The sequence below is a fragment of the Sceloporus occidentalis genome, unplaced genomic scaffold (genome assembly GCF_023333645.1).
Source record: "Sceloporus occidentalis isolate IW3139 unplaced genomic scaffold, rSceOcc1.0.p SCAF_57, whole genome shotgun sequence".
In the NCBI taxonomy this organism is placed as follows: Eukaryota; Metazoa; Chordata; class Lepidosauria; order Squamata; family Phrynosomatidae; genus Sceloporus; species Sceloporus occidentalis.
Window position 1 is genome coordinate 369,089 of NW_028317037.1, and position 246,033 is coordinate 615,121.

Below are 246,033 nucleotides of genomic sequence, written 5' to 3' on the forward strand. Positions count from 1 at the left end.
ACATTTCATCCCATCTTTCTCCCATGGGTGGGTCTCAAGGTGGCTTAGAATACAAAATGTAGAATGAACAAAAGCATCTTTGGGTCTCCATTAGTCCAAAATGACTTGGAGACACACCAGCACCACCAGCAGCAGCACCACAACAAGGCAATGTCACACCTTCTTCCCCTCCTTTCTTTCAATGGTCAGATCCCTGATTTTGTCACATCCCTAATTTTGCTTTAGGACTAATCTGCCCAATTTTCTTCTTTCACTGGCCAAAGACAGTGAGGCCAAAGTTGGAGATAAAGGGAACCCACCACAGGACCCTGTCTACGTTGCAGCTGGGAGTGAGCCCATAGCCATTGCGGAACAGGAGGAAGAAGAGGAGGAAGAGTATATAACCAGGAAACATTTGACATTGTACGTTTTCTGCCACTCTTATCATGCTGAAAACATGCAGAAAAGAGTATCTATTGAACTCTTCTCCTGCATCACATTTTAGATGAGCTGATTTTCCTCTTTACTTAGCTGTCCAAAGCAATAGGCAAGTTAAAAAAATTCCTCCCACCTTCCCTCCCACCCTTCACTTTCACATGGCTCCTCTCCATTTGCTCCCCTCTTCAGTGTGAAGAGAAGATGCAGCCAGTCAGGAAGGCCATACAAGATCTGGACAACCCAGGCAAGGGGCACTTGGTGGAAGAACTGGAGAATCTTATGCTCAGCTGTCTGTTGAGATAGGCAACCACATCGGCGAGTGCTTGAAAGCTTATTCCAACAAGCAGGAAACTATACTTTGGTGAAGGTAAGCCTCAGCTACTTTCCTGCCAGGCCTTTTACCATGGAATCCAATGACCCCGACGGAAAACCCAGGACAGGGCTATAGAAAGGGAGCTTGTTTGGCTCTCGGTGGCTCCCCTTGAGGTCTAATGGACACGGCAGATTGCAGTCTGGAACATAGTTGAATGCAGGAGCAATCATGGGTCTTGGCTTCCATGTTGACCTGTTCTCAGTTTTAATACCCTCTAAGATGCTGAGTTTGAGGGATATGGTTCAGCACTGTCAATAGAATCATAGAATCATAGAATCATAGAGTTGGAAGAGACCACTAGGGCCATCCAGTCCAACCCCCTGCCATGCAGGAAATCCAGATCAAAGCATCCCTGACAGATGGCCATCCAGCCTCTGTTTAAAGACCTCCAAGGAAGGAGACTCTAGCACCTTCCGAGGGAGTGCATTCCACTGCCGAACAGCCCTTACTGTCAGGAAGTTCCTCCTAATGTTCAGGTGGAATCTCTTTTCCTGTAGCTTGCATCCATTGCTCCGGGTCCTGTTCTCAGGAGCAGCAGAAAACAAGCTTGCTCCCTCCTCAATATGACATCCTTTCAAATATTTAAACAGGGCTATCATATCACCTCTTAACCTTCTTTTCTCCAGGCTAAACATCCCCAGCTCCCTAAGTCGTTCCTCATAGGGCATGGTCTCCAGACCCTTCACCATTTTTGTCGCCCTCCTTTGGACACGCTCCAGTTTCTCAATGTCCTTTTTGAATTGTGGCACCCAGAACTGGACACAATATTCTAGGTGGGGCCTGACCAAAGCAGAATACAGTGGCACTATTACTTCTCTTGATCTAGACACTATACTTCTATTGATGCAGCCTAAAATAGCATTGGCCTTTTTAGCTGCCGCATCACACTGTTCACTCATGTTCAACTTGTGGTCTACTTGGACTCCTAGATCCCTTTCACACGTAGTTTCATTCAGCCAGGTGTCACCCATCCTATATCTGTGCATTTTATTTTTCCGCCCTAAGTGCAATACCTTACATTTCTCTGTGTTGAATTTCATTTTGTTAGCTTTGGCCCAGCTTTCTAGTCTATTCAGGTCATTTTGAATCTTGATCCTGTCCTCTGGGGTATTAGCTATTCCCCCTAATTTGGTGTCATCTGCAAATTTGATAAGTATGCTCCCAATTCTGTCATCCAGGTCATTGATAAAGATGTTGAATAGCACTGGGCCCAGGACAGAGCCCTGTGGGACCCCACTGGTCACTTCTCTCCAGGATGAAAAGGAGCCATTGTTCAGCACCCTTTGGGTTCAGCCGGTCAACCAATTACAGATCCATTTAACAGTTCCTTTGTCTAGCCCACATTTTACAAGCTTGTTTGCAAGAATGTCATGGGAAACCTTGTCAAAGGCCTTACAGAAATCAAGATATACTATATCCACAGCATTCCCTTCATCTACCAAGCTGGTAATTTTATCAAAGAAAGAGATTAGATTTGTCTGGCATGACTTGTTTCTCTGAAACCCATGTTGACTTTTTGTGATTATGGCATTGCCTTCTAGATGTTCACAGACTCTCTGTTTAATGATCTGCTCCAGAATCTTTCCTAGAACTGATGTCAGACTAACTGGACGATAATTGTTGGGATCCTCTTTTTCCCCCTTTTTGAAGATGGGGACAACGTTTGCCCTTCGCCAGTCTGCTGGGATCTCTCCTGTTCTCCAGGAGTTTTCAAATATGATTGCCAATGGCTCCGATATTACTTTTGCCAGTTCTTTTACTTGTTCCCTTAAAATCTGAAACTGCGCATATGCATATACTTCCAAAAGCCCCTTCTGATCATGTGCAGGGATCACCAGGGCCTTACTGCTGCTGCTGTTTATTCCACTGGCGGCCTTTGAGGGAAGGGAAGGAGCGCGCCGGGGGTTCAGCAGCCTCCCCTTCCTTCCTTCCTTCCTTCCTTCCTTCCTTCCTTCCTTCCTTCCTTCTTTTGAGGAGATTTTGAAGAGGCCGCAATGGAGCCCAGGAAAGGCAGGAAAGGAAGACTCTGCTTTGGAAATAGCTTCTCTGTGTATACTGTATGTATATAGATATATAGATATATATATATAGATGTATGTGTGTTTGCCTCTGCTGTTCTTATGGCTGGGAATGTTGCTGAGGACTGAAGTGAGAAGAAAGGGTCAGTTTTGTGCAAATTCACAACTTCTGTGCATCAAAGAGTCCAATGTGTTGAAATAACAAAGACCTTTATTGAAAACACAGCCAGAAATTCAGTGTTTAAGCCAGAACTGCCCTCCCCAAGCCAAAGAATATACTGAAACTCCAAAACCTAAAACTCCACCTTCTACCAAACCTAGCCCCACCTACAATTCCCACCATCTATCTCCCACTATTAACCAGCCCCACTTTGCCATCCTTCTCACACGCACAATCTCTCCCCGCCCCAGACATTCGAAGAAGCTAGCTCCCTTTCTGTTACTACCGGTCCCCAACTTTCTTCAGCCAACATCCCACAAATTCTGAATGCTATCATTGCTATTCTAGCTAGCTGCAATAAATCCCAGCCCCCCGTCGAACTAACCTAAACCACGGCCCATAATCCCCAGCCAAATTTATAACCCAAAGTGATTATCTATACTAGTAGCAATGAAAACCTAAACTTAACAAAATATAACATAAACAGACATATGGACATAAAAACCGTACAAATAAAATCATGAGGGCCTTTTCTTAGCACTGCTGGATTGAAAAAAGATTTTTGTATTCCTTCTTTACAAAAATAAAGTTCGTTCACTGCTTGGATTTGTGTGGCTTCTCTCCTGTGTGGATTCTCTGGTGTGTCAGTAGGTGGGACTGCTGAGAAAAACAGTTCCCACAATGCTGGCATTTGTATGGCTTCTCTCCTGAGTGGATTCTCTGGTGTGTCAGTAGGTTTGACTGCTGAGAAAAACAGTTCCCACAATGCTGGCATTTGTAAGGCTTCTCTCCTGAGTGGATTCTCTGGTGTGTCAGTAGGGTTGACTGCCGAGAAAAACAGTTCCCACAATGCTGGCATTTCTAAGGCTTCTCTCCTGAGTGGATTCTCTGGTGTGTCAGTAGGTTTGACTGCTGAGAAAAACAGTTCCCACAATGCTGGCATTTGTAAGGCTTCTCTCCTGAGTGGATTCTCTGGTGTGTCAGTAGGTTTGACTGCTGAGAAAAACAGTTCCCACAATGCTGGCATTTGTAAGGCTTCTCTCCTGAGTGGATTCTCTGGTGTGTCAGTAGGTGGGACTGCCGAGAAAAACAGTTCCCACAATGCTGGCATTTCTAAGGCTTCTCGCCTGTGTGGATTCTCTGGTGTGTCAGTAGGTGAGACTGCTGAGAAAAACAATTCCCACAATGCTGGCATTTGTAAGGCTTCTCTCCTGTGTGGATTCTCTGGTGTGTCAGTAGGTGAGACTGCTGAGAAAAACAATTCCCACAATGCTGGCATTTGTAAGGCTTCTCTCCTGAGTGGATTCTCTGGTGTGTCAGTAGGGTTGACTGCTGAGAAAAACAGTTCCCACAATGCTGGCATTTGTATGGCTTCTCTCCTGAGTGGATTCTCTGGTGTGTCAGTAGGTTTGACTGCTGAGAAAAACAGTTCCCACAATGCTGGCATTTGTAAGGCTTCTCTCCTGAGTGGATTCTCTGGTGTGTCAGTAGGTGGGACTGCCGAGAAAAACAGTTCCCACAATGCTGGCATTTCTAAGGCTTCTCTCCTGAGTGGATTCTCTGGTGTGTCAGTAGGTTTGACTGCTGAGAAAAACAGTTCCCACAATGCTGGCATTTGTAAGGCTTCTCTCCTGAGTGGATTCTCTGGTGTGTCAGTAGGTTTGACTGCTGAGAAAAACAGTTCCCACAATGCTGGCATTTGTAAGGCTTCTCTCCTGAGTGGATTCTCTGGTGTGTCAGTAGGTGGGACTGCCGAGAAAAACAGTTCCCACAATGCTGGCATTTCTAAGGCTTCTCGCCTGTGTGGATTCTCTGGTGTGTCAGTAGGTGAGACTGCTGAGAAAAACAATTCCCACAATGCTGGCATTTGTAAGGCTTCTCTCCTGTGTGGATTCTCTGGTGTGTCAGTAGGTGAGACTGCTGAGAAAAACAATTCCCACAATGCTGGCATTTGTAAGGCTTCTCTCCTGAGTGGATTCTCTGGTGTGTCAGTAGGGTTGACTGCTGAGAAAAACAGTTCCCACAATGCTGGCATTTGTATGGCTTCTCTCCTGAGTGGATTCTCTGGTGTGTCAGTAGGGTTGACTGCTGAGGAAAACAGTTCCCACAATGCTGGCATTTGTAAGGCTTCTCTCCTGAGTGGATTCTCTGGTGTGTCAGTAGGTGAGACTGCCGAGAAAAACATTTCCCACAATGCTGGCATTTGTATGGCTTCTCTCCTGAGTGGATTCTCTGGTGTGTCAGTAGGTGGGACTGCTGAGAAAAACAGTTCCCACAATGCTGGCATTTGTAAGGCTTCTCTCCTGAGTGGATTCTCTGGTGTGTCAGTAGGGTTGACTGCTGAGAAAAACAGTTCCCACAATGCTGGCATTTGTAAGGCTTCTCTCCTGAGTGGATTCTCTGGTGTGTCAGTAGGTGAGACTGCTGAGAAAAACAGTTCCCACAATGCTGGCATTTGTATGGCTTCTCTCCAGTATGGACTCTTTGATGCATGACAAGGATAGACTTGTACGTAAAATGTTTCCCACAATTCTGGCAGTTGTATGGCTTCTCTGATGTGTGGACTCTCTCATGACTGACAAGTTCTTCTGTAAAGAAGAATAATGACAGATAATACTGAAATTCAGAGTTAAGAGAGGAAAGTGTTAGCCCAACATTTAGCCCTACGTTCACGCCTCCCTATTTGAGATTAAATTAATAGAGTTGGAGTGGGTGACCTGAGCATGATTCTGGTGCAGGTGCCCCAAATCCATGAAATGATTATATCCTTACTCAGAGGAGCTGGCAAAGAGGAGATTGTGGGGAACTACCTTGAGGTAATCAGTAGAAGCAGATAGTCATACAGACTGTTGAATAAATATTCATTTAAACATGTGTAAAAATATCTTAATTGAAAAGTGGCATCATATCCTGTGAGATGGCCAGAGAGTGCTGAGTCAGAGCACATGGCATGATGCAAGCTAACTGCAGAGGACGCTTCATAGTGTGGCATCAGGAAATGAATCACAACCAGTACAGCATACAGGTCACATGTGGATTGCTGTGGATAGGATTTAATTGTATTTGTTTATACAAGAGACAGTGAACATGATGGAAGTCAGAGAGGAGAGCTTGCAAATATTTTTTATTTTGCAACTCAAGATAAAAAACTTCCAAAGATTCAGATGAAATCAACTGTGTCTGTGACTTATTTTTAAGTGTGAAAAGTGGTCAGTGCATTACCAACATCTGTATCTGGAAATTTCTTTCCATATTCTGCTATGTTATTGATGAGCTGCATCTGGGAGCATCGTGCTCACATTGTGTTGTACATTAGCTTGTGAACGGGACTGGAATTCAGAGCCAAGAAGGACCTGAGAACCAGGGTGCTAATCCCTTATGTCTTAGGTATTTGTACCAAGCACCCATTTTATTCCATTTGATTTTGGACCATATTTTCCCCAACCAGGAAACTTTCTGAAACAATTTAATCCTTATAGAAACTCAAGTTCTGCCCACTAGCAACAATTTCAGTATAAATATACCAACTGGCTGTTCTTTAGCGTCAGTCCAGTTGCAGACAGACACTCTGTTGGTTTACATTGCTAAACACCTCAGTACACTTGCCAGCTACATTTGCCATGGGAGTTACTGATTTCTCTCACCATTCTGGACTGTCAGCACTTGGAATCAAGTTCTGTCTAGGTTATGTATTACCATTAGCAAAGCCTAACATCACCAGTCCCACCTTTGTTACCTAGTTCTTGTTTTTGTGCGTGAACACCTATATGTGTGTGCCTGAGTGTAGAGTGCACCTGCGTCATACGCGGGCATGCCTTACACGGATTTCAGCATACACTAAAAGTCACATTGGGAAAAGGGCCGGCATGCCTCATAAGGGTTAATGGCGCCTCATTCATTTAAATAGGGCTTGGGAATATACGGAATTCGTCTAATGCCGGGGGGGGGGGGGTGGGGTCCGGAACTACTGAGGTCCCTGTTGCCCCAATCTCTCCTTTGAACTAAGTATGAAATTCCCCTAAAAGCATAGCACTTGGGGGTGTCCTCCCCAGACTCCAGCAATCAGGTAATAAAGGTCCTCTGGAATCAACCATGGAACTAAGCAAGCTCAGATTGGAAAAGAAACATTAGAGAAAAAGGGATTTTTGTGTCGCCCTTCCATCTCTTCATGGGCCAATAGTGTGATGAGGCAGCTACAAAGGCCCATGTGATTCTAGGCTGCATCAATGCAAGAATAGTTTCTAGATCAAGGGAAGTAATAGTGCCACTCTATTCTGCTTTGGTCAGCCCTCACTTGGAATAATCCTGTGTCCAGTTCTGGGCCCCATAATTCAAAAAGGATGTTGACAAATTGGAGCATGCCCAAAGAAGAGCAACCAAAGTGGTGTAGAGTCTGGGAACTATCAAGTTCTGTGAGGAACACTTTTAAGAGCTGGTTATGTTTAGCCTGGAGAAAAGAAGATAAAGAGTGGATATTATATCCAAGTTTAAATATTTGAAAGGTTGTCATGTTGCGCAAGGAGCAAGCTTGCTTTTTGTTGCTACAGAGAAAAGGCGACACCACAATAGATGCAAGACACAGGGAAAGAGGTTCCACCTAAACATTAGGAGGAACTTTGTGACAGTAAGAGCTCTTTGACAGTAGAATATACTCCTTTAGAGTCTGGTGGAGTTCTCTCATTTGGAGGTCTTTAAAGAGAGGCTGGATGGCCATCTCTTGGGGGTGATTTGAATGTGTATTCCTGCATGGCAGAAGGGGGTTGAACTGGATGGCCCTTGTGGTCTATTCCAACTCTATGATTCTATTATTCTAGTGGAACCATAGAAACATAATAATATAGGATAAAAGGACCCTCAGTCTTTATAGAAAGAGCAATGGATTCAGGTTCCTTACCTACAGAAGCCACATTCTCATAATTGTCCATCATTACATAACTGTACAAATGTTTCTGTTTCTTCGTCAACAGATTCCATTCATCCTCTGAGAAATATACTGCCACATCTGCAAAGGTCACCTGAAATAGAAAATAGCCCTCATCCAGAGAGTGACTAAGCAAAAGGGGAGGAAAGCACATGGTGCATCCGAAATATTAGTATTTCATCACTTCAGAAATCAGTCCAGGAAATAAACTTTAAATTTTGGCTGGGATATTGAGGATGGATTAGGATACTCACTATCCCAGCACATATAGTACATTTAGCCACCAAAGAATTGTGGTGCATTTAGATATTTCTTGCCAAATTTCAGAGGCAAACGTCATTTTTAATAAGGGCCACTGGGCCCACCCCCAATTTAGATCCAGAGACATTCTCCCATATCTCCCAACATTTCGCAGATTGGAAAAGCAAGACATATATGGACAAGTAATCCAGAAGGGGATGAAGATGGCCAAAGTTGTTTATGAGGAAGATCACACAAGCTAGGAAGGGCACATCAGTTTGCTTTTGCTTCAGCCTCTTGGGAAGGGCATATCCTGCCTCCTTCTTTCCTCTCCTCTCCGCACTTTTGAGTTGATGGGCTGCAAACTGAATGGCACTCAGGAACTGAAGTGAGCTGAGAAGGGGGAAAGTGGGATGGGGTATTTTTAAAAGTCCCTGAAAAAGTGGGGTGAGAGAGGCTTAACCAGGACTGTCTCTGCTAAATTGGGAGAGTATGTTCTCCGCTTGCTTTCATGAACTGGCCCAGCAGTGACACAGATGAAACTAACAGTCAAGAACCTAGACTCACCAAAGAGTTCTTGTACCTCTGCATCCTCTTTCTCTTGGAGCCCAACTCCCTCCGCTTGGCCTCTGTGTTGGCCATCAGGTGGGCAGGGGTCCTGGTGGTCTTGCACTTGGGTCACTTCCAGAAAGAGAGGCCCAAAGCCGTGTACGAAGAGGCCGAGATGAAGTTCCTGACAAAAGGGACCAGGGTTAGGATAGGCTTGGTAAGAAACCCGGCAGTGCTCAAAGACACAGAGAACGGCATCCTGCTGATGACATACGCAGGTTATATATGCCTCCTTTGGGCCGATGCAGAGGTGGGTATCCCCTTCCTCCCTGTGCCCCAAACAAAGCCCCCTGGACCTAGCATAGATTCACTGCAGTTCCCCTACACAACAGCTATTCCATGCCTTGTAAGAGTGGTGGGGAATCAGGGGATGGGGAATTGGAAAGGGCCTTGTCTATATCCCTGTAGCTAGATGTGAAATGAGTGCACCATCTCCACAAGTACCCAGTGGTCCTCAGAGGAAGATGTCTTCATTTTGCTTCTGGCTACAGAAACACGGCTGGATGCTTCTCTAATACCTCGCACCCGACACTCTCAGCAGGCATGGAATGGCCATGCAGGATGGCATCCACAACTCTATGGTAGGACCTGGGTCAGTGAATGGCCAGTTTTAGCCTCATTCCACCCAGAACAACACTGGAGCGTGGAGGGTTTTGCTGAGTCAGGCTGTGTGGTCTAGTGGGCCCCTCATTCTCCCAAACCAGTTGCCCTCCATCCCCCAGGGAGGCCCCTGGTCAGGCAGGGCAGGAAAGGAGCTCTCTCTTCTCTTCTTGCTCCCCTTGCATTGTATCATGCCCTCCTCCAAGGGTTGGGGGGCATCAGAGGATTGAGCTGATGGGAAGAGAGCACCTGATTTACACATGCAGGACTAAATCCTAACCTGGAACCTATACTATGCTTTGTCCTGATCAGAGGAGAATCACTGAATCAGTTGGCATTACCTATAGTTTGACTCGCCAGTCACTTATGGATTCAGTGGGTCTAATCTCTAGGGTTAACCAACAGGATTCATGCCACCTCAGTTTTTTTAAATGAAGAAATGCTGTTTCAAAGTCACAGATGAGAATTAGACTACTCTTTCATGTAGAGGAGGAGGAGGAGGACCTGTTTTATGTCCCACGAAGAGAAGATCTAGCTCCTGGACTGGATAAGATATGCACTACTTTACGGATCTGATCCACAGCCTCCCCTCATCATGCCCCCATCCCCATTTCGACACTGGTGAAAATAATCATTTCATTATTACAAATGAGAGTGTTCATCTAAGTTTAACTGCTGTGTTTCTGTCTGTCAGTCATAGCTAGGGCATGAGGTGTGCAGCTCCTCTCTCTGCTTGCTGAGGCCATCCAGAAATCCTTATATGTATATTTGTGTGCAGTGTTTCTGAACAGACCCATTGTCAAAATCACATTCATTTTCACTTCTTTTAGTATATTTTTAAAAGGTATGCACACCACTTGATACAATAAAATTCTATAAATGTATAGGTTTAAGATTAAAGATTGCATCCTGGATTATGCTTATTTTTGGGAAGAGAGGACATATGTAAATTCATTTTATAAACCCAGTAAAACAAATACCTCACAAAGCTCTAGTAAACAACACATACACACATATTCCCCACACAAAGGACCATGTGTCTGGGATCTGGAAATCTCACTTCCACCTTCTGGGAAGACAATGCTGCCAGAAACTGAATTTGGGGCTTTATGCCTGCAAAGCATGGGCTCAGTCTCTCAGCTGCTGCCCTTCCACACAATCCTGGACTGAAAGATTTACACAAAAGTCCTCTTCCAGCTCCAGGAATAAAGCCCTACCTTCAGTACAAAGACCCTGATTCCTGCAGCCCCAGAAAGGCCTCTTCTGCAGCCCTTTATGGCCGGAGAATCCCTGGGTCAGAGGCCGTCTCCTCAGCCGTGCTCTGAGTGCGAAGGAGGAGGAGGTCCAAGGGCTGAGGGAGGGAAGGCAATGGGGAAAAGATCAGTGCCAATGGCCATGGAGGGCAGAAGGTGACAATCCTAGGAAACTCCTCTGAGTCCCAGCCATTCTAGGAATGAGTGGCAGGAGTGAGTCCAGGGGGCTGAGGGGGTCTCCTTTCCCAAAGGGGGAGGCAAGGACCAGTAGACCCTCCCCAGCTACGGCCCAAAGGGAAGGTCTCTCTCCCCATCTTTCTCTCCCAGACCCCAAAGCACAGCCTCCCCACTGGCCCTGAGTCCCTGCCTCCCCTTCCTCTGACCCCCACTGGCCCCTTCCTTCCTTCCTTCTCCCCAAAATGGAGGGCCAGAGGCACAAAGGGACACACTTCCTTCCTTTTGGCCCAAGGAGCCTGGCCTCCTTGACTCTGGAGCCTCAGGAGAGAAAGAGAGGCCTCTGTTCAACTGAGGCCTCAGAGAAAGTTCTGGAACAAGCAGCACAAAATGGTTGCCAGAATACAAAATGGCCAGGGATGGAGGGAGGGACTGGGATTCCAGCCAATCAGGGCCAGGGATGGTGGGAGGGACTGGGATTCCAGCCAATCAGGGCCAGGGATGGTGGGAGGGACTGGAATTGCAGCCAATCAGGGCCAGGGATGGTGGGTGGGACTGGGATTCCAGCCAATCAAGGCCAGGGATGGGGGGAGGGACTGTGATTCCAGCCAATCAGGGCCAGGGATGGTGGGAGGGAGGGGATTCCAGCCAATCAGGGCCAGGGATGGTGGGAGGGACTGGGATTCCAGCCAATGGCAGCCCTCAGAGTGTCCTCAGGAGGCAATCATGTGTAAAATACATATCATAAAAGCATCCCAAAGAGGGACGTAGCCAGGATTTTGGGAAGGGGGGGGTCCAGACTAAGTGCCACCATTTTGAGAGACACAGAAAGAGGGTCAGCGTTCACCTGAGGAAAGGGAAGGAGGGGAGGGGGCTCCATTGCAGCCCCATTGCCAAGGCCCCCAAGTTCATTCAGGGGAAGGAGAGGCAGGAGAGCTGTCTTTTGGGGGAATGGACATAAAGGAAGCTGGGGCTGCATGGAAGTCTTTGAGTCAGTGGAGAAGTTTGCCCTTGGAGTGAAGGGAAGGAGGACAAGAGAAAAGAGGGGGGAAATCCCATTTCAAACCGGATTCAGGGGGGGGGGGGGATACGGAGTGGAGACTGCCATGGTCGCCTTAGTCGATGATCTCTGTCTAGGCATCGACAGGGGAAGTGTGGCCCTGCTGGTGCTCTTGGACCTCTCAGCGGCCTTTGATACCATCGACCATGGTATCCTTCTGGAGCACCTGAGGGAGCTAGGAATCAGAGGCACTGTTCTACAGTGGTTCTGGTCCTACTTCTCAGGCAGAGTCCAGATGGTGGCTCTGGGAGACAGTTGCTCTTCTAAAAGAGAGGTAAAATTTGGTGTACCCCAGGGCGCAATATTGTCTCCTATGCTGTTTAACATTTACATGAAGCCGCTGGGAGAAATCATCCGGAGACACGGGGCAGGATGTTATCAGTACGCTGATGACACCCAAATATATTTCTCTATGTCTCAAACTGATGCAGTGTCTATGGATGGCATCTCTCCTCTGAATGGACTGGATGAGGGAAAACTGACTCAAGCTGAATCCAGGTAAGACGGAGGTACTTGTTATAGGAAACCCAAGCCCAGGTATGGAATTATGTCAGCCAGTTCTGGATGGGGTCACACTTCCCCTGAAAGACTCTGTCCGCAGCTTAGGGGTGCTCCTTGACTCGTCGCTTCACCTGACAGCTCAGGTAGATGCAACAGTCAGGAGCACTTGTTATCAGCTTCGGCTGATACGCCAGCTGCGCCCCTTCCTGGAGCAGGGAGACCTTGAAACAGTTGTACATGCGCTGGTCACCTCTCAATTGGACTTCTGTAATGCGCTCTACATGGGGCTACCCTTGTGCCAAGTTCAGGAACTTCAACTTGTACAAAATAGGGCAGCCAGGTTAATTACAGGTACTCGTCGTACCGATCACATAACACCGGTTTTGAAATCCCTTTACTAACTGCCAATTAGTTTCCGGGCAAGGTACAAGGTGTTGGTGTTTACCTTTAAATCCCTACATGGCTTGAGTCCAGAATACTTAAGGGAACGCCTTCTTCCATACTGTCCGTCCCGCACTCTAAGGTCCTCGGGGAAGAATCTACTTCAGCCAATAAAAGGCTAACTTCAGTCACCCAGAGGGCCTTTTCCATCGCAGCTCCAAAGCTACGGAATGACCTGCCGAAGGAGATCCATGACATTTCTACTCTTACAGCCTTTAAGAAGGCTCTTAAGACGCATCTCTTCAGGCAGGCCTTCCCTGCCTAGTTCCCTACCTAGTTCCTCTCCCCATTTATTGTGTCTTATGTCACTCTGTCCACCAATTCTTCTCTTATATTAATGAGAAGAATTAAATTAAAATTAATGAAATTATATTATTGCCTCAAGAAGAAGAGCCCTCCCTCCATTTCAAGTGTCATCATCAGACCTGGGAGGGAGTGAAAAAGACAGGCCCAATTTCCATCAGGCCTAACTGTGAATTACTGTAACTAACGTCGCTCTGTTTTATTTTATTGTATTGTATTTATTTTTTGTATTTTATTTTATTGTATTCTTTATATTTTTATTGTTGTAACCCACCCAGATTCCTTGTGATTGGGCGGGCTATAAATAATAATTATTATTATTATTATTATTATGTTGTTGTTGTTGTTGTTGTTGTTGTTGTTGTTTAGAAATGGAAGATGGGAGACCGGTCTGTAATTGTTCATGTCCTAGGGATCATAACACCATTTCTTTTAAGCAAGATGGAAGAGATGCATTTATGATACATCTCAGGTGAGTCCTAAGTGCATCTCCTCCTTGGATGACCAGACATGAAGGACACAGATCAAGAGGGCAAGTTGTCTTCTTCTCATTTCCCAGGAGCTTAACCACATCCTTAGTACTCACAGATTCAAATTGATCCAGTATGATCTCATTGACAGAGTCACTGGACACCTGACCTATGGCCTCTGCAATAATGCTGGCATCAAAGTCAGCTCTTATCATTTAAAGCAGGGGTCCTCAAACTCCGACCCTCCAGATGTTTTGGACTTCAGCTCCCAGAATCTCAGATCATTGGCCAAGCTGTCAGGGAGGGCATTATGAGGTAGGAAGCAAATTTGTGGATGGTGATTGGCTGAGGGCCAAAGAGGAAAGGGGAGCCTTTGTGGGGCTCTGGAAGTCTATTCAGATTGGCTGTAGAGTACTGAGGTAGGAAGGGAATTTGCATGTGGATGTTGATTGGCTGAGTCTTCTGGGAGATGAAGTCCAAAACACCTGGAGGGCTGGAGTTTGAGGACCCCTGATTTAAAGCATCACAGTGAGCTGTGATAGCTCTTACAATGGGTCCTGGGAGGTGAGTACATCAGTCTGGTCCATGATACCCCCACCTCGCTTCAATAGTCCCATAATAATAATAATAATAATAATAATAATAATAATAATAATAATATGTTTTATTTATAGACCGCTATTCCGCAATGATCATAGTGTACATTATGCTTTTCTTCCCTTGGCACCTACCTTCCTTCCTTCCTTCCTTCCTTCCTTCTCTTCCTTCCACCTCCAGCCAGGCAGAGAGTTGAGCCAAGCCAGAAGAAACCCTTTCTCTCCTCCAATTCTTCCAGGGGCCAAGGAAGGCAGCAGAGGCAAGGCAGCAGTGAGAGGGGCATGGCCAGGACTGTAGATCTTCCCCGAGGCCAGAGGATGCCAGCCAGGAGACAGCCTTCTCCCTTAACATCCCTGGCTCTCAGTGGCAGGGACGCAGTGGTGAATGGTGGGACAGATGATGCCAACTGGCTGGTACCTTTTTCCTTGTGTACTTTTATTTCATATGTTCTTAGACAGACACTTGGAGGGAGATGGGCATGGGCAAGGAGAATATCATTCAGATGACGAATTGGGGGGGGGGGAGATTGACTGTGGAGTGGCTATACAAGATGTGCATGGTGAGCTAACAGGGTGAAGAACAGGTTGCTCACCTGTAACTGTGTTTCTTCGAGTGGTCATCTGCGAATTCACACAAATGGGTTTATTCTGCGCCTGCGCAGCAATCCTCGGAAACTTCTAGAATCTCTAGGCAGAAAGCAATGTATCTTTCTGCAACTTTTTGGCGGTAGCTCCGCCCACCCATATATAAGGCCCCTGGTGGCCCGCTCCTCTTCAGTTCCGAATGAGCCGCTAATCAGCGCAGCAACAAGCGTTGTCAAATGAGCAGACACTGAGGGGATGGATGGGCGGGTTTGTGTGAATTCGCAGATGACCACTCGAAGAAACACAGTTACAGGTGAGCAACCTGTTCTTCTTCTTCGTGGTCTCTGCGAATCACACAAATGGGTGTAGACTAGCGAGCTGTAGTCTGTGGAGGAGGGAGTGTCAAGAACAACAGTCACATGACAATAAATATGCAAACTAATACCTGAGTGATTTATTTACAGTAGACAGGTTAGTGCATGGCAGACAGTAACACTGCCCTCCCAAAGGCTGCATCATGCCTGGCCCTTGCGTCCAGCCTATAATGTCTAATGAATGTCAATGGCTGGGACCAGACAGCTGCCTTACACACATCCTCAAGGGGGATCCTGGTCAAAAAAGCTGAGGATGCGGCTACCGCCCTAGTTGCATGGGCTCTAATCCGACCTGGTAGAGGCTTCCCTGCCAGTTCGTAGCAAAGGTGGATGGTGTTGGCCACCCACTTGGAGAACCTCTGCGGTGACACCGGCAGCCCCTTCTTAGCTTCAGAGTAACACACAAAAAGTCTCTCTGAACGCCTGGAAGCAGCAGTCCTGTTCAGATAAAACGCCAGCGCCCTGCGGACATCCAGGGCATGGAGTTGGCGCTCAGAGTCTGTGGTCGGATTGGGAGCCAGAGTCGGCAAAACAATGTCTTGGTTGATGTGAAAGGCAGACACCACCTTAGGCAAGAAAGTGATGTCTGTACGGAGCACCACCTTGTCCTTATGGAAACGAAGGAAGGGTTGGTCCATCCTCAGGGCACAAAGTTCACCAGCTCGGCGGGCTGACGTGATGGCTACCAGAAAGGCCGTCTTCCAAGTCAGGAGTCTCAGGTCCGTGGTAGCTAAGGGCTCAAAGGGCTTGGATACCAAATGTGCCAGGACGGTGTTTAGACACCACTGCGGTGTAGGGTCTAGAATCGGTGGATGCAAATTGTTGAATCCCTTAAGGAACCTCTTTATGAGAGGATCCCCAAACAGGGAAGGTTTGTCCTGAAATAGGTAGTAAGATGAAATGGCTGACAGGTAGCACTTGATAGAACTCAAGGAGAGACCTGCGCCTGTTAAAGTCATAAGGAATTCCAGGACTACCGGGATGGAGACACGGGATGGTGGAATGCCCTTTTCTTGTAGAAAGGTTAGGAACCTATCCCATTTGTAGGCATAGGACCTCTGTGTGGATGGTCTTTGTGCTGCCTTAATGATATCCTGTACACCGGATGGAAGTGTCCTCAGGATTGAATCCTCCATGCTACCAATGGGAGAGATTGCATCTCGGGATGGTGGACTTGTCCGTCGTGGAGAGATAGCAGGTCGGGCCGGTACTCCAAGCGGAGATGGTCCTGCGCTCGTTGTAGGAGCGGAGCAAACCAAGGCTGCCTGGGCCACCACGGGGTTATCAGGATTGCGTCCGCGTGGTCTGCCAACATCTTCGAGAGGACCCGTGTGATCAGAGGAAATGGAGGGAAGGCATACAGGAGGCCCTGAGTCCACTTGAGCTGGAAGGCGTCCCCTTCCGATCTTGGCTCTCTGTACCGTGAGCAAAACCTTGCCGTGTGGGCGTTCAGCCGGGAGGCAAACAGGTCAAGGAGGGGGGTTCCCCAGCGATTGAAGAGTCGGGACACCACCTCTGGATGCAGTCTCCACTCGTGGCAAGTGGAGGGTGACCTGCTGAGATGGTCTGCAAGGTCGTTTTGGTCGCCGGGGAGATGGATGCATTGCAGCCGAATCTTGTGTTCTATACACCATTCCCAAATGCGGATGGTGACCGACAGCAGAGTCCTCGACTTTGTACCGCCTTGTTTGTTGAGGTAGTACATGACGGTGGTGTTGTCGGTGAGAAGAAGTACCACCTTGCCCGCGAGGACCAACTGAAAGGCTCTGAGTGCTTTCTCCACGGCAAGCATTTCCAGGACGTTGATGTGGAGAGTAGCTTCCGCCGGTGACCATTTGTCCTTCATTGTAAGGTCTAGTGTGTGGGCGCCCCATCCTTGCAGGGAGGCGTCCGTAATCAGGGAGAGATCTGGCTGAGGGGGTAGAAATGGCATCCCCACACAGACGTTGTCGGATTGGAGCCACCATCATAGAGACCTCTGTACAGTCCTCGGGATGGTGAGCAACTTGGTAGCCGCGTCTCGGAGGGGGTCGAAGACGGAGAGAAACCAAGATTGAATGGGTCTGAGGCGCAGCCTGGCCCACGGTGTGATGAAAGTGGTAGAGGCTAGGTGTCCCATGGCGACTTGTAGGCACGGGCCTGAAGGCATCTTTGGCGGAGGCAAGGCTGCAGAGATGTACAGAGGGTTTGGAACCTTGTCTCTGGAAGGAATGCCCTCATCTGTACAGAGTCCAGTGTTGTTCCTATAAAGTCTATTCGATTGGAAGGAGTCAAGTTGGACTTGTCGAAATTGACCTGTAATCCCAGCGCTTGCAGCAGGGATAGGGTGAAGTCGAGTTGCCCGAGTAAGATGTCCTTGGAGGGCGCTGTGAAGAGCCAGTCGTCCAAGTATGGGAAGACTGTGATCCCCCTTTGACGCAGGTACGCCACCACGGGTGCCATGCACTTGGTGAAGACCCTGGGAGCTGTGGAAAGGCCGAAGGGAAGGACCCGGTACCGGTAGGCGTTCTGGCCGACGGCGAAGGCGAGGAACCTCCGGTGGTCCTCCAGGATCGCAATGTGGAAATAGGCGTCCCTCAAGTCCAAAGTCACGAACCAGTAGCCTTCCTGCAGGAGTGGTAAAATAGAAGCAAGGGTTACCATCCTGAACCTTTTGTAAATAATAAATTTGTTAAGGGCCCGTAGATCCATTATGGGTCTGAGGCCAGAGTCTCTCTTAGGTACGGTGAAGTATCTAGAGAAAAAACAGCGCTTGAAGTCAGAAGGGGAGACGGGTTCAATGGCGCCTTTGTCCAAAAGAATGCGCACTTCGTCAAGAAGGGTGTCCGAGGGGGCAGTGGAAACAAAAGCTCCAGTTGGTGGGAGCCGGGAAAACTCTAGGGCATAGCCCCTACGGACGATGCTAAGTGCCCAAGAGTCACTGGTAATGGCGGCCCAGGTGTCAAGAAAGGGGCTCAGCCTGTTGGAGATGACGAGGTGCGCCGGAACCCATCAGAATCTCTTCTTGCCCCTGCCGTCCTTCTTCCTATAGCCCTGTTGGTATCTGGGCTGGGAAGATGGGTGCCTGTCGGCTGGAGGAGCAGGTGACCGGGAGGATTGGCCTTGAGGCTGAGTGTCCTGATGGTACGGACGGTCCTGTGGTTGGAAGCGGTAGTGGCCGCCTGAATGCCAGGGACGCTGACTAGTGTACCTCTGTCGGGGGGACTTGGAAGCGGAGGATGACATACCGTGTTTTCTGGCGGCAGTCTTCATCCTATAACAGAAGCTGAGTTTCTCATCCGTGTCCCGGTGAAACAAGCCCGAGTTGTCAAAGGGCATGTCTTCTATGGCCGCCTTCGCTTGTGGAGTGAGGTCTGAAGACCGGAGCCACGCGTATCGCCTGAGGGCTATGGAGCCAGAGAGGACCTTTGATGCGCAGTCCGTCGAGTGCCTCGCGGAGATGATCTGCTGTCCGCCTATCAGGTGGATTTCATTCCTGAGTGCAGACATCATCCGCCTCCTGTCATCCGGCAGGTCAGCGATGGTGGGGTCCATCTTCTCTACGAGATACTGCACGTAGGCCCCCATGCAGGCCGCGTAGTTGGCCACCTTCAAATCCAGGGCCGCTGAAGCATAAAACTTCTTAGCTAGGCCATCCAGTTTCTTACTATCCTTGTCGACTGGAGAAGACGAGGACTTTGGGACGAAGGTGGACTGGGCTCCTTCCACGATAGCCGAATTAAGCTTAGGGTGGTTGGAGAGCCAAGAAGGTGCCGAAGGAGTGACCCGATAGAGGTTTTCAATCCTACGGGATGTCGACGGGATGGAGGCCGGTGCGTCCCAGGAGCGTTTGGCAATTTTCTCTAGCGACGGGAGATATGCCAAGGCTGGTGGAGCTGGGGCGGAACCGTGGATCCTTCTCTCCACCGGGTCGAGGGCATCGTCCTCGGGGTGGGCGACTTCTAATTTCAGGGCATCCGCCATCCGGATTACCCTGTCAGCAAAGGACCTGACGTCGTCTGTAGGGGACGGAACCGCAGGTCCCTCCGGGACGAATGGAGCCTCATCATCGTCGGAAGGTGACGCAGAGCGTGGGGATCTCGATCTGGATCTTGATGGAGATCCGCTACGCTTCCTGGGCGACAAGTCGGTGGTGGTCAAGTCATCCAGCCCGTGGGAGACATCAGTGTGGTGACGGTCCCGTGAGCAGTCCCGGATGTTGCGCCGTAGGCGGGACGGATCTACCGGGATAAGATACTGTCCGGTACGGTGATCGAAGACGAGATCTGGGAAGGCATCGAACAGGTCCTGGTCCCGTTCCATTGAGTCTGGACGGTCCGGATCTAAGGCGGCATCAGCCTCAGCCCCTAGTGTGGCCCGATCCTTCCTCGGGGGGGAGCGGGGGCGCTCTGTGTCCCGTCTGGCGGGACGTGAACTCACCACCGGAGAGGGAGAACGGGGTCTAGCCCTCTGTGGGGATAGGGGAGCATCGGAATCGTGGAGCTCCCCTTCAGACTCCGAACCCAAGTCCACGATCTGCAGGGCGTCCGCCGGTGCAGAGAGGTGGCTCGCAAGGAGGACCCTGGGTTCCAAGGGTATAATCCCACAATGCTGGCATTTGTATGGCTTCTCTTCTGTGTGGACTCTCTGATGTTTCACTAGGTGTGGCTGCCGAGAAAAACATTTCCCACAATGCTGGCATTTGTATGGCTTCTCTCCTGTGTGGACTCTCTGATGTATCACTAGGTGTGGCTGCCGAGAAAAACATTTCCCACAATGCTGGCATTTGTATGGCTTCTCTCCTGTGTGGACTCTCTGATGTCTCACTAAGTCTCCCTTCAAAGATAAACAGTTCCCACAATGCTGGCATTTGTATGGCTTCTCTCCTGTGTGGACTCTCTGATGTCTCACTAAGACTCCCTTCAAAGAGAAACAGTTCCCACAATGCTGGCATTTGTATGGCTTCTCTCCTGTGTGGATTCTCTGGTGTGTTAGTAGGTGGGACTTTTGAGAAAAACATTTCCCACAATGCTGGCATTTGCATGGCTTCTCTCCGGTGTGGACTCTCTGATGCATGACAAGGATCGACTTGTAAGCAAAATGTTTCCCACAATGCTGGCAGTTGTATGGCTTCTCTGATGTGTGGACTCTCTGGTGTGTCAGTAGGGCTGACAGCTGAGAAAAACAGTTCCCACAATGCTGGCATTTGTATGGCTTCTCTGATGTGTGGACTCTCTCATGACTGACAAGTTCTTCTGTAAAGAAGGATAATGACAGATAATACTGAATATCAGATTTAAGAGAGGAACGTTTTAGCCCAAGCCCACCTCTCTATGAGGTGAAGAAACCCAAATATCAGTGTTTGGTAATATGCAAGAATCAATGTATATATAGATGGAATAAAGTATGAGAGTAAACCAAAGTACACAGTTTAGAATAGAGGCCTCTGGGAGAGTGGAATGCAGAAGGGGGGCAGATGTGAAGTTGTTCAAGGTGAAGCATTTGTCCAAGCACTTAAAGGAAACAAAGAGCCTTAGGAAAAGACTGATATAGAATGTAATTTCACTGGCAGAAGTTCCTCTGAGTGCCACCATATCTGATAAGGAGCAATGGGGTGTAGCCAAAGGTATTTTAAAGTATATTTAAATGTATTCATGTATCTGAACTATGATTGTTGGAAATGTATATGTTTGGAGTGCGAAGTGCTCAATAAAGTGATGAAGATGAGTTTTCTTTGTTTGTTTTCCTATAAAGGTAGCCATTTTCTTTGGCTCTGGGCCTCAGTTTTGTTAGAATGGGAATTCTACTGAGGACAACTAGCTTTGAATAAATCTGAATTGTTAACAAAATCTGGCTCCTCTGCCTTACTCTATTCTGTCACAACCTTTTAAAGCCTATCATCCATAACACCTATTTGATATTAAATTAATAAAGTTGGAGTAGGTGACCTGAGCATGATCCTGCTGCTTATGCCCCTAAATACATGGAACGATTGTATCCTTACTCATATGAGCTAGCAAAGAAGAGACTGGATGGGGACTGCCTTGATGGAGTCAGTGGAAGCTGATAGTCAAAGGGCTGTTGAAAAAATATTCCATTAAACATGAGTAAAAATATTTTGATTGACAGGTGGCATCATTTCCAGTGAGACTGCCATAGATTCTTAAGTCAGAGCACATGGCATGATGCAAGCTAACTGCAGAGGATGCTTCATGCTGTGTGGCACCAGGAGATGAATCACAGCCAATACAGTATACTCCTCACATGTGAATTGCTGTGTATAGGATTGGATTGGAGTTGTATATACAAGAGATGGCGAGCATGATGGAAGTCAGAGAGGAGAGCTTGCAAATACTTTTATTATTTTGCAACTCAAGATAGAGAACTCCCAAAGATTTAGATGAAATCAACTGTGTCTGTGACTTATTTTTAAGTGTGAAAAGTGGTCAGTGCATTGCCAAAACCTGTACCTGGAATTTTTTTTCCATACTTTGCTAAGTTGAGCTGCATCTGGGAGCATCATTCTCACATTGCGCTGTACATTGGCTTTTGAACAGGACTGGAATTCAGAGCCAACAAGGACCTGAGGACTGGTGTGCTAATCCCTTATGTCTGAGGTATTTGCACCATGCACCTATTGCATTCAATTTGATTTTGGACTATATTTTCCCCACCCAGAAAACATTCTAAAGTGATTTAAACCTTATAGAAAACTCAGGTTCTGCCCACTAGCAACAATTTCAGTATAAATATTTCAGTCTTGTTGCAGACAGACTCTCTGTTGGTTTACATTGCTAAACATCTCATTACACTCACCAGCTCCACTTGCCTTGGGAGTTACTGACTTCTCTCCCCATTCTGGACCCTCAGCAATTGGAATCAAGTTCTGTCTAGGTTATGTATTACCATTAGCAAAGCCTAACATCTATTCACCACTCCTACCTTTCTTACCTAGTTCTTGTGTGTGCTTGTGAACACTTATATGTGTGTGCAAGCGTGTACAGTGCACCTATGTAACATGCGGGCAAGCCTTGGGCGGATTTCAGCATACACTAAAAGCCACACTAGGAAAAAGGGAGGTGTGCCCCATAAGGGTTAATGGCGCCTGTGACTGTGCCGGGCACGGACATTCCACTGCGCGGAGCACCATTCATGTAAATAGGGCTCGAGAATACACTGAGTTCCCCTAATGCCGGGGGGGGGGGGGAACGGGATGACTCCCGAGGCCACTGTTGCCCCAATCTCCCCTTTGAACGAAGTATGAAATTCCCCTAAAAGCATAGCACTTGGGAGTGTCCTCCCCAGACTCCAGCATTTCGGGTAACAAAGAGCCTCTGGAATCAACCATGGAGCTAAGCAAGCTCAGGATGGAAAAGAAACATTAGAGAAAAAGGATTTTTTCTGTCGCCTTTCCCTCTATTCATAGACATTGCTCATAATTTCTAAATGGAACCCCTTAATATGTTTGAAAACAAGGACTTGAGCCGGTTCTCACCAGTTCAGTTCTTAAAATCTGTCAGGTTGGTGGCTGCCTCCCAATCCCCAAGGTCCCTCTCCTGGCCCTTCCCAGAGGTCCCTTCCTCTCCGCACAGAGCTAGGCAATCCTGGCTTTGCTCCTGCCTTCCCCTCCTGGCTCCCATAGCCTGATCCCCTTCCCTTTCTCCCTCTGCTCCCCAACCTTCCCTCTTGCACATCTGCACCACTTCAGCATCTCATTTTCAGCATCTCTTCCCTGCTTTTCTATTTTTTTAACTTTCCCTCTGTCTCTCCATCACGGACACATACCCACAGAGTGTGATGCATAAAAGGGATACTTTGAGGCCCATTTGTCGAGAAAGGCAGGATAATCAATATACAAATAACTCATTGGCAAAGGCAGAGCAAGGGAGCTGGGACCTGGACTCCAATTTTGGTGAGCGTCAAGCACCAGGGAGCAGCCTTAAAACATTATGACAGGCATGGACTACTGATGGGGTTTGGAGGAGACCTCAGGGGCAACCCCACATGCCTGGGGGAGGTGAGTGAAATAATATTTTGCCCCTCAACATCCCACAGCATCCCTTTGGGGAAATGGAGGCCATTTTGCCATTGTTGGGCCCTCTCTGAGCCATTGCAGACCCAAGGGAGGTCTTTCCCCCAAGAAGATTCTCCAGAGCCTTTAAAGGATGGAAGAGGGGCCAAAAGAGGTAGGAAACTTGCCCAGGGATGTGCTGAATACCATTTGGGTGAGAAAAGCATTAATCTCTATGGCTTTTTCCCACAAAATCCTATAATAGGCAGTTTACGATGGAGTATTTAGAATCCTTAGAAACTGGAGAGCAATAGTGCCTCAGTGAACTACAGATTCAAATATTCTACAGGATGTTGCTATCACAATTAAACTAGGCTTGAAAGGGATCTAGGACTCGTAGTAGATCGCAAGTTGAACATGGGCCAACAGTGTGATGAGGCAGCTACAAAGGCCCATGTGATTCTAGGCTGCATCAATACAGGAATAGTTTCTAGATCAAGGGAAGTAATGGTGCCACTTTATTCTGCTTTGGTCAGTCCTCACTTGGAATAATCCTGTCTCCAGTTCTGGGCCCCACAATTCAAAAAGGATGTTGACAAATTGGAGCATGTCCAAAGGAGGCCAACCAAAGTGCTGAAGGGTATGAAAGCCATCAAGCTCTATGAGGAGCAGCTTAGAAAGCTGGTTATGTTTATCCTGGAGAAAAGAAAATAAAGAGTGGATATGATAGCCATGTTTAAATATTTGAAAGGGTGTCATGTTGGGCAAGCAGCAGGCTTGCTTTTTGCTGCTACAGTGAAAAGGAGACACTACAATGGATGCAAGACACAGGGAAAGAGGTTCCACCAAAATATTAGGAGGAACGTCATGACAGTAAGAGCTCTTTGACAGTGGAATATACTCCCTTAGAGTTTGATGGAGTCCTCTTCTTTGGAGGTCTTTAAAGAGAGGCTGGATGGCCATCTCTTGGGGGTGATTTGAATGTGTATTCCTGCAGGGCAGAAGGGGGTTGAACTGGATGGCCCTTGTGGTCTATTCCAACTCTATGGACCTGTACAGACAGGCCAAAATAAAGCTGCTTCGGGTCACTTTGGAGGTATACTGATTAAATGATGCATCCGTCCTAAAAGGCTAGAAGCTGTGCCAAAGCTGTGGTCCTGTCCTTAGGACTGGAGCATGGCTTTGGCGTGGCTTCTAGCCTCTTAAGACCCATGCATCATTTAAACAGCATACCTCCAAAGTGTCCCAAAGCAGCTTTATTTTGGCCTGTCTATACAGATCCAAAGATTCTATAATTCTAGTGCAACCATAGCGACATGATAATATAGTATGAAAGGGCCCTCAGTCTTTATAGAATGAGCAACGGATTCAGGTTCCTTACCTACAGAAACCACATTTTCATAATTGTCCATCATTACATAATTGTACATCAGTCTCTGTTTCTTGGTCAACAGTTTCCATTCATCCTCTGAGAAATATACTGCCACATCCGCAAAGGTCACCTGAAATAGAAAATAGTCCTCATCCAGAGAGTAACTAAACAAAAGGGGAGTAAAGCACATGATGCATCCCAAATATTATTTCATCACTTCAGAATTCAGTCCATGAAATAAAGTTTAAATTCTGTTAGCAAGCAAAAAGCTACTGCCTTTCCCCCCTTTTTTTATTGTGGTAATACACTTTTTTTTTTTTTAACAAAGCTTGCATGTTTACAACAAGATAAATAAAAACATATATCAACAAGCTATAAATCTGTTAGGCTTATTCCTGATAACTCTCCACAAGAAACTGTATAATTTTATCTTTTAATACAACATCTTATTCCCCTATCTCTAGGTATGAATAGAAAGGTTTTGTTTCTTGTACCTCTCCTTACTGAGCAGCCGCTAAATAAAGTCTTACAGCTTCCCAATCCTTTCCCCATTTAACCATATCCTTCTTGTTTATTAATGCTGTTAATCTGTCTAGATCTTTCAATTCCCGGATTTCGTTTTGCCAAGTCTCTATTTGTGGGATTATTATAGGTAATTTCCAGTTCTTTGCTATTATCCTTCTGGCAGCCGATATTAAGTATAATAATATTTCCCAATACTTCCTTTCTTCCTCTGGGTCTAGTAATGAAGTCTTGCTTAACAGATATATTTCTGGTCTGAACTCAAAATCATTTTTTAATATTAACTTTATTTCCAAATGAATCTTCACCCAAAATGACTTTATATATGTGCATTGCCACCACATATGCAAATATGTACCCATTTCTTTTTGGCATCTCCAACACCACTTATCCTTTAATTTATATTTTTTTCTACTGAGAATGGTGTTTGATACCATCTATTTACAACTTTCAAATAAATTTCTTTTATTTTTTGTGCTACAGTAATTTTTTTTGTTTTTAATCTAGCTTCTTCCCATTTTTCCAAGTCTAAATTGTATCCCAATTCTTGTGCCCATTTTGTCATAGAATCATTAATTTCCACTTCTTCAAGGGATCTTTTCAGTAAGATGTTATATATTTTACATAATATATTTTTTCATCTTCTTTCATTAATATTCATTATATTCTTTCTCAAAACCAAATAAACTCTTATCCTTTGTAAATCCGGCTTGGTAGACCTATTGTGACAAGGTCTATCATGCACATGATGAATTGGGCACAAGGCCATGAAGGTTCAGGTTGCGAATCTCTTCCTTTTAGTTGGTTTCAAGGTGCTACAAGATTCCTTTGCATAGTGTTGGGCATGCTTTGATTGTGAATTCCTGCATGGCAGGGGTTGGACTTGATGGCCTTTGTGGTCTCTTCCAACCCTACGATTCTATGAGTCCTTCTTTAAGTTGAATATAATTCAACCAATTCATATGGCCTATTTTAGTTATGATTTCTTCCTTTAACCTTAATATAACATTTCCTTTATTATCATGAGTAAATATGTCTCTGTACTTTATCCATTTCTGATCTTTTCCCCATTGGTCTAAAAAAGCCTCTTGTGTGGAAACCCAAAGTGGAAGTCCAACGTAAAACATTTTTTCACAGTTAGCCAGTTATTAATGAAAGGTTTCCTCAATAGATGTTCATTAAAGACTTTGTCCCATTGTGCAAATCATATGAGACGTATACAAAAAAGGTACTGCCTTTGAGATCCAGTTTGTCTCAGATATTTTCAACATAATATACAATATAATAAACAGTATAATTTAGGCCATGGCTGGGATATTGAGGATGGATGAGGAAGGATACTGACATTCCCAAAACATATAGTACATTTAGCTACAAAAGAATTATGGTGCATTTAGCCATTTCTTGCCAAATTTTGGAGGCAAATGTCATTTTAAAAACCAGTTCTGGGGACCACTCTGGACTTGAGGGCCACTGGGCCCATCCTCAGTTTAGATCCAGAGATGGTCTCCCATATCCCCAAAATTTCACAGACAGGAAAAGCAAGGCACATGTGGACAAGCAACACCAGAAGGTGGTGAGGATGGCCAAAGTTGTTTATGAGGAAGATCACACAACCTAGGAAGGGCACAGCAGTTTGCTTTTGCCTCAGCCTCCTGGCAAGGGAAGACCCTGGCAACCTATCTCCTCTCCTATCCCCCCTTTTGGGTTGATGGGTGCAAACTCCTTGGAAGTCATTTTTCAGCAACCCAAGAGAGCTGAAGAGAAGGGGGAAAGTGGGAGGAGGAGAGAGAAACCGGGACATTTTTGAAAGCCCCTGAAAAGGTGGGGTGGCAGAGGATTAACCAGGACTTTCTCTGCCGAACTGGGACAATATGTTCTCCACTTGCTTTCATGAGTTGGCCCAGCAGTGACACAAATGAAACTAATAGTCAGGATGGCAACTCACCAAAGAGTTCTTGTACTTTGCCAGCCTCTTTCTCTTGGAGCCCAACTCCCTCTGCTTGGCCTCTGTGTTGGCCATTAGGTGGGAAGGGGTCCTGGTGGCCCTGCACTTGGGTCTCTTCCAGCAAAATATGTCACAAAGCTGTGTACAAGGAGACCAAGATGAGGTTCCTGAGAAAAGAGACTAGGGTTAGGCTTGGTTTGTCAAGAAATCCTGCATCACTCAAAGACACAGAGAACAGCATGCTGCTAGTGAGATATGCAGGTGACATATGCCTCCTTTGAGGTAATGCAGAGATGGGTATCCCCTTCCTCTCTCTGCACCAAACAAAGCCCCCTGGACCTAGCTTAGATTCACTGCAGCTCCCCTACACAACAGATAGTCCATGTTAAAACGCTTTTGATGTTGCTATGTTGTGCAGCACGTGAGGCAACACGTTAACGTAACATATGGTGCCAGATACTCCACCTTGACTGTAGTCAGTAGCTGGTGAGCTGAAAAAACACCTGTCGCTTTCTCAGTAAGCAAAGAGACACTGTAATCTTCTCTCAGATGAGGCTTTTATTCCTATAAGAAGTTCCACTGTGTAAAACACTATATACATCGACACCCTCCACCATTCACACCAGTAACAACCCACTCTGAGGCACACACTGTCTGACTCTTCCTCAGTGACAGTTGAGAATGACAGTTGACAGTTGCATCAACATTCCAGTGATGCACTGTTTAAATGCTGACACAACTAACTGCCACTAGAGCTGTCAATGACTTCCACAACAGCTCCATCTAGTGGCCACATGCATGTCATTTCCTCAGACCTGTTCACCATGGTCCTGACACTCCATGCCTTGTGAGAGTGGAGGGGGGTCAGGGGATGGGGAATTGGAGAGGACCCTGGCTATGTCCCTGTAGCTAGATGTGAAATGAGTGCATCATCTGCTGAAACCTCCTGACCTGGCTCTTTGATCTTTATACATTGCCTTTATCCATCTTAAATAAGAAGCTCCTGTTTAGATTTTTTCAAGTCTTGCAAATGACATATCCCATCCTATGTTATCGAAGGCCTTTTCTAAATCGACAAAGATAAGTGCAAGTTATGTTTTATAAACCCAGTGAAACAAACACCTTACAAAGCTCTAGTAAACACCATGTACACACACAGTCCCCACACAAAGGAGTCACTGGCTCACTGTGTGTCTGGGTCTGGAAATCTCACTTCCATCTTCTGGGAAGACAATGCTGCCAGAGACTGAATTTGGGGCTTTATGCCTGCAAAGCATGGGCTCATACTCTCAGCTGCAACCCTTCCACACAATCCTGGACTGAAGCATTTAAACAAAGGTCCTCTTCCAGCTCCAGGAATAAAGGCCTACCTTGAGTACAAAGACCCTGATTCCTCAGCCCCAGAAAGGGCTCTCCTTCAGTCCTTTATGGCTGGAGCTTCCCTGGGTCAGAGGCCGTCTCCTCAGCCGTAGAGAAGGGTTGCTCTGAGTGCGAAGGAGGAGGAGGTCCAAGGGCTGAGGGAGGGAAGGCAATGGGGAAAGGTCAGTGCCAATGGCCATGGAGGGCAGAAGGTGACAATGCCTAGGAAACTCCTCTGAGTCTCAGCCATTCTAGGAATGAGTGGCAGGAGTGAGTCCAGGGGGCTGAGGGGGTCTCCTTTCCCAAAGGGGGAGGCAAGGACCGATGGACCCTCCCCAGCTAGGGCCCAAAGGGAGGGTCTCTTTCCCCACCTCTCTCTCCCAGCCCCGAAAGCCCAGCCCTGGGTCCTCTGCCTCCCCTTCCTCAGACCCCCACAGGCCCCTTCCTTCCTTCCTTCCTTCGCCTCAAAACGGAGGGTCAGAGGCACAAAGGGACACCCTTCCTTTTCGCCCAAGGAACCTGGCCTCCTCCTCACTCTGGAGCCTCAGGAGAGAAAGAGAAGCCTCTGTTCAAATGAGGCCTCAGAGAAGGTTCTGGAACATTATTTCCCACAGTCACAAGCAGCACAAAATGGCCACCAGAACACAAAATGGCCGCCTCTGCCTCAGCGCTTGGCAGTTTTCAGTTTGTGGCCTTCAGGGAAACCAAAATGGAGGATGAAAGGGCCCCAAAGTCGGAAGGGACCCAAACAGGACTTCTAAACCTTATCAAAACCTAAGCATTTTCCTGATGCTATTGAAAGGAGGAACCTGATTAATTACAATCAATAGTGAAAGATATCAATATTAATATTAAGAGTGTCCATCGTCCACAACCCAGCTCAGGTCTTGACCACTCAGGGAGGCCAGTCCAGCTGCAGGTGGCCCTCCGTCCGTCCGTCTGTCCTCCTTTCCTTCTGCATTCCTCCTCTTTTCCCCAGCATCAGCCCCTTTCCCAAGAAGGCACTTTGACACCGCTTTAACTGCTCAGTGCTGTGGAATCTAATCTAATGAGAGCGATTTTGTATCAAGTGTTTTACAATTTTAATGAGGACTGCAAGAGAAAACAAATTATTTGTAAGGATAAGTATAAGTAGAACAATATATATTTACTTTTTACTTATTAACAGATAATTAAAAATGAATGAGATAGAAATAAAAGTTTGTCTGGTAGTTTGGAAGCAGCGGATGGTAAATGCGAGTAATAGGTTTGTCTTTAATGCTCACTGCTATGGAATCCTGGGATTTTACCTTTGGACACTTAGCCTTCTCTGCCAGAGAGCTCTCATGCCACAAAAACTAGAAATCCCAGGATTCCATAGGATGGGACCAGGAGAGTTAAAGTGGTTTCAAACCGGATTATTTCTGTAGTGGAGATACAGCCAAAGTCGGTTGTAAAAAGATAGAAACACCCATGTCAAATTTTTATCCTGTTAAATATGGTTTTGCCTTTTTTGAAATATAAGCAGTTTGTTTTTCTGTTTTATCCTTATTCTTCTTATTTGTGTTTGTTTGTATGTTTGTGTGTATCATTCTTGGTAATATGAGATGGTCGGGTCTGCCTCTTTCCGTCTTCCCTGAAAATGTATTAATAAGAAAACTGGGGAGACTTTAAAAAATTCCAAAGGAGCTACATTTGGCTTTTTTGGGGGGACAAGCTTCCTCTTAGAAGCCAAATCCCAATGTTTGTGAAGAAGAAGAATAAGGCTTGTATTAAAACTATGCTCCCCATTTCTGATCCCTCTTAAAACCCATGTTCCCCAGAAGGAGCAGAGCTGTGTAATAAGAAAACCCTCTCAGAAAAGGGACACAAAAGACAGACAAAGAGACGCACTTCCTTCCTTTTGGCCCAAGGAGCCTGGCCTCCTTCTGACTCAGGAGCCTCAGGAGAGAAAGAGAAGCCTCTGTTCAACTGAGGCCTCAGAGAAGGTTCCGGAACATTGTTCCCCACAGTCACAAGCAGAACAAAATGGCCGCCAGAACACAAAATGGCCTCCGGAACACAAAATGGCTGGCTCTGCCTGAGTAGTACATACTCCAAGGAGATATTTACTATAAATAACAAAATATGACTGAAATATAAGTCCTACAAGATATTAAGAATCTTGCAGGTACAATATTTGTAAGGATATAATATTAAATTCATACAAGCTATTAAAATAATAAATGGACCTAAATGTCCAATTCTGAGACTAACTTCCAAGATCCACTCTTTAACTCTCTCTCTCGATCTCCAACCGACACAATTCCCCCAACTGTCTCTTGGTCTCTCAGGCCTTATATCTCCTTCTCACGGAAGCTTCCAGAAGAACCTTTATCTTGCTCTCTGATTGGTCAAGAGAGCCTTCCGTAGCAGTGATGTCATTCTGCATTTGCATAAACCTCCCTTTACTGCCTGAAGAAGACCTCCATTGACTGGAGTCCAGTCATTACACTTTCCCAAGGCAAGGCTTGCACCTATTTCTAATGTTGTTCTTGGGGTCTGCCTCCCAGTTGTTTCCAGGTCTTATGGTGACCTTATGGGAGTCTCTGAAGGGGTTTTCTTGGCAGGTCCTTTCAGAGTGGGTTTCCCATGGCCATCCTCTGAATTGGTTAAAATAAGCATCAACATCAACATGAGGGACGTTTTCGCCATGCTTCTGGGAAGCAAGCAGAGGACACCTCATCTTATGGTGTTATATTGACCCAGGGGTCCCACAAAACATGGCGGAAGTGCCCCTCACATCCGAAGATCATGAAAAGACCCCAGACATTTTTGACCGCTGTGGTTTACAGAGAAGTCCCTGATGCATGGAGCCGTGGGTCATGATTTGCCCACCACATTGTAACCTGAAAGGGAAGCCCAGGTGGGATGGGGAGAATCTTTTAAGGCATGTATTATTTAAACATGAGCTGCTTTGGATTCTTTCAAATGTGTATTTTTATTTCTTGCAACATAATAGGGCCCAGGGCAGTTCACCAATGCTCCCAGAAAGGGATTTCGGAGAGGACTACTTTGGGTTCTTGGTGGGAAGAAGCAGTTGTATTCAATGGGCACAAAAGGAAGGTCCCAGAAGGTCCAATGCTTCAGACAGCGACTCCTCCCCAACCGCAGAGGCCCTGCTCCTAGGTCTCTGGCCTCTCAGCCTGGAGAGACACAGCTTCTTTCCCAGGGAGCTCTCCATTCGGCCTCCCTCTCTCCTCTCCCAAAATGGAGGACAAAAGAAGGTTCTGGCTACTAGGGTTGTCATGACTCTCTTCTACAAACCTCCAGACGCAAGTCTACAAAAGCATATGCTACAACTTTTTTCACTCAGTTAGTCTCAAAGGTGCTACAAGATCCCTTAGGATACTGATATTCCTGAATAACATGGCTTATGGTTGAATCTGCACTGCAGAATTCATGCAGTTCAACATCGCTTTAACTGCCATTTCTCAGTGCTATGGGATTCTGGGATTTGTAGTCTGTTTTCACACCAGAGCTCACTGAGATTGGCTCACAAACGTACAGATCCCAGATTTCCATAGAATTGACCCATGGTAGTTAAAGCAGTGTTGAAGTGCACTATTTCTGTAATGCAAATTGAACCTATGTCTCTGAATCCTAGCCCCTTGGAAGAGACCTTCGCAAAGGTGAGTCGAGTCCCCCCTTGACTTTTATGGGGCAGAGAGGAGGGAGGGAGAAAAGCCCCAAACAGCCATGAGACGAAGAGGGATTCCTACTCTAGGGATCATATCCAGAGGTTGCCATGCTGGCTGGACCATACAGTAAACCACAATCACACCCACAATCCACAAAACAGGGATACCTTTAGTGGCCAACCAAAATGCACAAAATAGATAAAACAAGCTTTTGAAGCTCAACTGGGTTCTTCATTGGGAAAAAGTGTTAAACATCAAACAGGAGAAAGGTATCACTGTTTTGTGGATTTTGGAGGTTGTTGTTTGCAGTGTGGCCTAAACACCTTCTCCTGGATATGCTTTCTAGATTTCAGGATTCTGTACTTTTTAAAACTTTATTGGTAAAAGGGGGGGGGGGGGGGACATATAGGACCATCAACAATAACACAGATACAATTAAAAGACTTGACAAATACAAATATTCACAAGCGACAAAACTTGTAAAACATACTAAATTACATCCAAACTCACAATACATCCAACCTCAGATTCCACAACAAACAAACTAAAAGACTTCCAAAGTGTATGTTCTTTGCTGTGTCTTTGTTTTCTTTTTATCCGTTTTATGCCCTTCAGTCTTCTTTTCTTTTTTGATATAGTCCAGCACTTTATCCCAGTCTTCTATCAATCTATACATTTTAGTTTTGTTTCTGTAAGATCCTTGTGAGTTTATCTGCTTCCAATGCATCAAATAGTCCTAACAGCCTTCCTCTACTTCAAGAACTTTCCTTTGTCTCCATTCTTTTGCTAGGGTCATCCTTGCTGTTTTTGCTAGGGTCATCCTTGCTGTTGTGTCACACCTTCCCCCGTTAATCACTGGGCAGTGAATCCTATCTTTCCCATGGCTCCCCACATTTCTCCTAACCTGATCCCCATTCGGCCTCTCCCTGTCTCCCTGCTTCCCTTCCTCTGTTCCCTCTGGAACTGCCGCTCTGCTGCCCCTAAAGCAACAGCAATTCATGACCTTTTTCTCTCTAAATCCTTTAACCTCCTCGCTCTCACAGAAACCTGGCTCCCAGCCCATGATACTACAACCTCCGCTGCCCTTTCTTTTGGTGGTCTCTCCTTCACCCACTCCAGCCGCCCTGAGGGTCGAGGAGGAGGGGTTGGTATCTTGCTATCTAACTCCTGCCAGTTTCAAGTTCTGTCTTCCCCACCAGCTATCATTCCTCTTCTTTTGAGTTTCATCCTATTAGACTCTTTTCTCCTCTACAGCTCCGTGTTGCAGTTATCTATCGCCCTCCTGGTTCTGCCACCCAGTTCCTCTCAGACTTCAAATCATGGCTGACATTCTTTCTTTCAGATTCAGTCCCCACTTTGATCCTAGGTGACTTTAATATCCACGTTGATGATTCCAATAACCCGACAACATCTCGCTTTAACTCTCTCCTGGCTTCTTTTGGCCTCCAACCACACTCCAACTCTTCAACTCATTCTCTTGGTCACTGTCTTGACCTGGTTCTTGCTGCAAACTGCGCCATTTCTGACTACCTGGCACCTGACTTTCCACTTTCTGACCATCATTTAATCTCCTTTCCTCTAGATGGATTAGGGGGAAAAATAGACAACTTAGCTAAAGAGATATCAGGAGTGAAAGTGGAGGTGGAGGAAGTATTGGAAAGAACGGAAAGTCTGGAAAAAAACAGAAGAATTGGAAAAGGCTCAATTAAGGGAACAACAGAGTAATCTTCTGCAGCAGGTCAGATATAGGGAAAGGGCAATTAAAATTAGGGAAAGTAAAGAACAAGACAAACAAATATATGACAAAATTATACCTATGCTGGCAAAATATGTGGATATTGAGGAGGATTTGGTGGAGGAACAGATTGATAAGATGTTTAGACTTAGCTCAAAGATAGCAAAGGAAAGGAAATTGGACAGAGACATTACGGTATGTTTTACAAGCTCAAGGATGAGAGAGCAAATATTGTAAATATGAGAAAAATTGATTGTGGAAGATAGAATAGTGGAAATTTATAAGGATTTACCATTGCAAATAATTAGAAAGAGACAGGAATATAAATTCCTAACAATATTCTTTTGCAGTAAGAATGAGATACTGTACAGATGGGATAAGATAGAAGGAGTGATCTTTCATTACCATCAGAGGAGATATAGGATAAGTACAATAGAACAAGCAAAAGCCTTTTATGAGAGATTAAGCAGAGATAACAGAGAGCAAGAAGAAAGAAATAAAGAAAGGGATAAGAAGGAAGGAGAAAGTGTAAATAGACAAAGAGAAGAAAAGACCCAGAGAAAAGGGCAAGGAAGGAGAGATAATCTAGGGATTAAGGAGGTAAATACTGACAATTTGGGAAACAAAAGCTCAGAAAAGGGTTACTCAGGAGAGATAGGAAAGTCTACATAAAAGACATAAGAACCTCTCTAAAAGGAAAATGGGGCTTAAAATAGTTTCGTGGAATGTAAAAGGAATAAGCCAAGAGAGAAAGAGAAAGCATGTAACGCAGTATCTAGGGAAGAATAATTTTGATTTATTGTGTTTACAGGAAACAAAAATAAAAGGTGGAGATATAAAATATTTGAGAAATAGTAAATTGGGGACATTATTTTGTGCCACAGTAAATAAAAGGAAGAGGGGAGTTGCAATCTTTGTGAATAAAAGGTATGCAGCAAAGCTACTGAAGAAAGATAAAGACGGTAGATTCTTGTGTGTGGAGATTTTGATAGATAATGTTAAATATGTACTGATTAATGTTTATGGGCCATTAGAGAAGAAGGAAACCTTTTATAGAAATTTGGCAGAGGTTAAGAGAGAAGTTGATAATGACAAATTAATCTTGACAGGAGATTTCAATGGAGTTCTAAATCCAATTTGGGACAGGAAATCCCAGAAAAAAGTAATTAAGAAAACACAAGGAAAATTACCAAGAGGTTTTTTGTTTTAAAAGAGGAATTTAATTTGTTAGATGTTTGGTCACATTGTAATGGGAACAAAGGAGGGTATACCTTCTATTCAGATGCACATAAATCCTTCTCAAGGTTGGATATGTTTTTCGTGACGAAGCAACTGGTTACTAAAGAGAAAAAAATGGAAATTTGGCCAAGGACGATGTCGGATCATAATATGATAGAGCTGGAATTAAATATAAATTGGGACAAAAATATAGGATGGAGAATGAAAGAGGATATCCTAGATGACGAAGAATTTGTAAATAAGGTAAAGAGAGAGTTAAAGATGTTTTTTAAAGAAAACAGTGGAAAGGAGGTAAAAATGAAGGTTGTATGGGATACTAGTAAGGCATTTGTAAGAGGACTATTTATACAAAGAACAATGGAAATAAAAAAACGAGAAAAGCAGAAAGAGGAAAAAATTAGGAATGAATTTAAAATTAGAGAACAAAAACTACAACAAACAAAAGGGGATAAAAAATAATGAATGAAATAAAACTATTGAAAGAACAATTAGAGAAAAAAATGACAGAGGAAATAGCTATAAATTTAAGAAGATCAAAGCAAAATCAATTTGAGAATGCTAATAAAATAAGCCGACGGATGGCTAATAGATTAAAGAATGAGAGAGAAAAGAAAATGATAACTAAAATTAAACAAAATAACACAATCATAACGGAACAAGGGAAAATTAAAAATACTTTCATTACATATTTTGAAAAATTATTTGAGGAAAAAGGTGAGCAGATATATATTCAGACAATCAGTTAATAGAAATAATTGATAAATATAATTAATAAAATTAAGATCAGAACTATAGTTTTTAGGTCTTCAGCTTCCAGGACTGGGTGCAGTTAGCATATCAACTGAAGGAGATAATAGGCACTCCTCGCCGTCACATGTATCTGAGCTGACATCTGGAGTGATGGATCCAGGAGCATCCCCCAAACTACTAACATAGTCCTTTAGGGAAAGTGTGACCTCTTATACAGGTGGATCACACGTGTCAAACCTCCATACCTGGATTAGGATCTCCAGCATTACGCAGCTCTGTCTTATCTGGATTCAGCTTCCTTCTGTTTTTTTCTCACCCAGCCCATTAATTCTTCAAGACATTCATTCAGAGGGGAGATGCCTTTCGTAGTTGACGCTGAAATCCGGGACATGGAGAGATATATCTGGGATTCCTCAGCATACTGATAACACCCAATGCCATATCTCCAGATGATCTCTCCCAGCAGCTTCATGTTTATATTAAACAGCATTGGGGAGAGGATGGTGTCCTAAGGAACATCAGATTTAAGCTCCCTCTTAGCGGACCAACTATCCCCAAGATTCTCCATCTAGAATCTGCCCAAGAGATAGGACCAGAACCACTGCAATGCATTGCCTCCTCGTCCCCAATTCCTTCAGACGTTCAAGAAAGATGCCATGGTTGATGGTATCGAAGGACCCTGAGAGATCCAAAAGCAGCAGCAGGGTTGCACTTCCCCTGTCCATACTCAAGCGGAGATAATCTACTAAGGCGACCATAACAGTCTCGACTCCGTATCCCATCCTGAAGCCAATTTGAAATGGGTCTAGATAATCTGTTTCATCCAAGACCACGTGGAGTTGAAGAGCAACAGCTTTCTCAATCACCTTGTTTAGAAATGGAAGATGGGAGACCGGTCTGTATTTGTTCATGTCCAAGGGATTTAGGGAGGGCTTTTTCAGAAGCGGCTGTACCACCGCTTCATTTATGGAAGATGGAAAATAGCCCTCCCTCAGAGATGCATCTATGATATATCTCAGGTGAGTCCTAAGTGCATCTCCTCCTTGGATGACTAGCCATGAAGGGCAAGGGTTGAGAGGGCAAGTTGTCTTCTTCACACTTCCAAGGAGCTTGTCCATGTCTTCAGTACTCACAGATTTAAATTGATCCAGGATGATCCCATTCACAGAGTCACTGGACACCTCACCTATAGCATCAGCAATAATGTCAGCATCCAAGTTGGCTCTTATCTGAGAGATTTTATTTGCAAAATGGTCATTTAAAGCATCACAGTGAGCTGTGGAAGGCTCTAATAATGGGTTCTGGGGGGAAGTGCCTGAGTCAGGTCCCAGATTCCCCCCTCCTCCCCCCAAGACCCCAGAGAACCCCCCCCCCCAAATAATGTTGTTTCCAATGCTATTGAAGCCTATGCTGTGTGGTGCTCTTTATTTGGCACAAAAATCTTCTCCAAATGAGGCATCAGAAGGGAGGGACTCTCCTCTGCTCCACTTTCCAGGATGGAGGGGGCTCCTCAAAGCCCTTTTTATCTTTGGACCCCCCTCCATGGTCATGCCTGTCTCCAATGGTCCCCCTTCCCTCTCTTCCCATGATAACCCCCAAGTACCAGGGCCCCAAGGAATCCCCCGAGGAGGGGGCAGGGAAGGAAAGAGGGAGAGGAGACCTGGCAGGCCCCCTGCGTTTTGGTTGGGGGGAGAAGAGGGGATTCCTTCTTCTTATAATCCCCAAGCCCCCCCAGAAGACATTCCAGCCATTCCTCTGAACGAACAACGGTTTCCCCCCATTTCCATCCTTCCTTCCCTCAGAACAGAGTGTGAGGGCAGCAATGGATTTAGGGCTGAGACTGTGCATGCACACATACATCCAAAGACCCCTTCTGGTCATGCGCAGGGATCACCAGGGCTTTACTGCTCCTGCTGTTTACTCCACTGGCGGCCTTTGAGGGAAGGGAAGGAGTGTGCCGGGGGTTCAGCAACCTCCCCTTCCTTCCTTATTTTGAGGACACTTCGAAGAGGCCACAATGGAGCCCAGGAAAGGCAAGAAAGGAAGGCTCTGCATTGGAAATAAAGTCTATGTATACGGTATGTATGTAGATGTAATTCACACACACACACACACACACACATATATACATATATATATAAATGTATGTGTGTTTGCCTCTGCTGTTCTTATAGCTGGGAATGGAGATGATGGCTGAGGAGAGAAGAAAGGGTAAATTTTGGGCAAATGCAGAACTTCTGTACACCAATGAGTACAGTCTGTTGAAACAACAAAGAATTTTATTGAGAACACATAGTCAGAAATTCAGCGTTTACGTCAGAGCTGCCCACTCCAATCCAAACAATACATTAAAACCCCCAAACCTAAAACTCCACCCTCTTACAACCTAGCCCCCACCTTCAATTCCCACAGTCTATGCCCCACAGGTAACAAGTCCCCCTTTGCCATTCACAGAAACTAGCCACCTTCCTGTTAATATCAGCCTCCACTTTCTTCAGCCAACATCCCACAAATTCCAAACGCTATCGTTCCCAAAACTATTCTAACCAACTGCAACAAATCCCAGCCCCCATTTAGCTAACTTATACCACGAACCACAATCCCCAGCCAAAGTTACAACCCGAAACAATTATCTATCCTATTAGCAATTAAAACCTAAATCTAACAAAATACAATTTTAAAACATAAACAGACATATGGACAGAAAAACAAAATCACAAGGGCCTTTTCTTAGCACAGCAGGATTGCAAATATATTTTTTGTATTCCTTATTGACAAAAATAATGTTAGTTCACTGCTGGCATTTTTATGGCTTCTCTCCAGTGTGGACTCTTCGATGTGTCTCTAGGCTTGACTTGCGAGAAAAACATTTCTCACAATGCTGGCATTTGTATGGCTTCTCTCCTGTGTGGACTCTCTGATGTTTCACTAGGTCTGACTTCTGAGAAAAACCTTTCCCACAATGCTGGCATTTGTATGGCTTCTCTCCTGTGTGGACTCTTTGATGTATTACTAGGTGTGACTTCATAGAAAAACATTTCCCACAATGCTGGCATTTGTATGGCTTCTCTCCTGTGTGGACTCTATGATGTGTCACTAGGACTGACTTCATAGAAAAACATTTCCCACAATGCTGGCATTTGTATGGCTTCTCTCCTGTACGGACTCTCTGATGTGTCACTAGGTCTGACTTCTGAGAAAAACATTTCCCACAATGCTGGCATTTGTATGGCTTCTCTCCTGTATGGACCCTTCGATGCATGACAAGGATTGACTTGTAAGCAAAATGTCTCCCACAATGCTGGCATTTATGTGACTTCTTTCTTGTGTGGATTCTCTCATGACTCAAATATTTTTCTGTAAAGAAGCACAGTGACAGATAAGACTGAAAATCAATGTTAAGAGAGGAGGGTGTTACCCATGATTTAGCCCTCATTAACCCCTCCTTATTAGAGATTAAATTAAGAGAGTTTCTGTTAGTAACCCAAGGATGACCGTACTACTTATGCCCCTAAATCCATGGAACAATTGTATCCTTATTTATAGGAGTTAACAAAGAAGAGATTGGAGGGGGACTTAAGGGAATCACTGGAAGCAGATAGTCAGAAAAAGGAATGTTGCAAAAATATTCTATTAAACATGTGGAGAAATAGTTTGATTGGCAAGTGGCATCATATCCTGTGAGACTGCCATAAAGTCCTGAGTCAGAGACCAAGGCATGTTGGAAGCTAACTGCAGAGGATGCTTCATGCTGTGTGGCACCAGGAGATGACTCACAACCAATACAGTATACAGCTCACATGTGGATTGGTGTGGATTAGAGTTGTGTGTACAAGGGATGGTGAAGTTGATGGAAGTCGGAGAGGAGAGCTTGCAAATAATTGTATTATTAGGAGCAGGTAACTGTTAAAGTTGCCAGATATTGTGCATCTGCGATTATTTGTAGCAGATTTTTTTTGGAACAGATGTAGAAACACCCATGAAATATCTTGAAATAATTATGACCCAGAGTCAGACTATTACATTTTTATACAACTTCCATTTTGGAATTAATAGGACTGTATAAGGTGTTTTCTGCACTATATCCATTTGACTGTTCTGTTTTATATGAATCATTTTAGAAGTTTGAAGTTAATGAGTGGGTTGCCACTATAAACACTATAAACACGCCACGTGCAGCTTGTATTCTGCTTGAAATGTTATATACCTCAGCTTGGGAGATACTCGATTAGGATACAACTTTCTAAGCAACCGTGCCAAAGCTACTATTTTAAGTCTATATTTCTCAAAGTTATTTGGGACAATTTTTACCTGCCAGGCTTAGGATTTCATTTTATGGATTGATGTTTACCCTTATTGCTACAATACAAATTACTTCTTGTGATGCTTTGTGTGTTTTTCAAGCTAGGCGATCCTGGCTTTGCTCCTGCCTTCCCCTCCTGGATCCCAGAGGCCTGATCCCCTTCCTTTTCTCCCTCTGCTCTCCAACCCTGCCTCTTGCCCATCTGCACTGCTTTACCATTTGACCTTCAGCATCTCTTCCCTGCCTTTCTGTTTTTCACATTGCCTCCATCTCTCTATCATAGACACACACCCACTGAGTGTGATGCACAAAAGGGACACTTTGAGGCTCATTTCTTGAGAAAGTCAAGACAATCATTATACAACTAATGCATTAGGAAAGGCAGAAGAGAAGGTTAAGAGTGGATATGACAGCCCTGTTCAAGTATTTGAAGAGATACTGAGTATGGAGCAAGCTTGCTTTCTGCTGCTCTAGAACAAAGGACACAGAACAATGGACGCAAGTGTTAGGAAGGATCGAATCAGAGGAATTTAATTAGCTCAAATTTACAAGAGGCGTATCCTAACAACGCACGCAGCGGATTGGGTCCCTATGTGTATACCAGAGGTCATATAGTCCAACCCCAAGAAACAGAGACTGCAATGTCAATGAGTTGCAATTAAAATATAAACATTTATTAAAGCCACACAACCAAAAAGGGATCACACACGCACATGCACATTCAATGCTAAAGCAAGGGAGGGAAGAGTTGGGGGTAAAGGAGAAAGGATAGAGGCACAGTTGAAATATTTACCTTAGGAGTCTTCTCCAAGCGACAGATGTGAGGGATGTTGGTAAGTGAACACGGCAGCGGGGAACAGAAAGCAAGCGGCAACCGCGATGGCTAGGAGCTAAGTTCCAGCGGGCTAAGCTAACAAGAGGCCCGAAAGAGACAGTGGGCTTTGGCTTGCCCAAGTGATTTCAGCAGGGTGCAGTGCCCAAGAGAGCTCCGGAGCGATTGCTCGACAGAGTTGAGGTTTGGAACTGTAGCTCAGAAAGCCCAAAGGAGGGCTGGAAACTGGGTCTTATTTATACTGCGAAACGTATCCTCAGGCTATAGCTACCTGCGGAACAAAGGTCTTCATGGCTATCTATTGACTAAGACTAAAGTTAAACAATGGATACACAAAAGAGTCTGCCACTTCTTTGGGAGAAGACTACTATGTAGATGGCTGGGTACTTAATACCATCAATAGGTGAGGCAAACTTCCTTTGTCCTCATTCAGGTTGCCTGCGACAATGGCAACTCCCAGAACTGGTTTTAAAGGTTTAAATCTACCTTTCTGCTTTAGCCATGGCCTGCTAGGCTTGTCTGGCTACGTGGTCAGCTCGCTTTTGGGATAATGGCGGCTGTGATGGGGTCAGTCAGGGGTCATGATTTTTGATTGCTTGGTACCCAAAATTTATATAAATCCAAACTCGATTACACAAGCCACAGGAAAAAAGGTTCCACCAAAATATTAGGAGGAACTTCCTGACAATAAGAACTATATTCAACAGTGGAATATACTCCATCAGAGCATGGTGGCATCGCATTATGGTTATTATTATTATTATTATTATTATTATTAATTTCAAATTAATGGACATGGAACAATGGATGCAAGCCACAGGGACAAGAGATTCCACTTAAACCTTAGGAGGAACTTCCTGATAGTAAGAGCTCTTCAAAAGTGGAATATACTCCCTCAGAGTTTGGTGGAGTCTCTTTCTTTGGAGGTCTTTAAACAGAGGCTGGATGGCCATCTCTCGGGGGTGCTTTGAATGTCTATTCCTGCATGGCAGAAGATTGAACCGGATGGTCCTTGTGGTCTATTTCAACTCTTTGATTTTATAATTCTAAAGTGAATTATGAAAGGGCCCTCAGTCTTCAAAGGAAGTGAAATGGATTCAGGTTCCTTACCCACAGAGGCTACATTTCCGTAATTCTCCATCATCACATAACTGTACATCAGTCTCTGTTTCTTCGTTAACAGTTTCCATTCCTCCTCAGTGAAATATACAGCCACATCCGCAAAGGTCACCTGCAATAGAAAATAGCCCTGATCCAGAGAGTGACTAAACAAAAGGGGAGGAAAGCACATGGTGCATCGCAAATATTATTTCAACACTTCAGAATTCAGTCCAGGAAATAAACTTTAAATTCTGCAAGCAAGCAAAAAGCTACAGCCTTTGAGATCCAGTTTGTCTTGAATCCTTTCAGTATAATACACAATACAGTAAAGAATATAATTTAGGCCATGTCTGATATATTATTGATTGATTAGGACACTGACTCTCCCAACATGTATAGTACATTTAGTCACCAATGAATTATAGTACATTTAGCCATATCTCACCTAATTTCAGAGGCAAATTTCATTTTTAAAAAGATGTTCTGGGGAGTATTCTGGGCTTGAGGGCCACTGGGCCCACCCTCAGTTTGGTCCAGAGATATTCTTCAATATCCCCCAGCATTTCACAGATGGGGAAAGCAACACACATGTGGACAAGCAACACCAGAAGTGGGTCAAGATGGCCAAAGTTGTTAATGATAAAGATCACACAAGCGAGAAAGGGTACAGCATTTTGCTTTTGGCTCAGACTCCTGGCAAGGGCAAGACCCTGCCCCCTTCTCTTATCCCCTCTCCCCTCTTTTGCATTGATGGGCTGTAGACTCTTTTGAACCTGGAATGCACTTTGCAACAACTTAACTGACCTGAGGAGAAAGGAGGAAATGGGAGGAGGAGAGTGAAATAGGACATTTCCTAAGCCCCTGAAAAAATGAGGAGACCGAGGATTAACCAAGACTCTCTCTGCCAAACTGGGACAGTATCTTCTTCCCTTGCTTTCATGATCCAGCCCAGACACAGATGAAAATAACAGTCAGGATGGCAATTTACCAAAGAGCTGTTAACCCTCGGCAGCCTCTTTCTGTTGGAGCCCAGCTCTGTCTGCTTGGCCTTTGTGTTGGCCATCAGGTGGGCAGGGGGATCCTGGTGGCCCTGCACTTTGGTCACTTCCAGCAAACAATGTCCCAACGCTGTGTACAAGGGAATCGCGATGAAGTTCCTGAGAAAAAAGACCAGGGTAAGGCTTGGTTTAGCAAGAAACCCTGCAGCAGTCAAAGACACAGAGAAGAGCATCCTGCTGATGACATATGCAGGTAACATATGCCTCCTTTGGGCCAATGTAGAGGTGACCATCCCCTTCCTCCCTCTGCACCAAACAAAACCCCCTGGACCTAGCACAGACTCACTGCAGCTCCCCTACACAACAGTTACTCCATGCCTTGTGAGAGTAGCTGGGGATCAGGGGATGGGGAATTGGAAAGGGTCCTGACTATGTCCTCATAGCTGGATGTGAAATGAGTGCATTATCTGCTGAAACCTGCAGAGGTCCACAATGCCCTCAGAGGAAGATTTCTTCATTTTGCTTCTGACTACAGAAACACAGCTGGATGCTTCTCTAATACCTCACACCAACACTCTCACCAGGCATGGAATGGCCATGCGGGATGGCTTCCACAACTGTATGGTAGGACCTGGGTCACTGAATGGCCAGTTGTAGTCTGATTCCACTCGGAGCAACACTGGAGCATAGAGGGTTTTGCTGGGTCAGGCTGTCTGGCCTGGTGGTTCCTCATTCTCCCAGTGGCCAAACCAGCAGAACTCTCTATGCTCCAGTGTTGCTCTGGGTGGAATGGGTCTACAAATGGCCCTTCCCCAGGGAGGCCCCTCGTCAGGAAGGGCAGGAAAGGAGCTCTCTCTTCTCAGGTTATTCCCCTTCCATGGGATCCAGCCCTTCCATTGAGCTGATGGAAAGGGAGCACCCAATTCCCATGGCAGCCTTCTGCACGCAGAGAAGTCACAATTCTGATAGTGTCTTTGCCCATGTGGAGAGTGCCCATTTTCCACACTGTTGCCTGTCCATCTTGTCTTGGGAATATCCTGTTCCAGCCACATGCAGACCTAAATCCTAGCCTCTATCTTGTGCCTAGTCCTGATCAGAGTAGAATCACTGAATCATTTGGATTTATCTATATGTTAACTCACCAGTCACTTATGGTTTCAGTGGGTCTGCTCTCTAGGGTTAACCAACAGGATTCAGGACTCCTCAGATTTTTAAATGCAGGAATGCAAATTTTTCATGCTATGTCATCATGACTGATGAGAATTTGACTTCTCTTTCACACAGAGGAGGAGGGGAGGGCCTGCTTTATGTCCCAGGTGGAGAAGCTCTAGCTCTAGGGCTGGATGAGACATGAATTACTTTACAGATGTAATCCATGCCCTCCCATCATCATGGCCTCCTTCCCATTTAGACACTGGCGAAAATAATTATTTCATTTTTGCAGATGATACTATTTCTCTAAGCTTAACTGCTGTGTTTGTCTATGTCAGTCATAGCAGGAGCATGAGGTATCTACCTCCTCCCTCTTCTTGCTAAAGCCACATAGAAATTGAGGCATGTACATTTGTGTGCATTGTTTCTGAATGGATCTATTGTTAAAATCACAATTTCTTCATTTTTCCTTGAATATTTTTAAAAAAGATGCACACTGCTGAATATGTTGCACTTGATATAACAAATATATATAAATGTATAGCTTTATGACTTGAATATTGCACCCTGGATTATGCTCATTTGGGGTAAATGAAGACGTATATAAATTCATCTTATAAACCCAGTGAAACTAATATTTCACAAAGTTCTAGTAAACAAGACATACACACACAGTTCCCATAAAAAGGACTCACTTGCGCACTGTGTGTCTGAGGTCTGGAAATCTCCCTTCCACCTTCTGGGAAGACAATGCTGTTAGAGAGCGAATTTGGGGCTTTATGCCAGCAAAGCATGGGCTCACTCTCTCAGCTGCAACCCTTCCACACAATCCTTGACTGAAACATTTAAACAAAGGTCCTCTTTCAGCTCCAGGAATAAAGACCTACCTCCAATACAAGGACCCTGATTCCTGCAGCCCTAGAAAGGGCTCTTCTGCAGTCCTTTAAGGCCAAAGCTTCCCTGGGTCAGAGGCCGTCTCCTCAGTTGTAGGGAAGGGTTGCTCTGAGTGCGAAGGAGGAGGAGGTCCACAGGGCTGAGGGAGGGAAGGCAATGGGGAAAAGGTCAGTGCCAATGGCCATGGAGGGCAGAAGGTGACAATGCCTAGGAAACTCCTCTGAGTCCCAGCCCTAGGAATGAGTGTCAGGAGTTAGTCCAGGGGCTGAGGGGGTCTCCTTTCCCAAAGGGGGAGGCAAGGACCAGTGGACCCTCCCCAGCTAGGGCCCAAAGGGAGGGTCTCTTTCCCCACCTCTCTCTCTCTCATCCCCCAAAGCCCAGCCTCTCCACTGGTCCTGCCTCCCTTCCTCAGACCCCCACAGGCCCCTTCCTTCCTTCCTTCCTTCCTTCCTTCCTTCCTTCCTTCCTTCCTTCCTTCCCCCCAAAATGGAGGGTCAGAGGCACAAAGGGACACCCAGCCCTCTTTTTGGCCCAAGGAGCCTGGCCTCCTTCTCGCTCTGGAGCCTCAGAGAGAGAAAGAGGAACCTCTGTTCTGTTGGGGCGTGTGGAAAGACGCGCTGTGTCCACCACGACCACCTGCTGAGTTGAACCACATCGACAGGACGCCAGGGAGAAGGAATCTGTGGAGATGTCTGCAAAGGTATTCTGGTCAAGAAGGAAATATTCCTTCACCACTGCAAACGGACATGAGCTCCAGGCTTGAGAAATAACCACAGAATAAGCCTTCACTCTTCATGAGGACTTTAATCTTCGTTTGCAATATTTACAATATATATATATATATATATATATACACACACACACACAGTGTATTGGACAACCGTCTCTAATACACACTATTTACACCAACCAACAATAATAACACAACCTGTGACGCAGCCACAGTAACACCATCCACAGAGAGGCAGTTGCTCTCACACACCAACTGTCTCAGTCTGTCTCTCAGTGACAGTTAGGAAGGACAGTTGACAGTTGCATCATCATTCCGATGATGCACTGTTCGAATGCTGACACATATAACTGCCACTAGAGCTGTATATAACTTGCACAACAGCGCCACCTAGTGGCCACATCCATGTCATTTTCTGACATGTTCAACTGAGGCTTCAGTGAATGTTCCGGAACATTATTCCCCACATTCACAAGCAGCACAAAATGTCCACCAGAACACAAAATGGCTGACAGAAACGAAAAAGTTCACCAGGACACAAAATGGCCGCCAGGACACAAAATGGCTCCCTCTGCCTCAGTGCTTGGCAGTTGGCAGCCTTCAGGGAACCCAAAATGGAGGATGAAAGGGCCCTAAAGACGGAAGGGACCCCAAACAGGATTTGCAAACTTAACAACACCTAAACATTTTCCTGATGCTATTGAAAGGAGGAATCTGATCCCCTTCTTAATTACAATCAATAGTGAAAGATATTAATATTGATATTAAGAGTGCCCATTTTCCACAACCCAGCTCAGGTCTTGACCGCTCAGGGAGGCCAGTCCAGCTGCATGTGGCCCTCCGTCCGTCCTCCTTTCCTTCTGCATTCCTCCTCTTTTCCCCAGCATTTCCCAAGAAGGCTGCATCCGCACTTAGAAATAAGACACTTTGACACCGCTTTAACTGCTCAGTGCTATGGAATCTTGGAATTTTACCTTTGAACACTTTGCCTTCTCTGCCAGAGAGCTCTCATGCCACAACAAACTACAAATCCCAGGATTCCATAGGATGGAACCAGGAAAGTTAAAGCAGTTTCAAAACAGATTATTTCTGCAGTGCAGATACAGCCTAAGTTGGTTGTAAAAGAATAGAGGCACCCAAGTCAAATTTTTATCCTGTAAAAAATGGTTTTGCTTTTTTAAAATATAAGCAGTTTGTTTTTCTGTCTAATCCTTATTCTTCTTGTTGTTGTTTGTTTCTCTTTTTGTTTGTTTCATTCTTGGTAATATGAGTTATTCTGGTCTGTCTCCTTCCTTCTTGCCTCAAAATCTATTAATAAGGAAACTGGGGAGACTTTTAAAACTTCCCAAAGGAGCCACTTTTGGCCTTTTTTGGGGGACTAGCCTCCTCTTAGAAGCCAAAGCCCCATGTTTGTGAAGAATAATAATAACACTTATATTAAAAGTATCCTCCCCATTTCTGATCCCTTTTAAAACCCATGTTCTCCAGAAGGATCAGAGCTGTGTAATAAGAAAACCCTCTCAGAAATGAGACACAAAAGACACACAAAGAGACACACTTCCTTCCTTTTGGCCCATGGAGCCTGGCCTCCTTCTGACTCTGGAGCCTCAGGAGAGAAAGAGATGCCTCTGTTCAACTGAGGCTCAGAGAAGGTTCCGGAACATTATTCCCCACAGTCACAAGCAGCACAAAATGGCCGCCAGAACACAAAATGGATGCCTCTGGCTCAGCGCTTGGCAGTTGTCAGTTTGAGGCCTTCAGGGAAGCCATAATGGAGGAGGAAAGGGCCCCAAAGTCGGAAGGGTCCTCAAACAGTATTTCCAAACCTTAACAACACCTAAAATGCCAAACCAAAAGAACATTCCCAGAGTTCCATAGCACTGAGCCATGGCCATTACAGTGGTGCAAAGCAAGAATGCCCAGCAATGGTGGCATTAATGATGATTAAGGTCTGGCAGCAGCTCTATCCTCCCCCCTAGGCCTGATAAAATCATCATCCTCATCATCATCTTTGCTACAGCATGAGCGCCACCATTAAAAGCACTGGAATCCCCTTTGGGACTTCAGAGAGAGTGGGCCATGCCTAGAAGGACTGCTGGGCCTCCTTCCTCCCCTCCTTAATGGCAGTGGCCAAAGGAAAGCAGCAGCAGTAGACTCAAGCCAGGCCCAGACAGACCTCAGTGCATCAGTGAAGCCTAGTGGTTCCAGGCCCTGTCCCTCTGCTATCGCTTCACTCCCCTCACTCCTTCCTCCCTTCCTGTCTGTCTCTTTATCTCTCTTACACTCTACTCCTCTCTACTCCTTCCTTCCTGTCTCTCTATCTGTCTCTTTCTCCCTCTGACACTCTGCTCCTCTCTCCTTCCTTCCTTCCTTCCTTCCTCCCTCTCTGTCTGTCTCTTTCTCTCTCTTACACTCTGCTCCTCTCTCCTTCCTTCCTTCCTTCCTCCCTTCCTGTCTGTCTCTTTATCTCTCTTACACTCTACTCCTCTCTCCTCCTTCCTTCCTGTCTCTCTATCTGTCTCTTTCTCCCTCTGACACTCTGCTCCTCTCTCCTTCCTTCCTTCCTCCCTCCCTCTCTTTCTGTCTCTTTCTCTCTCTTACACTCTGCTCCTCTCTCCTTCCTTCCTTCCTTCCTTCCTTCCTTCCTCCCTTCCTGTCTGTCTCTTTATCTCTCTTACACTCTACTCCTCTCTCCTCCTTCCTTCCTGTCTCTCTATCTGTCTCTTTCTCCCTCTGACACTCTGCTTCTCTCCTCGGCCACTTTTCCGCACGCAGAGCTAAATAGAGAAGCAGAAGCTCCTCCTCTTCTTGAGGCTGGCCAATGGGGGCAGAGGACCTGGAAGACCCCACCCCCTGCCCCAGACTCACATTTTCTGTTCCGGAGGCCATTTTGTTTTCTGGCAGCCATTTTGTGTCCCTGGCCCTGATTGGCTGGAATCCCAGTCCCTGCCTCCTTGTGTTCTGGCGGCCATTTTGTGCTGCTTGTGACTGTGGTGAATAATGTTCCAGAACCTTCTCTGAGGCCTCAGTTGAACAGAGTTCTCTCTTTCTCTCCTGAGGCTTTAGAGAGATAAGGAAGCCAGGCTCCTTGGGCCAAAAGGAAGGAAGTGTGTTTATTTTTGTGTGTTTTGTGTGTCTTTTCAAATAGACACAGCTCTGCTCCTTCTGGGGAACATGGGTTTTAAAGGGGATCAGAAATGGAGAGGATAGTTTTAATACAAGCATTATTATTATTCTTCATAACATCAGGCTTTGGCTTCTAAGAGGAGCATTCCCCCCCCCCCCGCCAAAAGGCTAAAAGTAGCTCCTCTGGGAGGTTTTAAAAGTCTCTTCAGTTTTATTATTAAGAGATTTTAATGCATGAATGAAGTTGACAAACCAGACCATCTCATATTACCAAGAATGAAACAAACAAACAACAACAAAAATAACAAAACAAAGCGCTTAGTTTTTGAAAGTAAAAGCATTACTAAGAGAGGAAAAAAACCAGACTTGGGCGCTTCTACCCTTTTACAACCAGCTCAGGCTGTGTCTGCACTGCAGAAATATTTCAGTTCGAAACTGTGTTAACTCTCCTGGCTCCATCCTGAGGAATCCTGGGATTTGTAGTTTGTTAGGCACCAGAGATCCAGAGCCACCCCAAGGCAAGGCTCTCCAGGGCTCTCTTGGCCCTCCTTTGCTTGCAAATATAGTGGGGCCCTGGTATACGTGGGGGATCCGTTCCACCCCCCGGCGTATACCAAAATCCGCGTATGCTCAAATCCACACGTGCCAACATTGGGGACAAAAGTCCCTCTCCTCTCCTCCCCTCCCCAACTTTTTTCCTCCTCACCGCCACGGTCGGGGGAAAGGCCGCGTGGGGATGTTGGAGGCCAAGAGGGCTCCAGCCCACCATCCGGCCCTTCTGCGGAGGTGGCAGTGATTGCTGTGGTGGCAGCGAAGAGGAGGCAGAGGATCAGTGCCAGAGGCCTCCTCTCCACCTCGGCCTGCATGCCCCCACTGCTGCCACCGTGGAATGGCTGGGTGGTGACCCAGAGGCCTCTTGGCCTCCAATAGCCCCACACGGCCCTTGCGCCATGGCGGCAGTGGAGAGGGGGCCGAAGAGGCCTCTGGCAGTACTCCTCGGCCTTCGCTCCACTGCCAGCACACTTGGCCTCCAGGAGAAACACCTCGCCTTTCCCCTGGCCTTGGCAACGAGGAGCCCGAGGTGGCGGAGCAGCAACACCAGATGCCTCCTCAGCCTCCGCGCTGCCACCGCAAGCACAAAAGGGCCAGGTTTGGGTGTTGGAGGCCAAGAAGACTCCAGCCCAGCACCTGGCCCTCACGCGAAGGCGGCGGCGGAGAGGACGCCTCTGGCACTCTCCTTGGCCTCCTCTCCGCCGTCACCATCACCACCACAGGAGTTGCCGGCGGCGACGGCGGAGAGGTGTCTGAGACTTGGCCTCCTCACAGCCGCAGCTCCACTGCCGCCACCAATGCAAAAGAGCCAGGTGGAGCCTGGAGGCCTCTTGTCTAGCTTGTTCCATGTTTTTGTTTTATATACTGTTTAATTTGGTTAACTGCTATTAAGGGACATAGCTATGAGATTCTATGATATGGGGTGCACTATAAACCTTTTAATAAACGAATAGGGATTGCAATCCTATATATTCATATCATCAGACATAACTCCAGAGAATGTTAGCCTTTTGGATGCCACAAGGTTCCTCTCATTCTTCAGAGCAAGAAGCAACACCTCAGCTTCCTTCTAGAAGATAAAGCAAAAAGGCTTCAAAACCACTGAAGCCTTGGGCAAGTCACACTCTCTCAGCCTCAGAGGATGGCCATGGGAAACCCACCCTGAAGGAACCTGCCAAGAAAACCCCTTCAGAGACTCCCATAAAGTCACCATAAGACCTGGAAACAACTGGGAGGCAGACACCAAGAACAACATTGGAAAATAGGTGCAAGCCTTGCCTTGGGAAAGTGTAATGACTGGGCTCCATTCAACGGAGGTCTTCTTCAGGCAGAAAAGGGAGGTTTATGCAAATGCAGAGTGACATCACTGCTAAGGAAGGCTCTCTTGACCAATCAGAGAGCAAGATGAAGGTTCTTCTGGAAGCTTCCGTGAGAAGGAGATATAAGGCCTGAGAGACCAAGAGACAGTTGGGGGAATTGTGTCGGTTGGAGATCGAGAGAGAGAGTTAAAGAGCGGATCTTGGAAGTTAGTCTTAGAATTGGATGTTTAGGTCTATTTATTATTTTAATAGCTTGTGTGAATTGTATATTATATACTTACAAATATTGTAACCTGCAAGATTCTTAATGTCTTGTATGACTTACATTTTAGTTATATTTTGTTATTTATAGTAAATACCTCCTTGGAGTATCTACTACTCGACGCTCCTTTTACACATCTTTTGGCTCAGTTGATGCTTGGGAAGATCAGTAAAGAAGGAGAAATAAGGTTCCTTAACTGGTCCCAGTGTAGGTTAAGGGAAATCCTTTTATAATTCACTGGATGATGGCAGCCAGATATAAGGAATTCAAGGGTCTGCTGGGCTAAGAGCCATAATGTCTAAATGTCTAATTAACAATTTGTAAGCCACTCTGATAGCCTTTTGGCTGAATAGAAAGGTATAAAATTATTATTATTATTATTATTATTATTACTATTATTATTATAGGGCCGCAGTTTGGCTGCTTGGACCACCGGAGATCATCAAAGTGAGTCAGTTGGAGAAGCCCATCTCACTCCAGAAAATAAAGGTACTTGAGGAGTTTGCACTCTGCGTCTTTCTGTAGTAATAGCTACAAAACTGATAATAGCATTTGGGACATTTAGTCTTTTAAAAACAAATATGGCAGATTTAAATGCTGCTTTAAAACCTCTTTCCATCTGCCAGCTTTGTGCTGGTTTTGGGGGGAAATGAGAAAGTGTTGGGAGGGAGGGACTGCCAACAGAATTAGGAGATGCATTGCAGGATATGGACAGTTTGCAGCCAAGTAAGGTCCAAAACACACGGCAGCAATAGTCCAGTTTGAGAGCGCTTTAACTGTCCTGGCCCAGTGCTAGGGAATCCTGGGAACTGGAGTTTATTGTGGCACCAGAGGTCTCTGACAGAGAAAGCTCAATGTCTCACAAAACTACATCTCCCACAATACCCTAGCACTGAGCCAGGGCAGTTAAAGCAATCTCAGATTGGATTATTGCTGCAGTGTGTTTTGGACTTAGGTGACCCTTGGCAAGTCACACTCTGGAGATTATCGCACTGCGTTCTGAGACCGTTCCTATCATCACGTGATGAGAACGTTCCTGGAACAGATATTACTGCATTAGTAAACTAGAATGTGATCAAAACGTGATCAGAACTGCATTTTACCGCACAGCGATTCCTGAAACCGTTCCGAGAACATATTCCACCAAGGCCGCCTCCGTCTCCTGATTGGCTGAAAGAATGACAGGCAGGGAGGCATTGAAGCAGGCAGGCGAGCGACTGCAGTGAGGGAAGGGGTGTGTGTGAGAGAGAGAGGGGGAAAGGAGGAGGCAGGGAAGGGAGGGAAGAAGGAGGGATCGGGAGGAAGGCAGGGAGAAAGAGAAATGGGGATGCAAGTTACATCCCAAACCTCCTTTGCAAGGCTGGGAAGAAGGAGGAGCTCCATGCAGGTCTCTTCAAGCCGAAGAAAAGCAAGTTGCCAGGGAGGGGACTGGGCCAAGGGCAGAGCCCCGGCAGCCATAGCAGCTCTTTAAACCGGTTAGAAAAGAAGAGTCCTCTGCTGTCATCCCAATTCCCCATTTTGGCTGCTTGTCAGCCTTTTGCCTCCTGTGTGTGTGCGCATGTAATGTGTGCCTTCATAGAATCATAGAATCATAGAGTTGGAAGAGACCACAAGGGCCATCCAGTCCAAACCCATTCTGCCATGCAGGAAATCACAATCAAAGCATCCCCAACAGATGGCCATCCAGCCTCTGCTTAAAGACCTCCAAGGAAGGAGACTCCACTACACTCTAAGGAAAGAGTGTGTTCCACTGTCGAACAGCCCTTACTCTCAGGAAGTTCCTCCTAATATTGAAGTGGGATCTCTTTTCCTGGAGCTTGCATCCATTGCTCCGGGTCCTAGTCTCTGGAGCAGCAGAAAACAAGCTTGCTCCCTCATCAATATGACATCCCTTCAAATATTTAAACAGGGCTATCATATCACCTCTTAATCTTCTCTTCTCCAGGCTAAACATCCCCAGCTCCCTAAGTCGTTCCTTGTAGGGCATGGTTTCCAGACCTTTCACCATTTTAGTCGCCCTCCTTTGGACACGCTCCTTTTTGAATTGTGGTGCCCAGAACTGGACACAATATTCCAGGTGGGGCCTGTGAGCTTCCCTCCCCGCTTTAATTCTTGTCTGGCTCTTTGCTATGGAATTCTGGGAGTTGTTTGCTTGCTTTTGTGTGTTGCTCCAAACAGAGGAGCTTTTGTGGGTTCCTTCCTGGAGGGAAGGAGGAGAAGGTCCTGGGCATCCCTGCCATCCTTGCCTCCTGCAGGCTGCCAGCACAGGAGCCCCGCTGGACATGACACTAGAGGCCCCCGCAGAAGCAGCCAGACCCTCTCCCTCTTGCTCTCTGCTCTGGCCCCCCTGTTTCCCTCTCTCTTTCTCTCTCTTTCCCTTCTTTCCTCTTCTCTCACTTGTCCCAACTTTCCTCCCTTCCCTCCCTCCTTCTTTCCCCCCTCACACACACACCCCTTCCCTCACTGCAGTCGCTCGCCTGCCTGCCTCCCTCCCTGCCTGTCATTCTTTCAGCCAATCAGGAGACGGAGGAATGAGAGAACGGATTTGAGAACACATAAGAATATCGCACACACTTCTGTTGGAACGTTCTCATCCCGTTTCAGCTCTCTGGGAACACATTCATATCTGTACCCTCCTGGAACACATTTGGAACACATTTAAGCGTTCTGAGAACCCGATTGGAACACATACGTGCGGTATACTCAAATGCGTTCCGTTCTCATCACGTGATGAGAACGGTCTCAGAACGCAGTGCGATAATCTCCTCTATCAGCCTCAGAGGATGGCAATGGCATCCCCTCGCTGAATAAACCTGCCAAGGAAACCCCATGATAAGTTTGCCTTAGGGTTGCCATAAATTGGATTAGACTTGAAGACACACATGAAGAACAGAAAAAAGTCTGCTATTATTTCTCAGGTTGTACATGGGAACGGGGGGCAGTGTGGTGCAATGGTTTGAGTGTTGGGTTACAACTCTGGAGTCCAGGCTCCAGTGCTCCACTCCTCCATGAAACCAGCTGGGTCCCTTGGGCAAGAAGTCACACTCTCTCAGCCTCAGAGGAAGGCAATGGCAAACCTCCTCTGAACAACTCTTGCCAAGAAAACCCCAGGGAAGGCTCCCCAGAAGTCGGCAATGACTTAGAGCCACTCCACAAAAAACTACAAAGCCTCAAGAAAGAGCCAGCGGTGGTTTAGTGGCTGGAGCCTTGGACTATGACCCTGGAGCCCAGGGTCCGAATGCCCTCTTGGCCACAGAAATCCACTGAGTGACCTTAGGCAAGAAGTCACACTCTCTCAGCCTCAGAGGGAGGCACTTGCAAAACCACTTCTGGACAAATCTTGCCAAGAAAAGCCTTCAATGGACTTCCCTTAGGGTCACCATAAGTCAGAAACAACTTAGAAGCACACAACGACAATAAGAGCAGTAACAGCACTAACACAAGGCAGCTTGGAAGAAAAGAAGGAAGGAAGGAAGAAGGAAACTAACAAAGAAAGAAAGAAAGAAAGAAAGAAGACTTGGGAGTTGTAGTCCCCTGTTGAGAGGGATTGGAGGGGCTTTACTGCAGGGCAGGACCAGTGTTGGTAAGAAGCCTTGAACTTATTTCCCGGCATGTTTTACCAAAATCCATGGAATCCACCCCATATTACACGGAATATTCAGTCAAAATCCCTGAAAGTTCCCGTAATGTTAATAATAATAATAATAATAATAATAGGATTTATTTATATTTTTATTAATATGGTGGATCTTTAGTAAATAAATGTAAACCTAATTGAATAAAAATAATTGTAACTTATTTCAACTCTCAAAATTACCATTGGACCAAACAAAGAATCTTTCAGTCCTTCTAATACCTTTAAGATACTTATTTGGACATGAAGGGGGGCCAGGAAGATTTATGCAAAATAGAAACGTGTTCAGCTGCAACCGCACTGCAGAAATAATCCAGTTTGACACCCCTTTAATTGCCCAGGCTCGGTGCTATGGAATCCTGGGAATTCTAGTTCTGTGAGACATTGAACCTTCTCTCTCAGCAAACCCTGGTATGATAACAAACTACAATTACTGGGACTTCATAGCACTGGGCCATGGCAGTTAAAACGGTATGAAACTGGATTGTCTCTGGAGTGAAGATGCAGCCTGAGTTGGTTCCAAGACACACTGCAGAAATAATCCAGTTCAAGACCACTTTAGCTGCCGTGGCTCAGTGCTAGGGAACCCTGGGAATTGTAGTTTTGTGAGAAAGAGCTCTGGTGCCACAATAAACTACAATTCCCATACATCTGAGGAAGTACGCTTAAGTCTAGGAAAGCTCATGCTGCCAACTTTTCTTTTAGTGAGTCTCAAATGTGCTACACGATCTATCTATCTATCTATCTATCTATCTATCTATCTATCTATCTATCTATCTATCATAATCACCATTATTATTATCATTATTAAATTCAAATGCAGCTGAAAAAGTGGACTTAAATTGGCAATGCTGATATACTGTAGAGACTCTTTCTCTGGGGCTGTGATCTGGAAGCGTGGAGGCAATTCCCTTGTCAAATCAGGGAATCCTGGGAATTGTAGTTTGTTGTGACACGTATGTATATATACAGTATATGTATGTGTATATATGTCTGTGTGTGTGTGTGTGTATATATACATATATATATAATGTGTGTATATGTGTGTCTGTATGTCTCTCTCTTTGCGTGTGTATGTGTGTGTTTATGCATGTTCAACTGAGGACTCAGAGAAGGTTCTAAAACATACTCCATAGTCACAAACAGCACACAAAATGGCCGCCAGAACACAAAATGGCTGCCAGTGTGGCTGGGGCTCCAGGGTCCCTCAGTCCCTCCTGCCTTGTTCCATATTAACTGCAGGAGGAGCCTGTGAGGGTGGGGCAGGGGGCGGGGTCTTCCAGCTCCTCTGTCCCCATTGGCCAGACTGAAGAAGGGGAGGAGCTTCTGCCTCTCTATTTAGCTCTGCACCAGTGTTGCCAATCTGGTGACTTTCACACCAAAATGGGTACTTTTCAGAGCCTTTGGTGTGATTTTGGTGATTGGTTTTAATGGTAATTTTGAGAGTTGAAATAAGTATTTGGTGAGATATGGGAGGATTTGGTGAGTTTTGGCCAAACGTTTGGGGAATTTTCTTCGAGGCTTGTTGGCAACACTGCTCTGCACACGGAAGAGTGAGTGAGAAGGGGACAGAGAGAGGGAGGGAGGGAGGGAAGGAAGGAAGGAAGGAAGGAAAGAAAGAAAGAAAGAAAGAAAGAAAGAAAGAAGAGAGAGAGAGAGAGACAAGGAGGAAGGAAGGAGGCAGAGAGAGAGGGGAGAGGGAGCAGAGGGACAAGGCCTGGAAGTTGTAGGTTTCACTACTGCACTGAGGCCTCCAAGTGCTGAGCCAGAGGTGGCCATTTTGTGTTCTGGCAGCCATTTTGTGTTCTGGCAGCCATTTTGTCTTTCCAGCGGCCATTTTGTGCTGCTTGTGACTGTGGGGAATAATATTCTGGAACCTTCTCTGAGGCCTCAGTTGAACAGAGGCTTCTCTTTCTCTCCTGAGGCTCCAGAGTCAGAAGGAGGCCAGGTTCCTTGGGCCAAAAGGAAGGAAGTGTGTCTCTTCGTGTGTCTTTTCTGAGAGAGTTTTCTTATTACAAAGCTCTGCTCCTTCTGGGGAACATGGGTTTCAAAAGGGATCAGAAATGGGGAGGATAGATTTAATACAAGCCATATTTTTATTCTTCACAAACATTGGGCTTTGGCTTCTAAGAGGAGGCTAGTCCCCCAAACAAGGCCAGAAGTGGCTCCTTTGGGAGGTTTTAAAAGTCTCCCCAGTTTCCTTATTAATAGATTTTCAGGCAAGAAGGAAGGAGACAGACCAGAATAACTCATATTACCAAGAATGAAACTTAAAACAAACAACAAAAATAAGGATTATAGACTAAAACAAACTACTTAATTTTTTAAAGGAAAACCATTATTAGGAGGATAAAAACAAGACATGGGTGCTTCTATCCTTTTACAATCGACTCAGGATGTATCTGCACTGCAGAAATAATCCAGTTTGAAACTCCTGGCTCCGTTCTATAGAATCCTGGGATTTGTAGTTTGTTGTGGCATGAGAACTCTCTGGCAGAGAAGGCTAAGTGTCCTAAAGGTAAAATCCCAGGATTCCATAGCACTGAGCAGTTAAAGCGGTCTCAAAGTGCCTTATTTCTATAGTGTGCATGCAGCCTTCTTCTGAAAGGGGCTGATGTTGGGGAAAAGCAATGGGGACCTCTGCAGGTTTCAGCAGATGGTTTATTTATTTATGATGGACTGATTTCACATCTATCTATGGGGACATAACCAGGGGCCTCTCTAATTCCCCATCCCCTAATCCCCCCCCCCCAATCTAATAAGGCATGGAGTATCTGTTGAGTAGGGGAGCTGAAGTAAATCTATGCTAGGTCCAGGGAGCTGTCTTTGGTGGAGAGGGAGGAAGGGGATGCCCACCTCTGCATTGGGCCAAAGGAGGCATTTGTCACCTGCGTATGTCTCCAGCAGGATGCTGTTCTTTGTGTCTTTGAGTGCTGCAGGGTTTCTTGCCAAGTCAATCCTAATCCTGGTCCCTTTTCTCAGGACCTTCATCTCAGCCTCCTTGTACACGGCTTTGGGCCTCTCTTGCTGGGCGTGACCAAGTCCAGGACCACCAGGACCCCTGCCCACCTAATGGCCGAAACAGAGGCCAAGCGGAGGGAGTCGGGCTCCAACAGAAAGAGGCTCCTGAGGTACAACAGCTCTTTGGTAAGCTGCCATCCTTACTATTAGTTTCATCTATGTCTGGTCCGGCTCATGAAAGCAAGCGGAGAACATACTGTCCCAGTTTGGCAGAAAGAGTCCTGGGTAATCCTCTGTCACCTCATTTTTTCAGGGGCTTATAAAATGTCCTATTTCTCTCTCCTCCTCCCACTTTCCCCATTCTCCTCAGGTCAGTTCAGTTGCTGAAAAATTTGTTCCAAATTCAAAAGAGTGTTCATCCCTTCCACTCAAAAGAGGGGAGAAGGGAGGAGAGGAGGAAGCAGGGTCTTGCCCTTGCCAGGAGACGGAGGCAAAAGCAAACTGCGGTACCCTTCCTCGCTTGTGTGATCTTTATCATACAACTTTGGCCATCTTGACCACCTTCTGGTGTTGCTTAGCCACATGTGTCTTGCTTTCCTCATCTGTGAAATGCTGGGGGATATGGGAGAATATGTCTAGGCCTAAATTGAGGGTGGGCCCAGTGGCTCTCAGACCCAGAGCACTCCCCAGAACTGTTTTTAACAATGAAATATACCTCTCAAATTAGGTGACATATGGCTAAATGCACTATAATTCATTGGTGACTAAATGTATTATACATGTTGGGATACTCAGTATCCTAATCAATCAATAATATTCCAGAAATGGCCTAATTATATTCTTTATTATATTGTATATTATATTGATAGGATTCGAGACAAACTGGATCTCAAAGGCTGCAGCTTTTTTCTGGCTTGCAGAATTTAAAGTTTATTTCCTGGACTGAATTCTAAAGTGATCAAATAATATTTGCAATGCACCATGTGCTTTCCTCCCCTTTTGTTTAGTCACTCTCTGGGTGCGGGCTATTTTCTGTTGCAGGTGACCTTTGCGGATGTGGCGGTATATTTCACTGAAGAGGAATGGAAAATGTTGACGAAGAAGCAGAAACTTATGTACAGTAATGTGATGATGGAGAATTACGAGAATGTGGCCTCTGTGGGTAAGGAACCTGAATCCATTGCCCTTCCTGTTAAGACTGAGGGCCCTTTCATAATTCACTGTCAGAGCGCTATGATTCTGCTTTAGAATGATATAATCAAAGAGTTGAAACAGACCACAAGGACCATCCGTTTCAGTCTTCTGCCATGCAGGAATAGACATTCAAAGCACCCCCCCAAGAGATGGCCATCCAACTTCTGTTTAAAGACCTCCAAAGAAAGAGACTCCACCAAACTCTGAGGGAGTAAATTCCACTGTTGAAGAGCCCTTACTCTCAGGAAGTTCCTACTAAAGGTTAAGTGGAATCTCTTGTCCCTGTGGCTTGCATCCATTGTTCCATGTCCTTTTCTCTGGAGTAGCAGAAAGCAAGCCTGCTCCATCCTGAATATGACATCTCTTCAAATATTTGAACAGGGCTGTCATATCCACTCTTAACCTTCTCTTCTCCAAGCTAAACATGCCCAGCTCCCTAAGTCGTTCCTCAGAGAACATGGTTTCCAGACCATTCACCATTTTGGTTTCCCTCCTCTGGACATGCTCCAGCTTCTCAACATCTGTTTGAATTGTCGTCCCAGAACTGGACACAGGATTATTGCAAGTGAGCCTTGACCAAAACAGAATAGAGTGGCACAATTACTTCCCTTGATCTTGACACTATACTCCTATTGATATAGCCTAGGATCATATTGGCCTTTTTAGCTGCTGCATCACACTGTTGACAAATGTTCAACTTGTGGTCTACTACCATTCCTAGTTCCCTTTCACATGTAATTTAACTGTCATAACAACTTCCTGCAGAATCGTGAACTTTCTAGTTTTAGTGAGGCACTATTGTTCTCCACTTTGTAAGGTTTCTAAATATCCAATCCTAAACTGCCAATTCTGGAATGTTGTGGGACGCAAGCGCTATGCTTTTAGGGGAGTTTGGTACTTAGCTCAATAGAAAGAAATAGTTTTACTGGGGCAATAGTGACCTCTGGACTCAGCCAATCTATAGCAGTTCCTGAATCAAACAGATCTTCAGTGGGATTTGAAATAGGTTTTTGTGTTTTATTTAGGGGGAAAGCAAAACACAAAGACACATACATAGAAGTGTTCACGCACACACGCAAGAACTAGGTAACAAAGGTGGGTGTGGTGAATAGATGTAAGGCTTTGATAATGGTGATAACGTTATCTATCCAGATCTTTATTCCAACTGTTGAGGATTTGAAATAAGGAGAGATCAGTAGTTCCCATGACAATTGGGGTTTGTGAGTGCATTGAGGTGTTTAGCCATGAAAACAAACAGAGTGTCTATCTGTAACTGGAATGACACCGAAGAACAGCAAGTCGGGGCTGATATTTATACTGAAATTGGTTTCTGCTTGGGAGCAGAAACTGTGAGTTCAGAAAGGTTTATATCACTTTAGAATATTTCCTTTGTGGGGGAAGAATGGTGTGAAACGAATTGAATGCAAAGGGTGTTTGATGCAAATACATCAGACAAAAGGGATTAGCTCACTGCCTCTCAGATTCTTGTTGGCTCTGAATTTTGATCGCGTTCACAAGCCAATGTACGCTACAGTCTGAGGGTGATGCACCCAAATACAGCTCAAAAATATCATAGCAGAGTACGGACGCAAATATCCAGATATAGGCATTGGCAATGCACTGACCACTTTTCACACTTAAAAATAAGTCACAAACACAGTCGATTTCATCGAAATCCTTGGAGCTTCTCTATCTTGAGTTGCAAAATAATACAAATATTTGAAAGCTCTCCTCTCCGACTTCCATCAACTTCACCATCCCTTGTACACACAACTCTAATGCAATCCACACCAATCCGCATGTGAGCTGCATACTGTATTGGTTGTGAATCCTCTCCTGGTGCCAAACAGCATGAAGGGACCTCTGCAGTTAGCTTGCATCATGCCTTGGGCTCTGACTCAGCATTCAGTGGCCGTCTCACAGGATATGATGCCACCTGTCAATCAAAGTATTTTTGCACATGTTTAATTGAATTTTTTTTTCAACAGTCCTTTGACTATCTCCTTCCACTGATTCCCTCAAGGCAGTTCCCATATGGTCTCTTCTTTGCTAGCTCCTAGGAGTAAGAATGCAACTGTTCAATGGATTTAGGGGCATAAGCATCAGGGTCATGATTAGGTTACTCACAGCAACTTTATTAATTTAATCTCTAAGAAGGAGGGATTAATGAGGGCTAAATCATGCAGTAACACCCTCCTCTGTTAAGTCTGATTTTCAGTCTCATCTGTAATTGTCGTTCTTTACAGAAAAACATTTGAGTCATGAGAGAGCCCACACAGGAAAGAGGTCACATAAATGCCAGCATTGTGGGAAACATTTTGCTTACAAGTCAATCGTAGTCATGCATCAGAGACTCCACACAGGAGAGAAGCCATACAAATGCCAGCATTGTGGGAAAAGTTTCTCTCAGAAGTCAAGCCTAGTGACACATCAGAGAGTCCACACAGGGAAGAAGCCATACAAATGCCAGCATTGTGGAAAATGTTTTTCCTCGAAGTCGCACCTAGTGACACATCAGAGAGTCCACACAGGAGAGAAGCCATACAAATGCCAGCGTTGTGGGAAATGTTTTTCTCGGAAATCAATCCTAATGATACATCAGAGAGTCCACACAGGAGAGAAGCCATACAAATGCCAGTGTTGTGGGAAATGTTTTTCTCGGAAATCAATCCTAATGATACATCAGAGAGTCCACACAGGAGAGAAGCCATACAAATGCCAGCATTGTGGGAAATGTTTTTCTCGGAGGTCAAACCTACTGACACATCAGAGAGTCCACACAGGAGAGAAGCCATACAAATGCCACCATTGTGGGAAATGTTTTCCTCAGAAGTCACACCTAGTGGCACATCAGAGAGTCCACAGAGGAGAGAAGCCACACAAATCCTAACATTATATTTGTCAATAACGAATACAAAAAATATATTTTCAATCCAGCAGTGTAAAGAAAAGGCCCTTGTGATCTTATTTGTAAAATTTGTCTGTCAATATGTCTCTATGTTTTCAAGTTGGATTTTGTTACGTTTAGGTTTTAATTGCCAATAGTATAGATAATTGCTTTGGGTTGTCAATTTGGCTGGGGAATGTGGGTTGTGGTATAGGTTAGGTAGATGGGAGGTTGGGATTTGTTGCAGCTCGTTAGAATAGTTATGGGAAATATAGCTTTTGCAATGTGTGGGATTTTGGCTTAAGAAAGTTGGGGGCAAGTATTAACAGAAAGGGCTAGTTTCTGGGAATGGCAAAAGGGGGCTTGTTACCTGTGAGGCAGAGACTGTGGGAATTGGAGGTGGGGGCTATGTTCGGAAGAGGGTGATATTTTAGGTTTTAGGGGTTTTAATGTATTGTTTGGATTGGAGTGGTCAGTTCTGGCTTAAACACTGAATTTCTATGTGTTCTCAATAAAGTTCTTTACTGTTTCAACACACTGGACTCTTTGATGCACAGAATTTCTGAATTTGCCCAAAACTGACCCTTTCTTCTCTCCTCAGTTCTCATCTCCATTCCCAGCCATAAGAACAGCACAGACACACAGACACAAACATACAGGATACACAGAGAGAGCTATATTTCCAAAGCAGAGCCTTCCTTTCCTGCCTTTCCCTCCTGAGTCCAGCACTGCACCTTGGCCTCCATCGCGGTCTCCTCAAAGGAAGAAAGGAGGGATGGAAGGGGAGGCCACTGAACCCCGGCGCATACCTTCCTTTGCCACAAAGGCCGCCATCAGAATAAGCAGCAGCATCTAGGACCTGGCAATCCCTGCGCATGCTGAAGAGGGGCCTTGGGACTATATGCGCCTGCACAGTCTCAGCCCCAGAAGCCATTGCTGCCCTCACAGTCTGTTCTGAGGGAGGGAGGGAAGTGGGGAGAGCCCTTGTTCATTCAGAGGAATGGCTGAGGGGAGAAGCCCCTCTTCTCCCCCCAAAGAAAGGCAGGAGTCCTGCAAGGCCTCCTCTCCCTCTTTCCTTCCCTGCCCCCTCCTTGGGGGATTCCTTGGGTCCCGGGTACTTGGGGAGTTATTATGAGAAATGAAGGCCGGTGGGACCCTTGGAGAGAGGCATGGCCATGGAGAGGAGGGGGATCCAAAGGTAAAAAGGTCTTTGAGGAGCCCCCTCCCTCGTGGAAAGTGGGGCCGAGGAGAACCCCTCTCTTCTGATGCCTCATTTATGGAATAGTTTTGTGCCAAATAGAAAGCATCGCACAGGATAGGATTCAATGGCATTTTTCTTGGGGGGGGGAGTTTTCTCTGGAGTCCTGGGGGAGGAGGCTCTGCGGGGGGAGATAAGAACCAAAATCCTCTTGGCCAAAGCCAAAAGGAGGGAGACGGAGGGACCTCAAAACTCTGGCAATCCCCTGTCAACCTGGGAACTAGGCTTAGAGACCCACAGGATCTAGATTGGGCATCCTCCCTCACATACTTACCTTTTCCTTCACAACAACCCTGCAGAGGAGGACCAACAGAGAGACCCACAGCCCCAGAAACATCCCCCCCCCCAAGTTCTGGGAGCATACTGAAAGGGCTTTTGACCCCCTTGAAGAGAAGTTATTATTATTATTATTATTATTATTATACTTTTTCCTCAATGGAATCAAAGAGGATTACAGTAATAAAATAACATACAATTTAAGAAATACAATTAAAATTCCAAACCCCCAACCCTTCTCCCAATTATAAAAACATTAATCAACCTTTAAAAATCCTATTAAACAGCAAGAAAATTAAAAACTTTCATAACACAATACAGTAAAAAAAGCTTTTCGGGCAAGAAATGGGTCGTTTTCTGAAGGAGAGGTGGGAGGGCAGGAACGATATACATCAATAGCAATTTCCATCACACTAACGATGGCAAGGGTAAGGGTCAGGAGGAGGGGGAGGCAAGTCAATAGATCTCATCTAGTCTGGAAAGAGGTCCGTCTTAATAACCTTCCTAAAGGCTTCCAAGGTGTTAATAGGACGGATCTCATCCGGAGGTCGTTCCAGAGTGAACCAACACCTTGGATCTTGCCCGGAAACTAATGGGCATCCAGTGGAGGGATTTAAGAACCGGTGTAATGTGGGCAGTTCTAGAAGAGCCCGTAACCAACCTGGCTGCCATATTCTGTACCAATTGAAGTTTCTGAACTTGTCACAAGGATAGCTCCATGTAGAGTGTGTTACAGAAGTTGAGCACATGTACTACTGTTTCAAGGTCTCCCTGCTCCCCGCCCCATGTCTCCGAATGATCTCACCCAGCAGCTTCATGTAAATGTTGAATAGCATTGGGGACAGAATCACGCTTTGAGGGATGCCCGACTTGAGCTTCCTCTTGGACAAAGAACTGTCCCCAAGGAGAGTTGGGAATTGGGGCACTGCTTTCCAGTGGTTCAGGTCCTACACCTGAACCACTGGAAAGCAGTGCCCCAATTCCCAACTCTCCCATATGTTCCAGAAGGATACTGTGGTCAATGGTATTGAAGGCCGCTGAGAGGTCGAAGAGCACCAGCAGGGTCCCACTTCCCCTTTTCAAAGAGCTGTCGATGCTCAAACGGAGATCGCCGACTAAGGTGACCATGGCTGTCTCAACTCCGTAACCCATCCCAAATCCAGTTTGAAATGGATGTAGAAAAATCCATTTCTTCCAAGACTGCTTGGAGTTGAATGGAGACTGCCCTCTCAATTGCCTTGCCTAAGAATATTAAGATCCAAACTGGCCTGTAATTGTTTCTGTCCAGAGGGTCAAGGGAAGGCTTTTTAAGGAGTGGTTTAACCACCACCTCTTTGAGGCAAGATGGAAGAGAGCCTTCCCTGAAAGATGCATTAGTTATATGTTTAGCAGCATCTTGATGGTATTTCCCCCTGGATGGCCAACCAAGACAGCAAGTATCGAGAGAGCAAGTCCTCTTTTTCATACTCCCAAGGAGCTTGTCCACATCCTCTGTACTAACTGACTCAAATTCATCCAGAATAACAGTATAGACAGAGGCTCTGGATACCTCTCCTGTCACTTCTGTCGTAAGGCCAGTATCCAAATCTGCTCTTACCTGAGAGATTTTGTCTGCAAAGTAGTTATTAAAAGCATCACATCAGGCTTTTGTAGGTTCTAATAAAGAGTTCAGGATTCTGGAAGGTATATATTAAATAGGACAGTGTTGAAAGATATGTAGTTTGGCAAATGGGTGATATAACCCAAGAAAATGGTTTAGTTCACAGAGACTGGAAGAATCTTAAAGTAAAAGTTGAAAGAATAGCTGTGTATATGCAGAACATGTTCATGTCTATAAACTTCACTGTCAAACATACTGGTGACGACCAGATGACAGACAAGCGTTGGTGGGACCCCAAAAGCCATCAACCAACTGGAAAAGGAGATTCAACAGAGAGAAAAAGACCAAAGATTGTGGTGAACTATCTAGAGAACAGGATGATTTTGGTAAGAGACACTTTACGGTCTACAGAAGAAGATGTAAAGATTGCTCAGCGCACTCAAGGAATGTGGTCCAGTGAAACAGGAGGAAGCAAAGACTTTTTACTAGATGAGGTGTTAAGTCCACAGCCGGTAAAAAGAAACACGTGGTCAGTTACAAGGACTGATCCAGAGAAGACTCCTAAAAAGGACAAGGATATAATTGAGTTGATAGACTGGAAAACCAATATATTGTTGTTTGCCAATAGTGTAATGGAAGATGAAATGTTTTCAAAACCATGCTGGGAACGGGGCAAAGTAGTTGGAGATGATGCTCCATCAGTCTTTAATCCAATAAGATAAAAGGGTTAAAAGATTAAGTATGTTTGATAAAAACATTTAAATGGAACATATAAAGATCTAAAGTTGGGGGAAAAGGTTATTTAAGTGTTATTAAAATATTAAAACCCAACAAGTGATAAGGGATATGGTTATAATATGCTAAACTTATAAGAAAATGATGGTAAGTTGTTATAACAGGTAGAACTGATATTAGACATATGTTTAAAAGGGGAACATACAGGAAAATACCAAAGATATTTAAGTTGGTAATGGTTATTGATAAAACAAGTATATGAAATATATCACATGTGTCACCTGATGTGTGTATAATGTTGTATATGATGGGTAAGTATAATTGATAACTGGGAGTTCCTTGGACCATAGAACCGTTTGGTTCTGTGTCTCAATGAACCTATTAAAGGGGGGAGGCGTGTGACGGACTGACTTACAAACCAGCCAATCAGAAGCCAGAGACTCTAAGCCAATCAGGTGCTGGCTGAGGAGTTTGAAGATTCCGCTTGGCAGTTGGGTGGAGTCAGTTAGGGTTTGCAATCTTGAGGGATGAAGCGGGAGTTCAGTGGGAGATAGTGATAGAGAGGATGGGAACAGTAGAGTCCAAGAGAGGACTGGGTTCCCATAGTTCCTGAGGGATGGTTACTTAAGGAACTGCTTTGTCCAGAGAGGGACAGGATTAGTTCTGGGGAGTCTGGAGAAGAGAGACTCAGTGGAACCAGACTCAGGAAGAGGGCTTTGGCTTACATCATTTCTTGAGTGATAGTATAGCCTGTGTGGCGGAGTTATTATTATTATTATTATTATTATTATTATTATTATTACTATAGAGTTAAAACCAGACCTGTATATATGTAACAAAAGAAGACATAGTAACAACTCCATCTCAAAGATACCTTTGCTTATTCTGTGTTAAAAATAAACTTATATTCCTGTTTAACCAGCCACTTTGTCTGTGTTTTAAAATCCATCCACACGACTGTCCTTCAAACACCCAAAGAGGTGTCAGGTCAAAATAGAAGAGAGGATTGTGAATCGTTACATCATCTATTACAGATTTAAATCTGATTCTAGGTCTTTTCCTGCCCAGATGAACTTTTGCAGGTCCTTCTGCCGTTCTAAAAATGGTTTGTCATTAAGAAGGAAAGGTATAGTCTAAAATGAAAATAGTAATTTAGGCAGTACGTTCATTTTAACTGCCCTGATCCTACTCAAGAGGGATAGGTTGAGTTTAGCCCATCTATTGAGACCTTGTTTGATATCACCCCATATTTTCTCGTAGTTGTTTTTAAAGAGGTTATCGTTTTTTAGAGGTGAACTCAACACCTAGATATTTGACCTTTTTTCTACTTTAAAGCCAGTCACTTCTTGTAGATTTTCCTGATCATCCTTTTGTTAAATCCATTGGTAAAATGTTTGTCTTATCCTTGTTAATCCAGAAACCTGAGTGCTGTCCATATTCCTTTAATTTATAAAGCAGGGGATTAACACTTTCTATTGGGTCAGATAAGTATATCACCACGTCGTCCGCGTATAGTTTAAGTCTGTACTCTTCCTGTTTTATTTTCAGGCCTTTGGTCTTCTTATCTTCTTTAATGCTAGGACTCAGAGTATCTAAAGTGGCTATAAATAACAAAGGTGAGAGAGGTATCTCTCATTACAGGTAACGCCTTCGCTTTTCCCCCATCAATAATAAGCCTCGCTGTTTGTTTTCTATAGATTGCATCTATCCAGCTGATAAAGTTATCTCCTAGAACCATTTTTCTTAAGGTTTCCAGCATGAAGGTCCAATTAATTTCATCAAACGCCTTTTTGGCATTAAGAAAAATTGTAGCTGCTTTTTAATCTATTTTCTACTCATAGATTTCTCTAATATCTAGTAAATTCCTCGTGTTGTTTCTAAGGTGCCTTTTTTGGAGGAAGCCCATTTGGTCTCCGTTTAAGATATTTTGTAGGGTTTTAAAAAATCTTTCTGCTAAGACCATTGCAAAGATTTTATAATCGTTGTTAAGGAGAGAAATCCTTAACAGCTCCTTACTTTCTTTAGGAATCAGTGCAATATCATCTATCTTCCAAGAGTCAGGCGTTCTTCTTTGTGAGAGTCTATCCGTGATTTCTACTAGGGGTTTAAGTAGCTCTTTCTGTAAGCTCTTCTAATACATTGCGCTTAGGCCATCTGTCCCTGGCGCTTTGGGTGCCTTGGTTTTACTGATTGCTTCTAGCACCTCAGGAGCCATTATTGGTTTATTAAGTTCGATTGTCTGTTCTTCGTCAATCTTTACTACGTCTTCTCTGTCCAAAGATTCTTGTATCCTCTCATGGGAAATATATTCTTCTTTGTATAGATTTGTGAAATATTTATATAAACATTCTTTCATATGTTTTTGGTTGGAATAAATCTTGTCCTCTTCTTTAACCCTTGAAAAGATTTGTTTCTCCTTTCCCTTTTTCAGTTTCCTTGCTAACCATTTGCCAGGTTTATTAGCATTCTCAAAGTGTTTCTCTTTGATGTATCTTGATTATTTCTCCTGGTCTTCAATTAGCCACATGGATATTTCCTTTTGAATCTTCTTAATCTGTTGTTGAATCATTTTGTTTTGGGGTTTTTCTTAAAGTAATCGTTCCTTATCCTTTAACTTTTCCCGTAGTCCTTTCCAATTCTTTTCTCTATTTGTTTTCCTTTTGTAAGATTGTTTCAAAGAGAAACCCCTCATTACCGCTTTGCTTGTGTCCCAGACGATCTCTGGGCTGACTTCCTCATTCAGATTTTATTCAAAGAAGGATTTAAGTGGGGTTTTTTCTTTATCTAGAAGTTTTCCGTCTTTTAAAAAAGTCTCATCTAGTCTCCATATCAGTTCCTTAGGTTTATTCTTCAAAGACAATAAAATTGGATTGTGACCCGATCGGATTTTTGGTAGGGTTTCTACTGCTTCCACCATTGTGCTAATAGTTGGGGAAGTCAAGAACATATATATTCTCCACCAGGATTGATAGGTGTTTGAAAAGTACGTAAATCCTTACACAGACCATACTTGATTCTCCAGTATCTTCTAATGTGAAGGCTTCTTTTGATTCAAAGAAAGATTTTGGCAGTTTCCCTTGCTTTGAGTATATTTTGTTGTCTGCTTTTCTATCTATCTGGGGACCTATCACTCCTTTCCAATCTCCCATCATTAAGGGCCTATCGCTCATACAGTCTGGCATTTGTCTTTTCCATTTTCCAAACAACGGGCCTTTATTGTCTAAGGGTACATAAATTCCCACCATTAGGATCCTTTTGTCTTGTAAAGTAACTTCTCCACCAACCAAGTATCCATTGGGGTCTGAGAATACCTCTTTAGATTCTCATTTATCCTTTACATAAATCACTACACCTTTTTTCCTCTTTTTTGAGGCTGCTATGTATTATTTCCCCAATTTGGTGTTTTTCTGCAATCTTATATCCGCTTTCTTTATATGGGTTTCCTGAAGGCAAATTACATCAAGTCTCTGTTTCCCTTAATAATGGAAAAGTTTACCTCGTTCTTGGGGTCTGTTAATTCCTTTAACATTCAATGATAGGATGTCTGCCTTTTCCTGTTTCATCGTCACATTCTCCATTTATATCGTCCTCTCTTGTGTTTGGATCTGGTTTCCCAAGCAATTCTCCTTCTTCTGTTTCTTCTTCTAAGCTCTCTTCCTCCTTATCCTCTTCTCCTTTCCCCGGGTTTTTTCTTTCTTCTTTCTGACTGCCCCCTTTATTAAGTTCTTTTTCATTCTCATGTAGAACATTTCTTTCTTTTTGTACCATTGATTTGGTATATTTTTTGCTTGAATTTAAAAGATAGGCCCTGAGTTAGTTCCTATTTGTAGTAGATCCCATTGCTGCGTAAAACCTTAGTCAGTGGCCCATATTCCTTCCTCTTCCTTAACAGTTTCCCAGAGATATCTTTAAACAATAAAATTTCATTTTCTTCAGTGTTGAATCTTGTATGAAAGTGTTGTTGTAGAATTGCTTCTTTCATTTGAGTCCTAACAAAATAAATCACGATATCTCTGGGCAGTCTCTTCTGTTTTGCGACCCAGGAGCTTACTCTAAACATCTTGTCCTCCTCAAGGAGAAAAGGTTCATTATCTAGGTCCATAAATTCAGCCAAGGCTGGTATTATCCTTTTATATAGATCTTCGTCCTTCTGTTCGGGAAGATCTCTTATTCTAAGACATCGCTCTGTAAATCTTTAATCTTAAATCTCTAATTTAATTCTTTCTGCTGTATCTTCAGTATGTTCTTTTGATAATCTCTCTATCTCTTTTCCCAATTTTTTATATTCTTCCTCCAGGAATGTCACTCTTTCCCTGGTTTGTGTTAATTCTGATGTTATCTTTTCCAGAGAGTATTTATGTTAAGCAACGAGATGGACATTAAATCAACAGAATCCTCAGATTTTCCCTAGTCTTTAAGTTGAGGCAAATACATTCGATGTGGTCCAACTTACGGATAGGTATCCTGGCCAAAGCAAGATTGTCTTATGGACCAAAGCGACGTCCCTTTACCTGCTCACTGAGGGAGAACCTGGCTGGTAAGGACTGATCCCAGGTGGCTGAGCTATCATCACCAAGCCAGGTCTCCATGAAACATGCCAGGTCAGCCTCTTCATCCAGAAGGAGATCCTGGACTATCTGCATTGTATTTTGGACTGACCTGGCATTACACAAGAGCAGGGAAACGTTCTGTGGATGGTTTGGTATGCTCTCCAGCTCTTTTGGGACAGCAGAGTGAATAGAAGGGGAGAGAGATATCTGTCAGGGTCCTAATTGCAGCCCCTCTTGCAACACAAAAGGCAGTACTTTGAAAAAGGAACAGCTTGTAATGAAGAAGATACATGCAACAGAAGTGACTTTTATGTCAGGAATGAAAGAGAGTATAAACTTATCACTTTTATATCCATATCAATTAACTCCACTCCATTAACCAATAAAGCTGATTAATTGGATAGCCCTTTCCTGCACAGCGTTCTCCCACCCTTTTCTGCTCAGTGTCCTCCCATCCGGGATTCTGGCAGCTTTTCTAAAAACAATTAAGCTCTCATGTGCCTTATCTCAACCAATGCACCTGAGGCCTTAGACCACAGAACTCAGTGACACAACAGTTTTAATTAATGTTATAGCTTAACACACACACACACACACACACAATATGAAACCCCATCAATCCCAATCTAATATGATACCATATGAAAATATAAGCATAAACCCATGACAACATAATACAGTATAACAATACCAATAACTCTGTATGTCCCCCCTCCTTTTACAGACAGTCTTTTAAACCTCTGTTAGAAGGATGATTCCCATACATTCCAATCCTAGCAAACAATCACATTCTTTAGACATTACCTCCCTACCTCTTTCTAGTATCTTCTATTAAAGCACATATTAAAACATATTATTTTAACCCACCATAAATCCCATCTACTTTAACTCTAATTTAGACCTAAACATATAACCTTTATGGCATGAATCCCTAAATGAATAAATGCACGAATAAAGGGATTCATGACATATTGTGACTTCAGGCTGGTGCTCCTTACCTGCAGCAATGAGATGGGACCATTGTGAATTTAGGCTAATGCTGCTTACCTGAAGGTTTGAGACATGACTGGTTCTTTTTGCCTGAAACATTGAGACTGGCCCATTTTGACTTCAGGCTGATGCTCTTTGCCTGAATAATTGAGATGGTACTACTGTGACTTCAGAGGGGTGCTCTTTATATGAAGGATTTAGACTGGCCCAATGCAACCTCAGGCTCATTATGGCTTCATGCTGATGCCCCTTGCCTGAAAGACTGGGACTGGCCCATTGTGACTTTATGCTGATGTTACTTGCCTGAAAGATCAGGATGGGAGAATTGTCACTTCAGACTGGTGTTGTGTACCTGAAGGATTGAGGCTGTCCCATTGCGTGTCAGAACTAGTGTATAAGAGTTCTGTCAGAAAGGGTAAAAATATTAGGGTATGGTTATTAAAGTAGGTGTTATAGTTGTTCTTCATAGTAGGTAGTGTAGAGTGATGGGTTATAGAAAGCATGTAGTGGGAAATGTTAGGAAGACAGATAGAGTGGCTTTTAGATGAAGGATGGCGTTTGGAAAGAGGGATGGGGTTGCAGCTGGAGACTGGTTATCAAGGAGGAGTGAAGCTGGCTTGGGAAGACCGCTCTTCAAGGTGAGGCTGTCTGGGAGAAGGGAAGGGAAGTATACACAACCTTGGTTTCTATGCAACCTCCGCTTGTGTTGCTTTAGCTTGGGAATTGGGGGCTGGCTTAGGGAGGGGTTGAGCAAGTTCCTTTGGACTTCAGACTTTGCAAAAAGGTGTTAATGGATGTTTCTGCCTGGATTCATCAATAAAGCTTCTTTTGTTTCAAATGAGTGATTTTTTGAGCACAGGACTGACTCTAGATCTCACTTTGCAACTTCAGGCTGATGCCCCTTGCCTGAGAGATTCAGACTGTCCCATTGTGACCTCAGTCTGCTCCTCTTTACCTGAAGGATTGAGACAGGACTGTTGTGATCTCACCCTGAGGTTCCTTGCCTGAAAGACTGAGATGGGACTATTATGACTTCTGGCTCGTGCTCTTTACCTGAAGGATTAAGACTGCCCCACTGTGACTTCAGTCTGATGCTGCTTGCCTGAAAGATGGAGACGGGACTATTTTCACTCAAGAGTTGTGCTTCTTACCTACAGGGATGAAATGGAACTATTGTCATTTCAGACTGGTGCTCCATCCCTGGAGGATTGATACTGGCTCATTACGACCTCAGGCTTATGCTCTTTGCCTGAAGGATTGAATCTCCCTCATTGTGACTGCAGGCTGATGTTCCTTTCCTAAAGCATTGAGACTGTCCCATTGTGATCTCATCCTGAAATGCCTTTCCTGAAAGATTGTGACGGGATTATTGTGACTTCAGACTCATGCTCCTTTCCTGAAGGACTGATACTGTCCCATTGTGATCTCAGAATCATAGAATCATAGAATCCTAGAGTTGGAAGAGACCTCAAGGGCCATCCAGTCCAACCCCCTTCTGCCATGCAGGAAATCTCAGTCAAAGCATCCCCGACAGATGGCCATCCAGACTCTGTTTGAAGGCCTCCAAAGAAGGGGACTCCATCATTCTCCATTGAAGGAGTGTGTTCCACTGTCAAGAAGTTCCTCCTAATGTTGAAATCTCTTTTCATGGAGGTTACATCCATTGCTCCGGGTTCTAGTCTCTGGACCAATAGAAAACAAGCTAGCCCCCTCCTCAATATGACATTCCTTCAAGTATTTAAACAGGGCTATCACATCACCTCTTAACCTTCGCTTCTCCAGGCTAAACATCCCCAGCTCCCTAAGTCATTCCTCATAGGAAATGGTTTCCAGACCCTTCACCATTTTAGTCGCCCTCCTTTGGATGTCCTCCAGTTTCTCAACATCCTTTTGAATTGTGGGGCCCAGAACTGGACACAGTATTCCAGGTGGGGCCTGACCAGAGCAGAATAGAGTGGCACTATTACTTCCCTTGATCTAGACACTATACTTCTATTGATGCAGCCTAACATTGCATTGGCCTTTTTAGCTACTCCATCACACTGTTAACTCATATTCAACTTGTGGTCTGCTTCGACTCCTAGATCCCTTTCACATGTACTTTCATTCAGCCAGGTGTCACCCATCTTATATCTGTGCATTTCATTTTTCCGCACTTAATATAGTACCTTACATTTCTCCTTGTCGAATTTCATTTTGTTAGCTTTGGCCCAGCTTTCTAGTCTATTCAGGTCATTTTGAATCTTGGTCTTGTCCTCTGGAGTATTAGCTACTACTCCTAATTTGGTTTCAGTTGCAAATTTGATAAGTATGCCCCCAACTCAGTCATCCAAGGCATTGATAAAGATGTTGAATAGCACTGGGCCCAGGACAGAGCCCCACTGGACACCCCACTGGTCACTTCTCTCCAGGATGAAAAGGAGCCACTGTTGAATATCCTTTGGGTTTGGCCAGTCAACCAATTACAAATCCTTGTCTAGTTTGTTTCATGGTTTTGTTTTATGTACCGTTTAATTTGGTTAACTGCTATTAAGGGACAGAGCTATGAGATTCTATGATATGAAACCTTTTGATAAATGAACAGGTATTGCAATCCTATATATTCATATTATCAGACATAACTCCAGAGAATGTTAGCCTTTTGGATGCTACAAGGTTCCTCTCATTCTTCAATGCAAGAAGCAACACTTCAGCTGCCTTCTAGAAGATAAAGCAAAAAGGCTTCCAAAAGAACTGAAGCCTTGGGCAAGTCACACTCTCTCAGCCTCAGAGGATGGCCATGGAAACCCACTCTGAAGGAACCTGCCAAGAAAACCCCTTCAGAGACTCCCATAAAGTCACCATAAGACCTAGAAACAACTGGAAGGCAGACACCAAGAACAACATTGGGAAATAGGTGCAAGCCTTGCCTTGGGAAAGTGTAATGACTGGGGTCCAGTCAATGGAGGTCTTCTTCAGGCAGAAAAGGGAGGTTTATGCAAATGCAGAATGACATCACTGCTATGGAAGGCTCTCTTGACCAATCAGAGAGCAAGATAAAGGTTCTTCTGGAAGCTTCCGTGAGAAGGAGATATAGGGCCTCAGAGGCCAAAAGACAGTTGGGGGAATTGTGTCGGTTGGAGATCCAGAGAGAGAGTTAAAGAGCGGATCTTGGAAGTTAGTCTCAGAATTGGACGCTTAGGTCTATTTATTATTTTAATAGCTTGTATGAATTGAATATTATATACTTACAAATATTGTACCTGCAAGACTCTTAATATCTTGTATAACTGATATTTTAGTTATATTTTGTTATTTATAATGAATATCTCCTTTTCGCTGAAGAGAGGGGTATAAAATATTATTATTATTATTATTATTATTATTATTATTATTATTATTCCAGGGCCGCAGTTTGGCTGCTTGGACCACCGGAGATCATCACAGAGAGTCAGTTGGAAAAGCCCATCTCACTCCAGAAAATAAAGGTACTTGAGGAGTTTGCACTCTACGTCTTTCTGTAATAATAGCTACAAAACTGATAATAGCATTTGGGACATTTAGTCTTTTAAAAAGAAATATTGCAGATTTAAATGCTGCTTTGAAACCTCTTTCCATCTGCCAGCTTTGCTCTGGTTTTGGGGGGGAAATGAGAAATTGTTGGGAGGGGGGGACTGCCAAGAGAATTAGGAGTTGCATTGCAGGCTATGGACAATTTGAGGTCAAGTAAGGTCCAAAGCACACGGCAGTCCAATCTGAGAGCGCTTTAACTGCCCTGGCCCAGTGCTAGGGAATCCTGGGAAATGGAGTTTATTGTGGCACCAGAGCTCTCTGACAGAGAAGGCTCGGTGTCTCACAAAACTGCATTTCCCAGAATTCCCTAGCACTGAGCCGGGGCAGTTAAAGAAGTCTCAAATTGCTGCAATGTGTTTTGGATTTAGGTGACCTTAGGCAAGTCACACTCTCTCAGCCTCAGAGGGAGGTACTTCAAAAACCACTTCTGGACAAATGTTGCCAAGAAAAGCCTGAGATGGGCTTCCCTTAGGGTTGCCATAAGTCAGAAACAACGGAGGCACACAAAAACAACAAGCGCAGTGACACCACAAACAGGGCTTAATCACACCTCACAAGGCAGCTAGGGAGGAAGGAAGGAAGGAAGGAAGGAAGGAAGGAAGGAAGGAAGGAAGTCCTCAGTTCAGAGGGATTGGAGGGGCCTCACTGCAGGGCAGGACCCCTCCTCTTTCTGGCCCTGTGGATGCTGGGAGATCCAGTCCAGGAAATACACTGTAAATCCCATTGGCAAGAGAAAAGGCTACTACTGCCTTTCAGATCCAGTTTCCCCAAATCCTTTATGAGGCCAGAAACCCCTTTCTTAGGAAGCGAACCCCGAATATCTCAAGAAGGCCCTATATCTCCCAAGGCCTCCTCCCTCCAGGGCCCCCTTCCACTCTTCCCTCAGTCTTTCTCTCTAGCCTGAAGGCCTGAAATGTCAACTGCCAAGCTCTGAGGCAGAGGCTGCCATTTTGTGTTCTAGTGGCCATTTTGTGTTCTGGCAGCCATTTTGTGTTTCAGCTGCCATTTTGTGTACTGGTGGCCATTTAGTGCTGATTGTGACTTTGGGGAATATTGTTGCAGAACCTTCTCTGAGACCTCAGTTGAACAGAGGCTCCTCTTTCTCTCCTGAGGCTCCAGAGAGGGAAGGAGGCCAGGCTCCTTGGGCCAAAAGGAAGGAAGTGTGTCTCTTTTATGTCTCTTTTCTGAGAGGGTTTTCTTATTACACAGCTCTGCTCCTTCTGGGGATCATGGGTTTTAAAAGGGGTCAGAAATGGGGAGGATACTTTTAATACAAGCCTTATTCTTATTCTTCTTCACAAACATTGGGCTTTGGCTTCTAAGAGGAGGCTTGTCCCCCAAAAAAGGCCAAAAGTGGCTCCTTTGGGAGGTTTTCAAAGTCTCCCCAGTTTCCTTATTAATAGATTTTCAGGCAAGAAGGAAGGAGACAGACCAGAATAACTCATATTACCAAGAATGAAACAAACAAACACAGAAACAAACAAGAACAACAAAAATAAGGATTAGAGACTAAAACAAAACTACTTATTTTTTTAAAGGAAAACCATTATTAGCAGAGAAAATACAAAAATGGGCTGCTTCTATCCTCTTACAACCGACTCACACTGTATCTGCCCTACAGAAATAATCCGCTTTGAAACTGCTTTAACTCTCCATGTAGTTGTTGTGGCATGGGAGCACTCTGGCAGAGAAGGCTAAGGGTCCAAAGGTAAAATCCCAGGATTCCACAGCACTGAGCAGTTAAAGCGGTGTCAAAGTACCTTATTTCTATAGTGTGGATGCAGCATTCTTGGGAAAGGATCTGATGCTGGGGAAAAGAGGAGGAATGCAGAAGGAAAGCAGGTTATTTATTTATTTATGATGCACTCATTTCACATCTAGCTACAGGGACATAACCAGGGCCCTCTCCAATTCCCCATCCCCTAATCCCCCACCACTTTCAGAAGGCATGGAGTATCTGTTGTTTAGGGGAGCTGCAGTGAATCAATGCTAGGTCCAAGGGGCTTTGTTTGGTGCAGAGGTAGGAAGGGGATGCCCACCTCTGCATCGGCCCAAAGGAGGCATATGTCACCTGCGTATGTCACCAGCAGGATGCTGTTCTCTGTGTCTTTGAGTGGTGCAGGGTTTCTTGCCAAGCCAATACTAACCCTGGTCCCTTTTCTCAGGAACTTCATCTCGGCCTCCTTGTACACGGCTCTGGGGCCTCTCTTTCTGGAAGTGACCCAAGTGCAGGACCACCAAGACGCCCTGTCCACCTGATGGCCGACACAGAGGCCAAGCGGAGGGAGTTGGGCTCCAACAGAAAGAGGATGCTGAAGTACAACAGCTCTTTGGTGAGTCACTTTCCTATTAGCTTCATCTGTGTCACTTCTGGGCCAATTTATGAAAGGACGCAAATAATATACTGCCCGAGTTTGGCAGAGATAGTCCTGGTTATTCCTCTGTAACCCCACTTTTTCAGGGGCTTTTAAAAATGTCCTGGCTGCTCTCTCCTCCTCCCACTTTCCCCTTTCTCAACTCACTTCAGTTCCTGAGTGCAACTGAGTTTGCAGCCCATCAACTGAAAAGTGGGGAGAGGAGAGGAAAGAAGGAGGAAATGGTACTTCCCAGGAGACTGAAGCAAAAGCAAACTGCTGTGCCCTTCCTAGCTTGTGTGATCTTCCTCATAAACAACTTTGCCCATCTTCTCGGCCTTCTGGGTTGCTTGTCCACATGTGTCTTGCTTTCCAATCTGTGAAATGCAGGTGCTATGGGAGAACATCTCTGGATCTAAATATGGGGTGGGCCCAGTGGGCCTCAAGCCCAGAGTGCTCCCCAGAACTGTGATTAAAAATGATGTTTGCCTCTCAAATGTGGCAAGATATGTCTAAATGCACCATAATTCTTTGGTGGCTAAATGTACTGTATGTGTTGAGATAGTCAGTATCCTAATCCCTCATCAGTTTCGCAGCCATGGCCTAAATTATATTTTGTATTATATTGTATATTATATTGAAAAGATTTGAGACAAACTGGATGTCAAAGGCAGTAGCTTTTTTCTTGCTGACAGAATTTAAAGTTTATTTCCTGGACTGAATTATAAAGTGATGAAATAATATTTGAAATGCACCATGTCCTTTCCTCCCCTTTTGCTTAGTCACTCTCTGGATGAGGGCTATTTTCTGTTGCAGGTGACCTTTGCAGATGTGGCGATATATTTCACTGAGAACGAATGGAAACTGTTGACGAAGAAACAGATACTGATGTACAGTTATGTCATGATGGAGAATTATGAGAATGTGGCCTCTGTGGGTAAGGAACCAGAATCTACTAGCATTATAGAATCATAGAGTTGGAACAGACCACAAGGGCCATCCAGTTCAACCCTCTTCTGCCATGCAGGAATACACATTCCAAGCACCATCCAGCCTCTGTTTAAAGACCTCCAAAGAAGAGGACTCCACCAAACTCTAAGGGAGTATATTCCACTGTCGTAGAGCTCTTACTGTCCCAAAGTTTCTCCTAATGTTTAGGTGGAATCTCTGTCTCTGTGTCTTGCATCCATTGTGGTGTCTCTTTTTCCCTGTAGCAGCAGAAAGCAAGCTTGCTGCATCCTCAATTCGACCCTTTCCAATATTTAAACATGGATATATTCAGTGTTAATTTTCTTTTCTCCAGGGTAAACATACCCAGCTCTCTAAGGTGCTCCTCATAGGAATTGATGGTTTCCAGATCCTTCACCATTTTAGTTGCCCTCCTCTGGGCATGTTCCAACTTGTCAACATCCTTTTTGAATTCTGGAGCTCAGAACTGGACACAGGATTATTCCAAGCGGGGCCTGACCAAAGCTGAAAAGAGTGGCACTATTACTTCCCTTGATCTAGAAACGATACTTGTATTGATGCAGCCTAGAATCACATTGGCCTTTTTAGCTGCCGCATAACACTGTTTGTCCAAGTTCAACTTGTGGTCTACTAGGAGTCCTAGATCTCTTTCAAGCATAGTTTAATTGTGATAGCAACATCCTGTAGAATATTTGAATTTGTAGTTTAGTGAGGCACTATTGCTCTCCACTTTATAAGGATTCTAAATACTGCATTGTAAACTGCCAGTTGTCAGAAGCAGGTTCTGTGGTTCATCCAGAATGGTATTGGGGTTTAGAGGGGATTGTTAGTAGTTTAAATGCCAGTAGTTTTAAGTAGTTGGTAAGGATATTGGAGCCTAGAATGGCTTCGGGGAAGGGAAGCAGTTGTGGAGGCTATTAACTGCCTGGTCTGTGAACTCTGGGTGGCAGACATGCCCCTGGGGGGAGAGGCGCATGTGAACGGTGGAAGAAGAAGGCAAGAGGTACCTTTGCAGCCGGACTGGTTAGGGGCTGAAGGGGAGGAAAAGGGAGGAGTGTGAAGGTAGTTAACAATGGAGGGAAAAGGTTTAGACACTTCAGAGACAGCTTAGACTTATTAATGGACCCTTCTGCCTGAGTTTCTCAATAAACCTTTTGGTGAAAGCAAAGGACTTTTTAATTCTGAAACTAAGTTCCACCCCCAGATATCTCACCAATGCTAGGATTTTGTAGGAAGACAGCATGGAGATTACTAGTAATGCATTTCTCATTGAAATGGTAGCACATCTCTGAGTATGTTTCCTTTTTTGGCCCTCTTCCAGCCCTTTGAGGTTCTGCTTCACTTCCCAAAAGGGATGCAATGGGATACTGAGGCACAAAACTTTATTCCTATTTTAAGGCAATACAATGTGTGGTTGCCCCTGAGATCCCCAGGGGGCCAATGTGACACCCCCAATCCCCAACAGTAGCCCATCCCTGTCTTAGAGATGTCTTAATACTGCTCCCTGGTGCTTGATCCTCACCAAAACAGAAGTCCAGGTCCCAGCCCCCTTGCTTTGCCTTTCCCAATGAGTAATTTGTATATGGATTATCCTGCCTTTCTCAACAAATGAGCCTCAAAGTGTCCCTTTTATGCATCACATAAATGGGTGTGTGTCTGTGATAGAAAGGAGGAGCGAATGTGAAAAACAGAAAGTCAGGAAAGAGATGGTGAAGGTGAAATACTGAAGCAGTGGAGATGGGCAAGAGGAAAGGTTGGAGAGCGGAGGGAAAAAGGGAAGGGGATCAGGCTTTAGAGGGGGATCAAATGCACAGATATAGGATGGGGGACACCTGGCTGAATGAAACTACGTGTGAAAGGGATCTAGGAGTCCAAGTAAACCACAAGTTGAACATGAGTCAACAGTGTGATGCGGCAGCTAACAAGGCCAATGTGATTTTAGGTTGCATCAATAGAAGTATAGTGTCAGGATCAAGGGAAGTAATAGTGCCATGGTATTCTGCTTTGGTCAGGCCTCACCTGGAATATTGTGTCGAGTTCTGGGCACCACAATTCAAAAAGGATGTGGAGAAACTGGAGCATGTCCAAAGGAGGGCGACTAAAATGGTGCAGGATTTGGAAACTATGAGGAACGACTTGGGTAACTAGGGATGTTTAGCCTGGAGAAGAGAAGGTTAAGGGGTGATATGATAGCCCTGTTTAAATATTTGAAGGAATGTCAAGCTTGTTTTCTGCTGCTCCAGAGACTAGAACACGGAACAATGGATGAAACTGCAGTAAAAGAGATTCCACTTCAACATTAGAAGGAACTTCCTGACAGTAAGGTCTGTTCGACAGTGGAACAAACTCCCTCTGAGACTTTGGTGGAGTCTCCTTTCTTAGAGATCTTCAAACAGAGGCTGGATGGCCATCTGTCAGGGATGCTTTGATTCCTACATGGCAGAATGTGGTTGGACTGGATAGCCCTTGTAGTCTCTTCCATCTCTATGATTCTAGGCCTATGGGAGCCAGGAGGGGGAGGCAGGAGCAAAGCCAGGATCGCCTAGCTCTGTGCGGAGAGAAAGGGACCTCTGCGAAGGGCCAGGAGAGGGGCCTTGGGGATTGGGAGGCAGCCACCAACCTCACAGATTATACTACTACTACTACTAATAATAATAATAATGTTTTATTTGTATTTACCCGCCTCTCTCAATGGAGCAAGGCGGTATTACAACCGTAAAATAGCCACAAAACAACAATAGCATCCAATTTACACACAGTAAAACAACAAAACGCTTAAAACTCAATTTGGGACAAATAAAAAAATCATTTAAAATGCACAGTTGTGATCAGAAGTGGGATTTTCCCTTAAGTTCTTTACAAGAGGTCAGCTGGGTAAGCCTGCCGGAAGGGATCCGTCTTAAGTCCTTTCTTGAAAGCATCCAAGGTGGTGTTAAGACGGATCTCCTCCGGCAAGTTGCTCCATAACTTGGGGGCCATGGCTGTGTATGCTCTGTGAGAAGTTGTTCTTAGCCTGACCTTTGGGTAATCTAATAGATTCTTCCCAGATGTTCTGAGAGTGTGGGGCGGATGGTGTAGGGAGAGGCGTTCCCTCAAGTAGCTCAGGCCCAAGCCATGTTGGGCTTTAAAGGTAATAAGCAATGCTTAGTATTGCGCCCGGAAGCTAATTAGCAGCCAATGTAGAGATACTGGTGTTATATGGTCTGACCTAGATGTTCTGGTGACCAATCTGGCTGCCGCGTTTCCAACTAACTAAAGCTTCCGAACTTGGTACAAAGGTAGCCCCATGTAGAGCACTAAACCTAAGAACTGAACTTGAAATCAGGCCCTTGTTTTCATACATATTAAGGGTTCCATTTAGCAATTATGAGCAATGTCTATGAAGAGAGGAAAGGGTATCACAAAAATTCCTTTTTCTCTATTGTTTCTTTTCCAACCTGAGCTTTCTTAGGTCCGTGGTTGATTCCAGAGGCCCTTTGTCACTCGAAATGCTCGAGTCTGGGGAGGACACCCACAAGTGCTATGCTTTTAGGGGAATTTCATACTTAGCTCAAAGGAGAGATTGAGGCAACAGTGACCTCGGGATTCATCCCAACTATACCAGGCCCAGAAGCACACACAACTCCAGAGGCATTTCAGATAGGCTTTTGTGTTTTATTTAGGGGAAAAGCAAAATACATGCACTCACACACACATATACACATATAGGTGTTCACGCACCACATGCAAGAACTAGGTAACAAAGGTGGGAGTGGTGAATAGTGTAAGGCTTTGCTAATGGTAATACGTTACCTAGATGGATCTTGATTCCAATTGCTGAGGGTCCAGAATGGGGAGAGAAGTCAGTAACTGCTATAGCAAGTGGGGCTGGTGAGTGTAGTGAGGTGTTTAGCAATGTAAATCAATGGAGGGTCTGTCTGCAACTGGACTGATGCTGAAGAACAGCCAGTTGGGGCTGATATTTATACTGAAATTGTTGCTTGGGGGCAGAAACCGAGCATTCGAAAAGGTTTAAATTGCTTTAGGATGTTTCCTGGGTGGGGAAAGAATTGTCTGAAACTGAATTAAATGAAATGGGTGCTTGGTGGAAATACTTCAGCCAAAAAGGATTATCACACCAGTTCTCAGCTCCTTCTTGGCTCTGAATTCTGGTCCCATTCAATGTAAAGCACAGTCTGAAGGCGACACTCCCAGAGTTCAATAATAACATAGCAGAGTACAGTAGCAAATCTCTAGATATAGGCATTGGCAATGCATTAACCACTTTGCACACATAAAAATAACTCACAGCCACAGTTGATTTCCTCCAAGTCCTTGGAGGTTGTTTATCTTCAGTTGCAACATAAAACAAATATTTACCAGTTTTCCTCTCTGACTTCCATCAACTTCACAATCTCTTGTACACACAACTCCAACCCACATCAATCCATATGTGAGCTGTATACTGTATTGGTTGTGAGTCATCTCCTGGTGCCAAACAGCATGAAGCTTCCTCTGCAGTTAGCTTGCATCATGCCATGTGCTCTGACTCAAGACTCTATGGCAGTCTCACAGGAAATGAGGCCACTTTTCAATCAAAGTATTTTTACATATATTTATTGGAATATTTTTCAACTGTCTGACTATCTGCTTCTACTGATTTCCTCATGACAGTTCCCCTTCAATTTCTTCTTTGGTAGCTCTGAGTAAGGATACAGTCATTATATGGATTTGGGGCATCCAGAACAGGGTCATGCTCAGGTCACTCACACCAACATTATTAATTTAACCTCAAATAGGAAGGGATGAACGTGGGGCTAAATCTTGGGGTAACCCTTTCCGGTCTTAACACTGAGATTCAGTCTTGTCTGTCATTGCCCTCCTTTACAGAAGAATTTGTCAGGCATCAGAGAGTCCACACAAGAGAGAATCCATACAAATGCCAGCATTGTGGAAAATGTTTTTCTACGAAGTCACTCTTAGTGAGACATCAGAGAGTCCACACAGGAGAGAAGCCATACAAATGCCAGCGTTGTTGGAAATGTTTTTCTTCCAAGTCATACCTATTGGCACATCAGAGAGTCCACACAGGAGAGAAGCCATACAAATGCCAGCATTGTGGGAAATGTTTTTCTTCCAAGTCATACCTATTGGCACATCAGAGAGTCCACACAGGAGAGAAGCCATACAAATGCCAGCATTGTGGGAAATGTTTTTCTTCCAAGTCATACCTATTGGCACATCACACAGTCCACACAGGAGAGAACCCAAACAAATGCCAGCATTGTGGGAAATGTTTTTCTTCCAAGTCATACCTATTGGCACATCAGAGAGTCCACACAGGAGAGAAGCCATACAAATGCCAGCATTGTGGGAAATGTTTTTCTTCCAAGTCATACCTATTGGCACATCACACAGTCCACACAGGAGAGAACCCAAACAAATGCCAGCATTGTGGGAAATGTTTTTCTTCCAAGTCATACCTATTGGCACATCAGAGAGTCCACACAGGAGAGAAGCCATACAAATGCCAGCATTGTGGGAAATGTTTTTCTTCCAAGTCATACCTATTGGCACATCAGAGAGTCCACACAGGAGAGAACCCAAACAAATGCCAGCATTGTGGGAAATGTTTTTCTTCCAAGTCATACCTATTGGCACATCAGAGAGTCCACACAGGAGAGAAGCCATACAAATGCCAGCATTGTGGGAAATGTTTTTCTTCCAAGTCATACCTATTGGCACATCAGAGAGTCCACACAGGAGAGAACCCAAACAAATGCCAGCATTGTGGGAAATGTTTTTCTTCCAAGTCATATCTATTGGCACATCAGAGAGTCCACACAGGAGAGAAGCCATACAAATGCCAGCATTGTGGGAAATGTTTTTCTTCCAAGTCATATCTATTGGCACATCAGAGAGTCCACACAGGAGAGAAGCCATACAAATGCCAGCATTGTGGGAAATGTTTTTCTTCCAAGTCATATCTATTGGCACATCAGAGAGTCCACACAGGAGAGAACCCAAACATATGCCAGCATTGTGGGAAATGTTTTTCTTCAAAGTCAAACCTATTGGCACATAGGAGAGTCCACACAGGAGAGAAGCCATACAAATGCCAGCGTTGTTGGAAATGTTTTTCTTCCAAGTCATACCTATTGGCACATCAGAGAGTCCACACAGGAGAGAACCCAAACAAATGCCAGCATTGTGGGAAATGTTTTTCTTCCAAGTCATACCTATTGGCACATCAGAGAGTCCACACAGGAGAGAAGCCATACAAATGCCAGGATTGTGGGAAATGTTTTTCTTCAAAGTCAAACCTATTGGCACATAGGAGAGTCCACACAGGAGAGAAGCCATACAAATGCCAGCGTTGTTGGAAATGTTTTTCTTCCAAGTCATACCTATTGGCACATCAGAGAGTCCACACAGGAGAGAAGACATACAAATGCCAGCATTGTGGGAAATGTTTTTCTTGGAAGTCATACCTAGTGATACATCAGAGAGTCCACACAGGAGAGAAGCCACACAAATGCCAGCATTGTGGGAAATGTTTTTCTTTGAAGTCAAACCTAGAAAGACATCAGAGAGTCCACACAGGAGAGAAGCCATACAAATGCCAGCGTTGTGGGAAATGTTTTTCTTCAACGTCAAACCTAGTGAAACATCAGAGAGTCCACACAGGAAAGAAGCCACACAAATCCCAGAAATGAACTAACATTATATTTATCAAGAAGCAAAACAAAGAATATATTTTAAATCTTGTGGTGATAAGAAAAAGCCCTTGTGATTCCGTGTGTTAGGTTTGTGTGTCCATATGCCTGTTTATGTTTTTCAATTATATTTTGTTATTTTGAGGTTTTAATTGCCTTTATTATAGATTATTGCTTTCGTTTATAAATTTGAGTGGGGATCATGGTGGTGGAATAGGTTAGTTAAACAGAGGGGTGGGATTGGCTGCAGCTGGTTAGAATAGTTATGGGAATGATAGCATTTGGAATTTGTTCGATGTTGGCTGAAGAAAGTTGGGGACAGGTATTAATAGAAAGGGCTAGTTTGTGGGAATGGCAAAGGGGGCCTTGTTATCTGTGGGGCATAGACTGTGGGATTTGGAGGTGGGGGCCAGGTTTGGACGAGTGTGATGTTTTAGGTTTTGGGGTTTTAATGTTTGGTTTGGGGAGGGCAGCTCTGAGTTAAAGACTGAATTTCTGATTGTGTGTTTGAAATAAAGTTTTTGTTGTTTCAACACACTGGACTCATTGGTGTACAGAAATTCTGCATTTGCACAAAATGTACCCTTTCTTCTCTCCTCAGCCCTCAGCTCCATTCCCAGACATAAAAACAGAGGCAAACACACATATATACTCAGAGAGACAGAGCTATATGTACAAAGCAGAGCCTTCCCAGCCTTTCCCTCCTGAGTCCAGCTCCGCAGCTTGGGCTCCATTCTGGAAGGAAGGAAAAAAGGCCATAGTCCTTCCCTTCTTCCAAAGGCCGACAATGGAATAAACAGCAGCAGCAGCAAAGGCCTTACAATCGCTGCGCATGCTGAGAAGGGGTCTTTGGGGCATCTGAAAGGAATGAAAGTGCCAAGGGAAGAGAAGCATAAAGGGACTGCTGAAGTCGGTGGGGGGGGGGATTTGGGACCTGTTTCAGGCACCTTCCCCCCGGAACCCATTATTAGAGCCTTCCACAGCTAACTATGATGCATTAAATGACTATTTCACAGATAATGTCTCTCAGATAAGAGCCAAATTGGACGTCAGCACTATTGCGGAGGCTATAAGTGAGGTGTCCATGAGTAAGATCATACTGGATCAATTTGAATCTGAGTACTGAGAGTGTGGACAAGCTCCTTGTAAGTGTGAAGAGGAGAACTTGCCCTCCCGACCCTTGCCCTTTTTATATCACCTGAGATATATCATAGATGCATCTCTTAGTTAGGGCTATTTTCCATCATGCTTAAAAGAAGCAGTGTTACGTCCGTTTATGGAAAAGCCCTCCCTAGATCCCTTGGACATGAACAATTACAGACCGGTCTCCCATCTTCCATTTCTAACCAACATAATTTTGAGGATAGTTGCTCTTCATCTCCAAGCAGTCTTGGATGAGACAGATTATCTGAACCCATTTCAAACTGGCTTCAGGATGGGATACAGAGTCGAAACTGTTATGGTTGCCTTAGTAAATGATCTTTGCTTCAAGGGGGGATGTAACTTACCAAACTTTAAGCTGTATTATTATTATGCAGCTTGTCTCAAATGACTAGAAGAATGATTCAAATTAGAAAACAATAATTTATTGAATATAGAAAAAGCTAACCTGAATCTTGGTATACATGCATATATGTGGTATACAAAACCAAAAGATGATAATACTTTTAACCATCATGTTATAAGAAGATCACTGCTTAAAGTATGGTATAAAATGAGACATCTATTTTGGGTGTAATTGCAAGAAGCCTATTACAATAGAACAAAGAACAAAGATACTCCATGGCTAAGATATGGAGATTTAATAAACAAAACACCAGAAGGAAAATACAATATGAAATCTATGGAAGAACTTAATGAAAGAGGAAACATGAAGGATTGGTTTTTATACAACCAATTAAACAGTCGTTTTAAGGCAGACAATAAAGCTCCTGAGTTAACGATGGATAACAATGCAATAGATAAAATTATGATGGACAAAGAAGGTAAACACATATCCAAATATTATAAACTATTCAAAGAAAGAGATCTAGAAGGTGAAATTATTAAACACAGCATGGTAAGATGGGCAGGTGATATAAATCAAACTATAACTATAGAGGAATGGGGAAAATCATGGAAAGGAACAAATAAATTCATTCTGTGCCAAAACTATAAATGAAATTATATCAAAATGTTATACAGGTGGTATATAACCCCCCAGAAATCCACCAGATATACAAAACTGTCAATACTAAGTGATGGAAATGCGGGGAACCCGAGGGAAGCTTCTTTCATATTGGTGGACATGCATTAAAGCTAAAGGATTCTGGCAAAGGATTCATGGAAGCATCCAAAACATTCTTGATATAAATATTCCCTTTCAACCAAATTTATTTTTACTAAACATGACACACAACATAAAGTCAGTAAAATACAATAGAATTGTTTTATGTATGGTCTCATGTGCAAGGATCTTATTTGCTCAAGTTTGGAAATCTACAATTAATCCTTTTATCGAAGATTGGTTGATTAAGAAATATGAAGCTAGAAATATGGATGTAGTATCTGCTTTACTCAGAGGGAAATCAAAAGAAGATTTAGAAATGGAATGGAGTTGTCTTAAAACATTTGAAGAAAAGGGTAATAAAATCCCGTTAAATTAATAGTTAATATTTGGTCGATATTTGGTAATTTAAATACTATCATGGGAATATCCCAGTGTAATAAGAAATTTGAAAATAAGAAAAGGAAGGCCCACATCATTGTTGTTGGAAACGCCACACACCGAGTTGTATAGCCACATTCTTTGCTGCTCCTGGCCTTGCTGCAGTTGAGTGATTGACAGTTCAAGGGCGGCGACACGCTCCAACGCTGCAATGGTAAAAGGAAGTGTTTAGACTTTGCTTGTTGTTTCTTGCTCCCTTCACCCTTAAATATAAGGCCATTCAGACTACATTTTACCCTGGTTCCCAAACCGGTTTAAAAGTTGGAAGTTCACACTCACACCAATTTTAACACAACTCTGTCAGGGGCTTGCACAAGAGATCCAGGGCAAATCCCCCTTAGTGTGTTTTTTCTGAAAACGGACTATGGACCCTTTCCTTTTGAAAACAACCAGCTCTTCCCTGTTGCCGACAAATATGAACTCAGCCCCGGTCATGATTGGGTCAAGTTCAGGGGGTAGATTACCCTGATTGAGGTAAAGGGTAGTAGGAACTTGTTTCTGGGGAGATTCGTTATGGGGCACCCGGATCTGCCCAGTTCTATCCAGGGCAAATGAGGGAGTGGGAATGGGGCCTTTGTGACCTTCCTGGTGCTGGCCCTCCAGGTGAGCGATGCATTGGGCAAGGAGTCCCTCTCCTCATCGCCTGCAGCTTCTGGTTCCGATGGAGGCAGGGCGTCTTCTCCAGCATCACCTGGAACAACGGACCAGAACAACGGACAACAACAGATGGATGTGTGCATGTGTGTTTGTGCATATTCATATATGTATATATGTGGAGGCATCTCTATCTAAGACCACTCAGACTTATACCTTTATGAACCTATATATATATATATATATATATATATATATATAATGTTTCAAGTCTATAGATCTTGCATACAACATCCATAGATACACCTATACCTATCCATAGATACCTGTCTGAACGTGTGCATGTGTATGCGCACGTATTTAAACACACACACACACACACACACACATATATATATATATATATATACGCACAGAGAGAGAGAGAGAGAAAGAGAGAGAGAGAGAGAGAGAGAGAGAGAGAGAGAGATGCAAGCACATGTACACATATATGTTGGATTATATATATATACACACACACACACACACACACACGTATATATATACACACACACACATTTATATATACTCTTCTACTTGCATACAATTTAAACTTAAGCAAACGCATGGAGAAATATGCGGGTACATAAGCATGCACATGGACGCACCTGCACATGTATACACCGCCCACGTTCTGTTCAACATCAGTGTGTATATATAATTATAATTGCATATATGTTTACTTCCAGTCATAACAGCGTAACTGCCCTGCGATTACTGTAACTGGAATGTTTATACTTTGTGATGTTTTTATGATCTGTAAAGTCGAAGGCTTTCATGGCTGGCATACACAGTTTTTTGTGGTGTTTTTGGGCTCTGTGGCCATGTTCTGGCAGAGTTTCTTTCTGACGTTTCGCCAGCATCTGTGGCTGGCATCTTCAGAGAATGCTTTGCCTCAAAAAATGCATTGCCTGGAAAAAGGACCAGAGAGACCCTCTCACAGCCGCAGGAGTTTACTGCAAACCATGTTTAATGGAATATGTTTTTCAGCAGTCCTTTGACTATCTGCTTCCACTGATTCCCTCATCAAAGTTCCCTAAGTCTCTTCTTTGCTAGATCCTATGAGTAAGAATACAAACATTATATAGATTTGGGGGCATCCAGAACAGGGTCATGCTCAGGTCTCTCACACCAACTTTATTAATCTAATCTGAAATAGGGAGGGGTGAACGTGGGGCTAAATCGTGGGGTAACATCTTCTTCTCTTAATGCTGAGATTGTCTTGTCTGTCATTTTCCTTGTTTACAGAAGAACTTGTCAGTCATGGGAGAGTCCACACAAGAAAGAAGTCACATAAATGTCAGCATTGTGGGGGAAAATTTGCTTACAAGTCAATCCTAGTCATGCATCAGAGAGTCCACACAGGAGAGAAGCCACACAAATCCCAGTAATGAATTAACATTATTTTTGTCAATAATGAATACAAAAAATATATTTTCAATCCAGTGGTGCTAAGAAAAGGCCCTTGTGGTTTTGTTTGTAAGCTTTGTCTGTCGATATGTCTGTTTGTGTTTTAAAGTTGTATTTTGTTATTTTAAGGTTTTAATAGCTAATAGTATACATAATTACTTTGGGTTGTAAATTTGGCTGGAGACTGTGGGTCGTGGTATAGGTTAGGCAGATGGGGGGATGGGATTTGTTATAGATGTGTAGAATAGTTATGGGAATGATAGCTTTTGCAATGTGTGTTGGCTGAAGAAAGTTGGGGGCAGGTATTGACAGAAAGGGTTAGTTTCTGGGAATGGCAAAGGGGGCCTTGTTACCTGTGGGGCAGAGACTGTGGGAATTGGAGGTGGGGGCTAGGTTTGGAAAAGGGAGGAGTTTTAGGTTTTGGGGTTTTAATGTATTGTTTGGATTGGAGTGGGCAGTTCTGGCTTAAACACTGAATTTCTATGTGTTCTCAATAAAGTTCTTTGCTATTTCAACACACTGGACTCTTTGATGCACAGAAGTTCTGAATTTGCCCAAACTGACCCTTTCTTCTCTACTCAGTCCTCAGCTCCATTCCCAGCCATAAGAACAACAGAGGCAAACACGCACAGAAACACACAAACATACAGGATACAGAGAGCTATATTTCCAAACTAGAGCCTTCCTTTCCTGCCTTTCTCTCCTGAGTCCAGCTCTGCACCTTGGGCTCCATTGCGGTCTCCTCAAAAGAAGGAAGGAAGGAAGGAAGGAAGGAAGGAAGGAAGGAAGGGAGGGGAGGCTACTGAACCCCCAGAGCATACCTTCCTTTCCCACAAAGGCCCCCAGTGGAATAAGCAGCAGCATCTAGGCCCTGGCAATCCCTGCGCATGCTGAGGAGGGGCATCGAGGGGGATGTTGAGGTCGCCCAGGACTAAAAGCCTAGGCGAATCCAGCAGCAGCTCTGAGACCAGTTGTGTCAGCTCCGCTAGAGAGTCTGTTAAGGAATGGGATGGATGGTAAACCAACACAATCCCTAGACTTTCCCTAGTCTTTAAGCTGAGGTAAATAAATTCGATGTGGTCCATTTTACGGATAGGTATCCTGGCCAAAGCAAGATTGTCTTCATGGACCAAAGTCACTCCCTTTACCTGCTCACTGACGGAGAACCCGGCTGGTAAGGCCTGATCCCAGGTGACTGAGCTATCATCATCCAGCCAGGTCTCCGTGAAACAAGCCAGGTCAGCCTCTTCGTCCAGAAGGAGATCATGGACTATCTGCGTTTTATTTTTGACTGACCTGGCATTACACAAGAGCAGGGAAAGTTTCTGTGGTTGGTTTGGTATGCTCTCCAGCCCTTTTGGGATAGCAGGGTGAATGGAAGGGGAGAGAGATATTTTTCAGGCCCCTAATTGCAGTCCCTCTTGCAACACAAAAGGCACTACTTTGAAAAAGGAACAGCTTTTATTGAAGAAGATACATACAACAGAAGTGACTTTTTGTCAGGAATGAAAGAAAGTATAATTATATCACTTTTATAACCATAAATTAACGCCACCCCATTAACCAATAAAGCTAATTAATTGGATAGCCCTTCCCTGCGCAGTGTCCTCCCATCTGGGATTGTGGCAGCGTTTCTAAAAACTATTAAGCTCTCATGTGCCTTATCCCAACCACTGCACCTCTGGCCTTGGACCACAGAACTCAGCCACACAACAGTTTTAATTAACATTATGGCTTAACTATATATATATATATATATATATATATATATAATGAAACCCCATCAATCCTAATCTAATATGATACCGTATAAAAATATAGTAAGCATAAACACATAACAACACAATACAGTATAACAATACCAATAACTCTCTATGTTCCCCCTCCTTTTACGGAGGCCAGTCTTTTAAACTCAAGCCTCTGTTAGAAGGATGATTCCCACACATTCCAATCCTAGCAAACAATCACATTCTTTAGCCATGATCTCTCTACCTTTTTCTAGTACAGTGGGCCCTCGCCTTACGCGGGGATCCGTTCCAGATCCCTCCACGTAAGGCAAATTCTGCCTATGCTCAAGCCCCATTGTAAACAATGGGGCTCGTGCATGGTGGCGCGGTGGCGCGCGGGGTGCAACAGGAGCGTGCGCCCATGCAATTGAATGGGACGTGCCACCCCTTTTGCCCTGCGCGCACCCCGCGGCTTGATCGCGTATGCTCAAGCCGCGTAAAGCGCACCCGCGTATGGCGCGGGCGCGCTGTATCTTCTATTAATGCACATATTAAAACATATTATTTTAACCCACCATAAATCCCATCTATCTTAACTCTAATCTAAACGTAAACCTAGAATCCCAAATGAATAAATGCATGAATAAAAGTATTCATGACATATTGTGATTTCAGGCTGGTGCTCCTTCCCTGAATGAGACTGGCCCATTGCGACCTCAGGCTGATGCTTCTTGCCTGAAACATTGAGACTGTCCCATGGTGACTTCAGTCTGATGCTCCTTGGATGAAGGATTGAGATGGTACAATTGTGACTTCAGGGTGGTCCTCTTTACCCAAAGGATTGAGACTGGCCCATTGCGACCTCATGCTGATGATGCTTCTTTCCTCAAGGATTGAAACTGAACCATTGTGATCTCAGCCTGAGGTTCCTTGCCTGAAGAATTGAGATGGTACTATTGTGACTTCACCTGAAGGATTCAGACTGGCCCAATTTGAACTCAGGCTCATTATGACTTCACACTGATGCTCCTTGCCTGAAAGACTGAGATGGGAGAATTGTCACTTCAGACTGGTGATGTATACCTGAAGGATTGGGACTGGTCCATTGTGTGTCAGAAACAGTATATAAGGGTTCTGTCATAAAGAGTAAAAATATTAGGATTTGGTTATTAAAGTAGGAGCTATAGTTGTAGTTCATAGCAGGTAGTGTAGAGTGATGGGTTATAGAAAGTATGTAGTGGGAAATTAGAAGGACAGATCGAGTGGCTTTTAGATGAAGGAGGGCGTTTGGAGAGATCGATGGGGTTGCAGCTGGAGATGGTTATCAAGGAGGAGGGAAGCTGGCTTGGGAACACCGCTCTTCAAGGTGAGGCTGTCTGGGAGAAGGGAAGGGAAGTATAGACAACCTTGGTATCTATGCAACCTCCGCTTGTGTTGCTTTATCTTGGGAATTGGGGGCTGGCTTAGGGAGGGGTTGAGCAAGGTCCTTTGGACTTCGGACTTTGCAAAAAGGTGTGAATGGATGTTTCTGCCTGGATTCATCAATAAAGCTTCTTTTGTTTCAAATGGGTTTTATTTTTTGAGCACAGGACTGACTCCAGATCTCACCGATTGCAAAGTCTCACAGTTTTAACTCCAATGGAGACCCAGGAACAAGAAGAGTTCATGGAGAACCCGGTGGTTTTGGAGAGTCCGGTGGTGGAGGAGCAGGTGCCTTCTTCAGAGGAACTAGGGCCAAGCCCAAGACTGGGAAACCTCCTGAAGCTCACACCATCCAGGCCACCACTGGAGGATTTGGGTTTCTGGCACCAGACTGGGGAAAGGAAGGCCATCGGGGGCAGAGTGACAGCCTGGGACCTGGCAGTGGGGGAGTCGCTTGATAGCCGCCCCAGGACAGAAGAACCCCAGGTAGACGTTTATTGAATGGAGGAAGACATAAAGGAATTAAAGGACCTTATGAAGTTTATGGCGTCGAAGTTAAAAATGCGGTGGAGGAAGATGTCAGAGACGAACCGAGGGCAGCTGATGCTCCTTGCCTGAAGCATTGAGACTGTCCCATTGTGATCTTTGGTTTTCAAACTCTTCACCATTTTAGTCGCCCTCTTTTGGACGTGCTCCAGTTTCTCACCGTCCTTTTTGAATTGTGGTGCCCACAATATTCCAGATGACCAAAGCAGAATAGAGTGGCACTATTACTTCCCTTGATCTAGACACTGTACTTCTGTTGATGCAGCCTAAAATCACATTGTCCTTGTTAGCTGCCACATGGCACTGTTAACTCATGTTCAACTTGTGGTCTACCTGGAACGTCCGGATCCCTTTCACACAAAGTTTCATTCATCCAGGTGTCTCCATCCTATATCTGTGCATTTCATTTTTCCTCCCTTAATGGAGTACCTTACATTTCTCCATATTGAATTTCATTTTGTTAGCTTTGGCCCAGCTTTCTAGTTTATTCAGGTCATTTTTGAATTTTGATCCTGTCCTCTTGGGTGTTAGCTATTCCTCCTAGTTTGGTCTCATCTGCACATTTGATAATTATGCCTCCAATTCTGTCATCCAAGTCATTGATAAGGATGTTGAACAGAACCCCACTGGACACCCCACTGGTCACTTCTCTCCAGGATGAAAAGGAGTCATTGTTGAGTGCCCTTTAGGTTTTCGCAGGTCAGCTAATTACAAATCCATGTAACAGTTTCCTTGTCTAGCTTGTTTCATGTTTTTGTTTTATATACTGTTTAATTTGGTTAACTGCTATTAGTGAATTGCCAAGAGTGGCCACCAGATGGCGCTCCAGGATAGAACTTGGTGAGAAGCCCAAGAAGGCTGCAGTGCCCTGAGTATCCACAAGAGGGCGGCGTTGTATTAGGAATGTTCTTTATTGATAAAACCGAAGTCTATGGGGACTAATGTGATTTTCCATTGGCTCCCCATTCCTGAGGGGGCGTGGCCTCCTTCCCTTTACCTGGACCTTCCTCCACTCCCATTGGCTGCCTATCCCCCCCCTCGGTTGCCCTGAAAGTGAAAGGACCACCGGAAGGAAATGGGGGGAATTGCAGCGCTGCATCATGGGAAATTTGCAACCGGGGGGTTTGCGGTGGTGAAACAGAGCAGAAGCGAAGTTGCATTCCACACCAGACCAATTCGGAGTGGAATCGGAGTGAGTTTGGAAGCGATGTCTGTGAATTCACTTGTTATGGATTTCGCCAAAATGAGGGGTCACTTTGGAATCACTGCAGAAGCCCCACGGAAGGAGCCCCTAATTAGACTATTTCGATCATGCCAAGAAGGTAGAGAGATGGTTAGCCCTTAAATTAAAAGAGAAGAGAAATGGAAACCAAATTTTAAAAATCAAGAAAGGCAGGGAAATATTATCAAGACAAGAGGATATTAAACAGACCTTCTTTGAATACTTCAAAAACTTATACGGAAGTGAAAATCTCAAGGTGGAAAACTTACTCGATTGGCGTAACATAGAAGAAAGAGTGAAACTAGACGAAGGACAGAGAAATTTCTTAGAGCCAGATATAACTATGGATGAAATGTTAGAAGCAATAGAGGAAGGAAAGCCCATAAAACCCCAGATGGCTTTCCCTTAGATTTGTATTAAACCTTTAAAGAAGAGTTATACTAAATTTCCAAAGAAGCTCTTACTGGTAAAATACCAGATACATGGAAAGAAGCGAATGTTGCCTTAATTGTGAAAGAAAGCAAAGCAGACGATGATCCCGCTAATTATAGGCCTCTCTCGTTATTAAACTCCGACTACAAAATATACACAGCAGTTTTGGCTAAAAGATTTTAAAAGATCTTAAGTAAAATTATTGATGTGGATCAGAAAGGTTTTCTCCCTGGAAGACAACTAAAAGAGAAAACATGGCATTGCCTTGGATATTTTGGAGGACTATCATAGACATAATGGCAAGCAGCCAGGTTTATTTCTTTTAGACCTACAAAAAGCATCCGATTCTGTAAATATAAAATAAAAGCCTATGCGGATGATTTGTTTATAGATCTAGAGGAGCCCTTAGGTAACGCAGATAAGCTTATCAAGGCTCTTAAAAACATTGGAGACTTTAGTGGTTTCAGAGTGAATTTACCAAAATCCGCAATTTTAACGAAAAATATGAATAAAAAACAAATGTCCAAAGTAACCGGATTCACTGGAATTGAAGTTAAAGGGGAAATTAGATATTTAGGATTAATTATTTCAAATAAAACAAACGAACTCTTCGGGAATAACTATGGCACTCTGTGGAAAAACAATTACAATGAAATTAATAATTGGAATAAACTGTAATTATCCTTCTTAGGTAAGATAGCTGCCTTTATAATGAACATATTACCTAACATCCTCTTTTTATTTCAAACTCTCCCTATTATAATCCCAGAGAAAATGCTTAAGAATTGGCAAAGGGATTTAAGAGACTTCATTTGGGAGGGAAAACCCTGGAGTAAAACTAAAGGTCTTACAAGACGCAAAGGAAAGAGGAGGGTTAATGGTTCCAAATATTAAATTATATGATGAGGCTAATTAAAAATTGGATTAATTTGCAGGATAAAGAATCATGAGAATTGGAAGGAGAAGGCCTTGAATTTGGAAGGCATGCTTTTCTCTTATATGACAAAGAAAAAGCAGATCCCTTGATTAACAATCCTTGTATTAGACATGCGTTGTTTAGGATTTGGAACAAGTATAAAGGTCGGATAGTTATGGGATTCCCAAAATGGGCCTCGCCTTAGAAGCCATTTACAGAATGAAAATGGAGAGAGAAGGGAATTGGATTATTTATGATGATCTCTTAAAGTTTAAGGGTGAAGAAATAGAAATTAAAACACAAAAAGGTTTAAACTTACAAGCTTTTAATCTGAATTGGTTTGAATATCAACAAATATACTCCAAAACGCAGCAAGACCTAAAATCATGGGAGAAAAAAGATGATAGTTCAGAGCTAGAAAAGCTTTTATTGATCAAAGGATATCAAAAAGGTCTGATGGGTAAAATATAAAAGGAGTTGCTAATCTGGGACTCAGAGCAAGAAATAATCAAGGAATCAATGGTAAAATGGGCCAAAGATTGTGGTCACACTATCAGTTTAAATCAATGGGGAAAAGCATGGAGTCAAAGCATTAAATTGACAGCGGCCCAAAACCTTAGGGAAGATTGGTACAAGATGTATTTCAGATGGCATCTAGCATCAGCAAAACTGGCTAAAATATATAAAAATACAAATAATATATGCTGGAAATGTCACAAAGCTATAGGTTCCTACTTCCATTATCCCCTGAAGCTTTGTTATTAGGGATGTTTGAAGATAATCTGGATAAGAAACATGGGAAAACCTTAATGTATATGGTTTCTATCGCCAGGATCCTGTATGCAAAGAAATGGAGATCGAAAGAGCAAGCCAGTCTTGAAGGATAACTATTTTCACCAAATTCAGAATTATAGTAAAGGGTAAACCGTTCCAACAACAAAGTAAACCAATAGATTTCTTCCAGCATGCTTTCAGAGAGAGAAAAGTAATCATCTCTTTAACCTCTAACATAGTATCCCAAGATCTAGCTGATAATATCATATAATTATATCACCCCATTTCTTCTTAATGTGGTCTAAGACTTTGCACCAGTCCTTAGGAACAGTCTCCCAGGAGCCTTCTTAAATCCTACAGGAGAGTTTATCCCTTTGTATCATTTCATATCAGTAAACAGACCATCTTCTAGAACTTATACTTCAAATGGACAACTGAACCGACAGAAGAGAAGTGGATTGCAAGAGAGGACTAAGCTTTATAAATCAATGGTGGCGGATGTCTTTTAGTGTGGAAGATGAGAACATTAGAAGAAGTAGTTGATAGATTAGAAAGGTGTCTAGAAGATGTAGATTCAGAGGCAGATTCGTAAAGAGAAGAGAGAAGAGTAAGTAAGTGAAGAAGGTTAGAGTATGTATGAACGAGGAGGAAGAGACACGGAAAAGTGTGATTAGTTGGATGAGTGAGATAAGAAAGATAAAAGGAGCGGGGAGCTGATATGAAGAAGGTATGAGATGGGAGAAGCCAAAGAACTGACTGCTGAACCTCTGAGGATAAAGGGCTACATACAAATAGTGATACATCATATACCTTGTCAATGTAGCTGTAGGTTGTTTTTTAGAAAGATGTATGTATGTTTTATTTTAAACTCAATAAACTTTATTTAAAAAGAAGAAGAAAGGAATCGCGTGTGATAACACAAAACGTTGTCGCCTGAATTCGCATCGTTGGACCCGCAGTGGCTTCGGATCTGAGCTGCATAGAGCTGTAAAAACCTCCGTGTGATAAACACAGTCTTTGAGATTTCACAAGGCTCTGTGGTTTTGGGAACAAGAAACTAATTATCATAATTGTTGTTGATAATAATAATAATAATAATAATAATAATAATAATAATAATAATAATCTCATTCTCCCTCATAAAGGGACACAACTGGAATTACAAGTTTAAGACAATAAACTCTCTTTTCCTGGTGTTTGCACCCATTGCTCCGTCTCTCGGTCTCCTCCGCTGGGAGGAGGGAGAGCGTGGAATTCTGGGAAAGGCTGGCGTTTGGCTTGGAGCCTGAATAGGGTTCTAGAAGGCTGGTGGCTTTGACCGTTGGCTGCTTAGGAAGAAGAAGGGCTCCTTCTGGGTTTCCTTGGCAGGAAAGGGAAGGTGGGGGCCTCGAGATGGCGATGGGAGACCCCCAAATTTGGTTTTTCTGTGAGAAGGATGGCTGAGGGGGAAGAGCCCCCATTTTGGAGCCAATGACGGGGGTCTGGAGGGTCTTCTGTAGGGAGGCAACTTTGGGGGCTGGAAGCAAGGAAGCCCCCTCCTCCTCCCCTCTTCTCTGGCTGCCAGGTCTCCTCTCCTCTCTTGGGAGTCTTTCTGGGGCCCTGAGATTTTGGAGAGGGATCCAAGAGAATCAAAGGGAGGCTGGGACCAAGGAACCTCAGAATATGATCAAGACTGCAATAATCTTATTCAAGAAGAATATGCGAAGTTTCCAAGGAAGTCAGTGAGCATGTGAAATAAAAGTACTGTCAGTCCTCGGTATACGCTGGGGTTTGGTTCCAGGACCCACGGTGGATGCCAGAACCCATGCATGCTCAAGTTACAGTGGACCCTTGTTATACGCTGGGGTTTGGTTCCAAGATCCCCTGTGTATTACAAAATCTGTGTATGCTCAAGTGCCATTCAATACAATGACATAGCAAAATGGTGTCTCTTATAAAAAATGGAAAATCAAGGTCTGATATTTGAAATTTATACTTTTTTTTAACATTTTCAAACCGTGTATGCTTGAATCTGTGTATAAAATAATCCCTGTATAAGAAGGGCCGACTGTACCTTAAATACAAGGGCATACTAAAATAGTGTCCCTTAAATAAAATAAAAGGAGTTACTTTTTGGAACTGATAAATTTTGAAAATATTTTCAAGGTCTGGATGCTTGAATCCATGGACAAACATCCGTGGAAATTAGCTGGGAAACAAAGCAGTCCCAGATTGCAAGCAGACCTCTAGAAATTCCCTCGACAGCTGGTCCAGAAACAGTCTAATTTCATGTTATCTAAGCAGAAAGGCAGACTAGTCCATCTTCTGGGATTAAGCTGGAGCCACGTCTAGCCAGCAAGAAAGGTGTGAAAGAGAAACAGCATGGTGCCATGGACTGAGGGCTGGACTAGGACCGGGAGACCAGGATTCGAATCCTCACTCAGCCTTGGAAATTCATGGGTGAGCTTGCATATATCACACTCTCTCAGCCTCAAAGGAAGGTTCTTCTGAATAAATATGGACATAAAAGAGACCCCTACGACTAAGTATTATACAGCGGTTTGAGTATTGGCCTAGTACTCTGAGAAACCAAAGTTTAAATCCCCACTCAGCCATAGAAACTCACTGGCTGCCCTTGGACAAGTTACACTCTCTCAGTCTCAGAAGAAGGCAATGGTAGCAAGGTTTTTACCAGAGGACCTCAATGTGTGGGGCGGATTGTATGGGAGAAGGCGATTCCGTAAGTAAGGTTATAACCAAGATCTTGTACTGTGCCCTGAAATTAATAGGCAGTCAATTAAGAGATTTTAATATAGGTGTGATATGGTCACCTCTGGATCTTCCAGTGACCACTCTGGCAGCCATATTTTGGATGAGTTGAATTTTACAGACTTGGTACAAGGGTAGCTTAGGTAGAGCGCATTACAGAAGTCAAGACGTGAGGTTACAAGAGCATGCATGATAGTTTTTGGTTCTACAGGTTCCAGGAAGTGGCGCAGTTGGCATATCAACCAAAGCTGATAACAGGCACTCCTGGCCATCGCATCTATCTGAACTCACATCTGGAGCAATGGATTCAGGAGCACCCCCAAACTGCAAACACAGTCCTTTAGGGGAAGTGTGACCCTATCCAGGACCGGTTGACAAACCTCCATACCTGGATTAGGATCTCCATCAAGTACCTCGGTCTTATCTGGATTCAGTTTTAATCTGTTTCTCCTCATCCAGCACATTACTGCCCCAAGACATTCATTCAGAGGGGAGATGCCTTCCTTAGTTGATGCAGAGGTCTGGCGCATGAAGAGATATAGTTGGGTGTCATCAGCGTACTGATAGCACTCCACTCCATGTCTCCAGATGATCTCTCCCAGCGGTTTCATGTAGATGTTAAACAGCATTAATGACAGGATGATGCCCTGAGGAACACCAAATTTAAACTCCCTTTTAAAGGAACAACTGTCCCCAAGCATCTCTGTCTGGAATCTGCTTGAGAGATAGGACCGGACCCACTGTAATGCATTGCCCCTGATCCCTAATTCCCTCAGGCTTTCCAGAACGATACCATGGTTGATGGTATTGAAAGCCACTGAGAGATCTAAAAGCTTCAACAGGGTCACACTTCATCTGTCGGTGTTCAAGCAAAGTTCATCTACTAAGGCGACTATATCATTCTCGACTCCATATCCCATCTTGAAGCCAGTTTGAAATGGGTCTAGATAATCTGATTCTTCCAAGAATGCTTGGAGTTGAAGAGCAACTTCCTTCTCAATCACCTTGCTTAGAAATGGAAGATGGAGCTGTAATTGTTCATGTCCAAGGGATCTAGGGAGGGCTTTTCCAGAAGACGCTGAACCACCGCTTCTTTTAAGCAAGATGGAAAATAGCCCTCCCTAAGAGATGCATCTATGATACATCTCAGGTCAGTCCTAAGTGCATCTCCTCCTTGGAGGACTAGACACGAAGGGCAAGGGTTGAGAGGGCAAGTTGTCTTCTTCACATTTCCAAGGAGATTGTCCACGTCCTGAGTACGCACAGATTTAAATTAATCCAGTATGATCTTATTCACGGAGTTAGTGGACACCTCACCTATAGCCTCTGGAATAAGGGAAGGAATACGCCCTTTCTTCCTTCCTTTCGGAATGGAGCCCAAGCTGCGGAGCTAGACTCAGGAGAGAAAGGCTATGAAGACTCTGCTTTGTACATATAGCTCTTTCTCTCTCAGAGTGTGTGTGTGTGAGAGAGAGTGTGTGTGTGTGTGTGTTTGCCTCTGCTGTTCTTATAGCTGGGAATGGAGCTGAGGACTGAGGAGAGAAGAAAGTGTCAATGTTGTGCAAATGCAGAACTTTTTGCATCAAAGAGTCCAGTGTGTTGAAATAGCAAAGAACTTTATTGAGAACACATACAAGGAATTCAGTGGTTAAGCCAGAACTACCCACTCCAAGCCAAACTATACATTAAAACCCCAAAACCTAAAACACCACCCTCTTCCCAACCTAGCCCCCATCTCCAGTTCCTACAGTCTATGCCCCACAGGTAACAAGACCCCCTTTGCCACCCCCAGAAACTAACCCCCTTTCTGGTAATATCGGCCCCCAACTTTCTTCAGCCAACATCTCACCCATTGCAAAAACTAACATTCCCATAACTATTTGAGCCAGCTGCAACAAATCCCACCCCTCTATTTCGCTAACCTATACTACAATCTCCAGTCAAATTTATAAACTATGATCTATACTAACAGCAATGAAAACCTAAACTTAACAAAATATAACTTTAAAACATAAACAGACTTATCCACAGACAAACCACAGACATATGGATAGACAACCCTTACAAACAAAACCATAAGGGCCTTTTCACTGCTGGATTGAAAATATATTTTCTATATTAATTCTTGAAAAAATAAAGTTAGTTCACTTCTGGGATTTGTTTGGCTTCTCTACTGTGTGGACTCTCTGATGTATCACAAGTTTGACTTCTGAGCAAAACACTGTCCACAATGCTGGCATTTGTATGGCTTTGCTCCTGTGTGGATTCTCTGGTGTCTCACTAGGTATGACTTCCAAGAAAAACATTTCCCACATTGCTGGCATTTGTATGGCTTTGCTCCTGTGTGGACTCTCTGATGTTTCACTAGGATTGACTTCCAAGAAAAACATTTCCCACAATGCTGGCATTTGTATGGCTTCTCTCCTGTGTGGAGTCTCTGATGTCTCACTAGGTTTGACTTCGAAGAAAAACATTTCTCACAATGCTGGCATTTGTATGGCTTTGCTCCTGTGTGGACTCTCTGATGCTTGACAAGGACTGACTTGTAGGCAAATCTTTTTCCACAATGCTGACATTTATGTGACATCTTTCTTGTGTGGACTCTCTCATGACTGACAAGTTCTTCTGTAAACAAGGACAATGACAGACAAGACTGAATCTCAGTGTTAAGAGAGGAAGGTGTTACCCCAAGATTTAGCCCTACGTTCACCCCTCCCTATTTCAGGTTCAATTAATAAAGTTGGTGTGAGTGACCTGAGCATGACACTGTTCTGGATGCCCCCAAATCCATATAATGATTGTATCCTTACTCATAGGAGCTAGCAAAGAAGTGATTGTAGGGGAACTTCCATGAGGAAATCAGTGGAAGCAGATAATCAGGCAGTTGAAAAATATTCCAATAAATATGTGTAAAAATACTTTGATTGAAAAGTGGCATCATTTCCTGTGAGACTGCCATTGAGTGTTGAGTCAGAGCACATGGCATGATGCAAGCTAACTGCAGAGGATGCTTCATGCTGTGTGGCACCAGGAGATGACTCACAACCAATACAGTATACAGCTAAAAACGCCAATATCATTCTAGGTTGCATCAATATGAGTAAAGTTTCTAGATCAAGGGATGTAACAGTGCTACTCTATTCTGCTTTAGTCAGAATAATCCTGTGTCCAGTTGAGGGCCCCACAATTTAAAAAGGATGTTGTCAAGTTGGAACATGCCCAGAGGAAGGCAGCCAAAGTGGTGAAGGATCTTGAAACCATCAAGCCCTTTGAGGAGCGACAGTAAGAGCTCTTTGACAGTGCAACTCCCTTACTTTTGTGGAATCCTCTTCCTTGGAGGTCTTTAAACAGAGGCTGGATGGTGTTTGGAAATGTATTCCTGCATGGCACAAGGCGGTTGAACTGGATGGCCCTTGTGGTCTATTCCAACTCTATGATTCTATAATGCTAGTGGAATCATAGCACCATGATAATTTAGCACAAAAGGGACCTCAGTCTCATAGAAAGGACAATGGATTCAGGTTCCTTACCCACAGAAGCCACATTCTCATAATTCTCCATCATTACACAATTGTACATAAGCCTCTGCTTCTTCGTCAACAGATTCCATTCGTCTTTGGTGAAATATACTACCACATCCGCAAAGGTCACCTGCAACAGAAAATAGCCCTCATCCAGGGAGTGACTAAGGAAAAGGGAAGGAAATCGCATGGTGTATCCCAAATATTATTTCATCACTTCAGAATTCAGTGCAGGAAATAAACTTTAAATTATGTTAGCAAGCAAAAACCTGCTGCCTTTCAAATCCAGTTTGTCTTGAATCCTTTCAATATAATATACTTAGGGAGCTGGACATGTTTAGCCTGGAGAAGGCAAGGTTAAGAGGTGATATAATAGCCCTGTTTAAATACTTGAAGGGATGTCATATTGAGGAGGGAGCAAGCTTGTTTTCTGCTGCTCCAGAGAATAGGACCTGGAACAATGGATGCAAGCTCCAGGAAAAGAGATTCCACCTGAACATTAGGAGGAACGTCCTGACAGTAAGGTCTGTTCGACAGTGGGACACACTCCTTCCTTGGAATGCAGTGGCGTCTCCTTCCTTGGAGGTCTTTAAGATGAGGCTGGATGGCCATCTGACGTGTATGCTTTGATTGAGAGTTCTTGCATGGCAGGGGGTTGGACTGGATGGCCCTTGTGGTCTCTTCCAACTCTATGATTCTAATATCATAAACAATACTATTTAGGCCATTGCTGGGATATTGAGGATGTATTAGGATACTCACTATCCCAACACATACAGAACATTTAGCCACCAAAGAATTATAGTGCATTTAGAAATGTCTTGCCACATTTCAGAGGCAAACATCATTTTTAATCACACTTTTGGGGAGCACACGGATTGAGGGCTACTGGGGCTACCCCATATTTAGATCCAGAGATGTTCCCCCATATCCTCCAACATTGCACAGATGGGAAAAGCAAGACACATGTGCACAAGCAATCCAGAAGGCGGTGAAGATGGCCAAAGTTATTTATGAGGAAGGTCACACAAACGGGGAAGGGCACACCAGTTTGCTTTTGCTTCAGCCTCCTGGGAAGGGCAATATCCTGCCTCCGTCTTTCCTCTCTTCTCCCCACTTTTGAGTTGATAGGGTGCAAACTGAATGGCAGGAACTGAAGTGAGCTCAGAAGGGGGGAAATGGGAGGAGGAGAGAGCAACCAGGACATTTTTAAAAGCCCCTGAAAAAGTTGGGTGACAGAGGGTTAACCAGGACTGTCTCTGCCATATTGGGAGAATATGTTCTCCGCTTGCTTTCATGAACTGGCCTAGCAGTGACACAGATGAAAATTAATAGTCAAGAACTTCAACTCACCAAAGAATTCTTGTACCTCCGCAGACTGTTTCTTTTGGAGCCCAACTCCCTCCGCTTGGCCTCTGTGTTGGCCATCAGGTGGGCAGGGGTCCTGGTGGTCTTGCACTTGGGTCACTTCCAGCAAGAGAGGCCCCAAAGCCGTGTAGAAGGAAGCAGAGATGAAGGTCCTGAGAAAAGGGAGCAGGGTTAGAATTAACTTGGCAAGAAACCCTGCAGCACTCAAAGACACAGAGAATCCTGCTGGTGACATACGCAGGTGACATATGCCTCCTTTGGGTCAATGCAGACGTGGGCATCCCCTTCCTCCCTCTGCACTAAAGCCCCCTGGACCTAGGATAGATTCACTGCAGCTCCCCTACACAACAGATACTCCATGCCTTCTTAGTGTGGTGGGGGATTAGAGGATGGGGAATTGGAGAGGGCCCTGGTTATGTCCCTGTAGATAGATGTGAAATGAGGGCATCACAAATAAATAAACAAATAAATAACCTGCTGAAACCTCCAGAGTTCCCCAGTGTTTTCCCCCATCATCAGCCCCTTTCCCAAGAAGGCTGCATCTGCACTATAGAAATAAATCAGTTTGAAACTGCTTTAACCACTTGTGGTGGAAATATTCCTTGTTGAAATAAAAAAGCTATAGAAAGATGGGGTCACCTTTGTCAGCCAGAGAGATGGTTTTTGAAATAAAGGCTTGGAGTTTAGAAAAACTAGAGCAAAGGAATAATGAGTGCATCTTGACCTGGATGGAAGCTGGCACCAGTAAAAAGACATAACATAAACTGCTGAGATAAGGACATTCAGAAGCAAGGTTAGGAGGAAAGCCACTGAATTCCTACAGGAGGGGGTAAGGAGTGATGATGCAGTTTTAATGTATGCATGTATTTCTGTTCTGATTGTAAGAATTCTGTATGTTTAAATTGTAATTAGCCAATCAGGTGTATTGAAGAAGCTTCTTTGTCTTGAATAATATAAAAAGAGCCATTTTGTCTTGTTCGGGGTCTCAGCTTTTGGAACTTGAATTCCACTGAGTTCATTGTTTTCCTTTGTCGACAATTGGAAATAAACTTATGGATTTTCAATTACTAGGTCCTCTTGCCAATCCTTGCTCTGTCAGTCCTAGAAATTTAAGTTTCCTGAAATTTCTGTTACATATTTGGCGAGCCAGCCAGGAGTAAAGGCAAGCAAGAATTGGCAAAGAGTGGAAGAACTTATCTTTCTGCAGGCTCTGTGTGTTTTTGGCATTGAGCGGACCCTTGTGAGAAGGCCCTGGCGCCATCCAACATTTTGATTGGAAGGGCTGAACATAAGGATTGGCTCAGTGGTAGGAACAGAGTTTAGCCTATGTGAGACCACTTAGTAATTTGAAAATTCACTGGGGGAAAAGGAAAGGGGAAAAATAGAAAAAGAATCATCTCTTCAGGAACAGGTAAAGTATAAAATATAGGGAAAAGTGCACTAAAAAGGGAGCCTCGTTGACCGGTCCAAATCTTTGGATGCGAGTGGGAGAAAGGACCCCCTCCCTGTGTTAGCTGAGCCAGTAGCAAAGGTTCTGCCCAGAGAAGCCTTCTTGCCAAAACTCAGGAACCGGGCCCCTAGGGAACAGAAGCAAGGAACTGGGAACTGAAAGGAGGTAGATTGTGGTGTAAGTATTGATTGCCAAAGTGTGGGATCAGTGTGGAAGTATAAGGCACTTGCTCAGTTGTGCTGGGGTAGTTAATCTACTGATCTCCAAGTGCCAATAAATTGTTTTACCTTTTGTGTGGTGGCAAACCTTTCCCTTCTGTGGTATTTTGTTTTAAATAGCTAGAAGTTAGGTGCTGGTGGAGAGTTGGAGGAGAGCATTGGTCTATTGTGAGTATAAATTATGGTTGTGATATTTTGTTTCATTCTGTCTGGTTGTGGTGGAGGCTCCAGTAAAGACTGTTGAGCTCCAGTAAAGAGTAAAACATGGGTATATAACGTGTGGAATTTGTCTGTATGTAGTGTCTGAGATTTGTGGGTTTTGCAATCTGTCCAGTGTGTACTTTTAAATCCTAATCCTATAGTGTTTGCGCCTGTTGAAATTGTGCTTGTGGTCTTTTGTTGTTTTGTGTCTAAGGATGGCTGAGGAAGGTAAAACTCCTTTGGATTACATGGTTGGTCATTTTGATGAATGTTTTAGGAAAGGCATGGGGAAAGATTTGAAAAAGGAGCGATTAATCTTTTTGTGTAAAGATGTTTGGAGTCAGATTTTGCCAAATTGGCCGAGAGAGGGTAGTATAGACATTGACATTGGCCTGTTACAGACTGCCAAAATAAAGCTGCTTCAGGTCTCTTTGGAGGTATGCTATTTAAATGATGCAGAGTCTGGAGGTCGTGCCAAAGCCACACTCTATTCCTAAGCACTGGAGTGAAGCTTTGGTGCAGCTTCCGGATTCTTAGGATGCATGCATCATTTAAACAGCATACCTCCAAAGAGCCCCGAACCAGCTTTATTTTGGCAGTCTGTAACAGGCCATTGTCTTGCAGTTGTATTGGAGCCAGAAAGAGGGTTACTCAATGATTATTTGTATATTTTCTATTGGTATAAGACTGTTGGAAAAAGCCCACCTGGGTTGAATAGTTGCAGAGAATTGGTGTTTAAAAAGGATGAGAGATTAACTAGTATTAAAGAAGCTGTGTTCAAGGTTCAGATTGATTTGGCCCAAATTGTGGAAGAGATAGAAAAGATAGAGATAGACTCTGTAGAGAGAGGTGCAAATCAGGGAAGAAGGCCCCCACATGACAAGAAAAGAGGGTTTTGAATTAGCTTTGTGTGTTAGACAGTGGCCAGGAGCAACCCAGAGGTAGAAACTTGTTGTTTGGGGAAATTGAAATTGTTTAAATTATAAAAATTGGAAATTGCCTTTGTGTATATTGTAGATAAATTTTGGAAAATTGGTGTTTTAACTTGAGGTTTTCATGATTTTAAATGATCAGTGCCTTTGGGAAAGTTCTGCCCTAAATTTGAATGCATACCCATTTAAAGCCAAAGGAAAATCTAAATTGAATATTAAGCCTGTGCCTTCCCAGAGACATTGCAAATTCTTTTGTCAGTGAAAGTTTTAAGAAGATGGGCAGAAATAAGTGCTTTATAGTGGTGTTGTTGTTATGGCATAGTAATCATAAAATAGTGAGTTTTAAGCTTAGCCAGTAAGCTTCAGCTGTGGCCTGATTTTGTGAACTGGACTGTGGTTGGAAGTTATCTAAGAGTGGAGAAAATTGTGAGAAAGCTAAAAGAAAGTGTTTGAAGGTATGAGGATGTGAAAATGATGGTGTGTGAAAGGAGAAAGCTTATGGAGCAAGTTGATAATGGTTTGGATAATGGTTGGAAAATGTTTACAGAGGAAAGTATAAACAAGGTTTGAATTGAAATTGAAGGCTCAAGAATGTTGCAGAAGGTTTGAGTATGTTTAAGTGGCTGAGAAAGATTTAGAAATGGGTTTGGTGCAGAAGGACAAGCGGTTTGAGTTCTGGCTGGAGTTAGAGAGAGAAAGGGGGGTTAGGGAAAGCCCACGGTTTGCATTTTAAAACTTTTCCTTTGGCTAAAGCTAAAGCAATAGTAGAAGCTATGTTGGAAAGAAAACCTGGAATGGAGTTTCGTGTTGCCAATCTGGTGACTTTCACACCAAAATGGGTACTTTTCAGAGCCTTTGGTGTGATTTTGGTGATTGGTTTTAATAGTAATTTTGAAAGTTAAGCATTTGGTGAGTTTTGGCCAAACGTTTGGGGAATTATCTTCGAGGCTTGTTTGTGAGAGGTTTTTTCCTGGCTGTGGCTAAAGGAGATGGAGCAGCAGCACAGCGTTGTAAGTGTGTAGTTCAAAGCTTGTTTTAAAAAAATTTCTCTTCCCCTCTGGCTGAGATCTTTGTAGACTATTTTTAAAGGCAAAGGATTTTTTTTTCTTAAGTTCATAGAATAGATGTTGTGCTTTAGACTTAGATGAAAAAATAGTAAATGTCTTGTTAAGGGTGATCTATGAAGATGCTTGTTAAAAGAGATTGTTTTTCTTTGAGTGGGAAGTGTGTGTGTGTTTGTAGAGAGAGTTCATATTACATGAATAGCAGCCAGACTGGATTCTATCTGACCAGAGAATGCAAGTTTGTTTTTGATATTTTTAATTTAAAGTCAAGCAGCTTTTTGCTCAATGTTTTGTTTTTATTTTCTGGCCTCAAGATGCTCTCATGGGTTTTTTAAAATGAAGTTTAAGTTGTGCCTTTGGGAATTTATATATGTTTTTTTAAATGCAATTGTTTTTCATTGTGCTTTTTGGATTTTAAATTATTGACCTGCAATCTTCTGATTGGCAATCCAGCTAAATTATTTTTCCAATTAAAGTTGATAAGATTAGTGTGTTAGGCCTGAATTCTTTTGAAGCCTGGGGAAAAGTTAGGATGTTTTGGTTTTGTAAGGCTACAGCTGTGCTAGGCTGAAACAGCAGTTGCAATCATGAGCATTCGAATGCCTGAGGTCATGCAAAGTTTTGGTTAGAATTGGTTTATTTTTTATTTTTTGAGTTTTAAGTTGTGATCCATGAGTTTCCTGGCCTATTCCTTGGCCTATTGAATTTTCGCTTTTTCTGAATATTGTGTGCTTGTTTTGTACTTATTTCAACTGCTAATTTTTGAGGCCATAGCTTTTGTATTTTTGAGCTCAAAGATGCCTGCAAAGTCTTGCCAATGTCATGTTAAAATGGCTTGTTTTAAATCATTTTTTGTTCCTGGTTTTAATTTTTAATTTTGCTCTTGAATATTTTGATTTGTTTTGATTCTTGCTTATTGACTGCAATAATTGTGGTTTTTTTTGTTTTAAATGCCTGGCCTAAAGTTTTTGAAATGATTTTTTTGTTATAACAGACGCTGAGAACTATTTTTATATTTTTAAGTTTTGAGAATGGCCCATCCAAGAGGTTTTTGTATATTGTTTTAGCTTGAATTTTTATTTTTATTTTTTATAATATCTAAATGTATTTTTGAAAGCACCCGAAGTTTCTTTTTGTGATTTTTGGAACCCAGAGATCCAGAATATAATTGTTATATTCTGGTTAATTAGTGATTGTCAATTTGATTCACACTCATTGAAATTTATAATTTCTGTTATTTTTGAAAAAATAACATGTCGAGCCAGTTGATCCTATGTTGAATTATTATGTGGTTCTGGAATGGAATAAGGAACGATATAAAAGTATTAAAGAGATTGGTATTCTACTATATTGTAGCAAGAGAAAATTTGGAAACACTTTACAAATTCAAATTCTGGTTTCCACTGCCAGACGTAATCAAAATTAATCAAGTTAAATTCAAGCCAGCATGTGTGAAATTGTATCCTAATTCCAAGCTAGAATATATTATTTTGGCCTGAGAGGAGTGACTAAAAAAGAGCATGTACTGATTTTTTGAGTCTTGAGTAAAAAGCAAAGAAGTCATTCTATAATAGTTTTGTTTTTTCCTGTTCCCTGTTCTGTTGTCAAACTGTTGTGGATTCAAATGAGATAAAGCTGTGAGTACATTGGGTCAGAGTTAAAGTTCAGTATGTACATGTAAATGCAGTCTGTAAAATTAAGGTTACATATGTATTTAAAAAAAGCATTCAAAAGGTCCAAAGATGCAGGCATAGATAAAAACCTAAAGCATAAAGAGCTCAGGATGACCCAAGAATGATCCAGGGGATCTGTTGTTAGTTAGAGTTAGCAGTGAGACATAAATTCTAGAAGAGAAATATCTTAGCAAAGCCTATAAGAGGGAAGTTAATGAAATGTGGCTAAAGTATACCTTTAATGTATTCATAACATTCTAATAACTTGTCAATTAGTATTTTTCAGTGTTTTTGCTTTTCCTTTGCCTGGGAAAAGGGGGGGCACAGACAAGAGGAGCGAAGTTTAAGCCCCACTTACAACCGGAAGCTGAGTGGGCTCTACTTCGCCATCAATCAAGAAAAGCTAGGCTGCACCTTTCCAGGACTTCAGGTGCTCTACGCCAGCTCCTCTGAAAGAAAGATTTCAAATGCTCTCTATCACCCCTTTTCTCTTTTATGATTTCCTATATGTTTGTTATAAGTGATGCACAAAAATAATAAAGAATACACATGCAGGTGCATGTCCCATTTTCACACCCCGGAAGCTGAAATGGGCACCACCTTGGACTTCAATCAAGTTTGAGCTGAAGTTCCATCAAAATATTTTTTTCCAGAGACATTGCCTCTTTTTCTTGTCTATATTCCTTGTTTGTGTTCTCTATTCTGTTTGTTGTCTGAGGTTTTTATAAGTAATTAATGCTAAAAGTGATAAAGTTCAATCATACATATTCTCAAATCCAATCACATCCCAAAACATAAGCCTACATATACATGCACATATGTTCCTGACATAAGCAATAAACATATGATTTTCACAATAAAGTTAATAAAGCAACCCTATTGAAAAGAAGAAATAAGCTCATGAAGCTCCATGATCAAAGACATAATTGTGTTTGTCGTCAGGATTCCTATTGTTAACTGTGGAATTGGCATGAAATTCAAGTCAAGCATGGTAAGTTTTTTCTCAGGACGCTCTTTGAAAGGAGGGAGACTTTTATACATCTGGAGATAGTCTTAAAGTGTGAAGGCCAGATCTATTCTGATTAAATGGCATTACACAACAAGAGCTATTCCATAGTGATCTCCCTGAGGAAACGTGAGATGGAAGATGCCCCTGGAGTGGAGGAACATCTGAAACATGGTGGCACCCTGGGCATTCCTATTCTGTTATGAGAGTAGTCCAGAGAAGCATAGTAACAGTTGCTTGGCAAGAGTCTGTAACATCAGGCTAAAAATTATAGTTTCTCAATGAGAGGTGATTCTGACAGCAGATACAATATTCTTTATAGTGGAGTTTTCCTATTGAATCATGAAACAAATACACAATACATCACTATTAGAAGATTAGCTTGGTGGCAAGGGTAAACTCCAGAGAATCAGATCCAACAAAAGTGTCAAAGGGTTAAAAGCAATGAGAATATGTGTGTTTAACTAATGCTATACACTGTCTTTCTGAAATTGGACCGACTGGAAGATGTTATTGCCTGGTGATGGTAAGAATATTAATATTTTGGTAACTGCTAGACAGGTTTGTTTTGTTCTGAGTTTAGAGTGTCATATAAACATAGTTAATAGTTGATAGTATCATGCAATATGAATATTGATGAAACATCAAAAGGGGGGAATGTGGTGGAAATTCCTTGTTGAAATAAAAAAGCTATAGAAAGATGGAGTCACCTTTGTCAGCCAGAGAGATGGTTTTTGAAATAAAGGCTTGGAGTTTAGAAAAACTAGAGCAAAGGAATAATGAGTGCATCTTGACCTGGATGGAAGCTGGCACCAGTAAAAAGACATAACATAAACTACTGAGATAAGGACACATAGTTGACATTCAGAAGCAAGGTTAGGAGGAAAGCCACTGAATTCCTACAGGAGGGGGTAAGGAGTGATGATGCAGTTTTAATGTATGCATGTATTTCTGTTCTGGTTGTAAGAATTCTGTATGTTTAAATTGTAATTAGCCAATCAGGTGTATTGAAGAAGCTTCTTTGTCTTGAATAATATAAAAAGAGCCATTTTGTCTTGTTCGGGGTCTCAGCTTTTGGAACTTGAATTCCACTGAGTTCATTGTTTTCCTTTGTCGACAATTGGAAATAAACTTATGGATTTTCAATTACTAGGTCCTCTTGCCAATCCTTGCTCTGTCAGTCCTAGAAATTTAAGTTTCCTGAAATTTCTGTTACACGTCGAAGATAATTCCCCAAACGTTTGGCCAAAACTCACCAAATCCCCCCATATCTCACCAAATATTCAGTCAAAATCCCTGAAAAGTCCCTGTAATGTTAATATGGCAATAAACCGTAGCCCTAATTGAATAAAAATAATTGGAACTTATTTCAACTCTCAAAATTACCATTAAAACCAAGCACCAAAATCACACCAAAGGCTTTGAAAAGTACCCATTTTGGTGTGAAAGTCACCAGATTGGCAACAGACCAGGAGTCAAGGAGGAAACCGTGCAGGGACGCCCCCTAGTGGTGAAAAACCGGGAATGTCCCACCGGCAGGAGGGTTATGGCAACCCTACTCATGGTGAGGTTAAAAACAGCAACGCGACCTATAGTTTAAAATCTTTGGTGTGCCTCACACATATTTTGGTGGCAGTGGTGGGATAACAAAAGTCCCAAGCACCTGCCACAGTAGAAAGGTTGACCCTCACAGGCCCAAACTCCTGAGGTGAGTTTTGGGTCCTAAGGCTGGGAGTATTGGTAGTGTGCTTTGCTTTACTCTGCCCAGAGACAATGCCCAGAGAGTGGAATCGCTGGACAGATGGGGAGGCCCAGTACCTCTATCACTGTCTGGAGAGGAATGTGGACCTGGACCTCATAATGGGGTCCACATCCCACCCTAAGAGGGCAAACTACTCAAAGATTGCCAGAAAGATGAGGAGAAGGGGTCTGAGAGGTCACAGAAGCAGGTGGCCTCCAAAGTGAAGGTGATGAGGACAGCCTTCTATCTTGCCATGCACGAGCATGGCAACAGCTGCGCACCATGACACAAACCTCTGGTTTTTTATGAGATGTGGCATCTCTGGATGCTGGCTGGGGGTCCTATATTGGACCTCAATGCCACTGCGGGTGAGTCTTGGTTGTTGACATTTCCTGTACTGGGGTGCTATGATTGGTTGTCTTGAGGCACCTGAGCTCATTTCTGCACTTGTGTCTCCTGTTCCTCTTTCCTCCACACAGAACACCTGGGGAGGCGACACAGGGCGGCCATGCGGAGTCCACCTCACCCGGAGGAGGAAGACAATGGGAGTCCGCGCCATCACCCTAAAGGTTGGCTTATGAATATATACTGTATATATATGTATACACACACACACACAGTTAATATATATACATATATGATATATATATATACACACACATTTATGTATATATAAAATATAATTATATATACATACACATATGTATGTAAGTACGTGTGTGTGAAGATGCACACGTTCAGACAGATATCTATGGTTATGTATGCAAAGACATGTTCTATGCAAGATTTATGTTTAGAGACTTGCAACGGTTATGAGTTGCCTTCAGGCACTGGAGCTCATTTCTGCAGCCACTAGGTGTTCAGATTAAGGTATAAGTCTGAGTGCACTTAGATAGAGATGCCTCCACGTATATACATATATGCGCACATCCATCTATTGTTGTCCATTGTTCTGGTTCGTTGTTCCAGGTGATGCTGGAGAAGAGGCCGTGCCTCCAGCGGAACCAGAGGCTGCAGGCGATGAGCGAGAGGGACTCCTTGCCCAATGCATCGCTCATCTGGAGGACCAGCACCAGGAAGGTCAGTTCCCCACCTTCACAAAGGCCCCATTCCCACTTGGCCCTGTTTATTTGTTCCTTTCCATGATTTTCCTGTTCCTCTATAGTTATAGATTTATTTATATCACGTGCCCATCTTACCATGCTGTGTTTAATAATTTCATCTTCTAGATCTCTTTCTTTTAATAGTTTATAACATTTGGATATGTGTTTACCTTTTTGGTCCATCATAATTTTATCTATTTCATTGTTATCCATCGTTAACTCAAGAGCTTTATTATCTGCCTTAAAACGATTGTTTAATTAGTTGTATAAAAACCAATCCTTCATGTTTCCTCTTTCGTTAACTTCTTCCATAGATTTCATATTGTATTTTCCTTCTGGTGTTTTGTTTATTAAATCTCCATACCTTAGCCATGAAGTATCTTTGTCCTTTGTTCTATTGTAATAGGCTTCTTGCAGTGACACCCAAAATTGATGTCTTATTTTATACCATACTTTAAGCAATGATCTTCTTATAACATGATGGTTAAAAGCATTATTATATTTTGGTTTTGTATACCACATATATGCATGGATACCAAGATTCAGGTTAGCTTTTTCTATATTCAATAAATTCTTGTTTTCTAATTTGAACCATTCTTCTAACCATTTGAAACAAGCTGCATAATAATACAGCTTTAAGTATGGTATGTTACATCCCACCTTGAAGCAAAGATCATTTACTAAGGCAACCATAACAGTTTCGACTCCGTATCCCATCCTCAGGCCAGTTTGAAATGGGTCCAGATAATCTGTTTCATCCAAGACCGCTTGGAGATGAAGAGCAACTGCCCTCAAAATTATGTTGGTTAGAAATGGAAGATGGGAGACCGGTCTGTAATTGTTCATCTCCAAGGGATCTAGGGAGGGCTTTTCCATAAAGGGCCGTAGCGCCGCTTCTTTTAAGCATGATGGAAAATAGCCCTAACTAAGAGATGCATATATGATATATCTCAGGTGATATAAAAAGGGCAAGGGTCGGGAGGGCAAGTTCTCCTCTTCACACTTCCAAGGAGCTTGTTCATGTCCTCAGTACTCATATTCAAATTGATCCAGTATGATCTTACTCATGGACACCTCACTTATAGCCTCCGCAATAATGCTGACGTCCAATTTGGCTCTTATCTCAGAGATATTTTCTGTGAAATAGTCATTTAAAGCATTAATGTGAGCTGTGGAAGGCTCTCATAATGGGTTCCGGGAGGAAGGTGCCTGAAACAGGTCCCAGATCCCCCCCCCCCAACTTCAGCAGTCCTTTTATGCTTCTCTTCCCTTGGCACTTTCATTCCTTTATTCCTTCCTTCTCCTCTTTTTACATACATCGCTTCAAGGGGGTCCAAAGCCCTTTCAGCATGGTCCCAGAACCGGGAGGTTCCCCCAAATGAATGTGGGCTCTCCCCACTTCCCTCCCTCAGAGCAGCATCAGGGGCTGAGAGTGTGCATGCACAGATGCCCCCAAGGACCCTCTTCAGCATGCACAGGGATCATAAGGCCTTTGCTGCTGCTGCTGCTGTTTATTCCACTGTTGGCCTTTAGAAGAAGGGAAGGACTACGGCCTTTTTTCCTTCCTTCCGGAATGGAGCCCAAGCTGCAGAGCTGGACTAAGGAGGGAAAGGCTGGGAAGGCTCTCCTTTGTACATATAGCTCTGTCTCTCTGAGTATATATGTGTGTATGTGTGTTTGCCTCTGTTTTTATGGCTGGGAAAGGAGCTGAGGGCTTAGAAGAGAAGAAAGGGTACATTTTGTGCAAATGCAGAATTTCTGTACACCAATGAGGCCAGTGTGTTGAAACAACAAAAACTTTATTGCAAACACATAATCAGAAATTCAGCGTTTAAATCAGAGCTGCCCTCCCCAAGCCAAACAATACATTAAAACCCCAAAACCTAAAACATCACCCTCTTCCAAACCTAGCTCCCCTCCAATTCCCACAGTCTATGCCCCACAGATAACAAGGCCACCTTTGCCATTCCCAGAAAATAGCCCTTTCTGTTAATGCCTGTCCCGAACTTTCTTCAGCCAACATCCCACAAATTCCAAATGCTATCATTCCCATAACTGTTCTAACCAGCTGCAGCCAATCCCACCCCTCTGTTTAACTAACCTATTCCACCACCCATAATCCCCACTCAAATTTATAAACTAAAGCAATAATCTATAATAATAGCAATTAAAACCTCAACTCAACAAAAGATAACTGAAAAACATAAACAGACATATGGACACACAAACCTAACACACAAAATCACAAGGGCCTTTTCTTATCACCACAGGATTTAAAATATATTCTTTGTATTGCTTATTGACAAATATAATGTTAGTTCATTTCTGGGATCTGTGTGGCTTTGCTCCTGTGTGGACTCTCTGATGTCTCACTAGGTTTGACTTTGAAGAAAAACATTTCACACAATGCCGGCATTTGTATGGCTTCTCTCCTGTGTGGACTCTCTGATGTGTAACTAGGACTGACTTCTGAGGAAAACGTTTCCCACAATGCTGACATTTGTATGGCTTCTCTCCTGTGTGGATTCTCTGATGTGTCACTAGGTTTGACTTACTAGAAAAACATCTCCCACAATGCTGGCATTTGTTTGGGTTCTCTCCTGTGTGGAATCTCTGATGTGACAATAGGTATGACTTTGAAGAAAAACATTTCTCACAATGCTGGCATTTGTATGGCTTCTCTCCTGTGTGGACTCTCTGATGTAACACTAGGTCTGACTTCTGAGAGAAACATTTCTCACAATGCTGGCATTTGTATGGCTTCTCTCCTGTGTGGACTCTCTGATGTATCACTAGGTCTGACTTTGAAGAAAAACCTTTCCCACAATGCTGGCATTTGTATGGCTTCTCTCCTGTGTGGACTCTCTGATGTATCACTAGGTCTGACTTCTGAGAGAAACATTTCTCACAATGCTGGCATTTGTATGGCTTCTCTCCTGTGTGGACTCTCTGATGTAACACTAGGTCTGACTTCTGAGAGAAACATTTCTCACAATGCTGGCATTTGTATGGCTTCTCTCCTGTGTGGACTCTCTGATGTCTCACTAGGTCTGACTTTGAAGAAAAACCTTTCCCACAATGCTGGCATTTGTATGGCTTCTCTCCTGTGTGGACTCTCTGATGTATCACTAGGTCTGACTTCTGAGAGAAACATTTCTCACAATGCTGGCATTTGTATGGCTTCTCTCCTGTGTGGACTCTCTGATGTGTCACTAGGACTGACTTCATATAAAAACATTTCCCACAATGCTGGCATTTGTATGGCTTCTCTCCTGTGTGGACTCTCTGATGTACCAATAGGTATGACTTGGAAGAAAAACCTTTCCCACAATGCTGGCATTTGTATGGCTTCTCTCCTGTGTGGACTCTCTGATGTTTCACTAGTTTTGACTTTGAAGAAAAACATTTCCCACAATGTTGGCATTTGTATGGCTTCTCTCCTGTGTGGACTCTACGATGAATGACTAGGACTGACATGTAAGCAAAATATTTCCCACAATGCTGGCATTTATGTGACTTCTTTCTTGTGTGGACTTTCTCGTGACTGACAAATTCTTCTGTAAAGGAGCACAATGACAGACAAGACTGAATCTTAGTGTTAAGAGAGGAAAGGGTTACCCCAACATTTAGCCCCCCTTTCACACCTCCCTATTTGAGATTAAATTAATAAAGTTGGTGTGAGTGACCTGAGCATGACCCTGTTCTGGATGCCCCCAAATCCATATAATGACTGTATTCTTACTCATAGGAGCTACCAAAGAAGTGATTGAAGGGGAACTGCCATGAGGAAATCAGTGGAAGGAGATAGTCAGGTCGTTGAAAAATATTCCATTAAATATATGTAAAACTATTTTAATTGAAAAGTGGCATCATTTCCTGTGAGACGGCCATAGAGTGTTGAGTCAGAGCAGATGGCATGATGCAAGCTAACTGCAGAAGATGCTTCATGCTGTATGGCCCCAGGAGATGCCTCACAACCAATACAGTATAGAGCTCACATGCGGATTGGAGATGAGTGTAGAAGAGATTGTGAAGTTGATGGAAGTCAGAGAGGAGAGCTGGTACATATTTGTTTTCTATTGCAACTCAAGCTAAAGAACCTCCAAGGACCTGGAGGAAATCAACTGTGTCTGTGAGTTATTTTTAAGTGTGGATAGTGGTTAGTGCATTGCCAATACCTATATCTGTTGATTTGCTTCTGTACTCTGCTATGTTATTATTGAACTCTGGGAGTGTCACCTTCAGGCTGTGCTATATATTGGCTTGTGAATGGGACCAGAATTTAGAGCCAAGAAGGACCTGAGAGCCGGTGGGACAATCCTGTTTGGATGAAGTATTTCCACCAAGCACCCATTGCATTTATTTCAGTTTCATATAATTCTTTCCCCTCCCAGGAAACATCCTAAAGCAATTTAAACCTTTTCGAATGCTCGGTTTCTGCCCCCAAGCAACAATTTCAGTATAAATATCAGCCCCAACTGGCTGTTCTTCAGCGTCAGTCCAGTTGCAGACTTACACTCCATTGGTTTACATTGCTAAACACCTCACTACACTCGCCAGCCCCACTTGCTATAGCAGTTACTGACTTCTCTCCCCTTTCTGGACCCTGAGCAATTGGGATCAAGATCGATCTAGGTAACGTATTACCATTAGCAAAGCCTCACACTATTCACCACTCCCACCTTTGTTACCCAATTCTTGTGTGTGTGCGTGAACACCTATATGTGTATATTTGTGTGTGTGTGTGTATTTTGCTATTCCCCCTAAATAAAACACAAAAACCTATTTGAAATGCCTCTGGAGTTCTGTGTGCTTCTGGGCCTGGTATAGTTGGGATGAATCCTGAGGTCACTGTTGCCTCAATCTCTCCTTTGAGCTAAGTATGAAATTCCCCTAAAAGCATAGCACTTGTGGGTGTCCTCCCCAGACTCCAGCATTTTGAGTGACAAAGGGCCTCTGGAATCAACCACGGAGGGAAGGCCTCTCCCTACACAATCCGCCCCGCATTCTCAGAACATCTGGGAAGAATCTATTAGATTACCCAAAGGTCAGGCTATGAACAACTTCTCACAGAGCATACACAGCCATGGCCCCCAAGTTATGGAACAACTTGCCGGAGGGGATCTGTCTTATCACCACTTTGGATGCTTTCAAGAAAGCACTTAAGACTGATTCCTTCCGGCAGGCTTACCCACCCGACCTCTTCTAAAGAACTTAAGGAAAAATCCCACTTCTGATCGCAATTGTGCATTTTATACGATGTTTTTATTTGTCCCGAACTGAGTTTTAAGCAACTTGTTTTTTTACTGTGTGTAAATTGGATGCTATTATTGTTTTGTGGCTATTATACAGGCAAATACAAATAAAACCTATTATTATTATCTGTCCGGTTGGTGGCTGCCTCCCAATCCCCAAGACCCCTCTCCTTGCCCTTCCCAGAGGTCCCTGCCTCTCCGTACAGAGCTATGCAATCCTGGCTTTGCTCCTGCCTTCCCCTCCTGGCTCCCAGAGGCCGGATCCCCTTCCCTTTCTCCCTCCACTCTCCAACCTTCCCTCTTGCCCATCTGCACTGCTTTACCTTTTCTCCTTCAGCATCTCTTTCCTGCCTTTCTGTTTTTCACATTGCCTCCATCGCTCGATCACAGACACACACCCACAGAGTGTGATGCATAAAAGGGACACTTTGAGGCTCATTTCTTGAGAAAGGCAGGGCCATCAATATACAACTAATGCATTAGGAAAGGCAGAACAAAGGGTCTGGTACCTGGTTTTTGATATTAGTGCGGGTCAAGTGCCAGGGTCCACCTTAAATGGGTCTAGATAATCTGTTTCATCTAAGACCGCTTGGAGATGAAGAGCAACTGCCCTCAAAATTATGTTGGTTAGAAATGGAAGATGGGAGACTTTAAGACATCTCCAAGACTGGGATGGATTACTGTTGGGGTTTGGGGGGAGGGCATATTGGGCCCCAGGAGATCTCAGAGCGGAGGTGGGGGCCATTTTGCCACTGTTGTACCCTCTCTGATCCATTGCAGGGGCAAAGGAAGTCCTTTTCCCACAAAGCCTCTCCAGAGCCTCAAAAGGCTGGAAGAGGGGCCACAAAAGCCAGGAAACTTGCTCAGGAATGGGCTGAGGACCATTTAGGGGCAAAAAGCATTAATCTCCATGGCTCCTTCCCACAAAATTCCAGAACTGGCAATTTAGGATTGGAGATTTAGAATCCTTACGAAGTGGAGAACAATAGTGCCTCACTAAAATTAGAAATTCCAAGATTCCACAGGAAGTTGTTATGACAATTAATTTACGTGTGAAAGGGAACTAGGAATGGTAGTAGAGCACAAGATGAGCATGTGTCAACATTGTTATGCAGCAGCTAAAAAGGCCAATGTGATCCTAGGCTGTATCAATAGTATAGTGTCAACATCAAGGGAAGTAATAGTGCCACTCTATTCTTTGTTGGACAGGGCTCTCTTGCAATAATCCTGTGTCCAGTTCTGGACATCACAATTCAAACAGATGTGGAGAAACTGGAGCATGTCCAGAGGAAGGAAACCAAAATGGTGAACAGTCTGGAAACCATGCTCTCTGAGGAACGACTTAGGGAGCTGGGTATGTTTAGCTTGGAGAAGAGAAGGTTAAGAGTGGATATGACAGCCCTGTTCAAATATTTGAAGAGATGTCATATTCAGGATGAAGCAAGCTTGCTTTCTGCTACTCCAGAGAAAAGGACATGGAACAATGGATGCAAGCCACAGGGACAAGAGATTCCACTTAAACTTTAGGAGGAACTTCCTGACAGTAAGAGCTCTTCAACAGTGGAATATACTCCCTCAGAGTTTGGTGGAGTCTCTTTCTTTGGAAGTCTTTAAACAGAGGCTGGATGGCCATCTCTTTGGGGTGCTTTAAATGTTTATTCCTGCATGGCAGAGAACTGAACTGGATGGTCCTTGTGGTCTGTTTCAACTCTTTGGTTCTATAATTCTAAAGTGGAATCACAACGCTCTGACAGTAAATTATAAAAGGGCCCTCAGTCTTCACAGGAAGGGCAATGGATTCAGGTTCCTTACCCACAGAGGCCACATTGTCATAATTCTCCATCATTACAGAACTGTACATAAGTTTCTGCTTCTTCGTCAACAGCTTCCATTCCTCCTCGGTGAAATATATCGCCACATCCGCAAAGGTCACCTGCAACAGAAAATAGAGTGACTAAACAAAAGGGGAAGAAAGCACATGGTGCATTGCAAATATTATTTCAACACTTCAGAATTCAGTCCAGGAAATAAACTTTCAATTCTGCAAGCAAGAAAAAGCTACAGCCTTTGAGATCCAGTTTGTCTCGAATCCTTTCAAAATAATATATACTATGATAAACAATATAATGTAGGCCATTTCTGGAATATTATTGATTGATTAGGATACTGACTATCACAACATGTATGAATTATAGTACATTTAGCCATATATCACCTAATTTCAGAGGCAAATTTTAAAAAACAGTTTAGGGAGTACTCAAACTTGAGGACCACTTGGCCTACCCTCAATTTAGGTACAGAGATATTTTTCCATCTCCCCCAGCATTTCACAGACTGGGAAAGGAAGACACATGTGGCTAAGCAACACCAGAAGGGGATCAAGATGGCCCAAGTTGTTAATGATAAAGATCACACAAGCGAGGAAGGGTGCAAAAGTTGGCTTTTGCCTCCGACTCCTGGCAAGGGCAAGACCCTGCGCCCTTCTTTCCTCCCCTCTCCCCTCTTTTGAGTGAATCAAATGCACACTCTTTTGAACTTGGAACACATTTTGCAGCAACTGAACTGACCTGAAAACAAGGGGGAAAGTGGGAGGAAGAGAATAAAATAGGACATTTTCAAAGTCCCTGAAAAAAATCAGGTTACAGAGGATTAATCAGGATTCCCTCTGCCAAACTGGGACAGTATGTTTCCCGCTTGCTTTCATGAGCCAGTCCAGACATAGATGAAAGTAATAATCAGGATGGTAACTTACCAAAGAGTTGTACTTCAGCAGCCTCTTTCTGTTGGAGCCCAGCTCCCTCGGCTTGGCCTCTGTGTCGGCCATCAGGTGGGAAGGGAGTCCTGGTGGCCCTGCACTTGGTCACTTCCAGCAAGAGCGGCCCCAAAGCCGTGTACAAGGAGGCTGAGATGAAGGTCCTGAGAAAAGGGACCTGGATTAGGACTGACTTGGCAAGAAACCCTGCAGCACTCAAAGACACAGAGAACAGCATCCTGCTGGTGACATACGCAGGTGACATAAGTCTCCTTTGGGCCGATGCACAGGTGGGCATCACCTTCCTCCCTCTGCACCAAACAAAGCCCCCTGGACGTAGCATAGATTCACTACAGCTCCCCTACACAAAAGATACCCCATGACGTCTTAGAGTGATGGGGGATTAGGGGATGGGGAATTGGAGAGGGCCCTGGTTATGTCCCCAAAGCTAGATGTGAAATGAGGGCATCATAAATAAATAATTCATCTGCTGAAACCATCAGAGGTCCCCAGTGCTTTTCCCCAGCATCAGCCCCTTTCCCAAGAAGGCTGCATCCGCACTTAGAAATAAGGCAGTTTCATACCACTTTAACCGCTCAATGCTATGGAATCCTGGGATTTTACCTTTGGACACATAGCCTTCTCTGCCAGAGAGCTCTCATGCCACAACAAACTACAAATCCCAGGATTCCATAGGATGGAACCAGGAGAGTTAACACACTTTAGAACTGGATTATTTCTGCAGTGCAGATACAGCCTGAGTCAGCTTTAAAATAGTAGAAGCACCAAAGTCTTGTTTTTACCCCCCTAATAATGGTTTTTCTTTTTAAAAAAAGTAGTTTCTTTTAGTCTCTAATCCTTATTTTTGTTGTTGTTTGTTTGTACGTTTGTTTGTTTCATTCTTGGTAATATGAGTTATTCTGGTCTGCCTCCTTCCTTCTTCCCTGAAAATCTATCAATAAGGAAACTGGGGAGACTTTTAAAACCTCCCAAAGGAGCCACTTTTGGCCTTTTTTGGGGACTAGCCTCTTCTTAGAAGCCAAAGCCCAATGTTTGTGAAGAAGAAGAATAAGGCTTGTATTAAGACTATCCTCCCATTTCTGATCCCTTTCAAAACCCATGATCTCCAGAAGGAGCAGAGCTGAGTAATAAGAAAACCCTCTCAGAAAAGAGACACAAATGTCACACAAAGGGACACACTTCCTTCCTTTTGGCCCAAGGAGCCTGGCCTCCTTCTGACTCTGGAGCCTCAGGAGAGAAAGAGAGGCCTCTGTTCAACTGAGGCTCAGAGAAGGTTCTGGAACGTTATTCCCCACAGTCACCAGCAGCACAAAATGGCCACCAGAACACAAAATGGCTACTGGAACACAAAATGGCTGCCTCTGCCTGAGCGCTTGGCAGATGGCAGTTTGAGGCCTTCAGGGAACCCAAAATGGAGGATGAAAGGGCTCCAAAGTCAGAAGGGACCCCAAACAGCATTTCCAAACCTTAACAACACCTAAAATCTTTCCTGATGCTATAATATAGGGACTCACTGAGATACTCTTTATAAATACGTCTTTACATGTCTTTATAAATAAATAAAATGTACTAATACTAATGCTACTACTAATAATAGTAATAATAAGTTACAACCAGGAGATTTCTCCCTGTGGCTTCTCCCCCAGAGGCCTCTGCGGATGCTCAGGAGCCCCTTCTTCTTCCTCTGCAGAATCCTCCAGAGGTCTCTCTGGTCCTCCTCCTCCTCCTCAGGCCCTTCCTCTAAGCCTTCCTCCTCCTCCTCAGTGTTGCCAACAAGCCTTGGAGATAATTCCCGGAAATGCTTGTCCAAAACCCGCTGAATCCCCTCACATCACACTGAATTTTCAGTCACAATTCCCAGAAAATTCCCATAATGTTAAAATGGCGGATGTTTTGCAAATAAACGTAAATATAATTGCATAAAAATAATTGTAACTTATTTCAACTCTCAAAATCACCATTGAACCAAACAAAGAATCTTTCAGTCCTTTTAAGATATTTATTTTGACATGAAGGGGGTTCAGGAAGCTTTGTGCCAAATAGAAATGTGTTCGGATGCAACCGCACTGCAGAAATAAATCCAGTTTGACACCCTTTTAATTGCCATGGCTCAGTGCTAGGGAATCCTGGGAATTCTAGTTTTCTGAGACATTTAACCTTCTCTCTCAGCAAACTCTGGTGTGACAACAAACTACAATTCCCAGGATTTCATAGCACTGGACCATGGCAGTAAAAACAGTATGAAACTGGATTGTCTCTGGAGTCTGGAGTGAAGATGCAGCCTGAGTTGGGTCCAAGACACACAGAAGAAATAAACCAGTTTAAGACTGCTTTAACTGCCCTGGCTCAGTGCTAGAGAACCCTGGGAATTGTAGTTTTGTGAGAAAGAGCTCTGGTGCCACAATGAACTACAATTCCCATGCATCTGAGGAAATACGCTTAAGTCTAGGAAAGCTCATGCTGCCAACTTTTCTTTCAGTGAGTCTCAAAGGTGCTACAAGATCTCTCTATCATCATCACCATTATTATTATTATCATTATTATCATTATCAAATCCAAATGCAGCTTAAGAACTGGACTTAAATTGGCAACACTGAATCCTGTAGACTCATTCTCTGGGGCTGTGATATGGAAGTGTGCAGGCAATTCCCTTGTTCAACCAGGGAATCCTGGGAATTGTAGTTTGTTGTGACATGAGACACTGCTTTTACCGGCAGCCAGGGCTCCATGCATGAAATTCTGGGCTTGGTGGTTTGTTGTGCCCAGAATCCCATCATCGCAGGGAGCCTTGCAGTTAGAAGCAGTGCCAAACTGGATTATTTCTGCAGTATGGATGGCAATGGAAAAGAGAACGAAAAAGAGAGCCACAAAACAAACTTCTTGGAAGACAGAGCAGGGATGCCAACTTACCAAGTGCTCTGCCCATGCTCAGAGGCATATTTAATCACTAACACACACACACAGTCTCAGGGACATCACATTCACATCACACAACTAACTAGTAGGGCAGCCCATGGAAGGGAGGGAAGATGGAGATAAACACATCCCTGATTATTCTACCCAGGTGCTCTGCCCATGCTCAGAAGCACCTTTCCACCTCTTTTTCTCCTCCATTCTTCTACTTTTTCCCTACTAGATTTTCCTCCCATCGACCCAAATGGTCCTCCTCACAGTACAACAACAACCCTGAGAGGTAGGCTTGGGGCACTCTGCCCAAGCTCAGGAATTCAGAAATTCAAATGTCACTCTCAGGCACACACAGTAGTCCCAACATCAACCCATGATACCATTATCAACTATTGCCTTTGTGATTGTGTGCCTTAAAACTTATGGCTTACTTGGAAATTCAAGGCAATTGGGATTAAGCCAGCCAAATCCCTCACTCCTCCTGGGCAGCAACACTTTGTGCCTGGGTTGGTTGCTTGCCCAATGCCTGCCTCTCTCTCTCTCCAGCAGCCGCTTTGCCTGGAGCGGAGCCTGAATGCCTGAGGGGGGGGGCAATCAATCACTGTCCTCCTCTCTCTCTGATTGGCTGAAAAAACTGTTAGTGTGATTCCAGAGTTGGTTGGTTTGCTCTTTGCTCCGTTCTGAACTTCTGGCTCTCAAAGGGAGTCGTTGGAGAGAGAGAGAGAGAGAGTGTGTTTTTTCTTCAGCCCTCTTTCTGATTGGCTGAAACTGTTACAATCCAAAGGGTTGGTTGCATGCTGCAGGCAGCTTTCAGGCTGGAGCTGAAAGTCGCCGAAAATGCACTGAAATAGAGGAGGGCACGGAAATCACACGAAAAGCTCTGAAAAGTCACCGTTTTCGTGTGAAAGTCGCGAAATTGGCAACACTGCCATTGCCATCCTTTGAAGCTGAGAGAGTATGCCTTGGGGGCTGGGGGTGTGCTGCATGCCTTGAACTCGTGTCTAGTGACCCTATTCCCAGGGTTTCCTTGCCTTCAGGTTTGCCTTCCATTTTGCCCTTTGTCTTCCTCTGAGGCTGAGAGAGTGTCTGCTGCCCAAGCTTCCCCAAGTTGGTTTCATGGCCCAGAATGAATGCCATTTTCTTCATGTAGATGTGTGTGTGTGTTGTATGCTTTCCAGCTGGCCATTGGTCTTCCTCTGAGGCTGAGAGAGTGTGACTTACCCAAGGTCACCCATATTATATAATAGGACTTTAGCACCCATGGATTTTGCTATCCAAACCAAATCCCAAAGGATACGAAGGGCGCACTGTTTTTCCATCTTTTTTTGCAAACAGCAAAGCAGATCTTGCTTGCCTGATCTTTGCATGTTGGTCAAATGCTAAGAGCTGCCTTGTGAGGTTAGAAAGAGGGTCCTGGAATACAGTCCTCTTCCTCTGGACCCACAGACTCAGAAAGACATGGGCCCCCCATTCAATGGGACCCCTTTCTTTGAGGCTACCCTAGGTCCAGGAGGGTCTCTCAGGAGAGATTGGGAAAGTCAGCCTTTGAGACATTCTGGTCCTTAAAGGTTAATATCTCCAGGCTTTGCTGAGAGGGCAATATTTGGGATTTGGGCAGATCCAGGCTGCAGGGCTCTCTCAGATCTGGTTCAAAAACACTGCAGAAATGATGATGATGATGATGATGATGATGATGATGAATCTTCCCTTCAAACCCACAGAGCCTTGTGGACGCTCAAATAGTAACAGAGGTCAAAAACACATTGCAGAAATAATCCAGTTTGCAGAAATAAACCACTTTAACTGCCCTAGTTCAGTGCTTGGGAATCATGGGAATTTTAGTTTATTATGGCATCTGAGCTGTCTGACAGAGAAGACTAAATATCTCACAAAACTACAGTTCCCAGAATTCCCTAGCATTCAGCCAGACAGTTAAAGCAGCCCTGAACTTGGGCCATTGTTAGTGGTTGGCTTGGAGCCTGAATAGGGTTCTAGAAGGCTGGTGGGTTTGGTCATTGGCTGCTTAGGAAGAAGGGCTCCGTCTGGGTTTCCTTGGCAGGAAAGGAAAGGTGGGTGCCTCAAGATGCCGATGGGAGACCCCTAAATTTGGTTCCTTTGTGAGAATGCTGACTGAGGGGGAAGATAAGGGTGATGGATTTGGTCCCCAGGGAGGCCCCAGGGCAGGCAGGGCAGGCCACACAACATTTGCTAACTCCCAAGTCAAATCCTGGTTTCCCTTCTTTTGCCCAGGACTGAAACCTGGACCAGAAAGGATCAGGCTTTATTTGCTTTCTTCTCCTGTAACAGGTGTTTTTCCTTGCCCTTTTTACACGTGGCAGTAAAGATATGATACATCAGGGCCTGGCATTGAGCTTCCAGTTTTCATGCATGATCTTCAGACAGGAGATGAGGCTGCCTCTTCTCCATTTTGGAGGGAGCCCAATTCCAGGAAAGAGGAAAGGTCAGATGTGATGTGAGAGCGGTAGCTTATTATAATTTGCGAGGCTTAGTTCATTGGTTTCTTCTACTAGAAAAATTGCAGGGGTCTATGGATTGGTTTAGTTTCTTGCTTTCTCTCAGTTGTGGTGGTACAAGGGCTCACTACTATACTCTGCATTCACCATCTGGCAAGAAAGAAGGAGGCTAAATTAAATGCCTTTTATCCTTAGTTTTTTGTGGATTTTTGGGGCTATGTGGCCATGTTCTAGAAGAGTTTCTTCCTGACATTTCGTTAGCATCTGTGGCTGCCATCTCTGATGCTGGCCAAACATCAGAAGAAACTCTTCTAGAACGTGACCACATAGCCCGAAAAACCCACAAAAAGCTATGGAAGCTGACCATGAAAGCCTTCGACTTCACGCATTTTATCCTGTCTCTCCAAGCAAGTGAGAAAGAATAATTCTCTCATTTCCCCTTGATCTGGGAACAGACCTTTAAAAATTTCTCTCTTCATTTCTACACAGGAAAGTATATTGAGTAGATTGGAATGACAAACTGTGAACAACTGTGGTTTGTAATTTATGCTTTAGGCTGAATGAGATCTCTAGAGGCCCTGCCCCAGGTCCTAGGTTTTAGCTCACAAACCTCAGGACCTGAATTCACAACCCTATAAAAGAGATGGAGGGACTCTACAACGCACTCTACATGGAGCTATCCTTGTGCCAAGTTCAGAAACTTCAATTGATACAGAATATGGCAGCCAGGTTGGTTACGGGCTCTTCTAGAACTGCGTACATTACACCGGTTCTTAAATCCCTTCACTGGCTGCCCATTAGTTTCTGGACAAGATACAAGGTGTTGGTTCACTCTGGAACGACCTCCGGATGAGATCCGTCCTATTAACACCTTGGAAGCCTTTAAGAAGGCTATTAAGACGGACCTCTTTCCAGACTAGATTAGATCTATTGACTTGCCTCCCCCTCCTCCTGACCCTTACCCTTGCCATCGTTAGTGTGATGGAAATTGCTATTGATGTATATCGTTCCTGCCCTCCCACCTCTCCTTCAGAAAACGACCCATTTCTTGCCCGAAAAACTTTTTTTACTGTATTGTGTTATGAAAGTTTTAAATTTTCTTGCTGTTTAATAGGATTTTTAAGGGTTGATTAATGTTTTTATAATTGGGAGAAGGGTTGGGGGTTTGGAATTTTAATTGTATTTCTTAAATTGTATGTTATTTTATTACTGTAATCCACTTTGATTCCATTGAGGAAAAAGTAGAATAATAATAATAATAATAATAATAATAACTTCTCTTCAAGGGGGTCAAAAGCCCTTTCAGTATGCTCCCAGAACTGGGGGGGGGGGTTGTTTCTGGGGCTGTGGGTCTCTCTGTTTGTCCTCCTCTGCAGGGTTGTTGTGAAGGAAAAGGTAAGTATGTGAGGGGGTGCCCAATCTGGATCCTGTGGGTCTCTAAGCCTAGTTCCCAGGTTCACAGGGGATTGCCAGAGTTTTGAGGTCCCTCCGTCTCCCTCCTCTTGGCTTTGGCCAAGAGGATTCTGGCTCTTCTCTCCCCCCAGAGCCCCCTCCCCCAGGACTCCAGAGAAAACTCCCCCCCAAGAAAAATGCTATTGAATCCTATCCTGTGCGATGCTTTCTATTTGGCACAAAATTCTTCCCCAAATGAGGAATCAGAAGAGAGGGTCTCTCCTCAGCCCCACTTTCCACAAGGGAGGGGGCTCCTCAAAGACCTTTTTACCTTTGGATCCCCCTCCCCTCCATGGCCATGCCTCTCTCCAAGGGTCCCACCGGCCTTCATTTCTCATAATAACTCCCCAAGTACCCGGGACCCAAGGAATCCCCCAAGGAGGGGGCAGGGAAGGAAAGAGGGAGAGGAGGCCTTGCAGGACCCCTGCCTTTCTTTGGGGGGAGAAGAGGGGCTTCTCCCCTCCAGCCATTCTTCTGAATGAACAAGGGCTCTCCCCACTTCCCTCCCTCCCTCAGAACAGACTGTGAGGGCAGCAATGGCTTCTGGGGCTGAGACTGTGCAGGCGCATATAGTCCCAAAGGCCCCTCCTCAGCATGCGCAGGGATTGCCAGGTCCTAGATGCTGCTGCTTATTCCGCTGGCGGCCTTTGTGGCAAAGGAAGGTATGCGCCGGGGTTCAGTGGCCTCCCCTTCCTTCCCTCCTTTCTTCCTTTGAGGAGACTGCAATGGAGCCCAAGGTGCAGAGCTGGACTCAGGAGGGAAAGGCAGGAAAGGAAGGCTCTGCTTTGGAAATATAGCTCTCTCTGTGTATCCTGTATGTTTGTGTCTGTGTGTCTGTGCTGTTCTTATGGCTGGGAATGGAGTTGAGAACTGAGGAGAGTAGAAAGGGTCAGTTTTGGGCAAATTCAGAAATTCTGTGCATCAAAGTCCAGTGTGTTGAAACAGTAAAGAACTTTATTGAGAACACATAGAAATTCAGTGATTAAGCCAGAACTGACCACTCCAATCCAAACAATACATTAAAACCCCTAAAACCTAAAACATGACCCTCTTTCAAACCTAGCCCCCACCTCCAATTCCCACAGTCTCTGCCCCACAGGTAACAAGGCCCCCTTTTGCCATTCCCAGAAACTAGCCCTTTCTCTTAATGCCGGCCTCCAACTTTCTTAAGCCAAAATCCCACACATTGCAAAAGCTATAATTCCCATAACTATACTAACCAGCTGCAACAAATCCCAACCTCCCATCTAGCTAACCTATACCACAACCCACAATCCCCAGCCAAATTGACAATGCAAAGCAATTATCTATACTATTGGCAATTAAAACCTAAACTTAACAAAATCCAACTTGAAAACATAGAGACATATTGACAGACAACTTTTACAAATAAGATCACAAGGGCCTTTTCTTTGCACTGCGGGATTGAAAATATATTTGTTGTATTCGTTATTGACAAATATAATGTTAGGATTTGTGTGGCTTCTCTCCTCTGTGGACTCTCTGATGTGTCTGTAGGTTTGACTTCTCAGAAAAACATTTCCCACAATGCTGGCATTTGTATGGCTTCGCTCCTCGGTGGATTCTCTGATGTATCACTAGGTATGACTTCCAAGGAAAACATTTCCCACAACGCTGGCATTTGTATGGCTTCTCTCCTGTGTGGACTCTCTGATGTATCATTAGGATTGACTTCCGAGAAAAACATTTCCCACAACGCTGGCATTTGTATGGCTTCTCTCCTGTGTGGACTCTCTGATGCATGACTAGGATTGACTTGTAAGCAAAATGTTTCCCACAATGCTGGCATTTGTATGGCTTCTCTCCTGTGTGGACTCTCTCATGACTCAAATGTTTTTCTGTAAAGAACGACAATTACAGATGAGACTGAAAATCAGACTTAACAGAGGAGGGTGTTACTGCATGATTTAGCCCTCATTAATCCCTCCTTCTTAGAGATTAAATTAATAAAGTTGCTGTGAGTAACCTAATCATGACCCTGATGCTTATGCCCCTAAATCCATTGAACAGTTGCATTCTTACTCCTAGGAGCTAGCAAAGAAGAGACCATATGGGAACTGCCTTGAGGGAATCAGTAGAAGAAGATAGTCAAAGGACTGTTGAAAAAAAAAATTCAATTAAACATGTGCAAAAATACTTTGATTGACAGGTGGCATCATATCCTGTGAGACGGCCACTGAATGCTGAGTCAGAGCCCAAGGCATGATGCAAGCTAACTGCAGAGGATGCTTCATGCTGTTTGGGACCAGGAGAGGACTCACAACCAATACAGTATGCAGCTCACATGAGGATTGGAGTGGATTGGATCGGAGTTGTGTGTACAAGGGATGGTGAAGTTGATGGAAGTCGGAGAGGAGAGCTTGCAAATATTTGCATTATTTTGCAACTCAAGATAGAGAACCTCCAAGGATTTCAATGAAATCGACTGTGTTTGTGACTTATTTTTAAGTGTGAAAAGTGGTCAGTGCATTGCCAATGCCTATATCTGGATATTTGCGTCCGTACTCTGCTATGATATTTTTGAGCTGTATTTGGGTGCATCACCCTCAGATTGTAGCGTACATTGGCTTGTGAACGCGATCAAAATTCAGAGCCAACAAGAATCTGAGAGCCGGTGACCTAATGCCTTTTGTCTGATGTATTTGCATCAAACACCCATTGCATTCAGTTTGTTTCACACCATTCTTCCCCCACAAAGGAAATATTCTAAAGTGATATAAACCTTTCTGAACCCACAGTTTCTGCTCCCAAGCAGAAACCAATTTCAGTATAAATATCAGCCCCGACTTGCTGTTCTTCGGTGTCAGTCCAGTTACAGATAGACACTCTGTTTGTTTTCATGGCTAAACACCTCAATGCACTCACCAACCCCAACTGTCATGGGAACTACGGACCTCTCCTTATTTCAAATCCTCAGCAATTGGAATAAAGATCTGGATAGATAACGTATCACCATTATCAAAGCCTTACATCTATTCACCACACCCACCTTTGTTACCTAGTTCTTGTGTGTGTGCGTGAACACTTATATGTATGTGTCTGTGTGTTTTGCTTTCCCCCTAAATAAAACACAAACACCAAATCCCACTGACGATCTGTTTGATTCAGGAACTGCTATAGATTGGCTGAGTCCAGAGGTCACTATTGCCCCAGTAAAACTATTTCTTTCTATTGAGCTAAGTACCAAAATCCCCTAAAAGCATAGCACTTGCGTCCCACAACATTCCAGAATTGGCAGTTTAGGATTGGATATTTAGAAACCTTACAAAGTGGAGACAATAGTGCCTCACTAAAACTAGAAATTCCAAGATTCCGCAGGAAGTTGTTATGACAGTTAAATTACGTGTGAAAGGGAACTAGGAATCGTAGTACTGCACAAGTTGAACATGTGTCAACAGTGTTATGCAGCAGCTTAAAAGGCCAATGTGATCCTGGGCTGTATCAATAGGAGTATAGTGTCAAGATCAAGGGAAGTAATTGTGCCACTCTATTCTGTTTTGGTCAAGGCTCACTTACAATAATCCTGTGTCCAGTTCTGGGACGACAATTCAAACAGATGTTGAGAAGCTGGAGCATGTCCAGAGGAGGGAAACCAAAATGGTGAATGGTCTGGAAACCATGTTCTCTGAGGAACGACTTAGGAGCTGGGCATGTTTAGCTTGGAGAAGAGAAGGTTAAGAGTGCATATGACAGCCCTGTTTGAAGAGATGTCATATTCAGGATGGAGCAGGCTTGCTTTCTGCTACTCCAGAGAAAAGGACATGGAACAATGGATGCAAGCCACAGGGACAAGAGATTCCACTTAAACTTTAGGAGGAACTTCCTGAGAGTAAGAGCTCTTCAACAGTGGAATATACTCCCTCAGAGTTTGCTGGAGTCTCTTTCTTTGGAGGTCTTTAAACAGAGGCTGGATGGCCATCTCTTGGGGGGGTGCTTTGAATGTCTATTCCTGCATGGCAGAAGATTGAACCGGATGGTCCTTGTGGTCTATTTCAACTCTTTGATTATATCATTCTAAAGCAGAATCATAGCGCTCTGACAGTGAATTATGAAAGGGCCCTCAGTCTTCACAGGAAGGGCAATGGATTCAGGTTCCTTACCCACAGAGGCCACATTCTCGTAAATCTCCATCATCACATTACTGTACATAAGTTTCTGCTTCTTCGTCAACATTTTCCATTCCTCTTCGGTGAAATATACCGCCACATCCGCAAAGGTCACCTGCAACAGAAAATAGCCCTCATCCAGAGAGTGACTAAACAAAAGGGGAGGAAAGCACATGGTGCATTGCAAATATTATTTGATCACTTTAGAATTCAGTCCAGGAAATAAACTTTAAATTCTGCAAGCCAGAAAAAAGCTGCAGCCTTTGAGATCCAGTTTGTCTCGAATCCTATCAATATAATATACAATATAATAAAGAATATAATTTAGGCCATTTCTGGAATATTATTGATTGATTAGGATACTGACTATCCCAACATGTATAGTACATTTAGTTACCAATGAATTATAGTGCATTTAGCCATATCTCACCTAATTTCAGAGGCAAATTTCATTGTTAAAAACAGTTCTGGGGAGTGCTCTGGGTTTGAGGGCCACTGGGCCCACCCTCAGTTTAGGCCTAGACATATTCTCCCATATCCCCCAGCATTTCACAGATGCGGAAAGCAAGACACATGTGGCTAAGCAACACCAGAAGGTGGTCAAGATGGCCAAAGTTGTTAATGATAAAGATCACACAAGCGAGGAAGGGTACCGCAGTTTGCTTTTGCCTCCGTCTCCTGGCAAGGGCAAGACCCTGCTTCCTCCTCTCCTCCCTTCTCCCCTCTTTTGAGTGGAAGGGATGAACACTCTTTTGAATTTGGAACAAATTTTTCAGCAACTGAACTGACCTGAGGAGAAGGGGGAAAGTGGGAGGAGGAGAGAGAAATAGGACATTTTCTAAGCCCCTGAAAAAAGGAGGTGACAGAGGATTACCCAGGACTCTTTCTGCCAAACTGGGACAGTGTGTTCTCTGCTTGCTTTCATGAGCCGGACCAGACATAGATGAAACTAATAGTAAGGATGGCAGCTTACCAAAGAGCTGTTGTACCTCAGGAGCCTCTTTCTGTTGGAGCCCGACTCCCTCCGCTTGGCCTCTGTTTCGGCCATCAGGTGGGCAGGGGTCCTGGTTGTCCTGCACTTGGGTCACTTCTAGCAATAGAGGCCCAAAGCCGTGTACAAGGAGGCCAAGATGAAGGTCCTGAGAAAAGGGACCAGGATTAGGATTGACTTGGCAAGAAACCCTGCAGCACTCAAAGACACAAAGAACAGCATCCTGCTGGAGACATACGCAGGTGACAAATGCCTCCTTTGGCCCAATGCAGAGGTGGGCATCCCCTTCCTCCCTCTCCACCAAAGAAAGCTCCCTGGACCTAGCATAGATTTACTTCAGCTCCCCTACTCAACAGATACTCCATGCCTTATTAGAGTGGGGGGGGGGGGGGATTAGGGGATGGGGAATTAGAGAGGCCCCTCGCTATGTCCCCATAGATAGATGTGAAATCAGTGCATCATAAATAAATAAACCATCTGCTGAAACCTGCAGAGGTTGCCAGTGCTTTTCCCCAGCATCAGCCCCTTTCAGAAGAAGGCTGCATGCACACTATAGAAATAAGGCACTTTGACACCGCTTTAACTGCTCAGTGCTATGAAATCCTGGGATTTCACCTTTAGGACACTTAGCCTTCTCTGCCAGAGAGTTCTCATGCCACAACAAACTACAAATCCCAGGATTCTATAGAATGGAGCCAGGAGTTTCAAACTGGATTATTTCTGCAGTGCAGATACATCCTGAGTCGATTGTAAAAGGATAGAAGCACCCATGTCTTGTATTTATCCTCCTAATAATGGTTTTCCTTTAAAAAATTAAGTAGTTTGTTTTAGTCTATAATCCTTATTTTTGTTGTTTGTTTTATGTTTCATTCTTGGTAATATGAGTTATTTTGGTCTGTCTCCTTCCTTCTTGCCTGAAAATCTATTAATAAGGAAACTGGGGAGACTCTTAAAACCTCCCAAAGGAGCCACTTTTGGCCTTGTTTGGGGGACTAGCCTCCTCTTAGAAGCCAAAGCCCAATGTTTGTGAAGAAGAAGAATAAGGCTTGTATTAAAACTATCCTCCCCATTTCTGATCCCTTTTAAAACTCATGTTCCCCAGAAGGAGCAGAGCTGTGTAATATAAAAACCCTCTCAGAAAAGACACACAAAGAGACACACTTCCTTCCTTTTGGCCCAAGGAGCCTGGCCTCTTTCTGACTCTGGAGCCTCAGGAGAGAAAGAGAAGCCTCTGTTCAACTGAGGCCTCAGAGAAGGTTCCGGAATATTATTCCCCACAGTCACAAGCAACACAAAATGGCTGCCAGAACACAAAATGGCCACCTCTGGCTCAGCACTTGGAGGCCTCAGTGCAGTAGTGAAACCTACCACTTCCAGGCCTTGTCCCTCTGCTCCCTCTCCCCTCTCTCTCTGCCTCCTTCCTTCCTCCTTGTCTCTGTCTGTCTGTCTGTCTGTCTGTCTGTCTCTTTCTTTCTTCCTTCCTTCCTTCCTTCCTTCCTTCCTTCCTTCCTTCCTTCCTCTCTCTCCTCCCTCCCTCTGTCCCCTTCTCACTCACTCTTCCGCGTGCAGAGCTAAATAGAGAGGCAGAAGCTCCTCCCCTTCTTTAATCTGGCCAATGGGAGCAGAGGAGCTGGAAGGCCCCACCCCCTGCCCCACCCTCACAGGCTCCTCCTGCAGTTAATATGGAACAAGGCAGGAGGGACTGAGGGACCCTGGAGCCCCAGCCACACTGGCAGCCATTTTGTGTCCTGGCAGCCATTTTGTGTGCTGTTTGTGACTATGGAGTATGTTCTAGAACCTTCTCTGAGTCCTCAGTTGAACATGCATAAACACACACAGATACACACACACACACACACACACACACACAGAGACATACAGACACACATATACACACATTATATATACACACACACAGAGAGAGACATATATACACATACATATACTGTATATATACATACGTGTCACAACAAACTACAATTCCCAGGATTCCCTGATTTGAGAAGGGAATTGCCTCCACGCTTCCAGATCACAGCCCCAGAGAAAGAGTCTCTACAGTATATCAGCATTGCCAATTTAAGTCCACTTTTTCAGCTGCATTTGAATTTAATAATGATAATAATAATGGTGATGATGATAGATAGATAGATAGATAGATAGATAGATAGATAGATAGATAGATAGATCGTGTAGCACATTTGAGACTCACTAAAAGAAAAGTTGGCAGCATGAGCTTTCCTAGACTTAAACGTACTTCCTCAGATGTATGGGAATTGTAGTTTATTGTGGCACCAGAGCTCTTTCTCACAAAACTACAATTCCCAGGGTTCCCTAGCAATGAGCCAGGGCAGCTAAAGTGGTCTTGAACTGGATTATTTCTGCAGTGTGTCTTGGAACCAACTCAGGCTGCATCTTCACTCCAGAGACAATCCAGTTTCATACCGTTTTAACTGCCATGGCCCAGTGCTATGAAGTCCCAGTAATTGTAGTTTGTTATCATACCAGAGTTTGCTGAGAGAGAAGGTTCAATGTCTCACAGAACTAGAATTCCCAGGATTCCATAGCACCAAGCCTGGGCAATTAAAGGGGTGTCAAACTGGATTATTTCTGCAGTGTGGTTGCAGCCGAACACGTTTCTATTTTGCATAAATCTTCCTGGCCCCCCTTCATGTCCAAATAAGTATCTTAAAGGTATTAGAAGGACTGAAAGATTCTTTGTTTGGTCCAATGGTAATTTTGAGAGTTGAAATAAGTTACAATTATTTTTATTCAATTAGGTTTACATTTATTTGCTAAAGATCCACCATATTAATAAAAATATAAATAAATCCTATTATTATTATTATTATTATTATTATTATTAACATTACGGGAACTTTCAAGGGATTTTGACTGAATATTCCGTGTAATATGGGGTGGATTCCATGGATTTTGGTAAAACATGCCAGGAAATAAGTTCAAGGCTTCTTACCAACACTGGTCCTGCCCTGCAGTAAAGCCCCTCCAATCCCTCTCAACAGGGGACTACAACTCCCAAGTCTTCTTTCTTTCTTTCTTTCTTTCTTTTTTTGTTACTTTCCTTCTTCCTTCCTTCCTTCTTTTCTCCCAAGCTGCCTTGTGTTAGTGCTGTTACTGCTCTTGTTGTCGTTGTGTGCTTCTAAGTTGTTTCTGACTTATGGTGACCCTAAGGGAAGTCCATTGAAGGCTTTTCTTGGCAAGATTTGTCCAGAAGTGGTTTTGCAAGTGCCTCCCTCTGAGGCTGAGAGAGTGTGACTTCTTACCTAAGGTCACTCAGTGGATTTCTGTGGCCAAGAGGGCATTCGGACCCTGGGCTCCAGGGTCATAGTCCAATGCTCCAGCCACTAAACCACCGCTGGCTCTTTCTTGAGGCTTTGTAGTTTTTTGTGGAGTGGCTCTAAGTCATTGCCGACTTCTGGGGAGCCTTCCCTGGGGTTTTCTTGGCAAGAGTTGTTCAGAGGAGGTTTGCCATTGCCTTCCTCTGAGGCTGAGAGAGTGTGACTTCTTGCCCAAGGGACCCAGCTGGTTTTATGGAGGAGTGGGGCACTGGAGCCTGGACTCCAGAGTTGTAACCCAACACTCAAACCATTGCACCACACTGCCTCCCGTTCCCATGTACAACCTGAGAAATAATAGCAGACTTTTTTCTGTTCTTCATGTGTGTCTTCAAGTCTAATCCAATTTATGGCAACCCTAAGGCAAACTTATCATGGGGTTTCCTTGGCAGGTTTATTCAGCGAGGGGATGCCATTGCCATCCTCTGAGGCTGAGAGAGTGTGACTTGCCAAGGGTCACCTAAGTCCAAAACACACTGCAGCAATAAGCCAATCTGAGATTGCTTTAACTGCCCTGGCTCAGTGCTAGGGTATTGTGGGAGATGTAGTTTTGTGAGACATTGAGCCTTCTCTGTCAGAGGGCTCTGGTGCCACAATAAACTCCAGTTCCCAGGATTCCCTAGCACTGGGCCAGGGCAGTTAAAGCGCTCTCAAAATGGACTATTGCTGCCGTGTGTTTTGGACCTTACTTGGCCGCAAACTGTCCATATCCTGCAATGCATCTCCTAATTCTGTTGGCAGTCCCTCCCTCCCAACACTTTCTCATTTACCCCTAAAACCAGGGCAAAGCTGGCAGATGGAAAGAGGTTTTAAAGCAGCATTTAAATCTGCCATATTTTATTAAAAGACTAAATGTCCCAAATGCTATTATCAGTTTTGTAGCTATTATTACAGAAAGACGTAGAGTGCAAACTCCTGAAGTACCTTTATTTTCTGGAGTGAGATGCGTTTTTGCAACTGACTCTCTGTGATGATCTCCGGTGGTCCAAGCAGCCAAACTGCGGCCCTGTAATAATAATAATAATAATAATAATAATAATAATAATAATAGTTTTATACTCCTCTCTTCAGCCAAAAGGCTATCAGAGTGGATTACAAATTGTTAATTAGACTTTTAGACATTATGGCTCTTAGCCCAGCAGACCCTTAAACTCCTTAAATCATGCTGCATTCATCCAGTGAATTATAAAAGGACTTCCCTTAACCTTCACTGGGACCAGTTAAGGAACCTTATTTCTACTTCTTTACTGATCTTCCCAAGCATCAACCGATCCAAGACACATGTAAAAGGAGCGTCGAGTAGTAGATACTCCAAGGAGATATTTACTATAAATAACAAAATATAACTAAATATAAGTCATACAAGGTATTAAGAATCTTGCATGTATAATATTTGTAAGTATATAATGTTCAATTCATACAAGCTATTAAAGAAATAAATAAACCTAAACGTCCAATTCTGAGACTAACTTCCAAGATCCGCTCTTTAACTCTCTCTCTCGATCTCCAACCGACACAATTCCCCCAACTGTCTCTTGGTCTCTCAGGCCTTATATCTCCTTCTCACGGAAGCTTCCAGAAGGACCTTTATCTTGCTCTCTGATTGGTCAAGTGAGCCTTCCGTAGCAGTGATGTCATTCTGCATTTGCATAAACCTCCCTTTACTGCCTGAAGAAGACCTCCATTGACTGGAGCCCAGTCATTACGCAAACACTTCAAGGGTCTGTGCCTAAGGACAACTAAACCGCTTATAAACTGCGTCCAAACTGCTTCTAGTCTCCTGGATCCTCAGAAACGCCTCGCAAACGAAGCCAGAAGCAGCGTACCGTAAGTGGAGAGACAAGACACGTGGCTTAAAGAAAGCTAGAGCGTTCAGCAACAGAGCCATCTCTTTGCCTGGAGCCATTGCAGGGGAATTTCCATCCTTGGAGCCAAATGGGGCAGAGGAGCCTGTCCTTGAGGATTTACTCATTGCTGAGAAGAAACAACATATTGAACAGCAACCATGCCCCCAGACTTTGTGACCAAAGAATGTCTTTCAACAGCCCATACTGTTATCTCAGTGTATGAACTCTTAAAGTAAAAACTGGTGATCAACTGAAGTGTCTTAAACTCCCCTTTGATAACTTTATACCAAAAGCTACAGCTCTAAAAGAAAGCTTGGGTCAATCCAGCAGCACAGGACCCAGAAAGGAAGGAAAGCTGGGCTGCAAAGAGAACAGAATCCATGATCCTAGGAGCAGTTCAGCAGCTGTTTCAAAGGAGCTGGGAAAGGAAAACGCAAGAGGACTCTGCAAGCACACCAAGCCATGCTGCAAATGGCCTAGGATTGATCAAGCAATGGCAGATGGAGTTCCTATAGAGCTGTTAGACTTTCTGTGAGCCAACGTCTACATACACACCCCTATAGCATTGATATGCTTGCTGTGGAGTGGCTTCCCAGTATATCTGCACATAAGAGTATTGTGCTAACATTTGAACCATCTCCAATTCCTCTTCAGTTGGTGAAAATGAAGGGGTTTTTGATCAACTTTGAAATAATAACAAGGTGAGTTTATAGCGATAATACGACTTCCCTGACACTTCCGCTGTTCTGAGGTCAACTTCTAAGGCCCTTTTAAAACAGAGAAGACACATGCATAGAACATAATGGAGTCAATGAGCGCTAGCTGTGAAGACAAAGAAGGAGAAGTAATTTTGGGGCGATCTATTCTGCCTCCTTTGGATTCTACTATTCTTTCAGAAAGGGTTTTTCTTTTTTAATTTCCTGTCTGATTTTAACTCTTAAGGTTTCTCCTTTTTCCCTGACAGCAGTGAAGATTGGGGCTAGATATATTACCGATATTGCTGTTGATTGCTTTGAGGACGCCCTCATTTAGTTATAGTTTTGTTGTCTATATTTTAACCGAATTGAATTTTATACCTTTTACATGCAAGAGTATTATGTAATTTACTTGTGTTGTACTTTTATTATGCTGTTCCTACAGCTGTATTGTATTTTAACATTTTGTATGCAAATGGCCTTTGTTCTAAGTATTAATAACTGATTGATTGCTAATGTTATAATTGCAGGGCTTAATGGATTTGTTGCTTCAACTGGCAAAGATTGCAGGGGAATCACTCTCTACTCTGGATCCTCCATCTGGCTAGAAACAAGGAGGCTAAATTACATCTTCTTCATCCTGTCTCTCCAAGGAATGCACTGTAAATCCCATTGGCAAGAGGAAAGGCTACTACTACTCTCTGATGTCTCACTAAGTGTCAGAACCTATTATTAAGATCAGTTATAAGGTTATATCTTTTCAGTTCATGTCCATTCACTTGATTTTAAAACCTCCCAAAGGAGCTACTTTTGGCGTAGTTTGGGGGATAATCGTCATCTTAGTGGCTCTCCTATTAGAGACCCCTCCTCTTTTGACCCAAATCCTTTATGAGGCCAAAAACCCCTTTGTTAGGAAGCGAACACCGAATATCTCAGGAAGGCTCTATATCTGTGAGGGTTGGAATCCTCTGATCAATGGTCCACATCCAAACGTATACCAAAAGTAGAAAGTCTATTGTAAGAGCATTGCAGTAGTGATCTGTAACACTTTTTTTCAGAGTCTGAGGCTTCAGAGAAAAATGTACACTTTTAAAATTATTATTATGATTAACCTTTATTTATAAAGCGCTGTAAATTTACACAGCGTTGTACATACAAAAATGCCCCCTCCTTTCTCCCCCTGCTAGTTCCCCACCCCACACACACTTAGCCAGGTCCCCATCACAACCTAGCCTCACTCAAGACATTTGCAACATTGCCAGCTAGTTGTCTAAAACAACACTGCAAAGCAGTTAATGGAGCCCCACTTAGAAACTAACACCAACTTTAATATTCTACCCATATACTCTCCACCCCCCACCCCAACATCTTAGCTAACAGAACAATATAGATCAGATATCTCAAAACATACATGAAGTGATTATACATGAACTGAACATATACAGCATTATAACTGATCTCAATAACAGGTTCTGACAATATCTCCCAAGGCCCCCTCCCTCCAGGACCCCCTTCCACTCTTCCCCTCAGTCTTTCTCTCTCTCCTCTGAAGGCCTCAAACTGCCAACTGCTAAGCACTCAGGCAGAGGCAGCCATTTTGTGTTCTGGGGGCCATTTTGTTCTGCTTGTGACTGTGGGGAATATTGTTCCAGAACCTTCTCTGAGCCTCAGTTGAACAGAGGCTTCTCTTTCTCTCCTGAGGCTCCAGAGAGAGAAGGAGGCCTGGCTCCTTGGGCCAAATGGAAGGAAGTGTGTCTCTTTGTGTGTCTAGTCCTCTCCTTTCTTGGGAGTCTCTGTGGGGCCATGAGATTTTTTGGGGAGGGGTAATCCCAGAGAAACCATGGAACCTCAGAATATGATCAAGATTACAAGGTTCTTTCTGAGGAAGGAGAGGCAAACTAGGAGAGGCTGCAGCTGTTTGCTTTTGCCTGAGCCTCTGGGAAGGGCCCCTCTTCTCCTTTCTCCTTCGCTGTCTTCATGGAGGGCAGACTCCTTTTGCCCTTTGGACTCAGTTTGCAGCAATGGCAGTGAGCTCAAGAGAAGGGGATAAATTGGAAGAGGAGGAGGAGGAAGAAGAAACCAGGACATTTTAAAAGCAGCTGAGAAGATTGGAGGGCAGCGGATGAATCAGGGGGAGGGTCCCTGCCAAACTGGGAGAGTCGGAGGACATGCAGAAGGAGCTGGGCTGGAAATGGAGGAGGAGAAGGGGGCTTGCAAAATGACCTCCGTGGATGAGAAAGCTGGGCCAAGTCCATGAAATGAAATGGCCCAGTGAAATGGTGTCCATAATATAGGAGCCAGTGTGGCATACTGGTTTGAGCATAGCTGAACTATGACTCTGTAGTTCAGATTTGGAATCCCAGCTCTGCCTTGGAAGCCCATTGGGGGACTTTGGGCAAGTCACACTCTCTCAGCCTCAGGGAAAGGCAATGGGAAAACTATTCAGAAGACATTTGGCAAGGAAACCCTGTGATAGGTCTGCCTTAGGATCACCATAAATTCAAAACGACTTGGAGACACGCAATAATAACAACAACAAAAGCAATGTCTATTATATAAAATGGCAAAAACAAGAGTTGCTCTTGGAATTTACATTGTGTTTCTATGTTTTCAAGCTTTGGATGGTTCACTCCATGGGTAAAGAAATCTGTAGATAGAGAGGTCCATCATCGTCCTCATCCTCATCATCATGAAAAAATAGAGGGTCTTCTTTATCAGATTTTTATCAGGATGGCGACTAAAATGGTCAAGGGTCTGGAAACCATGAAACCCTATGAGGAACGCCTTAGGGAGCTGGGGATGTTTAGCCTGGGGAAGAGAAAGTTAAGAGGTGATATGATAGCCCTGTTTAAATACTTGAAGGGATGCCATATTAAGGAGGGAGCAAGCTTGTTTTCTGCTGCTCCAGAGACTAGGACCCGGAGCAATGGATGAATGCAAAAGAAAAGAGATTTCAATTTAACATTAGGAGGGACTTCCTGACAGTCAGGGCTGTTCGACAGTGGAACAAATCCCCTCAGAGATTTTGGTGGAGTCTTCCTCGTTGGAGGTCTTTAAACAGAGGTTGGATGGCCATCTGTCAGGGATGCTTTGATTGAAAGTTCCTGCATGGCAGAATGGCGTTGGACTGGATGGCCCCTGCGGTCTCTTCCAACTCTACAATTCTATGATCAAAAGTGTTAAAAATCAAACAGGAGAAAGGCACCACTGTTTTGTGCATTTTGGATGTTATTGTTTACAGTGTGGCCAAAACACCTTCTCCTGGATATGCTTTCTAGATTCCAGGATACTACATTTTTTTTAACTTTGGTGCTAAAAGGAAAAAAACCATATAGGACCAACAACAATAACACAGATACAATTAAGAGACCTGACAAAATACAAATATTCACAAGCAACAAAATTTGTGAAACATACTAAGGCAGGGTACAGGCCGCCAGAAAGAGGCACGTACCCGGTGCTACTCTTTTCTCCGCAGAAGCGCCGCAACAAACAAATTGAACAGTGCTGTTGCGGAGCAAAAAAGGAGCACGTGGAAGTGGCTCCTTTTTGTGCTGCACTTCTGCCGCCCCGAAGCACCAGCGATGGCGAGGGTACATTGCAGTTGCGCCTCCCTGTTTGGAGGTGGCACATCTGCAACATCACCATTATGCGCTGCGTATGGTGGGTGTGCTGCAGCTGCGGCGCCCTCGTCACTTGCGAGGGTTGCCATCTGTGTGGGCACTCTGCCTACCAGGCAACCCTCACACGTGACGAGGGTGCCTCAAAGGCTTCTAAAGGCTTCTAAAAACTGATCAAAGCAGCTAACAGTAAAAGCACTGGTAAAACACAATAACAACTTGTCATTGTTGGGTCCCAAACCCTCCCAGTTCCTCCCATCCACAATAAAATACAATTAAATTCTTAAACAATTATGAAAACAATTATTAAAAATAGGGCAAAAGCAGTTAGAGCAGTTGCTGAACAATTCAATTAATAAGAGATTGCTGGAATGCTAATCTGGAAAGAGATATGTCTTGATGAGATTTTTAAAGCCTTAAAGACTGGTGATATATCGGATCTCTTCTGGAGGCTGTTCCATAACTTGGGAGAAGGTCCTTTGTGTAACTGCAGAGAGCCTTGTTATTGATGGCTGCAGTAAGTTTTTACTAGAGGACCTCAAAGTGTGGGGCAGATTGTATGGGAGAAGGGTATCCCGTAAGTAAGATGGACCCAAGCCATGGAGGGCTTTAAAGGTTATAACCAAGACCTTGTACTGTCCCAGGAAATTAATGAGCAGCCATTATAGGTGTGATATGGACACCTCTAGATATTCCAGTGACCACTCTGGCTGCCATATTTTGGATTTGTTGAAGTTTCCGTACTAAGTGCAAGGATAGCTCATTGCGGAAGTCAAGGCATGAGGTTATCAGCGCATGCATCATAGTTTTCATGTCCTCAGGTTCCAGGAAGAGGCGCAGTTGGCGTATCAACCAAAGCTGATAACAGTCACTCCTTGCTGTCGTACTTATCTGAGCTGACATCTGGAGTGACAGATTCAGGAACACCCCAAATTGCAAACATAGTCCTTTAGGGGAAGTGCGACCGCTTCCAGGACCGGTTGGCAAACCTCCATACCTGGATTAGGACCTCCAACAATCAGCACCTCTGTTTTACCTGGATTCAGTTTCAGTCTGTTTTTCCTCATCCAGCCCATTACTGCCCCAAGACATTCATTCAGAGGGGAGATGCCAAAAGCCTAGGCGACTCCTGCAGCAGCTCAGAGGCCAGTTGTGTCAGCTTGGCTAAGGAGTCTGTTAAGGAACGGGGAGGACAGGAAACCAACAGATTCCCCAGACTTTCTCTAGTCTTTAAGCTGAGGTAAATACATTCAATGTGGTCCATCATACGGATAGGTATCCTGCTCAAGGCAAGATTGTCTTTATGGACGAAAGGCACTCCCCTTACCTGCTCACTGACAGAGAATCCGGATGGTAAGGCCCGAACCCAGGTGGCTATCTTCACCCAGCCAGGTCTCTGTGAAACAAGCCAGGTCAGCCTCTTCATCCAGGACTATGGACTATCTGCGTTGTATTTTTGACTGACCTGGCATGACACAAGAGCAGGGGAGGGTTCTCTGGTTGGTTTGGTATGTTTTCCAGCCCTTTTGGGATAGCAAGGTGAATGGAAGGGGAGATAGATATCTGTCAGGGTCCTAATTGCAGCCCGTCTTGCAACACAAAAGGCAGTACTCTGAAAAGGAACAGCTTTTATTGAAGAAGAAGAAGATACATGTAATAGAAGTGACATTTTTGTCAGGAATGAAAGAAAGTATAAATATATCCCTTTTACAACCATATGAATCCACCCCACTCCATTTACCAATAAAGCTAATTAAGTGGCTAGCCCTTTCCCGCACAGCGTTTTCCCGCCCTTTTCTGCGCAGTGTCCTCCCATCCAGGATTCTGGCAGCTTTCCTAAAAGCAATGAAGCTCTCATGTGCCTTTTCTCAACCACTGCACCTGTGGCCTTGGACCACAGAACTCAGCCACACAACAGTTTAATTAACATTATGGCTTAACAATATATATAGTTATCTATAATATAAAACCCTATCAATCTCCACATAATATGAGACCGTATGAAAATATAATAAGCATAAACCCATAGCAACATAATGCAATATAAAAATATCCCTGGTGGTGCAGTGGTTAAATGCCTGTACTGCAGCCATTCACTCAAAACCACAAGGTTGCGAGTTCAAGACCAGCAAAAGGGCCCAAGCTCAACTCAGGCTTGCATCCTTCTGAGGAGGGAGCTAAAATGAGTACCCAGACTGTTGGGGGCTAGTTAGCTTACTTGCAAATTAGCTTACTTGCTGTTCACCACTATGATCTCTGGAATAGCGGTATATAAATAAAATAAATTATTATTATTATTATTATTATTATTATTATTATATAAAAATACCAATAACTCTCTAGGTTCCCCCTCCTTTTCCAGAGACCAGCCTTTTAAACTCAAGCCTCTGTTCGAAGGGTGATTCCCACACATTCCAGTCCTAGCAAAGAAGCACATTCTTTTTTTTATTAATGTTTTCAAAGTTTTTGACAAACATGAGATAACAAAAACATAGAACCAAATACATTATACAATAATAACACATAAAATATACATTTACCTAGACAATATATACCCCACTCAACCTCATCATTAAACATTTAACACTAATAAAAAAACACTTAACATATACTGTACCTTCCAGCTGTCTGAATCCCTATACAGTCTATCAATTTTACATTGTCTTTATCTTACATGTTATTCAGATGTTTCCTTCACAAAGTGCACAATTAGTTCAATCCCATTTCAACAATGAATTTCTTATTGTATTGTTTTTGAACAGTCTTTTACCCTGTAATTTACCTTAAGTGAGTAAATCTATATGAACATATTACTAGTAAATGTGAACAGCATACACTCAATTTAATACTCAATTGTTTTCTTCACAGAGTACACAAATTGTTTGATCAATTTTTTCGGAGTGGATTTTCTATCATTTTAGCCTGTTTTTTTCCCCTTGGTTTTTTTCCTTCCTCCTCCTCTCTCCCTCCTCCTTTTACCCTATAAAATTACTTCATATAAGGAGAATTGTGTAGGCGAACTTCAACTTAGTTATAAAGAGCATACCCTCAATTTCATTGCTCTGTATTCATTTATAAATTGGAAACCTAAATTCCCATTGAAATCTGATTTCTGAAACTATCAAATTACTATTTCTCACTGCTTACTGAATGTCATATTACGTAATTATCTCAAAACCACAATATTTTCCCATTTTCTTTCTACACATTTGTAAAAAGGTTCCCATTCTTTTTTGATAGATTCTTCATTTTTTCCCCTCATCCAACAGGTCATCTTATCCATTTCTGCCATTTCGAATACTTTCATTAACCACTTTTCCATGGATGGGGTCTGGTCAGATTTCCAAAATGTAGCATATGAAATTCTGGCACATGTAGGAAGATAGAAGATTAATTTACCATGTTGTTTCTGCAATTCTGAATCAACCATACCTAGCAAGTATGTTTCAGGAAGAAAAGAGATTTGAACATTTAGTTCTCTAGTTATAATATTATGCACCTTTAGCCAATATTGTTTTGCCGCAGTGCATGTCCACCACACATGGTAGTAAGACCCTATTACTTTCAGACACTTCCAACACTCTGGTTTGCTGCCTGCCTTTAAACATCAAGGAGATTCTTTGTGGAGAGAGATGCCATCTATATGTCATTTTATATATGTTCTCCTTTAAATTCTGATTACTGGTATACTTAAGATCTTTGGTCCAAATGTTCTCCCCTTTTTATATGCTAATTTGTGACCCACATTCTGTGCCCATAGGATCATGCTACGTCTAATTACCTCTTCCTCCGTATCCCAGCTCAAAATCATTTTATCATTCTTCTTTCCTTTCCCCATTATCTCTTCCCATTCAGTTCTCTTGTTACATATGCCTGGCTGTAACTTATCAATTTTCCATCTTTCTTTCAATTGCATGTACAAATACCAATGACATGCAATGCCCGAACTTTGTAACTCTTCCACTGTTTTGAATTCTGTCAGATTCTGTGTTACATTAATTAAATCTGCGTATCTTAGCCATTTTTTCCTTTGGTATACCTTCCCTCCCAAAAAAGGCTTCGTGTGGAGAACAACTGTGAATAATTTGATTACACAGTCTCGGTTTTAATTTATCCCACACCTTCAGCATTGATCCAATTATAATATGATTTTTACATTCTCTGTGGATTTTATCTTTATTATAAAATAGATAGCCGTGAAGCCCAAATCTTAGTCCGTCTCCTTCTAAATTCAGTATATACTCATTTTCTAACAGAATCCAATCTATTAACCACAATAATGTAGATGCAAAATAACAGATTTTCAAATTTGGGCGTCCCAGGCTCCCTCTACCTTTCTCATCACACATTATTTTCTTTCCAATTCTGGCCTTCTTTTTGTTCCAGACAAATTTCATTATATCATTTTGCCACATATCCAAAGGTTTAAAGGAATGCAAAATCAGAATAGTCTGAAACATAAACAAAATTTTAGGAAGCACATTCATCTGAATGACTGCTATCTTCCCCAAAAGAGATAGCTGAATATTCCCCCATTTAACAAGGTCTTGTTTAATGTTCCTCCACGTTTCCTCATAGTTGTTATGGAATAAGTCTGTGTTCCTGTTAGTTATAGTTATTCCCAGATATTTCACTTTTTTTCCTATTCTGAATCCCGAAAGTTCTTCCAAATTCTTAATAGCCGCATCGTCCATATTTTTCGTCAGCATATTGGTTTTGTCCTTGTTCACCTTAAGCCCAGAAGCTTTTTCAAATTCTTGTACTAGGTTGATTAAAGCTTGAATACTGTTACAGGGGTTTTCCAGGATATAAACCACGTCGTTGGCGAATAACCTCATTTTAAATTCAGTTTTCTTAATTTTTAAGCCTTGAATTTGTTCTTCCAACCTAACTCTATTGTTTAACATTTCTAATACAAAGATGAATTCCCCGTTTTATTTCAAATTCTTCAGATTTACTGTTATTTATTATTAAATTCACCTTTTGTTTCTTATATATTTCCTGGATCCATTTCTGGAATTGTGCCCCAGCCTCCAGTTTTTCCAACATTGTAAATAGCGTTGTCCAGCTAATGTTAACATTCTTTAGCATGATCTCTCTACCTCTTTCTAGTATCTTCTATTAAAGCACATATTAAAACATATTATTTTAACCCAGAATAAATCCAATCTATCTTAATTCTACTCTAAACCTAAACCAATAACCTTTATGGCTTGAATCCCTAAATGAATAAATGCATGAATAAAGGGATTCATGACATATTGTCACTTTAGGCTGGTGCTCCTTGCCTGCCGCAATGAGATGGGACCATTGTGAATTTAGGCTAATGCTGCTTGCCTGAAGGTTTGAGATGTGACCATTGGAACCTGAGGCTGATGCTGCTTGACTGAAACACTGAGACTGGCCCATTGTGATCTCAGCCGCAAGTTCTTTGCCTAAAGAATTGAGACGGTCCTATTGTGACTTCAAGGTGGTGCTCTTTACCTACAGGATTAAGACTGGCCCATTACAACTTCAGGCTGATGTTAGTTACCTGAAGGATTGAGATGGGAGAATTGTCACTTCAGACTGGTGCTCCATGCCTGAAGGATTGAGAAAGGTCCATTGCGTGTCAGAACTAGTGTATAAGGGTTCTGTCATAAAGGGTAAACATATTAGGGTTTGGTTATTAAAGTAGGAGTTATAGTTGTAATTCATTGTAGGCAGTGTGGAGTGATGGGTTATAGAAAGTACGTAATGGAAAATGATAGAAGGACAGATGGAGTGACTTTTAGATGAAGGAGGGCGTTTGGAGAAGGGGATGGGGTTGCAGCTGTAGACTGGTTATCAAGGAGGAGTGAAGCAGGTTTGGGAAGACCGCTCTTCAAGGTGAGGCTGTCTGGGAGAAGGGAAGGGAAGTATAGACAACCTTGGTATCTATGCAACCTCCGCTTGTGTTGCTTTAGTTGGGAATTGGGGGCTGGCTTAGGGAGGGGTTGAGCAAGGTCCTTTGGACTTCAGACTTTGCAAAAAGGTGTTAATGGATGTTTCTGCCTGGATTTATCAATAAAGCTTCTTTTGTTTCAAATGTGTTTTATTTTTTGAGCACAGGACTGACTCCAGATCTCACTGTTTGCAAAGTCTCACAGTTTTAACTCCAATGGAGACCCAGGAACAAGAAGAGTTCTTGGGGAACCCAGTGGTTCTGGAGATCCCGTTGGTGGAGGAACAGGTGGCTTTTTCAGAGGAACTAGGGCCAAGCCCAAGACTGGGAAACCTCCTGAAGCTCACACCATCCAGGCCACCACTGGAGGATTTAGGTTTCTAGCCCCAGACTGGGGAAAGGAAGGCCGTTGGGGGCAGAGTGACAGCCTGGGACCTGGCAGTGGGGGAGTCCCTTCATAGCTGCCCCAGCACAGAAGAACCTCAGGAAGACGTTTATCGAATGGAAGAAGACATAAAGGAATTAAAGGACCTTATGCAGTGGATGGTGCCCAAGTTAAAGATGCGTAGGAGGAAGATGTCAGAGGTGAACCAAGGGCAGCTGATGCTCCTTGCCTGAAGCAATGAGACTGTCCCATTGTGATATTTGGTTTCCAAACTCCTCACCATTTTATTTGCCCTCCTTTGGACATGCTCCAGTTTCTCAATGTTCTTTTTGAATTGTGGTGCCCATAATATTCCCGGTGACCAAAGCAGAATAGAGTGGCACTATTACTTCCCTTGATCTAGACACTATACTTCTATTGATGCAGCCTAAAATCGCATTGGCCTTGTTAGCTGCCGCAGCGCACTCTTAACACATGTTCAACTTGTGGTCTACCTTGGACTCCCAGATCACTTTCACACGTACTTTCATTCATCCAGGTGTCCACATCCTATATCTCTGCCTTTCATTTTTCTGCCCTTAATGCAGTACCTTACATATCTCCATAAGGAATTTCATTTTGTTCGCTATGGCCCAGCTTTCTAGTCTATTCAGGTCATATTGAATTTTGATCCTGTTCTCTAGCGTATTAGCTACTCCTCCTAATTTAGTGTCATCTGCAAATTTAATAAGTATGTCCCAAATTCTGTCAACCAAATCAATGATAAAGATGGTGAATAGCGCTCGGCCCAGGACAGAACCCCACTGGACACCCCACTGGTCACTTCTCTCCAGGATGAAAAGGAGTCATTGTTGAGCACCCTTTCGGTTTGGCCAGTCAACCAATTGCAAATCCATGTAACAGTTTCCTTTTCTAGCTTGTTTCATGTTTTTGTGTTATATACTGTTTAATTTGGTTAACTGCTATTAGTGAATTATCAAGAGTGGCCACCAGATGGCGCTCCAGGATAGAAGTTGGTAAGAAGCCAAAGAGCCTGCAGTGCCCTGAGTATCCACAAGAGGGCGGCGTTGTATTAGGAATGTTCTTTATTGATAAAATCGTTCTATAGGGACTAATGTGATTTTCCCATTGGCTCCCATTCCTGAGGGGGCGTGTCCTCCTTCCCTTTAACTGGACCTTCCTCCGCTCCCATTGGCTGCCTATTCCCCCCCTCGGTTGCCCTGAAAGCAAAAGGGCCACCAGAAGGAAATGGGGTGGGGGTTGCAGCGCTGCATCATGGGAAATTTGCAACCAGGGGGGTTTGCGGTGGTGAAACAGAGCAGAAGCAAAGCTGTATTCCACACCAGAACAATTCGGAGTGGAATCGGGAGCGATTTCTGTGCATTCGCTTGTTACCGATTTCACCAAAATGAGGGGTCACTTTGGAATCACTGCAATAGCCCCACAGACGGAGCACAGGGAAGAGCCCCCATTTTGGAGCCAAGGATGGGGGTCTGGAGGGTCTTCTGTAGGGAGGCAGCCTTTGGGGGCCGGAAGTAAGTAAGCCCCCCTCCTCCTCCCCTCTTCTCCGGCTGCCAGGCCTCCTCTCCTCTCTTGGGAGTCTCTGTGGGGCCATGAGATTTTGGAGAGGGATCCAAGAGAATCAAAGGGAGACTGGGACCAAGGAACCTCAGAATATGATCAAGACTTCAAGGTTCTTTCTGAGGAAAGAGAGGCAAACTAGGAGAGACTGCAGCTGTTTGCTTTTGCCTGAGCCTCTGAAGGGCCCCTCTTCTCCTTTCTCCTTCACTGTCTTCATGGAGGACAGACTCCTTTTGCCCTTTGGACTCAGTTTGCAACAATGGCAGTGAGCTCAAGAGACGGGGAGAAATAGCAGCAGGAGGAGGAAACTGTGGCCTTTGAAGAGCAGCTGAAAAGGTGGGAGGGCAGAGGATGAACCAGGGGAGGGTCCCTGCCAAACTGGGAGAGATGGAGGGTATGCAGAAGGAGCTGGGCCTGGAAATGGAGGAGGAGAAGGGGGGCTTGCAAAATGACCTCCATGGATGAGAAAGCTGGGCCAAGTCCATGACATACAATGGCCCAGTGAAACGATGTCCATTTTGTAGGAGCCAGTGTGGCCTAGTGGTTTGAGCATAGTGGAACTACGACTCTGGAGATCAGGGTTTGAATCCCAACTACATCATAGAAACTCTCTGGGTCACACTCTCTCAGCCTTAGGGGAAGGCAATGGGAAACATTAAATATAGACATTTAAATATTGCAGTTGATATGGTTGTTGTTATTGGGTTGTTGTTGTTGTTATTGCTGTCTATCTATACATTATGATTTTATGTAGATTATTGCAAGAAAAAAACAGACCCATTAAAATCAGACACATGATTTATTCCTATTGACATCTTTGGGAGTGATGAAGGCTGGGGCCAACCCTAGGACTCCAATCCTAGCCCCATTTTCTGGAAATTAAGGAGATGTACAGGCCGCCCCTTTTAGCGCCAGATCAGGGCCATGGCAAACACACTGCTTTTTGCAGCTCCTTTTTGCACTATGATAAGGTTACACCGTGGCCCTGATGTGGCCTTTCTGTGGTGCAAAAAGGAGCTCCTTTCTGCGCCAGGGGAAAATGCCATATCCACCAATGGTGTGGCTTTTCTGCACTCCTTTGGCACTGCGTCATCTGAATGTAGCACCAGAGGAATGCTGGGACGTCACCTGCGATGTGGTGCAATGTGCAGGATCACACCGGCATGCGGGAAGAGTCAGGGAGTGGGCTGTGTAGACGCCATCTTTGCCCTCATGCCAGCTAAGGATGCTGGTCTCTACGCCCCGAAAGGCCCAGTGAACTGTCTCTTGCAGCATTCGGAAGATTGTCTCTCTGAGGGTTTGGAGGCGAGAATAATAATAATAATAATAATAATAATAATAATATAATCAATAATTTATATCCTGCTTTCCAACAGATTTATTTTGAATTTTAGGTCAGGTTCAGGTTTGATTTGCCCTTGGCGCTGTTGAATTGTATTTTTGGTGGTCCATGAAAGATTGCGTAAATGTGTGCACATAAAAACACTTTGTATTTTCTGCAGGTGTGGAAAGAACCAAGGTGCTTCCAAAGGAAGGGAGAGAAGAGAAAGGACCCTCAATTCCTCCTTTGTGGAAGAAATTGGAGGAAAGAAGACCTCCGGACAGGTTAGTGTCTAGGCCTCCTTTTTTGACTCTGGAGCCTCAGGAGAAGAAAGAGATACTGAAGGTTCTGGAACATTATTCCCCACAGTCACAAGCAACACAAAATGGCTGCTGGGACACAAAATAGTCGAGGGATGGTGGGAGGGATAAGTTTTCCAGCCAATCAGGGCCAGGGATGGTGGGAGGGACTGGGACTCCAACCAATCAGGGCCAGGGATGGTGGGAGGGACTGGGACTCCAGCCAATCAGGGCCAGGGATGGTGGGAGGGACTGGGACTCCAACCAATCAAGGCAAGGGATGGTGGGAGGGACTGGGACTCCAACCAATCAGGGCAAGGGATGGTGGGAGGGACTGGGACACCAGCCAATCAGGGCCAGGGATGGTGGGAGGGACTGGGACTCCAGCCAATCAGGGCCAGGGATGGTTGGAGGGACTGAGACTCCAGCCAATCAGGGCCAGGGATGGTGGAGGGAGGGGGGTTCCAGCCAATGGCAGCCACTCAGAGTGTCCTCAGGAGGAAATCATGTGTAAAATACATATCATAAAAACATCACAAAGTATAAAAATTCCAATTACAGTCATCGCAGGACAGTTATGCTGTTATGACCGGAACTAAACATATATACTGTACATTTATCATTATATATACATGCTGATGTTGACCAGAACGTGGGGGGTGTATACATGCGCAGGTGCATCCATGTGCATGCATATCTACACACATATTTCTCCATGCATTTGCTTATGTTTAAATTGTATGCAAGTAGAAGAGTATATATAAATGTGTATACACACACACACACACACACACACATTTGTGTACACATGCAGACGTTCAGACAGATATCTATGGGTATGTAGAGATGCCTCCACATATATACATATATGTGTATACACAAACACACATGCACACATCCATCTGTTGTTGTCCATTGTTCTGGTCCGTTGTTCCAGGTGATGCTGGAGAAGAGCCCTGCCTCCAGCGGAACCAGAAGCTGCAGGCGATGAGGAGAGGGACTCCTTGCCCAATGCATGGCTCACCTGGAGGGCCAGCACCAGGAAGGTCACTCCCCCCACCTTCACAAAGGCCCCATTCCCACTCCCTCATTTGCCCTGGACAGAACTGGGCAGATCCAGGTGCCCCATATTGAATCTCCCCAGAAACAAGTCCGTACTACCCTTTACCTCAATCGGCAGCAGGGAAGAGCCGGTTGTTTCCAAAAAGAAAGGGTCAATAGTCCGCTTTCATAAAAACCGCGCTAAGAGGGAATTGTCCTGGATCTCTTGTGCAAGCCCCTGATCGAGTTGTGTTAAAATTGGTGTGAGTGTGAACTTCCAACTTTTAAATCAGTTTGGGAACCAGGGTGAAATGTAGTCTGAATGGCCCCTACATTTAAGGGTGAAGGGAGCAAGAAACAAAAAGCAAAGTCTAAACACTTCCTTTGACCATTGCAGCATTAGAGCGTGCCGTCACCCTTGAACTGTCAATGGCTCACCAGCAGCAAGGCCAGGAGAGCACAGAATGTGGCTATACAACTCGGTGTGTGGTGCTCCCCACAACAAGGATGTGTGTCTTTTTTATTTTCAAAAATGTTTATTACACTGAGATATTCCCATGATAGTATTTAAAGGACCAAATATCGACCAAATATTAACTATTAATTTAACGGAATGTTATCACCCTTTTCTTCAAATGTTTTAAGACAACTCCATTCCATTTCTAAATCTTCTTTTGGTTTCCCTCTTAATAAGGCAGATACTATATCCACATTTCTAGCTTCATGTATCTTAATCAACCAATGTTTGACAGAAGGATTAACTGTAGATTTCCAAACTTGAGCAAATAAGATCCTTGCACATGAGACCATATATAAAACAATTCTGTTGTATTTTACTGACTTTATGTTGTGTGTCATGTTTAGTAAAAAAAAATTTGGTTCAAAGGGAATACAGTGGAACCTCGCCTTACGCGGGGGATCCGTTCTGGATCCCTCTGCGTAAGGCGAATTCCGCCTATGCTCAAGCCTCATTGGAAACAATGGGGCTCATGCACGGCAGCGCGGTGGGGTGAAGGGCGCAACGGGCACGCGCGCCCATTCAATTGAATGGGACACGCCGCCCCTTCCGCCCCACGCACGCCCCACGGCTTGAGCGCGTACGCTCAAGTCCGCATATGAGAAAGCCGCGTATGGGGAGGATGCACTGTATCTATATCAAGAATGTTTTGGATGGTTTCATGAATCCTTTGCCAGAATCCTTTAGCTTTAATGCATGTCCACTTCATATGAAAGAAGCTTTCCTTGGGTTCCCCACATTTCCAGCACTTAGTATTGCCAGCTTTGTATATCTGGTGGGTTTTTGGGTTACAACTTCAATAACATTTTGATGTAATTTTCTTTATAGTTTTGGCACTGAATGAATTCATTTGTTCCTTTCCATGATTTTCCCCATTCCTCTATAGCAGGGGTAGGCAACCATTTTGAGCCGGGGGATGGGTTGGTGTCCCTCAGGCGACTGGGGGGCCGAAGCCGGGGGTGGAGCTTCAACCCTCCGGGGCGGGGCGACATGCGGGGAGTGGAGCTTCCACCCTCCGGGGTGGGGCCGCATGCCGGGGGCGGAGCTTCCACCCTCCGGGGGCCAGGCCTCCCCATCTTTGCTGGCCCCTGACGTCGGAGCCCTCCTGGAGGGCCCCAGGGATGGCAAAGGGCCCCCCAGAGGCCCCCTGCCACCCTCGGAGCCCTCCTGGAGGACCCAGGGATGGCAGCAGGCCCCCCAGAAGCCCCCTGCCGCCCTCGGAGCCCTCCTGGAGGGCCCCAGGGATGGCAAAGGGCCCCCCAGAAGCCCCCTGCCGCCCTCGGAGCCCTCCTGGAGGGCCCCAGGGACGGCAAAGGGCCCCCCAGAGGCCTCCTGCCGCCCTCGGAGCCCTCCTGGAGGGCCCCAGAGATGGCAAAGGGCCCCCCAGAGGCCCCAGCCACCCTCGGAGCCCTCCTGGAGGGCCCCAGGGATGGCAGCAGGCCCCCCAGAGGCCCCCTGCCACCCCCGGAGCCCTCCTGGAGGACCCAGGGATGGCAGCAGGCCCCCAGAAGCCCCCTGCCGCCCTCGGAGCCCTCCTGGAGGGCCCCAGGGACGGCAAAGGGCCCCCCAGAGGCCTCCTGCCGCCCTCGGAGCCCTCCTGGAGGGCCCCAGAGATGGCAAAGGGCCCCCCAGAGGCCCCAGCCACCCTCGGAGCCCTCCTGGAGGGCCCCAGGGATGGCAGCAGGCCCCCAGAGGCCCCCTGCCGCCCTCGGAGCCCTCCTGGAGGGCCCCAGTGACGGCAAAGGGCCCCCAGGAGGCCCACTGGCGCCTTCGGAGCACTCCTGGAGGGCCCCAGGGGCGGCAGCGGGGCCCCCAGAGGCCCCCTGCCGCTCTCGGAGCCCTCCTGGAGGGCCCCAGGGACGGCAAAGGGCCCCCAGGAGGCCCCTTGCCGCCCTCGGAGCGCTCCTGGAGGGCCCCAGGGGCGGCAGCGGGCCCCCAGAGGCCCCCTGCCACCCTCGGAGCCCTCCTGGAGGGCCCCAGGAACGGCAAAGGGTCCCCCAGAGGCCCCCTGCTGCCCTCAGAGCCCTCCTGGAGGGCCCCAGGGACGGCAGCGGGCCCCCAGAGGCCCCCTGCCGCCCTCGGAGCCCTGCTGGAGGGCCCCAGGGATGGCAGCGGGCCCCCCAGTGGCCCCCTGCCACCCTCGGAGCCCTGCTGGAGGGCCCCAGGGACGGCAGCGGGCCCCCCAGAGGCCCCCTGCCACCCTCGGAGCCCTCCTGGAGAGCCCCAGGGACGGCAGCGGGCCCCCCAGAGGCCCCCTGCCACCCTCGGAGCCCTCCTGGAGGGCCCCAGGGACTGCAAAAGGTCCCCCAGAGGCCCCTGCCGCCCTCGGAGCCTTCCTGGAGGGCCCCAGGGATGGCAGTGGGCCCCCAGAGGCCCCCTGCCGCCCTCAGAGCCCTCCTGGAGGGCCCCAGGGACGGCAGCGGGCCCCCAGAGGCCCCCTGCCACCCTCAGATCCCTACTGGAGGGCCCCAGGGACGGCAGCGGGGCCCCCAGAGGCCCCCTGCCGCTCTCAGAGCCCTCCTGGAGGGCCCCAGGGACGGCAGCGGGCCCCCCAGAGGCCCCCTGCCGCCCTCGGAGCCCTCCTAGAGGGCCCCAGGGATGGCAGCGGGCCTCCTAGAGGCCCCCTGCCGCCCTCAGAGCCCTGCTGGAGGGCCCCAGGGACGGCAGTGGGCCCCCTAGAGGCCTGCCGCCGCTGCCGCCGCCGCTGCCCATCGCGGCTTTTCGCCGCTCTGGGCGCCGCTATTTTGGGCGGCAAAATGGCGGCGAAGTCTCACGCGACCTCCCCCGAGGTTGCGTGAGATTTCGCCACCATTTTGGGCAAAAAAAACGGCAGCGTCCATAGCGGCCTCTGGGGCTATGGGCGCCACCATTTTTTTGCCCAAAATGGCGGCGAAATCTCGCGCAACCTCGGGGGAGGTCGCGCGAGACTTCGCCGCCATTTTGCCGCCCAAAATGGTGGCACCCAGCACGGCAAAAAGCCGTGACGGGCGGCCGCGGCGGCGGCAGCAACAGCAGCCAGGGGCCAGGCGGCAGGCCTCCGCGGGCCGCATCCGGCCCGCGGGCCGGAGGTTTCTGACCCCTGCTCTATAGGTATAGTTTTATTTATATCACCTGCCCATCTTACCATGCTGTGTTTAATAATTTCATCTTCTAGATCTCTTTCTTTTAATGGTTTATAATATTTGGATATGTGTTTACCTTTTTTGTCCATAATAATTTTATCTATTTCGTTGTTATCCATCGTCAACCCAGGAGCTTTATTGTCTGCCTTAAAATGATTGTTTAATTGGTTGTATAAAAACCAATCCTTCATGTTTCCTTTTTCATTAAGTTCTTCCATAGATTTCATATTGTATTTTCCTTCTGGTGTTTTGTTGATTAAATCTCCATATCTTAGCCATGGAGTATTTTTGTCCTTTGTTCTATTGTAATAGGCTTCTTGCAATGACACCCAAAATTGATGTCTCATTTTATACCATACTTTAAGCAATGATCTTCTTATAACATAATGGTTAAAAGTATTATTATCTTTTGGTTTTCTATACCACATATATGCATGTATACCAAGATTCAGGTTAGCTTTTTCTATATTCAATAAATTCTTGTTTTCTAATTTGAACCATTCTTCTAACCGTTTGAGACAAGCTGCATAATAATACAGCTTAAAGTTTGGTATGTTACATCCCCCCGTTGAAGAAAATATCTTTTACTAAGGCAACCATAACAGTTTTGACTCCGTATCCCATCCTGAAGCCTGTTTGAAATGGGTCCAGATAATCTGCTTCATCCAAGACCTCTTGTAGATGAAGATCAACTGCCCTCTCAATCATATTGTTTAGAAATGGGAGATGGGAGACTGGTCTGTAATTGTTCATGTCCAAGGGATCTAGGGAAGGCTTCTCCATAAACGGCCGTACCACAGCTTCTTTTAATCAAGATGGAAAATAGCCCTAACTAAGAGATGCATCTATGATATATCTCAGGTGATATATGAAGGGCAACAGTCGAGAGGGCAAGTTCTCCTCTTCTCACTTCCAAGGGGCTTGTCCACATCCTCAGTACTCAGATTCAAATTGATCCAGTATGATCTTACTTATGGACACCTTACTTACAACCACTGCAATAATGCTGACATCCAATTTGGCTCTTATCTGAGAGATATTATCTGTGAAATAGTAATTAAAAGCATCATAGTGAGCTGTAGAAGGCAAAGTTTTGTGCAAATTCACAACTTCTGTGCATCAAAGAGACCAGTGTGTTGAAACAGCAAAGAACTTTATTGAAAACACATATCAAAAATTCAGTGTTTAAGCCAGAACTACCAGAATATATTAAAACCCCAAACATTAAATTCCACCCTCTTCCAAACCCCACCCACAATTCTCACCATCTATCCCCCACTATTAACCAGCCCCACTTTGCCATCCTTCTCACACGCACAATCTCTCCCTGCCCCAGATATTTGAAGAAACTAGCTCCCTTTCTGTTACTACCGGTCCCCAACTTTCTTCAGCCAACATTCCACAAATTCTGAATGCTATCATTGCTATTCTAGCTAGCTGCAATAAATCCCAGCCCCCCGTCTAACTAATCTAAACCATGACCCATAATCCCCAGCCAAATTTGTAACTCAAAACAATTATCTATACTAGTAGCAATTAAAACCTAAACTTAACAAAACATAACTTTAAAACATAAACAGACATATGGACAGAAAAACTCTACAAATAAATTCATAAGGGCTTTTAAACACCGCTGGATTGAAAAAATATCTTTGTATTCCATCTTTACAAAAATAATGTTCATTCACTTCATGGATTTGTGTGGCTTCTCTCCTGTGTTGCCTCTCTGGTGTCTCAGGTGGGCTGACTTGTCAGAAAAACATTTCCCACAATGCTGGCATTTGTGAGGCCTCTCTCCTGTGTGGACTCTCTGATGTCTCACTAGGTTTGACTTCCCAGAAAAACATTTCCCACAATGCTGGCATTTGTAAGGCTTCTCTCCAGTGTGGACTCTCTGATGTCTCAGGTGGGTTGACTTGTCAGAAAAACATTTCCCACAATGCTGGCATTTGTGAGGCTTCTCTCCTGTGTGGACTCTCTGATGTATCACTAGGCTTGACTGCCGACAAAAACATTTCCCACAATGCTGGCATTTGTATGGCTTCTCTCCTGTGTGGACTCTCTGATGTCTCACTAGGTCTGACTTCAAAGAAAAACCTTTCCTACAATGCTGGCATTTGTATGGCTTCTCTCCTGTGTGGACTCTCTGATGTTTCACTTGGGCTGACTTGTCAGAAAAACATTTCCCACAATGCTGGCATTTGTATGGCTTCTCTCCTGTGTGGACTCTCTGATGTATCACTAGGCGTGACTTCAAAGAAAAACCTTTCCTACAATGCTGGCATTTGTATGGCTTCTCTCCTGTGTGGACTCTCTGATGTGTCACTAGGTCTGACTTCAAAGAAAAACCTTTCTTACAATGCTGGCATTTGTATGGCTTCTCTCCTGTGTGGACTCTCTGATGTGTCACTAGGTTTGACTTCTGAGAGAACCAATTCCCACAATGCTGGCATTTGTATGGTTTCTCTCCAGTGTGGACTCTCCGATGTATGACTAAGACTGACTTGCAAGCAACATTTTTTCCACAATGCTGGCATTTATGTGACTTCTTTCTTGTGAGGACTCTCTCATGACTCACAAGTTCTTCTGTAAAGAAGGACAATCAATGACAAAAATGAAAGAATTAAGAGAGGAGGGTGTTACCCCAAGATTTAGCGCTTGTTGAACCCTCCCTATTTGATATTAAATTAATAAAGTTGCTGAGAGTGACCCAAGCATGACATTATTGCAGATGTCCCCAAATCCATGGAACAATCGTATCCCTACTGACAGGAGGAAAGAAGAGATTGTAGTGGAACTGCCTTAAGGGAATCAGTCAAAGCAGATAGTCAAAGGACTGTTGAAAAAAATATTCCATTAAACATGATTAAAAATATTTTGATTGACAAGTGGCATCATGTCCTGTGAGACTGCCATAGAGTACTGAGTCAGAGCCCAAAGCATGATGCAATCTAACTGCAGAGGTCACTTCATGCTCTTTTGCACCAGATGACTCACAACCAATACACTATACAGCTCATCTGCAGATTGGTGTAGACTGGATTGGAGTTGTGTGTACAAGAGATTGTGAAGTTGATGGAAGTCAGAGAGCTTGCAAATATTTGTATTATTTTCCAACTCAGGATAGAGAACCTCCAAGGACTTGGGTGAAATCAACTGTGTCTGTGAGTTACTTTTAAGTGTGGACAGTAGTCAGTGCATTGCCAAAACCTATATCTGGATATTTGTTTCCATACTCTGCTATGTTATTGTTGAGCTGAATCAGGAAGTGTTTCTTTCAGATCACGCTGTACATTGGCTTATGAACAGGACTGGAATTCAGAGCCAAGAAAGACCTGAGAGCCGGTGTGCTAATCCCTTTTGTCTGAGGTATTTGCATCAAGCATCCGTTGCATTCAATTTGGATTCAGACAATTTTTTCCCCACCCAGGAAACATACTAAAGCGATTTAAACCATTTTGAACCCTCAGTCTCTGTCCGAAAGCAACAATTTCAGTATAAATGTCTGCCCCGATATTTACTGTTCTTTGGTGTCAGTCCCGTTGCAGAGAGAAACTCTGTTGGTTTACATGGCTAAGCGCCTCAATATACTCAGCAAACCCACTTTCCGTTCCCTTGCAGGACTCTCAGCAATTGGAATCAAGGACATTCTAGGAAATGTATTACCATTAGTATAGCTTTACATTATTCACCAGTTCACCTTTGTTACTTACCTCTTGTGTGTATATACGAATGCTTGTGTGTGCGCGCATGTGTGCGCGTGCATGCAATTGTTTTGTTTTTTTCCTAAATAAAACATAAAAACCCATTTGAAATGCCTCTGGAGTTATGTGAGATTGCGTGCCTGGTATAGTTGGGCTGACCTCCGAGGTCACTGTTGCCTGAACAAAATTATGTCTCTTCTTTGGGCTAAGTACCAAATTCCTCCCCCCCCCCCAAAGCATAGCACTTGCGAATGTCCTCCCCAGACTCCAGCATTTTGGGTAACAAAGGGTCTCTGGAACCAAAAATGCAGCTAAGCAACCTCAGGTTGGAAAATAAAAGTGCCTTTTCTCTAATTGTGTCCTCCTTTCCTTCCTTCCGAAATATTACTCATAATTGCTAAATAAAACTACTTAATATGTCTGAAAACAAGGACCTGAGCCGGTTCTCATTAGTTCACTGAAACCAGTTCTGAAAATCTGTCAGAACTGCCTCCCAATCCCCAAGGCCCCTCTCCTGGCCCTTCCCAGGGGTCACTTCCTCTCCGCACAGAGCTAGGCGATCCTGGCTTGGCTCCTGCCTTCCCCTCCTGGCTCCCAGAGGCTTGACCCCCTTCACTTTCTCCCTCTGCTCTCTAACCTTCTTTCTTGCCCATCAGCATCTCATTTTCAGCATCTCTTCCCTGCCTTTCACTTTTTCACTTTCCGTCCGTCTCTTTATCACAGACACATACCCACAGAGTGTGATGCATAAAAGGGACACTTTGAGACCCATTTGTTGGGAAAGGCAGGATAATCAATATACAAATAATTCATTGGCAAAGGCAGAGCAAAGGAGCTGGGACCTGGACTCCAATTTTGGTGAGGGTCAAGCGCCAAGGAGCAGCCTTAAAACAGCCTTAAAACATGTATCAGACAGGCATGGACCACTGATGGGGTTTGGAGGAGATCTCAGGGGCAACCCTACATTGTATTGCCTGGGGGGGGTCGGAATGAAATAATATTTTGCATCCCACAGCATCCCTTTTGGGAAGTGGAGTCCATTTTGCCACTGTTGGGCCCTCTTTGAGCCATTGCAGGCCCAAGGGAGGTCTTTCCCCCAAGAAGACTCTCCAGAGCCTTAAAAGGATGGAAGAGGGGCCAAAAAGGTAGGAAACCTGCCCAGGGATGTGCTGAGTACCATTAGGGTGTGAAAATCATTAATCTCTATGGCTTCTTTCCACAAAATCCTAGAATAGGCAGTTTAAGATGGAGTATTTAGAATCCTTAGATACTGGAGAAAAATAGTGCCTCACTGAACTACAGATTCAAATACTCTATCACAATTAAACTACACTTGAAATGGATCTAGGAGTCCTAGTAAATAAGAAGTTGAACATGGGCCAGCAGTGTGATGCGGAAGCTAAAAAGGCCAATGTCATTCTGGGCTGCGTCAATATGAGTATAGTTTCTAGATCAAGGGAAGTAATAGTGCCACTCTATTCTGCTTTGGTCAGGCCTCCCTTGGAATATTCCTGTGTCCAGTTCTGAGCCCCACAATTCAAAAAAGATGTTGTGAAGTTGGAACATGCCCAGAAGAGGGCAACCAAAGTTGTGACGGATCTAGAAACCATCAAGCCCTATGAGCAGCGGATTAGAGAGCTGGGTATGTTTACCCTGGAGAAAAGAAAGTTAAGCGTGGATGTGATATCTAAATATAGGAAAGGGTCATATTAAGGATGGAGCAAGCTTGCTTTCTGCTGCTACAGAGAAAAGGAGACATCACAATGGATGCAAGCCACAGGGAAAGACTTTCCACCTAAACATTAGGAGGACCTTTGTGACAGTAAGAGCTCTTTGACAGTGGAATATACTCCCTTAGAGTTTGGTGGAGTCCTCTTCTTTAGAGGCCTTCAAAGAGAGGCTGGATGGCCATCTCTTGGGGGTGATTTGAATGTGTATTCCCGCATGGCAGAAGGAGTTGAACTGGATGGCCCTTGTGGTCTATTCCAACTCTATGATTCTATAATTCTAGTGGAACCATAGCAACATGATAATATAGTATGAAAGGGGCCTTACTCTTTATATAAAGAGTAATGGATTCAGGTTCCTTACCTACAGAAGCCACATTCTCATAATTGTCCATCATTACATAACTGTACAAATGTTTCTGTTTCTTTGTCAACAGATTCCATTCATCCTCGGAGAAATATACTGCCACATCTGCAAAGGTCACCTGAAATAGAAAATAGCCTTCATCCAGAGAGTGACTAAGCAAAAGGGGAGGAAAGGACATGGTGCATCCCAAATATTATTTCATCCCTTCAGAATTCAGTCCACGAAATAAACTTTAAATTCTGTCAACAAGAAAAAAATCTACTGCCTTTGAGATCCACTTTGTCTCAAATCCTTTCAATATAATAAAGAATATAATTTAGGCCATGGGTGGGATATTGAGGATGAATTGGGATACTGACTTTCCCAAAATATATAGTACATTCAGCCACAAAACAATTATGGTGCATTTAGCCATTTCTTGCCAAATTTCAGAGGAAATGTCATTCGTAAAAAACAGTTCTGGGGAGCACTGTGTACATGAGGGCCACTGGGCCCACCCCCAATTTACATCCAGAGATGGTCTCCCCTATCCCCAACATTTTACAGACCAGAAAAGCAAGGCACATGTGGACAAGCAACACTAGAAGGTGGTGAGGATGGCCAAGGTTGTTGATGAGCAAGATCACACAAGCTAGGAAGGGCACAGCAGTTTGCTTTTGACTCAGCCTCCTGGCAAGGGAAGACCCTGGCAGATTCTCTCCTCTCCTCCCTTTTGAGTTGATCAGGTGCAAACTCCTTGGAAGTCATTTTGCAGCAACCCAAGAGAGCCGAGGAGAAGGGGGAAAGTCGGTGGAGGAGAGAGAAACTGGGACAGTTTTGAAAGCCCCTGAAAAAGTGGGGTGACAGAGGATTAACCAGGACTTTCTCTGCCAAACTGGGACAATATGTTCTCCACTTGCTTTCATGAGCTGGCTCAGCAGTGACACAAATGAAACTAATAGGATGTTGACTCACCAAAGAGTTGTTGTTCTTTGACAGCCTCTTTCTCTTGGAGCACAACACCCTCCGCTTGGCCTCTGTGTTGGCCATTAGGTGGGCGGGGAGGTGGGGGTCCTGGTAGCCTGCAGTTGGGTCTCTTCCAGTAAAATATGTCCCAAAGCTGTATACAAGGAAGCCGAGATGAAGTTCCTGAGAAAAGAGATTAGGGTTAGGCTTGATTTGTCAAGAAACACTGTATCACTCAAAGACACAGAGAACAGTGTGCTGCTGGTGAGATACGCAGGTGACATATGCCTCCTTTGAGCCAATGCAGAGGTGGGCATCCCCTTCCTCCCTCTTCACCAAACAAAGCCCCATGGACCTAGCATAGATTCACTGCAGCTCCCCTACACAACAGATACTCCATGTTAAAACGCTTTTGACGTTGCTATGTTGCACAGCACATGAGGCAACACGGTAACATATGGCGCCAGATTCTCCACCTTGACTGTAGTCAGTAGCTTGTGAGCTGAAGAAACACCTGTCGCTTTCTCAGTAAGCAAAGAGACACTGTAATCTTCTCTCAGATGAGGCTTTTATTCCTATAAGAGTTTCCACTGTGTACAACACTATATACATCGACACCCTCCACCATCCACACCAGTAACAACCCACTCTGAGGCACACACTGTCTCACTCTTCCTCAGTGACAGTTGAGAATGACAGTTGGCAGTTGCATCAACATTCCAATGGCAGATACAGAATTAGTCAGTTTTAAAAGAGTAGAAGCACCCAAGATGAATTTTTATCCTGTAAAAATGGTTTTGCTTTTTAAAATTAACCAGTTTGTTTTTCTGTCTAATCCTTATTCTTCTTGTTGTTTGTTTGTTTGTATGTTCGCTTGTATCATTCTTGGTAGTATGAGTTATTCTGGTCTGCCTCCTTCCTTCTTCCCTGAAAATCTCTCAGTAAGAAAACTGGGGAGACTTTTAAAACCTCCCAAAGGAGCCACTTTTGGCCTTTTTTGGGGACAAGCCTCCTCTTAGGAGCCAAAGATCGATGTTTGTGAAGAAGAAGAATAAGGCATGTATTAAAACTATCCCCCCATTTCTGATCCCTTTTAAAACCCTTGTTCCCCAGAAGGAGCAGAGCTGTGTAATAAGAAAACCCTCTCAGAAAAGAGACACAAAAGACACACAAAGAGACACACTTCCTTCCTTTTGGCCCAAGGAGCCTGGCCTCCTTCTGACTCTGGAGCCTCAGGAGAGAAAGAAAAGCCTCTGTTCAACTGAGGCCTCAGAGAAGGTTCCAGAACATTATTCCCCACAGTCACAAGCAGCACAAAACGGCCACCGGAACACAAAAGCACTGCCAGAACACAAAATGGTTGCTGGAACACAAAAGCACTGCCAGAACACAAAATGGTCGCTGGAACACAAAATGGCCTCCAGAACACAAAATGGCTGCCTCTGCCTCAGTGCTTGGCAGTTGGCAGTTTGAGGCCTTCATGGGAGAGAGAGAGAGAGGGAAGAGTGGAAGGAGGTCCTGAAGGGAGGGGGCCTTGGGAGATAGAGAGCCTTCCTGAAATATTCGGGGTTCGCTTCCTAACAAAGGGGTTTCTGGCCTCATAAAGGTTTTGGGGCAAACTGGATCTGAAAGGCAGTAGTAGCGTTTTCTCTTGCCAAAGGGATTTACAGTGTATTTCCTGGACTTGATCTCCAGCATCCACAGGGCCAGAAAGAGGAGGGGTCCTGCCCTGCAGTAAGGCCCCTGCAGTCCCTCTGAAACAAAGACTTCAACTCCCACGCCTTCTTCCTTCCTTCCTTCCTTCCTTCCTTCCTTCCTTCCTTCCTTCCTTTCTCCCTAGCTGCCTTGTGTTAGTGGTGTTACTTCTCGTTTGTCATTGTGTGCTTTCAAATTGTTTCTGACTTATGGCAACCGTAAGGAAAGCCCTTTGCAGGCTTTTCTTGGCAAGATTTGTCCAGAAGTAGTTTTGCAAGTGCCTCCCTCTGAGGCTGAGAGAGTGCGACTTCCCTAAGGTCACTCAGTGTGTTTCCATGGCCAAGAGGGCATTCGAACCCTGGGCTCCAGGGTCATAGTCCAGTTCTACATCCACTAAACCACGCTGTCTCTTTCTTGAGTCTTTGTCGTTTCTTGTGGAGTGGCTCCAAGTCATTGTTGACTTCTGGGGACCCTCTCCTGGGGTTTCCTTGGCAAGAGTTGTTCAGAGGAGGTTTGCCATTGCCTTCCCTGAGGCTGAGAGAGTGTGGATTCTTGTCCAAGGGACTCAACTGGTTTCATGGAGGAGTGGAGCACTGGACTCTGGCCTCCAGAGTTGTAACCCAACACTCAAACCACTGCACCACACTGCCTCCCATTCCCATGTACAACCTGGGAAATAATTGCAGACTTTTATCTGTTTTTCATGTGTGTCTTCAATTCAATTCCAACTTATGGCAACCCTAAGGCAACCTTACCATGGGGTTTTCTTGGCAGGTTTCTTCAGTGAGGGGTTGCCATTGCCATCCTCTGAGGCGGAGAGAGTGTGACTTGCCAAGGGTCATCTAAGTCAAAAATATTGCAGCAATAATCCAATCTGAGACTGCTTTAACTGCTCTGGCTCAGTGCTAGGGAATTCTGGGAAATGTAGTTTTGTGAGACATTGAGCCTTCTCTTTCAGAGACCTCTCGTGCCATAATAAAATCCATTTCCCAGGATTCCCTAGCACTGGGCCAGGGCAGTTAAAGCGCTCTCAATATGGACTATTGCTGCCGTGTGTTTTGGACCTTACTTGGCTGCAAACTGTCCATAGCCTGCAATGCATCTCCTAATTCTGTTGGCAGTCCCTCCCTCCCAACACTTTCTCATTCCCCCCCAAAACCAGAGCAAAGTTGGCAGATGGAAAGAGGTTTTAAAGCAGCATTTAAATCTGCAATATTTGTTTATAAAAGACTAAATTTCCCAAATGCTATTATCTGTTTTGTAGCTATTATTACAGAAAGACGTAGAGTGCAAACTCCTCAAGTACCTTTATTTTCAGGAGTGAGATGGGCTTTTCCAACGGACACACTTTGATGATCTCCGGTGGTCCAAGCAGCCAAACTGCGGCCCTGTAATAATAATAATAATAATAATAATAATAATAATAATAATAATAATAATAGTTTTATACTCCTTTCTTCAGCCAAAAGGCTATCAGAGTGTCTTACAAATTGTTAATTAGACATTTAGACATTATGGCTCTTAGCCCAGCAGACCCTTAAACTTCCTTAACTCTTTCTGCCTCCATCCAGTGAATTATAAAAGGGTTTCCCTTAACCTACACTGGGACCAGTTAAGGAACCTTATTTCTCCTTCTTTACTGATCTTCCCAAGCATCAACTGAGCCAAGACACGTGTAAAAGGAGCGTCAAGTAATAGATACTCCAAGGAGGTATGTATTATAAATAACGAAATATAACTTAAATATAAGTTATACAAGATACAGTGCTACCCCGGGTTACGAAATTAATTCGTTCCGCGGCGCCGTTCGTAACCCGATACATTTCGCAACCCGAAAAGGCTTTCCGTTAGCGCTGGAAAGCCGCTAGCCGCGCTTCGCATTTGAATTTCGCGCCGAAATGAATTTCGTAACCCGAAAAATAGTTCGTAACCCGGAACACTTTTTTCCAATCTAACTTTTTCGTATCCCGGAAATTTCGTAACGCGATCAATTCGTATCCTGGGGTACCACTGTATTAAGAATCTTGCAGGTACAATATTTGTAAATATATAATGTTCAATTCATACAAAGTATTAAATAAATAAATAAACTCAAGTGTCCAATTCTGAGACTAACTTCCAAGATCCGCTCTTTAACTCTCTCTCTCGATCTCCAACCGACACAATTCCCCCAACTGTCTCTTGGTCTCTCAGGCCTTATATCTCCTTCTCACGGAAGCTTCCAGAAGAACCTTCATCTTGCTCTCTGATTGGTCAAGTGAGCCTTCCGTAGCAGTGATGTCATTCTGCATTTGCATAAACCTCCCTTTACTGCCTGAAGAAGACCTCCATTCACTGGAGCCCAGTCATTACACTTTCCCAAGGCAAGGCTTGCACCTATTTCCCAATGTTGTTCTTGGTGTCTGCCTTCCAGTTGTTTCCAGGTCTTATGGTGATCTTATGGGAGTCTCTGAAGGGGTTTTCTTGGCAGCTTTCTTCAGAGTGGGTTTCCATGTCCATCCTCTGAGGCTGAGAGAGTGTGACTTGCTCAAGGCTTCAGTTCTTTGGGAAGCCTTTTTTCTTTATCTTCTAGAAGGCAGCTGAAGTGTTGCTTCTTGCTCTGAAGAATGAGAGGAACCTTCTGGCATCCAAAAGGCTAACATTCTCTGGAGTTATGTCTGATAATATGTATAGATAGGATTGCAACACCTGTTCATTTATTAAAATGTTTATAGTGCACCCCATATCATAGAATCTCATAGATATGTCCCTCAATAGTTAACCAAATTAAAGAGTATACAAAACAAAAACATGAAACAAGCTGGACAAGGCAACTGTTACATGGATTTGTCATTGGTTGACTGGCCGAACCCAAAGGATATTCAACAGTGGCTCCTTTTCATCCTGGATAGAAGTGACCAGTGGGGTGTCCAGCGGGGCTCTGTCCTGGGCCCAGTGCTATTCGACATCTTTATCAATGACTTGGATGACAGAATTGGGGGCATACTTATCAAATTTGCAGATGAAACCAAATTAGGAGGAGTAGCTAATACCCCAGAGAACAGGATCACAATTCAAAATGACCTGAATAGACTCGAAAGCCGGGCCAAAGCAAACAAAATGAAATTCGACATGGAGAAATGTAACGTACTACATTAAGGGTGGAAAAATGAAATGAACAGATATAGGATGGGGGACACCTGGCTGAATGAAACTATGTCTGAAATGGATCTAGGAGTCTAAGTAGACCACAAGTTGAACATGAGTCAACAGTGTGATGCAGCAGCTAACAAGGCAAATGCAATTTTAGCCTCCATCAATAGAAGTATAGTGTCTAGATGAAGGGAAGTAATAGTCCCACTCTATTCTACTCTGGTCAGGCCCCACCTGGAATATTGTGTCCAGTTCTGGGCCCCACAATTCAAAAAAGGATGTTGAGAAACTGGAGTGTGTCAAAAGGAGGGCGACTAAAATAGTGAAGGGTCTGGAAACCATATCCTATGAGGAACGACTTAGGGAACTGTGGATGTTTAGCCTGGAGAAGTGAAGGTTAAGAGGTGATATGACAGCCCTGTTTAAATATTTGAAGGGATGCCATATTGTGCAGGGAGCAAGCTTGTTTTCTGCTGCTCCAGAGAACAAGAACCGGAGGAATGGATGCAAGCTCCAGGAAAAGAGATTCCAGCTCAACATTAGGAGGGACATTGGAACACACTCCTTCCTCAGAGTGTATTGGAGTCTCCTTCCTTGGAGGTTTTTAAATAGGGGCTGGATGGCCATCTCTCACTATGCTTTGATTGAGAGTTCCTCCATGGCAGGGGGGACTGGATGGCCCCAGTGGTCTCTTCCAACTCTATGATTCTCTAATTCTCTGATTCTGAGATTACAATGGGACAGTCTCAATGCTTAAGGTAAGGAGCAGCAACCTGAAGTCACAATAGCGCCATCTGAATACTTCAGGCAAGGTGCATCAGCCTGAAATCAAAATGGGCAGACTCAGTGCATGAGGGTAGGAGCATCAGCCTTAGGTCACAATGGGCCATTCTCATTCCTTCAGAGAAGGTGCTTCAGGCTGAAGTCACAATGGGCCAGTCTCAATCCTTCAGGTAAGTAACATCAGCCTGAGGTTGCAATGTTTCAGTCTCAATCCTTCAGGTAAAGAGCACCAGCCTCAACTCATAATAGTCCTATCTAAATCTTTAAGGCAAGGAGCTTGAGTATGAGATCACAATGGGCCAATCTCAATCTCTCAGGCAACGAGCATCAGACTGAGGTAATGGGCCGGTCTCATTCCTTCAGGTATGGAGCACCAGTCTGAAGTGACAATAGTCCCATCTAAATCCTTCAGGAAAGGAGATAAGCCTGAGATCACAATGGGACATTATCAATGCTTCAGGTAAGGAGCATCAGACTGAGGTCACAATGAGCCAATCTCAATCTCTCAGGCAACAAGCATCAGTCTGATGTAATGGCCGGTCTCATTCCTTCAGGTATGGAGCACCAGTCTGAAGTGACAATAGTCCCATCTAAATCCTTCAGGAAAGGAGGATCAGCCTGAGATCACAATAGGCCAGTCTCTGTTATTCAGGTAAGGAGCATCAGACTGAGGTCACAATGGGCCAGTCTCAGTCCTTCAGGCAAGGAGCATCAGCCTGAGATCACAATGGGACACTATCAATGCTTCAGGTAAGGAGCATCAGACTGAGGTCACAATGGGCCAGTCTCAAAATGGCCGCTGGACCACAAAATGGCTGCCAGAACACAAAATGGCCACCTCAACCTTAGCGCATCACAGTTGGCAGTTTGAGGCCTTCAGGAAACCCATAATGGAGGATGTAAGGTCCCTAAAGTCAGAACTGACCCCAAACAGGATTTCCCAACCTTAACAACCTTAGCCTGAAAACCAAGGTTAGTATAGGGATTCTGTTAGTATACCGTCCACCCCGTTGTCTAACAGACTCCCTATCCGAGTTGACACAGCTGGTCTCGGAGTTGTTGTTGTAGTCGCCTTATAATTCTGGGCGACTTCAGCATCCCACTCGAGACCAGTTTAACAGGTGTGGCTCGGGAGTTCATGGATTCCATGACAGGCATGGTCCTATCCCAATTGGTTTCTAGGCCAACACATTGCGCAGGTCATACCCTTGATGCGGTCTTCAGTATGGAGCAGAAATATCCATGGGCGGAGGTAACTATACCACCACAGTGTCATGGACGGACCATTTCCTGGTCAAGGCTGAACTATGAGCCACAGTCTGCCCTGTCGGGGGTGGAGAACCCATTAGAATGGTCTGTCCTCGAAGGTTAATGGAACCAATTGGATTCCAGAAAGCCTTAGAGGGTTCCTTGGTTGGTAATGCCAGTGATTCTGTCGATGCCCTGGAACACCGATATCACCAGGGCCATCAACACAATTGCTCCCAAGCGTCCTTTCCAACCCGCTGCTAATCATAAATCATGGTATACTGAAGATCTGAGGGAAATGAAGTGGGTTGGACAACGACTAGAGCGCGACTGGCGTGACACTCGACTCCTATCTGACAGAACTCGTCATAGGAAATTCCTTCATTCCTATAGAGAGGTGATACAGGCAGCACAGAGATTTTTCTCCTCTACACGTATTGCATCTGCGGAGTCCCGTCCAGCAGAGCTGTTTAGGGTGGTAAGGGAACTGACACAGGTTCCACCTGTGCAGAACCTTTTGCTTAACCCGACAACGGCCTGCTGTGATGTTTTTAACAACTACTTCGCAGATAAAATCTCTCAGATAAGAGCCGACCTGGATGCTGGGATTGCAGCAGAATCGACTGATGAGGTGTTCAGTGAACCCATTGTTGAGGTTAAACTGGATCGGTTTGAGCTTGTGAATACCGATGATGTAGACAAGATCCTTGGAAATGTGAAGAAGATGACATGTTCCCTTGATCCCTGCCCGTCATGGCTTGCTGTCCAGGGGGGTGATGCCTTGATGGCATTTCTTAGAAATGTCATCAATGCATCCCTTAGGGAAGGTTGTGTTCCACCTTGCTTAAAGGAGGCAGTTATCAGACCGCTCCTGAAAAAACCTTCCCTGGACTCCCTGGATATGAAGAACTACAGGCCTGTATCCCCTCTGCCATTTTTGAGCAAGGTGATCGAGAGGGCTGTCGCCTTTCAATTCCAAGTCATCTTGGATGAAACCGATTATCTAGACCCATTTCAAACCGGCTTCAGGACGGGATATGGGGTGGAGACTGCCATGGTTGCTCTGGCTGACAGCCTTCGTCTAGACATTGACAGAGGAAGTGTGACCCTGTTGGTGCTTCTAGACCTCTCAGTGGCCTTCAATACAATTGATCACGACATCCTCTTGGAACACCTGGAAGAGTTAGGAATCGGTGGCACTGCACTCCAGTGGTTCCGGTCCTTCCACTTGGGTAGATTCCAGAGGATGATGCTCGGGGACAGTCGCTCCTTGAAAATGGATCTTAAATATGGCATCCCTCAAGGCGCAATACTGTCCCCGATGCTATTCAACATTTATATGAAGCCCCTGGGGGAAATCATTTGCAGACATGGGGCAGGGTGTTATCAGTACGCTGATGACACCCAAATATATTTCTCCATGTCCCGATCAGCAGCTATGACAAGAGATGGCATTTCTCCCCTCAATCAATGTCTTGAAGCGGTAATGGGCTGGATGAGGAAAAGCAAACTGAGGCTGAATCCAGACAAAATGGAGGTACTTGCAGTAGGAGCCCCCAAACTAGGTACAGGGTTGCAACCTCCAGTCCTAGATGGGGTCATGCTCTCCACAAAGGACTGTGTTCGCAGTCTGGGGGTGCTCCTACACCCATCGCTTCACATGAGAAATCGGGTGAATGCGACAATCAGGAGCGCCTGTTATCAGCTTCGGCTGACACGCCAGCTGCGCCCTTTCCTGGAAGTAAAGGACCTGGAAACTGTTGTACATTCACTGGTAACTTCATGACTTGATTTCTGTAATGCGCTCTACATGGGGCTACCCTTGTGTCTAGTCCGGAAACTTCAACTAGTGCAAAATGTGGCAGCCAGGCTGGTCGCCGGAAAAACTAGGAGTGTCTGAATAACACCCATCTTAAAATCTCTTCACTTGCTGCCTATTAGTTTCCCGGCACAGTACAAGGTGTTGGTTATAACCTTTAAAGCCCTACATGGCTTGGGTCCAAGCTATTTGAGGGATCGCCTGCTTCCATATAATTCGCCTCACTGCACCCTCAGGTCCTCTGGGAGGAATCTATTGCAGCCTTTAAAAACCAGACTAATGCTACCTCCCAGAGGGCCTTCTCTGCAATTGCTCCCAAACTATGGAATGGTCTGCCAGATGAGATCCGTCAAATTGCCAGCTTAGACAGCTTTAAAAAAGCTGTCAAGACAGATCTCTTCCGGCAGGCCTTTCCTGAATAAAGTGCCTGGCCACAGAATGACTGCCCCCCACATCATGGATTAGCCCACCGCTCTCTCCTTGTTATATTTTTATTGTGTTTTTAATAGATATTTTAATTGTACATGTTTAATCCTGTTTTAAGGGGGGAATTTGGGACATAATTTTGTAAATTTGGATTTTAATATGTTGTGAGCTCCTTTGATTGTCTTGTAACAGAAAAGCGGGATATAAATAAAAGTATTACTATTATTACTACAATACCTAAAGGTTTTCCTGATGCTCTAATATAGAGACTCCCTGAGATAGTCAGTATTTGCAAGCAAAGGAGGGCCAGGAGAGCCCTGGAGAGCTTTGCCTTGGGGTGGCTCTGGATCTCTGGTGCTGCAACAAACTACAAATCCCAGGATTCCACAGAATGGAGCCAGGAGAGTTAACACAGTTTCGAACTTGAATATTTCTGCAGTGCAGATACAGCCTGAGCTGGTTGTAAAAGGGTAGAAGTACCCAAGTCTGGTTTTTACCCTCTTAATAATGGTTTTACTTTTAAAAAATAAGCACTTTTTTTGTCTAGTCCTTATTTTTGTTGTTTGTTTCTATATTAGTTTGTTTCATTCTTGTTAATATGAGATTGTCTGGTTTGTCAACTTCCTTCATGAGTTAAAATCCCTTAATAAGGAAACTGGGGAGACTTTTAAAACTTCCTAAAGGAGATCCTTTTGGCCTTTTTTGGGGACTAGCCTCCTCTTAGAAGCCAAAGCTCAATGTTTGTGAAGAAGAAGAAGAAGGCTTGTGTTAAAGCTATCCTCCCCATTTCTGATTCCTTTTAAAGCCCATGTTCCCCAGAAGGAGCAGACCTGTGTAATAAGAAAACCCTCTCAGAAAAGACACACAAAAGACCCACAAAGAGACACACTTCCTTCCTTTTGGCCCAAGGAGCCTGGCCTCCTTCTCTCTCTGGAGCCTCAGGAGAGAAAGAGGAGCCTCTGTTCAACTGACGCTCAGAGAAGGGTCTGGAACATTAGTCCCCAGTCACAAGCAGCACAAAATGGCCGCCAGAAGACAAAATGGCTGCCTGTCCCTCAGCACTTGGCAGATGGCAGTTGTAGGCCTTCTGGGAACCCAAAATGGAGGGTGAAAGGGCCCCAAAGTCAGAAGGGTCCTCAAACAGGATTTCCAAACCTTAACAACACCTAAAATGCCAAACCAAAAGAGCATTCCCAGAGTTCCATAGCACTGAGCCATGGCCATTACAGTGGTGCAGAGCATGAACGCCCAGTGATGGTGGCATTAGTGATGATTAAGGTGCAATGGCAGCTCCATCCCTCCCCTGATATCATCATGATCATCATCATCATCATCTTTGCTACAGCATGAGAGCCACCATTAAAAGCATTGCAATCCCTTTGGGGAGTCCCACTCTCCCACCTTCAGAGAGAGTGGGCCATGCCTAGAAGGACTGCTGGGCCTCCTTCCTCCCCTCCTTAATGGCAGTGTGGCCAAAGAAAAGCAGCAGCAGCAGTAAAACCAAGCCAGGCCCAGCCAGACCTCAGGGCAGCAGTGAAGCCTAGTGGTTACAGGCCTTCTCTCTGCTCTCGCTCCACTCACTCTTTCTCCTTCCTGTCTGTCTCTTTCCTTCTCCCTCTAAAGCTCTGCTCCTTTCTCACTCTTCCGCACACAGAGCTAAATAGAGAAGCAGAAGCTCCGCCTCTTCTTGATGCTGGCCAATGGGGGCAGAGCAGCTGGAAGACCCCGCCCCCTGCCCCAGACTCACATTTTGTGTTCTGGAGGCCATTTTATGCTGCTTCTGACTGTGGGGAATAATGTTCCAGAACCTTCTCTGAGCTTCAGTTGAACAGAGGCTTCTCTTTCTCTCCTGAGGCTCCAGAGTCAGAAGGAGGCCAGGCTTCTTGGGCCAAAAGGAAGGAAGTGTGTCTCTTTGTGGGTCTTTTGTGTCTCTTTTCTTATTACACAGCTCTGCTCTTTCTGGGGAACATGGGTTTTAAAAGGGACCAGAAATGGGGAGGATAGTTTTAATACAAGCCTTATTCTTATTCTTCACAAACATTGGGCTTTGGCTTCTAAGAGGAGGCTTGTCCCCCCAAAAAGTATAGTTCAATCTGTTTTCCAAGTGTATTCCCAATGGTCTAATTCAATTACAAAACCAATGTTTTGAGACCATCTGGTCATAGTTCCTTTAATAACATTCTCTTATGTACAGATTTCAGCAATACAATTATAAAGTCTTGCTAACAAGGCATCTTTATTCGACATTATTTCTTGTTCTAGATCAGATTCTGATTTGGCAATACCGGATTGTTTTTTATCCATTAGGAAGAGCTCTCTTAATTGTCTGTAAAAGAACCATGAAAGATCATAGCCCTGATCATTAGGATCTTCTTTAAGATGAATGTACTCCCCAAAATGATTTTCCTCTTTCAAAGCCTCCGTATTATAATTAGTGATGTCCCATTCAAACAATGGGAGAGAGATCTATCTAAATTTATTTGGAATGGGAAAAAGCCCAGAATTAAATGAAAATATTGTATGATTCGGTGAATAGGGGGGAATGGCACTTCCAAGTTTAAAATGGTACTTCCAAGCATGCTCTTTAGATTGGATTCTGGATTGGATAAGGTTAGAAAATAAAAGAAATTTAAATTTAGAAAAATTCGAATTAAAATTTGGCTTACATGGATACTTAATCTATGACGAAATAAAATTAGATAAAAATTTTAATAATCGTATTATCAAAACATCTTTATTATGGATCTGGCAAAACTTTAATAGAAAGTGGTGTCCTAAATCCCGTTATGGGCATCAATGAACGAGGCTATGTTTGGAAGGGAGCAATATAAAAAGGATGATTGACTGACTGACAATGATATTACTAAAATGATTGAGGGAAATAGGATTATGAAAACACCGGAGGAATTACAAGATGAGGATATTATTAGTAACTGGTTTGCCTACAGACAAATCCGGGAACGCTTTCTAGTGGATAAAAAAGAGGAAGGAATTGGGGAGGGTGACCTAAATCTAGAAAAGATTATAAAAGACCCAAAAAAACAAATTTTAAATTTATATAAATTAATATTGGAATATGAATTAGAATCGGAAACAGTAAAAGAATTCATGATTAAATGGGCCAAAGATATAAATGAAACAATACAATTGGATGAATGGGAAAATCTTTGGAGGGGAAAAATCAAAAATATGATAAGTGTTGACGTAAAAGAAAACATATCTAAGTCCATGTATCGGTGGTACCTTACCCCACTTAGATTGGCAAAAATGTTTAAAAAAATAAAAATTTGTGTTGGAAATGTAACAAAGAGACAGGTAGCTATTTACAAATTTGGTGGAATTGTCCGACAGAGAAACAATTTTGGAAAAAGATACATATCGAAATGGAAAAAAATTGGATTAAAGGGAAGACCAACTGTTAAATTTTACGTCCTAAATATATTTGACATCAAGGAATACGGTAAAGAAATACATGAAAAAGTATTAACTGTACACTTTGGCCACAGCTAGAACTATATATGCGAAGAATTGGAAGAAAGAGGAAAGTCCTGGAGTAGAAGAATGGAGATGGAAAATGTTAGATTTGTTAGAGATGGATAAACTGACACATTTGGTTAATGACAAAAATATGGAAGAATTTAATGATGAATGGGATATTTGGAAGTCATATCTGATTAGTGTGAAAGAGGATAAAATGTCTACTATAATAGAAACATAAGAAAAAGAATTAATAGCAGTGGAAATGTAAAAGCAATACTATTGACTTTTAGAATGTAGAACGTATAGAAACTGTTTAGAAAAAGGGGTGCAAGTCATAACTAAGAGTGGAAATACTTAAGGATGGATAAGCTAATAATAACAGGGGAAAGTAGAAAACACTAATGTATTAGGATGTTTGAATAAGATATTTCTTTTTTATATAGGATTTAATAGGGGAAAAGGGTTTTGTAGAGTCCAGTTGAAATAATTAAGATAATAAAGAACAAATGAGATAAGTCAGTAATCTAGGAAGTAAACAACTTTATTAAGAACTGAAGAAAAATATCTTATAGGATGTAGTGGAATGTATTTTAATTAATGTGAATAAGATTGTATTGTACTTTTTTTCTTTTAGAATGTTTAATAAAATTTATATTAAAAAAAGAAGAAGAAAAGAGACACAAAAGAGACACAAAGGGACACTCTTCCTTCCTTTTGGCCAAAGGAGCCTGGCCTCCTTCTGACTCTGGAGCCTCAGGAGAGAAAGAGAGGCCTCTGTTCAACTGAGACTCAGAGAAGGTTCTGGAACATTATTCCCCGTAGTTACAAGCAGCACAAAATGGCCATAAGAACACAAAATGGCTGCCAGAACAAAATATGAGTCTATGGCAAGGGGCAGGGTCTTCCAGGTCCTCTGCCCCGTTGGCCAGCCTCAAAAAGAGGCAGAGCTTCTGCTTCTCTATTTAGCTCTGCATGCGGAAGAGAGAGCAGCAGAGTTTTAGAGGGAGAAAGAGATAGACAGGAAGGAGAGAGAGGGGGGGGGGAGTGAAGCAACAGCAGAGGGACAAGGCCTGGAACCACTAGGCATTATTGCTGCCCTGAGATCTGTCTGGGCCTGGCTTGGTTCTACTGCTGCTGCTTTTCTTTAGCCACTGCCATTAAGGAGGGGAGGAAGGAGGCCCAGCATCCCTTCTAGGCATGGCACACTCTCTCTGAAGGTGGGAGAGTGGGACTCCCCAAAGGGGATTTCAATGCTTTTAATGGTGGCTCTCATGCTCTAGATGATGATGATGATGATATCAGGCCTGGGGGGGAGGGATGGAGCTGCTGCCTTAAACACCATTAATGCCACCATCGCTGGGCATTCTTGCTTTGCACCACTGTAATGGCCATGGCTCAGTGCTATGGATCTCTGGGAATGTTCTTTTGGTTTGGCATTTTAGGTGTTGTTAAGGTTTGGAAATCCTGTTTGGGGTCCCTTCCGACCTTGGGGCCCTTTCGTCCTCCATTTTGGGTTCCCAGAAGGCCAGAACTGCCAAGCGCTGAGGCAGAGGCAGCCATTTAGTGCTCCGGAGGCCATTTTGTGCAGCTTGTGACTGTGGGGAATAATGTTCCGGAACCTTCTCTGAGGCCTCAGTTGAACAGAGGCTTCTCTTTCTCTCCTGAGGCCCCAGAGAGAGGAGGAGGCCAGGATCCTTGGGCCAAAGGGAAGGAAGTGTGTCTTTTGTGTCTCTTTTCTGGGAGGGTTTTCTAACACAGCTCTGCTCCTTCTAGGGAACATGAGTTTTAAAAGGGATCAGAAATGGGGAGGATAGTTTTAATACAAGCCTTATTCTTATTATTATTCACAAACATTGGGCTATGACTACTATCCCTGTTTTTAAAAACTTTCAATAACTGTCCAATAATTTAATGGTATTTTATTTTGGATGGGAGGGTTAGCGTCAGGGTTTGGGAGATCATGAAACAAGTTTTTATTGTATTGTATGGATATTCTTTTATTGTAAACTGCTAAAAGGTGGCCATTCTTGTGTAGTAATTGTCTTGTGATAAACTCCCACAACAGCCTTGTAAGGTAGGCTTCATAGGCTCCTAGGGCTGGAAGGGAGCCCCAAGGGCCAAACAGTCAGCCCCATTCTGTCCTCCAAGTCCTCCGAAGAGATGGCCATCCAGCCAGAGACTCCTCCAATGCGCTTTGAGGCAGCGTCTCCCATAGATTTGGTCAGAGGTCATGGGGCTCACAGTCCCATGGGAAACGGTCCTTGCCTCCCCCTTTGGGAAAGGAGACCCCCTCAGCCCCTGGACTATTTACTACCAGGAGTTACTATGGCTGGGACTCAGAGGAGTTTCCTAGGCATTGTCACCTTCTGCCCTCCATGGCCATTTGCCATGTGGTCTATTCCAACTATTCCAAATAATAAACTGTATTATTATTATTATTTAAACCAACATTGTAATTTTTTTTCCTTCATAAAAGCACAATATATTTTCTAAGCAAAAACTAACTCTATTTTCTGGGTCCCCTTTCTTTCGTTATAATAAGCTACATACCTTTCAAACCATGAGTAATTCAATGGTCAGTTGACCCCATTTCCTTTCCAAACAATCTATTACCTTTTTCCATACCTCCAAAAATTTGTACGACTTTCCATCTCTAACTTCCTTCTTAATTTGTCCAGCTCCAGTACCTCAAATAGCTTTCTCAACCACTCCTCAGTGTCCGGGACTTTGTTATTGTTCCAAGACTTCACATATGCAATTCTGGCTGTTAAAATCATATAAAATACCACACATCCGTATTTTCTTTCCAAATCATCATCTACCATGTTTAATAAAAATATCTCAGGCTTATTATCTAATTCAATCTCCAATGTCTTCTTAATTACTCTATGGATTTTGGACTAATATTTTGCTGCTTTCCTGCACTTCCACCACAAATGGTATAAGATTCCCTTCTTCCTGGGACACTTCCAGCGTTTATTATGGTGTTCCTGTATATTTTACAATTTTTTCCCGGTGTCAAATACCAGCGGTAACATATTTTATAGTAGTTTTCCTTTATTTCTTGACACAAAGTATAATTTATTTTTTGGGACCACGTATCTTCCCATTGTTTTAAATCTCATGATCTACCGAAACCTTGTGCCCAGGACACCATGTTAACCTTTACAATTCCAACTTCAGTGTAATACTTTAATATACATTTATATAGTGCAGATATTGTGACACCTTTCTTTGACCATAGGATGTCTTCTAGCTCAGATTTGTTGATAGTGTTTTTTGATTAATTTGGAACCTCTCTTTGCCTGAAATCCTTTCTGAGGCCAAAAAACCTTGAATATCTCAGGAAGGCTATCTCCTAAGGCCCTCCTTCCATTCTTCCCCTCAGTCTCTCTCTCTCCCTGAAGGCCTCAAACTGACAACAGCCAAGCGCTGAGGAAGAGGCAGTCATTTTGTATTCTGGTAACTGTCTTGTGTTCCAGAGGCCATTTTGTGCTGCTTGTGACTTTGGGAAATAATGTTACAGAACCTTCTCTGAGGCCTCAGTTGAACAGAGGTATCTCTTTCTCTCCTGAGGCTCCAAAGAGAGAAGGAAGCCAGGCTCCTTGGGCCAAAAGGAAGGCAGTGTGTCCCTTTGTGCCTCTGGCCCTCCATTTTGAAGGGAGGAAGGAAGGAAGGAAGGAAGGAAGGAAGGAAGGAAGGAAGGAAGGCAGGCAGGCCTGTGGGGGTCTGAGGAAGGGGAGGCAGGGGATTCAGGGCCAGTGGGGAGGCTGGGCTTTGGGGGCTGGGAGAGAGAGGTGGGGAAAGAGACCCTCCCTTTGGGCCCTAGCTGGGGAGGGTCCACCGGTCCTTGTGTCCCCCTTTGGGAAAGGAGACCCTCTCAGCCCCCTGGACTCACTCCTGCCTCTCAATGCTAGGGCTGGGACTCAGAGGAGTTTCCTAGGCATTGTCACCTTCTGCCCTCCATGGCCATTGGCACTGACCTTTCCCCATTGCCTTCCCTCCCTCAGCCCTGAGGACCTCCTCCTCCTTCGCACTCAGAGCAACCCTTCTCTACGGCTGAGGAGACGGCCTCTGACCCAGGGAAGCTCCGGCCATAAAGGACTGCAGAAGAGCCCTTTCTGGGGCTGCAGGAATCAGGGCCTTTGTACTGAAGGCAGGCCTTTATTCCTGGAGCTGGAAGAGGACCTTTGTTTGAATGTTTCAGTCCAGGATTGCATGGAAGGGTTGCAGCTGAGTGAGGCCATACTTTGCAGGAATAAAGTCCCAAATTCAGCCTAACCTTAGTCTCTTTTCTCAGGAACTTCACCTCAGCTTCCTTCTACACTGCTTTGGGATATCTTTTGCTGGAAGTGACCCAAGTGCAGAGGCACTAGGATCCCCCTGCCCACCTGATGGCTGACACAGAGGCCAAGCGGAGGGAATTGGGCTCCAAGAGGAAGAGGCTGCCAAGGTTCAACTCTTTGGTAAGCTGCCATCCTGACTATTAGTTTCATCTGTGTCACTGCTGGGCCAGCTCATGAAAGCAAGCGAAGAACATACTGTCCCAGTTTGTCAGACAGAGTCCTGCTTAATCCTCAGTCACCTCATTTTTCCAGGGGCTTTGAAAATGTCCTATTTCTCTCTCCTCCTCCCACTTTCCCCCTTCTCCTCAGGTCAGTTCAGTTGCTGCAAAATGTGTTCCAAGTTCAAAAGACATGTGCATCCCATCAATTCAAAAGCGGGGAGAGGGGAGGAGAGATGGGGGCAGGGTCTTGCCCTTGCCAGGAGTCGGAGGCAAAAGCAAATTGTTGCACCCTTCCTTGTTTGTGTGAGCTTCATCGTTAACAACTTTAGCCATCTTGTTCCCCTTCTGGTGTGGTTTGTCCACATATGTCTTGCTTTCCTCAATGTACTATATATGTTGGGACTGTCAGTATCCTAATCAATCAATAATATTCCAGAAATGGGCTAAATTATATTGTTTTTCATATTGTATATTATATTGAAAGATTAGAGACAAACTGGATCTCAAAGGCTGTAGCTCTTTGCTTGCTTGCAGAATTTAAAGTTTATTTTCTGGACTGAATTCTAAAGTGATTAAATAATATTTGGGATGAACCATGTGCTTTCCTCCCCTTTTGTTTAGTCACTCTCTGGATGAGGGCTATTTTCTATTGCAGGTGACCTTTGCGGATGTGGCGGTATATTTCACTGAGGACGAATGGAAACTGTTGACAAAGAAGCAGAAACTTATGTACAGTTCTGTGATGATGGAGAATTATGATAATGTGGCCTTTGTGGGTAAGGAACCTGAATCCTATTCCGTCATGTGTTCATTATTTAACGCTATATGACGAGCTTGGTTTGGTTACACTTGAGACCACTGCCTGGTTGATGGCATATAAATATTGGCTTAAAATTCATTATAGACCAAATAGATCTAGTTTAATTGGGTTTCTTTTATCTGATAATTATTATACTAGTTGGTCAAAAGCCTTTGAAGACAATCTAAAATTAAAGGGTTTAAATCTGGACTCTTTACTCCTTTTGACGGAGCACGAGTGCTTCAAGACAATTAAGGATTGTTTGCTGAGTTGGGAACATAAGGAAATTTATTCTACCTCTCCCAGAGTATGCTCCCCTTTTGTATTTGGCATTCCTCCCTGTTGTGGTGAGATGCCAAAATATTTTTAATCGTTGTCCCTTCAGGCTGCGAGGAAAGCCTTCCTTTTTGCAAGGCTGAACATCCATCCGTCATGTGTTACTAAGGGGAGATATATGAAAATCCCATTTGTCAATCGTCTTTGTATATGTGAGGCAGTTCCAGACACCCTCCAACATATTGTTTTTCTTTGCCCATTATATCAAAAACCGAGAAAGAATTTGATAAAGAAACTAATGGAAATGAACTTCTGTGTAATGGATATAACTTTAGTGCATTTATTGGAGGATTGTAATGAGCAGATTACACGAGTGATGGCAAATTTTCTAATGGAGGCAACAAAAATTTGGTATAAATTGAACAACTGTAATCCATAGAATTACATGTTATACGGACGGAATTTTATAGTATTTATGTTAATAATTTTAGTTTAAAATTTTAACTTTGTATGATGTTTTTTTATTGAGATGCCTAATAAAGGTTATGGTATGGTAAAAAAAAAAAACCTGAATCCATTGACCTTCCTTTGAAGACTGAGGGCCCTTTCATAATTCACTGTCAGAGTGCTTTGTTTCCACTTTAAAATTATAGAATCAAATCAACTTTCTGACAGTAAGGACTATTTGATAGTGGAACACAATCCTTCCTCGGAGTGTAGTGGAGTCTCCCTCCTTGGAGGTCTTTAAACAGAGACTGGATTGCCATCTTTCAGGGATGCTTTGATTGAGAGTTCCTGCATGGCAGGGGGTTGGACTGAATGGTCCTTGTGGTCTCTTCCAACTCTACGATTCTATGATTCTATGATCAGTTATGAGTAATATCTATGAAGGGAGGAAAGGGGGAACACAACACTTGCTTTTTGTCTAATGTTTCTTTTCCATCCTGAGCTTGCTTAGCTCCATGATTGATTCAAGAGGCCCTTTGTTTCCCAAAATGCTGGAGACTGGGGAGGACACCCGCAAGTGCTGTGCTTTTAGGGGAATTTAGTACTTAGCTCAATAGAACGAGATAGTTTTACTGGGGCAACAGTGACCTCTGGATCCAGCCCAGCTATAGCAGGTCCTGAATCAAACAGTATGTCAGAGGCATTTGAAATAGGTTTTTGTGTTTCATTTAGGGGGAAAGGAAAATACACAGACACACGTACTATATATATAAGTGTTCAAGATCTAGGTAACAAAGGTGGGAGTGGTGAATAGATGTTAAAGGAATCTATTACCTATCTAGAGCTTTATTCCAATTGTTGAGGATTTGGAATGGGGAGAGGTCAGTAGTTCCTGCGACAATTGGGATTGGTGAGTGCATTGAGGTGCTTAGCCAAGAAAACAAACAGAGTGTCTGTCTGTAACTGGACTGACACTGAAGAACAGCAAGTTGGGCCTGACATTTATACTGAAATTGGTGCTTGGGCAGAAACTGAGGGTTCAGGAAGGTTTATATCTCTTTAGAATATTTCCTGGGTGGGGAAAGAATGGCATGAACACGAATTGAATGCAGTGGGTGTTTGATGCACATACCTCAGACAAAAGGGATTACCACACCTCCTCTCAGGTCCTTGTTGGCTCTGAATTTCGATCGCGTTCACAATCCAATGTACACTACAATCTGAGGGTGACGCTCCCAGATGCAGCTCAACAATAACATGGCAGAGTATGGAAGCAAATATCTAGATATAGGTATTGGCAATACACTGACCACTTTCCACACTTAAAAATAAGTCACAGACACAGTAGATTTCATTCAAGTCCTTGGAGGTTCTTTATCTTGAGTTGCAAAATAATTCAAATGAACAAATGAATAATTTATTATGGCACATGGCCAGCTTAAAAAAACAAACAAAGTAAAAACAAGTATCACAAAGCATCACAATACGTAAACTGCATCCTAGCAATAAGGATAAACATCAATTCATAAAATGAAATCCTAAACCTTGCAGGTAAAAATTGTCCCAAATAACTTTGAGAAATATAGACTTAAAACAGTAGACTGATTCTATGTCATAATTATTTCAAGAGACCGCAAGAGCCATCCAGTCCAATCCCCTGCCATGCAGGAAATCCAAATCAAAGTATCCCTGACAGATGGCCATCCAGCCTCTGCTTAAAGACCTCCAAGGAGGGAGATTCCACTACACTCCGAGGAAAGAGTGTGTTCCACTGTCGGACAGCCCTTACTGTCAGGAAGTTCTTCCTAATGGTGATGTGGAATCTCTTTTGCTGTAGCTTGCATCCATCGTTCCGGGTCCTAAGCTCTGGAGCAGCAGAAAACAAGCTTGCTCCCTCCTCAACATGACATCCCTTCAAATATTTAAACAGGGCCATCATATCACAACCTTCTCTTCTCTAGGCTAAACATCCCCAGCTTCCTAAGTCATTCCTCGTAGGGCATGGCTTCCTTCACCATTTTAGTTGCTCTCCTTTGGACATGCTCCAGTTTCTCCACATCCTTTTTAAACTGTGGTGCCCAGAACTGGACACAATATTCCAAGTGGGTCCTGACCAAAGCAGAATAGAGTGGCACTGTTACTTCCTTTGATCTAGACACTATACTTTTCTTGATGCAGCCTAAAATTGCATTGGCCTTTTCAGCTGCTGCGTCGCACTGTTGACTCATTTTCAAGTTGTGGTCTACTTGGACTCCTAGATCTCTTTAACTCATAGTTTCATTCAGCCAGGTGTCGCCCATCCTATATCTGTGCATTTCATTTTTCCGCCCTAAGTGCAGTATCTTACATTTCTCCGTGTTGAATTTCATTTTATTAGCTTTGGCCCAGCTTTCTAGTCCATTCAGGTCATCTTGAATTTTGATCCTGCCCTCTGGAGTATTAGCTACTCCTCCTAATTTGATGCCATCTGCAAATTTGATAAGTATGCTCCCAATTCTGTCATCCAAGTCATTGATAAAGATGTTGAATAGCACTGGGCCCAAGACAGAGCCCTGTAGGACCCCACTGGTCACTTCTCTCCAGGATGAAAAGGAGCCATTTTTGAGCACCCTTTGGGTTCGGCCGGTCAACCAATTACAAATCCATGTGACAGTTGCCTTGTCAAGCCCACATTTCACAAGCTTGTTTGCAAGAATGTCATGGGGAACTTTGTCAAAGGCCTTACTGAAATCAAGATATACTATATCCACAGCATTCCCTTCATCTAACAAGCTGTTAATTTTATAAAAAAAAGAGATCAGGTTTGTCTGGCATGACTTCTTTCTCTGAAACCCATGTTGACTTTTTGTGGTTATGGCATTGCTTTCTAGATGTTCAGACTCTCTGTTTAATGATCTGCTCTAGAATCTTTCCTAGTATTGATGTCAGACTAACTGGATGATATTTCATGGTTGTTTCTGCATCAGTTTCAAAAAATTTCTGCGACAAATAATCACAGTTACACAATATCTGGCAACTTCAACAGTTACCTGCTCCTAATAATGCAAATATTTGCAAGCTCTCCTCTCCAACTTCCATCAACTTCACCATCTCTTGTTCACACACCAATCCAATCCACACCGATTCGCACGTGAGCTGTATACTGTATTGGCTGTGAGTCATCTGGAGCCAAACAGCATGAAGTGACCTCTGCAGTTGGTTTGCATCATGCCTTGGGCTCTGACTCTATGGCAGTCTCACAGGAAATGATGCCAACTGTCAATCAAAGTATTTTGCACATTTTTAATGGAATATTTTTTCAACAGTCCATTGACTATTTCCTTCCACAGATTCCCTCAAGGCAGTCCCCATCCAGTCTCTTCTTTGCTAGCTGCTATGAGTAAGGATACAATCGTTTCATGGATTTAGGGTATCTGGAACAAGATCATGCTCGGGTCACTCACACCAACTTTATTAATTTACTGTCAAATAGGGAAAGGTAAATGGGGGCTAAATCTGGGGGTAACACCCTCCTCTCTTAACTCTGATTTTCACTTATCTGTCATTGTCCTTCTTTACAGAAGAACTTGTGAGTCAAGAGAGAGTCCACACAGGAGAGAAGTCACATAAATGCCAGCATTGTGGAAAACGTTTTTCTGCGAAGTCACTCTTAGTGAGACATCAGAGATTCCACACAGGAGAGAAGCCGTACAAATGCCAGCGTTGTGGGAAATGTTTCTCTCGGAAGTCAATCCTAATGATACATCAGAGATTCCACACAGGAGAGAAGCCATACAAATGCCAGCGTTGTGGGAAATGTTTTTCTTCCAAGTCAGTCCAAGTGAGGCATCAGAGAGTCCACACAGGAGAGAAGCCATACAAATGCCAGCATTGTGGGAAAGGTTTTTCTCAGAAGTCAGACCTAGTGAAACATCAGAGAGTCCACACAGGAGAGAAGCCATACAGATGCCAGCATTGTGGGAAAGGTTTTTCTTCTAAGTCAGACCTAGTGAGACATCAGAGAGTCCACACAGGAGAGAAGCCATACAAATGCCAGCATTGTGGGAAATGCTTTTTTTCAAAGTCATGCCTAGTGTTACATCAGAGAGTCCACACAGGAGAGAAGCCATACAAATGCCAGCATTGTGGGAAAGGTTTTTCTCGGAAGTCACACCTAGTGATACATCAGAGAGCCCACACAGGAGAGAAGCCATACAAATGCCAGCATTGTGGCAAAGGTTTTTCTCAGAAGTCAGACCTAGTGATACATCAGAGAGTCCACACAGGAGAGAAGACATACAAATGCCAGCATTGTGGGAAAGGTTTTTCTTTGAAGTCAAACCTAGTGAGACACCAGAGAGTCCACACAGGAAAGAAGCCATAGAAATGCCAGCAGTGTGGAAAATGCTTTTCTCGGAGGTCAGGCCTATTCAGTCACCAGAGAAGCAACATAGGAGAGAAGCAACAGAAATCTAAGCAGTGAACAAACATTTTTTTTTGGAAAGAAGGAATACAAAAAAATTTTTTTCAATCCAGTGGTGCTAAGAAAAGGCCCTTATGATTTTATTTGTAAGGTTTTTCTGTCAATATGTCTTTTTATGTTTGAAATTTATGTTTTAAGTTTAGGTTTTAATTTCTATAATATAGATAATTGCTTTGGGTTATAAATTTGGCTGGGGATTATGGGTCGTGGTTTAGGTTAGTTTAGATGGGGGGGGGGCTAGGATTTGTTGCAGCTAGCTAGATTAGCAATGATAGCATTCGGAATTTGTGGGATGTTGGCTGAAGAAAGTTGGGGACTGGTAGTAACAGAAAGGGATCTAGCTTCTTGGAATTTCTTTGGCAGGGAGAGATTGTGCGTGTGAGAAGGAAGGCAAAGTGGGGCTGGGTGATAGTGGGGATAGATGGTGGGAATTGTAGGTGGGGGCTAGGTTTGGTAGAAGGTGGAGTTTTAGGTTTTGGGGTTTCAATATATTCTTTGGCTTGGGGAGGGCAGTTCTGGCTTAAATACTGATTTTCTGACTATGTGTTTTCAATAAAGTTCTTTGCTATTTCAACACACTGGACTCTTTGATGCGTAGAAGTTGTGAATTTGCACAAAACTGACCCTTTCTTCGCTCCTCAGTCCTCAGCTCCATTCCCAGCCATAAGAACAGCAGAGACAAACACACATCTATCTATCTCTATCTATCATCTATCTATCTATCTATCTATCTATCTATCTATGTGTGTATATACAGTATACACAGAGAGACAATTTCCAAAGCAGAGCTTTCCTTTCCTGCCTTTCCTGGGCTCCATTGTGGCCTCTTCAAAATCTCCTCAAAAGAAGGAAGGAAGGAAGGAGGGAGGGAGGGAAGGAAGGAAGGAAGGAAGGAAGGAAGGAAGGAAGGAAGGAAGGAAGGAAGGGGAGGCTGCTGAAATCCCGGTGCACTCCTTTCCTTCCCTCAAAGGCCGCCAGTGGGATAAACAACAGCAGCAGTAAAGCCCTGGTGATCTGTATGCATGATTAGAAGGGGCCTTTGGATGTATGTGCGCATGCGCAATCTCCTACCTGAAGCATTGCTGCCCTCACAGTCTGTTCTGAGGGATGGAAATGGGGGACAACCCTCGTTCGTTTAGAGCAGTGATGGCGAACCTATGGCACGTGTGCCAGAGGTGGCACTCAGAGCCCTCTCTGTGGGCACACATGCTATCGACCTAGCACAGAGTTTGACAGAGTTTCTTACTAGAAAGCCAGAGGGACGTGGCACTTTGCAATAAATAAGTGGGGTCCGGGTTGCAGTTTGGGCACTCGGTCTGTAAAAGGTTCTCCATCACTGGTTTAGAGGAATGGCTGGAAGGTCTTCTGGGGACCCTGGGGGTTATAAGAAGGAAGGAAGCCCCTCTTCTTCCTCAAAGGAAGTGGGCCTGCCAGGCCTCCTCTCCCTCTTTCCTTTCCTGCCTCTTCCTCGGGGGATTCCTTGGGCCCAGGTACTTGGGGGGTTATTATGAGAAAAGACGTCAGGAGGGACCCTTGCAGAAAGACATGGCCATGGAGGGGATCAGGATCCAAATGTAAAAAGGGCTTTGGGGAGCCTTCTCCCTCCTGGAAAGTGGGGCAGAGGAAAGACGCCTCTCCCCATTCTGATGCCTCATTTGGAGAATATTTTGTGCCAAATAAAGAGCATCACACAGGATAGCGTTGGAAACAACATTTTTCGGGTGGGAGGAGTTTTCCCTGGGGTCTCGGGGAGGGGGCTCTGTCTGGGAGGGAGAGAAGAGCCCCAATTTAGGACACAGCCAAGAGAAGGCAGACGGAGGAACCCAAAGACCCTTCTGGGGAGAGGGACACCCTCCTGGCAACCTGAGAACTAGGCTTAGAGGCCCACAGGATCTGGATTTTCCTTCACAACAACCCTGCAAAGGAGGACCAGCAGAAAGACCCTGAGCCCCAGAAAGATTACCCCCCTCCTGGTTCTGGGAAAATGCTGCAAGGGCCTTGGACCCCCTTGAAGGGATGTAGGTTAAAGGATGAGAAGGAAGGAAGGAGGGAGGGAGGGAAAGTGCCAAGGGAAGAGAAGCATAAAGGGACTGCTGAAGTGGGGAGGGGAGCATCTGGGACCTGATCCAGAAACCCACCTCCCAGAACGCATTGTTAGAGCCTACCACAGCTCAGTGTGATGCTTTGAATGATCATTTCGCAGATAAAATCTCTCACAGAAGAACCAACTTCTACGATGCCAGCATAAGATGATGATGATGATGATGATGATGATGATGATGATGATGATGATGATGATGATGATGATGATAGATTTATTTCTAGGCCGCCCGATCATGGAGAAACAGGACAGGTTACAACAATAAAATACATCGATGTTACAATAAAATCCAAGAGAAATCAATCCCTATGCCCCGATCCCAATACAAAAACTGGATTAAACAATGATAGTATAAAAACAGGAAAACAGTAAAAACATTTGATTCAAATTGTAGAGGCTATAGGTCAGGTGTCCAGTGACTTTGTGAGTAAGATCATACTGGATCAATTTGAATCTGTGAGCACTGAGGATGGGGACAAGCTCCTTGGAAGTGTGAAGAAGACAACTTGCCCCCTCGACCCTTGCCCTTCATGGCTGGTCCTCCAAGGAGGAGATGCACTTAGGACTCTCCTGAGCTATATCATAGATGCATCTCTTAGGGAGGGCTATTTTCCATCTTGCTTAAAAGAAGCAGTGAAACGGCCGCTTCTGAAAAAGCCCTCCCTAGATCCCTTGGACATGAACAATTACAGACTGGTCCCCCATCTTTCATTTCTAAACAAGGTGATTGAGAGGGCAGTTGCTCTTCAAGTCCAAGTGGTCTTGAAAGAATTAGATTATCTAGACCCTTTTCAAATTGGCTTCAGGATGGGATATGAAGTCAAGATTGCTATGCTCACCTTAGATGATCTCCGCTTGAGTATTGACAGGAGAAGTGTGACCCTATTGATGCTTTTGGACCTCTCAGTGGCTTTTGATACTATTGACCATGGCATCCTTCTGGAACGTCTGAGGGAATTGGGGATTGGGGCAATGCATTGCAATGGTTCCGGTCCTATTTCTCAAGCAGATTCAAGATGGAGATGCTTGGGGACAGTTGCTACTCTAAAAGGGAGCTTAAATCCGGCGTTCCTCAGGGCGCCATCCTATCCCCAATGCTATTCAACATCTACATGAAACCGCCAAGAGAGTTCATCTGGAGGCATGGGGCGGGTGCTATCTGTATGCTCATGACATCCAGAGATATCTCTGTGTCAACTAAAGAAGGCATCTCCCCTCTGAATGAATGTCTTGAGGCAGCAATGGGCTGGATAAGGAAAAAGAGATTGAAACTGAATCCAGACAAGACGGAGGTGCGTGTTGTTGGAGATCCTAATCTGGGTATGGAGGTCTGTCAACTGGTCCTGGATGGAGTCACACTTCCCCTAAAGGACTGTGTTTGCAGTTTGGGGGTGCTCCTGGATCTATCTATCCAGTTGTCAGATCAGATAGATGTGATGGCCAAGAGTGCCTGTTATCAGCTTCAGTTGATACGCCAACTGCGTCCCTTCCTGGAACCCGAAGACCTACAAACTATGGTGCATGCGCCGGTAACCTCATGTCTTGACTTCTGTAATGTGCTCTACATAGGGCTACCCTTGTATCAAGTCCGGAAACTTCAACTAATCCAAAATATGGCAGCAGAGAGGTCACTGGAAAATCTAGAGGTGACCACATCACACTTATTCTAACATCTCTTCACTGGCTGCCCATTAATTTCTGGGGACAGAAAATATCTTGGTTATAACCTTCATGGCTTGTGTCCAGCTTATTTACAGGATTGCCTTCTCCCATATAATCTGCCCCACACACTGAGGTCCTCTTGTAAAAGCTTACTGCAGCCAGCAATAACAAGGCTCCATGCAGTTACCCAGAGAACTTTCTCTTCTATTGCTCCCAGTTTATGGAATGGCCTCCGGAAGAGATCTGATATATCACCAGTCATGAAGGTTTTAAAAAGGCGATCAAGATGTATATCTTCCAGCAGAGCTTTCCAGATTAACATTACAGCAATCTCCTACTAATTTAATAAATTGTTCAACAACTGCTCTAAATGCCTGCTCTATTTTTAATAATTGTTTTAATAATTGCTTAAGATTTAATTGTATTTTATTCTGGATGGAAGGAATTGGGAGGGTTTTGGAAGCAACAATGGTAAGTTGCTACAGTATTTTACTGATGTGTTTACTGTTAGCTGCTTTGATCTGTTTGGAGAAGCACAACAACAACAACAACAACAATAATAATACAATGATTTGATAAATAAGCAAGGCAATATGATTAAATTTAAAACATTAGAGGAAATAAGAGAAGAAGGTAAACAATGTAATTGGCTTATTTTCTGGCAAATAAGGGAGAGGTTTTTGTTGGATATGAAAACATATGGAATAGAAATAATTAGTACAGAAATATTAGGAAATGTGCTTGCTATTAGGAAATGTTCACTTGTGGGGAGATTGTATACAATCCTGTTAAAACATGAGATGGAGTCTGAAGTGGTTAAAGAAAACATGGTTCAATGGCCAAGAAATCTAGGACACAATATTGAGATGGAAGAATGGGAGTTAACTTGGAAAAGGAGGATAAAATACACAGCTTCCCAAGCCCTAAGGGAAAACCACTACAAAATATTTTAAACATGAAAATATACCTAAATGACATAACGTTGGTTTTAATCGTGACTGTCTGAAGCATTGAATTTATTGGAGGGAAGAGAGTTCAGTAAAAAGTTTGGGTGGATTTAATGTTCTCCTGCCCTGACCTCCGTTACTTTAAGGATAAATTCTCAGTGGGGAGGAATAACTAACTCTCTTTGCAAGACAGCCAGATGTGAACACGCTGCCCAACTCTAAAACACATGGAAAGTGCATAGGCTTCTTCTGTACCTTGTCAGTTAGTTCCAGGTCGTCCTCTGATTCTATGAGATCCATGTTCCTGTAGCCATGCCAGTAAGATCCCAGCGGCAAATGTGAGTCATCCTCCAATCCGCATTCAACATCCAAATGGGCTGCTTTGACTCCGTAGGTCAGAGAAAACCTGTCCATTTGAGCAAAGAGTAGAAAGAGGAGGTGGTGCCCTTTTCCATATTGCGGCTTTTCTCCTAAGGCCAAGAACCTCTTGCATAAAAGTGTCCCAGACTCACTTGGCTCCTTCCTCCGGGTCAGAAAGAATTGTCTGGTTCAGGATCGCCGTCTCTTCTCCATTTCGCATGATGCCTTTCTCATTCATCTTAAGGCCAGACAATTTTGTGGAGGGACCTTTCTTCTTTCCAAGTCCTTTGGAGAAGATTTTTTTTAAAAAAGATAATAACAGTCTAATAAATAAATACAATTTTACCTGAGCAAATTAAGTGAAACTCAGAAGAAGCATCATAGGATATATCAGGAAGAACTCTCTTCATCATGTAAACCTTTAACAGGTTCGCTAGTGGTCAAGTTGAAGGCAGTTCTTCATTTGTCTGTGTTCAAAGGAGGTTTGTCATAGGCCACCTCCACCGTTTAACTGTGGATGAAAAAGCCCAGCAGCCTATATGCCTAGAAAAGAAATTGAGGGCACCTTCCTGGTAGGATTTTTCTTGAACTGCCTCCCAAATAATATGTCTTCTGTGAAAGATTACAAGCCTTGTGTGTTTTAAGGAGCAAAGCTGTGTCTAAGCATTGCCATGGAAGAGGTCCATACATTTCTAAATGGGGTTGAGAAAGTGGAAGGAGACACAGTTTTCTCCTTCTCTCTTCTTGTTTGATCTTGGGTTCATTTAGTGGAGATGGAAAATTTAGGGCGGACAACAGCAAAACAAAAACCACATTTCACACAGTTCATGTAAACTTTGTCAGACTGTGACTTCCATATTATTGGGGCATTGAATTTCCTCCAGGTTTTCATCCATGGGGCTGGAGCCCATTTCCAAAATAGAGTCAGCAGCAGAGAGAGCTCAGACTAAAAGACAGAGCAGATTCACCAACCCACTAACATGGAAGTCTCCATTCACTACTCTCTATGTGATATAACTCCAAGCCATTGTCCTCCAATGTCCTCTTTTCCTCCCAGTTAACATTTGTAGATTATCCCTTGCAGACCTTGGAGAACAAACTTCCAACCAAAGGAATAGCAGTATCCTTATTTTACTAATATGTGTTCTTTTTAAAGAAATGCTTTTGTTCATTCTTTATTTTGTATCCTAAGCCACCTTGAGACTCATCCATGGGAGAAAGGTGGGATGAAATGTAATAAATAACACAACCATACAGTTCAAAGAAGGTACAATAGGAATGAATGAATAAGAAGGATGCTTTCAGGTGAGATCAACCAGTCCCACTTGTGATGCCTTCACAAAGCAGGAGTAGGTTCCCCTGTAAGAAAGACAGCACTCAAAACACTGACATAAAATAGGAAACAGGCAAACTAACCCAGAGAAATGCTCTTGTCCTGAGGTCTCTCCTCCTTCTCTCAGCCTCAACTGACTCAACTCCCACCTTGGCCAAGATTCTCAGTTCTTTCCAAGGAAACCAACCAAAGAAACACATTCTCCTTGGTTCCATCTGACCACTTCTCCATGAGTCCAATTACATGGGTTACCTTTCTCTTAATGGGATGATTTCAACTGCTTTTTAACCTTTCATAGTCAGCTCTCAGGATCCACAGATTCTGCATCTCAATATATCCCCAAAAAGCCAACCTTGATTTTGCCATTTTATGTAAGACACATCATACTACAACCCCATTGTTTGTAATAGGACTTGAACATCCACAGATTTTGGTTACTAAGTGGGGTCCTGAAACCAAACTTCAGCAGATACTGAGGTCAAACTGTAAATAATGTTCAAATGCTTTTTATTTTCAGAATAAACAACCATATAATCAATAAAATTATGATTCAAACATACATCACACTGGCCTGTTACAGACTGCCAAAATAAAGCTGCTTCTGGTCTCTTTGGAGATATGCTATTTAAATGATGCATGGGTCCTAACAGTCCGGAGGTCGTGCCAAAGCCACACTCCATTCCTAAGCACTGGAGTGCAGCTTTGGTGCAGCTTCCGGATTCTTAGGATGCATGCATCATTATACCTCCAAAGAGACCCGAAGCAGTTTTATTTTGGTAGTCTGTAACAGGCCTCTTATTCTTTTTTTGTTCTTATTATTAGCATCTACTTCTTCCATCTACATCTTTCTCCTTCCTACCTCCTCTATTCTTTAAACCGCATGTCATCCTACCTTCCTACTACCTTCTTTCTCATTCTTTCCACCTTTCTCCTCCTTTCTCTCTCTCTCCTTCACACTTGTACCACTCTCTTTCTCATCATTCCACTCTACCCAACTGTAACCTCTACCTTATACACTTACACATACCTTCAACTACATACATAACTCTCTTTTTACCACATCTATCTTCTTTCTCACTTTCTTTCTCACTTCTAGAAGAATAGGAAAGAAGATCTTATTTCAGCTTCCTCACTTCTAATTTAGTCTATACTTTACCATGTATCATAACTTTCCTTTCTTTCTCTATTTCATATTTACTTTACTACTACACTTCTATCCTGTTACTCAATTTACATTCTTCTACTCTATCCAAAGTTCACTTAATACACAGAAAAGAATCTACAATGTCATCTCCTTATATCTCCTTTGAAGGCTGCTGACTGATGCATTTCTGCATCATTATATAAAACAGTGATGACTCCACTCCACTCCTATGCCCTCTAACTCTGGGTGAAGATGATGATGATGATGATGATGATGATGATGATGATATATTTAGATCCCGCCTTTTCCCGAAGGAATGAAGGTGGGTTACAAGAAAAAGTAATAAAATACAATATACATTTAAAATAATAGCCAAACCCTAACCCTCCCTCCTGCACCCCAGTCCCAATTATAGAAGTAAATTATGGGCCTGAACAGAAAGGCCAAAATAAAGCTGCTTTGGGTCACTTTGGAGGTATGCTGTTCAGAGACACATGCATCTTAAGAGGCCAGAAGCTGCACCAAAGCTGTACCCCAGTCCTTAGGACTGTAGCATGGCTTTAGTATGGCTTCTGGCCTCTTAGGACACATGCATCATTTAAATAGCATACCTCCAAAGTGATCTAAAGGAGCTTTGTTTTGGCCTGTCTCTATGGGCTCTAAGTAAGATAAATTACAATACAGATAAGAGAAAGATAAAATGGTCTAACATTAGGGTGGAGAGGCTGAGGGGAGAACTTCTTTCTATGCAGGGTAGCCGGGGTATCGGTATCAATAACAGTGTCAGTGACAGTGAAAAGTCTAATCTGGAAAGGCCTGCTGAAAGAGATGCGCCTTAACAGCCTTTTAAAAGGCTTCTAAGGTGGTGATGTGATGGATCTCTTCCAGCAGGTCATTCCAAAGCCTAGGAGTGGCAGAATAAAAGGTCCTCTGGGTTGTTGTAGCCAATCTAGTCTTCTTAGGCTTTAGGAGACTTTTTCCAGTGCAGGGAGGACTGTGTGGAAGAAGGCACTCCCACAAATAGTCAGGACCCAAGCCATGTAGGGCTTTAAGGTTACAACCAACACCTTGTATCTTGCAAGTGGAGGGATTTAAGAGCCTCCCTTTGATTCTCTTGGATCCCTCTCCAAAATCTCATGGCCCCACAGAGACTCCCAAGAGAGGAGAGGAGGCCTGGCAGCCGGAGAAGAGGGGAGGAGGAGGCGGCCTTCCTTGCTTCCAGCCCCCAAAACTGCCTCCCTACAGAAGACCTTCCAGACCCCCATTCTTGGCTCCAAAATGGGGGCTCTTCCCCCTCAGCCATCCTTCTCACAGAGGAACCAAATTTGGGGGTCCCCCATCGCCATCTCAAGGCCCCCACCTCCCCTTTCCTGCCAAGGAAACCCAGAAGGAGCCCTTCTTCTTCCTAAGCAGCCAACGGTCAAAGCCACCAGCCTTCTAGAACCTTATTCAGGCTCCAAGCCAACCGCCAGCCTTTCCCAGAATTCCATGCTCTCTCTCCTCCCAGCGGAGGAGACCAGGAAATGAAGCAGTGTGTGGAAACTCCAGGAAAAGAGAGTTTATTGTCTTAAACTTGTAATTTCAGTTGTGTCCCTTTATGAGAGAGAATGGGATATTATCATCATCATCATCATCATTAACAACAATTATGATAATTAGCTTCTTGTTCCCAAAACCACAGAGCCTTGTGAAATCTCAAAGACTGTGTTTATCACATGGAGGGTTTTGCAGCTCTTTGCAGCTCAGATATGTAGCAACTGCGGGTCCAACGAAGCGAATTCAGGCGACAACGTTTTGTGTGTGAGACTTCGGAAATACTCTGACACAAAAATCCACAACAACCTTCAGATAGTACAGCAAAGTTTATTGGAGGACTTGGGATTAAGTATTCTAGCCACGTCTTTGTCGAAACTGAGGGACACCAATAGAGTCAGAACTTTAAAATCCCCCAAACCCTCCCCTTTGAGTCGATACCCTACTCTCCTGCCTTTGATGTAGCTTTCCTCCCTTTGATCTGTAGGAAGGAAGGAGGGGGGGGGGTTGAGCATTTGGCTCTTGTTTCTTCTACCAAGTAGAGATCTAAAGCTGTATACAAATTGAGTTTCAGATTCTCAACAACCCCTCATAAACTGCCCGACTGCCAGGCCCTATGTGAGCATGCCCTACGTGACCATCCGGCTTAGTCCCCATGGCGGCATCCCCCCTTATTCTTAACGTCACTATCTATCTATCAATCTATCTATATCTATCTATCAATCTATCTATATCCATCTATCCATCCCTCTATCTGTCTGTCTGCCTGTCTGTCTATCTGTCTGACTGTTTACCTATCCATCGCTATCTATCTATCTATCTATCTATCTATCTATCTATCTGGCAGTAGACACCCTGAATGCCACCTATCATCTATTTATCTATCTATCTATCTATCTATCTATCTATCTATCTATCTATCTATCCCTCCCTCTATCTACCTATCTATCTGACAGAGTACACCCTGAAAGCTATCTATCTATCTATCTATCTATCTATCTATCTATCTATCTATCTATCTATCTCTTTATCTATCCATCTATCTCTCTATCTATCTATCTGTCAGAATACACCCTGAAGGCTTGACTGAAGGTGGATTCTGACAGTCTGCCTCCCCAAGCTTTATCTCCCCCCCCCTTGGTTTGTCAGGATAAGCCAAATGAAACTCTTTAACCAACTTGTCAGCATTTACATCTTTTACATTCACCCATTCAGCCATGTCGACAGGGAAATGTTTCCATTGCACCAAATACTCTAACTGCCCCCGCATCATTCTAGAGTCCAAAACTTTTACAATTTCAAAGTGTTCTTCTCCCCCAATCAGCAAAGGCAATGGTTCCATCTTCTCTCCGTCTTCATCACTCCTCGGAATCGCTGGTTTCAACAAACTGAAATGGAAAACATTGTGTAAATGTCTGTACATTTTGGGAAGGTCTAACTCGGCTGTCACTTCTGTGATCAGCCTCTTGACCTCAAAAGGACCCACAAATTTAGGTCCCAATTTTTTGCAAGGTAATCGGCACTTCAAGTTTTTTGTAGACAGGAACACTTTGTCCCCCACTTTAATATTCCAACTTGGTTTTCGATGTTGGTCTGCGAACCTTTTGTAGTCTAACTTAGCTTGCTTGAGAGCATCCTCAATCTTTCCCCAATTGTCTCTTAATAGTTGGCTCCAATTCCCCACCGATACTGGATCCTCTGGGGCTGGGGCTAGTTGGGGAATTACCCTCGGCTCGTAGCCATACACAGCCTGAAATGGCGACACTCCCGTACTGGAATGTACCGCCATGTTAAATGCCACCTCCGCGTGAGGCAACAAGTCCATCCAATTGTCCTGGAGGTGGTTTACATAGCATCTTAAATATCGTTCCACGCACTGGTTAGTGCGTTCCACCTGACCATCTGTGGCTGAGTGAAAAGCTGTGCTCAGCGCCAACTGCACCCCCAATTTGTCCTGTAAGCACCTCCAGAATTGAGAAATGAAGGTCCCCCCCCTATCGGAGACTATCTTATCGGGCAAACAATGTAGACGGTACACATTTTCTATAAACAAGTCTGCCAACCGTGGCGCACTGGGCACCCCCTTACACCCCACGTAATGCACTTGCTTGGAGAATAAGTCTGCGATCACCCAAATGGTGTCTCTGCCCTTGCTGTCGGGTAAGTCTGTGATGAAATCCATACCTATGTGTTGCCAGGGTCGAGTGGGAGTTTCCAACGGCCTCAACAACCCACTAGGCTTCCCCGTGTTAGGCTTAGCTCTGGCGCAAACCACACAGCTTTGTACATAGTTCTCCACTTCCTTTCGCACACCTGGCCACCAATATTTGCTTTGTAGCGTGTGCCAAGTTTTCACAAACCCCCAATGACCCGCTGCTTTAACATCATGGCAGGTTGCCATCACCTTAGCCCTTAAATCCTCCGGCACATATATTTTATTGCCCTTTCCCCACAGTCCATGTTCCGCTGGTTGTAATTCACTCCTCAAACTATTAAATCCTTGGTCCCCCTCGTAGGCTTGGCTGATCTCTAGTAGCAGCGGGTCTAAGCCTGAGGGGCCCCGTTCTTGTTCTTTTTTTGTCTGGGCTCGAGTGGTCACCCCTAGCCCCAGTTGTTGTGTGGTGAACAGCGCCTGTTTATCCAACTCCTTCTTCTCCCCAGGTCCGTGCATCCGTGAAAGGCCATCAGCCAACCCATTCTCCCTCCCTGGGATGAACTTTATGATGAAATTGAATTTAAAAAATTCTTTAGCCCATCGACGCTGTTTTGGGCTTAACTGCCTAAGAGTCTGCAGTGCCTCTAAGTTCCTGTGATCCGTCCATACTTCGAAGGGATGGGCAGCCCCCTCCAGAAAATGCCTCCAAGTTTCTAAAGCCCACTTAATAGCATACGATTCCTTTTCCCAGCATGGCCAATTTAATTGCGTCGAATCAAACTTCTTGGACGAGTAGGCACAAGGTCTGAGCTGACCCCCCTCATCCCGCTGCAACAACACTGCCCCCACTGCCGCATCAGAGGCGTCCACCTGCACTACGAACGGCCGTTCAGGGTCGGGGTGCTTAAGTATTGGCTCTGAGCTAAACAACTGTTTCAAAGTCTCAAACACCTTGGTGCACTCCTGGGTCCAATGAATCTTGGTAGAGGGTTTGGGTTTTTCCGTCCCAGGGGAACTCTGCCCTCGCCTCTTTCTCCCTTCCCCGGTGGAGGTTTTTAACAGATTAGTAATAGGCAGAGCCACTTGAGCAAAATCAGGGATAAATTGTCTATAGAAGTTTGCAAACCCCAGGAACCTCTGCACCTGCTTGCGCGTTTTGGGCTCAGGCCAATTCAGAACATCCTCGACCTTATGTGGGTCCATGTGCAGACCCTGGGTAGAGACCCTGTAGCCCAGGAAATCAAGTTTATCTGTGTGGAAGTGGCATTTGGACAGTTTCACATACAGTTTGTGGTCCAGCAGCCTCTTCAACACTTTTCTGACAAGCTGCACATGGCTATTCAGGTCCTGAGAATATATCAAAATGTCATCTAGGTACACTAACACTCCTTCAAAAAGTAGATCATGCAGGACTTCGTGTATCAGCTTCATGAAGCACGAAGGTCCTCCCGAAAGTCCAAAAGGAAGAACCAAATATTCAAACGCCCCCAAAGGACAGTGGAATGCTGTTTTGTACTCATCTCCTTCCTTGATTCTTACTCTAAAGTAAGCATCCCGCAAATCCAATTTAGTGAACACTTTCCCTGTGGATAGCCAGCTCAGCATATCTTTCATCAGGGGAAGTGGATACTTACTGCAGGTGCTTATGGCATTCAGGTTTTTATAGTCCGTTACTAGTCTCAGAGTTCCATCCTTCTTTTCCCTGAAAAATACTGGAGCCCCGAAAGGCGAGCTGGAAGGGCGAATAAACCCCCTGGCCAGGTTTTTCTCAATAAATTCCTTGAGTGTGCTCATTTCCCGGGGTGTCATGGGATACATCTTTGGTTTGGGTGGGGCAACCCCTGGGTTCAATTCTATCGCGCAGTCAGTGTCTCTGTGGGGGGGCAGCGCATCGCATTCCTTTTCTTCAAAAACCTCCCTCAGATCTCGGTATACCTCCGGGAATCCTAATGGAGGTTGGAGCCCTGTTTCTGCGCTCATGGCGCAGGGCTCCCTCATTTTTACTGTCAAGGCTTGGTTAATCTCGGCGGACGAGTGTCCTTTCAGCCGCAGATGCTGCTCGCATCCTGGGTCGTTAAAAGTCAGCAGCTTATTCTTCCAGTTAATATCAGGGTTATGAAGCGCCAGCCAATCTATGCCTAGCACCAAGTCCCAGCCCTGGGTCGCTCCGATTACAAACTGTATGGGTTCCTGGTGTCCAGCAATTTTCAAAGTTAAGAGTTCTGTCTGTGTCCTGCTGGGCACCCCCCCCCCCCCCATCATGGAGCCATCCATCTGCATGAAGGGGATCTCCTCCGGCAGAGGCTCTTGTTTAATTTCCCAAGCCTGCACTATTTTTGGACTCATTAAGCACCTAGTGCAGCCCGAGTCCAGGGCTGCCAGCAAAGTTCCCATAGTTCCTTTGCGCTTGTGCCCAAGTTTTACCTTCAAGAAATAAATGGGCACTCCCCCACTCACCCCGTTTGGGACGCTCCTGTCCTGGTCTGCATCCTTCGGGTGCGCCTCCAAGCACGAAGTTCCAGTCCCCGGGTGGGTGGCTTGCCCCGCATTCTCTCTCCTCGCTCCTCCTCCGGAGCTCGGCAGCGCCTTGCGAGTTGCTTTGTCGCCAGCCTTTTCTGGGCACTTTGCGATGAGATGCCCTTTCATTCCGCAAGCCAAGCAGAGCCCCAGCCTCATCCTACGCTGTCTCTCTGTCTCCCTCATAGATTTTTGATGGGTCTGGGCACCTCCTCCGGATGGTTTAACCAGGGCCTTACCCTGTTGGAGAGCAGCCCGCTGCTTGGCCAATCGCACCCTCTCCTTGGTGGTTTCAGCCTCCCCGGCCCACCGCATCCACTCCTGCAGCCCCGCTGGGTTGCCTCGCATCATCACCCACTCTAGCAGTTCGGAGTTGAGTCCGTCCTGAAACTGACGCACCAGCATGGGCTCTGGGAAATCTGGGATCTGTGCGGCCACGCTTCTAAATTCCAACACATACTCGGCCACTGACCGCTTGCCTTGCTGCAGAGTCATGAATTTAGTTTTGGCGCGGTCTACTCGGAAGGGGTCTTCAAATCGTGCCCTCAACGCCGTCATGAAGGCCGCCAGGTTCTGAAGCTCCGGTGCCCTGCAGTCGTACAGCTGCACCAGCCACTGGGCCGCCTGGCCTTCCAGCCTGCCAGCCACGCAGCGCACCTTTTCGCCTTCATCCGGGAAGTAATCTCCTCGGGTCCTCATATGCCCTGCCACCTGAGCCAGGAAGAATGGGAGCTGCTCAGGATCCCCATTAAATTTGGCTTCCAGTTTACTCGCCAGGAGCTCCCTCAACGCCTCGGCTTCCCCTCTCCCCCTTCTCGGGACCGCGCTCAGTCTGCCTTGATGCAAGGGGGGTCGCGAGGTAGTCTCTGCCTCCTCATCGCTCGCCTCCTCCGAACCCTCGCCGAGCGACTCCGTCTCCGGTTTGGGAGTGGAGTAAGTCTCCCTTTTCTCCAACTCTCTGGTCGTCAGTTGAGACATCAGGGATTTTAGTTCCCTCAAATCCGCCTTAAGGCCAGCCACCTCATCTGCCAGGTTCTCCTCCCTTGGCGCCCTCAGCATGGCCTCTCCCACGGCTTGGTCCCAAGCCGTTACTCTGCCTGCTCTGCGGCATTTCTTCTCGTCCTCTGGGAGTGGGAACCACAGATCCTCCGGCATCCCGACTCCCTCGCCCCTTTGTTTGGGCTTGGCTCCCCACTGCTCACCGGCCTCTGGAGATTTCTCTCAATCTGAGATCTCTCCTGAAGCAGCTGGCATCCTTTCCAGTGGCGGGGATTCCTTGGACGTCATGAAGATGGGAGTTTCGACAAACTGTGAGACTTCGGAAATACTCTGACCCAAAAATCCACAACAACCTTCAGATAGTACAGCAAAGTTTATTGGATGACTTGGGATTAAGTATTCTAGCCACGTCTTTGTCGAAACTGAGGGTCCCCAATAGAGTCAGAACTTTAAAATCCCCCAAACCCTCCCCTTTGAGTCGATACCCTACTCTCCTGCCTTTGATGTAGAATTCCTCCCTTTGATCTGTAGGAAGGAGGGGGGGGGGGGTTTGAGCATTTGGTTCTTGTCTCTTCTACCAAGTAGAGATCTAAAGCTGTATACCGATTGGGTTTCAGATTCTCAACAACCCCTCATAAACTGCCCGACTGCCAGGCCCTATGTGAGCATGCCCTACGTGACCATGCGGCTTAGTCCCCATGGCGGCATCCCCCCTTATTCTTCACGTTACTATCTATCTATCAATCTATCTATATCCATCTATCCATCCCTCTATCTGTCTGTCTGCCTGTCTGTCTATCTGTCTGTCTGTTTACCTATCTATCGCTATCTATCTATCTATCTATCTATCTATCTGGCAGCATACACCCTGAATGCTATCTATCTATCTATCTGGCAGCATACACCCTGAATGCTATCTATCTATCTATCTATCTATCTATCTATCTGTCTATCATCTATCATCTATCTATCCATCTATCTATCTATCTATCTATCTATCTGACAGAATACACCCTGAAGGCTATCTATCTATCTATCTATCTATCTATCCATCTATCTCTCTCTCTATCTATCTGACAGAATACACCCTGAAGGCTTGACTGAAGGTGGATTCTGACACAGGGCTCAATCTATCAAATGTGGTGGACTTTGGGAAAGACATACAACTTTGGAAGTTGATTTAATTTGAAATTAAGAAAGTTGTAAATATATCTTTTAAATTCTCACCTGAAACTTTTTGCTTAATATAATAGTATAATCCATAGGAAAAAAACATGGTTTATTATTATTTTATATGTTGTCATCTGCAAGAATAGTGTTTGCTCAGAGACGGGAAACTAAAGAAATACCTTCAAAAGAAGATTGGATATTTAAGCTTCTGGACATGATGGAAATGGACAAACTCTCAAGAGGAATTAGAAAGGAGCCGTCAAATTTATATAAAGGAGACTGGAATAATATATTTGAATATCTCCAGAAGCATGTTTTACTGTTTTACAATTTAAATGAGGACTGCAAGAGAAAATAAATGATTTGGAAGGATAAGTATAAGTAGAACAATATATATTTACTTTTTACTTATTAACAGATAATTCAAAAATGAATGTGAGAGCTCTGGTGCCACAACGAACTACAAATCCCAGGATTCCACAGGATGGAGCCAGGAGAGTTAAAGCGGTTTCGAACTGGATTATTTCTGCAGTGCAGATACAGCCTGAGTCGGTTGTAAAAGGGCAGAAGCACCCAAGTCTTGTTTTTACCTTCCTAATAATGGGTTTCCTTTAAAAGAAATAAGGTTTGCTTTTCTGTCTAATCCTTATTTTTGTTGTTCTTGTTTGTTTCTATGGTAATAATATGAGATGGTCTGGACTGCCTCCTTCCTTCTTCCCTGAAAATCTCTCTCTTTCCTGTCTGTCTCCTTCTCCCTCTAAAACTCTGATCCTCTCTTCTCACTCACTCTTCAGCGCACAGAGCTAAATAGAGAAGTAGAAGCTCCGCCTCTTCTTGAGGCTGGCCAATGGGGCAGAGCAGCTAGAAGACCCCGCCCCCTGCCCAAGATTCACATTTTGTGTTCCAGCGTCCATTTTGTGCTGCTTGCGACTGTTGGGAACAATGTTCCAGAACCTTCTCTGAGCCTCAGTTGAACAGAGGCTTCTCTCTCTCTCCTGAGGCTCCAGAGTCAGAAGGAGGCCAGGTTCCTTGGGCCAAAAGGAAGGAAGTGTGTCTCTTTTGTGTCTCTTTTCTGAGAGGGTTTTCTTATTACAAAGCTCTGCTCCTTCTGGGGAACATGGGTTTTAAAAGGATCAGAAATGGGAGGATAGTTTTAATACAAACCTTCTTCCTTCTTCTTCTTCTTCACAAACATTGGGCTTTGGCTTCTAAGAGGAGGCTTGTCCCCCCCAAAAAGCCAAAAGTAGCTCCTTTGGGAGGTTTTAAGAGTCTCCCCAGTTTCCTTATTAATAGATTTTTATGCATGAAGGAAGTTGACAAACCAGACCATCTCATATGACCAAGAATAAAACAAACAAATATGGAAACAAACAAACAACAACAAAAATAAGGATTAGAGAGAAAAACAAAGTGCTTAGTTTTTGAAAGTAAAACCATTATAAGGGGGGGAAAACCAGACTTTGGTGCTTCGACCCTTTTACATCCAGCTCAGGCTGTATCTGCACTGCAGAAATATTCCAGTTCGAAACAGCTTTAACTCTCCTGGCTCCATCCTGTGGAATCCTGGGATTTGTAGTTTGTTGCGGCACCAGAGATCCAGAGCCACTCCAAGGCAAGGCTCTCCAGGGCTCTCTTGGCCCTCCTTTGCTTGCAAATACAGTGGGCCCCTGGTATACGCGGGGGATACTTTCCAGACCCCCCCGCATATACTAAAATCTGCGTATGCTCAAGTCCACGCGTGCCGACATTGGGAACAAAAGTCCCTCTCCTGGGAAAAGACAAGGCCACAATCTTTTTTCCTGGTCATCTAGATTTCTTGTGTGATGGGATTATTTGTTTAGCAATGAAAGCTCTTCCCTGGAGGTCTTCCCAATCTGCTTTACTACACTGACAGAAGTCTATGGCAGCGTCACCCAATAATCAGATCTATTTATTTATTTATTTATTTGATTTTTAGTATTTCTGGAGGTCAAGTTCTTTTTGGAGGCAGAGAACACTCCAGGGCCCTCTTCCCTTCCCTGGCAATAGAAATAGGAAGACCACATATTCAGCCATTAGGAATGGCTTCCTTTCATGGTGGCTCCAAACCAGGAGCCTCACTGCATCAAAATGGAGGACCAACCCTGTCTCAAAGCCATGGGTTCAATGCTCTTTTAGGAACAGAAGAAGTCCTCCTGAGGACACTCTGAGGGCTGCCATTGGCTGGAGTCCCAGTCCCTCCCACCATCCCTGGCTCTGATTGGCTGGAAGCCCAGTCCCTCCCACCATCCCTGGCTCTGATTGGCTGGAAGCCCAGTCCCTCCCACCATCCCTGGCTCTGATTGGCTGGAAGCCCAGTCCCTCCCACCATCCCTGGCTCTGATTGGCTGGAAGCCCAGTCCCTCCCACCATCCCTGGCTCTGATTGGCTGGAAGCCCAGTCCCTCCCACATCCCACAGAGAATGACATCACTGCTACGGAAGGCTCTCTTGACCAATCAGAGAGAAAGATAAAGGTTCTTCTGGAAGCTTCCGTGAGAAGGAGATATAAGGCCTGAGAGACCAAGAGACAGTTGGGGGAATTGTGTCGGTTGGAGATCGAGAGAGAGAGTTAAAGAGCGGATCTTGGAAGTTAGGCTCAGAATTGGACACTTGGGTTTAGTTATTTTATTTAATAGCTTGTATGAATTGAACATTATATACTTACAAATATTGTACCTGCAAGATTCTTAATATATTGTATGACTTATATTTCAGTTATATTTTGCTATTTATAATAAATACCTCCTTGGAGTATCTACTACTCAACGCTCCTTTTACACGTGTTTTGGCTCGGTTGATGCTTGGGAAGATCAGTAAAGAAGGAGAAATAAGGTTCCTTAACTGGTCCCAGTGTAGGTTAAGGGAAACCCTTTTATACAGTGCTACCTCGGGTTACAAATTTAATTCGTTCCGCGGCGCCGTTCGTAACCCGATACATTTCGCAACCCGAAAAGGCGCTGGAAAGCCACTGGAAAGCCGCTAGCCGCGCTTCCGATTTGAATTTCGCGCCGAAACGCGCCGAAATGATTTTCGTAACCCGAAAAATCTTTCGTTACCCGGAACAGTTTTTTTAAATCTAACTTTTTCGTACCCCGGAAATTTCTTAACGCGGTCAATTCGTATCCCGGGGTACCACTGTAATTCACTGGATGATGGCAGCGGGAATTAAGGATTTTAAGGGTCTGCTGGGCTAAGAGCCATAATGTCTAAATGTCTAATTAACAATTTGTAAGCCACTCTGATAGCCTTTTGGCTCAAGAGAGGGGTATATTATTATTATTATTATTACTATTATTACAGGGCCGCAGTTTGGCTGCTTGGACCACCGGAGATCATCATAGAGAGTCAGCTGGAAAAGTCCATCTCACTTCAGAAAATAAAGGTACTTGAGGAGTTTGCACTCTACGTCTTTCTGTAATAATAGCTACAAAACTGATGATAGCATTTGGGACATTTAGTCTTTTAAAAGCAAATAATATAGATTTAAATGGGGCTTTAAAACCGCTTTCCATCTGCCAGCTTTGCGCTGTTTGGGGGGAAAAGAGAAAGTGTTGGGAGGGAGGGACTGCCAACAGAATTAGGAGATGCATTGCAGGATATGGACAATTTCAGGCCAAGTAAGGTCCCAGACACACAGCAGCAATAGTCCAGTTTGAGAGCGCTTTAACTGCCCTGGCCCAGTGCTAGGGAATCCTGGGAATTGGAGTTTATTATGGCACCAGAGGTCTCTGAAAGAGAAGGCTCAATGTTTCACAAAACTACATCTCCCACAATACTGAGCCAGGGCAGTTAAGTCGGTCTCAGATTGGATTATTGCTGCAGTGTGTATTGGACTTAGGTGAGCCTTGGCAAGTCACACTCTCTCAGCCTCAGAGGATGGCAATGGCAACCCCTTTCTGAAGAAACCAGCCAAGGAAACCCCATGACAAGCTTGCCATAAATTGGAAATGACTTGAAGACACAAATGAAGAACAGAGAAAAGTCTGCAATTATTTCCCAGGTTGTACATGAGAATGGGAGACAGTGTGGTGCAGTGGTTTGAGCAGGGGTAGGCAATCTACGGCCTGCAGGCCAGATGCGGCCCGACAAGGCCTTGGGACCGGCCCCAGCCTGGTCCTGCCGCCGATTGCCGCTGGGGCCTTTGGGGGGCAATTGTCGATAGAAACATGCATTTATATTAACATTTTTTGAAAAACCAGCAAATTTTTTGCGTGTTCTCCATTTTTATAAAAAGTGTCCTCCATTTGAACATTTTGTCCTACATTTGGTGTGGTTTATTTATATATTTATTTTTTAAAATTTTAAAATTATTTATTTTTTGGCTTCAGTCCCCCCCCCCCCCCCCCGGTTGTCTGAGGGACAGAAACCTGGCCCCCGGCTCAAAAAGGTTGCCTGCCCCTGGGTTTTAGTGTTGGGTTATAACTCTGGAGGCCAGGGTCCAGTGCCCCACTCCACCATGAAACCAGCTGGATGCCCTTGGGCAAGAAGTCACACTCTCTCTGCCTCAGAGAAGGCAATGGCAAACCTCCTCTGAACAACTCTTGCCAAGGAAACCCCAGGAGAGGCTCCCCAGAAGTCGACAATGACTTGGTGCCACACCATAAAAAACTACAAAGCCTCAAGAAAGAGCCAGGGTGGTTTAGTGGCTGGAGCATTGGACTATGACCCTGGAGATCAGGGTTCGAATGCCCTCTTGGCCACGGAAACCCACTGAGTGACCCTAGGCAAGTAGTCACACTCTCTCAGCCTCAGAGGGAGGCATTGCAAAACCACTTCTGAACAATTCTTGCCAAGAAAAGCCTGAGAAGGACTTCCCTTAGGGTTGCCATAATGTCTAAATGTCTAATTTACAATTTGTAAGACACTCTGAAAGCCTTTTAGCTGAATAGAGGGGTATAAAACATTATTATTATTATTATTATTATTATTATTAAAAGCATGCAAAAGACTTCTCTTAGGTTTGCCATAAATGAGAAACAACTTGGAGGCACACAACGACAACAAGAGGAGTAACACCACTAACAGGGCTTAATCACCCTCACAAGCCAGCTAGGGAGAAAGAAAGAAAGAAAGAAAGAAAGAAAGAAAGAAAGAAAGAGAGAGAGAGAGAAAGAAAGAAAGAAAGAAAGAAAGAAAGAAAGATGGATGTTGCCAATGTTTCTGGTCAAGAAGACTTGGGAGTTGTAGTCCTCAGTTTAGGGTTGCCATTTCACGGTGGTGGGCGGGACTTTCCCGCCCCCTGGGGGGCGTGCCCGGTCCCGCCCCGCCCCCATTCCCGGGTGGCTGCCCAACTCTGGGCTCCCAGGGCTGCTGCCTGCCTTCTATAGAGTGCTGCCTATGCAGTTTGTCTGGAGCAGCAGCAGCAGGAGGACTGAAACCAGCAGGGGCGGGGTCTGCTGCACTGCCCTGCCTCTATTGGCCAGCCCTCTGCTTCCTTATTTGGGCAACATCCAAGCAGGGAGGAATTTGCATTCAGGCAAGCTGCTTCCCCTCTTTCTCTTTCTCTTTCCCCTCCTTCTCTTCTTCTTGTTATTCCATTTTTTTCTCCTCCTCCTCTTCCTCCTCTCCTTTTTCTTCCTTTCTTCCCCCTCCTCATTTTCTTTTTCTCTTTCTTCCTCTCTCTAAGCCCCCCTCCTCTTCTTCTCAGGAGTCCAGGGCTTCTCAAGGCTTTGCCCCCATTAGAAAAGAAAAAAGGCTTTGGATCTGTCCCATAAATCCCTCCTAAGTTGAGACATACCTGGGAAAAAGAGGGGGCAAGGGGTTTGGGGGGATTGGAGGGGGCAAGGAACAGGAGTAAGGGGGGAATTCCTAAGAAGGCTTGGGAGTGGGAAATGTAGTTTGCAGTGGCACAAGGGACTGCCTGTGATCTTGCAAATGCTATGCTTGATTGGGAGTGGGAAATGTAGTTTGCAGTGGCACAAGGGACTGCCTGTGATCTTGCAAATGCTATGGCTGCTTGGGAGTGGGAAATGTAGTTTTCAGTGGCACAAGGGACTGCCTGTGATCTTGCAAATGCTATGGCTGCTTGGGAGTGGGAAATGTAGTTTACAGTGGCACAAGGGACTGCCTGTGATCTTGCAAATGCTATGGCTGCTTGGGAGTGGGAAATGTAGTTTGCAGTGGCACAAGGGACTGCCTGTGATCTTGCAAATGCTATGGCTGCTTTGGAGTGGGAAATGTAGTTTTCAGTGGCACAAGGGACTGCCTGTGATCTTGCAAATGCTATGGCTGCTTGGGAGTGGGAAATGTAGTTTTCAGTGGCACAAGGGACTGCCTGTGATCTTGCAAATGCTATGGCTGCTTGGGAGTGGGAAATGTAGTTTGCAGTGGCACAAGGGACTGCCTGTGATCTTGCAAATGCTATGGCTGCTTGGGAGTGGGAAATGTAGTTTGCAGTGGCACAAGGGACTGCCTGTGATCTTGCAAATGCTATGCCTGCTTGGGAGTGGGAAATGTAGTTTGCAGTGGCACAAGGGACTGCCTGTGATCTTGCAAATGCTATGGCTGCTTGGGAGTGGGAAATGTAGTTTGCAGTGGCACAAGGGACTGCCTGTGATCTTGCAAATGCTATGGCTGCTTGGGAGTGGGAAATGTAGTTTTCAGTGGCACAAGGGACTGCCTGTGATCTTGCAAATGCTATGGCTGCTTGGGAGTGGGAAATGTAGTTTACAGTGGCACAAGGGACTGCCTGTGATCTTGCAAATGCTATGCCTGCTTTGGAGTGGGAAATGTAGTTTTCAGTGGCACAAGGGACTGCCTGTGATCTTGCAAATGCTATGGCTGCTTGGGAGTGGGAAATGTAGTTTTCAGTGGCACAAGGAACTGCCTGTGATCTTGCAAATGCTATGGCTGCTTGGGAGTGGGAAATGTAGTTTGCAGTGGCACAAGGGACTGCCTGTGATCTTGCAAATGCTATGCCTGCTTGGGAGTGGGAAATGTAGTTTTCAGTGGCACAAGGGACTGCCTGTGATCTTGCAAATGCTATGCCTGCTTGGAAGTGGGAAATGTAGTTTGCAGTGGCACAAGGGACTGCCTGTGATCTTGCAAATGCTATGGCTGCTTGGGAGTGGGAAATGTAGTTTTCAGTGGCACAAGGGACTGCCTGTGATCTTGCAAATGCTATGGCTGCTTGGGAGTGGGAAATGTAGTTTGCAGTGGCACAAGGGACTGCCTGTGATCTTGCAAATGCTATGCCTGCTTTGGAGTGGGAAATGTAGTTTTCAGTGGCACAAGGGACTGCCTGTGATCTTGCAAATGCTATGGCTGCTTGGGAGTGGGAAATGTAGTTTTCAGTGGCACAAGGAACTGCCTGTGATCTTGCAAATGCTATGGCTGCTTGGGAGTGGGAAATGTAGTTTGCAGTGGCACAAGGGACTGCCTGTGATCTTGCAAATGCTATGCCTGCTTGGGAGTGGGAAATGTAGTTTTCAGTGGCACAAGGGACTGCCTGTGATCTTGCAAATGCTATGCCTGCTTGGAAGTGGGAAATGTAGTTTGCAGTGGCACAAGGGACTGCCTGTGATCTTGCAAATGCTATGGCTGCTTGGGAGTGGGAAATGTAGTTTTCAGTGGCACAAGGGACTGCCTGTGATCTTGCAAATGCTATGGCTGCTTGGGAGTGGGAAATGTAGTTTGCAGTGGCACAAGGGACTGCCTGTGATCTTGCAAATGCTATGCCTGCTTGGGAGTGGGAAATGTAGTTTTCAGTGGCACAAGGGACTGCCTGTGATCTTGCAAATGCTATGCCTGCTTGGGAGTGGGAAATGTAGTTTGCAGTGGCACAAGGGACTGCCTGTGATCTTGCAAATGCTATGCCTGCTTGGGAGTGGGAAATGTAGTTTTCAGTGGCACAAGGGACTGCCTGTGATCTTGCAAATGCTATGGCTGCTTGGGAGTGGGAAATGTAGTTTGCAGTGGCACAAGGGACTGCCTGTGATCTTGCAAATGCTATGCCTGCTTGGGAGTGGGAAATGTAGTTTTCAGTGGCACAAGGGACTGCCTGTGATCTTGCAAATGCTATGCCTGCTTGGAAGTGGGAAATGTAGTTTGCAGTGGCACAAGGGACTGCCTGTGATCTTGCAAATGCTATGGCTGCTTGGGAGTGGGAAATGTAGTTTTCAGTGGCACAAGGGACTGCCTGTGATCTTGCAAATGCTATGGCTGCTTGGGAGTGGGAAATGTAGTTTGCAGTGGCACAAGGGACTGCCTGTGATCTTGCAAATGCTATGCCTGCTTGGGAGTGGGAAATGTAGTTTTCAGTGGCACAAGGGACTGCCTGTGATCTTGCAAATGCTATGCCTGCTTGGGAGTGGGAAATGTAGTTTTCAGTGGCACAAGGGACTGCCTGTGATCTTGCAAATGCTATGGCTGCTTGGGAGTGGGAAATGTAGTTTGCAGTGGCACAAGGGACTGCCTGTGATCTTGCAAATGCTATGCCTGCTTGGGAGTGGGAAATGTAGTTTTCAGTGGCACAAGGGACTGCCTGTGATCTTGCAAATGCTATGCCTGCTTGGAAGTGGGAAATGTTCTTGTAGAATTTGGGGGGGGGGGGGGTTGTTTGGCCAGAAAGAGAAGTACATTTCAACCTTCTGTCTAGGAATAATGCCAAAATGTCCTCCATTTTGAGCATGCTTAAGAAACATGCATTTATATTCACATTTAAAAAAATATATCAATTTTTTTCATGTGTCCTCCATTTTTTAAAAAACATGTCCTACATTTGAAAATGTGGCCCTACATTTGTCCTACATTTGTCCCGGTTTGGAGGTCCTGCCTTATGGCAACCCTACCTCAGTTCAGAGAGATTGGAGGGGCCTTACTGCAGGGCAGGACCCCTCATCTTTCTGGCCATGTGGATGCTGGGAGATCCAGTCCAGGAAATACACATTAAATCACATTGGCAAGAAAAAAGGCCACTACTGCCTTTCAGATCCAGTTTGCCTCAAATCTTTTATGAGGCCAAAAAACCCTTTGTTAGGAAGCGAACCCCAAATATCTCAGGAAGGCTCTCTATTTCCCAAGACCCCCTCCCTCCAGGGCCTCCTTCCTCTCTTCCCCTCAGTCTCTTTCTCTCCCCTGAAGGCCTCAAACTGACAACTGCCAAGCTCTAAGGAAGAGGCAGCCATTTTGTGTTCTGGCAGCCATTTTCTGTTCCAGTGGCCATTTTGTGTTCTGGTGGCCATTTTGTGCTGCTTGTGACTGTGGGGAATAATGTTCCAGTTCCAGAACCTTCTCTGAGGCCTCAATTGAACAGAGGTATCTGTTTCTCTCCTGAGGATCCAGAGTGAGAAGGAGGCCAGGCTCCTTGGGCCAAAAGGAAGGAAGTGTGTCGCTTTGTGCCTCTGGCCCTCCATTTTGGGGTGAAGGAAGGAAGGAAGGAAAGAAAGAAGGAAAGAAGGAAGGGGTCTGAGGGGGCCCTTTCATCCTCCATTTTGGGTTCCCTGAAGGCGTCAAACTATCAACTGCCAAGCGCTGAGGCAGAGGCGGCCATTTTGTGTCCTGGCAACCATTTTGTGTTCCGGTGGCCATTTTGTGCTGCTTGTGACTGTGGGAAATAATGTTCTGGAACCTTCTCTGAGGCCTCAGTTGAACAGAGGTATCTCTTTCTCTCTTGAGGCTCCAGCGAGAGAAGGAAGCCAGGCTAAGTGTGTCCATTTGTGCCTCTTGCCTTCCATTTTGGGCCGAAGGGAGGGAGGGAGGGAGGGAGGGGACTGTGGGGGTTTGAGGAAGTGGAGGCAGGGACTCAGGGCCAGTGGGGAGGCTGGGCTTTGGGGGCTGGGAGAGAGAGGTGGGGAAAGAGACCCTCCCTTTGGGCCCTAGATGGAGAGGGTCCACCAGTGCTTGCCTCCCTCTTTGGGAAAGGAGACCCCCCCCCTCAGCCCCCTGGACTCACTCCTGCCACTCATTCCTAGAATGGCTGGGACTCATAGGAGTTTCCTAGGCATTGTCACCTTCTGCCCTCCATGGCCATTGGCACTGACCTTTCCCCATTGCCTTCCCTCCCTCAGCCCTGTGGACCTTCTCCTCCTTCGCACTCAGAGCAACCCTTCTCTACGGCTGAGGAGACGGCCTCTGACCCAGGGAAGCTCCGGCCATAAAGGACTGCAGAAGAGGCATTTCTGGGGCTGCAGGAATCGGGGTCTTTGTACTGAAGGTAGGCCTTTATTCCTGGAGCTGAAAGAGGACCTTTGTTCAAATGCTTCAGTCCAGGATTGTATGGAAGGGCTGCAGCTGAGAGACTGAGCCCAGGCTTTGCAGGCACTGAGTCCCAAATTCAGTCTCTGGCAGCACTGTCTTCCCAGAAGGTGGAAGTGAGATTTCCAGACCCAGACACACAGTGCACCAGTGAGTCCTTTGTATGGGGACTGTGTGTGTACATGTTGTTTACTAGAGCTTTGTGAGGTGTTTGTTTCACTGGGTTTATAAAATGAATTTACATAGGTCTTCATTTCCCCAAAATGAGCATAATCCAGGATGCAATCTTCACTCCTGAACCTATACATTTATAGATTTTTGTTGTATAAGTGCAACATATTCAGCAGTGTGCTTCTTTTTAAAAAATATACAAGGAAAAGTGAAGAAATTGTGATTTTGACAATAGATCTATTCAGAAACAATGCATAGAAATGTACATGCCTCAATTTCTGCGTGGCTTTAGCAAGCAGAGGGAGGAGGTGCATACTTCATGCAACTGCTATGACTGACACACACAAACACACAAATTTTGTAATTGTCAATTTTTAAACCGCTTTGATCTTTTTGGAAAGGTGGTATATACATAAATTTATTATTATTATTATTATTATTATTAACACAGCAGTTAAGCTCAGAGATTTTTCTCATTTGTAAAAATGAAATGATTATTTTCACCAGTGTCTCAATGAAAAGGGGGACGTAATGAGGGGAGGCCGTGGATCAGATCCATAAAGTAATACAGGTAATATAGTAATACAGGGGCTGGAATTTCTCCACCTGGGATATAAATCATAGAATCTTAGAGGGCGACTAAAATGGTGAAGGGTCTGGAAACCATGCCTTATGAGGAATGACTTAGAGAGGTGAGGATGTTTAGCCTGGAGAAGAGAAGGTTAAGAGGTGATATGATAGATCTGTTTAAATTTTTGAAGGGATGTCATATAGAGGAGGGAGCAAGCTTGTTTTCTGCTGCTCCAGAGACTAGAACCCGGAACAATGGATGCAAGCTCCAGGGAAAGAGATTCCACCTGAACATTAGGAGAAACTTCCTGACAGTAAGGGCTGTTCGACAATGGAACAGACTCCTTTTTCAGAGTGCAGTTGAGTCTCCTTCCTTGGTCTTCAAGCAGAGGCTGGATGGCCATCTGTCGGGGATGCTTTGATTGAGAGTTCCTGCATGGCAGAATGGGGTTTCACTGGATGGCCCTTGGGGTCTCTTCAAACTCTACGATTCTATGATTCTATGTGGCTAGAACAGGACATTCCCAAGCCAACATGGCCAGTCAATAGTGTGGAAAATAGGCAGTCTCCACGTGGGCAAAGGCACTCTCAGGATTGTGACTTCTCTGCATGCAGAAGGCTGCCATGGGAATTGGGGAGGAGGGCTGGAAGGGGGGTAAATAGAGAAGAGAGAGCTCCTTTCCTGCCCTGTCTGACCGGGGCCTCCCTGGGGGATGGACGGCAACTGGTTTGGCCACTGGGAGAATGAGGGGCCATCAGGCCAGACAGCCTGACCCAGCAGAACCCTCCATGCTCCAGTGTTGCTCCAGATGGAATCAGGCTACAACTGGCCATTCACTGACCCAGGTATTACCATAGAGTTGTGGAAGCCATAACGCATGACCATTCCATGCCTGGTGAGAGTGTTTGGTGGGAGGTATTGGAGATGAATCCAGCTGTGTTTCTGTAGCCAGAAGCAAAACGAAGACATTTTCCTCTGAGGGCCACTGAGGAACTCTGCAGGTTTCAGCAGATGATAAACTCATTTCACATCTAGCTATGGGGACATAACCAGGGCCCTTTCCAATTTCCCATCCCCTGATCCCCAGCTAATCTAACAAGGTATGGAGTAACTGTTGTGTAGGGGAGCTGCTGTGAGTCTGTGCTAGGACCAAGGGGCTTTGTTTGGTGCAGAGGGAGGAAGGGATGCCCACCTCTCAATTGGCCCAAAGGAGGCATATGTCACCTGCGTATGTCACCAGCAGGATGCCGATCTTTGTGACTTTGAGTGCTGAAGGGTTTCTTTCCAAACCAAGCCTAACCCTGGTCTCTTTTCTCAGGAACTTCATCTTGCCCCCCTTGTACACTGCTTTGCGGTATCTTTTGCTGGAAGTGACCAAAGCGCAGGCCCACCAGGAACCCCCTGCCTACCTGATGGCTGACAGAGAGGCCAAGCGGAGGGAGTTGAGCTCCAAGAAGAAGAGGCTGCCGAGGTGCAACAACTCTTTGGTAAATTGCCATCCTGACTATTAGTTTCATCTGGGTCACTGCTGGCCTGGCTCATGAAAGCAAGCGGAGAACAACTGTCCCAGTTTGGCAGAGGGAGTCCTGCTTAATCCTCTGTCACCTCATTTTTTCAGGGGCTTTGAAAATGACCCATTTCTCTCTCCTGCTCCCACTTTCCCTCTTCTCCTCAGTTCACTTCAGTTGCTGCAAAATGTGTTCCAAGTTCAAAAGACGTGTGCAGCTCATCAACTCAAAAGAGGGAGAGGGGAGGAGAGAAAGGGGCAGGGTCTTGCCAGGAGTCGGAAGCAAAAGCAAACTGCTGTGCCCTTCCTTGCTTGTGCGATCTTCATCATTAACAACTCTGGCCATCTTCAACCCCTTCTGGTGTTGCTTGTCCACATATGTCTTGCTTTCCCCATCTGTGAAATGCTGAGGGATATGGAAGAATTTCTCTGAACCTAAATTGGGGATGGGCCCAGTGTCCCTCAAGCCCAGAGTACTCCCCAGAACTGTTTTTGAAATTAGGAGATATATGGCTAAATTCACTACAATTGCTTGGTGACTAAATGTACTTTACATGTTGGGCTAATCAGTATCCCAGTCAATCAATAATATCTCAGAAATGGTCTAAATTATATTGTTTATTATATTTTATATTATATTGAAAGAATTCGAGACCAACTGGATCTCAAAGACTGTAGCTTTTTCTTGCTTGCAGAATTTAAAGTTTATTTCCTGGACTGAATTCTGAAGTGTTGAAATAATATTTTCAATGCACCATGTGCTTTTCTCCCCTTTTGCTTAGTTACTCTCTGGATAAGGCTATTTTCTATTGCAGGTGACCTTTGCGGATGTAGCAGTATATTTCACCGAGGAGGAATGGAAACTGTTGACAAAGAAGCAGAAACTTACGTACAGTTCTGTTATGATGGAGAATTATGAGAATGTGGCCTTTGTGGGTAAGGAACCTGAATCCATTGCCCTTCCTGTGAAGACTGAGGGCCCTTTCTTCATTCACTGTCAGAGCACTTTGTTTCCACTTTAAAATTATCGAATCAAAGCAACTTTCTGACAGTAAGGGCTGTTTGATAGTGGAACACAATCCTTCCTCGGAGTGTAGAGGACTCTCCCTTCTTGGAGGTCTTTAAACAGAGACTGGATCACCATCTTTCAGGGATGCTTTGATTGAGAGTTCCTGAATGGCAAGGGGTTGGACTGAATGACCCTTGTGGCCTCTTCCAACTCTACGATTCTATGATTCTATGATCAGTTATGAGTAATATCTATGAAGGGAAGAAAGGGGGACACAAAACCTGCTTTTTCTCTAATGTTTCTTTTCCATCCTGAGCTTGCTTAGCTCCATGGTTGATTCCAGAGGCCCTTTGTTACCCAAAATGCTGGAGTCTGGGGAGGACACCCGCAAGCGCTATGCTTTTAGGGGAATTTGGTACATAGCTCAATAGATCGAGATAGTTTTACTGGGGCAACAGTGACCTCTGGATCCCGCCCAGCTATAGCAGGTCCTGAATCAAACAGTACGTCAGAGGCATTTGAAATAGGTTTTTGTGTTTTATTTAGGGGATACACAAAGAAGTATTAAAGCTCTATGTTCTTTCTATTATAATAAGGGAGGCCAATACATTCCAGCAGCTCTCCAAGTCTTTGTTATTAATATCTTAGCACAACTATTATACGGTTCTGAGATTTGTACTTTCAGTAGCTTTACAACCTTCGAGGCAGTTCAAGCAAAAATTTTAAGAACAATTTTACGTGCCCCAAATTGTGTTTCGAATCCCATTCTCCGTCTAGAAACAGGGATGCTATCTGTTGAGGCGCGTGTATGGATATGCAAATTAAATATATGGCTCAAAATGTTTTTTGTTCCGATCGGTTTAGTGCCATTAATTCTAACAGACTCCTTTTTGTCCCCTGGAAGGAGACACTGACCTTGAAACTCTTATCTCTTGGACTCTCACTATCTGAAATAACTCTACTAGGCTATGATAAAGCAAAATCTGTGATTTCTCAATGCATCAAGGATATTGATTTCCAGACTCATATAAGCCAACTAACTTTACATCCTGTTAGGGAATCCAGTAGACCTGGCAAATATGCGAAATATTTTGAGAGTTTGAATGTCCCGAAATTCAGAAGAGCTTTCATGTCAGCAAGGTTTAACATCTTACCATCAGCAGTCCTGGAGGGCAGATTTAAAAAGATCCCTTACGAACAGAGATACTGTCCTTGTGGCTCGGAGGAAATCGAAAATATTAATCATGTTCTCTTTGGCTGTTCTTTGTATACAGAAATACGTGCTTTATATATAACACCAATTGTGTTGCAGTTTCCAGGCAGACAAGAGCAATTTTATACCAATTTTCTACTTGCAGATCAGAAGGAAGTTATAACGCAAGCAGTTGCACAATTCTTTGCAGCTGCTATTGCAAATCGTTAGCAGTTTGTTAAACAGATGTAATATGTTATAATCTCAAAATCTGTATAGATGGCTTGATTTAACGGTAAGATTTGTAAAGGAGGAGGTATGGCCGTATTTTACCATACCATCAAACTAACCTAGTTGGGGACTAAAGTCTAATGAAGTTACCCCAGTCAGTTGCATCTGATTAATGGCACTTTGTAGTTTAGCTCTTGCTTGGACAGGGGATATGACTGTGGTTTTGAACTAATATGTCTTGAATGTGGTACTCTATTACACAATATGATAGAGCTGTTTGTGAGGTGATGGCAGCCTACTCGTTGTTGTCTGTTTACCTGATCGTGCAGCCCTATCCTTACTTTTTATCCTTACTTTTTAGCCTTACTTTTTATAAACTATCATTTGGTTATACTCTCCAATCTGCCTGTACATGAACCTATGTTGTGTTTTAAATTGGAATTTTGTAATTGTGCTGGCCAAATGGCTGTAATAAAGTTATATTATTTATTTAGGGGGAAAGCAAAATACACAGACACACATACTATATATATATAAGTGTTCATGCGCACACACAAGATCTAGGTAGCAAAGGTGGAAGTAGTGAATAGATGTAAGGCTTTGTTAAAGGTATTTATTACCTATCCAGAGCTTTATTCCAATTGTTGGAATGGGGAGAGGTCAGTAGTTCCTGCGACAATTGGGGTTGGTGAGTGCATTGAGGTGCTTAGCCAAGAAAACAAACAGAGTGTCTGTCTGTAACTGGACTGACACTGAAGAACAGCAAGTTGGGCCTGATATTTATACTGAAATTGGTGCTTACGGCAGAAACTGAGGGTTCGGAAAGGTTTATAGCTCTTTAGAATATTTCCTGTGAGGGGAAAGCGTGGCATGAACACGAATTGAATGCAGTGTGTGTTTGATGCAAATACCTCAGACAAAGACCACACTGCCTCTCAGGTCCTTGTTGGCTCTGAATTTCGATTGCGTTCACAATCCAATGTACATTACAATCTGAGGGTGACGCTCCCAGATGCAGCTCAACAATAACATGGCAGAGTATGGAAGCAAATATCTAGATATAGGTATTGGCACTACACAGACCACTTTCCACACTTAAAAATAAGTCACCGACACATTAGATTTCATTCAAGTCCTTGGAGGTTCTTTATCTTGAGTTACAAAATAATACAAATGAATAAATGAATGATTTATTATGGCACATGGCCAGCTTAAAAAAACAAACAAAGTAAAAACAAGTATTACAAAGAATCACAATAAGTAAACTGCATCCTAGCAATAAGGGTAAAATCAGTTCATAAAATGAAATCCTAAACCTTGCAAGTAAAAATTGTCCCAAATAACTTTGAGAAATATAGACTTAAAACAGTAGACTGACTCTATGTCATAATTATTTCAAGATACAATCATAGAATAATAGAGTTGAATGAGACCGCAAGAGTCTAACCCCCTGCCATGCAGGAAATCCAAATCAAAGCATGCCCAGCAGATGGCCATCCAGCCTCTGCTTGAAGACCTCCAAGGAGGGAGACTCCACTACACTCCAGGGGAGTTTGTTCCACTGTCGAACAGCCCTTACTCTCAGGAAGTTCTTCCTAATGGTGAGTTGGAATCTCTTTTCCTGTAGCTTGCATCCATTGTTCCGGGTCCCTGTCTCTGGAGCAGCAGAAAACAAGCTTGCTCCCTCCTCAACATGACATCCCTTCAAATATTTAAACAGGGCTATCATATCACCACTTAACCTTCGCTTCTCTAGGCTAAACATCCCCAGCTCCCTAAGTCATTCCTCGTAGGGCATGGCTTCCAGAACCTTCACCATTTTAGTCGCTGTCCTTTGGACATGCTCTAGTTTCTCCACATCCTTTTTAAACTGTGGTGCCCAGAACTGGACACAATAGTCCAGGTCGGTCCTGACCGAAGCAGAATAGAGTGTCACTATTACTTCCCTTGATCTAGACACTATACTTTTATTGATGCAGCCTAAAATTGCGTTGGCCTTTTTAGCTGCTGCGTCGCACTGTTGACTCATTTTCAACTTGTGGTCTATTTGGATTCCTAGATCTCTTTCACTCATAATTTCATTCAGCCAGGTGTCGCCCATCCTATATCTGTGCATTTCATTTTTCCACCCTAAGTGCAATACCTTACATTTCTCCATGTTGAATTTCATTTTATTAGCTTTGGCCCAGCTTTCTAGTCTATTCAGGTCATCTTGAATTTCATCTTGTCCTCTGAAGTATTAGCTACTCCTCCTAATTTCGTGTCATCTGCAAATTTGATAAGTATGCTCCCAATTTTGTCATCCAAGTCCTTGATAAAGATGTTGAATAGCACTAGGCCCTGGACAGAACCCCACTGGGTACCCCACTAGTCACTTCTCTCCAGGATGAAAAGGAGCCATTGTTGAGCACCCTTTCGGTTCGGCCGGTCAACCAATAACAAATCCATGTAACAGTTGCCTTGTCTAGCCCACATTTCACAAGCTTGTTTGCAAGAATGTCATGGGGAAATTTGTCAAAGGCCTTACTGAAATCAAGATATACTATATCCACAGCATTCCCTTCATCTTCAAGCTGGTAATTTTATCAAAAAAAGAGATCAGGTTTGTCTGGCATGACTTCTTTCTCTGAAACCTGTGTTGACTTTTTGTGATTATGGCATTGCTTTCTAGATGTTCACAGACTCTCTGTTTAATGATCTGCTCTAGAATCTTTCCTGGTATTGATGTCAGACTAACTGGACGGTATTTCATGGTTGTTTCTGCATCAGTTTCAAAAAATTTCTGTGACAAATAATCACAGCTGCACAATATCTGGCAACTTCAACAGTTACCTGCTCCTAATAATGCAAATATTTGCAAGCTCTCCTCTCCAACTTCCATCAACTTCACCATCTCTTGTTCACACCAGTTCAATCCACACCGATTCGCATGTGAGCTGTATACTGTATTGGCTGTGAATCATCTCCTGGAGCCAAACAGCATGAAGTGACCTCTGCAGTTGGTTTGCATCATGTCTTGGGCTCTGACTCTGTACTTTATGGCAGTCTCACAGGATATGATGCCACCTGTCAATCAAAGTATTTTTGCACATTTTTAATGGAACATTTTTTCACCAGTCCTTTGACTATCTGCTTCCACTGATTCCCTCAAGGCAGTCCCCATCCAGTCTCTTCTTTGCTAGCTGCTATGAGTAAGGATACAATCGTTCCATGGATTTAGGGTATCTGCAACAGGATCATGCTTCGGTCACTCACACCAACTTTATTAATTTACTGTCAAATAGGGAAGGGTAAATGGGGGCTAAATCTGGGGGTAACACCCTCCTCTCTTAACTCTGATTTTCACTTATCTGTCATTGTCCTTCTTTACAGAAAAACTTGTGAGTCAAGAGAGAGTCCACACAGGAGAGAAGCCATTCAAATGCCAGCGTTGTGGGAAAGGTTTTTCTCAGAAGTCAGTCCTAATGACACATCAGAGAGTCCACACAGGAGAGAAGCCATATAAATGCCAGCATTGTGGGAAATGTTTTTCTTCGAAGTCATACCTAGTGATACACCAGAGAGTCCACACAGGAGAGAAGCCATTCAAATGTCAGCATTGTAGGAAAGGTTTTTCTCAGATGTCACACCTTTTAGAACATCGCAGGATACACACAGGAGAGAAGCCATTCAAATGCCAGCGTTGTGGGAAAGGTTTTTCTCAGAAGTCAGTCCTAATGACACATCAGAGATTCCACACAGGAGAGAAGCCATATAAATGCCAGCATTGTAGGAAATGTTTTTCTTCGAAGTCAGTCCAAGTGAGGCATCAGAGAGTCCACACAGGAGAGAAGCCATACAAATGCCAGCATTGTGGGAAAGGTTTTTCTCGGAAGTCACACCTTTTGGAACATCACAGGACCCACACAGGAGAGAAGCCATACAAATGCCGGCATTGTGAGAAATGTTTTTCTTGGAAGTCTGACCTAGTGAAACATCAGAGAGTCCACACAGGAGAGAAGCCATACAAATGCCAGCATTGTGGGAAATCTTTTCCTCAGAAGACAAACCTAGTGACACATCAGAGAGTCCACACAGGAGAGAAGCCATACAAATGCCAGCATTGTGGGAAAGGTTTTTCTCGGAAGTCAGTCCTAATGATACATCAGAGAGTCCACACAGGAGCGAAGCCATACAAATGCCAGCGTTGTGGGAAATCTTTTCCTCAGAAGACAAACCTAGTGACACATCAGAGAGTTCACACAGGAGAGAAGCCATTCAAATGCCAGCATTGTGGGAAAGGTTTTTCTCAGAAGTCAGTCCTAATGATACATCAGAGAGTCCACACAGGAGCGAAGCCATACAAATGCCAGCGTTGTGGGAAATCTTTTCCTCAGAAGACAAACCTAGTGACACATCAGAGAGTTCACACAGGAGAGAAGCCATTCAAATGCCAGCATTGTGGGAAAGGTTTTTCTCAGAAGTCACACCTAGTGACACATCAGAGAGTCCACACAGGAGAGAAGCCAAAAAAATCCCAGCAGTGAACTAATATTATTTTTGTAAAGAAGGAATACAGAAAATATATTTTCAGAAAAAAAGGTTCTTTTCTTGATTTTTCAATTCAAATCAACTATCAAAACATATATAAATTAGGATGAATTAATCTCCTCTTCTCTTAAAGAGTAGAAACAAGAACCAAGTAAAAATGGAGATTGGGTTTTTGTTTATCTAGCTCTATTTTTCTTTGCTGAAAGATTAAAACAGGAAACTAGAAGAAATGAAAATTTAAGAGGTTTAGAGACCATCTAGGAAGTATACATAGTTTAGAGATACAGAAACTTACTTGGCTTTTTTCATATATATATATATACACACACACTTTGTATATTGTGTAAATATGTTTCAGTGTGTACTAATGTTTTGTTTTGTATGTCTTTTTAATGAATGTTCAATAATTTTTTAAAAGAAAATATATTTTCAATGCAGCCGTGAAAAGGCACTCATGATTTTGTTTGTAAGGTTTGTCTGTCCATATGTCTGTTTATGTTTTAAAGTTATATTTTGTTACGTTTATGTTTTAATTGCTATTAGTATAGATTATTGCTTTGGGTTATAAACTTGGCTAAGGATTATGGGTTGTGGTATAGGTTAGCTAGATGGGGGGCTGGGATTTGTTGCAGCTGGTTAGAATAGTTATGGGAATGATAGCTTTTGCAATGTTTGGGATGTTTGCTGAAGAAAGTTGGAGGCCAGCATTAAGAGAAAGGGCTAGTTTCTGGGAATGGCAAAGGGGTCTTGTTTCCTGTGGGGCAGAGACTGTGGGAATTGGAGGTGGGGGCTAGTTTTCGAAGAGGGTGGAGTTTTAGGTTTGGGGGTTGTAATGTATTCATTGGATTGGGGAGGGCAGTACTGGCTTAAACACCGAATTTCTGACTGTGTTCTTAATAAAGTTCTTTGTTGTTTTAACACACTGGACTCATTGATGCACAGAAGTTGTGAATTTGCACAAAATTGACCCTTTCTTCTCTCCTCAGCCCTCAGCTCCATTCCCAGCCATAAGAACAGAGGCAAACACACACATATTTATAGACAGACAGACAGACAGACATCAGAGCTATATGTACAAAGCAGAGCCTTCCCAGCCTTTCCCTCCTGAGTCCAGCTCCGCAGCTTGGGTTCCATTCTGGAACAAACAAAAAACATACAGCGTCATTTATATACCGCTTCATACTGAACTAACAGTGTCTGAGCAGTTTCCAATGATAAGCTAATTGCCCCCCCAAAATCTGGGTACTCATTTTAGCGACCTCAGAAGGATGCAAGCCTGAGTCAAGCTTGAACCCTTTCACAGGTATTGAACTCACAACCTTATGGTTTTGCAGTACAGGGATTTAAACACTGCGCCACCAGGGCTCCTTCCTTTCTTCCAAAGGCTGACAGTGGAGTAAGCGGCAGCAGCAGCATGGTCCTTGCAGTCCCTGCACATGCTCAGGAGGGGCCTTTGGTGGCAAATGTGCATGCACAGTCTCAGCCCCTGAACCTGCCGCCCTCACAGCCTGCTCTGAAGGAGGGAAGTGGGGAGAGCCCTCGTTCGTTCAAAGATTTGGCTGCAGGGTCTTCGGGAGGGGGGATGTTGGGGGGGGTTGTAAGAAGGAAGGAAACCCTGATCTCCTCCCCCCAAAGAAAGGCAGTCCTCCTCTTCCTCCTCTCCCTTCCCTGCCCCCTCCTCAAGGGATTCCTTGGGGCCCAGGTACTTGGGGGGTTATTATGAGAAAAGAGGGCAGGTGGGATCTTTGGAGAGAGGCATGGCCTTGGGGCCCAGGTACTTCAATAGCATTGGAAACAACATTATTCGGGAGGGGTGGAGTTTTCTCTGGGGGGGGGTCTGTCTGGGGGGAGAGAAGACCCAAATCTAGGCCAAAGCCAAGAGGAGGGAGATGGAGGGACCCCAAAACCCCTTCTGGGGATACTGACACCCCCCGGCAACCTGGGAACTAAGCTTATAGGCCCACAGTTTCCGGATTAGCGCCCCCCCCCCCCCCCCACATACATACCTTTCCCTTCAAAACAAGCCTGTGGAGGAGGACCAGCGGAGAGACCCTCAGCCCCCACCCCACCCCCCCCACCCCGTTCTGGGAACATGCTGAAAGGGCCTTGGACTCCCTTGAAGGGATGTATGTTAAAGGAGAAGAAGGAAGGAATAAAGGAGTGAAAGTGCCAAGGAAAGAAAAGCATAAAGGGAGTGCTGAAGTTGGGGGGGGGGGCATCTGGGACCTGACTCAGGCATCTTCCCCCCCAGAACTCATTATTAGAGTCTTCCACAGCTCACTTTGACAATTTAAATTACTATTTCACAGAGAACATCTCTCAGATAAGAGCCGAATTGGACACTGGCATTATTGCAGAGGCTATAGGTGAGGTGTCCAGTGACTCTGTGAATAAGATCATACTTGGTCTATTTGAATCTGTAAGTACCAAAGACATGGACAAGCTCCTTGGAAGTATGAAGAAGACAACTTGCCCTCTTGACCCTTGCCCTTCATGGCTGGTCATCCAACGAGAAGATGCACTTAGGACTCAACTGAGATATGCTTCTCTTAGGAAGGGCTATTTTCCATCTTGCTTAAAAGAAGCGGTGTTATGATTGTTTATGGAAACCCCCCCCCCCCTTAGATCCCTTGGACATGAACAATTACAGACCAGTCTCCCATCTTCCATTTCTAAGCAAGGTGCTTGAGAGGGCAGTTGCTCTTCAACTCCAAGCAGTCTTGGATGAAACAGACTATCTAGACCATTTCAAATTGGCTTCAGGATGGGATACAGAGTCGAAACTGTTATGGTCGCCTTAGTAGATGATTTCCACTTGAATATCAACAGGGAAAGCGTGGCCCTGCTGGTGCTTTTAGATCTCTCAGCGACTTTTGATACCATCAACCATGGCATCCAGAAGGAAATTGAGGATAGGGGGCAATGCGTTGTGGTGGTTCTAGTCCTATCTCTCAAGCAGATTCCAGATGGAGATGCTTGGGGACAGTTGTTCCCAGGGCCGGCTCTAGGTATTTTGCCACGCTAGGCGAGAAATATTTTGGCACCCGTCGCCCCTCATAATTATTTTCACTCCTTGATTTCCGCTGTTTCATTTGTTAAAGCTAAACATGACATAAAATTTGGGTTCCAATCTCTCGTCACAGTATTGCGAATTAGTCAAAAAGCCAATTAGGTTTTTACAGGTTAATTGACTGCTGTGATATTTCGAATGGCGACTAACGCACACATATTCCTTTTGCAAGCTGGAAGCATTATTCATTCTAATGATGTGGAAAAATCTGGGTCCCATCCCATGAATTTATGGGCTAGTAGTGGTCCATGTATGACCCCTAAAAACTAGAAATCTTCACCCAAGGGGCAGAAAAGGGTGTCACAAGAAAGAAAACCCATAGGGTCTCCAGGTGAGAGGACCAGGGCTGCAGTTTGACACCACTTTAGCCGCCTTTGGCTCCCATGGTGACCAGTTGTACTAACCGCAAAGGAGGACAAGGCACCGCAAAATGTAGGGCTTTCAAGTAAAATGGAGGACATGACCAGTAAAAGCTGAAACCCCTCATATAAATATAAATTCATGCTTCTTAGTGATGCTCAAAAGGGAAGACATTTTTGGAATTCCTCCTGGACAGAAGACTGAAATGTAAGGTATACCCCCGAAAAAGAGGACATCTGGTCATCCTGCGGGTTCCATGCTATGGAGCCCTGGGATTTGTAGTTTGTTGTGGCTCCACTGCTCTCTGACTGAGAAGGCGAATTCTCCTCCCAAAATTTAAATCCCAGGATTCCATAGCATGGTGCCAGAGCAGTTAAAGCAGTGTCAAATGGCATTACTTCTGCAGTGTAGATGCAGCCTATGAAAAAAGGATGGGAATGGCTCCAGGTTGAGAAAGAAAAGACACATAGTAAGCACAGCCACCAAGACTGCCAAGCCACACTCTCTCAGCCTCAAAGGAAGGCCATGGCAAAGCTTCTCTGAACTCATATTGCCAGGAAAACCCCATGGTAGGTTGACCTCAGGGCAGGACAGACCTCCTCCTCTTCCAGGACATGTCCTCCATTCCAACCTTCTGTCCAGGAGGTATTCTAAAGCATCCTCCATTTTGAGCATGACTAAGAAGCATACATTAACATTTCTAGGGGTGTTTGGAGCTTTTCTTGAGTCCTGTCCTCCCTTTTTCTTGAATGTCTTCCATTTTGTGATGCCTTCCTTTGAGGTGAAGACATCTGGGAAAAAGACCAAGCTTTTAAAGTGGATTGTTGGAGCCAGTGTGGACTAGTTGTTTGAGCATTGATTGGACTATGACTCTGGGTTCAAATCCCAGCTCGGCCATGGAAATCCACTGGGTGGGGCATTACACTCTCTCAGCCTCAGAGGAAGGCCATGGTGAGCCTCCTCTGAACAGACCTTGCCAAGGAAACCCCATGAGAGGATGGCCAGGAGGCAGAAAGGACTTGAAGGCACACAACAAACAACAACAAACAACAACAAGTGATGGGAAGAGAGGCCAAGGTGGGTGAATAGGGAAGAATAGGGCCAAAGTCTGGGAAGGAGGAAGGAGTTTATTGGGGTGGTGGTGGAGAAATGAGACCATGGAAATCTACTGGGTGACTTTGGGTGAGTCACACTCTCTCAGCCTCAGGGGAAGGCTATGGCAAGCCTTCCCTGAACAAGTCTCTCTTTGCAAGAAAGAGAGAGAGGAAGGAAGGAAGGAAGGAAGGAGGGAGGGAGGGAGGGAGGGAAGGAAGGAAGGAAGAGGAAGGGAAGGAAGGGGGAAGTTAGAAAAGAAGGAAGGAAGGAAAGAAGGAAGGGGGAGGGAGGGAGGGAGGGAGGGAGGGACAAGAGGAAAGAAAGAAAGAGGGAGGGAGGGAGGGAGGGAGGGAAGGAAGGAAGAGGAAGGGAAGGAAGGGGGACGTTAGAAAAGAAGGAAGGAAGGAAAGAAGGAAGGGGGAGAGAGGGAGGGAGGGAGGGACAGGAGGAAAGAAAGAAAGAGAGAGGGAGGGAGGGAGGGACAGGAGGAAAGAAAGAAAGAGAGAGGGAGGGAGGGAGGAAAGAAGGAAGGAAGGAAGGAAGGGGGAGGGAGGTACTCTGGATTCCACAACAAACTCCAGCTCCCAGAATTCCATAGCCTTGAGCCAAAAAGAGTTAAAGCAGTGCCAAACTGGGTTAATTCTCCAGTGTGGATGCAGCCCAGGAGTTGCAGAGGGCAGCAAACTTCTTCCCCCCTTTCAGCCTCAGCAAGCAGCTCTCTCTTCCTGCCACTCGGAGGCTGGCAGTGCTGCTGATTGCTCTGCTTGGCTGATTCTATGATCCTCTGGCTCCAGCCTCTCTCTCTCTCTTCCTCTCTCTCTGGCGCCCCCTAGAGGTTGGCGCCCCTAGGCAGCTGCCTAGCTCACCTATATGGACCCAGGAGCTGTGTAAGAAACCCTCTCAGAAGAGAGACACAAAGGGACACCCTTCCTTTTGGCCCAAGGAACCTGGCCACCTTCTCTCTCTGGAGCCTCAGAGAGAAAGAGAAGCCTCTGTTCAACTGAGGCCTCAGAGAAGGTTCCGGAACATTATTCCCCACAGTCACAAGAAGGACAAAATGGCCTCCAGAACACAAAGAGGCAGGGACTGGAATTCCAGCCAATCAGGGCCAGGGATGGTGGGAGAGACTGGAATTCCAGCCAATCAGGGCCAGGGATGGTGGGAGGGACTGAGATTCCAGCCAATGGCAGCCCTCAGAGTGTCCTCAGGAGGACTTCTTCTGTTCTTAGAAGAGCATTGAACCCATGGCTTTGAGACAGGGCTGGTCCTCCATTTTGATGCAGTGATGCTCCTGGTGAAGGCAGTTGGTTTGGAGCTATCATGAGAGAAAGCCATTCCTAATGACTGAATATGTGGTCTTCCTATTTCTATTCCCAGAGAAGGGAAGAGGGCCCTGGAGTGTTCTCTGCCTTGGATCCAAGGAGAACTTGGCCTCCAGACAGACTAGAAATCAAACACAGACATAAATCAATGGATAATAAAGGCTGCCCTAGACTTCTGTCAGTTCAGTGAAGCAGATGGGAAGACCTCCAGGGAAGAGCCTCCATTGCTAAACACAGTCTCCATCAAGGAGAAATCTAGAGGATCAGGGACCAAGATTGCAGCCTGGTCTTTCCCTCTCTCCCCATTCTTGAAAATCCAGGGAGCCAAGGAAAAGGGAAGGGAGGATATCCCAATGTATCCCACTCTGTTGATATTCTGGAGGGATCCATTCATATTGGGATGCTCTGTGTCCTTCCTCCCCTTTTGCTCAGTCAGTCTCTGGATGAGGGCTACTTTCTGTTGCAGATCTCCTTTCCAGACGTGGAAGTCTTCTCTGAGGAGGAAGGGCCTCTCTTGGGTCCGGAGCAAAAATCTTTGTAGAATGAGGTGATGATGGAAATCTATGGAAGTGTGTCCTCTCTGGGAAAGGAAACTGGACCCATTGCCCTTCTTACAGAACAGGGGGCCTTGCATGCTACATACATGGCTCTATGGTTCCACTTTAATGGTCAAAGCAACATCCTGGGAATCTTGGGATTTCTACTAACTTTACGGATCCACTAGAGCTCTCTAGTTATGATTGTAAATGCCCTTTGCTAAACTGCAGATCTTAGGATATCCTAGGAAAGAACAATGACACTTGATATCTTTTGGCCCCAAATGCTCTTCATTACATCACTTAGCAAGGTTTCAGGTCTTTTTTATCTATGTTTTGTTGTTTCTATGTTCTGGAGAGGCCTCCAGTATCCTCTTGGGAAGAAGGCCAAAGTCTAGCTCTGTTTGGACAGGAAAGTAACTCAGGGAAAGCCCTCAATAGAGCCAGAAGAGGTGTCCATAAAACAACGAGAAGAGTATGTCAGGCAGCCATGCATCTGAAAAACAATAACAACTAAACAAGTAAACTGGAGGTAACCAGCTCAAGTCCTTGTTTTCAGACATTTTAAGGTATTCCATGTAGCAATTATGACTAATATCTATGAAGGGAGGGAAAGGGAACACTAAAACTCCTTTATCACTCTTCTTGCTTAGCTCCATTGTAGAATCCAGAGGCCTCTCCTCTCTTAATGCTGAGATGAGTCTTTTCTGTGTCTCCCCTTCTTTATAGAAGAACTTGCGGCTCATGAGAGAACCGACACTCAGGAGAAACCACACAAATGCCAGCAGTGTGGAAAATGCTTTGCTCAGAAGTCACAGCTTGAAGTGCATCAGAGGGTCCACACAGGAGAAAAACCTTGGAGATGCCATCAATGCAATGGAGATGCAGATATTTTACTTCAGGTGCTGTCTTTACATACTTCAAGAGCATTCATACAAGACAGAAGCCATACAAATGCCTGAACTGCAGAAAATGTTTTTCTCAGAATTTACACCTTTAGAGAAATGGTATAAATGTCAGCAATTGAATATAGTTTTTTGGAGAGGCATATTTTATACATTTTGTCCTATTCTATTTGTAATGTTCTATTATAATCTTCATTTATGGCACATCTTCTACAAAGATTTTGGTTTGAAAGTATCTTATCCTTATAAGAACATTGAATAAACCTTTGCATTATTTGGAGCATTCTGTATTCTTCATTGCATTTCTAGAATCTGTGAAAGACAGCATCAATTATGGAAGCATCAATCTAAGGATTAATGAGGGGCTGCTAGAGTTCAACTGGCTTGTGACCATGAGAAAGGATGCTGAAGATGCATTTCTGACCTCTCTCTAGCCTTCCATTGACGCACACAACATTTGATGACCCCTGAATCAAACCCTTATTTTCCTCCTTTTTCCCAGGACTTAAACCTTGGCTAGAAAGTATTATATTTGGGGGGGGGGGGGGGGTTGCTTCTTTTGTAGCATGTGTTTCCCTTACTCTTTTTACATGGAGCAGGAAGGGTGCCATAAATACATCAGTCAGTGGCATTCCTGCACTGGGACTCATTGGGTGCCAGTGCGCGACTTTCAGGGGCGGGACGTCCCCCTTCTGGGGGTGGGACTTCTGGGGTCAGGACTTCAATCTTCCAGGGGCATGACTTTTGGGGGTGTCTAGATCAGTGGTCCCAAAACTTTTTTGGGCGACTGCCCCCTTTCCTCTTGAGGAACAACCCTAGCACCCTCCATACCTATTTCATGGCATTAGGTCCACTGTTTTACTGGGGGGAGGGAGAGAAGAGAGAAAGTACTGGTATATTGAGCAAGGCAAGTGGCTGCTTTGGGTCAATTTTGGAAATGAAGGCCCCTTACAGATTGCCTAAAAGCAGCGGTCTGCCGGCGCTGCTGGTTGCTCCGTGAGGGAGCCGCAGCAGCCAAACCGTGCGGCTCCTGCATGGAGCAAAAAAGAAGCCCCAAAATGGGACTTCTTCCCGCGGTGCGGTTATGGCACATAATAATGGCGGTGCCTGTGTGTATAGGGCGCTGCCATTATTACGCCCCTGTCACGTGCTAGGAGTGAGGCCGGTGTGGACCCTAGGTCCCCAGTCAATCCCTAGCACATGATGGGGGCGCCTCAAGAGCCCATCTGTAACAGGCTGAAGTCAGTGAAACACTGCTTGCCATGCAACCCCAATGGTTGACACTTGGCAAGTCCCACTCTCCCAGCTCCAGAAGAAGGCAATGGCAAACCCCTCTGATGAAAATCTTTCAAGAAAACCCTATAATAGATTCTCCTTAGGGTCACCATGAGTCCAAACAACTTCAAGGCACACAACAACAATTGCTGCTAGCGAGAAGAAAAGAGAACCTGGAACCCCATAAGTTTGTATTTGGTGTGAAGGAAGGTGAGGCTGGTGAGTGGCTTAGGAAAGTGAAAGTCAATGGAGGTCTTCAGGCAGTAAAGGAAGGTTTATGCAAATGCACAGTGACATCACTGCTTGACCAATGAGAGAGCAAGATGAAGGTTCTTCTGGAAGCTTCCGTGAGAAGGAGATATAAGGCCTGAGAGACCAAGAGACAGTTGGGGGAATTGTGTCGGTTGGAGATCGAGAGAGAGAGAGTTAAAGAGCGGATCTTGGAAGTTAGTCTCAGAATTTAATGTTTAGGTTTATTTATTCTTTTAATAGCTTGTATGAATTGAATATTATATACTTAATAAATATTGTACCTGCAAGATTCTTAATACCTTGTGTGACTTATATTTTAGTTATATTTTGTTATCTATAATACATACCTCCTTGGAGTATCTACTACTTGACCCTCCTTTTACACGTGTTTTGGATCGGTTGATGTTTGGAAGATCAGTAAAGAAGTAGAAATAAGGTTCCTTAACTGGTCCCAGTGTAGGTTAAGGGAAGCCCTTTTATAATTCACAGGATAATGGCAGCGGGATTTAAGGAAGTTAAGGGTCTGCTGGGCTAAGAGCCATCATGTCTAAATGTCTCATTAAAAATTTGTAATCCACTCTGATAGCCTTTTGGCTGAAGAGAGGGCTATATTATTATTATTATTATTATTATTATTATTATTACTATTATTACAGGGCCGCAGTTTGGCTGCTTGGACCATTGGAGATCATCACAGTGAGTCAGTTGGAAAAGCCCATCTCACTCCAGAAAACAAAGGTACTTGAGGAGTTTGCACTCTACGTCTTTCTGTAATAATAGCTACAAAACTGATAATAGCATTTGGGACATTTAGTCTTTTAAAAACAAATATGGCAGATTTAAATGCTGCTTTAAAACCTCTTTCCATCTGCCAGCTTTGCGCTGGTTTTGGGGGGAAATGAGAAAGTGTTGGGAGGGAGGGACTGCCAACAGAATTAGGAGATGCATTGCAGGCTATGGACGGTTTGCGGCCAAGTAAGGTCCAAAACACACGGCAGCAATAGTCCAGTTTGAGAGCGCTTTCACTGCCCAGGCCCAGTGCTAGGGAATCCTGGGAAATGGAGTTTATTATGGCACCAGAGGTCTCTGAAAGAGAAGGATTCAATGGCCTGTTACAGTCTGCCCAAATAAAGCTGCTTCGGGTCTCTTTGGAGGTATGCTGTTTAAATGATGCATGCACCCTAAGAATCCGGAAGCTGCACCAAAGCTGCACTCCAGTGCTAAGGAATGGAGTGTGGCTTTGGCACGACCTCCAGACTCTTAGGACCCGTGCATCATTTAAATAGCATACCTCCAAAGTGACTCAAAGCAGCTTTATTTTGGCAGTCTGTAACAGGCCAATGTCTCACAAAACTACATTTCCCAGAATTCCGTAGCAGTTAAAGCAGTCTCAGATTGGATCATTGCTGCAGTTTGTTTTGGACTTAGATGACCCATGGCAAGTCACACTCTCTCAGCCTCAGAGGATGGCAATGGCAACCCCTCTCTGAAGAAACCTGCCAAGAAAACCCATGGTAAGGTTGCCTTAGGGTTGCCATAAGTTGGAATTGAATTGAAGACACACATGAAGAACAGATAAAAGTCTGCAATTATTTCTCAGGTTGTACATGGGAACGGGAGTAGGATTGCCATAAGTCAGGAGCTCCAAACCGGGACAAATGTAGGACAAATGTAGGGCAACAATTTCAAATGTAGGACACATTTTTTACAAATGGAGGACGTGCAAAAAATTGAGGATTTTTTAAACTGTTAATATAAATGCATGTTTTTTAGGCATGATCAAAATGAAGGACATTTTGGCATTATTCCTAGACAGATGGCAGATATGTATTTGCCCTCGGGTTCAACTGTACTTCTCCAAAGTGTGTACTTGGTCAAGGGACTGTGGTTTTTCTTCACTGCGCATGAGTTTGTAAAAATCACAGCAAGTTACATTGGCCGTGCCTCAGAGGCTTCGTGATATCAATATCACCATCATCATCATCATCATCATCATCATCATCATCACTATAATTGTCCAAGAAAGGCAGACTTGTTAGCATTCAAAGCGCCACAAATACACAGAAAATGCACTTGCATATATTTAATAATAAAAAACAATGGGGGAAAAATAAAAAACAAGGCAGGGGTATATATATTTCATAATAAAAATTAATGTAATAAAATAAAACAAGCAATAATAAAAATTAATAAAATAAAATAAAACACGCAAGAATAAAATTAATAAAACAAAACAAGCAAGAATAAAAATTAATGAAATAAAATAAAAACAAGCAATAATAAAAATTAATGAAATAAAATAAAACAAGCCATAATAAAATTAATGAAATAAAATAAAAACAAGCAATAATAAAAATTAATGAGATAAAATAAAAACAAGCAATAATAAAAATTAATGAAATAAAATAAAACAAGCAATAATAAAAATTAATGAAATAAAATAAAAACAAGCCATAATAAAATTAATGAAATAAAATAAAACAAGCCATAATAAAATTAATGAAATAAAATAAAAACAAGCAATAATAAAAATTAATGAGATAAAATAAAAACAAGCAATAATAAAAATTAATGAAATAAAATAAAACAAGCAATAATAAAAATTAATGAAATAAAATAAAACAATCAATAATAAAAATTAAAGAAATAAAAAAATAAAAAGCAATAATAAAAATTAATAAAAAAAAAATAAAATAAGTATTTTATATTTTTAAAAATAATTTAAAAACCCCAAAAAACCAAGGCAGACCTAATGGCCACTGACTCAGCTTTCCTCCTCCTCCTCCTCTTCCTCCTCCTCCGGCCCAGTTCTGCCCTGGCCTTCAGGCACCCTTCCTCCGGCTCCTTCCTCCTCCTCCTCCTCCTCCTCCATAGGCTGGCTGGCGTGCCTGCTGAGGCCTGGGCGGCGCGCGGTGAGGAGCCCGTCCTCTTTGGCCAGCTGGCCAATGGCACGCGCGCGGGTGGGCAAGCCTTGATGCGGTGGCGGCGGCGGTGCTTCTGCCGCTGAGGAGGAGGAGGAAGGTGGAGCCGGAGGAGGAGGTGGGTTTGCACTGCCCAGCCCACCACGAAGAGGAGGAGGAGGTGCGTTTGCGCCGCAGCCAGCTGCATTAGCGGCAACGGCTATGGTCGCAGGAGGAGCGGACCCTGAACCGTGAACAAGGCATGGGGGGCCCCAAACTGGGCCGGGACCGGGAGGGCCCCTCAAAAAGCATGATTGTCACGGGGGGCACCGGATTATGGCATCCCTAAACGGGAGGCAGTGTGGTTCAGTGGTTGGAATGTTGGGCTACAACTCTGGAATCCATGGTCCAGTGCCCCAATCCTCCATGAAACCAGCTGAGTCCCTTGGACAAGAAGTCACACTCTCTCAGCCTCAGGGAAGGCAATGGCAAACCTCCTCTGAACAATTCTTGCCAAGGAAACCCCAGGAGAGTCTCCCCAGAAGTCAACAATGACTTGGAGCCACTCCACAAGAAACAACAAAGACTCAAAAAAGAGACAGTGTGGTTCAGTGGCTGGAGCATTGGACTATGACCCTGGAGCCCAGGGTTCGAATGCCCTCTTTGCCACGGAAACGCACTGAGTGACCTTAGGCAAGTCACACTCTCTCAGCCTCAGAGGGAGGCACTTGGAAAACCACTTCTGGACAAATCTTGACAAGAAAAGCCTGCAAGGGCTTTCTTTAGGGTTGCCATAAGTCAGAAACAACTTGAAAGCACAAAATGACAAATGTGAAGTAACACCACTAACACAAGGCAGCTAGGGAGAAAGAAAGAAAGAAAGAAAGAAAGAAAGAAAGAAAGAAAGAAGACGTGGGAGTTGTAGTCCTTGTTTCAGAGGGACTGGAGGGGCTTTACTGCAGGGCAGGACCCCTCCTCTTTCTGGCCATGTGGATGCTGGGAGATCAAGTCCAGGAAATACACTGTAAATCCCATTGGCAAGAGAAAACACTACTACTGCCTTTCAGATCCAGTTTGCCCCAAATCCTTTATGAGGCCAGAAACCCCTTTGTTAGGAAGCGAACCCCGAATATCTCAAGAAGGCTCTCTATCTCCCAAGACCCCATCCCTCCAGGGCCTCCTTCCACTCTTCCCTCAGTCTCTCTCTCTCCCCTGAAGGCCTCAAACTGCCAACTGCCAAGCGTTGAGGCAGAGGCAGCCATTTTGTGTTCTGGCAGCCATTTTGTGTTCCAGCGACCATTTTGTGTTCTGGCAGTGCTTTTGTGTTCCGGTGGCCGTTTTGTGCTGCTTGTGACTGTGGTGAATAATGTTCTGGAACCTTCTCTGAGGCCTCAGTTGAACAGAGGCTTTTCTTTCTCTCCTGAGGCTCCAGAGTCAGAAGGAGGCCAGGCTCCTTGGGCCAAAAGGAAGGAAGGGTGTCCCTTTGTGCCTCTGACTCTCCATTTGGGGGGGGGGGGAGGAAGGAAAGAAGGAAGGGGCCTGTGGGGGTCTGAGGAAGGGGAGGCAGGGATTCAGGGCCAGTGGGGATGCTGTGCTTTGGGGGCTGGGAGAGAGAGGTGGGAAGAGACCCTCCCTTTGGGCCCTACCTGGGGAGGGTCCACCGGTCCTTGCCTCCCCCTTTGGGAAAGGAGACCCCCACAGACCCCTGGACTCACTCCTGCCACTCATTCCTAGGGCTGGGTCTCAGAGGAGTTTCCTAGGCATTGTCACCTTCTGCCCTCCATGGCCATTGGCACTGACCTTTTCCCATTGCCTTCCCTCCCTCAGCCCTTGGACCTCCTCCTCCTTCGCACTCAGAGCAACCCTTCTCTACGGCTCAGGAGACGGCCTCTGACCCAGGGAAGATCCAGCCATAAAGGACTGCAGAAGAGCCCTTTCTGGGGCTCCAGGAATCAGTGTTTTTGTACTGAAGGTAGGCCTTTATTCCTGGAGCTGAAAGTGGACTTTGTTTAAATGTTTCAGTCCATGACTGTATGGAAGGGCTGCAGCTGAGAGAGTGAGACCTTGCTTTGCAGGAATAAAGTCCCAAATGCAGTCTCTGGCAGCAATGTCTTCCCAGAAGGTGGAAGTGAGATTTCCAGATCCCAGACACACAGTGCGCCAGTGAGTCCTTTGTGTGAGGACTGTGTGTGTTTGTGGTGTTTGCTAGAGTTTTATGAGGTATTCATTTCACTGGGTTTATAAAATGAGTTTACATACATCTTCACTTCCCCCAAATGAGCATAATCCATGGTTCAATGTTCAGTCATAAGCCCATACATTTGATTTTTGTTGTATAAGTGCAACATATTCAGCAGTGTGCATCTTTTTAAAATATATACAAGGAAAAGTGAAGAAATTGTGATTTTAAAAACAGATCCATTCAGAAACAATGCACACAAATGTACATGCCTCAATTTCTATGTGGCTTTAGCAAGCAGAGGGAGGAGGTGCATACTTCATGCTCCTGCTATGACTGACATAACAAAAACAGCAGTTAAGCTTAGAGAAATAGTATCATCTACAAAAATGAAATAATTATTTTGACCAGTGTGTAAATGGGGAGGGGGCCATGATGAGGGGAGACCATGGATCAGATCTCTAAGGTAATGTAGCTCTTATGCAGCCCAGGAGCTACAGCTTCTCCACCTGGGACATAAAGCAGGTCCTCCCGCTCCTCCTCTGTGTGAAAGAGAAGTCATGATGATACAGTGACTTTGAGTGCTGCAGGGTTTCTAGCCAAACCAAGCCTAACCCTTGTCTCTTTTCTCAGGAACTTCATCTTGGACACCTTGGACACGGCTTTGGAGTGTCTTTTGTTGGAAGTGACCGAAGTGCAGGGCCACCAGGATCCCCCTTCCCACATGATGGCCAACACAAAGGCCAAGCAGAGGGAACTGGGCTCCAACAGAAAGAGGCTTCAGAGGTACAACAACTCTTTGGTAAGTTGCCATCCTGACTATTAGTTTCATCTGTGTCTGGGCCGGCTCATGAAAGCAAGCAGAGAACATAGATCTTTCTCTTGCCAGGAGTCGGAGCAAAAACCAACTTCTGTACCCTTCCTCACTTGTGTGATCATTATAATTAACAACTTTGGCCATCTGGACCACCTTCTGATGTTGCTTGTCCACATGAGTCTTTCTTTCCCAATCTGTGAAATGCTGGGGGATATGGAAGAATATCTCTGGACTTAAATTGAGGGTGGTCCCAGTGGCCCTGAAGCCCAGAGTACTCCCCAGAACTGTTTTTTAAAAAGGAAATTTGCCTCTGAAATTAGGTGAGATATGGCTAAATGGTTCATTGGTGACTAAATGTACTATACATGTTGGGATAGTCAGTATCTTAATCAATCAATAATATTCCAGAAATGGCCTAATTTATATTGTTTATCATATTTTATATTATATTGAAAGAATTTAAGACAACCTGGATCTCAAAGGCTGTAGCTTTTTCTTGCTTGCAGAATTTAAAGTTTATTTCCTGAACTGATTTCTGCAGTGTTGAAATAATATTTGCAATGCACCATGTGCTTTCCTCCCCTTTTGTTTAGTCATTTTCTGGATGAGGGCTATTTTCTGTTGCAGGTGACCTTTGCGGATGTGGCAATATATTTCACCGAGGAGGAATGGAAACTGTTGACAAAAAAGCAGAAACTGATGTACAGTTCTGTTATGATGGAGAATTATGACAATGTGGCCTCTATGGGTAAGGAACCTGAATCCATTGCCCTTCCTGTTAAGACTGAGGGCCCTTTCATAATTCACTGTCAGAGCGCTATGATTCCACTTTAGAATTATAGAATCAAATAGTTGAAATAGACCACAAGGACCATCTGGTTCAATCTTCTGCCATGTAGGAACAGACATTCAAAGCATCCCCAAGAGATGGCTATCCAGCCTCTGTTTAAAAACCTCCAAAGAAAGAATTTCCACCAGACTCTGAGGGAGTATATTCCACTGCTGAAGAGCTTTTACTCTCAGGAAGTTCCTCCTAAAGGTTAAGTGGAATCTCTTGTCCCTCTGGCTTGCATCCATTATTCCATGTCCTTTTCTCTGGAGCAGCAGAAAGCAAGCCTGCTCCATCCAGAATATGACATCTCTTCAAATATTTGAACAGGGCTGTCATATCCACTCTTCACCTTCTCTTCTCTAAGCTAAAAATACCCAGCTCCCTAAGTCGTTCCTGCAAGAGCATGGTTTCCAGACCATTCACCATTTTGGTTTCCCTCCTCTGGACATGCTCCAGCTTCTCAACATCTGTTTGAATTGTGGTGCCCAGAACTGGACACAGGATTATTGCAAGAGAGCCCTAACCAAAACAGAATAGAGTGGCACAATTACTTCCCTTGATCTTGACACTATACTCCTATTGATACAGCCTAGGATCACTTTGGCCTTTTTAGCTGCTGCATCACACTGTTGACACATGTTCAACTTGTGCTGTACTACCATTCCTAGTTCCCTTTCACACGTAATTTAATTGTCATAACAACTTCCTGCGGAATCTTGGAATTTCTAGTTTTAGTGAGGCACTATTGTCTCCACTTTGTAAGGTTTCTAAATATCAAATCCTAAACTGCCAATTCTGGAATGTTGTGGGACGCAAGCGCTATGCTTTTAGGGGAGTTTGGTACTTAGCTCAATAGAAAGAAATAGTTTTACTGGGGCAATAGTGACCTCTGGACTCAGCCAATCTATAGCAGGTCTTGAATCAAACAGATCTTCAGTGGGATTTGAAATAGGTTTTTGTGTTTTATTTAGGGGGAAAGCAAAACACACAGACACATACATAGAAGTGTTCACGCACACACACAAGAACTAGGTAACAAAGGTGGAGTGGTGAATAGATGTAAGGCTTTGATAATGGTGATATGTTATCTATCCAGATCTTTATTCCAATTGTTGAGGATTTGAAATAAGGAGAGATCAGTAGTTCCCATGACAATTGGGGTTGGTGAGTGCATTGAGGTGTTTAGCCATGAAAACAAACAGAGGCCTGTTACAGACTGCCAAAATAAAGCTGCTTCGGGTCTCTTTGGAGGTAGGCTATTTAAATGATGCATGGGTCCTAAGAGTCCGGAGGTCGCGCCAAAGCAACATGCCATTCCTAAGCACTGGAGTGCAGCTTTGGTGCAGCTTCTGGACTCTTAGGGTGCATGCATCATTTAAACAGCATACCCCCAAAGAGACCTGAAGCAGCTTTATTTTGGCAGGCTGTATGGGGCCAGAGTGTCTATCTGTAACTGGACTGACACCGAAGAACAGCAAGTCGGGGCTGATATTTATACTGAAATTGGTTTCTGCTTGGGAGCAGAAACTGTGGGTTCAGAAAGGTTTATATCACTTTAGAATATTTCCTTTGTGGGGGAAGAATGGTGTGAAACGAACTGAATGCAAAGGGTGTTTGATGCAAATACCTCAGACAAAAAAGATTAGCTCACCACCTCTCAGATTCTTGTTGGCTCTGAATTTTGACCGCGTTCACAAGCCAATGTACACTACGGTCTGAGAGTGATGCACCCAGATACAGCTCAAAAATATCATAGCAGAGTATGGAAGCAAATATCCAGATATAGGCATTGGCAATGCACTGACCATTTTTCACACTTAAAAATAAGTCACAAACACAGTCGATTTCATTGAAATCCTTGGAGGTTCTCTATCTTGAGTTGCAAAATAATACAAATATTTGCAAGCTCTCCTCTCCGACTTCCATCAACTTCACCATCTCTTGCTCACACAACTCAGATCCAATCCACTCCAATCCTCATGTGAGCTGCATACTGTATTGGTTGTGAGTCATCTCCTGGTGCTACATAGCATGAAACATCCTCTGCAGTTAGCTTGCATATGCCATGTGCTCTGACTCAGCAGTCTATGGCCGTCTCACAGGATATGATGCCACCTGTCAATCAAAGTATTTTTGAACATGTTTTATTAAATTTTTTTTTCAATAGTCCTTTGACTATCTTCTTCCACTGATTCCCTCAAGGCAGTAACCATACGGTCTCTTCTTTGCTAGCTCCTATGAGTAAGAATGCAACCATTCAATGGATTTAGAGGCATAAGCAGCAGGGTCATGATTAGGTTACTCACAGCAACTTTATAAATTTAATCTCTAAGAAGGAGGGATTAATGAGGGCTAAATCATGTGGTAACACCCTCCTTTGTTAAGTCTGATTTTCAGTCTCATCTGTAATTGTCCTTCTTTACAGAAAAACATTTGAGTCATGAAAGAGTCCACACAGGAAAGAGGTCACAAAAATGCCAGCATTGTGGGAAATGTTTTCCTTTCCAGTCAGTCCTTGTCATACATCAGAGAGTCCACACCGGGCAGAAGCCATACAAATGCCAGCGTTGTGGGAAATGTTTTTCTCGGAAGTCAATCCTAATGATACATCAGACAGTCCACACTGGAGAGAAGCCATACAATTGCCAGCATTGTGGAAAAGGTTTTTCTCAGAAGTCAAACCTAGTGAAACATCAGAGAGTCCACACAGGAGAGAAGCCATACAAATGCCAGCATTGTGGGAAAGGTTTTTCTCAGAAGTCAAACCTAGTGACACATCAGAGGGTCCACACAGGAGAGAAGCCATACAAATGCAAGGATTGTGTGAAATGTTTTTCTCGGAAGTCAATCCTAATGATACATCAGAGAGTCCACACAGGAGAGAAGCCATACAAATGCCAGCGTTGTGGGAAATGTTTTTCTTTGAAGTCAAACCTATTGAAACATCAGAGAGTCCACACAGGAGAGAAGCCATACAAATGCCAGCGTTGTGTGAAATGTTTTTCTCGGAAGTCAATCCTAATGATACATCAGAGAGTCCACACAGGAGAGAAGCCATACAAATGCCAGCGTTGTGTGAAATGTTTTTCTCGGAAGTCAATCCTAATGATACATCAGAGAGTCCACACAGGAGAGAAGCCATACAAATGCCAGCGTTGTGGGAAATGTTTTTCTCAGAAGTCAATCCTAATGATACATCAGAGAGTCCACACAGGAGAGAAGCCATACAAATGCCAGCGTTGTGGGAAATGTTTTTCTCAGAAGTCAATCCTAATGATACATCAGAGAGTCCACACAGGAGAGAAGCCATACAAATGCCAGCATTGTGGGAAATGTTTTCCTCTAAAGTCAAGCCTAGTGACACATCAGAGAGTCCACACAGGAGAGAAGCCATACAAATGCCAGCGTTGTGTGAAATGTTTTTCTCAGAAGTCAATCCTAGTGACACATCAGAGAGTCCACACAGGAGAGAAGTCACATAAATGCCAGCATTGTGGGAAATGTTTTTCTCAGAAGTCACACCCAACGGCACATCAGAGAGTCCACAGAGGAGAGAAGCCACACAAATCCTAACATTATATTTGTCAATAACGAATACAAAAAATACAGAATACAGAAAAGGCCCTTGTGATCTTATTTGTAAAATTTCTCTGTCAATATGTCTCTATGTTTTCACGTTGGATTTTGTTAAGTTTAGGTTTTAATTGCCAATAGTATAGATAATTGCTTTGGTTTGTCAGTTTGGCTGGGGATTGTGGGTTGTGGTATAGGTTAGGTAGATGGGAGGTTGGGATTTGTTGCAGCTGGTTAGAATAGTTATGGGAATTATAGCTTTTGCAATGTGTGGGATTTTGGCTTAAGAAAGTTGGAGGCAGGTATTAACAGAAAGGGCTAGTTTCTGGGAATGGCAAAAGGGGGCCTTGTTACCTGTGGGGCAGAGACTGTGGGAATTGGAGGTGGGGGCTAGGTTTCGAAGAGGGTGATGTTTTAGGTTTTAGGGGTTTTAATATATTGTTTGTATTGGAGTGGTCAGTTCTGGCTTAAACACTGAGTTTCTATGTCTTCTCAATAAAGTTCTTTATTTTTCAACACACTGGACATTGATGCACAGAGTTTCTGAATTTGCCCAAAACTGACCCTTTCTTCTCTCCTCAGTTCTCATCTCCATTCCCAGCCATAAGAACAGCACAGACACAAACATACAGGATACACAAAGAGAGCTATATTTCCAAAGCAGAGCCTTCCTTTCCTGCCTTTCCCTCCTGAGTAGGGTTGCCATAAGGCAGGACCTCCAAGCCGGGACAAATGTAGGACAAATGTAGAGCCACATTTTCAAATGTAGGACACGTTTTTATAAAAAATGGAGGACACATGAAAAAATTGATAATTTTTTTAAAATGTTAATATAAATGCATGTTTCTTAGGCATGCTCAAAATGGAGGACATTTTGGCATTATTCCTAGACAGAAGGCTGAAATGTACGTCTCTTTCTGGCCAAACACCCCCCCCCGCCCAATTCTACATTTCCCACTCCCAAGCAGGCATAGCATTTGCAAGATCACAGGCAGCCCCTTGTGCCACTGCAAACTACATTTCCATTTGCAAGATCACAGGCAGCCCCTTGTGCCACTGCAATCTACATTTCCATTTGCAAGATCACAGGCAGCCCCTTGTGCCACTGCAAACGACATTTCCATTTGCAAGATCACAGGCAGCCCCTTCTGCCATTGCAAACTACATATCCATTTGTAAGATCACAGGCAGCCCCTTGTGCCACTGCAAACTACATAGAATCATAGAGTTGGAAGAGACCACAAGGGCCATCCAGTCCAACCCCCTGCCATGCAGGAATCCAGATCAAAGCATCCCACTCCCAAGCCTTCTCAGCAATTTCCCCCCCTTCCTCCTTTTCCTTGCCCCCTCCAACCCCCCCAAACCCCTCGCCCCCTCTTTTTCCCAGGTATGTCTCAACTTAGGGGGGATTTATGGGACAGATCCAAAGCCTTTTTTCTTTTCTAATGGGGGCAAAGCCTTGAGAAGCCCTGGACCCCTGAGAAGAAGAGGAGGGGGGATTAGAGAGAGGAAGAAAGAGAAAAAGAAGATGCAGAGGGGAAGAAAGGAAGAAAAAGGAGAGGAGGAAGAGGAGGGGAAGAGGAGGAGAAAAAAACCGGAATAACAAGAAGAAGAGAAAGAAGGGAAAGGGAAAGAGAAAGAGGGGAAGGACTAAAAGAAGCTTGCCTGAGTGCAAAGCCCTCCCTTCTTCGACATTGGAGCATGCCAAATAAGGAAGCAGAGGGCTGGCCAATAGAGGCAGGGCAGAGCAGCAGACCCCGCCCTGCTCGTTTCAGTCGTCCTGCTGCTTGCTCCAAACATGCTGCACTGCACAGCACTCTATAGAAGGCAGGCAGCAGCCCTGGGAGCTCAGAGTCGGGCAGCCACCCGGGAATGGGGGCGGGGGCGGGGGCGGGGCGGGACCGGGCACACCCCCCAGGGGGCGGGAAAGTCCCGCCCACCACCGTGAAATGGCAACCCTACTCCTGAGTCCAGCTCTGCACCTTGGCCTCTATCGTGGTCTCCTCAAAGGAAGAAAGGAGGGAAGGAAGGAGAGGCCACTGAACCCCGGCACATACCTTCCTTTCCCACAAAGGCCTCCAGCGGAATAAGCAGCAGCATCTAGGCCCTGGCAATCCCTGCGCATGCTGAGGAGGGGCCTTTGGGGCTATATGCGCCTGCACAGTCTCAGCCCCAGAAGCCATTTCTGCCCTCACAGTCTGTTCTGAGGGAGGGAGGGAAGTGGAGAGAGCCCTTGTTCATTCAGAGGAATGGCTGGAGGGGAGAAGCCCCTCTTCTCCCCCCAAAGAAAGGCAGGGGTCCTGCAAGGCGTCATATCCCTCTTTCCTTCCCTGCCCCCTCCTTGGGGGATTCCTTGGGTCCCGGGTACTTGGGGAGTCATTATGAGAAATGAAGGCCAGTGGGACCCTTGGAGAGAGGCATGGCCATGGAGGGGAGGGGGATCCAAAGGTAAAAAGGTCTTTGAGGAGCCCCCTCCCTCGGGGAAAGTGGGGCTGAGGAGAGACCCTCTCTTCTGATGCCTCATTTGGGGAAGAGTTTTGTGCCAAATAGAAAGCATCGCACAGGATAGGATTCAATAGCATTTTTCTTGGGGGAGGGGAGTTTTCTCTGGAGTCCTGGGGGAGGGGGCTCTGGGGGGGGGGGAGAAGAGCCAAAATCCTTTTGGCCAAAGCCAAGAGGAGGGAGATGGAGGGACCTCAAAACTCTGGCAATCCCCTGTCAGCCTGGGAACTAGGCTTAGAGACCCACAGGATCCAGATTGGGCACCCCCTCACATACTTACCTTTTCCTTCACAACAACCCTGCAGAGGAGGACCAACAGAGAGACCCACAGCCCCAGAAACACCCCCCCCCCCCAGTTCTGGGAGCATACTGAAAGGGCTTTTGACCCCCTTGAAGAGATCTTGTTATTCTTATTTTTCTTATTATTTATATTCCACCTTTTTTCAATGGAATCAAAGAGGATTACAGTAATAAAATAACATACAATTTAAGAAATACAATTAAAATTCCAAACCCCCAACCCTTCTCCCAATTATAAAAACATTAATCAACCCTTAAAAATCCTATTAAACAGCAAGAAAATTTAAAACTTTCATAACACAATACAGTAAAAAAGTTTTTTCGGGCAAGAAATGGGTCGTTTTCTGAAGGAGAGGTGGGAGGGCAGGAACGATATACATCAATAGCAATTTCCATCACACTAACGATGGCAAGGGTCAGGGTCAGGAGGAGGGGGAGGCAAGTCAATAGATCTAATCTAGTCTGGAAAGAGGTCTGTCTTAATAGCCTTCCTAAAGGCTTCCAAGGTGTTAATAGGACGGATCTCATCCAGAGGTCATTCCAGAGTGAACCAACACCTTGTATCTTGCCCAGAAACTAATGGGCATCCAGTGGAGGGATTTAAGAACCGGTGTAATGTGGGCAGTTCTAGAAGAGCCCGTAACCAACCTGGCTGCCATATTCTGTATCAATTGAAGTTTCTGAACTTGGCACAAGGATAGCTCCATGTAGAGTGCATTAACAGAAGTTGAGCACATGTACTACTGTTTCAAGGTCTCCCTGCTCCCCGCCCCATGTCTCCGAATGATCTCACCCAGCAGCTTCATGTAAATGTTGAATAGCATTGGGGATAGAATCACGCTTTGAGCGATGCCCGACTTGAGCTCCCTCTTGGACAAACAACTGTCCCCAAGTGACAGGAATCTGCCCGAGAGGTAGGACCTGAACCACTGGAAAGCAGTGCCCCAATTCCCAACTCTCCCATATGTTCCAGAAGGATACTGTGGTCAGTGGTATTGAAGGCCACTGAGAGGCCTTCAATAGCACCAGCAGGGTCCCACTTCCCCTTTTCAAAGAGCTGTTGATGCTCAGACAGAGGTCATCGACTAAGGCGACCATGGACGTCTCAACTCTGTAACCCGTCCTAAATCCAGTTTGAAATGGATGTAGAAAAATCCATTTCTTCCAAGACTGCTTGGAGTTGAATGACAATTGCCCTCTCGATTACCTTGCCTAAGAATATTAAGATCCAACCTGGCCTGTAATTGTTTCTGTCCAGAGGGTCAAGGGAAGGCTTTTTTTAGAAGTGGTTTAACCACCGCCTCTTTGAGGCAAGATGGAAGACAGCCTTCCCTGAAAGATGCATTAGTTATGTTTTTACCAGCATCTTGATGGTATCTCCCCCTGGACTGCCAGCCAAGATGGGAAAGGATCGAGAGAGCAAGTCGTCTTTTTCAAGGAGCTTGTCCACATCCTCTGTACTAACTGACTCAAATTGATCCAGAATAACAGTATGGGCGGAAGCTCTGGATACCTCTCCTGTCGCCTCTGTCATAAGGCCGGCATCCAAAGTGGCTCTTATCTGAGAGATTTTGTCGGTGAAGTAGTGATTAAAAGCATCACATCAGGCTTTTGTAGGTTCTAATAAAGAGTTCAGGGTTCTGGAAGCTATATATTAAATGGGACAGTGTTGAAAAATATGTAGTTTGGCAAATAGATGAAAAAGGTTTAGTTCACAGAGACTGGAAGAATCTTAAAGTAAAAGTTGAAAGAATAGATGTGTATATGCAGAACATGTTCACGTCTATAAACTTCGCTGTCAAACATACTGGTGGCGACCAGATGACAGACAAGCGTTGGTGGGACCCCAAAAGCCATCAACC

General features: G+C 44.4%; 3 protein-coding genes and 1 long non-coding RNA gene across 5 annotated transcripts; 1 reads left to right on the forward strand and 3 right to left on the reverse strand.

The window, feature by feature from the left end:
* Window positions 1-15,153: 15,153 nt before the first annotated feature.
* Window positions 15,154-134,581, reverse strand: LOC149287650 (uncharacterized). 2 transcript variants are annotated; one of them, XM_089492488.1, is made up of 5 exons: window positions 134,548-134,581; window positions 28,298-28,441; window positions 26,928-27,094; window positions 24,467-24,587; window positions 15,154-20,329 (listed from the first exon to the last, which is right to left on the reverse strand). In XM_089492488.1, exons 3-5 carry the CDS (start codon window positions 27,000-27,002, stop codon window positions 18,087-18,089), a joined length of 2,439 nt encoding a protein of 812 aa, XP_089348614.1. In that variant the 5' UTR covers window positions 27,003-27,094; window positions 28,298-28,441; window positions 134,548-134,581; the 3' UTR covers window positions 15,154-18,086. The 2 variants fall into 2 exon arrangements, with proteins under 2 accessions (XP_089348614.1, XP_089348613.1); XM_089492487.1 differs by lacking the exons at window positions 28,298-28,441; window positions 134,548-134,581 and adding an exon at window positions 27,879-28,135.
* On the reverse strand, window positions 115,727-121,486 carry LOC149287651 (uncharacterized). The gene is made up of 3 exons (XM_089492532.1): window positions 121,415-121,486; window positions 120,475-120,595; window positions 115,727-116,964 (listed from the first exon to the last, which is right to left on the reverse strand). The coding sequence occupies exons 1-3, from the start codon at window positions 121,484-121,486 to the stop codon at window positions 115,727-115,729; spliced, it is 1,431 nt and encodes a 476-aa protein (XP_089348658.1).
* A 23,983-nt stretch (window positions 134,582-158,564) lies between the features above and the next one.
* On the reverse strand, window positions 158,565-160,739 carry LOC149287652 (uncharacterized). The gene is made up of 2 exons (XM_089492533.1): window positions 160,695-160,739; window positions 158,565-159,593 (listed from the first exon to the last, which is right to left on the reverse strand). The coding sequence occupies exons 1-2, from the start codon at window positions 160,737-160,739 to the stop codon at window positions 158,775-158,777; spliced, it is 864 nt and encodes a 287-aa protein (XP_089348659.1). The 3' UTR covers window positions 158,565-158,774.
* Window positions 160,740-228,165: 67,426 nt separating this feature from the next.
* Window positions 228,166-229,403, forward strand: LOC149287653 (uncharacterized). Its single transcript, XR_016277446.1, has 3 exons — window positions 228,166-228,647; window positions 228,997-229,168; window positions 229,366-229,403. It is a non-coding gene; the product is annotated as an uncharacterized LOC149287653 (long non-coding RNA).
* The last annotated feature ends 16,630 nt before the right edge of the window (window positions 229,404-246,033 follow it).

Coding starts and splice junctions, on each gene's coding strand:
- LOC149287650 (XM_089492488.1), bottom strand. CDS start 27,002: ATGGCCAACACAGAGGCCAAGCAGAGGGAGTTGGGCTCCAAGAGAAAG. Junction 24,588..26,927: donor CAAAGTACAAGAACTCTTTG/GTGAGTTGCCAT, acceptor TTTCTATTTCAG/GTGACCTTTGCGGATGTGGC. Junction 20,330..24,466: donor TGAAAATGTGGTTTCTGTAG/GTAAGGAACCTG, acceptor CCTTCTTTACAG/AAGAACTTGTCAGTCATGAG.
- LOC149287651 (XM_089492532.1), bottom strand. CDS start 121,486: ATGGCCGACACAGAGGCCAAGCCGAGGGAGCTGGGCTCCAACAGAAAG. Junction 120,596..121,414: donor TGCTGAAGTACAACTCTTTG/GTAAGTTACCAT, acceptor TTTCTGTTGCAG/GTGACCTTTGCGGATGTGGC. Junction 116,965..120,474: donor TGACAATGTGGCCTCTGTGG/GTAAGGAACCTG, acceptor GCTCCTTTACAG/AAGAATTTGTCAGTCACGAG.
- LOC149287652 (XM_089492533.1), bottom strand. CDS start 160,739: ATGTCCTTGATTCCAATTGCTGAGAGTCCTGCAAGGGAACGGAAA. Junction 159,594..160,694: donor GTCCTGCAAGGGAACGGAAA/GTGGGTTTGCTG, acceptor GTTGCTTGCAAG/TCAGTCTTAGTCATACATCG.